General features: G+C 46.4%; 7 protein-coding genes and 3 non-coding genes across 26 annotated transcripts; 2 read left to right on the forward strand and 8 right to left on the reverse strand.

The window, feature by feature from the left end:
• The first annotated feature begins 8,019 nt into the window (after positions 1-8,019).
• CBL (Cbl proto-oncogene) lies at positions 8,020-107,689 on the forward strand. 2 transcript variants are annotated; one of them, XM_012470303.2, is made up of 16 exons: positions 8,020-8,220; positions 22,597-22,844; positions 71,214-71,360; positions 73,195-73,351; positions 74,770-74,891; positions 75,912-76,049; positions 78,111-78,198; positions 78,547-78,678; positions 78,887-79,090; positions 87,546-87,677; positions 87,766-88,143; positions 90,780-90,874; positions 96,594-96,710; positions 97,058-97,155; positions 98,119-98,301; positions 99,480-107,689. In XM_012470303.2, the coding sequence occupies exons 1-16, from the start codon at positions 8,020-8,022 to the stop codon at positions 99,764-99,766; spliced, it is 2,727 nt and encodes a 908-aa protein (XP_012325726.1). In that variant the 3' UTR covers positions 99,767-107,689. The 2 variants fall into 2 exon arrangements, with proteins under 2 accessions (XP_012325726.1, XP_012325727.1); XM_012470304.2 differs by lacking the exon at positions 8,020-8,220 and having other exon boundaries at positions 22,788-22,878.
• On the reverse strand, positions 56,584-56,690 carry LOC135274644 (U6 spliceosomal RNA). The gene has a single exon (XR_010342435.1). It is a non-coding gene; the product is annotated as a U6 spliceosomal RNA (small nuclear RNA).
• Positions 92,414-92,518, reverse strand: LOC135274658 (U6 spliceosomal RNA). The gene has a single exon (XR_010342447.1). It is a non-coding gene; the product is annotated as a U6 spliceosomal RNA (small nuclear RNA).
• Positions 107,690-108,058: 369 nt separating the features above from the next.
• Positions 108,059-116,140, reverse strand: MCAM (melanoma cell adhesion molecule). 6 transcript variants are annotated; one of them, XR_001110264.3, is made up of 16 exons: positions 114,181-115,551; positions 113,860-114,067; positions 113,706-113,776; positions 113,517-113,604; positions 111,994-112,173; positions 111,747-111,868; positions 111,486-111,648; positions 111,275-111,393; positions 111,032-111,173; positions 110,733-110,854; positions 110,488-110,629; positions 110,298-110,393; positions 109,962-110,109; positions 109,568-109,685; positions 108,836-109,131; positions 108,059-108,701 (listed from the first exon to the last, which is right to left on the reverse strand). XR_001110264.3 is itself a non-coding variant. In XM_012470307.2 (16 exons), exons 1-16 carry the CDS (start codon positions 116,105-116,107, stop codon positions 109,102-109,104), a joined length of 1,944 nt encoding a protein of 647 aa, XP_012325730.1. In that variant the 5' UTR covers positions 116,108-116,140; the 3' UTR covers positions 108,059-109,101. The 6 variants fall into 6 exon arrangements, 5 of the variants coding, with proteins under 5 accessions (XP_012325730.1, XP_012325731.1, XP_012325728.1 ...); XM_012470307.2 differs by adding an exon at positions 116,038-116,140 and having other exon boundaries at positions 108,059-109,131; positions 114,181-114,305; XM_012470308.2 differs by lacking the exon at positions 109,568-109,685 and adding an exon at positions 116,038-116,117 and having other exon boundaries at positions 108,059-109,131; positions 114,181-114,305.
• Positions 116,141-124,222: 8,082 nt separating this feature from the next.
• LOC135274703 (small nucleolar RNA ACA64) lies at positions 124,223-124,352 on the reverse strand. Its single transcript, XR_010342480.1, has one exon. It is a non-coding gene; the product is annotated as a small nucleolar RNA ACA64 (small nucleolar RNA).
• Positions 124,353-135,340: 10,988 nt separating this feature from the next.
• RNF26 (ring finger protein 26) lies at positions 135,341-138,126 on the forward strand. Its single transcript, XM_012470302.2, has one exon. The coding sequence runs from the start codon at positions 135,921-135,923 to the stop codon at positions 137,220-137,222; it is 1,302 nt and encodes a 433-aa protein (XP_012325725.2). The 5' UTR covers positions 135,341-135,920; the 3' UTR covers positions 137,223-138,126.
• A 1,657-nt stretch (positions 138,127-139,783) lies between these two features.
• C1QTNF5 (C1q and TNF related 5) lies at positions 139,784-141,715 on the reverse strand. Its single transcript, XM_021671200.2, has 3 exons — positions 141,654-141,715; positions 141,025-141,281; positions 139,784-140,685 (listed from the first exon to the last, which is right to left on the reverse strand). Exons 2-3 carry the CDS (start codon positions 141,236-141,238, stop codon positions 140,168-140,170), a joined length of 732 nt encoding a protein of 243 aa, XP_021526875.1. The 5' UTR covers positions 141,239-141,281; positions 141,654-141,715; the 3' UTR covers positions 139,784-140,167.
• A 680-nt stretch (positions 141,716-142,395) lies between these two features.
• On the reverse strand, positions 142,396-147,568 carry MFRP (membrane frizzled-related protein). Of its 3 annotated transcripts, none has more exons than XM_012470300.2 (13): positions 147,341-147,568; positions 147,153-147,255; positions 146,927-147,040; positions 146,660-146,809; positions 146,306-146,519; positions 145,760-145,890; positions 145,507-145,632; positions 145,191-145,267; positions 144,672-144,820; positions 143,719-143,849; positions 143,443-143,574; positions 142,707-142,834; positions 142,396-142,623 (listed from the first exon to the last, which is right to left on the reverse strand). In XM_012470300.2, exons 1-13 carry the CDS (start codon positions 147,392-147,394, stop codon positions 142,399-142,401), a joined length of 1,734 nt encoding a protein of 577 aa, XP_012325723.1. In that variant the 5' UTR covers positions 147,395-147,568; the 3' UTR covers positions 142,396-142,398. The 3 variants fall into 3 exon arrangements, with proteins under 3 accessions (XP_012325723.1, XP_021526873.1, XP_021526874.1); XM_021671198.2 differs by having other exon boundaries at positions 143,443-143,613; XM_021671199.2 differs by lacking the exon at positions 146,927-147,040 and having other exon boundaries at positions 143,443-143,613.
• A 6,055-nt stretch (positions 147,569-153,623) lies between these two features.
• On the reverse strand, positions 153,624-179,512 carry USP2 (ubiquitin specific peptidase 2). 6 transcript variants are annotated; one of them, XM_012470297.3, is made up of 13 exons: positions 179,058-179,512; positions 171,328-172,145; positions 158,549-158,599; positions 157,924-158,047; positions 157,622-157,733; positions 157,415-157,525; positions 157,168-157,232; positions 156,569-156,672; positions 156,399-156,479; positions 156,175-156,253; positions 155,899-156,006; positions 155,617-155,737; positions 153,624-155,400 (listed from the first exon to the last, which is right to left on the reverse strand). In XM_012470297.3, exons 2-13 carry the CDS (start codon positions 172,102-172,104, stop codon positions 155,313-155,315), a joined length of 1,821 nt encoding a protein of 606 aa, XP_012325720.2. In that variant the 5' UTR covers positions 172,105-172,145; positions 179,058-179,512; the 3' UTR covers positions 153,624-155,312. The 6 variants fall into 6 exon arrangements, with proteins under 6 accessions (XP_012325720.2, XP_012325718.2, XP_012325719.2 ...); XM_012470295.3 differs by lacking the exon at positions 179,058-179,512 and adding an exon at positions 177,940-178,067; XM_012470296.3 differs by lacking the exon at positions 179,058-179,512 and adding an exon at positions 175,166-177,908.
• A 28,727-nt stretch (positions 179,513-208,239) lies between these two features.
• On the reverse strand, positions 208,240-215,698 carry THY1 (Thy-1 cell surface antigen). Of its 4 annotated transcripts, none has more exons than XM_064375495.1 (4): positions 215,611-215,698; positions 210,950-211,010; positions 210,125-210,460; positions 208,240-209,586 (listed from the first exon to the last, which is right to left on the reverse strand). In XM_064375495.1, the coding sequence occupies exons 2-4, from the start codon at positions 210,984-210,986 to the stop codon at positions 209,474-209,476; spliced, it is 486 nt and encodes a 161-aa protein (XP_064231565.1). In that variant the 5' UTR covers positions 210,987-211,010; positions 215,611-215,698; the 3' UTR covers positions 208,240-209,473. The 4 variants fall into 4 exon arrangements, with proteins under 4 accessions (XP_064231565.1, XP_012325715.1, XP_064231564.1 ...); XM_012470292.2 differs by lacking the exon at positions 215,611-215,698 and adding an exon at positions 213,804-213,908; XM_064375494.1 differs by lacking the exon at positions 215,611-215,698 and adding an exon at positions 212,299-213,299.
• Positions 215,699-282,818: the final 67,120 nt, after the last annotated feature.

Here is a 282,818-nt window from a genome sequence, read left to right on the forward strand (position 1 = left end):
GTTGGGCATTGTGGTGGGCGCCTGTAATTCCAGCTACTTGGGAGGCTGAGGCAGGAGAATCGCTTGAACCTGGAAGGTGGAGGTTGCAGTGAGCCAAGATCATGCCACTGTACTCCATCCTGGGTGACAGAGTGAGACTCTGTCTCAAAAAAAAAAAAAATGCATAAAGCCAAATTGTAACCCATCCTCCTTGGACACTTGTTCTCAGGTTCTCCTGAGAGTTGTGTCACAGGCCATTGGTCACTCATATTTGGCTCAGAATAAATCTCTTCAAATATTTTACAGAATTTGACTATTTTCTTCGACATGACACTAATGTTAATAAGTTCTGATAGCTCACTACCATCAGACCAGCTTCTTTTAATCTTGAGCATGTTTTTCATTTATTCTCCCTCCACAACCTCCTGTATTGTAATGCACTGGGGGTTCCTGTCTCTGTCCTCCTCATTCTCCTCATCTAGAAGTCTGTTTGGGAGGTTTTTCTTTTTCTTTTTCCTTTTTTTTTTTTTTGAGACGGAGTTTCACTCTTGTTGCCCAGGCTGGAATGCAACGGCGTGATCTCAGCTCACCGCAACCTCTGCATCCAGGGTTTAAGAGATTCTCCTGCCTCAGCCTCCTCAGTAGTTGGGATTATAGGCATGTGCCACCATGCCCTGCTAATTTTGTATTTTTAGTAGAGATGGGATTTTTCCATGTTGGTCAGGCTGGTCTCAAATTTCTGACCTCAGATGATCCACCTGCCTCAGCCTCCCAAAGTGCTGGGATTACAGGTGTGAGCCACCGCACCAGCTTGTTTTTTTTTTTTTTGAGATGGAGTCTCTCTCTCTTGCTCAGGCTGGAGTGCAGTGGTGCCATCTTGGCTCACTGCAACCTCTGCCTCCTGGGTTCAAGGGATTCTCCTGCCTCAGCCTCCCCAAGTAGCTGGGACTACAGGTGTGCGCCACCGTGCCTGAGTAATTTTTGTATTTTTAGTAGAGACAGGGTTTGGCCATGTTGTCCAGGCTGGTCTTGGACTACTGACCTCAGGTGATCCGCCCGCCTTGCCCTCCCAAAGTGCCGGAACTACAGGTGTGAGCCACCACACCCAGCCTGTTTGTTTGTTTTTTTGAGATAGTCTCACTCTGGAGTGGAGTGGAGTGATCGCAGCTCACTGCAACCTCTGCCTCCCAGGTTCAAGGGATTCTTGTGCCTCAGCCTCCTGAGTAGCTGGGATTACAAGCATGCACCACCACACCCAGCTGATTTTTATATTTTTAGTAGAGATGGGGTTTCACCATGTTGGCCAGGCTGGTCTTGAACTCCTGATCTCAGGTAATCAGCCTGCTTTGGTCTCCCAAAGTGTCAGAGGCATGTGAAACAGAGCAACTCCACCTTGAAGAGGAGCTGGGTAAAATGAGGCTGAGAACTACTGGGGCTGCATTCCCAGAAGGTTAAGGCATTCTAAGTCACAGGATGAGGTAGGAGGTTGTCACAAGATACGGGTTATAAAGACCTTGCTGATAAAACAGGTTGCAGTAAAGGAGCTGGCCAAAACCCACCAAAACCAAGATGGCAACGAGAGTGACCTCTGGACATCCTCACTGCTACATTCCCACCAGCGCCATGACAGTTTCCAATGCCATGGCAATGTCAGGAAGGTACCCTACATGTCTAGAAAGGGGAGGCATAAATAATCCAACACTTGTTTAGCATATCATCAAGAAATAACCACCAGGTGGGTCACGCCTGTAATCCCAGCACTTTGGGAGGCGAGGCAGGTGGGTCACCTGAGGTCAGGAGTTTGAGACCAGCATGACCAATGTGGTGAAACCCTGTCTCTACTAAAAATACAAAAATTAGCCAGGTGTGGTGGCAGGTGACTGTAGTCCCAGCTACCTGGGAGGCTGAGACAGGAGAATTGCTTGAACCTGGGCGGAGGAGAGTGCAGTGAGCCGAGATCGTGCCACTGCACTCCAGTTTGGGTGACAGAGCGAGACTCTTGTCTCAAAAAAAAAATAAATAATTTCTAGGGGGAGGGAGAGGAAAAAAAATTTTTAAATTAAAGAGATAACCATAAAAATCGGCATCTAGCAGCACGAGGGGCTGCTCTGTCTATGGAGTCACCGTTCTTTTGTTTCATTACTTTCCTAATAAACTTGTTTCCACTTTACTCTATGGACTTGCCCTGAATTCTTTCTTGTGCGAAATCCAAGAACCCTCTCTTGGGGTCTGGATCGGGACCCCTTTCCTGTAACAAAAGTGCTGGGATTACAGGCATGAGCCATTGCGCCTGGCAAATTTTTGTATTTTTGTATTTTTTTTTTTTTTGAGACAAAGTCTTGTTCTGTTACCCAGGCTGGAGTGCAATGGCATGATCTCCGCTCACCACAACTTCTGCTTCCCGGGTTCAAGTGATTCTCCTGCCTCAGCCTCCAGAGCAGCTGGGATTACAGGCACTCACCACCACGCCCAGCTAATATTTTGTATTTTTAGTAGAGACGGGGTTTCACCATGTTGGCCAGGCTGTCGTCTTGAACTCCTGACCTTATGATCCATCTGCCTCAGCCTCCCAAAGTGCTGGGATTATAGGCGTGAGCCATCACGCCTGACCAAATTTTTGCATTTTTTATAGAGACAGGGTTTCTCCATGTTGTCCAGCCTGGTCTCAAATTCCTGGGCTCAAGCAATCCATCTTTCTCGGCCTCCCAAAGTGCTGGGACTACAGGCAGGAGCTACCTTGCTTGGTCTGGGAGCTTTTTTCCATGGAATAATTAGTGCCCCCATTATACTTGTTGACATAAAGGAAAAAAACTGGGACAAACTTAAGTAGGGAGTTTACTTGGGCCAAGTTTGAGGTCTGCAATCCAGGAGCATAGATTCAAGTTGCTCTGGACAATATGGTCAGATAAGTAGGAGTTACAAGCGTGTTTTTAAAGGGAAAAAAAGAGGCCAGGTGTGGCAGCTCATGCCTGTAATCTTAGCACTTTGGGAGGCCCAGGTGGGAGGATTGCTTGAGGCCCAGGAGTTCAAAACTAGCCTGGGCAGCCTGAGACCACGATCACCCCACCAAAAATAAATAAATAAATAAAGGAAAGGAAGAGTCGGTTCCTAAACTTTTTGCAAATAATTTACATTAACATAATGTAAAGGTATTTGATTGGCTGTACATTGTTCTTTGTGTCACAGATTCCAGAAACATGAAGATAATGGCTGAGGCAGCAAGTCAGGGACCAAATGCCTTTAAACCATTGCCCCCAGGCATGTGTCGGGAGATTGTGACTGAGTCCCATATTCTCATCTCTCTGGACCTGATAATTGCACATACCTCCCATAGTTCAGACGGCTTTGAGCTATTTTTCTTTTCTCATGGTGATGCATAGAATGACATTAGAATAAAGATTGCAGAATGCAAGCAACTATACCTCAGAAGAGAATGTACTTTACAAATACGTTCAGTCAATGGACTTACCGTTTTTTTTTTGAGACAGAGTCTTGCTCCATCACCAGGGGCCAGGCTGGAGTGCAGTGGTGCAATCTTGGCTCACTGCAACCTCCGCCTCCCAGGTTCAAGCCATTCTCCTGCCTCAGTCTCCCAAGTAGCTGGGACAACAGGTGCATGCCACCACGCCCAGCTAATTTTTTTGTATTTGTAGTGGAGATGGGGTTTCACCTTCTTGGCCAGGATGGTCTCGATCTCTTGACCTTGTGATCCGCCCGCCTCGGCCTCCCAAAGTGCTGGGATTACAGGCGTGAGCCACTATATCCGGCCACTTTTTTTTTTTTTTTTGAGACCAAGTCTTGCTCTGTTGCCCAGGCTAGAGTGCAGTACTGCCATCTCAGCTCACTGCAACCTTTGCCTCCTGGGTTCAGGACTTTCTCCTGTCTTAGCCTCCTGAGTAGCTGGGATTATAGGCGCCCACGACCAAACCCGGCTAATTTTTGTATTTTTAGTAGAGACGGGGTTTCACCATGTTGGCCAGGCTGGTCTCTAACTCCTGACCTCAGATGATCCGCTTGCCTAAGCCTCCCAGAGTGCTGGGATTACAGGTGACTCACCCTGCCCAGCCCAGTCAACGGACTTTCAGGTGCAGCATGAGGATGTGGTTTGGGGTGAAGGCAAAGTGGAATAAGAAAAAGGCAAGAACCAAAAATTGGCTTCCCTTGGGCAAAGAGGATCTAGGATCCCGTTGGTGCAGCTTATGGCTTCATGGCTTATCCCTATGTGTACAGTTCTCAAATTGTGATTTTTTTTAAAGTTACTATTATTATTTTTTATTTTGAGACGGAGTCTCACTCTATCATCTGGGCTGGAGTGCAATGGCACAATCTCAGCTCACTGCAACCTCTGCCTCCCAGGTTCAAGTGATTCTCCTGCCTCAGCCTCCCGAGTAGCTGGGATTACAGGAGTCTGCCACTATGCCCAGCTATTTTTTTATTTTTTATTTTTTACTTATTTTTTATTCACCTGAGTACAGGTGGGCTGAGGCCGAAAAAGGCGTTAGCCTATTTTTTTTTTTTTTCTTTAAAGATGGGGTTTCACCATGATGGCCAGGCTGGTCTTGAACTCCTGACCTCAGGTGATCCACCCACCTTGGCCTCCCAAAGTGCTAGGATTACAGGAGTGAGCCACCGTGCCCAGCCAGCCTATTTTTTATTTTTAGTAGAGACAGGGTTTCACGATGTTGGCCAGGCTGGTCTCGAACTCCTGACCTCGTGATTCACCCGCCTCTGCCTCCCAAAGTGTTGGGATTACAGGCATGAGCCATTGCGCCTGCCAAAAGTTATTCTTTAAATAGATAATATAGGCATGTGGCTTAAAATAAAACCTCAAAAGGCACAAAAAGATTTGTCTCATTTTAAATTAAAAAAATACTGTATCAGGCCGGGCGTGGTGGCTCACATCTGTAATCCAAGCACTTTGGAGGCCAAGGCAGGTGGATCACCTGAGGTCGGGAATTCAAGACCAGCCTGACCAACATGGTGAAACCTCGTCTTTAAAAAAAAAAAAAAAAATACTGTATCAGCATCAAATAATTAAACATTTTTTTGGTTTGAGTATAAAAAGAAAGAAAGAAAGAAAGAAAGAAAGAAAGAAAGAAAGAAAGAAAGAAAGAAAGAAAGAAAGAAAGAAAGAGACCACGACGTTACATGATGTGATGCAGGATGAACCAACTCTAGCATAACCCAGAATGGGAATGACAGTGTGATCAACAGTCCAATCCCCTCTCATGAACATTTTCTAAAACAAGCCAAAGAAAAATTTTGGCTGGGCATGCTGGCTCACGCATGTAATCCTAGCACTGTAATTGGAGGCCGAGGCAGGTGGATTGCCTGAACTCAGAATTTCGAGACTATCCTGGGATCAAGCGATTCTTCTGCCTCAGCCTCCTGAGTAGCTGAGATTATATACGCCTGCCACAACGGCCGGCTAATTTTTGTATTTTTAGTAGAGATAGGGTTTCGCCATGTTGGCCAGGCTGGTCTTGAGCTCCTGACCTCAGGTGATCCGCCTGCCTGGGTCTCCTAAAGTGCTGGGATTACAGGCATGAGCCACCGCTTCTGGCCGAATGGATTGGATTTTAAAGCACACGTCAGGCTGAGGGAATACTCTGAGTGATAGTGATGAAAAAAGAAAGAATTGGCTGGGTGTGGTGGCTCATGCCTGTGATCCCAACACTTTGGGAGGTGGAGGTGGGCGGATCACCTGAAGTCAGGAGTTCGAGACCAGCCTGGCCAACACGGTGAAATTTTGTTTTTATTAAAAATACAAAAATTAGCCAGGTGCGGTGGTGGGTGCCTGTAATCCCAGCCACTTGGGAGGCTGAGGCAGGAGAATCGCTTGAACCCTGGAGGCGGAGGTTGCAGTGAGCCAAGATCGCACCACTGCACTCTGGACTGGGCGACAGAGAGAGACTCTGTCTCAAAAAAAAAAAAAAAGAAAAGAAATAATTGTATTTGATGACTTGGTGAGACAGCTAGCATTGGACATGTGTATCAGGGAGTAGTATAAAACTACAACGTTGTTTAGTGTGGAGTCAGAGCAACTTGGTTGTCAATTTTATCCCAGAGGCAGTGGTAAGTATTTAAAGTTTTTTTGTGATGTGTCTTACTATACTTTAGGAAGCCTTATGGTGGCAGACTGAATTGAAGGCGGAGGAAAAGGTTTCAATAGTCCAGGCGAAAGAAAAGGAGGACCTGCAACTAGGGGTTGACATTAAGGATGGAGCTTTGCCTAGATTTTCTCTTCATAGATTCTTCTCTTTCTGGATGGAAACTGATAAAAGGAAATTCTTCTTATAGTAAATAATAATGTTGACTCCAAAATCAATCCTACGTAAAGGCGATTAAATGGCAACCCCAGGATGTCTGGCTGAATGGTCCCTGTGCTCAAAGATATTTTCCTCCGAGCCGGGCCCTGTGGCTCACGCCTATAATCCCAGCACTTTGGGAGGTCGAGGCGGGTGGATCACGAGGTCAAGAGATCGAGACCATCCTGGTCAACATGGTGAAACCCCGTTTCTACTAAAAATATAAAAATTAGCTGGGCATGGTGGCGCATGCCTGTAGTCTCAGCTACTCGGGAGGCTAAGGCAGGAGAATTGCTTGAACCCAGGAGGCGGAGGTTGCGGTGAGCCGAGATCGCGCCATTGCACTCCAGCCTGGGTAATAAGAGCAAAACTCTGTCTCAAAAAAAAAAGATATTTTCCCCTTTACAGGAGCACCTAATAAACTTAACTCCCTCATCCGTCAAGGGCTTTGTGGAACAGGCTGGAGGGGGATGGAAGGCGGAACTTATACTGATACACCTTGGTCTGCAAACTCCCAAAACCGAGGCTCAGAATTAGTAAATTAGGGCAGGGCACTTCCTTCTTTGGAAGGGAAGTTCCTATTTTCAAAGTTCTTCCAACGGAACTTTTACATTAGAGAAGCGTAATTGACCGAGAAGTGGAAGTGACCAGGAACAGCATTTCTGTTCCCTGGGCGTAGAGAGAACCCCCTCAGGCAGAGCCGGCAGCAGCTTTAGCTTCTGAGGGGGCCCTCATGCTGGCGGTGGTGAACTGTGATGCAATGCTCTGAGTAGGAAAATCTTAAGTACATATTTGAGAGTCAATTCCCAGAAACGTAACTAGTCTTCAAGAGCCAAAAAAAAGGGAAGTGCTTTGTTTTCAAGAGGTCAAAGGGCCTGGAACAAGAGCTCCTGGCTTGAGTGTCTCAAGCCTTTCTGGGGCCTAATGCGACTGGAACAGGCCGCAGCATTTATATTCTTGTCCTTGATTGTGTCTTAATAAAGAATTGAAAATAACAAGGGGTGGAGAAATAACTTTCCTTTTTCTCCCACCATCCTCCCACAGTGTAAATAAGCAAATAACTCTTAAGTTCGATTTCCTCATTTGTCAGGCGTGGGGAAACACTTGACATCAAGACTCCTTCCATGGCCACCTGTCTTAATTTAAAAATTCCCATGACCCACCCCAGGAGCGCCAACCTCCGGCTCACAAGGAGCATGGAAGTCTCGGCTTCTGGCTACTGCGCAGGCTCCACCTTGGACCTCCCCGCGCTTGTTTCCCGACTTCTCCAGCAGAGGGCGCAGACACGAAGGTTGCGCCGGCTCCGCCCCAGACTGGCCCCGCCCCGCCCCGCCGCGCCCCGCCCCCGGCGTAGGGGTAGCGGAGACCGGCGCGGAAACCTGGCCGCTGCTTTCCGGGAGCTGTGGGCACGCGGGCTGCTCGGAGCGGGTGGCCCGGGGGGCATCTCTGTCCAGTTTGGCCGGGGCCCGCCGCTTTCCCGAGCTCGCCAGTCAGCCAGTCCACCTCCGGCACGCGCCCCGCCCGTCCCGGGCTCGCGCGCTCTAAAGGGGCGCGCCCCGCGCTCACCCGGCACCGCCCACTCCCCTCCCTGCGGCTGCTCCTCCCTCCGCCCGGATAGCCGGCGGCGGCGGCGGAGGCCGGGAGAGGCTCCTCCTTCACTCCCTGCTTGTCTCCCTCGCTCGCAGTCGAGCCGAGCCGGCGCACCCGCCTGGGCTCCGAACCTGCCCGAGCCATGGCCGGCAACGTAAAGAAGAGCTCTGGGGCCGGGAGCGGCGGCGGCTCCGGGGGCTCGGGCTCGGGCGGCCTGATTGGGCTCATGAAGGACGCCTTCCAGCCGCACCACCACCACCACCACCACCACCACCTCAGCCCCCACCCGCCGGGGACCGTGGACAAGAAGATGGTGGAGAAGTGCTGGAAGCTCATGGACAAGGTGAAAGGCCTGCGGAGCGCCCGCGGGAGCTGGGTGGGCGTGGGCGGAGGGCCGCGGAGAGGAGAAGAAGCGGACAGAGGAAGCGGGGGAGGGGACGGGTCTGGTGCAGCCGGGGAGGCGCTGAGCCGGGGTGACCGGCCGGGGGCCTGGGGCCGGGGGGCGTGGGGGCGGGGACGAGGCCGGGAGGGTGGAGGGCGGCGCAAGGGAGGGGCTGCCGTTGGGAGTCGGGGGACGCTGGGATGTCGCGTTTGGGGTAGCCAGACAAAGCTAGGATGGGGGCTGGGGCGAAGGTTAACTGGGAAGCCACTGGGGCGGAAGTATAATGCGGGGTGCAGAGTTTGGGGCTCTGTGCAGGGTGTAGGGATGTAGGTCACGGAATTGGCCCGGGAGGTTAGGAGGGAGGGAGTGAGGAAGAGTTTGATTCACCGGCTGGGGCTCTTGGCTGGGTGAGATCTGACTAGGGAATTAGGTTCATGGGCTCTGATTGAGGAACCTGGGGTCAGGACAACTCCGCAGGGACACCTCACCAGAGCTGTTCTCTGGGTGAGCATATAGTTCTTTCTCATTGAGATATAACACGAAGATAAAAGACATAGAGATTTAAGTTGGGCAAGGAAAGAACTTTCCTCCCCATCTAGCGCTGGCTCAAGTTTCTTGTTACCCTCAGAAATACTGGGTGTGATCCCTTGCTGGTGCTGAGATATGCACTGATTAAACCACAATTCTGGTTAGAACTATTATCTTCCGAAAGATGGACTGGCAGAGCCTGTTAAGCAGCAGCACATTCTGACTTCTTAACTTCCTCCCTACTACACACACCGCTTGAGCTGGGTTCTTTTTTTCTGGTAACGGTCCTGATTCCGTGTTACAGGTTCTGACTAACTTGTTTGATGATCTTTGATTACTTTTTTTTTTTTTTTTTGCCAAGTGTGAACAAAAATAACTCCTTTAAATTTAGCCACTAAGTTTGTCATTTGGGAGAATTTTACTTCCTTATAGTTGTGTCTCTATAATGAAATGTAGTTAGTCCCAAGTACTTAAGTGTTTAAGCAGTCAGTCGCTTCGTTAGAGGGACTTCAGTACGTTTTCTTGGTATTTTTCATATTAATTAATTACTTTGGCAAGATTCATATTGCGTATGAAAAGTGATGAGAAGCATCTGGCACGTTATAACAGAATGGTGTTATTTCCTCCAGGGTAAAATTTGGTTTTCTTTGGTTCCTCTCTGGGCCTCGGTTCCTCTTCTGTAAAATTCTTCATGGGTTGTTTTGGACTAGAAACCGCTAATAAAATGATTATTAAGCACTTAGCCAATGTAATGTGCAATTTAAATGCTTAATAAGTCCTGTGTGTGAATTAAAACTCCTGTAGTGCATGCCAGTGATGTCAAAGCCACTTTTTTAGGGCTCGTTTTTCTCATGTTAAATAATTGGTATTGTAATTAATGACACAAGTATTTGTGCGTTGATTATATTAGTGGTGTAATTCTAATTTTATTATTAGAAATTGTAATAAAATCCTTACAGAAAGTTAGGTGTGTAAAGGAAACTTTAAATGTGTTGACTCCTTTAAAAAACACATCGAAGATATTCAAATTCTAAAGTTTGTTAGTTTGCATTTTAGGGATTTATCGTTAAGGTCTAAAAAGTTTCCTCTGGCATAGAAAAAAATACTTTTCTAATTAGTGCCTCATCAGACATGTGGGTGCAGTACAATTAAAACTGTATTGATTAGTGGCCTCTGCTTAAGAATAATCTCTTTATTAAAGAGTTTCCGTATTCTGTATTATTAAAGAATAAGAGTATTCTGTATTCTTTTTGCTTCTTTTTTTTTATTTACTATAGGAAATATAGCACCTGTGCAAAAGGAGTATTCTGTATTCTTAAAGTGTTTCTGTAAATGCAGAATAAGTTAGATAGTCCTATTTTACAAGGTAGCCCAAATAAAATCCTTTACGTCTTCATCTCCTTCATCTGTTTAAAGTGTGTATTGAATTTTGATTTATTCTGCAGAATGTTTAATTATTTGGGGAGAATAAAGAGGACTCGAAGTTTCAATTCAAATTGCTTTTCAGGTTTGATAGTTCAAGGAAAGCAGGCTTCTAGCTTTTCCGTTCCAGCATGGGGAGAGGGATGTTTTATTCTTGTATTACTCGCCTCGGAAGATGATTTTAGTACTGTCTCTTCCCCCATATCACATATTTCTAGTTGCTCTGAAAACTTACTACTTTCTGATGTGTTAGTCGGATAGATTTATACTGCTTTCCAGATTTTCTGAATACCTCTATGTTGTTACTAGGTTGCACCATCTCTTTTACCCTTGATGTTTTGAGCATAAGGTGTCTTCTTTTTTCACTTTATTTTTATTCTTGAAAGTCTTAAATGTGTCACCACACCTTGACTTCATATACAAGTGGTGAAGAACTAATTGCCAAATCCAGAGATGTCCCACACATTTAAAAACAAAATTTCTGGGCTGGGTGCCGTGGCTCAAGCCTGTAATCCCAGCACTTTGGGAGGCGGAGGTATGTGGATCATTTGAGGTTAGGCGCTCGAGACCAGCCTGGCCAACATGGTGAAACCCTGCTTCTACTAAAAAATACAAAAATTAGCCGTGTGTGGTGACAGACGCTTGTAATACCAGCTACTTGGGAGACTGAGGCAGGAGAATCAGTGACACCTGGGGAGGAGGTTGTAGTGAGCTGAGATCCTGGCACTGTACTCCAGCCTGGGTGACAGAGCGATACTCTGTCTCAAAAAAAAAAAAAATTAGAGGGTCTTACTCTGTTACCCAGGCTAGTCTCAAACTCCTGGGCTCAAGTAATCCTCCCACCTCAGCCTTCCAAAGTGTTGGGATTACAGATGTGAACCACTGTGCCCAACCAAAAAAGTATTTTTTTTTTCTTTTTTAAGACAGGGTTTCACCATGTTGGTCAGGCTGGTCTTGAACTCCCGACCTCAGGTGATCTGCCCGCCTTGGCCTCCAAAGTGCTTGGATTATAGGCGTGAGCCACTACACCCGGCCCAAAAAAGTATTTTTAATAGATGATTATTTCCTTCCTTCTAACTTTTCCTGCCTTACCCTATCCACCTTGCCTGCCCCAAGCTGCCTAAAAGCACCTTAATTAACTGCCTATATTTTGGAAGTGAGATGCACTTAGAATTTGCAAATTAGTATATAGCATTTAATTGGACTACAACTTCCCTTCCTTCTTGCCTTCCTGTGTTTGTAATACCCAAGCATAGTGGTAGGTATTAAGTCACTCCAGGAGATTACATTATAAATGATATATAAGTGATGTGACTAGGTGAAATATGTCCGAAGTATTGAGGATCTCTTAAGTTTAAACATTGTTCTTCTTTGTGTGAAATGTGTCAATATTTTTTCTGTGTGTATATTAACCTCTCAAGATTGTAAAGTCCTTCAGGGTAGCACCTGTAACCTGCTTATCTCCTGTTGTATCCAGTTATGGAGCTTTCCATAATAGTAGGTACTTTGTAAGATTTTGGGTTTTTATTTTTTAATGTATTTATTTTTAGTACACTTGGAAGAGGGCCAAGCAGGTGACTTGAGACCAAGTGCCTATTTTTATTTTTATTTATTTTTTACTTAAGAGACAGAGTCGTGCTCTGATGCCCAGGCTGAAGTGCAGTGTCATAGTCATAGCTCACTGCATCCTTAAGCTCTTGGGCTCAAGCCATCCTCTTGCCTTGGCCTTCCAAAGTGTGGGGATTATAGTCGTGAGCCACTGCACCCAGCTAGTATTTTAGTATTTGGCTTTGTGTGTCCCCCAGGAATAATTGCATGGAAAAGGTATAGAGGGGGGCATCTATCTTTTTTTTTTTTTTTTTGAGACAAGAGTCTTGCTCTGTAGCCCAGGCTGGAGTACAGTGGCATGCTGTTGGCTCAGTGCAACCACCACCTCCCAGGTTCAAGCAATTCTCTTGCCTCAGCCTCTCGAGTAGCTGGGACTACAGGCACATACCACAACACCCAGCTAATTTTTGTGTTTTTAGTAGAGATGGATTTTCATCATGTTGACCAGGCTGGTCTCAAACTCCTAACCTCGTGATCCCCCTGGCCTCGGCCTCCCAAAGTTCCGGGATTACAGGTGTGAGCCACTGCGCCCGGTCCATATTTTTGTTTTTTATGTGGATCTAGAACTGATGTTCAGACTGTGTCAAGTGATTTCTTATAAACCAGTACTTCTCAGATTTTATCATGAATTGAGATCATTTCAGGGGATCTTGTTAAAATATTGACTTTGAGTAGGTCTGGATTGGGGCATCAAAAATTTTGCATTTCTAACCAGCTCCCAGGAGATGTCATTCAGCAGGCCTAGGTATCAGACTTGATACACAAGGCAGTATGCCACAGTTGCTTTTATTTTGGATAAGCTTGGCGGATTTTTTTTTAAGAGAAATGGCAGTTGGGCATCTTATTTAAGATTTTAATTATGATCTTCAATTATGAAGGTAATACTTTATAAATTTTTGGCTGGATGTGGTGGCTCACACCTCATACTTTGAAAGGCCAAGGCAGGAAGATTGCTTGAAGTTAAGAGTTCAAGAGCAGCCTAGTCAATATAGTTAGAACCCCATCTCTACAAAAATAAAAAATAAATCAGTTGGGCGTGAGGGTGAGTTCCTTTAGTTCCAGTTACTCCGGAGGCTGAGGTGGGAGGATCACCCAGGAGTTTGAGGCTGCAGTGAGCTATGATCCTGCTACTGCCCATCAGCCTGGGCAACAGAGTGAGACTCTGTCTCTAAATAAAGGAAAGCATAAAGGAAAAGAAGCAGCTGATTCTTAGTTACCTCAAGTGAAAATTATGTTGACACCTTTCCACTGTCACAGTTAACATAAATGTAGTAGTTGCTGGGGAGTTAAAGATGACCTGGCACTCACACTTACAATTTGTGCAATACAACTGAAGGTATGTAGAGGGCTCTGGGAGCCCTCTATGCAGTAGAGCCTATGGAGCTCATGAGGCAAACCATTAATCTCTGAGGAGACAAAAAAATATGAATGGGGAGGAACTTTAGACCAATCAGGCTCTTCTGTAATATCCTCATCCACATTTGTGTCTTTTTTTTTTTTTTTTTGAGACAGAGTCTTGCTCTGTCTCCAGGCTGGTGTATAGTGGCTTGATCTTGGCTCGTTGCAACCTCCGCCTTCCTGGTTCAAGCCATTCTCCTGCCTCAGCCTCCTGAGTAGCTGAGACTATAGGCACATGCCACCACGCTCAGCTAATTTTTGTATTTTTAGTTTCACCATGTTGGCCAGGATGGTCTCGATTTCTTGACTCCGTGATCCACCCGCCTTGGCCTCCCAAAGTGCTGGGATTACAGGCGTGAGCCACCGTGCCTGATGTCTTAATTAGTGTATGGCATCTAAAAGTGACATTAAAACATTTACAGTAGTCCTTTCATTTTCTTTTTTTTTTTTTAAAGATGGGATTTCACCATGTTGGTCAGGCTGGTCGTGAACTCCCGACCTCAGGTGATCTGCCCGCCTTGGCCTCCAAAGTGCTTGGATTACAGGCGTGAGCCACTACGCCCGGCCTTACAGTAGTCCTTCCTATCCATAGTTTCGCTTTCTGCAGTTTCAGTTACCTGTGGTCTGACAATATTAAATGGAAAATTCCAGAAATAAATAATTCAGAAGTTTTAAATTATATGCTGTTCTGAGTAATGAGAGGAAATCTAGCAGTCTTGCCCTGTTCTTGTCCTGAGCACACACTTTGTGCAGCGTGGATACATACTGTGGATATGGTAGTGTATCCACACCGTCTACACTAACCACCAGTTAGTCACTTAGTAGCCATCTTGATTCTTAGATCAACTGTTGTGGTCTTGCAGTGCTTGTATTTGAGTCACCTTTATTTTACTTAATGACCCCCAAAGCATAAGAGTAATGATTTTGGCATTTTAGATATCCAAAGAAAAGCCAGAAAGTGCCTCATTTAAGTGAACAGGTGAAGGTTCTTAAGAAAAAATCATATGCTGAGGTTGCTAAAATGTACAGTAAGAATGAATCTTCTCATGAAGTTGTGAGGAAGAGGCCAGGCTCAGTGACTCATGCCTGTAATCCCAGCACTTTAGGAGGCCAAGGTGGGTGCATCACTTGTGTCCAGGAGTTTGAGACCAGCCTGGGCACATGTGAAACCCTGTCTCAATTAAAAAAAAAATTTTTTGAAAAAAAAAATCAAATCTTGAAGATATCAGTCAAAAAAAAATAATTTTGAAGAAGGAAAATGAAATCTATACTAGGCGTGAATGAAATCTAGTGAAATGAAATCTAGGACTAGGCGTGATGGCTCGCACCTGTAATCTCAGCACTTTGGGAGGCCTAGGCAGGTGGATCACTTGAGGTCAGGAGTTGGAGACCAACCTGGCCAACATGGTGAAACCTTGTTTCTACTAAAAACACAAAAATTAAATGGGTGTGGTGGTAGGCTCCTGTAATCTCATCTACTCGGGAGGCTAAGGCAGGAGAATTGCTTGAACCCAGGAGGCAGAGGTGGCAGTGAACTAAGATTGTGTCTCTGCACTCCAGCCTGGTCACAGAGTGAGACTCTGTCTCAAAAAAAAAAGCCTGGCACAGTAGCTAACACCTATAATTCCAGCACTTTGGGAGGCCGAGGAAGGCAGATCACAGGGTCAAGAGATCGAGACTACCCTGGCCAACATGGTGAAACCTTGTCTTTACTAAAAATGCAAAAATTAGCTGGGTGTGGTGGCACACACCTGTAGTCCCAGCTACTCAGGAGGCTGAGGCAGGAGAATTGCTTGAACCCGGGAGGCAGAGGTTGCAGTGAGCTGAGATCGTGCCACTGAACTCCAGCCTGGTGACAGGGTAAGACTCCGTCTCAAAAAAACAAATATAAATAAAAAAGAAATAAATTTATACTAGACTTGCTGTCGTACTTCATGGCCCTGGTATATGATAAATGCTTAGTTAAGATAGAAAAGATGTTAAGTTTGTGGATGGAAGACATGCATAGAAACATGCTCTGGTTGACACAATTGGGTTTGGTACTGTCCTCGGTTTGAGGCAACCACTGAGGGTCTTGGAATGCATCCCCCTAAGATAAAGGGGGACCGCTGTAATCTCTAGTCTGTGTTAAGTATTTGGTTTGAAGTCACGTCAATAACTCCGGATGAGGAACCATTTTTGCCTTTTAAAAGTAGAACTGGCTGGGTTCAGTGGTTCATGCCTATAATCCGAGCACTTTGAGAGGCCACGGTGGGAGGATCACTTGAGGCCAGGAGTTTAAGAGCAGCCTGGACAATATAGCAAGACCCTTTTTCTAAAAAAAATTAGCCAGGGGTGGCACCTACCTGTAGTCCCAGCCACTGGGGTGGCTGAGGGAGGAGCCAAGGAGATCGAGGCCGAAGTGATCTCTCATGGCGCTACTGCACTCCAGTGTGGGGGACAGAGTAAGACCCTATCTCAAAAAAATAAAAATAAAATCTATGTATAAAAACTGCATGGTTAAGCTGTCAGAACATGCATTGTATTGAATATATTTTTCTGCAATTGATGTGGTGAGAATAATGAGATTGGTAATGAATTATAAGTGGCATGGTGTTTTTAATAAATGCTGTTGGGTGGTATTTGAGAAATGTTATGTAGTCATTACAATTCAAGAGCCTGAATGGAGTTTTGAGAACTCAAAAATTGAGAATAGTAATTACAAGTAAAAGGCGGTTTTCAAATTGTTGTCTAGTGATAGGGCTATTATCTAGTGATGACACTTTTTTTTCCTATAGTCAGTTGACTTTATGTTTTTTATTTTATTTTATTTTAATTCTTTTTAGAGACAGGGTTTTCACCAGATTGGCCAGGCTGATCTCGAACTCCTGACCTTAGGTGATCCACCCACCTTGGCCTCCCAAAGTGCTGGGATTGCAGGCGTGAGCCACCGCGCTCAGCCAACTTTATGTTTTTTAAAAAAACTGCAGGTGGAGGCTGGGCGAAGTGGCTCACACCTGTAATCCCAGCACTTTGGGAGGCTGAGGTCGGTGGATCACCTGAGGTCAGGAGTTTGAGACCAGCCTGACCAACATAGAGGAACCCCGTCTCTACTAAAAATACAATATTAGCAAGATGTGGTGGTGCATGCCTGTAATCCCAGCTACTGGGGAGGCTGAGGCAGGAAAGTGGTTTGAACTTGGGAGGCGGAGGTTGCGGTGAGCCAAGATTGCGCCATTGCACTCCAGCCTTGGCAACAAGAGTGAAACTCTTTCCTCAAAAAAAAAAAAAGTACAAAAAAATATGTATATACGGGGTGGCCGGATGCGGTGGCTTAAGCCTGTAATCCCAGCACTTTGGGAGGCTGGGGTGGGAGGATCACTTGAGGCTGAGTTCGAGACAAGATTGGCCAACATGGCAAAACCCCGTTTCTACTAAAAATACAAAAATTAGCCAGGTGTGGTGTCGCGTACTGTAGTCTCAGCTACTGGAGAGACCGAGGCAGAGAATCGCTTGAACCTGGGAGGTGGAGGCTGCAGTGAACTGACGTCGCACCACTGTGAGCGAGACTCCATCTCAAAAAAAAAAAAAGTATAGGTTTCTGGCCAGGCGCAGTGGCACGTGCTGGTAATGTCAGCACTTTGCAAGGTTGAGGAGTGGGTGGATTGCTTGAGCTTAGGAGTTTAAGACCAGTCTAGACAACATAGTGAGACCCCACCTCTATTTTTATTTAAAAATTAAACAAAAACAAAAAAGGATTGTTTTCTGATTGTCTTTGAAAACCAGTCATAAGTTTTTGTTTAAAAAAGCTTCACTTCATGCCTGTAATCCCAGCACTTTGGGAGGCCGAGGCGGGTGGATCACCTGAGGTCGGGAGTTCGAGACAAGACTGACCAACATGGTGAAACCCTGCCTTTCAAAAAAAAAGTATTTATACCTGTTAAATCTCTTCGAGTTTCTGAGGTAGATTTTTTTAAAATTTGAAGCTTTAAGAGACTTTAGAAATAAATTGACCTAACTCTTTCATTTACAGAGACAGAAATTGAGACCCAGAGGGGCAAATAACTTGCTTGACATTGTATAGCCAGTTAATGTCAGTCACTAGACTAGATCCCAGGTCTTTGGACTTGTACACTGGTATTCTCCTCTCCTTTTGACAGGAGGTTAATATTCATCCTTTTAAATTGTAATGACATTTTACATGTATAGCTCCTCTTATTGAATACTTGTTTTTGTAGCATAAAACTATTCATTTTTCAACATGTGAAAACATTGAAATGAAAATAAAAAATGCTTCTATTAATAAGTTGGAGTCTTTAGAGTTAAAAAGTATTTAAGTTACTTTAGTCTTCTATGCTTATAAATTCCTTAGTGTTAGAAAAGATTCTGTATCCACAACAGTGTTAGGCTTAGGCATTGTTCTCTATAACTTTTTGCTTTTTAAAAGTTTAGCAATTTTCAAGCATAGTTTTACTTCTCTTTATTGTGATCATAACACTTCCCGAATTTTTTCTATTGACCATTGAGTCTTGGCAGAAGCAAAGGGAGGAGCTAGGCCAGTGAGAAAGCTATTATGAATGGAGTGCATGGCAGCTGTACAAGGATACTGTTGGTTTCCCAGAGCTAAGCACGTTTCTTTTTAACATTGTTCTGAGTGATGCTGTAAATGTACAGGCAGAAGTAAACAAAAGGGAGCCATTTTTGCTACTGCAGAATTTGGAATGCAAAATAAAGTTTGCCAAATGGAGAACAGACTAAGCAGGAAAATATTTTTATCTTTCAGAAATTTTTTGGTGAATTTTTTTTAAGCTTGGGGTTCACGTTTGTGCTTTGAAGGCTGTGACTGCCAATGTAAAATTCACTAAATAATATAGGCAGATTGTTTTCTTTTGATGTTCGTTAACTGTTGAATTAGTCTTGTAGGGCCTTTGGGGAACCTTTTTTTTTTAAGAGGTTATACATATTAAGGAATTTTTTTTTTCTCCAAAGGCTATTTCAAGAGCATGGGCCAGGCATGGTGGCTTTTGCCTATATATAATCCCAGCATTTTGGGAGGCCAGGAGGTAGGATCACTTGAGGCCAGGAATTCAAGACCAGCCTTGGTAACATAGTGAGGCCCTATCACTACAAAAAAATAGTTTAAAAAAATTGTCCAGGTGTAGTGGTGTGTACCTGTAGTCCCAGCTACTTGGGAGGCCTAGGTGGGAATGTCTCTTGAGTCCAGGAGTTCAAAGCTGCATTTGAGGTATGGTCATGCCGCTGTGCTCCAGCCTGAGTGACAGAGCAAACCAACCCATACCCCTGTGTGATCTCTGTGATGTGATCTCTGCTCACTGCAACCTCTGCCTCCTAGGTTCAAGCGATTCTCCTGCCTCAGCTTCCCGAGTAGCTGGGATTACAGGTGCCCATCACCATGCCCAGCTAATTTTTTTTTGTCTTTTTAGTAGAGATGGGGGTTTCACCATGTTGGCCAGGCTGGTCTCAAACTCCTGACCTATGATTTGCCCACCTTGGCCTCCCAAAGAGCTGGAATTACAGGCATGAGCCACCACTCCCGGCCTATGTTTTGTCTTGAGACAGGGTCTCATTCTGTTGTACGGGCTGGAGTGCAGTGATGCAATCTTGGTTCACTGCAGCCTCAACCTCCCAGGCTTAACTGATCTTCCTACCTCAGCATCCCAAGTAGTTGGGACTACAGGCATGTGCCATCATATCCAGCTAATTTTTGGTATTTTTTGTAGAGGCGGGGTTTCACCGTGTTGTCCCGGCTAGTCTTGAACTTCTGGGCTCAAGTGATCGGCCCACCTCAGCCTCAGCCTCCCATAGTTCTGAGATTACAGATGTAAGACACTGTATCTGGCCAGTATAAAATTTTTTTTTTTTTTTGAGACTGTCGCCCAGGCTGGAGTGCAGTGGCATGTCTCAGCTCACTGCAGCCTCCTCCTTCCAGGTTCAAGCGATTCTTCTGCCTCAGCCTCCCGAGCTGGGACTGCAGGTGTGTGCCACCATGCCCAGCTAATTTTTGCATTTTTAGTAGAGACGGGGTTTCAGCATGTTCACCAGGATGGTTTTGAACTGATCTCAAGTGATCTGCCCACCTTGGCCTCCCAAAGTGCTGGGATTACAGGCATGAGCCACCGTGCCTTGCCTGAAGCAAGACATTTTGATATGACTATTTTATTCAATCTGGTCAAAATACTAAAACATTATTTAGTTCTTTTAAAATTTGATTGAAAACTTAAAAACTTATAGTTTAGGCTTCAGCATAATGTCTCTTTGGTGACTTCTTTGCCTGTTCCATAAATCTTTTGTGAAAATATTCATGCATCAGATGTTTTTGTTGATTCAGCTTGTCTTTATTTGCTAGGCTTATATATGGGTCTATTAGCTGGATGTGGTGGCATGTGCTTATAATCCCAGCTATTCATTCCAGTGGCTGAAGTGGGAGGGTAGCTTGAATCCAGGAGTTCGAGGGTTGCGGTGAGCTATGATTGAGCCACTGTATTCCAGCCTGAGTGACAGAGCAAGATCATTTCTCAAAAAATAAAAAACAACAACAAAAAAATGAAAACTTAAGAAAACAAGAGTTCAAGCAATGGTGTATAGAGAGTAACGTAGGTAGTCTTATGATTTTCATATTATCTTATCATTTGAAGAGTTCTTTTTTTTTTTGAGTCAGAATTTTACTATTGCCCAGGCTGGAGTACAGTGGTACCATCTCAGCTCACTGCAACCTTCACCTCTGGGGTTCAGGTGATTCTCCTGCCTCAGCCTCCCAAGTAGCTAGGATTACAGGAGTGTGCCACCATGCCTGGCTAATTTTTGAAGAGTGCTTGATCATTACTCATTAAATGGGAATTTATCCTAGGGAAATAATCTGGTGTATAGAAGAATGAAATGCCCAAGCATATTCATCACTGTGATTTTGCAGCAGTAAAGACTTTAAAACAACATAAATGTTAAAACAAAGCTGGGGGTGGTGGGGAGATGGTTAAGATAGGTTACTGTCTATCCAGAGACTGGAATTATTTAAATATCTCAAAAAAGTTTATAATGAGCTTTTAGTGACACAAGAAAATAGGTATTTTAGTGAAATAAAGGTGAGAATGTCAGACTTATGCTTCTGTTAATGTTAGATTAAGTTGTTTTGAACCAGATACACTGCTAACAACTAGAAAAGCTAGAACACATCGAATTGTTACCAAGACACTGAGAAATTATGCCAAGTTTGGGAAGTTGAGAAGAGCTGTGAGAAATTTATTTTCATGTAATTTGTAAGGGATCTAGTTTTATTTTTTTCCATATGGATAACAACTTTTTCAATACTTTTGCTCTTGTGTTGTTGATTTGTAATGCCATCTCTGATACTGAATTTCCTTATGTGTATATGTGAGTCTGTTTCTGGACTTCTGTTCCACTAGTTTGTCTTTTCTGGACACAGACATGTAAATAGAAAGCACAAACAAGATGGAATAAATCCAAATTTATTTGTATGACAAACACAAAATGGACTGAACTTGCCAGTTAGAAAATGATTGTTACCTTGAATTTTTAAAATGTATCTATATGATCTTTAAAAGAAATACTTAAAACATAAGAACTCAGAAAAGTTGAAAGTAAAAGATGGGATAAAGAATTATCAGACAGTCTACCCGTCTGACAAAGGGCTGATATCCAGAATTTACAACGAGCTAAAACAGATTTACAAGGAAAAAAACAAGCCCATTCAAAAATGGGCGAAGGTTATGAACAGATACTTTACAAAAGAAGACATACATGAGGCCAAGAAGCATATGAAAAAATGCTCATCGTCAGTGGTCATTAGAGAAATGCATATCAAAACTACATTGAGATACCATCTCACGCCAGTTAGAATGGCGATCATTAAAAAATCTGGAGACAACAGATGCTGGAGAGGATGTGGAGAAATAGGAACACTTTTACACTGTTGGTGGGAGTGTAAATTAGTTCAACCATTGTGGAAGACAGTGTGGCGATTCCTCAAGGACCTAGAAATAGAAATTCCATTTGACCCAGCAATCCCATTACTGGGCATATATCCAAAGGATTATAAATCGTTCTACTATAAGGACACATGCACACGAATGTTCATTGCGGCACAGTTTACAATAGCAAAGAGCTGGAACCAACCCAAATGCCCATCGATGATAGACTGGACAGGAAAAATGTGGCACATATACACCATGGAATATTATGCAGCCATCAAAAACGATGAGTTTGCGTCCTTTGTAGGGACATGGATGAACCTGGAAACCATCATTCTCAGCAAACTGACACAAGAACACAAAATCAAACACCACATGTTCTCACTCATAGGCGGGTGTTGAACAATGAGAACACATGGACACAGGGAGGGGAGCACTATACACTGGGGTCTGTTGCGGGGGAGTGGGGGGGACAGCGGGGGGGGTGGGGAGTTGGGGAGGGATAGCATGGGGAGAAATGCCAGATATAGGTGAAGGGGAGGAAGGCAGCAAATCACACTGCCACGTATGCAGCTATGCAACAATCTTGCATGTTTTTCACATGTACCCCAAAACCTAAAATGCAATAAAAAAACAAAAATTATCAGGCAAATTCTGAGAGTCCAAATTCAGGACTCTCAGCTCCATGCTTTGCTGAGTCCAAGGCCTCTCTGTTCCTGTCCCTCAAGTGATTGTTAAAACCCAAGCCCCTAGATTGCAGAGATTTACCTCCCAGGGCAGTCATGTCCTTTATTTCTGCCCCTGGGAATTTTCTTTAGTCTATTATAGGGGTAAGGCTGCACAGTGGCTCATGTCTGTAATCCCCGTGTTTTGGGAGGCTGAGGCAAGCAGGTGGCTTGTTTGAGCTTGGGAGTTTGGGACTAGCCTGGGCAGAATGTCTCTACAGAAACACCAATTAGCTGGGTGTGGTGATGCAGAGGTGTAGTCCCAGCTACTCAGGAGGCTGAAGCTTTGGAAAGATCACCTGTGCTTGCCAGGTTGAGGCTGCACTGAGCCATGATTGCTCCACTGCACTCCAGCCTGGGCAACAGAGTGAGACCCTGTCTCAAAATAAAAATAAAAATAAAAATATTGTGGGGATTAGCAGTATATTTAAAAGTAATTGGCCATATTTCATCTAGCATGTTTTAGGCATTTATGTGGATGTTTTCCCCCAGTTGTGTGGTCTGTGTGTTATCTGCAATGTTAGTCTCTCAGAGGGTTTTGAAAACCTTTTCTTCTAGGGGTCCACTAAAAATTTTAAAATGATTGTGAGCAATGGGGTTATGGATCTATTTCTTATATTCTCGTGTATTTTTCATATTTTGCAAAAAGTCCATATTTTATAACTTTCTTAAAAAAGGGAGAGTCCTTAACATTCTCCCAAGTAATAGCCCTTCTTTTTCATTTGTTACAGGTGGTGCGGTTGTGTCAGAACCCAAAGCTGGCGCTAAAGAATAGCCCACCTTATATCTTAGACCTGCTACCAGATACCTACCAGCATCTCCGTACTATCTTGTCAAGATATGAGGGGAAGATGGAGACACTTGGAGAAAACGAGTATTTTAGGGTGTTCATGGAAAATTTGATGAAGAAAACTAAGCAAACCATAAGCCTCTTCAAGGAGGGAAAAGAAAGAATGTATGAGGAGAATTCTCAGCCTAGGTAATGGAGAAATACCACACAAATATTAATGCAGGTCTGTGACTGCCTGAATGGGTAACACATAGAAGTAGTTGAGTTGGTTTTAATTTTATATTAGTAGGAATGGAAAGTTGACATTTGATTTAAAGACGTAGTTTATATAAAAGGTTGCCATGGAGGATATTGTACCATCCCTAACTCTGATTGATTTGTTTACCTCTGAAAAATCTTTTACTGAGTGTAATGAAAATGAGTTGGAGGCAGTAGATCCTTTGGAGACCCTGAAGATCATGAAAGTTTGTGGGTAGGTGAGAGTTTGGAAGAAAGAAGGTTGGGGTTAAGTGGAGTTTGGGCGCAAACAAGCAGATCTTGCCGAAAGCTTTAATATATTAGGTAAATTTATGTGTGGGATAACAGGGAAAAAAGCTGCTAGTTTAACTTTTTAAAACATGAAGCAAAGTGAAACGACATTTCCTTTATAGGTAAAAGTAACTTTTAAAATAAAATAGGCAGAGGCGAATGCAGTTAAGTCAATAAATATTTGAAGGATCACTATGTATTTTTTTTTTTTTTTGAGACGGGACTCTTGCTCTGGCACCCAGGCTGGAGTGCGGTGGCATGATCTCGACTCACTGCAACCTCCGCCTTCTGGGTTCAAGTGATTCTCCTGTCTCAGCCTCCTGAGACATTTTATCCACATGATTTTCCATATTATCATTATTGCAACAAATTACTCAGGTGTAGTCTGAGTAATGGACTCAATGTCTGTCTTTTCTTTTTCTTTTTCTTTTTGAGATGGAGTTTTGCTCTTGTTGCCCAGGTTGGAGTGCAGTGGTACAATCTCGGCTCACCGTAATCTCGGCCTCTGAGGTTCAATCCATTCTCCTACCTCAGTCTCCTGAGTAGCTGGGCTTACAGGCATGCGCCACCATGCCCAGATAATTTTTGTATTTTTAGTAGAGATGGAGTTTGGCCATGTTGGCCAAGCTGGGCTCAAACTCCTGACCTCAGGTGAGCCGCCTGCCTCAGCGCTCCAAAGTGCTGGGATTACAAGCATGAACCACAGGCCACTGTGGTTGGCCTGTCTTTTCTTAAAAAGATTCTGTTGAGTGAATTCAATCCGTAGGAACCTTTGTAACTTCCAGTTTATCTGGAAGTGAGCTTTATTTCTTTTAAGTATTCAAAGTTCGTAACTTTTCTTAAAATCACGACTATATGGACCTTTTAGCTAGCCATTTTGTATTGCTGAGTTTCTAAAAAATAATTTTTTATTTTATTATTATTATTTTGAGACGGAGTCTCACTCTGGTACCCAGGATGGAGTACAGTGGCGTGATCTTGGCTCACTGCAACCTTCACCTCCAGGGTTCAAGTGATTCTCCTGCTTCAGCCTCCCAAGTAGCTGGGATTACAGGTGTCTCCCACCACACCTGGCTAATTTTTTTTTTTTTTGTATTTTTAGTAGAGACGGGGTTTCACCATGTTGGCCAGGCTGGTCTTGAACTCCTAACCTCAAGAGATCTGCCCACCTTGGCCTCCCAAAGTGCTAGGATTACAGGTGTGAGCCACTATGCCTGGCCTCTAAAAAATAATTTTAATTTATTAGGTGCCAAAACTTAAAAATTTTATCTACCATGTATTGTGAACTAGGTTCTGGTTGTAGGAGGTGAAGAGGAAATTTAAGCATTCAAATTTGATGTAATATGACAAATGCATTAATAGAGGTATGTACAAAATGCTATTGGGAGCCAGGCACAATGACATGCACCTGTAATTCTAGCTACTCAGAAGGCTGAGGTGGGAGGATCACTTCAGCATAGGAAATTGAGACCAGCCTGGGCAATACAGCGAGACTTCTTAAAAAAAAAAAAATAAAGAAACATTTTAAAAGTGCAGTATGAATATAGTTTTGCCTAGTGGCATAAGAGAAGGTGGCATAGAGGCATTGTAATTTGAACTTGAAGGATAAGTAGGAATTTTCTAGGCAGAGAAATCAAGAAAAGTCTTTTAACACAGTGGCATGAAAATGGAGGCCCTGGCATGTTTAAAATAAAGAGAAGTCTGGTTTGATTAGGGTTGTGGGAGATAGCTATGCTGGAAATGCAGGTTGAAGTCAGATTGTAGAGGGTTGTTTTCTAACCTCTAGGCTTTCTCCTATAAATGATAGGCTGTCATGAAACAGGTTTATTGTAAAGAGCATGTTTTTTTTTGAGACGGAGTCTCACTCTGTTGCCCAGGCTGAAGTTCACTGGCTCAATATTGGCTCACTGCAACCTCTGCCTCCTGCATTCAAACAATTCTCTTGCCTCAGCCTCCCGAGTAGCTGGGCTTATAGGTGTGCCTCTTGCTGGGCTAATTTTTTTGTATTTTTAGTAGTGACAGTGTTTCACTATGTTGGCTAGGCTGGTCTTGAACTCCTGGCCTCAAGTGATCCACCTACTTCAGCTTCTATTTTATATGTATTCTTGCAATAATGTGTGCTAGAGAAAAGAAAATGTTATTAAAACCATAAGATAAAAAGTATTTATTATTCAGTAAGTGGAAGTGGATCCTCATAAAGGCCTTCATTGTCTTCATGTTGAATAGGCTGAGGAGGAAGAGTAGGAAGAGGAGGGGTTGGCTGCTGTCTCAGTACTGAAAATTCCAGTACCCATATTTCTGTGGCAGGGGCAGAATAGGTGAAAAAGGTGGAAGGGGAGGCAGGAGAGGCAGGCACACTTGCTGTGACTTGTATTGAAAAAAATATCTGTGTATAAGTGGACTCACACAGTTAATCCCATGTTGTTAAGGCTCAACTGTATCTAATTTGCCCTTATCAAATGACTTCAGTATGTGTATACAAGTTCTTTTGCCTCTTCTTTATTTATTTATTTACTTTGAGATGAAGTCTTGCTCTGTCGCCCAGGCTTGAATGTAATGGCACGATCTTGGCTCACTGCAACCTCCACCTCCTGGGTTCAATCAAGTCTCCTGTCTCAGCCTCCCAAGTAGCTGGGATTACAGGTATGCTCTACCATGCCTGGCTAATTTTTTTGTGTTTTTGTAGAGACAGGGTTTCACCATGTTTGCTAGGCTGGTCTCGAACTCCTGACCTCAAGTGATCCACCTGCCTCGGCTTCCCAAAGTGTTGGGATTACAGGTTTGAGCCACTGCACCAGGCCTCTTTTGCCTCTTTTTAAATTTCACTGTCAGTGTGCCTGACGGTATTCAGTTTCCTACAGTGTAATATTTTATGGACTTTGAACCCAGATTTGTATAAATTATATGTAAAATGAGAGTAAACAGATTTCGGGTGAGAATCAGGTAATTAATTTTTTCAATCAGCTTTCTCAGGTTGAAAGCGTATCTTGTAGCTGGGCGCAGTGGCTCACGCCTGTAATCCTAGAACTTTGGGAGGCTGAGGTGGGTGGATCATCTGAAGTCAGGAGCTCAATACCACCCTAACCAACTTGGTGGAGCCCTGTCTTTAAAAAAAAAAAAAAGGAAAGCACTTTTGTAAGTAAGGAAAAATATATAGGCTTTTGCATACGATCTTTGTGGTCTTTTTGGTTGCTTAGAGGCTTTATTTTTTTTCTATTCAGTTTTTAAATTGAGATATAATTCATATACCATAAAGTTCACCGTTTTAAAGTGTACAGTTTAGTGGTTTTTAGTGTGTTCACAAAGTCAGGCAACCATCACCCCTATGTAATTGCAGAACATTTTCATTCCCCCACAGAAAACCCCATTCCCATTAGCAGTCACTCTTTATTCCCCTCTCTGGATCTCCCCGAGCCCTTGGTAGTCACTAATACCTGCTTTCTGTCTCTGTGGATTTACCTGCTCTGGATATTTCGTGTAAGTGGAATCATATAACAGGTGGTCTTTTGTAGTTTTTTTAGTGTCTTCTTTGACTTAGCATGTTTTTACAGTTCATGCTGTAGCATGTTATCAGTACTTCCTTCCTTTTTATGGCTAAATCATATTTCTATATATGGCCATATTTTGTTTATGATATTTGTATTGTTTCTACTTTTGGGCTATTACTGAATAATGCTGTTATGAATATTTATGTGCCAGTTTTTGTATGGCTATATGTTTTCACTTCTCTCGAGTATATATATACACACAGGAGTGGAATTGCTGAGTCATATGGTACTGTGTTCAACTTTTTGAGGAACCTCCAAATTGTTTCCACAGTAGCTGTACCATTTTTCACTCCCCCAGTGATGTATGTGGGTTCTGATTTCTTTTTTTTTTTTTTTTTTTTTTTTTTTTACAAGTCAAACAAAATCTCCTTTACATACCTTCAACCTCTGCTGCTGCTGCTCTAGTTCAGACTCATGTTTTCTTTTTATTTATTTATTTATTTATTTATTTAAAGAGAAAGAGAGAGAATAGGAAGGAGGAAAAAGGAAGAGAAAGAGAGAGAGAGAATGGGGAGGAGGGAGAAGGAAAAGAAAGAGGGAGAGAGAATGGGAGTATTGCTTTCTTGCCCAGGCTAGAATGCAATTTAGTAATGGGTATTGAAAACCTCTTTTATACTGATAATTATACTTAATGATGTAGTCAGGAAGGAATAAGGGAAGAAGATAACAAACAAACAACCAACCAATATTTAATTTAAACCTATGAAATGCTATGCGATTACTGAGGAGTGATTTACTTCCAATTATATAGTCACCTTTGGAATAGGTGTGAGGTGGTAATGTATGTTTTGTGTATTTGAAGTGGAGAGTTCTATAAATGTTTATTAAGTTAACTTGTTCCGGGTCTGAGTTCAAGTCCTGGATGTCCTTGTTAATTTTCTGTCTCATCGATCTAAAGAATCATTAGCTCTTCTTGTTGCATTGATCCTTCTGCCATTATGTAATGTCATTCCTCGCCTCTTTTGATCTTTGTTGCTTTAAAGTCTACTTTATCAGAAGCGAGAATTGCATCTCCTGCTTTTTGTTTATTAGTTTATTTTTACTCTCTGTTTGGTTGGTAAATCTTCCTCCTTCTCTCTGAGTCTTTGTGTATTGTTGCATGTAAGATGGGCCCGGATGCAGCATACCGATGGGTTTTGGCTTTTTATCCAATTAAAATATATATATGTTTAATACCGGCGTTTGATGCTAGCTGGCTATTTTGCCCATTAGTTGATGTAAATTTTTTATTGTGTTAAAGTTCTTTGCTTTTTGATATATTTTTGGAAAGGCTGATATTGGTTGTTCCTTTATATGTATAGTGCTTCTTTCAGAAGCTCTTGCAAAGCAGGCCTGGTGGTGGTGAACTCTCTAAGTACTTGTTTGTTCGCAAAAGATTTAATTTTTCCTTCGCTCATAAAGCTTAGTTTGGCTGGATAGGAAATTCTGGGTTGAAAGTTCTTTTCTTTAAGGATGTTAAATATTGGTCCCCACTCTTTTCTGGCTTGTAGGGTTTCTGCTGAGAGATCTGCTGTAAGTCTGATAGGTTTCCCTTTATGGGTAACCTGACCTTTCTCTCTGGCTGCCCTTAGTATTTTCTCCTTCATTTCAACCCTAATAAATCTGGCGATTATGTGCCTTGGGGTTGGTCTTCTTGAAGAATATCTTTGTGGTGTTCTCTGTATTACCTGGAGTTGAATATTACCCTGCCTTGCCAGGTTGGGAAAATTTTCCTGAATGATATCCTGAAGAGTATTTTCCAACTTGGATTCATTCTCTTCATCACATTCAGGTACACCTATCAAACGTAAATTAGGTCTTTTCACATAGTCCCATATTTCCTGGAGACTTTGCTCATTCCTTTTCATCCTTTTTTCTGCATTCTTGTCTTGTTTCATTTCACTGAGCTGGTCCTCGACTTCTGATATCCTTCCTTCTGCTTGATCAATTCGACTGTTTAAACTTGTGCATGCTTCGCGAAGTTCTCGTGTTGTGTTTTTTAGCTCCATCAATTCACTTATATTCTTCTCTAAATTGTCCATTCTCGTTAACATTTCGTCAAACCTTTTTTCAAGGTTCTTAGTTTCTTTGCATTGGGTTAGAACAAGTTCTTTTAATTCACAGAAGTTTCTTATCACCCACGTTTTGAAACCTGCTTCTGTTATTGGAACACACGTGTAATCTATTAAGCCTTGTTCCGTTACTGATGAGGAATTGCAATCCCCTGTAGAGGGAGAGGCATTCTGATTTTGAGTATTCTCTACCTTTTTACGCTGGTTTCTTCCCTTCATTATATATTTGTCCGTCTGTCGTCTTTATAATTACCAACTTTCTAACTGGGTCTCTGACGTCCAACTTGTTGATTCCCTGCGCCGAAATCTGAGCAATCCACTGAGCCGGCCAAAACAGCGGTGTTAAGATTGATGGTGCTTTTCTGCCCAGGAATTTCCGGACTCTGCACCAAGAACTGGTGTGCTAAGGCACCAGCAAAACCGCCACGCCGGCCACAAGAGTCACCCTGGCGACCCGTGGAGCTCCTCCACTGGGAATCTCGTGGTCCGTGAGCAACTAATATTCGTCTGAAAGTGTGGCGTCCTCTCGTTCTTTGCGCTTTCACTGGGAGGTACGTGCCCGAGCTGCTAATCATCAGCCATCTTGGATCTCTCTCTCGGGTTCTGATTTCTTGCTAACACTTGTTTTTAACTTTTTTTTTTTTTGAGGCAGAGTCACTCTGTCGCTCAGGCTGGAGCGCAGTGATGTGATTTCAGCTCACTGCATCCTCCGCCTCCTGGGTTCAAGTGATTCTCCTGCCTCAGCCTCCTGAGTAGCTGGGACTACAGGTGCCCACCACCACGTCTGGCTAATTTTTTTTTTTTTTGTAGGGATAGGGTTTTACCAGTTACTGACTTTTTAATTTTAGCCATCTACTAGAGGTGAAGTGGTGACTTGAGGTTTTCAGATGCATGTGAAAACTTTCTCATGTGCCTGTTGGAAGTTTGTATATAGTTGTCCTCCCTCATCCTCAGTTTTACCTTCCTTGAATTCCGTTACCTGCAGTCAACCATGGTCTGAAAATATTAAATGGAAAATTCCAGAAATAATTCATAAATTTTGAATTGCATACAGTTCTGAGTAGTGTGATGCAATCTCACAGCGTTCTACTTTGTCCCAGCCGGGATGCAAATTATCCATTTGTACAGCATCTCAACGCTGTATGCACTAGCATCTCTTAGTCACTTAGTAGCTGTCTTAGTTATCAGATTGAGAAAACAATATATATAAGGTTCAGTACTATCAGGCATCCACACATCTTGTATTGCAAAGGGGGACTATTGTATCTTCTTTGGAGAAACATCTATTCAAATCCTTTGCCCATTTTAAAGTTGCATTATTTATCTTTTCATTGTTGAGTTGTAAGATTTCTCTACATATTCTGGATACTAGACCAGATACATGATTTGCAAAACTTTACTCCCATTCTATTGGTTATCTTTTCACTTTCTTAATAGCATTCCTTGAAGCACAGACATTTTTATGGTGAAGACCAATATTTATTTGGTTTTTGTACTTTTAAGAAATCGTTGCCTAATTCAAGGTCATGAGGCCTGTTTTTTTCTAAGAGTTTTGTAGTTTTACCTCTTGTATTTTTGCCTTTGATCCATTTTTGCGTTAATTTTTGAATATGGTATGAGGTAGAGGTCCAACTTTATTCTCTTGCATGTGGATATTCCTTTGTCTCAGCACCATCTGTTGAAGACACTGTCCCTTTTCATTGAATGGACTTGTTGCCCTTGTAGGAAGGAAGTAAATTGACACTAAGTATAAGGGTTTATTTCTGGACTCTTAATTCCATTTCATTAATCTACGTATTTATCTTAATGCTAGTACCGCACCATCTTGATTACTGTAGCTTTGTACTAAAGCTTTGGAATCAGAAAGTGTGAGTTCCCTAGCTTTGTTTTTCAAGATTGAAAACAATCTTGAAATCTGCTATTCTGGGTCCCTTGTATTTCTTTTTTTTTTTTTTTTTTTTTTTGAGATGAAGTCTTACTCTGTCACCCAGGCTGGAGTGCAGTGGCACAATCTTGGCTCACTGCAGCCTCTGCTTCCTGGGTTCAAGCGAGTCTCCTGCCTCAGCCTCCCAAGTAGCTAGGATTACAGGTATGTACCAACAATCCCGGCTAATTTTTGCATTTTTACTAGATTTGCATTTTCACCCTATTGGCCAGGCTGGTCTTGAACTCCTGACTTCAAATTATTGCCACCACAGCCTCCCAAAATGCTGGCAGGTGTGAGCCACTGTGCCCAACCTCCCTTGAATTTCTGCATGAATTTAGAATCAGCTTGTCAATTTGATCCCAAATACAATTAAAAAAAAAAAGAGAGAGTCTTGCTCTTAACCCAGTTTGGAGTGTAGTGGCGTGACCTCAGCTGACTGCAGTTACCGCCTCCTGGGTTCAAGCGAGTCTCCTGCCTCAGCCTCCTGACTAGCTGGGATTATAGATGTGTAGTACAACCCCTGGCTAATTTTTGTATTTTTAATAGAGATGGGGTTTTACCTTGTTGGCCAGGCTAGTCTCGAACTCCCAGTCTCATGTGACTCGTCCGCCTTGGCCTCCCAAAGTGCTGGGATTACAGGCGTGAGCCACTGTGCCCAACCCCTAAATACAGTGTTTTCTTATCAAAAAGAGCAGCAGGGGCTGAGCATGATGGCTCATCCTGTAATGCCAGCACTTTGGGAGGCCGAGGTGGGCGGATCACCTAAGGTCAGGAGTTTGAGATGAGCCTGGCCAACATGGTAAAACCCCATCTCTACTAAAAATACAAAAATTAGCCAGGAGTTGTGGTACACATCTGTAATCCCAGCTACTCTGGAGGCTGAGGCAGGAGAATCTCTTGAACCCGGGAGGTGGAGGATGCAGTGAGCTGAGATCGAGCCACTGCACTCCAGGCTGGGCGACAGAGCAAGGCTTCATCTCAAATGAACCAACAAATAAGAGCAGCAGGAATTTTAATAGATATTGTATTGGATTTGTTGATCATTTTGGGGATTACTGCCATCTTAACAATACTGCTTTCCACTGCATGAATACTGAATATCTTTCCACTTACATTTTTATTCATTTTTATTGTTGTTTTAGACAGAGTCTTACTCTTGCCCAGGCTGGAGTACAGTGGTGCAATCTTGGCTCACTGCAACCTCTACTACCCAAGCTGTGATGATCCTCTCACCTCAGCCTCTCTAGTAGCTGGGCCCAGAGGTGTGCACAATCATGCCTGGCTAATTTTGTGTTTTTTTTGTAGAGAGGAGGTTTCATCATGTTGCCCATGCTTGTCTCAAACTCCTGGGCTCAAGCAATCTGCCTGTCTCTGCATCACAAAGTGCTGGCATTACAGGCATGAGCCACCTTGCCTGGCCTTACTTATATCTTCTTTAATTTATTTCAGTAATGTTTTGTAACTTTCACTGTTCAAGTCTTTTGCCTTCTTAGTTAAATTTATTCCTGTTTTGTTTGATGCTATTGTAAATTGAATTAATTATGTTAGGATTCGTATATAGAAATATAGTTGACTTCTGTGTATTGATCAGTACTGTGCAACTTTACAGAACTCATTTATTGGCTCTAGTCGTTTTTTAGTAGGTTCCTTAGGGTTTTCTAAATACCAAATCATGTCATGTGCAGTTAGAGGTAGTTTTACTTCTTCCTTTTCTTTCTGGATGCATTTATCTCTTTGTTGCCTAATTCGTCCTGGCTGTGTTGAATAGGAATATCAGGAGTGGCCGTCTTGAGGAGGAAAATGTTCACCTCATAACATACTCAACACCATTGAGTATGTTAGCTGTGAGATTTTTGTAAAGGCTTTCTATCAGGTTAAGGAAGTTTTCTTACATGTCTTGTTTTTCGGTTTCTTTGTTTTTTGTTTTATCATAAACAGGTGTTAGAGACCTTTATGTTTCATCTGTGGTTTTTATTTTTTTTAATAGATGAGGTTAGGGACAACTGAGTGCTAGTTAAATAGGGTACATAGAAAGAATCTTGAACAGAAAACTGGTTTGAATAGCTTAAGCCAAAGTAGATATTTGTTGACTCTTTAAATTCTAGGAAAAATGAGTATCTTAAATTACACTATTACAGGCATGGTGGCTTATGCCTGTAATGCCAACATTTTGGGAGGCCGAGGCAGGTGGATCACTTGAGGTCAGGAGTTGGAAACTAGCCGGGCCAACATAGTGAAACCCCATATATACTAAAAAATACAAAAAAAAATTAGCTGGACATGGTGGCACCTATCTGTAATCCCAGCTACTTGGGAGGCTTAGGCACAAAAATTGCTTGAACCCGGGAGGCAGAGGTTTGCAGTGAACTGAGATCACGACACTGCACTCCATCCTGGGTGACAGGGCAAGACTATTTTAAAAAAAAAGGGCTGGGCGCTCCCAGCACTTTGGGAGGCCGAGGCGGGTGGATCACGAGGTCAAGAGATCGAGACCATCCTGGTCAACATGGTGAAACCCCGTCTCTACTAAAAATACAAAAAATTAGCTGGGCATGGTGACGCGTGCCTGTAATCCCAGCTACTCAGGAGGCTGAGGCAGGAGAATTGCCTGAACCCAGGAGGCGGAGGTTGCGGTGAGCCGAGATTGTGCCGTTGCACTTCAGCCTGGGTAACAAGAGCGAAACTCTGTCTCAAAAAATAAAAAAAAAAAAAAAAAAAAATTGCACTAAAGGCAAGAATGCAAGTAAGCCTCACGAACAACTGAAACCAGGATTGAAATGTTGCTAGGACTCCGTCTGTTCTCTTTGATTCTTCTGGTGTTACTTCCATACTCAGTGCAGATTAATGTGTAAATTGCAGAAAAGTTTGGTCTCTGTAACACCCAAATTTTATAGCTTATTTTTGAGATGGAGTCTTGCTCTGTCGTCTAGGCCAGAGTGCAGTGGTATGATCTCAGCTCATTGCAACCTCTGCCTCCTGGGTTCAAGTGATTCTTTTGCCTCAGTCTCCCAAGTAGCTGGGATTATGCATCTGCCACCACACCTGGCTAATTTTTGTATTTTTAGTAGAGACGTCGTTTCACCATTTTGGCAAGGCTGGTCTCGAAATCCTGACCTCGTGATCAACCTGCCTCAGCCTCCCAAAGTGTTAGGGTTACAGGCGTGAGCCGCCATGCCTGGCCTGAGTTTCTGCTATAGCAGAAGATCTGACTCTTAGTTCCACTTATCACTTTGGCTTGGTATAGAGCATTTGATTGTCCCTGGACCAACCTCTGGAAGGAGAAGTTAAGTACTGGGATTAATACAGCACAGGCCAGGTGCAGACCTCTAGACTAATTGACTGTGGCTTGGGAGACAGAGGTGTTCCTTCAAAGCCATGTGCACAGGGGAGTTTGTTGCTAATTTTTCGGGTGTTGAGGAATCAATCTCTTAAATATTTCTTTTTCTTTCTTTCTTTTTTTTTTTTTATACCCGAAGAGTCATCTCATACAGGATTAAATAAATATCCTCTATAAGACTGTACCTAATTGGCCAGGCATGGTGGCTCAACGATGTAATCCCAGTACTTTGGAAGGCCGAGGTGGGTGGATCACCTGAGACCAGGAGTTCGAGACCAGCCTGGTCAACATGGTAAAACCCCGTCTCTTCTGAAAATACAAAAATTAGCTGGGTGTGGTGGTGGGTGCCTGTAATCCCAGCTACTTAAAAGGCTGAGGCAGGAGAATTTCTTGAACCCTGGAGGTGGAGGTTGCAGAGCCAAGATGGTGCCACCGCACTCCAGCCTGGGCAACAGAGTGAGACTCCATCTCAAAAAAAAAAAAAAAAAAAAGAGTGTACATAATTGTATCTATTATAGTTGCTTCATTATTTTATTTTAGAGTTATTAGGTGATTTAAGTTCTCCAAAGATAAATTTGCCCTCATTTTTCTTAGACCTTATAAAAAATGAATTAAGTGGCTGGGCGCGGTGGCTCACGCCTGTAATCCCAGCACTTTGGGAGGCCGAGGCGGGCGGATCATGAGGTCAAGAGATCGAGACCATCCTGGCCAACATGGTGAAACCCCGTCTCTACTAAACCATACAAAAATTAGCTGGGTGTGGTGTTGCATGCCTGTAGTTCCAGCTACTTGGGAGGCTGAGGCAGGAGTATTGCTTGAACCTGGGAGGCGGAGATTGCAGTGAGCCAAGCTCACGCCACTGCACTCCAGCCTGGCACCTGGCAACAGAACAAGACTCTGTGTCAAAAAAAAAAAAAAAAAAAGTAAAGCTATAAGCCTCTGTTTTGTCTTTGATCTTTCTGAGTTTTGCACCTGTTTTCATTTGTTTACAGGAAGTTACAGTAGAAGCTGAATGGGATTACAAAGTGCAGTTAATTTAAAAACTGGCTTGTATTCATTGTGCAAGTAGGATTAAGCTTTTCTAATATAATTCTCTCTTTTTAGAGGTAGAGAAAAGGAAATTATCCAGATTTGCTATCTTGATAATTTCAACTATTCAGTTTGGAATAATTCAGAAGTAACTAAAGGCACATGTGCTAACCATTAAATAAAAAAAAATTGTATTGAGCTTGGACGCGGTGGCTTATGCCTGTAATCCCGCACTTTGGGAGGCTGAGGCGGGTGGATCACCTGAGGTTGGGAGCTCAGGACCAGCCTGACCAACATGGAGAAACCCCATATCTACTAAAAATAAAAAAATAGCTGGGCATGGTGGCACATGCCTGTCATCCCAGCTACTTGGGAAGCTGAGACAGGAGAATCGCTTGAACCTGGGAGACAGAGGTTGTGGTGAGCTGAGATCACGCCATTGCACTCTAGCCTGGGCAACAAGAGTGAAACTCCCATCTTAAAAAAAAAAATTCGTATTGAGTATTTTGTCTCTTGTAAGCACTGCTTCTGAATAGTACATAGTCCCTTCTTTTCATGTATTCTCTCTTTTTACATTAGTTTCCAAAGCATAAACCTTATTCCAGTTTTCATATTATCATCCAGTGGAACAGTTGTATTTAACAAACTGGACAGAAGTATTAGTGCAGCTATAATCCTTTCCTAGCACCCTGAAAATAGGTTTCAATAAGTGTACCGAATCTTTGTGGTATGTAATGGCAGCTTAGATCTTCATGTTTAGGAGTTTGGGCTTGGTGGGAAAAGATTTTCACTTAGGTTAAATATGTCCTTGCATTTTAGAAAGGACAGCAACATGGGTCCTGGAAAAGATTTTCAGTCCAGGAGAGAGACAGTGATGGCTTGGACCAAGGTGGTGGGTATAGAGATGGAAAGAAGTGGGCAGAATTTGATGTATTTTAAAGCTAACATACCGGGACTTGCTAATGGATTGGATAGATTTCTAGTTTAAGCAACTGAATAGATGATACAATGGGAAGCCACTGTACCTTTTTTTTCTGGGGGGCGCCACTGAACTTTTAAACAGGTGGTTTGTGATCCACATACTTCAAGTGGTTGTATTTTACAGTGATAGTATTGGCTGCTGTCTGGAAAATAGGTAAGGTCTTGTGGCAGTGATGGAAATAGATGGGTAGGTTACTAGGTTATTACTCTGTAGGCCAGATTAGATTAATTAGACTAGGGAGGAGGAATTTAAAAGGAAGAGAAGTGGGCAAATAAGAAATAGATTGGGGCGGCCAGGCGCAGTGACTGACGCCTGTAATCCCAGCACTTTGGGAGGCCGAGGTGGGTGGAATACCTGAGGTCATGAGTTCGAGACCAATCTGACGAACATAGTGAAACCCCGTCTCAAAAAAAAAAAAAAGAAAGAAATAGATTGGGGCTAGGCATGTTGATTTATTCCTATAATCCCAGTGATTTATGAGGCTAAGACAGGAGGATCACTTGAGGCCAAGAGTTTAAGGCCAGCCTGAAGGCTGGGCGTGGTGGCTCACACCTGTAATCCCAGGATTTTGGGAGGCCAAGGCAGGTGAGTCACCTGAGGTCAGGAGTTCGAGACCTGCCTGGCCAAAATGGTGAAACCCCCTCTCTTATAAAAACACAAAATTAGCCGGGTGTGGTGGCTGGCACCTGTAATCCCAGCTACTCAGGAGACTGAGGCAGGAGAATCACTTGAACCTGGGAGGCAAAGGTTGCAGTGAGCCAAGAGTGCGCCACTGCACTCCAGCCTGGGCGACAAAGTGAGACCCGTTGCAAAAAAAAAAAAACCAACCTGGGCAACATAGACTCTGTCTCTACAAAAAATAATAATAATAATAATAATAATTAGCTGGGTGTGGTGGCACACATTCTTGAAATCCCACCTACTCTCAGGAGGAGGCTGAGATGGGGAGGATCACTTGAGCCACTGCCCTATAGCCTTGGTGACTGAGTGAGGCCCTCTTTTTTTTTGGGGTGGGGGGCCGGAGTCTCGCCCTGTTGCCAGGATGGAGTGCAGTGGCGTGATCTCGGCTCACTGCAATCTCCACCTCCCAGGTTCAAGCAATTCTCCTGCCTCAGCCTCCCAAGTAGCTGGGACTACAGGTGTACACTAGCACGCCCAGCTAATTTTTGTATTTTTTAGTAGAGATGGGGTTTCACTACATTGACCAGGATGGTCTCGATCTCTTGACCTTGTGATCCACCCACCTCTGCCTCTGCCCCTGATGCTTTTAAAAAAGAAAAGGGAGGAAAAAAAAACAGTTTACTAGGCATAAAATAATTTTTACTTTTGGCTTGCAAAAGTAGCAAAAATGACAAATCTGTTTTTTTACTTTATTTTTTAATTTTTCTGGCAAATCCGTTTATAATGAGTATTCCAAAAGAGAATGCAGGGACATGAGTTTTGCCATACCAGGTTGTGTTGGGGTGAGATTGGTTTAGCCTTTCTGGGGTGGTGGATATATCAAAAGATTTAGAATTTTCAGCCAGGCGCAGTGGCCCATCCCTGTAATCCTAGCACTTTGGGAGGCCGAAGTGGACAGATTACCTGAGGTCACGAGTTCGAGACCAGCCTGACCAACGTAGTGAAACCCCATCTCTACTAAAAATAAAAAAATTAGCCGTGCATGATGGTGCATGCCTGTAATCCCAGCTATTTGAGAAGCTGAGGCAGCAGAATTGCTAGAATCTGGGAGGTGGAAGTTATAGTGAGCTGAGATTGTGCCACTGCACTCCAGCCTGGACGACAGAGTGAGACTCCATCTCCAAAAAAAAAAAGGAGATTTAGAATTTTGCTTAATAAGTCCACTGGTAGGATATTTATTTATTTATTTATTTTAATTTAATTTTTTTTTTTTTTTTTCCCCAGAGAGATTGGGCTCACTATGTTTCCCAGGCTGGTCTCAAGTGGTCTGCCCACCCCAACCTCCCAAAGTACTGGGATTACAGGCTTGAGCCACTGCACCTGGCCTACTGTTAGGAATTTATCAAAAAGAATTGATCAGGGATGTGAGATCCCTTCTCAAAAAATTTCTTTATTTTTATTTTTTTCTGATGAATAATGATATGACACACTGTGTAGTAAAGTAATGGGCTATAGAATTGTATATTTAATAAAATCCCATTTTTGTAGAAAGTGTTTTAAAATATGAAAGCAACACTTAGAATGATACCAAAATACCAACAGTGGGTATTAGAATTAGAGGTGGTTTAAATTTTCTACAGTGAATATGCAGTTGATCCAAAAAAATTTTTTTTTGGAGGCAGGGTCTCCTGTCACCCAGACAGGAGTGCAGAGGTATGATCATAGCTCATTGCAGCCTCAGCCTTCCAGGTTAGAGCAATTTTCTTGTCTCAGCCTCCTGAGTAGCTGTGACTATGGGTATGTACCTCCATACTTGGCTTGTTTTTAAATGTTTTGTATAGATGGGATCTCACTGTGTTGTCCAGGCTGGTCTCAAACTCCTGTGCTCAAGTGATCCTGCAAGAAGAAAAAAATGTGATAATTTCTTAGGTAACATCATGGATTCACAAGGACAACCCTGAAAACTTTCCCTTTTGTTGTAGCAATATGATCATTACATTACAGTGAGCTCAGTGAACCTGGCTAGAGAGAGTACAAAATTTCTAGCTAGAAAGACTGGAAAACTGGGTTACAATGGACAAGGTGAAAAGTCACATTTAGTTCTCACATCATCCTGTACAAGAAAATAGTGCTGGCAGTAGGTCATAAATTACTATGGTTTGTTAAATCATGAAAACCCGATGATAACTGTTTTCTTAGAAATTCTAATGTAGGGGTAGGTTGTAAATTAAGGCTTCAAGTATGGTTTGTTTTTTATTTTCTTAAATTTTTTTATTTAAAAAAAATTTTATTATTATTTTTTTGACACAGAGTCTCGCTCTGTCACCCAGCCTGAAGTTCAGTGCCACGATCTCAGCTCACTGCAACCTCTGCCTCCTGGGTTCAAGCAATTCTCCTGCCTCAGCCTTCAGAGTAGCTCGGATTACAGGCACCTGTCACCACACCTGGCTAATTTTTGTATATTCAGTAGAGACAGGGTTTCACCGTATTGGCCAGGCTGTTCTAGAACTCTTGACCTTTTGATCTGCTTGCATCAGCCTTCGAGTGTGCTGGGATTACAGTTGTGAGCCACTGAGACTGGCTGTTTTTTGATTTTAATTAATTAATTTTTTTTTTGAGATAAGTAGTGCAATCTTAGCTCACTGCAGCCTCAATCTCCAGGGCTCAGGTGATTCTCCTACCTCAGCCTCCTGAGTAGCTGGAACAGGTGCATGCCACCACGCCTGGCTATTTTTGTATTTTTTTGTAGAGATGGGATTTGCCATATTGCCCAGTCTGGTTTTGGAATTCCTGAGTTCAAGCAATCTGTCCCACTTTAGCTTTCCATAGTGCTGGGATCATAGGTGAGAGCCAGCATGCCTGGCCTCCCTATCTGTCTGTCTGTCTATCTTGAGACGGAGTCTCACTCTGTTGCCAGGCAGGAGTGTGGTGGCGTGATCTCAGCTCACTGCAACCTCCACCTCCTGAGTTTGAGCAGTTCTCCTGCCTCAGTCTCCCCACCCAGCTAATTTTTGTACCTTTTAGTAGAGACGAGATTTCACTGTGTTGGCCAGGTTGTTCTTGATCTCCTGACCTTGTTGTGATCTGCCCTCTTCAGCCTCTCAAAGTGCTGGGATTACAGGCATGAGCCACTGCACCTGGCTTGGCCTGTTTATTGTTACGAGACAGGGTCTTGCTCTGTCGCAAAAGGCTGGAGTCCGGTGACACCATCAGAGCTTTCTTGCTGCAGCCTCTTCCAGGATCATCAGTCTACCCACCTCAGCCTCCCAAGTAGCTGGGATTACAGGCACACACCACCACACCTGGCTAGTTTTTTAATCTTTTGTAGAGATGGGGGTCTCACTTTGTTTCCCAGGCTGGTCTCGAATGCTTGGCCTCAAGTGATCCTCCCGCCTTGGCCTCCCAAAGAGCTGAGATTACAGGTATGAGCCACCTTGCCCAACCTGTTTTGTTTTTGTGTTTTTTTTTTTAAGCCAGATATCTACCTGCTTGTCTAGAGCTTTTTTTAAATTATTATTAATGCAATTTTTCTCTCAGCCTTTGGTTTGAGGACCCCTTTACATTCTAAAAATCTTTGAGGACCTCAAAGAGCTTTGGTACATATGGGTCATATCAATCAATATTTACCATATTTGATACTAAAACAGATTTTTAAAAATTTAGGTATTTAACATTCAAACACTTAAATAACAATAATAAGCCTATTACATGTTAACATAAAAAGTTTTTTTTTTTTTTTTGAGACAGTCTCTCACTCTGTTGCCCAGGCTGGAGTGCAGTGGCGCAGTCTTGGCTCACTACAGTCTCCACCTCCTAGGTTCAAGTGATTCTATTGCCTCAGCCTCCTGAGTAGCTGGGATTACAGGTGCATGCCACCACGCCAGCTAATTTTTGTATTTTTAGCAGGGACCCGGGTTTCACCATGTTGACCAGGCTGGTCTCGAAGTCCTGACCTGGTGATCTGCCCACCTTGGCCTCCCAAAGTGCTGGGATTACAGGCATGAGCCACCACACCTGGCCAACATAAAAAGTTTTAATGGGCCAGGTGCAGTGGCTCATGCCTGTAATCCCAGCACTTTGGGAGGCTGAGACGGTCTGATCACCTGAGGTCAGGAGTTCAAGACCAGCCTGACCAACATGGAGAAACCTCATCTCTACTAAAAATACAAAAATTAGCTGGGCGTGGTGTAGAGATGAGATCTCACTGGTTATAAATTAACCAGTCTGTGGTATTTTGTTAATAGCAGCCCAAACAAACTAAGACAGAAGCATTCTTTCACATTTTTTGCAAATCTCTTTAATACATAGTTTAAGAGAAATCAGTTGGAGTTTCGTATCTGCTGCATTCAATATGTTACAGTATGATATTTTGGTTGAAGTTTATGAAGAAAATTCAGCCACCCAGATACATAGTTGGCAAGGGGGAGGTGTATCCATACTTGACCAAAACTGAACAAGTGTTAGTTTCTTTTTTATTTTTATTTATTTATTTTTTGAAATGGAGTCTCACTCTATCACTCAGGCTGGAGTGTAGTGGCTCCATCTTGGCTGACTGCAACGTCCACCTCCTGGGTTCAAGCGATTCTCCTGAGTAGCTGGGACTATAGGCATGTGCCATCATGCCTGACTAACTTTTTGTATTTTTGGTAGAGACAGGGTTTCACCGTGTTAGCCAGGATGGTCTCGATCTCTTGACCTCATGATTTGTCCACCTTGGCCTCCCAAAGTGTTGAGATTACAGGCATGAGTGACCCCCCCCGGCCTTTTTTTTTTTTTTTTTTTTTTTTTGAGGCGGTGTCTCACTCTGTCACCCAGGCTGGAGTGCAGTAGTGCAATCTCAGCTCTCTGCAACCTCTGCCTCCTGGGTTCAAGCGATTCTCCTGCCTCAGCCTCCCGAGTAGCTGAGACTACAAAGCGTGTGCCACTATACCTGGCTAATGTTTGTGTTTTTAGTAGAGACGGGGTTTCACCATGTTGACGAGGCTGGTCTCCAACTTCTAACCTCAAGTGATCTGCCCACCCTAGCCTCCTAAAGTGTTGGGATTACAGAGGTGAGCCACTTCGCCCAGCTGAGTATTAGTTTCTTGAAAGGTTAGTTGCAGTGTGCAACTGCTTCAGTTAACATTTAGTACTTTAATATTCATGCTATCTTGTACTTGGAATGATTCTTTTACTCATGCATGATTTCGTAACATACATTGGTCACTTGGAAAATACTGATTCACTAGGTTATAGAGTTTTTTCCATATAGTGATACATCATTATAATGAAACATTAAATTTGCTAATTGAATCTCATTAGAAAAGTTTAGTATTGGGAAGGCTGTTGCTTATGGTTGTGGATAGAAGTTTGAAAAATGAAATTTTGCTTAAAAGCTTTAATTTCATTATTGACAATGAAAGCTGCCAGTTTATCATCAGGTGACAGGATGGTTCATTTTGAAGAAACACACTGACACTTGTGCACGTCTGAGTAGCCATAGTCTATTCGGCATTCTTTCAAGTAAAAATGGTATTTTATGCTGTACATGAAAACGCAGCTAATATTTGATGGTGAAAGACTGAAAGCTTTCCGTTTAAGATCACGAAGCAGACAAGGTAGCCTACTTTTGCCACATCTCATCAACATAGTAGTAGAAGTTCCAGCCAGAGCAATTAGGCAAGAAAAAGAAAAGAAGCCTAATTGATCTGGCTGGAACTTCTAGTACTATGTTGAAGAAAAGATAGGAAAAATAGCCTTTTCCATTTGCATGTGATATAATTCTGAATGTAGAAAATCCTAAGGAATCCACTGAGAAAACACTAAAGCCAATAAATGAGTTCTGCAAAGTTGCAGGACACAAGATTAATATACAGAAGTCAGTTGCTGGTCATGGTGGCTCACGCCTGTAATCCCAGCACTTTGGAAGTTGAGGCAGATGGATCACTTGAGGTCAGAAGTTCAAGACTAGCCTGGCTAACATGGAGAAACCCTGTCTCTCCTAAAAATACAAAAATTAGCTGGGTTTGGTGACGGGTGCCTGTAATCCCAGCTCTTCGTGAGGCCGAGGCAGGAGAATTGCTTGAAACCCAGCAGGTAGAGGTTGTAGTGTGTCGAGATCACACCACTGTACTTCATCTTGGACGACAGAACAAGAGTCCATCTCAAAAAACAAAAAAATTGTGGTTTTATGCATAAGGAATGAACAACCCAAAAATAAAATTAAGAATACAATTCCATTTTCAGTAGTATGAAAAATAATAAAATACTTAGGATAAAATTAAGGAGGCAAAAGACTTGTACACTGGAAACTGCAAAACGTTGCTGAAAGAAACTAGAGAAAACCCAAAGAAATGGAGAGACTTTCTGAGTTCATGGATTATAACTTAGAATTGTTAAGATTGCAGTACTCCCCAAATTGATATACAGTCATTGCAGTACCTATCAAAATTCCAGTAGCACTTTTTTCAGAAGTTGACAAGTGGATTCTAAAAGTCATAAAAAAATCTCAAGGGAACTCAGATAGCTAAAATAATCTTGAACAAGAATAAAGTTGGAAGACTCATACTTCTGATTTCAAAGCTTTACTGCAAAGCTACAATAATCAAAATAGTGTGGTACTGGTATAAGGGTAGACATACAGACCAGTAGAATAGAATTATGAGCCCAGAAATAAACCCTCATACATATAGTCAATTGATACTTTCTTTGACAAGGTTCTCAATGGAGAAAGGACAGTCTTTTCAACAAATGGTGCTGGGAAAACTAAATTACCTTATTCAAAAGAATGAAGTTGGACTCTTTCCTTATGCCACATATTAAAAATCCTGCAGAAGGATGAGCCCCCCAAAAAATAAACCCTCATAATATATCAAAGACCTAAATTTAAGAACTAAAATATAAAATTCTTAGAAGACACTGAAGTGAAAATTATCATGAAAATTGGATTAGGCAATGATTTCTTAAGTATGACACCAAAAGCATGAAGATAGATAAATTAGACTTCATGAAAATCAGTAACTTTGTTCATCAAAGGACATTAAGGGAGTGAAAAGACAATACATAGCATGGGTCAAAATATTTACAAATTACGTATTTTATAAGGGATTAACATCCAGAATATGTAAAGAACTACTGCAATACAACAACAAAACACAACAATTCAAAAATGGTCAAAAGTTTTGCATAGATTTTTTTTTTCTTCAGAGAAGAGATAACAGCTGGCCACTAAGCTCATGAAAGGATGCTCAACATCGTTAAATTATTAGGGAAATGCAAATGAAAACCACAATGACATATCACTTCACAGCTGTTAGGTGGATATTATTTTATTATTGATTGATTGATTGAGACAGAGTGCTGTGGTGCAATCTCGGCTCACCACAACCTCTGCCTCCCAGTTTCAAGTGATTCTCCTGCCTCAACCAGCCGAGTAGCTGGGAATATAGGCATGTGCTACCACGCCTGGCTGATTTTGTATTTTTAGTAGAGATAGAGTTTCTCCATGTTGGTCAGGCTGTTCTCAAACTCCTGGCCTCAGGTGATCCGCCTGCCTCGGCCTCCCAAAGTGCTGGGATTACAGTCGTGAGCCACCACACCCAGCCAAGATGGATATTATTTTAAAAATAAAACCCTCATGCATTGCTGATAGGAATGTAAGATGGTAGAGCCACTGTGGAAAACAGTTTGGCAGTTCTTTAAAAAGCTGAACATAGAATTACCATAGGATCCAGCAATTATTATACTAGGTACATGCCCCAAAGAATTGAAAGCAAGAACTTGAACAGATATTTGTACATCCATGTTCATTGCAGCAGTTTTCACAACAGCCAAAAAGTAGAAGCATCCCAAGTGTTCAGCAGTTGAATAGATGAACCAAATGTGTTATAGCTATACGGTGGAATATTACCTACCCATGAAAAACAAAATTCTTGGCCATGCGCAGTGGTTCATGCCAGTAATCCCAGCACTTTGGGAGGCCAAGGTGGGCAGATCAATTGAGGTCAGGAGTTTGAGAACAGCCTGGCCAACATGGTGAAACCCCATCTCTACTAAAATACAAAAATTAGCTGGGCATGGTGGTGCACACCTGTAATCCCAGCTACTCAGGAGGCTGAGGCAGGAGAATCACTTGAACCCAGAAAGTGGCAGTTTCAGTGAGCTGAGATTGTGCCACTGCACTCCAGCCCAGAGTGAGACTCGGTCTCAAAAAAAAAAAAAAAAAAATTGTTGTGGGCACATTATAGGAAAAGTGACTAATATTGCTGTTATTTTGGTACAGTTCCTTTTTTTTTTTTTTTTTTTTTTTTAAGTTGAGACAGGGTCTCCCTTTATTTCCCAGGCTTGAATGCAGTGGCGTGATCACGACTCATTGCAGTCTCTACCTCCTGGGCTCAAATATCGATCCTCCCACCTCAGCTTCCAAAGTATATGGGAATATAGGCATATACTATCATACAGGCTGACTTTTTATTTTTTTTGTACAGATAGAGCCTCATTATGTTGCCCAGGTTGGTCTTCAAACTCCTGGGCTCAAGCGATCCTCCTACCTCACTCAGCCCTCCCAAAGTGCTGGGATTTTAGATGTGAGCCACTGTGCTTGACTTTTGTCTGCTAATTCTGTCGTCTTTGTCACTCATAGATTTAATTCTATCGGTTTATTTTTAGCCTTAGTAAGAGTCATATTTTTCTGCTTCATCCCATGCTGGGCAATTTTTGAGTGGATGCCAGACATCATTAATTTTACCTTGTTCGATGCTGGATTCTTTTGTATTATAAATAGTCCTGAGCTGTGTCCTGGGACACAGCCGCGTTATATGGAATAGTTTGATACTTTTCATTCTTGTTAGGCAGGATCAGAGCATCCTTTAATCTAGGGTGAATTTTCCCTGATGCCCATTGAATTATGTGATTTTTTTCCTCTTCTGTCCTTGTGTGAGATCTAGGGATTATTCCCTCTACTACTTTCAGGTGATTCTTTCCCTAGCTTCAGCTATTTTCCTGTGTTGATCAGTGTTTAGCTGAAGACTTAGAAGGTCCCCTCTGTAGCTCTTCAAAGCTGGGCTTTCTCTATGCATCTCTCTCCTCTCTTGTATTCTGCACTGTGAACTCCAGGTGCCTTGGCTTCCCCAGGCCCAAAATTCTTCGGTGGAATTATGACAGACCCTATGGTCTCTCTCTTGAATTCCCTTTCTAGTGCTGAGACATGAGGAGTCTCCAGGCAATCATAGAGCTCACCTTATTTGTTTTCCTTTCCGGGGGGGCGGGGGGTGGTCCCTGTCCTCTGTTGCCTGGTGTTCAGTTTGTGAAAATTATTTCAGGCGTACCAGCTCATGCCTGTAATCTCAGCACTTTGGGAGGCTGGAGGTGGGTGGATCCGTTGAGGCCAGGAGTTTGAGACCAGCCTGGCCAACATGATAAAACCCCGTCTCTACTAAAAATACAAAAATTAGCTGGGCGTGGAGATGTGCGCCTGTAATCCCAGCTACTCAGGAGGCTAAGGCAGGAGAATCATTTGAACTTGGGAGGCAAAGGTTACAGCGAGCCAAGATCCTGCCACTGTCTCAAAAAATTATTTTAAATATTTTGTCTATTTTTTTTAGTTCTTTCAGGTGGAAGAGTAAATCTAGTGATGGCAATTCCATCTTGGATGAAAGAAGTTGTCCCAGTTTAAAATTTAATTTGGAGTGCTTCCAAATTCTGATGCAATTAATATTTATCCTGTGCTTGCTGTGTGCCTCATATGTTCAAAACTCAACCTATCCTTCTTCCCTCACTCCCTACCTCACTATATGCATTAGTTGAGTACTTTCTCTGTGTCAAGCATTGTGTATTCATTGAGGAGCTAAATAACCTGGCCTTTGCCTTTATGTAAGGACAGTATTTTTCTCTTCAGAGTTGTGGAAACCGAGGCTCAGAGAGTTAGAATAAGTTACCCAAGTCCATGTAACTATAATAGTACCAGAGACTAAAATTTTTGAAGAAACAATTTAAAATGTTTCATATTTGTTGAAAAACTGTACATTTTAGACCAAGAAAGTACAGATGCAAATTATGACTCCTCTCATCTCTTTCCCAAGTCCACAGAATTTCTTATCTACCCTGGAACCTGTTGCCACCAAACCCCTCAACACAGCAGTATGAGCAGCTACAACCTATCCATGGGACCTGGCAGGCTGATTAACATACGTTTACCAGCCTCTCGTCCTTTGAAACACACAATGGTTCAACCCAAAAAAGACGAGATAAGCCTGCCTTTACCCAAGGTTTCCAAAATGTTAATGAGCAGTTCTGTTTTGTTTGAATGTAAAGGAATGAATGGTGACTGTTTCATTGCATATTACAGAAGTGATTCTTCACAGGCCACAGAAGTGATTCTTTGGAGGCCACACTTCAAACATCATATAAAATAGTAAACTACAGTCCAGGCACGGTGGCTCACGCCTGTAATCCCAGCACTTTGGGAGGTCAAGGCGGGTGGATCACAAGGTCACGAGTTCAAGACCAGCCTGGCCAAGATGGTAAAATCCCGTCTCTACTAAAAACACAAAAATTGGCCAGGCGTGATGGCAGGCATCTTAAATCCCGGCTACTCGGGAGGTTGAGGCAGGAGAATTGCTTGAACCTGGGAGGCGGAGGTTGCAGTGGACCAAGATCATGCCATTGCACTCCAGCCTGGAGACAGCAAGACTTTGTCTCTCCAAAAAAAAAAGTAAACTACATAAACTTAAAGAAGTTAAAACATGTTTTAATAACCTAGTAACTATGGCTTTTGGACACAAAACTATTCAATAGTGTGATTTAGAGCAGGATTATATGCTCACATAAGAGAATTTCACTCCTAAAATTTCTGATGGAACATAGGCTAGATTATGCAATAGAGGAATTATAAAGAAACCCTCCTGCACCTACCCCTAAGGATTAGTAATAACTTGTAAAAGTAGGGTATTATAGAGAAGTAGGCTGTGAATGTCAAGTAGAAAGTGCAGAAGCTTTTTCCAATCGCTTTGCTCTAATATTGCCAACAAAGACTTGCGCTAAAACCATAATACTTGTGAAGTCTACAACTGCATTTAAATTAGGACATCTTAAAGAACAAGCCTCAAAAGTGGCTACAAGAACGTCTTTCCTGCCAGGCTTTAGTATACAAAACCAGCAAATGCCTGCTAGAGATACCTAGTAGTGTGAAAGTGTTAGCAGCATTGTGAACTTCAATCCTGGCAACTCATTTTTTTTAACTTTTATTTGTTGTGTATTGAACTTAATACAGTTTCTTCAGAAAGCTTAAATCCTGTGTTTTAAATTTGTTAAAGAAATGGGAAAAAAAAAACTTTTGTTAGCATTTTTCTTTTCTCTCTTTGTGTAAACCCTCCCCCTACTCCATTTGCATGCAGAGCACTCATCCAGCTTAGTGTCTAATATCTGTAGATGGTTGAAATCCAAGTTTAAGTATTTAGATTTAGTGTTTCTTAACTTGTTTCCATATATTTATGGTTTTTTATCAGGGTATTTACATTTAAAATAGTTGAATATTTTCTTTGTAAAGTTGAACCAGGTAATAGTGATTCCTTTCCTCCTATTCATTGAACATGATTAAAAAGCCACTTAGGAAAGAAACTCTACTATTGTGCTTTCTGTTAAATAGCAAACTAAGTGCTCTTGACATGAACCATTGTGCAGGCCTTCTTAGGCCTATATAGGACTGAATTTTAGATACTCTTAAAATTATTAGATTGAGGCTGGGTGCGGTGGCTCAGCCTGTAATCCCAGTACTTTGGGAGGCCAAGGTGGGTAGATCACCTGAGGTCAGGAGTTTAAGACCAGCCTGGCCAATACGGTGAAACCCCGTCTCTACGAGAAATACAAAATAGCTGGGTGTGGTGGTGCATGCCTGTAATCTCACCTACTAGGGAGGCTGAGGCAGGAGAATTGCTTGAAGCTGGGAGGTGGAGGTTGCAGTGAACCAAGATTGTACCATTGCACTCCAGCCTGGGCAGCAAGAGCAAAACTCCGTCTTAATAATAATAGTAATAATAAAATTATCTGGGTGTGGTGGTGCATACCTGTGGCCCAAGCTACTCTGGTGTCCGAGGCGGGAGGATTGCTTGAGTGTGGGAGGTTGAGGGTGCAGCGAGCTGTGATTGTGCCACTGAGGTCTAGCCTGGGCAACAGAGTGAGACCCTATCTAAAAAACAAAAACCCTCAGCCAATCTTGTTGCCTCATGTCTGTAAGTAAACCCAGCAGTTTTGGAGACTGAGGGGAGAAGATCACTTGAGACCAGGAGTTTGAGTCCAACCTAGTCAACAGAGGGAGATCTTGACTCCAAAAAAAAAAAAAAAAGACAGAGGTGGGGGGACATACACTGATTAATGAAAAATTATAGAAAGGAGAAAGTGTTAACAAAAGTCAGCTGGTCTTTGTGGCTCACACCTGTAATCCCAGCACTTTTGGAGATCGAGGCAAAAAGATCACTTGAGACCAGGAGTTTGAGACTAGCCTGTGCAACAGAGCAAGACCTCGTCTCTATAAAAAAGGAAAGTCGTGTTCACTGAATTATATACTTAAAAATGCTTAAAATTGTAAATTTCGTTAAGTATATTTCGCTGTTTCACTACAATATTTAAAAAAGAAATGCCGGCCGGGCGCGGTGGCTCAAGCCTGTAATCCCAGCACTTTGGGAGGCCGAGGCGGGTGGATCACGAGGTCAAGAGATCGAGACCATCCTGGTCAACATTGTGAAACCCCGTCTCTACTAATACAAAAAAATTAGCTGGACATGGTGGCGCGTGCCTGTAATCCCAGCTACTCAGGAAGCTGAGGCAGGAGAATTGCCTGAACCCAGGAGGCGGAGGTTGCGGTGAGCCGAGATCGCGCCATTGCACTCCAGCCTGGGTAACGAGAGCGAAACTCCGTCTCAAAAAAAAAAAAAAAAAAAAAAAAAAAGAAATGCCACAACTTAAAGCCATTTAAATTTCCTTTTATGTAAGTACGACCATGCATTGTTAACGACAGGATACATTCTGAGAAATGCATCACTGCCTGATTTAGTTGTGTGAACATCCTAGAATGTACTTACAGAAACCTAGATGATAGAGTCTCCCACACACCTAGGCTATATGGTAGAGCTTATTGCTGGTAGGCTACCAACCTGTACAGCATGTTACTGTACTGAGTATTCTAGACATTTGTAACATAATAGTAAGTATATATCTTAACATATGTGAACATAGAAAAGGTGCAGTAAAAATATGGTATAATCTTACAGGACCGCTGCTGTATATGTGGTTCATGTTGACCAAAACCTTGTAATATTGCCAGTATTTTTCTTTCTTTCTTTTTTTTTTTTTTGAGATGGAATCTTGCTCTGTTGCCCAGGCTGGAATGCAGTGGTGCGATCTTGGTTCACGGCAACCTCTGCCTCCCGGGTTCAAGTTATTCTTCCGCTGCAGCCTCCCGAGGAGCTGGGATTACAGGCATGCACCACCATGCCCAGCTAATTTTTGTATTTTTAGTAGAGATGGGGTTTTGCCATGTTGGCCAGGCTGGTCTCAAACTCCTGACCTCAGGTGATCCTCCTGCCTCAGACTCTCAAAGTGCTAGGATTACAGATATGAGCCACTGTGCCCAGATTTGAGTAGTTTTTAAGAACTTGTTCTCAGTAGACTCACGGTGAGCATCATTGACATCATTTAGATTGGAATTCATGGGCGAGAGGAGGAGCAGGTATATAGGTCTCCTATTCTCTTGGTGTTTTTTGGAGTGGCATGCTTGGATTGGGGCACAGGTGGATGTACCATTAAACTGGGCCCCAGGAAAGGATTCTGCCTGCCTTTCCCTAACCTTCTTTATGGGATTGAGTATGATAAGTGAGGTTAAAAGGTTAAAACTTTACAGGAGTTGCTGAGAGCTAGAGCCCTGGTACCTAGAGACTGTGTGGGGCTTCAGGAAGGTGCTTGGAGAAACTCCTCTGGCCAGAGGGAGGGAGGAGCCAGGAGACCCGGGTCCTAATGAGCTCTTTGCTAAGCAATCCAGAAAGAACCAAAAGATCAGTTAGCCAAATTTGGTAATCCAGGTGAGATCGTGGTGGCTTGAACTAAGGTACCACCTTGACTAAGATGGAAATAAGAAGCTGCTGGCACTATGAGATGATTATATTCTTTTTCCCTGTATTATGTTACTGCAGTGAATTGTTCATAAATTTGCAAAGTTAAACCATCCTTGGATAAATTCTAGTCTGTAATTATATCTTTATAATTATAATAAAAATATATATTTTATAATTTCACTGGATTCTAGTAATCATTTAGGACTTTTTCCATCTATATTGGTAAGTCAAGCTAGTACAGAGAAATTTTTTCATGGTCTTTGACTCATTATGGAAGTAATAAAAATGAGTTATTTCTCTTCCTGTATTTGTGAACAGTTTGTAGAAGATAAGAATTTGCTTTTACAGGGTACGTTTAGCAAAATTCTGTAATATAGTCATAGCTTAATGTTTACTTCAGCACACATGAATGTATGTCTATATGTGAGTGATGGAGAATGGATTTTGATACCTATTCTATTTAATGGTTATTGTTATATTCAGGGTTTAAAATAGTCCATTTCCCCTTAATTTACTTACAAAAAAAAAAAAAATGGAGACAGGGTCTTACTCTGTTGCCCAGGCTGGTCTTGAACTCCCGGGCTCAAGCAGTTCTCCTGCCTTGGCCTCCCAAAGTGTTGGGATTACAGGCATGAGCCACTACACCTGACTGATACATTTAAAAACAATGCCTGCCATCTAGTAGCCACTCAGTATTTATGGAGTGAATAAATTAATAAACGTTATTGAAATATTCATTGCATTTTGTTGTTTGTGCAGTATTGTCTATATTTTAAGCCTCTATTCTACTGGATACTATTTGTACATTCTTTTTTTTTTTTTCAAGGCAAAGTCTTGCTCTGTCGCCCAGGCTGGAGTGCAGTGGCACCATCTCGACTCACTGCAACCTCCACCTCCTAGGAGGCGATTCTCCTGCCTCAGCCTCCCAAGTAGCTGGGATTACAGGCACTTGCCACTATGTCCAGCTAATTTTTGTATTTTTGGTAGAGACAGGGTTTCATCACATTGGCCAGGCTGGTCTTGAACTCCTGACCTCAGGTGATCCACCTGCCTGGGCCTCCCAAAGTGCTGAGATTACAGGTGGGAGCCACTATGCCTAGCTGTATTTGTACATTCTGAAGATTTTTACTAATTTATCATGATTTAAGTTGATGTTCTTCTTTTTTAGATTTTTCTTTTTTTTCTTTTTTCTTTTTCTTTTTCTTTTTCTTTTTCTTTTTTTTTTTTTTTTTTTGAGACGGAGTTTCGCTCTCGTTACCCAGGCTGGAGTGCAATGACGCGATCTCGGCTCACCGCAACCTCCGCCTCCTGGGTTCAGGCAATTCTCCTGCCTCAGCTTCCTGAGTAGCTGGGATTACAGGCACGCGCCACCATGCCCAGCTAATTTTTTTGTATTAGTAGAGACGGGGTTTCACAATGTTGACCAGGATGGTCTCGATCTCTTGACCTCGTGAGCCACCCGCCTCGGCCTCCCAAAGTGCTGGGATTACAGGCTTGAGCCATCTTTTTCTTTTTTTTTAAAGAGACGAGGTTTCAACATGTTGGCCAGAGTGGTCTTGAAGTCCTGACCTCAGTTGATCCACCCGCCTTGTCCTCCCAAAATGCGAGATTATAGGCGTGAAGCCACCACACCTGGCCTAGATTTTCCTTTTTAAAAATTTCAGTAGCTTTAGGAGTACAAGCGGGTTTTGATTATATGGATGAATTGTATAGTGAAGTCTGAAATTTTGGTGCACCCATCACCTGAGTATTGTACATGGTACCCAGTATGTAGTTTTTTTAATCCCTCACTGCCTTCCCACCTCCCCCCTTCTGAGTCTCTCAAGTCCATTATACCAGTCTGTATGCCTTTATGTACCCATAGCTTAGCTCCCACTTCTAAGTGAGAACCTATGGTATTTGGTTTTCCATTCCTGAGTTACTTCACTTAGAATAATGGCCTCCAGTTCCATCCAAGTTGCTGCAGAAGACATTACTTCATTATTTTCTATGGCTCAATAGTATTCCATGGTGTATATATTAGTGTATCACATTTTCTTTATCCACTCATTGGTTGGCAGGCAGGTTGGTTCCCTATCTTGCAGTTGTGCATTGTGCTGCAATTAACATATAAGTACAGGTCTTTTTGATATAATGACTTCTTTTCCTTTGGGTAGATACCCAGTGGTGGGATTACTGGATTGAATTGGTAGATCTACATTTAGTTCTTTGAGAAATATCCATACTACTTTCCATAGAGGTTGTGCTAATTTTCTTCGCCGCCAGCAGTGTATAAGCATTCCCTTTTCAAATAAATAAATAAATGAAGCATTCCCTTTCACTGTGTACACATCAGCATCTGTTGTTTTTTTGATTTTTTAAATAATGGCCATTCTGGCTTGGGTAACTCATTATGATTTTAATTTGCATTTTCCTGATGATTGGTGATGTTGATCGTTTTTTCATATGTTTGTGGCCATTTGGATATCTTTAGAGAAATGTCTGTTCATGTTATTTGCCCACTTTTTGATGGGATGATTATTTTTATTTATTTTTTTCTTTGCTGGTTTGAGTTTCTTGTAGATTCTGGTATTAGTCCTTTGTTGGATGCATTGCTTGCACATATTTTCTTTCATTCTGTGGGTCCCATTTATTTATTTTTATGTTGCATTTGCTTTTGGGGTTTTAGTTATAAATGCTTTGCCTAGGTCAATGTCCAGAAGAGTTTTTCCTATGTTTTCTTCTGGAATTTTTGTGGTTTCAGGTCTTAGATTTAAGTCTTGAGTTGATTTTTCTATGCGGTAAAAGATAGGGATCTATTTTCATTCTTCTACTTGTGGCTATTCAGTTTTCCCAGCACCGTTTATTAAATAGAGTGTGTCCTTTCCTTCATGTTTTTGTATGCTTTGTCAGAGATCAGTTGGTTATCAATATTTGGCTTTATGCCGGGCGCGGTGTCTCACGCCTGTAATCCCAACACTTTGGGAGGCCGAGGCGGGTGGATCACGAGGTCAAGAGATCGAGACCATCCTGGTAAACATGGTGAAACCCCGTCTCTGTAAAATACAAAAATTAGCTGGGCATAGTGGCGCGTGCCTGTAATCCCAGCTAGTCAGGAGGCTGAGGCAGGAGAATTGCCTGAACCCAGGAGGCGGAGGTTGCGGTGAGCCGAGATCGCGCCATTGCACTCCAGCCTGGGTAACAAGAGTGAAACTCCGTCTCAAAAAAAAAAAAAAAAAAAAAAAAATTGGCTTTATTTCTGGGTTGTCTATTCTGTTCCATTGGTATGTTAGTCCATTCTTGAACTGCTATAAAGAAGTACTTGTGGCCCAGTGCAGTGGCTCACACTTGTAATCCTTCTTTTGAAGGCTGAGATGGGTGGATCATTTGAAATCAGAAGTTTGAGACCAGCCTGGCTAACATGGTGAAACCTAGTCTCTACCAAAAATACTAAAAACAGTTTCTGTAAAAAATTTGCTGAGTGTGGTGGTGTGCACTTGTAATCCCAGCTACTTGGGAGGCTGAGACAGGAGAACTGCTTGAACCTAAGAGGCAGAGGTTGCAGTGAGCCAAGATTTCACCACTGTACTCCAGCCTGGGGGACAGAGCAAGACTCTGTCTCAAAAAAGAAAGAAAGAAAGAAATACTTGAGACTATAATTTATAGAGAAAGAGGTTTAACGTGCTCATGGTTCTGCAGGCTGTACAGGAAGCATAGTGGCTTCTGCTTCTGGGGTGCCTCAGGAAACTGACAATCTTGGCGGAAGGTGAAGGAAGAGCAGGTACCTCATATGGCCTGAGCAGGAGGAAGAGTGAGGGAGGAGGTGCTACACGCTTTCAAAGGACCAGATCTCCTGAGAACTCTATCACTGTATATAGTACCAAGCGGGTATGTGCTAAACCATTCATGAGAATAATCCAGTCATCTCCCACCAGGGCCCATCTCCAGCATTGAGGATTACATTTCAACATGAGATTTAGGTGGGACAGATCCAAACCATTCAATTGTTCTATGTATCTTCTTTTATCCCTGTACCATACTGTTTTGATTACTATAGCCTTATAGTATAATTTGATGTTGGGTAATGTGATGCCTTTAGATTTGTTCTTTTTGTTTATGATTGCTTTGGCTTTTCAGGCTCTTTTTTGGTTACATATGAATTTTAGGATTGTTGCTTTTAATTCTGTGAAAACTGATGTGCGTGTTTTGTTAAGAATTGGATTGAATCTATAGATTGCTTTGGGCAGTATGGTCATTTTCACAATGTTGAGTCGTCCAATCCCTGAGCACAGGATGTGTTTCCACTTGTTTGTGTATTCTGTGATTTCTTTAAGCAGTGTTTCCTCCTTGGTTAAATATATCCCTAGGTTTTTTTGTGTTGTTTTCTTTCAGCTATTGTAAAAGGGATTGAGTTCTTGATTTGATTCTCAAGTTGCTCATTGTTGGTGTATAGCAGTGCTACTGACTTGTGGTATGTTGATTTCATAACCTGAGACTTAACAGAATTCACTTATTGTAGGTGTCTTTTGGAAGAGTCTTTAGTGTTTTTTGTTATTGTTGTTTTTTAGGTATATGATCATATTATTGGTAAAACAGAGATAGTTTGACTTCTTCTTCCAATTTGTATGCCTTTTCTTTCTCTTGCCCAATTGCTGTGCCTGGGTAAGCTGGTAGTTGTTGCCCAGGCTGGAGTGCAATGGCGTGATCTTGGCTCCCTGCAATGTCCGTCTCCCGGATTCAAGTGATTCTCCTGCCGCAGCCTCCTAAGTAGCTGGGATGACAAACATGTGCTACCATGCCCAGCTAATTTTGTGTTTTTAGTAGAGACGGGGTTTCTGCATGTTGGTCAGGCTGAATCACTTGAGGTCAGTACTGACCTCAGTTGATCCGCCCACCTCTGCCTCTGTGGCTTTTAAGTTTCTTATATTCTGCTTAATATACATTTGTGATTTTCTCCCATTTATTATTTATTCTTATGTTTTTCTTCATTTATTGAATATCTCTCTGCTCCTTTGACAATACTGAAATTTTGTGTATTTGCTTGTATATTAGAGCCACTATGCAAAAGTAAACAGTATTTACTAAATTTATGTGAATTTAGTGAACACAGTGAATACTATTTACTTTTGCATAGTGGTTCTAATATTCAATTTCCATATAAATATTTCTGGTGGGAGAATTATGATAGATACCACTGAATGGGTGTTAGAACTCCCCAAAATTGAGAATCTTTGAAGTGCTAAGATACCAAATGTGTCTTCATCAAGTCTTTATAGAAGATACTGAGAAACAGAGATTGGGTCTCAAAGAGATGGCATTAGTTTCTGCCTTAGGTGAGAACAACTAAAAAATTGGCATGATTTTCTTATAAATATTGCTTCTTTGGGACATTAATTGTATTTCCAAATACCTGTCACATGGATTTATTCTGCCTTTTATAGGAGAAACCTGTAATACTCTTCTTTTTTTTTTAAAAATATATATATATATATATATATATATATATATATATATATATATATATATATATATATTTTTTTTTTTTTTGAGATGGAGTCTTGCTCTGTCACCAGGCTGGAGTGCAGTGGCACAATCTTGGCTCACTGCAACCTCCACCTCCTGGGTTCAAGCGATTCTTCTGCCTCAGCCTCCCGAGTAGCTGGGATCACAGGCGTATGCCACCACGCCTGGCTAATTTTTGTATTTTTAGTAGAGACGGGGTTTCACCATGGCCAGGATGGTCTCGATCTCTTGACCTCGTGATCCGCCCGCCTCGGCCTCCCAAAGTGCTGGGATTACAGGTGTGAGCCACCGCGCCCGGCCAATATATTTTTTAAAAGAAAAAAATATGGAACGCGTCACAAATTTGCGTGTCATCCTTGGGCAAGGGCCATGCTAATCTTCTCTATATTGTTCCAATTTTAGTATATGTGCTGCCGAAGTGAGCACAATACTTTTCTTTTGTATCCTTCTGATTCTATCTCACTTACTTCCACGTTCTTCTCAAGTGGGAAACTCAATTTCAGCTTGATTATCTTGTACAAAGGAACTAGCAAATGGACCGTTCCATTCCCAGAGATTCCAACAGTCTCACACAAATTATTCACAAATCTGTTTTACCAAGCTACCTGCTAGTTTTCCCCATGTTGGTGTCTTTCCCACACTCAGCGTACCTGAACACAGAATGTATCCTCTTCATTAGCAAACCAGCTCTTTCATATCCCATTATTGAGTTATTAGTGTATAATGTAGCGAGTAGTGATGATGATGAGTAGTGATGATGAGCATGGATTGATTATTGGTTTAGCTTTTTTTTCCTTTTTCTTCTTTTTTTTTGAGACAGAGTGTCGCTCTGTTGTCCAGGCTGGATTGCAGTGGTGCAATTTCAGCTCACTGCAACCTCCACCTCCCAGGTTCAATTGATTTTCCTGCCTCAGCCTCCCAAGTAGCTGGGAATACAGGTGTGTGCCACCACGCCTGGCTAATTTTTATATTTTTATTAGAGACGGGGTTTCACCATGTTGGCCAAGCTGATCAGCTTAGCTTCTTTATGCCTAAATTTTCTCATCTTTAAAATGGGGATAATATTGGAATCTGATAGGATTGTAAATGAGAGTTAATTAAATAACAAAGTATGTAAAGTGCCTGGTACCTAGTAAGCCTTAAAAAACAAAAACTCATCTCTGCTAAAAATGCAGAAAATTAGCTGGGTGTTGTGGCATGTGCCTGTAATCCCAGCTACTTGGGTGGCTGAGGCAGGAGAATTGCTTGAACCTGGGAAGTGGAGGTTGCAGTGAGCTGAAATTGTGCCACTGCACTACAGCCTGGGCGACAGAGCAAGACTCCATCTAAAAAAAAAAATTAGATTTTACTAACGTATTATTGGTAATACCATAGGTTTATCTCCTCTCTTAGTCATACTTTTGATTTTACTGCTGCAGTCTCTCTCAAATCTGTCTTTGTTGCCCCTGTTAGTTTTCTAGCTCAGGTGCCCATTACTTTTCTACTACAATACTATGCTGATTGATCTCTCTGCTTTTGCCAGTTCCTCTCTAATTCACCTTGCACATTGCTGTTATTTTCAGTCTTAAAATGATCAGATATCACTCCCCAGTCCCAAATTCTTTTTTTTTCTTTTTTTTTTGTAATTTTTTTTATTGCATTTTAGGTTTTGGGGTACATGTGAAGGACATGCAAGATTGTTGCATAGGTACACATGTGGCAGTGTGATTTGCTGCCTTCCTCCCCTTTACCTATATCTGGCATTTCTCCCCATGCTATCTCTCCCCAACTCCCCACCCCCTGTTGTCCCTCCCCTCTTTCCCCCCAACAGACCCCAGTGTGTAGTGCTCCCCTCCCTGTGTCCATGTGTTCTCATTGTTCAGCACCTGCCTATGAGTGAGAACATGTGGTATTTGATTTTGTGTTCTTGTATCAGTTTGCTGAGAATGATGGTTTCTGCCCAGTCCCAAATTCTTAATGACTCCCCACCACATTTGTATTTTCTTTCACCTTGGTAGTTAAATCTCTACTTTTTTTTTTAATAGAGGCAAAGTCTCCAGACTGGACACTGCAACCTCTGCTTCCCAGGTTCAAGTGATTTTGATGCCTCAGCTACTCGAGTAGCTGGGATTACAGGCATGTACCAACCACCATGCCCAGCTAACTTTTTTGTATTTTTAGAAGTGGGATTTTGCCATGTTGGCCAGGCTGGTCTCAAACTCTTGATCTCAAGTAATCTGCCTGGCTCGGCCTCCCAAAGTGCTGGGATTACAGGTATGAGCCACTGCGCCTGGCCAAATCTCTGTATTTTGACATCTGCCTTTGCTTTCATTTTCATCATGTGCGACCATGATTTTGCATTCTAGCCATACCGTTTGCTGAACTCTTGTACTGAGCCCTTTGCTTTGGTCATTCCCTTAGTCTGAAATCCCTTTCCCTTCTGTATTGTCTATTGAAATCCTGTTCATTCTTTCAAGTCCAGGAAGCCTTCTAAATTATACTTTCTTTTTTTTTTTTTGAGACAGATTCTCTCTCTGTCGCCCACTTCAGAGTGTGGAGTACAGTGGTGTGGTCTCTGCTCACTGCAACCTCCGCCTCCTGGGTTCAAGCAATTCTCCTGCTTCAGCCTCCTGAGTAGCTGGGATTACAGGCATGTGCCACCACGCCTGGCTAATTTTTGTATTTTTAGTGGAGATGGGATTTCGCCATGTTGGCCAGGCTGGTCTCCAACTCCTGACCTCAGTGATCCGCCTGCCACGGCCTCCTAAAGTACTGGGATTACAGATGTGAGTCATTGCGCTTGGCTTTTTTTTTTTTTTTTTTTTTAAGCTAGATGAGGTCTTGCTCTGCCACCCAGGCTAGAGCACAGTGGCGCAGTTGTAGCTCACTGCGGCCTCAAACTCCTGTGCTCAAGAGATCCTCCACCTCAGCCTCCCAAGTAACTGGGACTGCAGGTGTATGCCACCACATCCAGCCAATTTTTAAATTTTTTGTAGTGACAGGGTCTTGCTCTGTTGCCCAGGCTGGTTTTGAATGCCTGGTCTCAAGTGATTCTCCTGCTTTGGTCTCCCAAACTTTTGGGACTACAGGCATGAGCTCCCGTGCCTAGCCTTAAATTATTCTAGTTTTACTTAGTGGTTCTCCCACCATACTCTTGTGGTACTTGATTTTTACTTTATTCTAACATTCACCAGTTTGCCTAAGTCAGGGGTCCCCAATGCCCAGGCCACAGGCCATAACTGGTTCATGGCCTGTTACGAACTGGGCCACACAGCAGTAAGCAGTAGGTGAATGAGTGAAGCTTCATCTGTATTTACAGCTGCTTCCCACCACTCGCATTACCACCTGAGCTCCACCTCCTGTCAGATCCGTGGTGGCATTAGATTGTGAACTGAACATGCCAGGGACCTAGGCTGCACGTTCCTGTGAGAATCTAATGCCTGATGATCTGTCACTGTCATCAGGCATTAGATTAGATCCCAGATGGGATCATTTAGTTGCAGGAAAATAAGCTCAGGACTCCCACTGATTCTACGTTATGGTGACTTATATAATTATTTTATTATATATTACAGCATAATAATAATAGAAATAAAGTAATGCACTTGAGTCATCCCAAAACCACCACCCGACCCCACCCCTACCCCCATCCGCGGAAAAATTGTATTCCACAAAACTGGTCCCTGTGCCAAAAAGGTTGGGGACTACTGGCCTATGTGATTGCATCTGCTTTGATAACTAGATGTGAGATCCAAGAAGACTGTTTCTTTCCTGTAATGTCTAGCATTGTCTTTGTTTATGGTTTCTTACTAAAAGTATGTTAAATCTGATAAATTACTATTTAATACTAATTAATAAAATATGACTAAAATACTTATAATACCAAAGTTGTACAGACACACAGAATCTAGAATGTGAGGAGTTCTAGATTCTTTTTCATGGAACATTTATTAAGGATTTCTCTAGTTTTTGTCCCTTTAAATAGTCTTCGATTCAACCAGAGACCATTCCGTGTTCTTTCTCAAGTTTTTGCAAAGCTTAGTATTAGCTACTCTGTTTATTTGTTCAGGGAAATCCTGTGCTTAAATGGAAACTGATGTCTAAGTTACAGACTCAGGAGTTAAATAATTAATGGCAACTAGATATAGACTTTTTGATTAGATTATATTAGTGCTGTCTCAGTATAATTTATATCTGTATGTTTTTTATTTTTTAAGTTCATTGCATCAGCCTCCTGAAAGGTGCTTCGTAGTGGTTGTCATTTGTTGAGGGGAAGGGTATGAGAAGTTTTGAAGATTTCAGCATTATCTTACTGATAAGTTTGTATCTGTCTTTAAGGAACTGGTGTAGAGAAGTAATAACCAGTACTGAGGGTTAATATGCTTTCAATTGTGGGCAAAAACTCCAATACACGTAATTCTGTTTATTAAAGTTGTCTTTCAGAGCTTGAGTTAAGTAAACTCAAAAGTTATTTTGGAATACAGAGAAATCTGATTATATTCTTTAACTCTTTAGGAAACAGTACTATGAAGTAATGTAGCTAGTGAACACTTGCTAAATGTTCACAATGATTGTTTTGAGCTACTTTTGTTTTTTCTAGCCACATTGAAAACTAAAGATACTAATATAAAATATTTGTGCTTTAATGAGAATGTATTACAGTCATTTAAAAATACTGACTTTTGGCCGGGCGCGGTGGCTCATGCCTGTAATCCCAGCACTTGGGGAGGCCAAGGTGGGTGGATTGCCTGAGCTCAGGAGTTCAAGACCAGCCTGGGCAACACAGTGAAACCCCGTCTCTACTAAAATACAAAAAATTAACCAGGCGTGGCGGCATGCGCCTGTAGTCCCAGCTATTCGGGAGGCTGAGGCAGGAGAATTGCAAGAACCTGAGAGGCGGAGGTTGCAGTGAGCAGAGATCGTGCCACTACACTCCAGTCTGGGCAACAGAGCGAGACTCCATCTCAAAAAAAAGAAAAATTGACTCTTGTATAAGTGATTTGTTTTAAATGAGCTAAGAAAGAAGGAATGTATCTGTCGAGAAGTAAACATTTTTCACTAATAGCTTCAGCTGCAGAATCATGGCATGCAAACACTAAGTGATGGAGTTGAACATTTTCAGTGGTGCCGTGTAGATATTATGATTTGATGTGCTCAGAAGCGCACTTCACCTCTGTGGTGTTTCTTTCCATAAACTCATAACTCCAGTCAAAATATCAGAAAAACAAACAGACACCCTGAGGAGGAACATCCTTTAAAATATTTGACCAGCGCTCAGAACTATTAATGTCGTGAAAAGCTAGGAAAGCCTAAGAAACCATCACAGATCAGAGGAGACTAAGGAGATAGGATGAGTAAATGTAAAGTGGTATCCTGGATTGGATCCTGGAATAGATAAAAACATAAGTGGGAAAAACTGGTGAAGCCTGGATAAAGTCTGGGGTTCAGTTAGTACTACCGTACTGATGTTGGTTTCTTAGTTTTGGAGAATGCCCCACAGTAATACAAGATGGCAACATTAGGGGAAACTGTAACTGGATTTGAGGTTTATGGGAACTCCCTGTGTAGTCTTTATAACTTTTCTGTAGATGTAGAATTATTCTAAAACAAAATTTGTCTTAAAAGTAGGTAATATTTTCCAGTTCAGTTCTACAAATATATTAAATGCCTTTTATGTGCCCAGTGTGACCAGGGTTGCAGGGGATAAAATGTGTCAGAGATACTTAACTTTCCCTGCCTCTGCCCTTAAGGAGTTGTATTCCAGATCCAGGAGTAAGACAAGCAGAACATGATGGAACCTGTGAAAAGTATGAGCAAGCTGCTGTGGGGGGTTTAGAAGCTGAGAGAGTAGACGTTAAATATAGACTGGAGAGTCCTCCCCAAGGAGGCAGCATTCGAGAGCTTTGAAGATGGGCAGGATTTAGTAACCACAGTCATCGGAAAGGAAATGTGTCATAACCAAAGAGCCCTGGCTCTTGAATTTTGTAGACCTTCGCTGCCACTTACTAGCTTTGTGACCTTGGGCAAATTATTTAATGTCACTAAGTCTTTGTTTCTCATTTTAGGGTTAGTAATTCCTATTTCAAAGCATTTTGAGAATTAAATACTATAACAAAACCACAGCTCATATGAAGAAAAAAAAGACGAAAAGAGAATTTAAATGTACTTTATTTGCTTAGTACAACATCTAATACATAGTGAGCTCTTAATGTTAACTGTTAGAGATGGTGAGAAGCATATATTGTTGCTGCAATACCATCACCACAGGCACAGAGCCTGGAAAATGTAGAATGTTTGGTGGAACATTGGTATTGTTCAGAAAGGTGAATTAGGGTTACATTGTGAGTGCTTTGATGTATCAGATCAGCAGTTTGAACTTTTTAAGTGGTAATTGGGAAGTCATTAAAGATTTCCATGTAGGGGGAGTAAGGAGATGGAATCTCTTTTAAGATTAACTTGATAGAAATATGAGGGGAATGTTGGAGTTTCTCATGTGAGTTGCTGCCCTCCCATTTACTTGTTGAGTTAGGTGTGTCCCCTTTAGCTTTAGAATTCAGTGAAACAGTTAGCTTGAAATGCTCTGGATGATTAGTAGTGATCTGTTACTGTGTAACTTGGGAATTTCAAAAGCAGGACCATGAGTATTGTAGTATCAAATACACTTAATATATGTTTAGTAAAAAGGGCCATTGATATTTTTAACTATATTGGCTGAGAACTCCTTTTGTAGATGATGGTTTTTGTTTTGCTTTTTTTTTTTTTAACAGCTTTAGTCTATTAGAGTTAAACAGTACTTCATTGACTTCCTGTGAAGCTTTGTTGAAAGCAGTTCCGTTGCATCTATTTTTAAAGCTGATTACTGTGAGCAGAGGATGCTGCTATTGAGTTATAAATGTCATCTCAGTATGTTCTCACTCAGCATTCTTTGGATGACACTAGTGTTTGTATATAAGGTTTCTGGAGTTTATCTGATAGGAAAAGCAGCAGTTATCACTGAAATAGTACCAGTAAATCAAGTACTTAAAAGCAGTGATCTTGTTACCCTTCAGCAGTATAATTGTCATCATCTATATGAGTTTTAAGCCTATTCCATCACTGAGTGGCAAACAATTGTAACCTTATTTTGGGAATATTTTGCAACTCTGTAATGGTATTCTATAATCTTTTGCAGCTTGTTAATCATTGTATTAAAAGTATTAAATCATCTTGGAATTTTCTCAGGAACAATAGGATCATTTGGTTTGCAGATAATGTTAAAATACACTTATGTCTGAATTATTGGGGGTTCTTCTTCAGTGAGATTTTGGTTTGTTTTTATGGAGACAGTCTTGCCATGTTGCCCAGGCTGGTACAAAACTCATGGCCTTGAGCCATCCTCCCATCTTGGCCTCCCAAAGAGCCGGGATGACAGGTATGAGTCACTACGCCTAACCTCCAGTCTTTTATTATGATTTTTCATTTTCTCTTCTTTCTTTCTCTTCTCTTCTCTTTTTTCTTTTCTTTTCTTTTCTTTCTCTTTCTCTTTCTTTTTTCTTTTTCTTTCTTCCTTCCTTCCTTTCTCTCTCTCTCTCTCTCTCTTTCTTTTTCTTTCTTCCTTTCTGCCTTTCTTTCCTCTCTTTCTTAGACAGAGCCTCTTCCTATTTGCCCAGGCTGGAATGTAGCGGCATGATCTTGGCTGGCTGCACCTCCACCTCCAGGCTCAAGCCATCCTCCCACCTCAGTATCCTGAGTAGCTGAGACTACAGGCCTATGCCACCATGCCCAGCTGATTTTTGTATTTTTTTGTAGAGACAGGGTTTCACCATATTGCCCAGGCTGGTCTCAAACTTGTGAGCTCAAGTGATCTGCTCACCTTGGCCTCCCAAAGTGCTGGGATTACAGATGTGAGCCACCACACCTAGCCTATTAGGAAATACTTCAGCCCTACAGAAGAGTTGAAAGAATTTTATACCACCATATACTAATCTACAATTGCTAAATTACTTTTTTTCATTATTTATTTATTTATTTTTGAGACAGTCTTGCTGTGTCACCCGGCCTGAAGTGCAGTGGTGTGATCTCTGCTCACTGCAACCTACACCTGCCAGGTTCAAGATATCATCCCACTTCAGCCACCCTAGTGGCTGGGACTACAGCAGTGTACTACCACACCTGGCTAGTTTTTGTATTTTTTGTATAGATGGAGGTCTCACTGTTGCCCAGGCTGGTCTCAAACTCCTGAGTTCAAGCAGTCTGCTGGCTTCAGCCTCTCAAAGTGCTAGGATTACAAGTATGAGCCATTGTGTCCAGCCTAAATTACTGTTTTTAAAAGGAAAGTTTTGTTTTTTCTCTTTTTAAGTATCAAATAAACTTTTTTGAGGCTTTAAACCATTTTTAAGAGACAATTTTGAAGTAGGTGAGATGATTTTTGATATTTCTGTGTTAATTCTTCAGAACAATAATATTGTTCAAGTAAAATAATTCAGATAGTCTGAGATTTGGCAAATCTCTGTTTTAGAATAGATAAATAATAGTTTAGCAGATTAAGTTAATTTTTCTGTCCCTGGATAGGGTTTATACAGTTAACCATTCATTTAAATTCTATAAAACATAAATTCATTTAAGTTACATGCAGACAGAAAGAAAATATACATTAAAAAAGTATTTCTGCAGCCGGGCGTGGTGGCTCATGCCTATAATCCCAGCACTTTGGGAGGCTGAGGTGGGTGGATCACCTGAGGTCAGGAGTTCAAGAGCAGCCTGACCAACATGGAGAAACCCCATCTCTACTAAAAATACAGAATTAGCCAGGAATGGTGGGTCATGCTTGTAATTCCAGCTACTCGGGAGGCTGAGGCAGGAGAATCGCTTGAACCCGGGAGGCAGGGGTTGCATTGAGCCGAGAGCACGCCGTTGCACTCCAGCCTGGGCAACAAGAGCGACTATCTCCAAAAAAACAAAAAAAAATTTCTGCTGAAGTGTGAGGATCACTTGACCCCAGGAGTTGGAGACCAATCTAGGCAATATAGTGAGACCCTCATCTCACAAAAAATAGAAAAATTGGCCCGGCTCAGTGGCTCCACGCCTGTAATCCCAGCACTTTGGGAGGCCAAGACAGGTGGATCACCTGAGGTGAGGAGTTTGAGACCAGCCTGACCAATACGGTGAAACCCCTTCTCTACTAAAAATACAGAAATCAGCCAGCCATGGTGGTCTGTGCCTGTAGTTCCAGCTACTCAGGAGGCTGAGACAGGAGAATTGCTTGAACCTGGGAGGCTGAAGTTGCAGTGAGCCAAGATCACAACACTGCACTCCGACCTGGGTGACAGATCGAGACTCCATCTCAACAAAACAAAAGAAAAGAAAAATTAGCCAGGCATAGTAGCCTGTAGATCCAGCTATTCAGGAGGCTGAAGTGAGAGGATCACTTGAGTCTGGGAGGTTGAGGCTGCAGTTTACTTGTCTTAAATGTTCATAATTTAAAGACAAACAAAAAAAAGCAAAAGAAAAGAAAATAAATGTTAATAATTTAATAGAAGGTGTTAATTTATTTCCTCATACTGTGTTTGTTTTCCTATTTCTTCTTTCTCTTCAAAGTATCGTATGACCAAGAGTTACAAGATAACTTTTTCAGTATTCTATATAGTAGTAATTGTACTGGTCAAAATAGTTTGTGAGATTTTTCTATTTACCTCATCATTCATATAAAGGCCACTTTTCAACTCCTGTCTTGCTTAAGGTGGTGATTGTGATTCCTATGAGGTTATATTTATATTTTTACTTTTGAAACTGAAACAATAGCTATAATTGCTCATTTGATTTTTAATATACTTGTGTATTGGTGATATCTTAGTTCTTTATTATGTGAAATTATACACAGGAAAATGCATAACATTACTTTGGACCTGAGGCACGAAGGTACATTGACTTTGAAGGTAGGCCCTGAGGTAGAGAGAAAAGAACTGACACCAATCTTGAATTTAAAAAAAAAAATGATGCTGCTTACAGAATCAGGTTTTGATTATGAGGAAGTTGTGAGAGCAAAAGAGAAGAGGAAGATGGAAGCTGTAGAGTAGAATTTGCAGTTACTTAGATGTAGATGGTTAGAGCTGAAAGCAGTAGAAGATGGATGACCTTCTTCCTCAATCACTGTGTTACTGTGTTAAAGAATAGCCTGTACTGCTTGCTGCTACTAGAACTGAAGAAAGAAAAGTTCTGTCTTCAGGGCATTTACAAAAAATTGAGCAGTTGTGTTCCTTTGTGGATCTTTGGAGAATTGTTAGAACACACTGTATAAATTGAAGTAACTACTGACAGAATTTTTGTAAGTATTGCTTACCATGTAAACTCAAATGTCTATAATGCCTCATTCTTTTTACATGTTAAGGCAGATTCTACCGATAGCCCCATATACTGTCGACACTGAACCATAAGCCTCAGGTCTTAAAATGTTGAACAGAATTGCAACTCAGATTGGTTACAAAATGCTCTGACCCATAGACTTTTGTAAATTCATTATTTCCTTTTAAGAAAGATGCTGCAGGCTGGGCGCAGTGGCTCATGCCTATAATCCCAGCACTTTGGGAGGCTGAGGCAGGTGGATCACTTGAGGTCAGGAGTTCAAGACCAACCTGGCCAACATGGTAAAACCTCGTCTTTTAAAAAAAAAAAAAAAGAAATATGATGCTTACGTGGACATCTCTGATGGTTTTAAGAAATGTAAGCAGGCTTTTTGGAGGGATGCATTCTTGAGTAGGAAAATGTCTTAAATTGATTTCCTGTAACTATTTCAGTCAGCACTTTGAACTACTCTTAGGTACCTGGTGCCGTTACATCTTTGTGGTCAATAATTTTTTTGTGTGTGTGACTTACTTCACAAAATAAAAATGCTTTCTATGTTTTGTTATTTTGGTATGCATATTTTATCTTTGATCCAACATAGTGCTAGATACCTGGTAGATTTTCAGTAGAAAATTATTTTGACAGCCAAAGATAACAACATGGTCCAGTTATTCCAAGACCCACTCCCTGTATTCACTTCAGATTCAGCTTAAAAAGTAACACTTGGAGAGGCCTCTAAGACAGCCTCCCTAAACAGCAACCCTGCATGGCTTCTCATACTCTGTGTTATTCTTCCTCACAGCACTTTTCTCCTACCATCTGATACATTCTTGTGGGAATGTACATGTCATAAAAGCAATAATTTTATTTTGTTCATTGTTGTATTCACCCTAAGCCTAGCACATAGTAGGCACTGAAATGTTTTCTGAAGGTATATCGATCATTATAAATTTCTGCCATTTGCCTGACCCCGAGGGTTATAAGAACACAAGTCAGAAATAGATTCAGCCATTGTGTGCACAAATAGCTATAGCGCAAAATGGGTTCAGATGATGTAAGAGAACTGCAGAGAAGATTCTGGGGTTTTTCAGCATTTTATTATGTCTAGCTGGCTCCTAAAGAAATGTCATTTAAGCTGGGTCCTATTTCAGACCAGAGAAACAGATAGGCAGAGACCAAGAAATGAAGAGTGACAGGTGCAAGAAAAGGTAAAGTACTTGGTTTGGCTAGAACATACTAGTGAAGAACTAAGAAGTTAGTTAGAAAGATAGGTTAGGGGCGGGCGTGGTGGCTCATCCCTATAATCCAAGCACTTTGGAGGCCAAGGTGGACGGATCACCTGAGGTCGGGAGTTCAAGATAGGTTAGATCCAGGTCAATGGAAAGCCTTACAATCCAAGCTGAGTTTGGATTTTATCCCATTGGCTGTGAAAATTGATTGTTTATTTGTTCCCTTCTTCAGAAGGCAGTTAAATGTCATAAGAATTGGACCTGTTTAAAAAGAGACACTGAAGACCAAGACTGGAATTTTAATTTTAATTATTACCAAGGAGTTTGCATTAGACCAAATACCACATAAATCGAAGGTAGGAATGACCACAGATTGGCAGCAAATTTGACAAATCAGATATGGAGAACAAGGGAAATAAAAGAAGCTAAGAAGATTCTTCAGGTTTTGAACTTGTGGGAAGTAAGATGGTGTTGTCATTAAATACAGAAATAAAGAACATGAAGAAAGAGCAGATTTAAGAAAGACTAGTTTCATTCTGAACATGTTGCTTTGAGGTGCTAGCATTTGAGTGGAGGAAATGTGGTAGATAGTTGGAAAAACTACCAAGGCCTAAGATTTGGGCATTGTTTGCTAAGGCTCAGGGTTTGAAGCCCTGAGATTGCAAAGGAAGAGAAGAGAATACGTGGAGAAAGAACTGAAAATAGCAGAGAGCAAATTCTTGGGAAATACTACTTAAGAGGATGGGGAGAAAAGCCAAGAAAGAACAAAAGGAAGTAGGAGAACCAAGAAAAGTCAACACTGCAGACAAAACCCAGGGTAAGATAGTGTTCAGGAAGAAGTAAAATTCAAACCTGTTTGCTTCAGAAAGAGCTCTGGTATAACCTCAGAAGTATGATATATATTCTTTCTGTCATCTCTTTCATTATCCTGCTATACTGTTTAGCGTAGTTCTTCACACACATAGGAGGTTCTCAATAATTTAGTTGAAAGATTACTACTTGATAGAATGTTATGTAGATGTCTGAGCATCAAGGTGCTGATTGTGCAGTCTAGGATCCTGCTGAACACTGGAAAGTAAATTCATTGGGATTAATTTGTGGGTTGCAGGGTTTCTTTCAAGTTACCTATTTCATATTTCATTTGTGATATATTCTTGATCTTGTCTATTTTCTCTTTGGTAAATGGTAGAAGTTCTGTTAAACAATAATCAAAGGATCTCATAGTGCTAGGAAAAAAACAGTTAATGGGCCTTAAGGATTGGATAAGTGCTTAAGATTGAGTCTCAGCCTGTTGCCCAGGCTGGAGTGCAATTGTGCGATCTCTGCTTAATGCAACCTCTCTCTCAGCCTCTTGAGTAGCTGGGATTACAGGCATGCACCACCATGCCCAGCTAATTTTTGTATTTTTAGTAGAGATGGGGTTTCACTATGTTGGCCAGGCTGGTCTCGAACTCCTGACCTCAGGTGATCCACCCACCTCAACTTCCCAAAGTGCTGGGATTACAGGCATGAATCACTGTGCCTGGCCAAAAAATGATTTCAATAGCATTTTTCTAACAAGTTAGGGATATAGAGACTTGGATAATTCGGTGCTGTATTTTATCCACAAAAGACAAAGATAGCATTGATAGTGACCTTCCAGTATAGCATTAAAAAGAAAACTCTATTCCTGATAGAGCATTTTTAGGCAATCAGTAATTGATCACAATTTGACTTGAAATTTTTTTTTTTGAGATGGAGTCTTGCTCTGTCACCCAGGCTGGAGTACAGTGGTGAGATCTCGGTTCACCACAACCTCTGCCTCCCAGGTTCAAGCTATATTCTTGCCTCAGCCTTCTGAGTAGCTAGGATTACAGGCACATGCCACCACATCCAGCTAATTTTGTATTTTTAGTAGAGACAGAGTTTCACTATGTTGGTCAGGCTGGTCTTGAACTCTTGACCTCGGAATCCGCCTGCCTCAGCCTCCCAAGGTGCTGGGATTAGAGGCATGAGTCACCACGCCCAGCCTTGACTTGAAATTTTATAGTCCATTGGTATGACAGGAATAGACTTTTGAATACATAAATTCAAATTATTGGGACAAGGGAAAATGGACGCATGTAATCAGTAGCTGGTTTAGTGTAATAGTATATGTATCATCTGTGTCCTGTTTCTGTGGCAATAACATTAAAGAGAACAAAGGTAATCTGATCAAAGTATACATGGAAAAAAAAAAAAACTACATCTGGTGTGTTAAATGTGACATCTTTTTTTTTTTTTTTTTTTTTTTTTGAGATGGAGTCTTGTTCTGTTGCCCAGGCTGGAGTGCAGTGGCACAATCTCAGCTCACTGCAACCTCTTCCTTCCAGGTTCAAGGGATTCTCCTACCTCAGCCCACCTGAGTAGCTGAGATTGCAGGTGCATACCACCATGCCCAGCTAATTTTTGTATTTTTTTAATAGAGACAGGGTTTCACCAGGTTGGCCAGGCTGGTTTTGAACTCCTGACCACAATTGATCCATTGGCCCCGGCCTCCCATAGTGCTGGGATTACAGGTGTGAGCCACCATGCCTGGCCTGTGTGACATCCTTATAATATAGTCATTAAACAGGTTGTGAGAACAAAGTTAACTAATTGTTAACAGTAGCATATGAAGTTATGTAGAAATTTTTGTGTGCTTTGGATGTTAGCATCTCAATTTTGGTAAAGGAAGAGGAGTACTCAGGTAAAATCTATCTCTTTAAGGTCTGGTTTAGTGAAAGAAAACATTGATTTGGTCTGGACACTTAAATAGTTCTTTTTATTAAGACTTTTTATCTTTAATTTAGATATGTTATATGATGATAAATATACTTGATAAATGCACCTGCAAAGCAGGAAATAATATATTGGTTTCCTAACTCTTTTTTTGTGTGTGTGTGATAGAGTGATTATAGCTGTGCACGAGTTCTTACACTTGTTTGTTGAATTCTGTTACCTGTCATCCTAAAAAAGTAAATTTGTCCATGTTCATTCTTGGAGTTATTAAGCTTTATTAATTCAAGATTAAAAACTTTATCTATGACTAATTTTCTTTCTGTTATTTACTACATAACATCTATTTGAATGGAGGAGATATGAGTGGAGGTAGAGAATGCAACAGTATTTCTTCCATTGTATTTGTATATTTCATATGATCTTAGAGCAAAAAGTTTCTAAAACACTTCTTTAAACAAAAATAATAACACAGAGTATGTAATATTATCAACAGCACATTACTTATCTTTTCTCTACTTTTGTATATCCTTGAATAATACTGCCCAGAAAGAATATTTGAAGAGGTTCTTTCTAAATGTATTTTAATATTAATGTTAACTATACATCTTGTATGGTGAATTTGGTGTATTTAAAATAAGAATAATTTTATGTGTTTAATTATCACATTTCTGATCATTCATAGGCGAAACTTAACCAAACTGTCCCTCATCTTCAGCCACATGCTGGCAGAACTAAAAGGAATCTTTCCAAGTGGACTCTTTCAAGGAGACACATTTCGGATTACTAAAGCAGATGCTGCGGAATTTTGGAGAAAAGCTTTTGGGGAAAAGTAAGTCTCAGAATAATGAATTTGAACTATGAAAAACTAAAGCTTATGAGTTTTTTCTTTACTTTTCTACTTATAAATATTTAAAATTTGGGAACACTCTGAGAAAAGTAATACATATGTACATATTTCCTAGCTTTGGTTAAATGTTAACAGTTTTTGCCCTGTTCATTTATTTTATTTTGTTAAGACGGAGTTTCACCATGTTGGTCAGGCTGGTCTTGAACTCCCAACCTCAGGTGATCCACCTGCCTTGGCCTCCAAAGTGCTTGGATTACAGGCGTGAGCCACTACGCCTGGCCTCATTTTTTTTTTTTTTAAGAAATAGCTTTGCAGATTAAGTTGAAACCCATGTTCTTTACTCTTCCATTTCTTTCCCCTTCCATTCTGCTTTTAATGGACATGTGCATTTCACATTATTTGCTATCAGCAGTGAACAATATCTAAGTTGTCTTCATATGCAAGAAATTGTCTTTAGTTACATACATAGGAGTGGAATTGCTAAGTCTTGGGATTTCACATTTTTTACTTTGGTAAGTATTGCCTAATTTCTTTCCAAAGTGGTGTACCAGTTTATTTTTTCAGTAGCCCCACAATTTGGCTAACACTGTTGATGTGAATTGGTATAGTATTTTGCTTTATATTCCCTGATGAGAAGGGAGATTGAGCTTCCTTTCACCTTTACGACCAGTCAAGATTCTTATTCTGACTTGCCTCTTCCAATTTCTGATTTACCCATTTTCTTATTGAGTGGTTTATCTTCCTCTTATTATAGGAGACTAGTTCTTTGTTAGTTACTTAAATTACAAATATCTTCTCCCAGGCTGCGGCTTATCTTTTCCATTTTGTCATATTGTCTATATATATTATATCGGTTGATTTATGAGTCAAGCTTATATTTTTAAGTATAAATATTCTGGGTTTTGTTCTGTGGTTTTTTGTTTGTTTTTTTGAGACGGTGTTGCTCTGTTGCCCAGTCTGGTGTGCAGTGGTACAATTAATCATCGCTCATTGCAACCTCGAACTCTTGGGCTTAAGCAGTTCTCCCAAATAGCTGGGACTACATGTCTGCACTGCCAGGCCCAGCTAATTTGCAGGGATAGGATTTTGCTGTGTTACCCAGGCTGGTCTCAAGCTCCTGGCCTCGAATAATTTTTCTCCCTGTTCTCTCAAAGTACTGAGATCACAAGCATAAGCCACTGCACTAGGCCCAAGTTTCTCTTTAAAGGCCTTTATTTTTGGACAGGCACAGTGACTCATTCTGTAGTCCCAGCACTTCAGGAGGCCAAGGCAGGAGGATTACTAAATCCTCCTGAGGCCAGGAGTTTGAGACTACTACCCTGGATGACATTATACCCAGTCATTATTTGTAAATTATTTATTCTTTTTCTTTCTTTTTTTGTGACAAGGTCTCACTCTGTTTCCCAGACTGGAATGCTATGGTGTGATCTTGCCTTACGGCAGCCTTCACCTCCAAAGTCCAAGCGATTCTCCCACCTCAGCCTCCAGAGTAACTGGAACTAATTAGTCTGGCTAATTTTTTTTTTTTTTAGTAGAAACAAGGTTTCACCCTATTGCCCAGGCTGGTCTCCAACTCCTGGGCTCAAGCAGTCTGCCTGCTTTGGCCTCCAAAAGTGCTAGGCCTCCCAAAGGCACGAGCCACAGCGCCTGACCTCCTTCTTTCTGTTCTTGAAGAAGCTGACCTATATTTTGAATTAAGAGAATTGATATTGGTATTGAGAGCTTAATGTGGCTCTCTTTCTTTCCCTTGATTATGGTGATGCCTGGAATTATCTCTGTTATTTCACTTTGTGCCTCCTCTCCACCCCCACCCCAGGACAATAGTCCCTTGGAAGAGTTTTCGACAGGCTCTACATGAAGTACATCCCATCAGTTCTGGGCTGGAAGCCATGGCTCTGAAATCCACTATTGATCTGACCTGTAACGATTATATTTCAGTTTTTGAATTTGACATCTTTACACGACTCTTTCAGGTAGGATACTTAAAAAATCGACTAACCTGGTTACTGCTACTTTTCTGAAGAGAAATCTTTTTAAATAAAAATAACATTTGGACTTTTCGTCTGTATGAAAATATTTTGATTCATTTTAGAAACTATGCCAAAAAAGATTAACTTGTATTAAAAATATATATATGTGTATATGTATATATAATGAAAATGACAGCTATACCACCTGCTTTCTTCTCCTCATATCTTTCCTTGTTATTGAATATTCTCTTGTATCATTTTAATGTTGTAGAATGGCCAGAATATGGATATGTTAGTTTTCTGATATTGGATATTTGTGTGTTTGCAACTTTTTCCTCCTGTTTTATGGAATTTTTTTTTTTTTTTTTTTTTTTTTTTTTGAGACAGAGTTTCACTTTGATAGCCCAGGCTGGAGTGCAATGATGCAATCTCAGCTCACTGCAACCTCCACCTCCCAGGTTCAAGTGATTCTCCTGCCTCAGCCTCCCAAATAGCTGGTACTACAGGCACATGCCACCACACCTGGCTAATGTTGTATTTTTAGTGGAGATGAGGTTTCACCATATTGCCCAGGCTGGTCTTGAAACCCTGACCTCGGGTGATCCATCCACCTCGGCCTTCCAAATTGCTGAGATTACAGGCGTGAGCCACCGCACCTGGCCTATTGAAATTCTTAACTGTTATTATTGAGATGTTTAGATGCTTCAAAAACAACTCCTTTCTTTCTCTAAAAATAATTCTTTCTCCAATGTGTCTGTGCCAATTTGCATACACATTTATTTGAAACTTAATATTTGCACATGTAGGCTCTATCCTGGTTTTCTGTTTGCTGTTCTGTTCAACCTCACTACTGTTAATTAGAGCTGCTTTACAAATTCTAGAGTTTTCATTTTGTATCGTTAAGTTTCTCCCTATAAGGATATATTCTTTTCTTCATAGCTTTTCAGAAGTTTTTTTTTTTTTTTTTTGAGATGGAGTCTTGCTCTGTCACCAGGCTGGAGTGCAGTGGCGCGATCTCAACTCACTGCAGCCTCCACCTCCCAGGTTTGAGCGATTCTCCTGCCTTAGTCTCCTGAATAGCTGGGACTACAGGCATATGCCACCACATCGAGCTAAGTTTTATATTTTTAGTAGAGACAGGTTTTACCATGTTGGTCAGGGTGGTCTTGATCTCTTGACCTCCTAATCTGCCCTCCTTGGCTCCCCAAAGTGCTGGGATTACAGGTGTGAGCCACTGTGCCCAGCTGCTTTTTAGAGTTTTTAATCTCCCAAAAATGTGTGTCTTTCCTCTGAGTGATGGTATAAGTAAAAATTTCTAACAATGAATTGAGAGTTAGCTTTTTGTTTCTTTGTTTCTCATTGCTCTCTGAGTTGGTTGTGTGTCTGACCTGAATAGTCTGTGATTGATCTCGTTTCTTTAGCCCTGGTCCTCTTTGCTCAGGAATTGGAACAGCCTTGCTGTAACTCATCCTGGTTACATGGCTTTTTTGACATATGACGAAGTGAAAGCTCGGCTCCAGAAATTCATACACAAACCTGGCAGGTCAGTGCAATGAAGCAAAGAGGTTTATTCTCCTGAATTTTGTTATCTTGAGACTTCTGTTAGAATAGAAGAAACATGGCCTTTATTAGTTTCCCAGTGGCCAAGATTCTGCAGTAGGATTGCTTTTTTATCAGAGGTATTGACTTAATTCAGAGCCTATGATTTGATAAATGTTTTCAGGCCACTTAAGAATTGAGTTTATGGCTGGGCATGGTGACTCACACCTGTACTCCAGCACTTTGGGAGGCCGAAAGTGGGCAGATCACAAGGTCAGGAGTTTGAGATCAGCCTGGCCAATGTGGTGAAACCCTGTCTCTACCAAAAATACAAAAATTAGCCAGGCATGGTGTTGGGCGCCTGTAATTCCAGCTACTTGGGAGGCTGAGGCAGGAGAATCGCTTGAACCCAGAAGGCGGAGGTTACAGTGAGCCAAGATTGCGCCAGTGCACTCCAGGCTGGGCAACAGAGCAAGACTCCGTCTTAAAAGCAACAGCAACAATAACAGAAAAGAATTGAGTTTATGTGTCCTTTGCGTCTGGAATGGACTCATGGAAGCAGTTACTCTCTTTTTTTAAATATATTCTTTCTTTTTACTTGTCACTGACTTAAAGCTCAGAAGTTATTATTGGCTGGGCGCTGTGGCTCATGCCTGTAATCCCAGCACTTTGGGAGGCCGAAGCAGGCAGATCACTTGAGATCAGGAGTTTGAGTCTAGTCTGGCCAACATGGCAAAACCCTGTCTCTACTAAAAATACAAAAATTATCCAGGCATGGTGGCGCATGTCTGTAGTCCCAGCTACTCAGGCGGCTGAGGCAGGAGAATCGCTTGAACCCAGGAGGCAGAGGTTGCAGTGAGCCAAGATTGTGCCACTGCATACCAGCTTGGCTGACAGAGCCAGACTCTGTCTCAAAAAAAAAGTTATTCTTGACGGTCCTTTTGATTTTTGTCTGTAATTTGTCCTGCCTTCCACCCTAATACCAGCATAATCTACTAAAGCTTCTGTTTATCTCTTTTCATAGTTACATCTTCCGGCTGAGCTGTACTCGTCTGGGTCAGTGGGCTATTGGGTATGTTACTGCTGATGGGAACATTCTTCAGACAATCCCTCACAATAAACCTCTCTTCCAAGCACTGATTGATGGCTTCAGGGAAGGCTTGTGAGTACCTACTGCTTACCATCTGTTGGAGTCTAGGAGCTTAGGGGCTGTAAAACCTCATCATTAATGACTTTATTTCAGGTTTATTCTACAGATTGATTCAGGAAACATACTAACAGATGATATCAATTTGACCTTCAAGTCCTGGAAGACTTTTGTTTTTCCATGAGTTAGGGATTCCATGAGTGAAATTATACTGCTTGAGTTGTCACTATAAGTAAACTTTATCTTTCTTTTTCCAAATGTTAACTTATTTTTAAGCCTATGTTAGGTTTTGAAATGTACAGATTAGCAGGATATTTGACTGATTATTTAACTAGCCGGCATTTAAGTGATTCAGGGTTCCTAATGGCTGAAGGCCTCAGTGGCCTTCATTTGCTTTCATCCTCACTTCATTTCTGTTCAGCAGCATTTCTTCAGGCCTTGGACTTCTGTAACCCATGCTGCTATTTATAACTAAGTCTTTATTTATTCCAGAATTGCTTTTCCTTCGAGAATTCAAATTGATTATCAGTTGGTGAACACTAAAAATACAGTTAACCAAGTGGCAGAAAACTAGCTTGTGTTTTAGAGTGGTTAGGAAAATATATTTTATATTATGCATTATCTTTTACTTAAGATAGCATTGGGTCTGAAATAAGTGCTGCCCCAAATGTCAGAACAGTTTGATGCTAGAAACCGTGGATCTCCCTGGTAGATGATCTCAGTGGCTTAATTTGCATCTTGTTACACTGCTTTTAAATTGGTGTCTCTCCTTTTCTTAAACCTGTAAATAAAGGTATTTAAAGTCTTTGATCAAACAGAAATGCAGTTTAAGAATTTAGGGCCAGGCGTGATGGCTCATGCCTATAATCCCAGCACTTTGAGAGACCAAGGCAAGTGGATCACCTAAGGTCAGTAGTTCAAGACCAGCCTGGCCAACATGGTGAAACCCCATCTCTACTAAAAATACAAAAATTAGCTGAGCGTGATGGCGGGTGCCTCTAATCCCAGCTACTTGAGAGGCTAAGACAGGAGAATCGCTTGAACCCAGGAGACGGTAGTTGCATTGAGCTGAGATTGTGCCACTGCACTCTAGCCTGGGCAGCTCAGCAAGACTTCATCTCAAAAAAAAAAAAAGAGAGAGAGAATTTAGTTCAGGCGCTGTGGCTTACGCCTGTGATCCCAGCACTTTGGGACGCCGAGACGGTTGGATTACCAGAGGTCAGGAGTTCAAAACTGACCGGGCGTGGTGGCTCACGCCTGTAATCCAAGCACTTTGGAGGCCAAGGTGGGCAGATCACCTGAGGTCGGGAGTTCAGGACCAGCCTGACCAACTTGGTGAAACCCCATCTTTAATAAAAAAATAAAAATTTTTTTTGATATATAAAAATTAAAAAAAAAAAAAAAGGAATTCAAAACCACCCTGACCAACATGGTGAAACCCTGTCTCTACTAAAAATACAAAACATTAGCCAGACGTGGTGGCTGGTGCCTCTAATCCTAGCTACTTAGGAGACTGAGGCAGGAGAATCATTTGAACCCGGGAGGCGAAGATTGCAGCGAGCCGAGATGGCTCACTGCAACTTCAAAAAATAAGAATGTGTCTTTAAAAAATAAAAAAGAATTTATATCTGGTGGCCATCCATTGATTAAAAATGGGTTGGTAAACTATGACCCGTGGGCGACCTGTTTGTTTTCCCTATAAGCCAAGATAATTTTTCCTAAGAGTCGTTTAAAAAAAAGCCAGTCAGAGAAGAATATTGACACAGACTAATGTGACCTACAAATTGTAAATGATTTTCTATCTGGCCCTACTCCAGCCTGGGTAACAAAAGCGAAACTCCATCTCAAAAAAAAAAAGAGCCTATGGCATTGTTACTTTGATAAGGAATAACAGTTTTGAACTGTTCTGTGTTATTTATTTTTTGGAAGTATTTATTTTTTTGAAGTAAGATTTATCTTTATACTTATACAAAGTTGCCCTTTTAGAATGGAGGAACTCCTAGATACCATCTGTCTGTGTTAGCAAGCACTAGTAAATTGGCTTCAATAAAACCCAAGATTGGTTACTCTTTACAGCTATTTGTTTCCTGATGGTCGAAATCAGAATCCTGATCTGACTGGCTTATGTGAACCAACTCCCCAAGATCATATCAAAGTGACCCAGGTGAGTTTTGTTTCACATTATAACCATATCACTGGAGATAAGCTTTTGTATATTCTGTATAGAACTGATAGCATAACTGAATTAAATGATTGGAACACTTTAATTTTAAACCATTGACTAGATTAATGTATTTGTATGTATGTGGTTTCATTTTATAGCGAGGAGCTTAAAATAGGACCCAGACTAGATGCTTTCTGGCTTAATAGGAGAAAATAAACCACTGTCATGACATTTTTATTTAAGCAAAATTTGTATAGGAAACAAGTCTTCACTTTTTCTGTTGTTAACATTTACAGTTGCAGTTATTCATGTATTCAATTAATAGTCTCTTAATTTTTTTAATCAAAGGAACAATATGAATTATACTGTGAGATGGGCTCCACATTCCAACTGTGTAAAATATGTGCTGAAAATGATAAGGATGTAAAGATTGAGCCCTGTGGACACCTGATGTGCACATCCTGTCTTACATCCTGGCAGGTATGGATCTAAGTGACTTTTTTCAGCTATGTAATCACCTTGGAGAATTGGGTATTATATCTCCTTTACCGATATAAGGGGTGGCCTGGCTTTTGGGGTTAGGTTTAATCTTTACTTTTTAAAAATGTCTAGGAAATGTATTTTCTAGTAGATTAATATTTTAAACATTTTCAGATGCATCTGTTACTATCTGTTTCTTCTTCTGCAGGAATCAGAAGGTCAGGGCTGTCCTTTCTGCCGATGTGAAATTAAAGGTACTGAACCCATCGTGGTAGATCCGTTTGATCCTAGAGGGAGTGGCAGCCTGTTGAGGCAAGGAGCAGAGGGAGCTCCCTCCCCAAATTATGATGATGATGACGATGAACGAGCTGATGATACTCTCTTCATGATGAAGGAATTGGCTGGTGCCAAGGTAAGATGGCAATTTAGGAGACTGGCAAAATCCATTATGAGTTGTACTCTAAAGCCGTAAAACACTTAATGATATCCAAACGGCAGTAATAGGTAGTATTAATAGCTGATCTTTACTGATCATTTACTATATGACAAATGTTGTGTTAAGCACTTTACTTTTTTTTTACTCATATAATCTTTACTACACCTCTATGAGTATGTACTACTATTATCCTCATTTAACAAATGAAGAAACCAAGGCACAAAGAGGTTAAGGAATTTACCGAAGATGACACAACTAGTAGGTTGAAGTATCTGTGAGCTGCATCTGTGATCAGGCATTTCAGCTTTAAGGCCCGTGTTCTTACTGTCTGTATCTTAGGATTAAGACTTTATTCATATCTCTTGGTGGAGAATATGAGGGAGGAATAAAAGGACTGGACCCTCTTTGGCTAATGCAACTAGAATAAGTTCTGTTCCTCCCCCTCTTTTTTTAATTTAATGGAGTCTTTTTTTTCTTTTTATGCTGATTCAGAGCATATTAATAGAGTCTTATCATTAGAAAGTTGGGGCCGGGCATGCCTATAACTCATGCCTATAATGCCAGTACTTTGGGAGACTGAGGCTGAAGTTGAGCCCAGGTTGAGACCAGTCTTCCCAATGTAGTGAGACCGTATCTCTACCCTCGCCCGACTCCCCCTCAAAAAAAGCTGAGTATGGTGTTGTACACCTGTAGTTCTAACTACTGGAGGTCAACGCTGGAGGATCAGTTGAGCCCAGAAGTTCAAAATAGCAAGACCCTATCTCTATCACCACTGCCCCCACGTCCCCTAAAAAAAAAAATAGCTGGGCATGGTGGTATACACCTGTAGTTCTAACTAGTCTAGAGACTGAGATGGGAGGATTGCTTGAGCCCAGAAATTCAAGGCTGCAGTGAGTTGTGATTGCACCACTGTACTCTAGACTGGTGACAGAGTGAGACCGTCTTATAAATAAATAGCAAGTATTGGACTGGCTCTATTAGAGGAAAAAAATAAAAATAAAATAAATAGCAATTGTATACTATGTGTAGTGTGACTATTCTGTAAAAAATTTTTTTAAACATATACATAGAAAAATTGGATGATCACACACCGAACTAATCACTGTTATTTCTGAGGATAGAAATTCAGAGCACTTTAATTCTGTGGAATATTTTAATTTTTTACAATTAATGAATGTTACTTCTGCAAAGTGTTTGTTGTGCTAGATGATTGAGTGCTGTATGGGATAAGAAGTCTAAGACAAGCTTTCAGGGAGCTAGTGGTTTTATTTAGGAAGAAGACAAGTGAAATGCTTCATCACAAGCCAGATAGTGAACATTGTTCTAAATTGTTAGGTACACTATAAGTCACATAGGAGTTTAGAGGAAAGAAGTAAAGGAACACTTTTTCTCTAGCTATGTAGATATTCAAAAAAAACCAACCAAACAAACAAAAAAAAACAGCCTCACGTATTTTATTGTCATTTGGCCATTCCGTAATTTATTTTGTCTTCCTTTTAATAGACATTCATATTGTTTGCAGGTTTACATGTATTGGCCTGCTTTTGCAAGTCTCTCTAGGCTAGCAGTGAGATTGCTGCATAAGTGAGTGTGTATTTCAACTGTGATAGAGGGGAGGGGCTCATGGAATTTCACAGTGACAATGGTATTTTGTTTTTTAGCCGGATGGTAAGTACATGGATGTTTTATTATTCCTTGTACTTTATAGTTCATTATATATTTTGTATGAACAAAATAATAAAAGTAAATTTTTTTGTTTTATTTTTTGAGACAGAGTCTCGCACCGTTGCCCGGACTAGAGTGCAGTGACGCAGTCTCGGCTCACTGCAACCTCCGCCTCCTGGGTTCAAGTGATTCTCCTGCCTCAGCCTCCCGAATAGCTGAGATTACAGGCATGCACCACCACTCCCAGCTAATTTTTTATATATTTAGTAGAGACGAGGTTTCACTATGTTGGCCAGGCTGGTCTCGAACTCCTGACCTCGTGGTCTACCTGCCTTGGCCTCCCAAAGTGCTGGGAGTACAGGCATGAGCTGCTGTGCCTGGCCAATTTGTTTTTAATGTAGTAAATCTACTTACAGTTGGTGAATGCGCATGGATTTTTTTTTACGGTTTAAAAGAATTGCTAAAAAACTTAACAAAAACATTGGTTCCCTGCCTCTGCTCCCTCCAGCACCTCTCTGTCCCCTCATTCGGATTTTTAATTCTTGAAACTGTTTACTACCATATGCTTATACTGCTTTTTCTGGATTCTTGATCTCTTCACCTCAGATATTGTGGGAAAGGGTTTAGGTCTCTTATCTCCCTCCTCCCTACTCCATGTCCTCCCACTACAATTATTTGAATTTGGTTTAGTATTCAGTGTTTACATGATTTCACTCCCTACTGTGCCAAGTAGCATACTATAGAGTAATTACTTTTGCTTTCTTTTTTTTTTTTTTTTGAGACAGAGTCTCGCTGTCACCAGGCTGGAGTGCAGTGACGTGATCTTGGCTTACTGCAACCTCTGCCTCCCAGGTTCAAGCGATTCTTTGGCCTCAGCCTCCCAAGTAGCAAGGACTACAGGCATGCACCACTACACCCAGCTAATTTTTGTATTTTTAGTAGAGACAAGGTTTCACCATGTTGGCCAGGATGGTCTTGATCTCTTGACCTTGTGATCTGCCCACCTTGGCCTCCCAAAGTGCTAGGATTACAGGTGCACCTGGCTTACTTTTGCTTTCTTATACAACTTTCTGCTTTCCTGGTATAATTATTTTTATTTTCTTAGTTTTTTTTTTTTCCTCAATTTTTTTTTAATTGCATTTTAGGTTTTAGGGTATATGTGAAGAACATGCAAGATTGTTGCATAGGTATACACATGGCAGTGTAATGTGCTGCTTTCCTCCCCATCACCTATATCTGGCATTTCTACCCATGCTATCTCTCCCCAACTCCCTACCCCCACCGCTGTTCCTTCCCTATTTCCCCCCTACAGACCCCAGTATGTGATGCTCCCCTCCCTGTGTCCATATGTTCTCATTGTTCAACACCCACCTATGAGTGAGAACATGCGGTGTTTGATTTTCTGTTCTTGTGTCAGTTTGCTGAGAATGATGGTTTCCAGGTTCATCCATGTCCCTACAAAGGACACGAACTCATCGTTTTTGATGGCTGCATAGTATATTTTCTTAGTTTTCAATTTGTACCTGTCACTACCAAATCATACCATACTCTCAGATACTCTCTCAATATAGTTTCCATGAAATAAAATCTGTTAGTATAGTAGTATGTGATACTGTGTACTGCTGTGTGGGAAATAGGAGTCATGTGTGTTCAGCTCCGGTCTGCACCAGTTATTCTCTGTGCCACACTCCCTGTCACCCTAAGGTGTCCCCTTGCCACCCTCATGGGACTTCACTGCCTCTTCTGTTGGAGTGCCTTAGTTCCTGTGTTTTCCTCTTTTTTGCTTTACTTCTTTATGTCCTTAAAACAGCTTTCTGTGAAAAGATGAGAGGTAAACTTCTTGAGATCCTTGGTATCTTAAAATGACTATGCAGCCCTCAAATGTGAATTGACTAGTTACAGAATTCTAGGTTGATAAATATTCTGCTCTAAATTGTTAAGGCTTCACTGACTTCTAGCTTCTAGTATATTTCTGCTCTTCAGTGCCTTTCCCTCTGTCACCAGAAGCTTTTAAGATATTTTCCTCATCTTTGATTTGATGAAAAAATGTAAGGGTATTTTTGGTTGGTTTGTTGTTGGGTTTCTTTTCCTTCATTGAGCTGGGTACATAATAAACCATTTCTATTTGGATATTTATGTCCTTTAGGTCTTGGAAATGTTCGCATATTATTTCTCTGATTATTTTCCATTTGTAAATTTTCCTCTTTTTCTAGAACCTTATATGCTGTGATAAAAGAATATTACAAGGATCAGTTATGATGTTGAGGCATGAATTGAAAAAATACTAGTTCAACCCTCTGTGCTTAAGGAATGAGAGAAAGATAGATGGTGGGCAGAGAGGGCTTTCCAGAATGGGGAAAAGACTTGAAGAATGATACGGAAGTCGAAGTAATCATAGCACATGCAGGAAACACTGAGGAGATGAGCCTGAATAGAGCAGCATTGATGCTTGTTAGGGAGTTGTGGGAAATACTGTTGGTTGCAGAGACCAGAGACCTGTGAAAGCCAGGCAGGAGGGTGAGATTTTGTAACAGGGCAAATTGGGAATTACTGGTGGTTTTTGAGTTGGTGAGTGTTTAAGAATGGCTAAGCCGATAGTGGTAGGCAGAAGGATGTGGTGAGATGAACTATAGGTTGGGAAGTTCACTAGGTTGTTTTTAATAAACCACTGCCAGGCATGGTGGCTTGCCCCTGTAATCCCAACACTTTGTGAGGCCAAGACAAGGAAGATCGCTTTCAGCCCAGAGGTTTGAGAACAGCCTGGGCAATATGACGAGACCCTGTCTATCCCTACCCACCACTGCCAAAAAAAAAAAAAAAAGGCCATTCGTGGTGGCAAACACGTTGTCCCAGTTACTTGGGAGGCTGAGGCAGGAGGATACCTTGAGCTCAGGAGGTCAAGGCTGCGGTGCACCATGTTTATGTCACTGCAGTCCAGCCTGGGCTACAGAGCAAGACCCTGTCTCCCATCAATAAGTAAGGTCTGAGGTTGGTAAGTAGAATGAAATGAAAGATACAGATATGAGAATCTTTTAGGGAAAAATCAGCAGGATTGGCTACTGACTAAATAATTACGATGAAGTGAGAGTAGGGTTGACTAGTAATTTTGACTTTTGTCATTGAGGTGTTGAGCTCCTCATGCTACATTGTCAGCTAATTGGGAGCCCATTATCTTAAACATGTGGATAAAGTAAATAGCTAAAGATAAGAGCTTTATTTTCTCTCATCCACCACCCAGCACTAGTAACAGGACTAAGTATGGGGATGGCTGTTTCTCTGTCATCTTGTACAAATGCTTATAATATGTATTTTATATATTTGCCTTTATTTCATCAGTGTTGCTTTCCTATTGGGGAATTAAAATGCAGAGTAGCATTTCTTTTTTTGTTTTTTTTTAATGAATTACTGTATATCTCTTGACAGCTTACTTTGACAAGCTTATCAGCTATCCTAACCCTGCTATATGCAGGGAAATGGAAAAGTTACATATGTGTTCTTTCCTCTAATTTGGTACTTCATTTTTTTGGAACTCAAATTGGCAGAAAACGTTAATTCCTTTTAATTCTTGAATTCGAATAATTTATTTCTTTGGAAGGACTCAAGATGCTTTTTAGTGATATACTTGATCATTTCTCTTTTATAAATTTCATCTTTAAAAAAATTTAATTAAAAAGCATATTTTTAGAGGGATCTCACTATATTGATCAGGCTGGTCTTGCACTCCTGGCCTCAAGCAATCCTCTTGCCCCCCAAAATGCTAGGATTATAGGTGTGAGCCGCTGTACCTGTCATCTTCTTTCTTATCTTAATAACCCACAGAGAATTTACCATCATTGATCTCTTTCTTTATTATGCCTCTCAAACAGTTTTCCCAGGTACTTTGTTGAGATTAATATATGCCCCCCCTACTTTTTTTTTTCTTTTTTTAGAGACAGGCTCTTGCTCTGTTGCCCAGGCTGGAGTACAGTGGTGTGATTATTGTTCACTGCAGTCTCAAACTCCTGGGTTCAAGCAATCCTCCTACTTTTGCCTCCTGAATAGCTGTGTGCCGCCACAGCCCAGCTAATTTTTAATTTAATTTTTTGTAGAGATGGGGTCTTACTATGCCCATACTTAGGTCTCAAACTCCTGCCTCCCAAAATGTTAGTATTGAAGATGGCTGATCACTAGCAGCTCGGGCACTTAGCTCCCAGTGAAAGCGCAGAGAACAAGAGGACGCCACACTTTCAGACGAATATTTGTTGCTCACGGACCAAGAGATTCCCCGTGGAGGAGCCCCACGGGTTGCCAGGGCGACACTTGTGGCCGGTGCGGCGGTTTAGCTGGCGCCTTAGAGCGGCAGTTCTTGGTGCAGAGTCCGGAGATTCCCGGGCAGAAAAGCACCATCAATCTTAACACCGCTGTTTTGGCCGGTGCAGTGGATTGCTCAGATTTCGGCGCTGGGAATCAAAAAGTTGGACGTCCGCTCAGAGACCTAGTTACAAAGTCGGTAATTACAAAGACGACAGAGGGATAAATATATAATGAAGGGAAGAAAGCAGCGTAAAAAGGCAGAGAATACTCAAAATCAGAATGCCTCTCCCTCTACAGGGGATCGCAATTCCTCATCAGTAACGGAACAAGGCTTAATAGATTACGAGTGTGTTCCAATAACAGAAGCAGGCTTCAAAACGTGGGTGATAAGAAACTTCTGTGAATTAAAAGAACTTGTTCTAATCCAATGCAAAGAAACTAAGAACCTTGAAAAAAGGTTTGATGAAATGCTAATGAGAATGGACAATTTAGGGAGGAATATAAGTGAATTGATGGAGCTGAAAAACACAACACGAGAACTTCGCGAAGTATGCACAAGTTTAAACAGTCGAATTGATCAAGCAGAAGAAAGGATATCAGAAGTCGAGGACCAGCTCAGTGAAATGAAACGAGAAGACAAGATTGGAGAAAAAAGGATGAAAAGGAATGAGCAAAGCCTCCAGGAAATATGGGACTATGTGAAAAGACCTAATTTACGTTTGATAGGTGTACCTGAATGTAATGAAGAGAATGAATCCAAGTTGGAAAATATTCTTCAAGATATCATTCAGGAAAACTTTCCCAACCTAGCAAGGCAGGGTAATATTCAACTCCAGGTAATACAGAGAACACCACAAAGATATTCTTCAAGAAGACCAACCCCAAGGCACATAATCGCCAGATTTATTAGGGTTGAAATGAAGGAGAAAATACTAAGAGCAGCCAGAGAGAAAGGTCAGGTTACCCATAAAGGGAAACCTATCAGACTTACAGCAGATCTCTCAGCAGAAACCCTACAAGCTAGAAAAGAGTGGGGACCAATATTTAACATCCTTAAAGAAAAGAACTTCCAACCCAGAATTTCCTATCCAGCCAAACTAAGCTTTATGAGCGAAGGAAAAATTAAATCTTTTGCGAACAAACAAGTACTTAGAGACTTCACCACCACCAGGCCTGCTTTACAAGAGCTTCTGAAAGAAGCACTATACATATAAAGGAACAACCAATATCAGCCTTTCCAAAAATATATCAAAAAGCAAGAACATTAACACAATGAAAAATTTACATCAACTAATGGGCAAAACAGCCAGCTAGCATCAAATACCAGTATTAAACTTATATATATTCTAATTGGATAAAAAGCCAAAACCCATCTGTATGCTGCATCCAGACTCATTTTACATGCGACAATACACAAAGACTCAAAACAAAGAGAAGGAGGAAGATTTACAACCAGAGAGTAAAAATAAACAAATAAACAAAAAGCAGGAGAAGCAATTCTCGCCTCTGATAAAGTAGACTTTAAAGCAACAAAGATCAAAAGAGGCAAAGAAGGACATTACATAATGGTAAAAGGATTAATGTAACAAGAAGAGCTAACGATTCTATAGATCAACGAGACAGAAAATTAACAAGGACATTCAGGACTTGAACTCAGACCTGGAACAAGTAAACTTAATAAACATTTATAGAACTCTCCACTTCAAATACACAAAACATGCATTACCACCTCACACCTATTCCAAAAGTGACTACATAATTGGAAGTAAATCACTCCTCAGTAATCGCATAGCATTTCATAGGTTTAAATGAAATATTGGTTGGCTGTCTGTTTGTTATTTTCTTCCCTTATTTCTTCCTGACTACATCATTAAGTATAATTATCGGTGTAAAAGAGGTTTTCAAAACTCATTACTAAATTGCATTCTAGCCTGGGCAAGAAAGCAATACTCCCATTCTCTCTCTCTCTCTTTCTCTTCCTTTTTCCTCCTCTTCTTCATTCTTTTACTTTCTTTCAAAAAAAAAAAAAGAAAAAAAAAATGTTAGTATTACAGGCCTGGGCCACCATGTCTGACCTGTCCCCTTGGTTTTATAGGGATTCCTATTTTTAATGTTGAAAAGATTTTTTTCTTTCTCCAAAGATGAGAGGGTAGAAAACTGTAGTAATTTTTAAAATTGTAAGCTAGGAAACATTTTGTAGCCCTGTCATTTCTAGATAGATTACCTGTAGCTTGCCATGGGTATGGTATTTCTGTGATTGAGAGTGCCCTCTTACGGTGACACAAAAGTAATTCAGGAAGTGCTAGAATCTCTGGAAGTTTTTTTAAGAGGGTGTGTTCAACCTCAAACCTAAGTCTGGCCCATTTGTAGTTATAAATGTTCCCATGGTATTTGCCATCTACAGCTTTAGGAGAGTTGAAAGATGCCATTTCCCCAAATGAGAGTAACCTGTTAAATTTTTAATGTGCCCTAGGTGGAACGGCCTCCTTCTCCATTCTCCATGGCTCCACAAGCTTCCCTTCCTCCGGTGCCACCACGGCTTGACCTTCTGCCGCAGCGAGTGTGTGTTCCCTCAAGTGCTTCTGCTCTTGGAACTGCTTCTAAGGTAAAGCATTTTCCATTACTGCAGTTTTCAGATTCTTTGCTGTGTACTAGTGGATTTTGATTGATTTGCTTTCATTGTGCTTCCACAGGCTGCTTCTGGCTCCCTTCATAAAGACAAACCATTGCCAGTACCTCCCACACTTCGAGATCTTCCACCACCACCACCTCCAGACCGGCCATATTCTGTTGGAGCAGAATCCCGGCCTCAGAGACGCCCCCTGCCTTGTACACCAGGCGATTGTCCATCCAGAGACAAACTGCCCCCTGTCCCCTCTAGCCGCCTTGGAGACTCATGGCTGCCCCGGCCAATCCCCAAAGTACCTGTGTCTGCCCCAAGTTCCAGTGATCCCTGGACAGGAAGAGAATTAACCAACCGGCACTCACTTCCATTTTCATTGCCTTCACAAATGGAGCCCAGACCAGATGTGCCTAGACTCGGAAGCACGTTCAGTCTGGATACCTCCATGGTGAGTCTTAATTTCGAAACTATCTAGTCTGTTAAGAAATATGTCTGGGCCAGGCACAGTGGCTCATGTCTGTAATCCCAGCACTTTGGGAGTCTGAGGTGGGTGGATCGGTTGATCCAGGAGTTCGAGACCAGGTGGGCAGACCAATTGATCCCAGGAGTTCGAGACCAGCCTGGGCAACATGGTGAAACTCTGTCTCTATAAAAAATACAAAAATTAGCTGGGTGTGGTATCACATGCCTGTAATTCTAGTTACTCAGGAGGCTGAGGTGGGAGTATTGCTTGAGCCCAGGAGGCCAAGCTTTCAGTGAGCCATGATGGCACCACTGCACTCCAGCCTAGACAATAGAGTGAGACCCTGTCTTGAAAAACAAGAAGAAAAATATGTGTGGATAGATGTTTATGGGTTGAAATTTTGTGATAGATTTTATATGGAATTCAGAGATACTGTAACATAATTCCTGCCCTCAAAAAGAGTGGCTAGGCGTGGTGACTCATGCCTATAATCACAGCACTTTGGGAGGCCAAGATGAGTAGATCACCTGAGGTCAGGAGTTTGAGACTAGCCTGGCTAACATGATGAAACCTCATCTCTACAAAAAATTAGCTGGGCCTGGTGGCGGGCGTCCGTAATTCCATCTACTCAGGAGACTGAGGCAGGAGAATTGCTTGGTTCTGCGAGGCAGAGGTTGCAGTTAGCCAAGATTGTCCCACTGCACTCCTGCCTGGGCAACAAGAGTGAAACTCTGTCTCCACAAAAAAAAAAGAAAAAGAAGTGTGTATGTTCATAGACCAGATGAGGCAGTTTGTAAATATTGCAGTAAATGTCGTTTTATAAATGCCATTTGTAATGTAACTAGAAAATACTTAAGTTTTAGAGAAATAAGAGGATATTCCCAGATAGGGCAATCATGAGGACTTTATAGAAAGAGTGGCATCTGAATAGGACATATTTCTTTGGAAAGTGGATATGGTTTTCAGATTGATAACAGCCACAATGACAGAAATGCTTAAGGTGTATTGTGGAATGGTGATTAGGTTATTTTGAGTAGAGCAGAAATTTTGTCAGGAGAAAGAGCTGGAAAGGAACTCACACTAGATTAGAGAGACTTGAGAACCCTCTCCCAAAAGAATTTTCATTTGTGCCAGGCGCGGTGTCTCACGCCTGTAATCCCAGCACTTTGGGAGGCCAAGGTGGGTGGATCACGAGGTCAAGAGATCGAGACCATCCTGGTCAACATGGTGAAACCGCATCTCTAAAGATACAAAAAATTAGCTGGGCATGGTGGCGCGTGCCTGTAATCCCAGCTACTCGGGAGGCTGAGGCAGGAGAATTGCCTGAACTCAGGAGGCGGGAGTTGCGGTGAGCCGAGATCGCACCATTGCACTGCAGCCTGGGTAACAAGAGCGAAACTCTGTCTCAAAAAAAAAAAAAAAAAAAAAAAAGAATTTTCATTTGTATGGTAGGAAATGAAGAACATTTGAAGGAGATAGATAGGTTACTGGTCCGTTGTCTAAATATGCAATAAGGGGTCCAGAACTGGGAGGTGGGAGAGGAATATTTGATGTTTTATTCATTTATGCACTCAACAAAAAGTCTTGCCCTCAGAAAGTTTATATTCTAGTGGGAGGAAGATGGAATATAAATGTGTTAATTGAATAACAGTATATTCACAGTCACAAGTGGTGTGGAGAAAAGTAGCCCAAAGAAGTGTATAGAGAAAGCTGGCACAGGAGTGGGAGGTTCATGAAGTTATGGAGTACAATTCTGAGCAGAAACCTGTAGCAGTAGGGAGGATGTGCCATACTGATATCAGGGGAGATTATTCCAGGATGAAGGGAAAAGCAAATGAATTTGGGAGAGACTGTTTGAAGAATAACAAAGGGGTTTAATGTAGCCAGTGCTAAATGAGCAAAAGAGACAATCATTGTTTATGAGCAGAGTGGGCAGCCATATTAGGTCGAAGCCTTGAGAGCATGAAATAAAGACCCGTTAAGGCTTGAAAAGCAGTTAGTGGGTAGAAAAAAAATGAGGTACCACACACATGCACCACATGTACATAAAAACAAAGCTTTTACCTGGCTGACTGTTGAATTTCAAATGAGCAGCTGATGGAAGCATCGCAAGTAGGTAGAAATCTAAGGAGGTGGAATGGGAAGAATGAAGTTGAGAAATGTTGTGGCACTAAGTGAATGGCATATTCATTGGTTGCAGAGAAGGGGTAACAATCAAGTGGCGTCTATGTGGTGGACAACCTAATTAGTGAGTGTGGATTAGGTTTGACTTTCTGGCAGTGTCAGTATAGAATGACCATTTCGAGTTTAGATATAGATTATTTAAGATACTAATGATATTTGTGTAGATAGCCAATTTACTCAAATCTTTTTAGAATTAAACCAAAAAGCTCATTTCCCTGACTCTTTCTAGATCTCCATCTCCCTAACCCTTACATTTGAAGGTTCTTCAGAGCCCTAAAACCTCTAAGCCTCTAAGTGTTTGTCAGATGGGATAACCCCAGGTATGGCATTGAGAGTTAGGTCTGTATCTGTTATTGTTATTTTGAAAAGGTTCCATAAGAGGAGGTGCTCAGCTGTGGTAAGGAAGTTCTTTTTCAACACTTTTCTTTACTTTCCAGAGTATGAATAGCAGCCCATTAGTAGGTCCAGAGTGCGACCACCCCAAAATCAAACCTTCCTCATCTGCCAATGCCATTTATTCTCTGGCTGCCAGGTAAGTCTGCTAAAGCTATATTGCATACAGTGGAGTTGGTACTTATAAACAGCTTATTTGCAGAAAATTTTGAAAACCAAGAGAAGTGTAAAAAATAAAAATCTGTTTACACCACGTAGAAATGATTATATTTTATGTTTTAGAGTATTTCCTTCTTTTCCTTTTTCTGCTTACACGTACCTAGATCTGTGTTGCTAGGGCCTGTCAATTTTACTATTTTCAAGGAAGTAATTTTGGATATCTGCTTTCTGTTTCATTGCTCTGTGTTCTTTATTCTTCTAGTTTTCTTTAGGTTTAATTTGCAGTTTTTCTAGCTTCATGAAATGGATGCTGTGTTGGTCAGCTTAGGCTGCCATGACAAAATACCACATATTGGGTGGTTTAAATAGTGGAAATTTATTGTCTCTCAGTTCTGGAGTCTGAAAGTCTGAGCTCAGGGTGCCTGCATGGTGGCTTTCCCGTGAGGGCTCTCTTTCTGCATCTCACTATGTCCTTACATGGCCATCCTCAGTGTTTGCGCAGAGAGAGAAAGAGAGACAGAGAGAGAGAGAGACAGAGTGCGTGCCTGCGCGCACAGGCTCTCTGGGGTCTCTTTCCTATAAGGACACCAATCCTACTGGATGTGGTCCTATCCTTATGACTTCATCCAACCTTAATTACATCCTTAGAGGCCCCATCTTCAAATACAGCCACACCTCAGTATATATGCATGCAGGGCATTAGTTCTAAGACCCCAGCATATACCAGAATGCACGTGGTCAGGTCCCACATTTGGCCCTGTGGAACCACATATATGAAAAGTTGACCCTCCCTATATGTGGGTTCTAATGAATACTGTATTTTTGAGCCAAACTTGGTCATAATTACAGAACCCAAGGATACAGAAGACTGTGTTTAGTGATAAAAATCTATGCATACACTGAGAGTAAGGGCTTCAACATAGGATTTTAGGGAGTACACAAACAGATGTTTTGCTGTATTCCACACAGTTTGGAGTACAGTTTGATATGTCATATTTTCATTGTCATTAAGTTCAAAACATACTTTTTCTATTTCTAATTCCTTCTTTAATTCATGAGTTGTTTATATGTTGCCTGATTTTCATACATTTGAAAATTTTCTAGTTATCCTTCTGCTACTGCTGGCTTCATTCCAGTGTGGTCAGAAACCATATTGTCAACTAGTTTATGGCAAATTGTGGTAATTTATACCACCCTTAGTTCCTAAGAAAGTGTATTTTGCATTTGTTGGGTTGAAGCATTCTATATAAGTTAATGAGGTCAAGTTTGTTAGTTGTGTTAAATCTTATATCTCCCTAGAATCTTTTTTAAAATCTGCTATCTGATAACTGAGAAAAGTATATTAAATTCTCCACCTATGACTGTGGTTTTTTTCTTTTCCTTTTAGTTATGCGTATTTGTGTTACCTGTATATTTAGCCTATGTAATTAGGGTACATAGAAATTTAGAATTTTTGGCCGGGCGTGGTGGCTCATGCCTGTAATCCCAGCACTTTGGGAGGCAGAGTCGGGAACGCTTCATAAATTCGTGTGTCATCCTTGTGCAGAGTCATCCTTGTGCAGAGGCCATGCTAATCATCTCTGTATCCTTCCACTTTTAGTGTTTGTCCTGCTGAAGTGAGCACAACTCCTTCTATTCTTTAATAGTTACTGAGAGATTCCATCATGCACTCTTGACTTGTTAAGAGTTTCATTTATTGGCCAGGCGCGGTGGCTCACGCCTGTAATCCCAGCACTTCGGGAGGCCGAGACGGTCTGATCACCTGAGGTCAGGAGTTCAAGACCAGCCTGACCAACATGAAGAAACCCCATCTCTACTAAAAATACAAAATTAGCCGGGTGTGGTGCCGCATGCCTGTAATCCCCGCTACTCAGGAGGCTGAGGCAGGAGAATCACTTGAACCTGCGGGGTGGAGGTTGTGGTGAGCTGAGATCGCGCCATTGCACTCCAGCCTGAGCAACAGGAGTGAAACTCTGTCTCAAAAAAAAAAGAAGTTTTATTTATTTATTTAGAGATAGAGTCTTGATCTGTTGCCCAGGTTGCAGTGCAAAGACACAATCATATCTCGTTACAGCCTCAACGTACTGGGCTCAAGAGATCCTCCCACCTCAGTCTCCTGAGTAACTGAGACTCCAGGCATTTGCCACCATGCCTGGCTAAGTTTTTAATTTTTTATTTTTAGTAGAGACAAGGTCTAGCTATGTTGCCCAGGCTAGTCTTGAACCCTGGTGTCAAGAGATCCTCCTGTCTCAGCTTCCTGAGTTGCTGGGAAATACAGATATGAGCCATCACACTTAGCCTAGAGTGTATTTTAAATCAGTGGCTCTGTTTTTTGCCTAGGCTGGAGTACAGTGGTACAGTCTCAGCTCACTGCAGCTTAAATCTCTCAGGCTCAAGTGATCCTTCTGCTTCAGCCTCCCAAGTAGCTGGGACCACAGATGCATGGTACCATGGTCAGCTAATATTTGCATTTTTTGTAGAGATGGGGTTTTGCCATGTTGCCCAGACTGGATTATAGGCGTAGGCCACCATGCCCAGCCCACTTCTAATTTTTTAAAAAGATACTTTCACTGAGTACAGCATCTGTTTTTGTTTTTGAGATGGAGTCTCGCTCTGTCATCCAGGCTGGAGTGCAGTGGCATGATCTCGGGTCACTGCAACCTATGCCTCCCAGGTTCAAGCAAGTCTCCTGCCTCAGCCTCCCAAGTATCTGGGTTTACAGGCTCATGCCACCATGCCCAGCTAATTTTTTTTTTGTATTTTTTAGTAGAGGTGGGGTTTCACCAAGTTGGCCAGGCTGGTCTTGAACTCCTGACCTCAAGTGATCTGCCTGCCTCAGCCTCCCAAAGTGCTGGGATTTACAAATGTGAGCCACTGTGCTCAGCCAAATATAGCATCTGAACTGAAGTTGTTTTCTTTCAGCAGTTTAAAAAATATTATTCCACTCTCTTTTGGCTTCCATTGTTTCTGTTTAGAAATTAGCTCTCAGCCTTAATGTTACTCCTTTAAAGGTAATGTTTCTTGGCTGTAAGTGGTGGCTCATGCCTGTAATCGAAGCACTTTGAGAGGCCAAGGCAGGAGGATCGCTTGAGCCCAGGAGTTTGAGACCAGTCTGGGCAACATAGTAAGACTCCCATCTCTACAAAAAGTAAAAAATCAGCCGGACATGATGGCACACGCCTGCAGTCCCAGCTACTTGAGAGGCTAAGGTGAGAGTCCAGCATTATAAATAATGCTACAATGAATGTTCGTGATGGTTTCCTTAGGGAAAATTCTTAGAAATGGAATTTTTGAGACCAAAAGTATGCATGTTTGATAAATACTTATGTTGAATTACATAACAGAACTATGTTAATTCCTTATTTCTACAGCTGTGTAACGAAGTTCCCATTCATTTCCCTACACCTTCACTGACACAATATGGCCAAATACCACATTAAGAACAAACTAGGGCTGAGTGGGGTGGCTCAGGCCTATAATCTCAACATTCAGGCCTGTAATCCCAACATTTTGGGAGGCCAGGGCAGGAGGATCACTTGAGCCCAGTTTAAGACCAGCCTGGGCAACATAGTGAAACTCCATCTCTATTTTAAAAAATTGTTTTTAAAAATTAGTCTGGTATCATGGCACATGCCTGTAGTCCCACCTACTGAGGAGGCTGAGGTGGGAGGATCACTTGAACCTGGGAGGTCGAGGCTGCAGTGAGCTGTCATCATGCCACTGTGGTCCAGCGAAAAATCTAGGTGTTTCTGTTTTGTTTTGTTTTTTTTTTTTTGAGAGAGAGAGTTTTGCTCTTGTTGCCCCAGCTGGAGTGCAGTGGTGGGATCTCAGCTCATCACAACCTCCACCTCCCAGGTTCAAGCAATTCTCTTGCCTCAGTCTCCCAAGTAGCTAGAATTACAGGCATGTGCCACCACACCCAGCTAATTTTGTATTTTTAGTAGAGACTGGGTTTCTCCATGTTGGCCAGGCTGATCTCAAACTCCTGACCTCAGGTGATCTGCCTTCCTTGGCCTCCCAAAGTGCTAGGATTACAGGCATGAGCCATGCACCCAGCCTAGGCATTTCTTTCTTAACGTGGATTGTCCTCCCACCACCTCATTTGATTGTGAAAAATTACCAAGATAGTAAAGGTGAAAGAATTTTAGAATGAACACCCATATACTGATCACCTGGATTCTACTTTTAGCATTTTATTATACTTGTTTTATCACACTATAATCTGTCTTTTGATGTTTTCAGAGTAAATTTTAGATACCAATACACTTCTGCCTCAGAACTTCAGCATGTGTTGCACAAATCTTGAGTGGATATTTGCTGAGTTTTAAAGGCTAATTTTTCCATATTTAGGTTGGTGTTGAAACAATTGCGATTTTTGCCATTAACAGTAAAAAAAATGCAATTACTTTTGCACCAAGCTAATAAAAGTAATAGGTATACATAAGAAAAAAAACTCAAATGAAGGCTGGGTGGTGGCTCATGCCTTAATCCCAGCACTTTGGGAGGCCGAGGCAGGCAGATCCACGCAGTCAAGTGATCAAGACCGTCCTGGCCAACATGGTGAAACCACGTCTCTACTAAAAGTAGAAAAATTACTTTCACGTGGTGGTGCGTGCCTGTTCCAGCTACTCAGGAGGCTGAGGCAGGAGAATCCCTTGAACCCAGGAGGTAGAGGTTGCAGTGAGACATGCGAGTGCACTCCACCCTGGCAACACAGAGAGACTCCGTCTCAAAAAAACAAAAAAAAAAACCTCGTATGAGATTAAAGGGGACTTTTATGATATGTGTTAGGTTTCTATAGCACTTACAGGTGTATTATAAACGTGTTGCTTTTATAATTAGGAAAATCTAAACATTAAGCAGACAAATACATGCAAGAGGTACGCCTTGTAGTATCTTTAGGATATGCAAAAATAATATAAAGAGGAAAGGAGGAGAAACAAATTCACACTCCAAGAAGCAGGTTTTCATGTGTCTTTTTTTTCCCCCTATAATTTGGTGGGGTATTTTTGTTTTTGTTGGGGGTTTTTTTGGTTTCATTTCATGGGGTGGTGGAAGTCTTGTTTCCAAAGTTTCTGGGTGAAAGTTACATGTGGGTATAACAGCAGGATCCTTGATGTGGGAGTCAGTAGATCTGGGTTCTCGCCTCAGAATTTATGCTAATTGCCAGGTCACTTTATCTCTCTCTTAAATTTTTCTTGTATAAAGCAAGGAGTTTTTGTAAACAAAGTTCCTGGGAAGTTTACACACACACACACACACACACACACAAACAAGGAGTTTGAGGAAGCTTTTGACAAGCTTTGTAGTCCTTGAAATCATAGGTAGAGTTTAGAATTGGAATTTAGTATACAATTCTAACATACTGTTGAAAAATTATTGCTGTTTCTCTAACTCTAGGCCTGGGGCTCTGTAATGAAACTTCTGTGGGGATTAGAACTAAACAGTGTCAGGTGATTAGCCCAGTATATCACCTCTGAAGCATAAAAGCTGCACCTTTGGTCAGTTGAAAGTGACATTTTTAGTTAGTGTGCTTTTGCTAATTACCTATTTTGGTCAGTAGAAATAATAGTTCCCTAGGTGGCATGTATTTTGCTCTCTCTAGTTTGAGTTGTTTCTGTTTTTAAGCCACTTATTTTATACTTCAAAGTTTACCAGCTTGTTACTTCTTTTTCTGTTTTTTATTCTTCATCTTCCAGACCTCTTCCTGTGCCAAAACTGCCACCTGGGGAACCGTGTGAGGATGAAGAGGACACAGAGTACATGACTCCCTCTTCCAGGCCTCTACGGCCTTTGGATACATCCCAGAGTTCACGGTAGGTTCACAACAACCCTATTTTGGGCCATATACCTTTATGTGGGTAATTGACACCCTTCACCTGCCTGGCTTGCTATCTGCACATAGTGTTATCCACCCGGATTAAAGCAGAAAGATAAATCTAGTCCTTAATGGTTTAAGCCTTTTGTAGCTGTAGGTAATTGCACTTACTTTTTCTCAGCAACATGATAACCTCAAAAACACACACATCTATCACTTGTCACAAGAGTCAACCTTACCAACATTTATTAGTGATACTGGCGAAAGGAGAAGATGAGTCTTCATAAGTTTACAGATAACAGTTCTGTTTCCAAAGATCATTGTTGCATTTTCCTTCTGGTTCAGAGCGTGTGATTGCGACCAGCAGATTGATAGCTGTACATATGAAGCAATGTATAATATTCAGTCTCAGGCGCCATCTGTCACTGAGAGCAGCACCTTTGGTAAGTAGCCATTCTGCTACTTTAAAAATCATTGATATGCCATAGGAATTAACCTGTAATGTTTGGCAATTGAGATAGCTTGATCTAAGCTGAAAATTCTTCTGTAGCTGGGACTACAGGCATGCTTGACCACACCCGGGTAATTTTTGTATTTTTAGTAGAGATGGGGTTTCACTATGTTGGCAAGGCAGGTCTCAAACTCCTGACCTCAGGTGATCCACCCACCTTGGCCTCCCAAAGTGCTGGGAATACATGCGTGAGCCACCATGCCCAGCCAAAGCTGAAAATTCTTTTCAGTAATCTTTGGCAAAATATCTTTGATCCATGATATGTGGGGTAAGGTACCCCACATATGTGGCAGTAAGGTACCCCCACTCTTTTATATCCTATTCACACTGCTGGTTCTTTTTGTGCTTTTTTTGGTCCTTCTAGGTCCCGGAGACATTTATGTTATATACTCTGTACCTGTAAGCTTCTTTTTATTCTCATTGCATTGATGAAATTCTTTTATGTGGGGTTGGTGAATGCTTAGTTCCCATGTTAACTAGCCTACCAGACTGAAAGTTCAAGAAGTTGTCAACTGATCATGGGTGGGGGGACGGGGGAGAAAGTTCAAGAAGCCTGCTCTCATAGGACCCTTTGCTGATCTTCCAAGGTGGAATATGGATAAAAATGTTTATTGAATGCTCTGAGATGACATTCAAGTCATTGGCATCAGTGGCTATTAACCTTGTCAAGAGTAACCTTTGGCATGTTCAAAAAAGAAAACTGCAGTATTGGTATAGATTTTATTTTCTATTTTTATCTCTGTTTACACGGTATTTGGCCCACAGTAGACAATCGGTAACTGTTGAACTAGATAAATGATTGCATACATGCAAAAATGAGTGGATGTTCCTATATTGAAATGTATTAGAAGATGAAGTGTGTCAGAAGAAGATAACATCACAAACTTTTCTCCAGGTGAAGGGAATTTGGCTGCAGCCCATGCCAACACTGGTCCTGAGGAATCAGAAAATGAGGATGATGGGTATGATGTCCCAAAGCCACCTGTGCCAGCAGTGCTGGCCCGCCGAACTCTCTCAGATATCTCTAATGCCAGCTCCTCCTTTGGCTGGTTGTCTCTGGATGGTGATCCCACAACAAGTGAGTCTCCAGGCTATGTTGGGTTTGTCCTGAATGGCAGCATGGCCTGGATGTTTATATTGAAAGGGAGATGACCTTCTCTGGTGACAGTAAGTCAGTATGTGGAAGTAGTAGGTGAAACATTATGTCTGAAAGGGAGGGAAGTCCCAAGTTAGGAAGTTAGACTGTAGTCAGACTCTTTTAGGATGTTGCAGACTTAGAAAAGAGGTTGTTCCTTAAACTGTGGCTCTTTTTTTTTTTCCATCGCCTTTCCTACAAAATTTTTTTTTTCATCGCCAACTGTGGCTCTTCTTATGTTAGGAGTAGGTAGGATTTAGTTTTTCTGAGTATGCCTTATGACGCTGGTAATTAGGCTTGATGGTTCAGATCACACAGTGCTTTTTTTTTTTCTTGAGATGGAGTTTCACTCTGTTGCCCAGACTGGAGTGCAGTGGCACGATCTCAGCTCACTGCAACCTCCACCTCCCAGGTTCAAGCTATTTTCCTGCCTTAGCCTGGGATTACAGGTGCCTGCCACCACACCCGGCTCATCACACATTCCTTTTTCCTGTGCTCTGTTCCATTGGAAAGGAGGCATGCTGGCTCTGGAACACACACAGAATGGGCCTAGAGGCAGCTCATGTTGGGCCTTAACTATTGGATGCTGCCCTTCTTGCACCTGTGGCTGGCCTGGTAGGGCAGCAGCCAGAGTTGCTGTCACAGCCTTCAAAACAGACAGCTGGTGAAAAAGATATACAGCCTTCACTTGCCCAGACGAGGAGTGATACCCACTCAGCCTTGGCTAATGCTTCTTTATTGCAACTTATTTCCGTCTTTTTCCTTATTCGTAGAAGGATAAGTTTAGTATCTTCTCTGGTCCCCTCAGAATTAAAACAGACAATTACATGTGCACAAACATGTTGCTTAGTGTAAAGCATAATGCAGATGTTATGATTGCAGTGATTGTTGTTCATAGAACAGGTGGATGGTATATGTAGAGGTTGTTTTTATTGTGATAAGGAGGAGGCTATACCTTAAAACCCTTGAACCTATAAAACCCAGTCTTGTGACTGAAGAGCACATGTACCTAATTTACAGGAAGTCAATACTATCTTGATATTAGCACATTTTTTACTATTGCTGTCGTTAAATGAGGATTTCCCCAGATTTGCAAATATTTTCTTTACTGTTTCTTCTAGATGTCACCGAAGGTTCCCAAGTTCCCGAGAGGCCTCCTAAACCATTCCCTCGGAGAATCAACTCTGAACGGAAAGCTGTCAACTGTCAGCAAGGTAGCAGTGCTGCCTCTTCTGCTGCCACCGCCTCACCTCAGCTCTCCAGTGAGATCGAGAACCTCCTGAGTCAGGGATACTCCTACCAGGACATCCAGAAAGCTTTGGTCATTGCCCAAAACAACATTGAGATGGCCAAAAACATCCTCCGGGAATTTGTTTCAATTTCTTCTCCTGCCCACGTAGCTACCTAGCACACCACCTCCTTGCTGCAGGTTTAGAGGACCAGTGAGTTGGGAGTTATTACTCAAGTAGCACCTAAAAGGGCAGGAGCTCCTTTGGAGACTTCACAGTGAAGTCTTGCCCTCTCTGTGGGATATCACATCAGTGGTTCCAAGATTTCAAAGCAGTGAAATGCAAATGGAGCAGCTAGTGTGTTTTATTATTTTTTGGGTCTTGAGAGTGCATTTGAGGGTGTCCTTCAGTTTCCACATAGAGAGCGTGTAGATTTTATTACATGGTAACCTACCTAGGGAACAGTCCAGAAAGCCGTAGAACAAGTATTGTGCTGGAAATCCTAATTGAGGACTTAAGACTTCCTGGGTTAAGGATGTGGCCGTGTGTGTGTCTGTCTGCCTGTGGTTGTGTGTGTCCTCGTGATTATAAGATTAACCTGCTGTGTGTGTTAATTCCAGGCAAGGAATTATCACAAAAGGTTTAGGAAGGAATCTTTTAAAGACTTCCATCTACTGTGGTATTAAACCCAAGCCTAGTGTGTATTACAGCTTCAACACTCCCCTTTGGCTTATATTGTCATGTGCATAGCTAAAGTCTTAAATTTTTAGAACACCCTCCCTCTGTCCTTTCCCCATCAGATCCTTCCTCATCCTTCTTGGTATTCTGTCATTGGCAGTGGGCTTGCTATGACCAGCCTACTGAGGCTAAGCAGCTTATGGGATGTTCTTGATTTTGTGTGATGATATTGCTTTGTTTGGTAGATAGGTGGGAGGAAGAGTACTGTAGCTACACTATTATAGTCATGTTTGATAATAGCAGCTAACACTGGGCACTCCAAAACACTGTTTCTATAGGAACATTGAATTTATTAAGATGTTTTGATTATCCTAATTACATAATGACTTATTTGAGATAGAGGCCTTCAAATACATTCCATGCCCTCCCCAGAAAAGAGTCTGTGGGAGTCAGTTGCCTTGGTGCCAGGTATATGTTCTGATGTAGGTTATGAGTCTTTTTACTTAATGAAGAAGGGAAAAACATGTATTTCCAGGATGACTTTCTGGCCAGAATACCAGAAAGCTTTTAGGAAGCTTCGTTCACATGCTATTTAAATGCACAAAATAGAGAGTAAGGATTTATCCGTTCAGTTTTTTCTTCCCAGTGAACTAATTTCGGTGTGGGTGTCTTCATTTGAACATGAGGAATACTAGTTAGATTTTCAGCAATGGTTTTCCTTTTCCCTTTAAGGAGTGGGCATAATACCCATGGTGGCACAGCCTCTTGCTGATAGCACCTTCCCTGCCTTGCTGCCTCCTGATGATGTGGTTTTTTCTTGTGCCTGTGGTTTTGGGAATGTAACATCTCTTTCCTTCTTTCCTTCCTTTTTCCCCTTCACCTGAGGTCCTAAATACTCTCTGTAATTACTGTGTTATTCACAGTATTATACATCATTCGGTGAATAAATTACTGTAGTCAAAGACAATGTGTGCTGGCAGTTTGTGTAATTGCAAGTTCATAAAGAAGATTAAGGGTCCAGTTTGGAGAACCATTAGTCAGTTCCTTTATATTGCTGGTAAATGATCCCTCGAGTTCAGTTAGTATACTGTCCAGAGTGTTTTGCTGACTTCCTTGAGCAGCGTATAACCTTTCTCCACGTCAGAAGCAAGCCTGCTCTTTAATAAATCTGTCTTCCTGAAAATCTAAATCATGCTTTTGTCTTTAGATCTAGACAGAAATTACCCTCCTTGGATCAGTTTTCTTTTCAGTCTTATCGTCTTTGGAACTAAAACTTGTTCTAACTTGTCTCTTGGCATTCAGCTACTTCTAGATCTTTTGGTTTTATCCTCTGGCCTCAGAGCCATTTATGTTCTCAGAGTAGGCAGTACAGGACCTCGTGTTGATTTGCTGTGTTTACCCAGTGTCTTCTCTACATGGCATAAAGCGGCATAGCCCACCATTAGGTGAGGTGGTCCCGAATTGGGGTGGAGTGGGGCAGAGGAAAATGGCAGCGAATAGCAAACAGTAGACCACCGGCAGCTTCTAAACGCCAGTACGCATACTGTTTCATTTGAGGTAACGTTCAATTTTGCATTTTAAATATTGAAGGCTTAGATAAAGAACTAGAAAAAATGGCAGCAGTTTCCAGGCCTATCCATATTGTAACTTTTTTATCTGCAGATAATGCCTGTAGTCTACAGATCTGTTCAGAAGACAAAGCACTGGCTATGTATCTTTTGCCTTTTCCGTGCATCTAAATCTACTCTGGAAATTATTGTCCCTACTGCATAAGCTAAGGGCAGTCTAGACTTTTCCTTTTTTGAGTCCTGTGTGGCTCTGAATCAGCCTGGAACTGAGGCTCCAGCTCCCTGTGTTGTGCATGTGCCCCATGGATGGGCTTGGGTGTTAGTTTGTCACAGTTGTCTGCCAGCATTCAAGGTTTTGGATCATTCCATGAGGATTTTTCCTTTGACTGGGTGCTCTGAGGACATACCTGGGTCTGTGTCTGAGATTTCCAGGCAAGACTAAGGAAGGTTTTCATGTGGCTTTTGTTTTGAGGTTATTCTCAAAAGCTTAATTGTTTATATTTTCTGTTAACTTAGGCACCAGTAACCCATTCTTCATCCTCCATTTGTATGGCAATTTAAAATTCTTTGGCTCTGCTCTGAATTTAACTGAAACTGCCATTGATGAACAGACTTCAGGTTTTGCCACTTTTGGCAAGCCCATCCCCTTGTCCCTTCACTTTGTTCTCCTTTTTCTTATATTCATTGGGCTGTCGTATTTAGCCCAGCTTCGTGCTTTCCCTGTGTCTTCGCGGGTTGCTTTCCGAGCTGCCTTGTTGCTGCGTCGCTGCTCTGCAGCAACCACAACTGGACCTTTCCAGCTGCCCATGTTCCTTCCACTAAAGTAGAGGGTTCCTAACTGTGGGCTCTTAATATACCTCCCTTTAATTAAGTAATAGACCAGGCAGCTTCTCATCTCAGCATGTGTCTGTAACACTTTTGTGAATAGTACTCTTTGCCACTTGCTCGTCTCTCCCCAGCCCCATGCTACATAATCTGCCATTCTTCTGGCCCCTTTCTCTCCTTACACAGACCCTCATCACCGGGGCCCACGATGTGGGATAGTACTATTAGTATTATTTAGCTATTTTGTGGATTTAAAAGATTTTTTTTCTGGTTAAGGGAGGTGGGAGTCACTGTTGATCACTCTTAAAATATATGTTTTCTCTATAGAAAAGTAAAATGTGTTTATGGTCCAAACAGTCAACTTACAAATTTTTATAACAAAACTTGCTTGTAAAAACGAGGGACCACCTGTATGTTCCCTTTAAGATCTAGTTCTTTTTGTAGGTGTTCAACAATGGTGATAAAGCAGAATATTCTCCTACCTCACATCATGAAAGTTAGAAGATTAGATCTTCTCAAACTATAAGCCCCCCTTCTTGCTGTTGGCCTTTCTGACTTTGGAATGACCACTGTTCATTGAATAATAGTTTTCTGACTATTGACCTGGCTGTAACAGTTCGTTTGTTCATCCAGCAAATGTTTATGTGTGATGACCATGTGCCAGAACTGTCAGGTATGTGTCCTTCCCTTGCCCCACTGCATGATAAGTTTACTGATGTTTAGGGGATTGTACTTGGTCTCTCTTAGCCTCTGCATTTGACCTTAATATAGCTCTTCCCAATAAGATTGTGCAGTTTTTATTCACAGCTCTTTCACATAGACTGACCTTTCCTTGTAGAGCTGTCCTGGTTAATAGCAGGCCAAGATTTTTCCATTATCCCCTGTTGTCTCCTATAGCTTTGATAATGCCTGGGAGATTCCTTGATGTAAGTCTCATGGATACCTACTGTTTTTATGTATTTCATTGGAATCTGTTTGGTGAGTTGAAGGGCAAGTTGGCTCAGAGTTGCACAGTAAGGCATTAAATGTTTAAACAAAGCATCTGCCCACATGCCCCTTTCCAATCTAGTGCCTTCCTTGAACTTTTTCCTGAGCTGCTGTGTCCCTAATCCCCTTTGTTGGGAGGATTTTCATATCACCCCTCTGCAACCTGTCACCATGTCCTGTACTATTTGGAATTGGTTTTCCAGTCTTTCAACAACCTTTGCAGCTAACTCTGTGTTTTAGAAGGGCTGGAGGTATGGGTCCTATCTTTGGGTCCTGATCTTCAGTCAGTTGTTTGGTCTTTCAAGAGCCAGACATTAGTACAGACTGAACTCCATCAGTCCTCTAATTGTCAGCGTTTACCTCCCCGCAAAGAGCAAGGAGTTTAGGGACCCTGAAGCTTAGTGTCCACACATTATTCTCCCAGACCTTAGGGCTTTAGAAGTTCAATCCAAAGTACTCTATCTCAGCTTAGCTATCACTGTCACTCCTTTGAACTCAGTCTCCATGAGTGGTCTTTTGTTAGGAGTACATAGAACTGCTTAATGCCTAGAGGGTGGTAGATAGTGGAAGATAGTTGAGGTTGTATTTTTGACTGTTCTGCTTAGGGATCCTTTGGATACAAGAAACAGATGTTCAAGTGTAAGAAAGGAGGGGGTCATTATAAGGATGCAGGGTGTTTCATAGGACCCAGGATGGGAAGTGCTGTTGTTTCTCTGGAGCTGAACTGCAGAGCTTTGCACCTGTTTCTTCCTCCCACTTCACAGTCTGCTTATGGGATGTGTGGCCCCCAAATAGGCACTCCAGTCCTCAAATCCACACCACCTTCCAACTATGGGGATCACCGTGAACAAATTCTCAATTTCCTGTACTTCATATTCTTAAGAAAAACTACATTCAGCCCAGCACATTGATCAAGTATCTATCCCTGAGCAGTTGGCCTTGCCAGGGAGAGCAGAGATGTGGCAGACTCCTTCAGCTGGAGACGGGGAGTGTCTCAGAGAAGGGGGCAGAGACTCCACAGACATCCTAAAAAGGCTTCTACTCGGGGAGTGAAGCTGCTACTCCTGCCTTTTTGCTAGTGGAAAGGAAGGCACCGGCATTTGTCCAGGACGTCACAGAAATTCTTAAGTTTAACTTAATTCTGGTCATTGTCTATTTCCTGTTTTTCTTCCCTTTGGCAGTCTTGGCATCCAGGATTTCTTACCTCCCTCTTGTGGGCCAGCCTGTCCTGTTCCAGAGCTAGCCTGTTCCTGGGTGGCCTTCCTTAGCCTCCCTTCAGCCTCAGGTCTTTTGCCTTCTGAATCCATGTTATTTAGAGAGCAGAATCTCATGACGGGTTCCACTGTAGCCCCTACCCATGGACTTCTGTTCAGGTTTGAGTGATTGAAAATATGTTCATTCTCTGGACTTGTGGCCTGTCTTCTCCACTCTCCTCCTTACTGTCTCATTCCCTCCTGTGTGAGGGCTGCTCTGCGGTAGTATTCTCAGGCAAGCCTTCCTAGGCACCTCAGAAACTACTTTGCCGGAGCCAGTTAAGAATATATAATATTCGAGCAGTTGCCAGGATAGAAATCAAATACAGATTCCAGTTTAGGATAGAGTTTTTACCGAGAGCTCGCTAGACAGTATACCTGTGTCTTCTGGCAATTGCTTTCTTTTTAGTCCTGTATAAAAGCTTTCCTTTTCTGTTTTTTGAAAGCCGTACTTTTGCTTGCCTGAATCTTTTGATCTTATATTTATCTCATCTTAGACATTGTAAGGCATTTCATACTGCCTTACTTTAAAAGTTTTTTAAACTGTGAGAGTCATTTGATACACACAGATGTCACCTAATAATCCAAAGATGTCCATCAAGGGAGGAAGGGCGGGTCGTCAGACTTCACCTTTGATGTTGTAGTCTAGGCTCCTGAGTTAAGCAGCAGAGTGACAGCAGTGCCATGTGCCTTCACCGTGTTACAGGAAGTCTGGGTTGGTTTCATTGGGAAATGCCAGTGTTTCTTGGTTCTGGAAAGTAGTAAAGAGTGAGAGATGGAAAAACAGGGATGAGGAGAGCAAGCTCCGAGTGGCCATGGTGAGTCAAGTGGGAAGCGCAGGTGGAAGGGCCAGCTGTTGACGGAGAGACTAAGCTGGGTGGCTCTCTTGCCACCCCTTCCTGGGTACAGAGCTTGAGAAAAATGCAGCCGACCAGTCTCTATGTTTGTACGGGGCAAAGCCCAAAAGCCAGCCTCAAATCTCCTGATTTGGTAGCTGAAGAAAGCAGCAGAGTCCTGATTGCCTGATTCAGTCCCAAAAAGGAATGTCAGCCCCGCCGCCCCGCCGGCCTCGTTGCCTCTCCTGCATTCTCCTTCTACCCCTAAATCAGACGGGAGGCCAGAGAGAAGTATTGCTCAATACATGCTGTGTGCAACTCCTCAGGCCTTGCGCCACCTCCATGCTGAGCCCTGAAGCGGGGTGTCCTGGGTGCCTGGGTATCAGCTCCCTCCTCCCTACCTACCTCTGACCTTGTTGTGGGTGAGGGTAGCCATGCTTATGACTGTCTTTAAAACTGGAGAGACAGAGAACCACTTAGGAGTCTGTAGACCACGTGTTGTCTTCCATGGCCTCTTTCTCCTGCTGTCTGGGTGAGTGAGTGTGCAATGCAATGCCCATGAGAGTAAATGCCTCCTGACCTACCCTGCTCAGCACTGTTCTGGTGTCTTGGCCTTGAAATAAAAGCCTGACTTCCTGCTGAAACGTGGTAGGGGCATGGCAGCTATGAGGTACCTCCTACATCTGCTTTCTGGCTGTGGTGACTTGGGATTTTTAACCTTATATATCTTTTTCCTTTATTCAAAACAAAACAATTTTTAGCACACTGAAAAAAAAAAAAGCCAAATGTTTTGTGCCTTTCTAAGGCAGCACTGTATCCCAGGCTGCATTTTAGGACTTAATATGGAAATACCAGAGTCGGAGCTCCTCTACCTTGTGTATCATTAGTCCCTAGTGTCTAGAGGACAGGAAAGAATGCTCTCTGTGACTAAAGAGGTGACATGCAGGTGCATTGTGTCCAGAGTCCCTTTCCCCTGCCATGAGGCTTCAGTGGAGGAGAGAAGCGTTGTACCCTGGGATCATTCGATTGGTTCCAATCACAAGCTTAGTTATTAGGTTGAATGCCTTGTCTCCTGCAAGAGACAGAATGTTCCACAATTTCCAGGTGAACTCTGGACCATTTTAAGTGTCCTAGCCTCCTGATGACATTAATTACCCAACTGCGTGGAGGAGTGTAGGATGGACTCTCCTGAGAAGGGGAGGTTGGTGGTTTTGTCTTTTCTTTTTGCTGGATCCTGAACTGGTCTAAACCTCCCGCCCCCACCCCCAGCCCCCATCAGATGTGGCAGGCCTTTCATTTGAAGACCTCAGACTTAAAGCATTAAGCAGCTAGTGCCCTCTGCAGGGTCTGGTTTCCCCAGGGAAGGGCAGCAAGGAACACGGACCAGAAGCCTGTCCTCAGTAATGTGACCATAGTGAGCTTTAGCAAAAGTTTTTCTATATAACATTTTACTTATCTCTTAACCTTTCCTCAGTTTTCCCCTGCCTTTAATAAAGAATTGGAAGATAGGAATTTTAAAGTCCTCCTTATTCAAGATTTTGAAATTCTTAGCCTGGCAGTGCTGGAGATAACTTGATGCTTTCTCCCGAATGTAGAGTCCCAATTTGTATATCAGTGTTAAGAAAACAAACACATAGATGAGATTTTCGTGGACTATTTTAAAAATGTGTCATTAATATAAAAAAATTTATATTAGCAGTATTTAATCATTCTCACCTGTAAAGAATAAAACAGAAGGTAAATATTCTTACAGAGAATAATAGCAGAGCTTTAAGATTCATTTTCATTTTAAGTCCATTTTATTTTGCCAATGTATTAATGTTTAGAGGTCTGTTATACTAATGTTATTTATTAATTTTTTTCATTTCCATACACAGTTAACTAAAGAGCTTTTTCAAGCACCCATGTCTGTAAAAAAAAATATTTTTAAATAAAGTTTCTTTTGTTGTAGCTGACTTGAGTTCTTGCTCATTCAGGGGGTTGGGAGGCAATACACAAGTTCCCGTAGGACCAAATGCCAAGGCCACTTTCTCATGGTGTGACCTGAACTGCTGTCTCAAGGGCAATTCTAAGTGGCAGGAAAGCACAGGAAGGGGCCACAGCTCCTGCCAGGCCCTGTGTGCTGCCTCCATCAGGGCAGTTTGGCTGCTGAAAAGTAGGGGGACTGTCCGCTCTGTGGTAGAATTTGAGCCATTTGCTCAGAAGCAGAAGTAACCCCTGATCTCTGCTGCCAACTGGAAACAGTTTTGTGTGCCTTTGATTGTAGTTTCAGAGGCCCCCAGGTTCCTGTGGTACCCATGATGAATAAAAAGCAATGTAAGGTGTCTGGGACAATTAAGCTTTATTTTTCATATATATATATATATAATATATATATACACATATATAAAGGAAACAATTTGCAAATTTACACACAACCTGACAAAACCATATATACACACATACGTGTGCACACACACACACGCACACCCCAAAGCTCTAGCCAGGCCCGTTTTTCATCCCTAAGTACCATTCTCTCATTTGGGCCCATCTCCTAGGGTCGGGGCCCATGAGCTTGGTTTGTAGAAATTTGGTGCTAATATAACCATAGCTTTAATCCCCATAAAGGACAGCGTAGACCTCATCTTTGTCCACTCCCCGCTGCCTTTCAGTCTTGCATGATTCATCAAGAGGGCCATGGGAGCCAAGTGAACACGAGGGGTTGAGGCTAATTCACCTGAACTCAAAAACAATGCCCAGCTTCCTCACTGCAGGCACATTATTTTTTAAGGAATGATACCAGTTCCTAGCTTCTGCCCAAAGAAAAAATGTCATAGGAGACTTTGAAGAGGCAGACAGGAGGGTGGCAGCAGTAACACTGCAGCTGCTTCTGGATGCTGCTGGGGTGCTCTCTGAAGCCGGTGTTAACGGCGCACTTCAACGTGAGCAGGCGCCTGGCTCCGGTGCATCCTCACTTCAATGGCGCACCTGGATGACGGAAGCCAGCCTTTGGGGCAGGAAACCAGCTCAGAGGCTACCCAGCTCAGCTGCTGGCAGGAGCCAGGTATTTACGCCCATAATATGTGTAAAGAGAAAACACGTTCTGCAAGAAACTCTCCTACCCACTCGGGAGACAGGCCCCTCGCTTGGGATGAGCTTCACTCAACGTGGAGATGGTGGTGGACTGGTCCCTGAAAAGCAGGACTTCCAGGGGCAGGTGAGGTCCTCAGGTCAGCTCTGGTCCTAACCCAGTGGCCCTCTGAAAGGGGGTGTGCTGGCGAGGGGAGCAGGAGGTTTCCGTCTAGTCCCTTTGAAGGCTTTGACTGCAAGGAGCAAGCAGGGAGCCGAGAACGTTCCAGGCAGGGAAGGGAGCTGAAGTGATTCCAGGCTAATGCCTCAGATCGATGTATTTCTCTCCCTAAAAGTGGGTAGAGGAGAAGAGGGGAACACGGAGATGGTGCTCAGAGTTGAAGGTGTGAGCACTGAGGAAGGAGAGATGGAAGCAGAAGCTGATGAACTCGGTGCAGCAGCCTTGGGGAGGAAGCAAGGATGGGCATGGCAGGCCAGCGAAGGAGGGTGGCCCCGTCTGACTGCACTGGTGAAATGGCCACACAGAGCCATGGGCATTGGTCAGGAAAAGGTGATGGTGATGGGACAGGTCTTTCTCAGTCTTTCTCCAGCTCCCTCAGCCACCTGCCTGGCCCTGCCATCTGTGAGTAGTGTTAAGAAGGCAAGAGGGGGCCTGCTCCCTATCTCCAACAAAGAGGGATGAAGGATAGAGTTAGAACTGTTAGCCCTGCTGCCCCCGGTCCCTGAGGATGTGGCAGGCTCTGGCCACAGGAACCGCCTCCTACCTGGTCTCCCGGAGCCCTCTTGTCACCGCTGCTGCCCTGCAGGAGGCCCATCTCTTCTGGGAGCTTATCTGACTTAACTTCAACTACAAATTCACTCTTACGAGACGGGGGCAGCGTGCTGGGAGGAGGGAGGGAAGCGAGAGGTTGGCACCTCGGGGCCACAGGAAGGGAAGGGCCCGCTGTGAAGGATGTGGGATGGATGAGGGCTCCTTGCTCCAGGGCAGGGAAGCAGGTCATGAGACCGTGTGGCTGATGGAAGCTGGGCAGTAGGCAGTGGAGTGGGGACACCCTGGCCCAGGGCCCCACTCCTGCTCTCAAGGGGCAGGCGGGTGCTGGGCAGGCAGCAGGCTGGGTGGCAGGACAGGCGGGGGCGGAGGGCCGGTGCTGGGCTTACATCTCCTGCTTGCCTGAGCGCCCACACGGCAGCTTGCCCTTCTTGTAGAGGAAATAGAGGACAGCACCCAGCACCGCCAGGACCAGGATGCACACAATCACAGCCACGATGACCACGCCCTGGCTCTCCGGTTCTGGCAGCTTTCTCTCTGTGCCACAAAGACACTCCTTGTCACTGCCTGCTTGAGGCCACCCTGTCACCATCGCTGCCCCAGCCAGTCCAGAGCCGACAGAAGATGGGGCTGCTACACACCTTTCTGGACAGTGTTCTCTGAGGAGGGACAGGGCAAGAATGTTGCCCTGGCACGGCCCTGTTCTCTTGCCAGGCCTGGCTTACCTGTGGAGGTGCCGTTGGCTCTGGTATGAGGACTGGCAGTGGAAGTGCTGAGGCCAGTGGTTGTGTTGGAGTCTGGTGTGAGGGTGGTTAAATTGACTAGGAGGCAGAGGGAGGGGGGTTAGGAGAAGCGCAAGTTACTGCCCGTGCCTGGGCCTGCCCCTGCCATCCCCTGCAGGGATGTGGGCCTCACCCAGCTCCAGGAAGAGGACACTGGTGTTTTTGCCCAGGTCGTTGGAGGCCGTGCATTCAACACCTGTCTTCAACAGCTCTGGGGTCACGAGGACATTCAGGGTGCTGAGGACTCGCTGTGGATCTTTTTCTTGTTCACTTGCCTGCAAGGAAAGGAAGGGAGCAGCTCAGGAAATGGGGAGGATCTCTGGTCCTGGCTGCAAAGTCCAGGCAGGGAAGAGAAGAGCACGGCAGACACCTGCTCACCGTGCCGTTGACGTTCCAGGAGATAGTGGGCCGGGGGTGCCCTGACGCTTCACAAGACAGGTTCAACACTGTGTTCTCTTTCACCCACAACTTCCTCTCCTTGAATGCCATCCAAGGGGGGCCTTGGGGAGGTAGGGAGGGGTGAGGCGGCAAGCCCGGCTGGCCTGCCTCCCTTTCCCCGCCAGAGTGCCCCCCCTTCCCCGCCAGAGTGCCCCAGGGCAGCAGGTGGCTTTTTGTCAAAGAGCTTAAAATAACCCCACTTGGAGTGACCTGGTCTCTGCCCAGAGGGAGGGTCTTACCAAAAATGGCCACGTTGACCAGCTGTGTGCGGTTGAGGCCGGGTATGCTGGGCACAGATGCCATGCAGCGGTAGCCACCCCCTGCTTCCCGTTTCAGGTTGTGCAACTGGAGCACAGACCCCCTTTCCAGCACCTGGCCTGTCTGGGGTGAGAGATGGGTCAGAGGATCTGGGAAAGAGCAAACCCTTGTCACCCCTGGCCCCACCCACCCATCAGCCCCTTGCCCAAGCCCCGCCTGGGTACCTCTTCTCTCAGCCACTGGAACTCGAGGGCCTGGCTACTCTCTGCCTCACAGGTCAGGGTAAGGCTGCTGCCTTCCTGTCTCTCGGGGTCTGCGGGACTCACCTGGACGTCAGACACATCTGGGGGTACAGCAATCATGTCACCCAGGAGGGCAGGGCCAGCTCCCTATGGCCCCAGCCTGGTCCCCCATCCTGGGTCCCCAGCCCCTCACAGTTCACCAGCAGTTCCTGTGTTTCACTCGGCAGCGATATCATGGTGTCCAAGTCCAGGCCCTGACATTCATAGAGCCCACTGTGTTCCTTCCGGGCCGGCTCCAGCACCAGGACCCCGTTGTCGACGGTTGTCTCTTCCTCTGCCTCCCTGGTGCGGGGGTTCTGGGGGAGGATTGGGGAGGTGAGCAGAGTGCACCTCCTGCTACTCCACCTGGGTCTCTGCTTGCACCCCCATCTGCACCCAGCACAAATCCCCACACCTGCTTGCTGATGCTGAAGTGGGGTGGAGGGTTGCCATCAGCCAAACACCTGATTTCCACACGGTCCCCCTCCTTCAGCATTCCCACGGGCTCCACTTCCAGCCACACTTTTTCTGTCGGGTCTGCAGAGGCAAAGCGGGTAAGTAGCTCTTGGCCCATGAGTCAACCCTGGACTGGCTAGGGAGGGGCCGGCGGGACCTGCCAGCAGCCCCAGCCCCGGGGAGCAGAGAGTCGGGTCAGTACTCACAGAAAACAGGGACGGTGACTTCCCTGGACTCCTTCATGTGGTTCCCACTGGGCAGCCGGTAGTTGAGCTCACAGTAAAACTGGGCATCTTTGTCCTCCTTAACCAGCTGTGCCTTCAGAATACTCTGCAAGGTGTACAAACCACTCGACTCCACTGTCTGGGAGGACTGAATGTGGACTCCTGGGCAGGGAGGAAGAGGAGGAAGACAGCCTCAGCCCCACGTCCCACCTCACCCTGGGGCTGTCTACCAGGGTTGGCAGGGACCATCTAAAGAGTCCCCTGTCCCCTGTAGAGGACCACGTACAAATGCAGGCTGGAAACCCTTCAACCCAGCACCTTCACTGCTCTGGGTCAACCCTAGAAAAACACTTACATGTCAGCACATATCCAAGGAAGTGTGCAAAGAATGCTGCAATGATAAAAATGTGCAGCCGTCTAGAGGTCCCCTAACTGGGGAATGGTGAACTCGACTCATGCTACACATAGCATGGAAACCTCAACAGGAGCCAAAGCAATCAGTTGATCTAAATAGACAAACCCAGAAAGATCGCACAAAAGACACGGTCTAACAATGTATACCGTACAGCACCACTTAGTCAGGGGTTCTCCGCACTACCGATGTCTCAGGCCACACTGACTCTTCACTGCGGGGGCTGTCCTGTGAGCTACAGGATGGAAGCAGCATCCTTGGCCTCTCCACTCACTAGATGCCAGTAGCACCCCCTCTATGTGTGACAACCAAAACTAGCTCCAGACACTGCCAAATTCTCCGAGGAGCAGGGGGTACAAAATCACCCCTGGTTAAGAACAATTGATTTAGAAAATAAAAGACAAAAGCCTATATCGTTCCAGAGTTGTTTTATTTTAAGATGGAGTCTCACTCTGTTGCCCAGGCTGGAGTGCAGTGGTGCGATCTTGGCTCACTGCAACCTCTGCCTCCTGGGTTCAAGCAATTCTCTGCCTCAGCCTCCTGAGTAGCTGGGATTACAGGAGCCCACCACCACACCGGGCTAATTTTTGTATTTTTAGTAAAGATGAGGTTTCACCATCTTGGCCAGGCTGATCTTAAACTCCACCTGCCTCAGCCTCCCCAAAGTGTTGGGATTACAGGCATGAGTGCCTGGCCTAGAAATATTTATATGTATGAGCAAATATATAGAAATAGGGTTGAAAGGGCCGGATGCCTTTTATTTTTATTTTTTTTAAGAGATGGGGTCTCACTCTGTCACCCAGGCTGGAGTGCAGTAGCATAATCCTACTCACTGCAGCCTCCATTTCCTGGGCTCATATGATCCTCCTGCCTCAGCTTCCCAAGTAGCTGGGACCACAGGCACATACCACCACACCTAGCTAATGTTTTTATTTTCTCTAGAGACAGAGTCTCTCTATGTTGTCCAAGCTGGTCTCAAACTCCTGGCCTCAAGAGATCCCCCTGCCTTGGCTTCCCAAAGTGCTGAGATTACAGGTGTGAGCCATGACACCAGGCCCAAGTGTGGTTTTTGGGAGCAGAAAGGGATACTCACGGTTTTTCTCCTCCTTCAGAGGCCGACCATTCTTGTACCAAATGACTTGAGGAATGGGGTACCCATTCCTCCCCACACAGGTAGCGACCTAAGGAGGACAGGGTGTGAGTCTCCCTGCTTCCAAGACCCTGCCAGCCCCACCTGAGCTCCTGCACACCAGCTGCCCATCCCACCCGCCGCACATCTCACCTCCGCAGGCTCCTTACTGTTCACAGGGATGCCCAGGGCATTGGCCTGGATATTTGGCTCCTCTGGAGCTTCTACAAGAAAAGAGAAATGAGGGGGACATGGGACCGTGTCCCACAACCCTCACTGCCCAGCAGGCAGACCAGGGGGCACGCACTGTAGACGCGGAGCTGGATGCGGTGCTCCTGGGACCGAGGGCGCTTGCCCTGGCACAGGAAGATGCGCTCGTCATGGGGGGTGACTTGAGTCAGGGCCAGAGTAGCCCCTCTGTCCTGGAGGCTGAGCCGGTGCTGGTACTCCCCAGGTTCGCTCTGGCCCTGGCCCTGGCGCACGCGGAAGATGAGTACCCGCTTCTCCTTGTGGACCTACGGGGAAGGGATACAGAGGAGGAGAGGGTCCTGGGCTACAGGAGGGGCAGAGCCTCCCCCCCGCACCCCCCACACCTGCCGGGCTGCTCTCACGGGAGCCCAGCACTCACAGAAAACCAGTCGACATGGCTGAGGTTGCCTTGGGACTGGAAGAGGCTGCACTTCAGAAGGGCCGTGCTGCCCACTTCCACCTCCACTAGCTCCGGTGCAGGCTGCTCAGCCTCTCCGGGCACACCTGGGGAAGGGAGGCGGGGCCCCACAGCTGTGTCAGCTCTGGCTGCTGTCCATCCTTCTCTCCAGCGCTGCTGCAGCTGTTCTTCCTGCCACTCAGAGGGTCTGCAGAGGGCCCTGTCCTCTGAACGCTTGACTCCCCCACCCGCACCCCACCCAGGCCAGCCTCTCCCCATCCAGGAGACCTCAGGTCCTTGAAGCCCAGCAGAGACTGAGCACCGAGCAGTTCCAGCTGAGGCTGGTAGAGGGGCAGAGAGGGGCGACCTAGGCTCTGGGCCAAGAGGAAGGCCCCTTTCCTTCCAGGCCCCCTCCTCTCCGGGTGAGCTCAGAGTGTGGGAATGCAAGGCGTGTGCCAGGCTGGGGCACACAAGCCCCTTTGTGTCACCACCCCCAGGGAAAGACACCACTACTCTACCCTCTGCCCTCCAAAATCTCTGCCCTACCCCACAGGACCCAGGGGGCCAACTCTGGCGGAAGTTCCCGTTCATGCTTCCTCAGCAGCACCTCCATAAACACTCCACACACACCTGGGGACCACACCCAGGGAAGCTGGTAAGGATGGAGAGGTCAGAGTCTCCCCCAGGGGTCAGGGCAAGGGCCAGGCAGTGGGCAGGAGTGACGTCAGTGGTGCCAGCGTGCTGCCAGCCCTGTGAGGAGGTGATGTCACTCGACACCATCTGCCTGGGCTCTGGGATGCCTGGGATTTTGCTCTGGCTCCCGGACAAGGAGGGTAGGTAGGAGGGGTCTCCAACCCCGAGCCTCAGACCCCTGACTCCTTCTCCCAGAGCTAGAAGAGCAGGGCAGGGTGGGGCAGGACCAGCTGCAACTATGGAGCCCGATTTAGCCCTTTCCCCAGAAATAAAGTCAGCCAGGGAGGCAGTAGCCTGGAATACCCTAGGGACGTGGTTGGCACTGGGCACGAGGCCAACGAGCTGGGTATTGCCTAGCCCTCCCTTTCCCTAGCCGGACAGCGGCTGGGACGGAGGAATGGGAGCCAAAAAAAAAAAACACGCGACACCGCTGCGGGCCATACAAGGGCAGCGTGGACCCGAGTGCGCCCAGCTACCAGGCGTATCCAGAGAAACGCTCCGAGGTGCCCGGGTGCTCTTCCCACCTGAATGTAGTCCCTAAAATAGGCCAGCGGGCGCTTTGAGTCTGGGAATCCTCCATCCCTCATCTCTATCCCCTATGATCCCGTCACTCGGGGAGGCGCGAGGCAACCCACACCGCCCCCCAACCCTTGCCAACGCCCAGCTCCGGCGGGAGCCGCCGAACCTCCCATCTCGCTCACCTCCAGCCTGGCGTGATGCCCAGGCGGGAGGGGGAAGGGGTGGGACGGCGCACCCCCTCCAGCGAAGGAAACTGCCTTTTCCAGCAACAGGCGAGCGCGGAATTCAGGCTTTGGTGATGCGCCCCAGCTGCGCCTCCTGCCCCGCTCCAATTCCGGGACCCCAGAGTAAGCACCTGAGGGACGACTCCCCCCAGCGCCCTGAGAGGCTGGACTCCACCCCTTCCCGCTCCCAGCTGCAGCCTCCTCCCCGCCTTCCCAGTGCTGCTCCCGGGATACTCTAGGATCGAGGCTGCAAACTGGCTGCAAAGAGTTGCATGCGCAAAAGGCGCCGGGGGCTCGGGGACCCGGGAAGGAGGCGAATCCTCCCGGGCGCAATGCCCCGACCTCTCCGCGCCGCTGGCTCTGCTCCCTGGCACGTTCCTGGCCCCCCTGCAAACTCACTCACCCGCGGCGCGGCGGCAGCAGCAGCAGCAGGCGTAGAGCAAGAAGGCGCAGATCAGCCTGGGCAGGCCCATGCTTTCCGGCCGGAGGGCGAGAGCCAAGTGAGCAGCTCGCGGCTGCCGGGGGCTGACGTCAGGGGGGCGGGGGAGGGGGCCCGGAGCGTCCGGGCCGCCCCGCCCCGCGCAGCCCCCCGCCCCCGCCCCGCGCGCCGCAGCCCTAGGGGGCGGGCCCCGGCGCCGCCAGCCTGGGAGCTGCGGCCAGGAGCGCTGCCGGAGGTAGGCCAGAGACGGACTCCCAGGCCCCCGCCTTGGGAAAGCTGAGGGGGCAGTGACAGGTGTCTCGGGGTCTGACTGGCGGAGGTGGCGGCGGGGAGAAACTGGCCCGGAAGCCTGGAGTCGCCCCGGGTCGAAACCAGCCAGGCTTATCCCTCCTCAGCCCCTGCCAATCAATGTAGCGCCTGGGGGACCTCCTGGGGGAGGAGCAGGAGCGGACCTGGTCCTCAGTGTCCCCAAGGGGCCTCTCACTCGGGCTCCCCTCCCCTGCCACAGAGAATTCGGGCCGGCCTCGATCGCTTCCCAGAATGATTGCACCACTGCTGCTGCCACCGGCTTGGCACTCACTGCCCCTGAGGCTCACAGTACTGGCAGCTTTGGGGGAAGAACGCTGCGCCGGTCCCACAGACCCAGAGGTACCTGTATGGGGAGTGGAGATTGTGCCTTCTGGGCAGTCCCTTCACACCCAAGCTCCTGCAAGTCCAGCTTTTGACCAGAGAAAGGAAGGAGGGGGCTGAATTCACAGGCCCAGGGTGTTCACACTTGTCCTGGCCTGGGCCTTGAGAATCATGTTTCTTCCCTCTTCACTCTGGAACCTACCCTGGGACTCAGTTTCCCTTCACCTACCAGAAAGAAACAGGGAGAAGAAAGGGCTCATGGGTGAGGGTCCCCAGCCTGACCCTGCAAACCTGATGCTGCTCCTGATGATTGAAAGGGTCCTGGCAGCACTGATTTCCCCCCACCCCAAGTCTTCCACAGCCCTTTTGACTGTGAGTCCATAGCTGGGGGAGGAATCAAATCAGCTCTGCTTGGGTGGGCAGCCCTACCCTTCTCCCCAAACTCCGACTTCTCCCTGGGTCTTCTGACCTCTGCTCTGGGGGGAAGGGACTCTTGCCTCACAGAGACCCCAGCAGCTTGGCCTCAGAAAAGGGGTCCACATCTGCTGGGGTGCCTTCAACAGGGACTGCCAAATAGGGGCCTAGATTTGGGTGGAGGTCTGTTGCCCAGGGCCACCCCTTTGCTGGCTGGGGGATGTGGAGGGTGAGGCAGCAAACCCTGGAGATGGCCAGATGACTTGAGAGCATGCTCCAGGGTGGCGTTTTGATGACGCAGAGATGACTGGCAAACCACATCAGCTTTGTCTTTCAGAGCTTTGCCGACCCCTCCTCCATGGCCATTGGTCTTCAGCCAGAGGCCATGCAAAGCCCAGGCCCACCAGGCCAGGGTCCTGGAGCCTGCAGCCTGGAGCCTTCAGGGAAAACAAGGGGAGGACCCTGGCTCCCCCTCTAGAGTGAATGTATGGACTGGCCGTGGGCCCAGAGCTGAATGGATGAGAATGTTTTGTCTGCTGGGCTGGAGTGGGAATGGCTGAAGGATGCTGTGTGCCCTGGCAGGCCAGGGCTGGGCATGGAGCTGGCTTCCCTGCCCAACCCCCTTCCTTCACTTAACACCATTAACTAATCATTCGCCTCTCTGGCCTGAAAAGAAAGCCAGCTAACCACCAAGGACAGTCAGTTCTGAATTCTTCTTCCGCTGGAGACTGAAGCCAGGTGGGGGTGGAGGATTTGTCTCTGCAGTGAAAGGGAAATGAGGTTAGAACCCAGGCTGACATCCCCTCCCCTGCATGGCCCCACCAAACAAGCACAGAAGACTGTCCTTTAAGGAAGCCAGTAGTCTGGAGCTGTCTAGGCTGCTCGGGAGGGGGTTGTAGCCTTAGGGGACAGATAGCTTTGGGATGGTGTCTTGAGAGGAGCACTTTGGGATTCCCTGACCTCCGAGGTCAGGACCTGGGAGAGGACCAGGAGTGGAGGCAGGGAGCAGGGTGGAGGGAGTGGAAGGTGAAGGGGATCAGCCCTCAGCTCCTCTTAGAGGCGGGAGCTAGCACTCCAGCAGCAGCAGGAGAGAAAAGGGGCTGACGCCCAGCAGGACAGGACTGACGCCCAGCAGAAGGGAGCTGGAGGAGGTGGCCATGCCTTCCGCCCAGCAGAGACCCAGCACTGCAACTGGGTTGGAAGAGCCTGGCTCAGATGTAGGCCAGAGCTAGAAGAGGCCCTGGGGGGCGAGTTCTTAATTCTTCTTTTTTCCCTCTGTGGGGAGCGGGCAAAAAGGCTGCTTTCCTCCAGCCCCATGGTAGACCCAGGCCCCTCAGACGTGAGGCGACCCCCCTGCGAGTAATGGCCTCTGCATGTTTCTGGTATAGGTCTGACCACGGTGGAGAAACTGAGGCCAGGTGGAGTGGAGTCCTAGTTGGGCTGCTCAGCCATAGTCTTCTGGGTGGGTGGAGCTTTTCAGCTCACAGTAAGGAGAAGTGGCACCCTGGGGAGTTGGAGGCAAAAAGACAAGGATGGACCTGTTCCCAGAAGTCACAAAGAGGGAAGACTGGAGTCCTCTCTCGGCTCCTGCATGGGGAACTTAGTGACTTCCGACCCACCCTTCTGAATCCAGGGGCCTTGACCAGAAGGATATGAGAAAGGTGGGCTGGGTCGAGGAAGGAAGCTGATAAAGAGGTGTTTGCAGCTGCATTGAGGACATGGGGGTGGGGGCGTCCCAACAGTCTTGGCAGTTGTCAAGGCTGGGGAACCCCCTGGCCAGGCCAGAGAATAGGATCTGGCCTGGGTCTTCCGGGGGGAAGTTGGAGAATTTTTCCAGAATGGGGGTGTGAGTAGAAGATTGTACTGAAGGAGTAAAAACAGGGTGGAGGAGGGTAGGGGGCAGGAAACCGGATACTGTACTGGGGGGTGGGTGGAAGATAAGGGGGGAAGCAGCCCCACTCCCGCCGGACGCTGTCTCACCCATGTCCTTCGCACCTGACCCAGGGCACAGCCGGGATGGAGGTGCACCCACAACACCATGGGAGAGAGGGAGGGTGTCCTTCTGGGGGATGGGGGGGCTATTTTTAAACTTGGAAAAACCGTGAGTTCATCTCCATTCTAGAGGCTGCAAAGGCCCCATTGTACAGGGGTCTAGAGACGGGGAGCAGGGGGAGGGGGCAACGGGCACAATGGCGTGGATTATGTTGGAACGAGCAGGGGGTGGAGGGCGGAGAGCGGGGGAGGGCTGACTTCGTCACAGCTGGCCTACTGAACTCTGGGGTCGAGCCGGCTGGGGCTTGGACTGGGGGGCGGGGCCTACCCTCACAAAGCCCCCTGTTGGGGAACTGGGGTCTCTGACATCCGGTGGCCCATCCTGGGGAGGGGGCAGACGGTGGGATTCCCACAGCCTGTCTTTCCCAGGGACCGCAGGGTCTGTTCCCAGGCTCCCAGCATTCCGACGACTCCCCTGGGAGCTGCTGGCCTCTTCCCTCGGCCCCTTCCCTGCCAGGGAGTTGGGGGAGAGCAGGAGAAAGAGGATGTGGAGGCATTGGGACTCTTCCTGGGAATGATGGACTCTTAAGCCAGAGGCGGAGGTTGGGTGGGCAGCAGTGGGTGGGTGGGGTTGGTTGAGGGGCATCATAGCCCTCCCATCGGAGCCCTCAACCCCGCAGACCTCTCCTCCGACCGACTGGAGACTGTCCCTCTGGTACCCTCCGGCCCTAGGAGCCTCCGCACGGGGCCAGCCCACCTGCCGGCCCTCAGCCCTCCGGCACCCAGGGCCTCCGCCCGGGGGACCTGGCCGCGGCGGGAAGGCGCCGGCGCTAAGCTCCCCAGGAGCCGGCTCCGAGGTCCCGCCCGGCGGAGGCAGGGGGCGGGGATCCGGCCGCTCGCTCCAACCCAAACATTACCATAAATGCTCAAGCGGCCGCGGGCCGGTGGGTGCGCGGGGACCCTGGGGCTTTCCGGAAGCCCCGGATCCGGTCTCCAGGCCGGACCCAGCGCAGGCCCGCGCAGTGCTTCCGTCGGCCCAGCCGTCCTTTGTACAAAGCGGTGCAGCCGCTGGGGTGGGCGCGGGGTGGGCGCGGGGACAGGGTGGAGAAAACCCAGGCCGCAGGGGGCGTCTCGGGGCTGCCTTCTGGGTGGGCAGTGAGGCCGTGACCTCTGGTCAAGGAAAGCGTGGGGCCCTTCAGCCAGATGGCAGCGTCGGCGCCGCGGGGGCGCAGCTCGGTCTCCCTCGAGCGATGCGGGCCCCGCTGCTGTCAGCTGCGACACCCTGGGTCTCGCTTCCCCGGTCCTAGCACCTAATCCCCTTCCCACTCCTCTGCCCCCAGCCTGCACTTGGGGAATGAAGGGTGATTGGGGGCTGGGGGTGGTAGCAGGATGCTGGGAGTTTACACCTCTCCCCTTCAGGAAAATTCACATCCGCTCCCCAGAATACCACCACCCGGGGAGAGGAATGTCCCCAGAGAGCTCTTCAAATTGGACTTTGAGTCGTCCCTGAGGAAAGGCCAGCTGGTCTACAGGAGGGGGCCTGTGGGAAACCTGGGGGCGCCATGTTGCGGTCTCCTGGCCCCTCTTCTCCCAGGAGGACGGTCCTGCAGTTCCTCTTCCCTGCCACTCGGCGCTGCGAGCAACCCTGGGGGAACCCGGGAGAAGGAGAGCCTTGTTCCATCCCACCCAGGCGAGGCCTGGGACCCTTACTGCTGCTGCCAGGGCTGATCTTGGAGCTCGGAGTAGAGAAGGGAGGAAAGAGGCCCGGCGCGGTGGCTCACGCCTGTAATCCCAGCACTTCGGGAGGCGGGCGGATCACGAGGTCAAGAGATTGGGACCATCCTGGCCAACATAGTGAAATCCCGTCTCTACTAAAAATACGAAAATTAGCCGGGCGTGGTGGGGCGCCTCTGTAATCTCAGCTACTCGGGAGGCTGAGGCAGGAGAATTACTTGAACCCAGGAGGCGGAGGTTGCCGTGAGCAAGACGGCACCATTGCACTCGGTCTCAATAAAAAAAAAAAAAGGAAGAAAGAAGAGGAAAGGCAAGAAGCCTGGGCGCGGTGGCTCATGCCTGTAATCCCAGCAGTTTGGAAGGCCAAGGCACGTGGATCACTTGAGGTCAGGAGTTCAAGACCAGCCTTATCAACATGGTGAAACCCCATCTCTACTAAAACTACAAAAATTAGCCGGGCATGGTGGCACATGCCTGTAACACCAGCTACTCAGGAGGCTGAGGCAAGAGAATGGTTTGAACCCAGGAGTCAGGAGTCAGAGGTTGCAGTGAGCCAAGATTGTGCCACCGCACTCCAGCCTGGGCAACAGAGCAAGACTCTGAGAAAAAAAAAAAAAAGGCAAGATGAGGGACCCACCTGCTGCCGTCTCCCCACATCTCAGCAGCAGGGCTTCAAGGTGAGGAAAGAGACCCTTAATCACCCGTAAGCATATAAGACCACCTCCCCCTTGACTTTCATATTGCATTTTAATAAGAGAAGTAAAGGCTGGTAGACCAGGCGCCACCTTTAATCGCCCTCCTGTAGATCGCAGGCATGGTATGGAGGAATCTTTCCGGAAGTCTGTTTTCACTTAAACAGGATCAACCCCCTACCTTAAGCCAGATACCCCACGCCTACTCCATGGACCAAGACCCTTTCACATGTACTTTCTACAGTTGTAAGCCTTTATTATTTTTATTTATTTATTTTTATTTTTGAGATGGTGTCTCGCTCCGACACCAGGGCGCAGTGGCGCCATCTCGGCTCACTGCAACCTCCGCCTCCCGGTTCAAATGATTCTTCCGCCTCAGCCTCCCGAGTAGCTGTGACTACAAGCATGCGCCACCACGCCCGGCTAATGTTTGTATTTTTTAGTAGAGACGGGGTTTCACCATGTTGATCAGGATGGTCTCGAACTCCTGACCTCGTGATCCCCTCGCCTCGGCCTCCCAAAGTGCTGGGATTACAGGCGTGAGCCACCGCGCCCGGCCGAGTTGTAAGCCTTTATAAGGGCAGGGATTTTCTTTGTTCGGGACTCAGCTATTTGGGGTGTTCAGACCTGCCCAGCTCCCGGCTGAATAAATCACCACTTCCTTCCCAGTTCGGTGTTCGAGAGGTTTGTGGCTGTTCCTGCTTTAAAGGGAATTTGAAAAGCAGAAAGGAAACAACCAGGTTTTGGCGCCACAGAAAAGCCCCACAGTAGTTCAGTCAGATGGTAGATGCACCCTCCCATGGCATCTTCCCTTCCCTGTCCTGCTGGAAGCTACTCCTTTGGCTTTGGTCTCTGGCACTTGTAAGCTTCATGAAGGCATTGGTTTCTGCGACAGTCCTGCTACTTAGCTGCTCTTGGACAAGTGCCCTGGCCAGCGACTGTTGCGGAGGCTGCAGTGATCTGATGAGGGAAGAAGCTACTCATACTCAACATGTATACAGTGCTCTGCAATTTAGACCTTTCGCTTAAGGGTCATTTTCATGACCAATGTTTATCTCGATTTTTACAGCAACAAAAAGAGGAAACCGAAGCACAAACAGTTGCATGACCTAAAGTGACATAGCCTCTGAATAACGGAACAACATTTTTAAAAACTGTGATAACAGGTTGGGCATGGTGGCTCACCCCTGTAATCCCAGCTCTTTGGGAAGCTGGGCTGGCGGATCACGAAGTCAGGAGACCAGCTTAGCCAGCATAGTGAAACCCCGTCTACTAAAAATACAACAATTAGCCGAGCTTGGTGGCTTGGGCCTGTAGTCCCAGCTACTTGGGAAGCTGAGGCCGAAAAATTGCTTGAACCTGGGAGGCGGAGGTTGCAGTGAGCCGAGATTGTGCCTCTGCACTCCAGCCTGGGCAACAGAGTGAGACTGCCGTCTTTAAAAAAAAAAAAAGTATATAGTAACAGCTGGCATAGTGGTGTGTACCTGTGGTCCCAGAACTCGGGAGGCTGAGGTAGGAGGATTGTTTGAACCCAGTAGTTCAAGGCCAGCCTGTGCAACATATGGAGACCTTCATCTCCAAAAATAAACAAATAAATAATTGTGGTAAAATGCACATAACAGGCCAGGCGCGGTGGGTCATGCCTGTAATCCCAGCACTTTAGGAGGCCGAGGTAGGTAGATTACAAGGTGAGGAGATCAAAACCATCCTGGCCAATGTGGTGAAACCCAGTCTCTATTTTATTTAAAAAAAAATTTTTTTTAAATGCACATAACAGAATTTTAACCAATTTAAATGTCAGAGTTCTGTGGTATTAAGCACATTCACAGTGTTGTGCAATTATCACCATTATGGAGTTCCAGAATTTTGTCATCACTCCAAGGAACTAAGATTTGAACCAAGTTTTATCTAATGAACTCCAAAACCTGTATAGTCTATGTGTAATAATTACAGCCAGATTAAGAGCTCAGTTGTGTGGTAGAGACAGGAAGTGTGACTGGGATTCAGAAAAGGGAGTGTCAGTGTGGACTGTGCTGGCTGGGAAAGTCTTTCCGGAAATGCGAAGACTTCAATGAAAGGTCAGGTTTAGATAGGGAGGAGTGAGAAATGATCTTTTGAGACAGGGGAAATGACACAAGCAAAAAGAGAGTGATGGGACACATATATGGACGAAAGGGGCACATATATGAACAACTACAGAATTTCCCTATCAGAGAGTGTCAGAGCAGTCATCGGCTAGAAGATGGAGTTGGTGGGGAGGCTAGGTGACTTGTCTTGAGATTATATTGCCATAGCAAGCCCACTTCTTTCTTTTTCTTTCTTTCTTTCTTTTTTTTTTTTTAAGACAGGGTCTCAGTCACCAGGCTTGAGTGCAGTGGTTCGATCTCGGCTCACTGTAACCTCTGCCTCCCGGGTTCAAGCGATTCTTCTGCCTCAGCCTCTGAGTGCTGGAATTACAGGCTCACCACCACACTCAGTTAATTTTTGTATTTTTAGTAGAGACAGGATTTCACCATGTTGGCCAGGCTGGTCTCAAACTCCTGGCCTCAAGTGATTGGCCCTCCTCAGCCTCCCAAAGTGCTGGGATTACAGGTGTGGGCCACCCTGCCGGGCCTAGTCCACTACTTTCATTTCCAGTATCCATTTACTTGGAGTGCATTGAGGATAGCTTTATTTATGTATTTATTTTTACACAGCGCCTGTCAGGTTTCACTGCTGCACACGGGGCAGTGCATGGTGAGCTGAGGCCCCTGGAAGCTCTGGGCACTGAATCTCATCCGTGGCCACCGGCAAAGCCAGGGGTGTTTTTCATCCGACGCCGGGCTCCCAATCACCAGAAGAATGCGGGCGGCCAACGCAGCCAGACCTACCTCAGTGGAGAGGAGGCTAGGTTTAGCTATACCACCACCCCTTGGCACCATTCTTGTGAGTTGCTAAGTAGAGATTCGGCATGGTAGAGAGTGCATGCACGTGGGAGCTTGGGCAGATTAGATGGGCTTAGGTTATAGGGAAACAGCTTAAGATAGAATGGGCAATGGGGAGCCACTGCAGGTTCTTGAGCAATGGAAAAACGATGTGACATTGGAATTTAGGTTTACTATGGTTTCTTGAATTCTTCTTGGCCTGAGAGCGCCCCCTGGTGCCGCTAGTTTGAATTGTTTTCTCATCTTACAGAGCAGGTGGGAGGATGGGAGACTGAAAAGCAGAAGCCTGACTCTTGGGTCCTATTTCACTTTATCCTGGGTAATGACAGACTTGCAACACAACTAGGGATAATAGGCGGGCAGAGAGGGTTTGAGGTCAAGAGAAAAGGGGCATCGTAGTTCCCTTCTCTGTCTCATAACTCTGTGCATATGTGTATTGTGATTTGGGATACAGCACACTGGTCAGGAACTAAGCCGGCGGATGGGGCTGGAGACAGGAAGATGACTAAAACATTTCTCACATGCTTGAGAAATATACAGTCTCCTCGTGAGGTTGACAGACAAATAAATAATTATAACATGGGGCTGGGAGTTGTGGCTCATGACTGTAATCCCAGCACTTTGGGAGGCTGAGGCAGGTGGATCACCTGAGGTCAGGAGTTAGAGACCAGCCTGGACAACATGGTGAAACTCGGTCTCTACTAAAAATACAAAAATTAGCTGGGCGTGGTGGCACATGCCTGTAATCCCAGCTACTTGGAAGGCTGAGGCAGGAGAATTGCTTGAAACCAGGAGATGGAGGTTGCAGTGAGCCCAGATCGTGCCATTGCACTCCAGTCTGGGTGACAGAGCAAGACTCTGTCTAAAAAATTAAATGTGTATATATATATATAACACTAAGAGCTGCATACCAGGGTGCAAATATGCATATAAAACAGTTACTTAACCCAGCCTGAGGTGATGAAAGGTTTCTTGGAAGAGTTGATGCCTAGCTGCATTTTAAGCAATGAATAGGAAGTAACCAGGTAAATGAGGGTGGGCTGTGCTGTCTGAAGTGTGATGGAGCTTGTTATGTGCAGGGGGCTGCTAGTAGTTGGTAAATATTCTTCAAGGGAAGGCTGAGGTTAGTGAAGGATGAGGCCAGATTACAAAGGATTTGTAAGCCACGGTCAATTATTCAGAGCAACAGGCTGTGTATAAATGGTGTTAAGCAGGGGAGCAACCACAAGTGACTTTAAATCCATTAGAGCTCATGCCCCAGAGGGACAGAACAAAAGGCCCCTCTTACTAAAGTTCCATTTCCCTTCCCAGATCCCTTCTCTCCCTTGGGTGATGAGGTTGAAAACAGCCAATCCCTTCTGGCGAGCCTGCCTCCCGCACCGAGAGTGTGGCCTTATTTTACCTCCAACAAACCAGTTCATTTCATCATAATAGTCCCACAGCAGAATGAGAGAGAAGCGTGGGGAGAGGGGCTCTTCTCTTTTTTTCTTTTCTTTTCTTTTTTTATTTACACACCTGACAGCAATAATTTAAGTGAGAGGGCTCTTCTCTCATGTCATCCACATGTGACTGAGATCCCTTGGCAGCCCCTTGGAGGTGGGATACAGCACTTCACTGAATCCACTAAAAACAATCCTTGAACCAAATCCACGCAGTGGAGTACTATGCAGCTGTTAAAAGAATGAGGACAGGCCGGGTGTGGTGGCTCACGCCTGTAATCCCAACACTTTGGGAGGCTGAGGGGGATGGATCACTTGCAGTCAGGAGTTCGAGACTAGCCTGGTCAACATGATGAAAGCCTCTCTTTACTAAAAATACATTAATTAGCTGGGCATAGTGGTGTGTGTCTGTGGTCCCAGCTACTTGGGAGGTTGAGCCATGAGAATCAGCTGAACCTGGCAGGCGGAGGTTCCAGTGAGCTGACATCAAGCCACTGCACTCCAGCCTGGGCAACAGAATCAACAGAGTGAGACTCTGTCTCAAAAAAAAAAGAATAAGGACAATCTCTATCCACTAATATGGACTATAATGAAATAAAACCCATTGAATAAAATAGGAATCCATGACTCCAAACTGATAATAAAAAGATATCCATAAACAAATAAATGAGAAGGGAAGGCTATTCTTTACCGTGTTTACGGAACATGATTTTAAATTAAAAAGATAGGTATGGCTGGGTGCAGTGGCTCATGACTGTAATCCCAGCACTTTGGGATTACACAAGGCAGGTGAATCACCTGAGGTCAAGAGTTCCAGATCAGCCTGACCAACATGAAGAAACCCCATCTTGACTAAAAATACAAAATAAGCCAGATGTGGTGGCACAAGCCCGTAATCTCAGCTACTTGGAAGGCTGAGGCAGGAGAATCGCTTGAACCCAGGAGGCAGAGGTTACGGTGAGCTGAGATTGCGCCACTGCACTCCAGCCTAGGCTACAACAGCAAAACTCTGTCTAAAAAAAAAAAAAAAAAGAGAGAGAGATAGGTATATGGCCAGGCAAGATGACTCACACCTGTAATCTCAGCACTGTGGACCGCCAAGGCGCGTGCTTGGCTTGACCCCAGGAGTTTGAGACTAGCCTGGATAACATGACGAAAGCCCATTTCTGCCAAAAACAGAACAAAAAAAATCCCAAAAATTAGCTGGGTGTGGGGGTGCATTCCTGTAATCCCAGCTACTCAGGAGGCTGAGGTGGGAGGATCCCTGGAGCCTGGGAAGTCAAGGCTGCAGTGAGACAAGATCATGTCACTGTACTCTAGCCTGGATGACAGAGCAAGACCTATCTCAAAAAACAAAAACAAAACCAAAAAAAGAACCAAATTAAAATAGCTACCTAAAGAGGGATAAAATGAGCAGCCTCCAACCCTCATGGTATTTGTGGAGCTATGGCAGGGTATAAATGAAGGCTCACATATCATACGTCTAAATATCTGAAATATTTGAAAGCTAACTAGCTGTTTGGTATGCTCTATCCTCCTACCTTGACAAATATACCTTCCAATGACAAAACTTAAAAATATGTAAAGCTGGCTGGGCTTTGTGGCTGATGCCTATAATCCCAGCACTTTGGGAGGCTGAAGTGGGTAGATCACTTGAAGTCAGGGGTTCAAGACCAGCCTGACCAACATGGTGAAATCCCATCTCTACTGAAAATACAAAAATTAGCTGGGTGTGCTGGTTCCTGCCTGTAATCCCAGCTACTCAGGGGGCTGAGGCAGGAGAATCACTTGAATCCAGGAGGCAGGGGTTGCAGTGAGCTGAGAGCCTGCCATTGCACTCCAGCCTGGGCGACAGACTCTGTCTCAAAAAGAAAAAAAAAAAGCAAGGCTATGGTTTTTTTATGATCCAAAGTCAACAAAACATCCAAATTATTGCATATATTATTGTCTGGGTGTGCTTATGATGAACTAGCAATATTTAGATGAGTAATAAAGTAACAATTCATATAAATTATTATATACTTATTCCATAAATTTTACTTGCCTTCACTTCAGCAAATTCCTTAATCATGTTGTTATAATAAAATATTTCTCATAATTCATGTTGTATTGCCAGTAATGCCAAATTAATTGGTCTTTCTTTTTTCTTTTTTTGAGACAGAGTCTCACTTTGTCGCCAGGTGCCAGGCTGGAGTGCAGTGGCACAATCTCGGCTCACTGCAACCTCCGCCTCCCGGGTTCAAGCAATTCTCCTGCCTCAGCCTCCCGAGTGGCTGGGACTACAGGTGCATGCCACCACACCCAGCTAATTTTTGTATTTTTAGTAGAGACGGGGTTTCACCATGTTGGCCAGGATGGTCTCAATCTCTTGACCTCGTGATCTGCCCGCCTTGGCCTCCCAAAGTGCTGGGATTACAGGCTTGAGCCACTGTGCCCAGCCAGTTAATTGGTCTTTCTTGAGACAATAGTTGTTCTGAGGTCTTTATTTTATTTATTTATTTTTATTTTTATTTTTCTTAGACACAGGATTTCACCATATTGGCCAGGCTGGTCTCAAACTCGTGACCTTGTGATCCACCCACCTCAGCCTCCCAAAGTGCTGGGATTACAGGTGTAAGCCACCGCGCCTGGACTTATTTCATTTTATTTTTGAGATGGAGTCTTGCTCTGTCACCCGGGCTGAAGTGCAGTGGCATGATCTCGGCTCACTGCAACCTCCACCTTCTGGGTTCAAGTGATTCTTCTACCTTAGCCTCCCAAGTAGCTGGAACTTATGTCCACATGAATACACATGAATGTTTATAGCAGACCTTATTCATAATTCCCAAACCTGAAAGCAACCAAGATGCCATTCAGTTGATGAGTGGATAAATTAGCTAGTACATCCAAACAATGGAATATTGTTTAGTGCTAAAAAGAAACGGGCTATCAAACCATGTAAAGGCATGGAGGAAACTTAAATCCATATTGCTAAGAGAAAGAAGTCAATCTGCTGGGCGCGGTGGCTCATGCCTATAATCCCAGCACTTTGGGAGGCCGAGGCGGGTGGATCACGAGGTCAAGATATGAGACCATCCTGGTCAACATGGTGAAACCCCGTCTCTACTAAAAATAGAAAAATTAGCTGGGCGTGGTGGCGCGCGCCTGTAGTCCCAGCTACTCGGGAGGCTGAGGCAGGAGAATTGCTTGAACCCAGGAGGCGGAGGTTGCGGTGAGCCGAGATCACACCATTGCACTCCAGCCTGGGTAACAAGAGCAAAACTCCGTCTCAAAAAAAAAAAAGTCAATCTGAAAAGGCTACATACTGCACGATTCCAACTATATGACTTTCTAGCACAGGTAAAATTGTGGAAACAGTAAAAAGATCAGTGGTTGCCAGGAGTCTGGGGGGAAGGAGGGATGAATAGGCATGGCACAGAGGATTTTTAGGGCAATGAAACTATTCTCTATAACACTGTGTGATGGATACGTCATTAAACATTTGTCAGAACCCATAGAATGTACACCACCAATAGTGAATCCCAATGAAAACTACGGACTTCAATTCATAATAATGTATCAATGTTGACTCATCATTTGTTTTTTTAAAAAACAACCAGTTTTTTGTTTACATTTTTACCAGTATTACTCATACCAAGTGACCATCACAAATACCCGTGGGTAGTGCACATGCAAGGGTAATTTGATTTTCCACTTGAGACCATAATTTACTCTTTGTGATTTCTTCTTTTTGAGACAGAGTCTCACTCTTGTTGTCCAGGCTGTAGTGCAATGACGCGATCTTGACTCACTGCAACCTCTGCCTCCTGGGTTCAAGCAATTCTCCTGCCTCAGCCTCCTGAGTAGCTGGGATTACAGGCGCTCGCCACCACGCCTGGCTAATTGTGAATCTTCTTAACTCTACTCATACTTCTAGTTTCTCCCTCACTCCCTTCTTTCCCTCCCCCTCTCTCCCTTCCCCACTTTCTCTCTCTCTCTTTTATCTCTTTCTCTCTCTCTCTTTTTCTTTCTTTCTTGACAGGGGCTCAACCCTGTTGCCCAGGCTGGAGTAAAGTGGTGCAAACACAGCTCACTGCAGCCTTGACTTCCCAGGCTCAGGTGATTCCCCCACCTCAGCCTCCCAAGTAGCTGGGACTACAGGCACATGCCACCACGCCTGGCTAATATTTTGTATTTTTAGTAGAGATGGGGTTTTGCCATGTTTCCCAGGTTGGTCTTGCACTCCTGGGCTCAAGCCATCTGCCCGCCTTGGCCTCCCAAAGTGATAGAATTCCAGGTGTGAGCCATAGTGCCCAGTCCTTCTAGTTTCTTGTCTAAATTAAATCAACTTGGTTTTTTGTCTTTGTTTTTGTTTTTTTGAGACAGAGTCTTGCTCTGTCACCAGGCTGGAGTGCAGTGGTTCGATCTCAGCTCATCACAACATTTGCCTCCCGGGTTCAGGCGATTCTCCTGCCTCAGCCTCCTGAATAGCTGGGATTACAGGTACACACCACCACGCCCAGCTAATTTTTGTATTTTTAGTAGAGATGGGGTTTCACCATGTTGGTCAGGCTGGTCTCAAACTCCTGACCTTATGATCCACCCACCTCAGCCTCCCAAAGTGCTGGGATTACAGGTATGAGCCACTGCGCCCAGCAAATCGACTTGTTTTAATAGCATTTAGTCAACATTCCCACCATGTATCCAAGAGTAGTTGTAAGGTCAAATGTGGTATGTTTCTTTCCAAGATGTTTCATCTTTGGGCACATTCAGAATATGGTATAGGATCTTTTAATTTTTCCAAAAAATGCCATTATCATCAGCACAATTAGGCTGCATCTTCTTTTTTTTTTTTTTTGAGATGGAGTTTTGTACTGGTTGGGCAGTGGCGTGATCTTGGCTCACTACAACCTCTGTCTCCCGGGTTCAAATGATTCTCCTGCCTTAGCCTCCCAAGTAGCTGGGATTACAGGCATGTGCTACCACACCCAGCTAATTTCGTATTTTTAGTAGAGATGGAGTTTCTCCATGTTGGTCTGGCGGGTCTTGAACACTCGACCTCAGGTGATGTGCTTGCCTCAGCTTCCCAAAGTGCTAGGATTACAGGCGTGAGCCACCTTGCCCGGCCTAGGCTGCATCTTCCAATAACAAGTTCAGCTATGTGTCATACAGGGGACATGTCACCAAAAAAATGCTTCTTGCGTTTTGGCCAAAATTCTGGCTTGTTCATCCGTATTATCTTTACTAAGCATGTCATTGCTGTTATCATAGACTTGTCCTTGACAATCCTTTAAATCAGTGATTCAAATTGTAAGTAGGTTTTTCCCTTAGTGCAAAACTAGGGAAAACTAGTTTTTCCTTAAGTCAAAACTAGAATAAAGCTAGTTAAATACACATGCTTGTTTTTTCTAGATTTACATATGCAAATTTAAAGAGAAATAGGAATTAATATTCAAAAATGTTCCTCAGCCACATTGCACATACTGCATTAATTTCTTTTTCTTTCTCTCTTCATTCTCTCTCTCTTTCTTTTTTTTTTTCAGGCTCTCACTCTGTTGCCCAGGCTGGAGTGCAGTGGCACAATCAGCTCATTGTAACCTCAAACTGTGTTCAAGTAATTCTCTCACCTCAGCCTCCCAAGTAGCTGGGACTACAGGCGCAGGTCATAACGCCAATACCCGGCTATTTTTTTGATTGTGGAGATGAGGTCTTGTTATGTTGCCTAGGCTGGTCTTGAACTCCTGGGCTCAAGCAATCCTCTCATCTAGGCCTAAAGTGTTGGGATTATAGGCGTAAGCCACCGTATCCAGCCCCCGCATTAATTTCTAAGTACTTCTGGAATCACAAGTTGGAACAGAAAGAAAAGCAAGAAGAATTTCACCAGTTAATTTATCCCTTTTCTTACATAAGTGCTTCGACTGCTCATATCCTCCCTGAACGACCCACAGATCTTCATGGCCTTTTGATACCATGTTTCCAGGATGTGGGTTATAAGACGTGCAGAACAGATCCAGCGTGGTGGCTCAGGTCTATAGTCCCAGCGCTTTGGGAGGCTGAGGTGGGCAGATCACTTGAGGCCAACATGGCAAAGCCCTGTTTCTACTAAAAATACAAAAGTTAGTGGGGTGTGGTGGTGCATGCCTGTAATCCCAGCTACTGGGGAGGCTGAGGCACAAGAAGCACTTGAACCTGGGACGTGAAGGTTGCAGTAAGCTGAGATTGCACCACTGCATTCCAGTCTGGCTGATGGAGTGAGACTCTATCTCAAAAAAAAAAAAAATGCAGAAGAGCTGAAGTGCTTCTTTGGGTTCAGAACCATGTTGTTTGCAGAGCTGATGTTTGGGGCTATAGGCTTTTCCGTACCGGTAATGAGCACTGGATCCGGACTGATAGAGGACCCCAGGTGTTCCTTTATGGAGACATTTTTTGGCTGTGTTTGTGATGCGTGGGGTCCTCTGAAGCTTGGGGTGGCACTGGCAGGGAACAGGGTGGAGGGTTCAAGGATGAAAGCAAACCTTCTGTGACTGTACCTTTTTATAAAGTTTTGACTTTGGGAAGCTGTAAATGATTTGCATAATTAAAAAACAAAATAAAAAACAGCAACAATAACCTAAAACCATGGCAATAATATAGATTTTACTGAATGTTTGATGAGGAGATGATGGGGAGGGCCATAATACACACAAAGCACAAAACAAAACCCCTGAATTAGACATTCTTTTCTGTTTTTTTCCAATCTCTTAATCCTCAACCCTTCATAGCCTCTAAAAATCCCTTCTATTGTCCCAGCTGGAATCTTTCGCTGAGCAAAACAAAAACCCTGAGGTTAGCACAACAGCAGTTGGTTACTGCCGCCAGAGGCTTTACACTACATCTTCCATTAGAAAATACTGCAAAGATAGGGCTTCTAGGTGTTCAGCTCTCTCAATATCTGGCTTATTTTCTTCTCAATTCCTGGGACTAACATTGTTAAACAATTCAAACTTCCTCCCCAAAGCCAGTTGGAGTCTTTGTCACTGCCCAAAGCAGGATTACCAGCTGGGTTTCCTGGGAGTCAAGGCTTGTGGCTCATTAAAGATGGCTTTGGATTAGTGAGTCTCAGATCACTCAAAGGGGAGGTCTTGGTCTTAAACGAATGGAAATACTCTCTTAGAGGAGCCTGCCAACTCTGAGAAGGCCTTTATATGCTTCTTGGTGTGAAAAACTGGCCAGTTAATGGCACACAGTGCAGGCACAGCACGTTTGTCAAGTTTTGATTTTGGACACATTGAGTAGGAAGCACCAGTGGGATATCCAGGAACTGTCAGGCCCAGGAAGCAGTTGAAGGCTGAACTTTGCAGGAGAGGTTCAGGCTGAAAACACAAATTTAGAAATCATTGTGTATACAGGAGAGGAGGCTATGATGGAAACAGAAAGAATATAGGAAAGAGTAATGCCTCTGAGGCCCAGCGAGGAGGAAGTGGCCAGTGGCGTCAAGTGCTGCAGGAAGATTGATTAATAGCAACCTAGTGTTCACTGGACAGGTAGGATCCCTGAAGAGGAGATGGTACAGGTGATGGGATCAAGTATCTTGAAAGGGAGGTGGGCACATTCTCCAAGATTTGACATTGCTGGGAGGATGCAGGTGGGGAAATAAAAACATCAGCAACACATCACAACACAGCAAACCATAACCTGGGCAGGGCCTGAGAGCAGCCAGGGAGAAAGCACAGGAAGAAGCCAGAGGAGTTTTAGCTTCTGCACTCCTTCCTCTGCACTATAGTGTAGCTCCTACTGCTACCCCAAGGCCTCAGCAAAGGTTTGCTGCACACTGCAGCTTCTTAACAGTGATGCTTTGGGAAATGAAGGACTCCGAGGTGGTGTTCAGAGCAGGGTGAAGGGGGATGAACACTTTCAGGAGCCCAGAGTAGAGATGGAGAATTCAACCCAAGTAGGAAATTCAGCAAAGGTGACCAGTGGAAAGATAAGTCTGCTAAGGAGTCTGCTAAGTATCCTTGGAGTTAGCAGACAACATCAGAATTCCCAATATATTTGAGATGGGGTGTGTGTGTGTATGTAGTGTGCACACATACACACTCCACACACACACTCACATACACACATATGTATATATTTTTTTCTTTTTTCTTTTTTTTTTGAGACGAAGTTTCGCTTTTGTTGCCCAGGCTGGAGTGCAATGGTGTGATCTCCGCCCGCCACAGCCTCTGCCTCCTGGGTTCAAGCGATTCTCCTGCCTCAGTCTCCTGAGTAGCTGGGATTACAGGCACACACCATCATGCCCGGCTAATTTTTGTATTTTTAGTAGAGACGGGGTTTCTCCATATTGGTCAGGCTGGTCTCGAACTCCTGACTTCAGGTTATCTCCCGACCTCACGTGATCCACCCGCCTAGGCCTCCCAAAGTGCTGGGCTCAAATATATTTTGACTATTGTTTGAGTATTAAAGGACGGCCTTCTGAGGACCCTGGAGCTGCCCAGGCGTACACATCGAACTAGATTGTTCAATTAAATAATAAGGCCCAGGATAGGAAGCTGAGCTGTTCCTAAATCTGTAGTCTCCTTTTCTCAATGACAATGGAGTAATCATCTGAGATGTTGAAAAACTTGGTGAGGAAAGTTTAGAGTAGCAGTTTGGAATCCCCTGTAGTAATCTGCTTTCCCTTGTGAACCGCAGGCACTGCCTTTTTTTTTTTTTTTTTTTTGAGATGGAGTTTCGCTCTTGTTACCCAGGCTGGAGTGCAGTGGCGCAATCTCGGCTCACCGCAACCTCCGCCTCCTGGGTTCAGGCAATTCTCCTGCCTCAGCCTCCTGAGTAGTTGGGATTACAGGCACGAGCCACCGTGCCCAGCTAATTTTTTGTATTTTTAGTAGAGACGGGGTTTCACCGTGTTGACCAGGATGGTCTCTATCTCTTGACCTCGTGATCCACCCGCCTCGGCCTCCCAAAGTGCTAGGATTACAGGCGTGAGCCACCGCGCCCGGCCTAGCAGGCACTGTCTTAAACTTATTTTTTGTATCCTCAATGCACTGTAGGAGCTTAATAAATGATATAATAGATTAATAAATAGATGAGGACGAGGAGAAGTATCTGAGCAGGCTGCGAAGGGGGTGCTAATCCAAAGACCAGCCCAGAAGCAGTGACCTCTGGCCCAAGTCTCTCAAAAAAGCTCGCGTTCAGACGCCAGGAGAAAGAACAGTTCCTAAACTGAGAGTCCAAGGCGCTACTCTTTTAGAGGGCGGGGCTAGGAGGGCGTATTCCGACGCTACCCGTCAACAAACCAATCCCCGCCTCAAGGGGGAGGGGATTTAATCTGTCGCCTCTCCTTTCCTTTGGGAAGTAAATATGTTCGGGCGCTATTCAAACGGACCAATGAGTGCTCGACGTTGTTGCGGTTGGCCCTCACCGATTGGCTGGAGTTTGTCGTTCCTCCCTTCTCGTCACGCCTCTGGCTCCACCCCCTTGCACACAAGATGGCGGCGCCCAGCGGAGTAGAGGCCGCGCTTGGGGTTTGCTGAAGCTGGCTGTCTCTCCCACTCCCCTTTTGGGTGCAAAGCGCCGCTAGCGGGAGGACGGGGGCCGGGGGGGACAGGGGCACCTGCGTAGCTGGACCGCGAGCCTGCGCCCAGCCAGCGTCGACCCCACCCGGCCCCGGCCCGACCCGAACCGATCTTATTCCATCCGTTCCCGGTCTCCTCCCGGTCTGACCCATTGCCCGGCGGTGGTTCGCCACACCAAGCATCCAGAGCTGAGGTCGCTCCTACAGCCTGGGCTCGCCTTCGCTTTAGAGATGTTTGGCCTTTTCCCTCCCAAACAGCTCGTCTTCAAAACCTGGACTCTTGGACTGGCGCCTGGCCGCCTTGCCCTCTACCAAGACTCCACTTCCCTCTTACTCACTTCTTCCTCGGATTCTTGGTACCCCCTGGGTCGGAGACTGCTAATTTTCCTTCCAAACTAATTCCAGACCTCCTAAAATATTCACAACCTTGACAGCCCCCCAACCGAGAAGCCAGACTTTCTTTTGGACTAACCTCCATAGCCCTATCATGGAGGCAGTGTACCTGGTAGTGAATGGGGTGGGCCTGGTGCTGGACGTGCTGACCTTGGTGTTGGACCTCAACTTCCTGCTGGTGTCCTCCCTCCTGGCTTCCCTGGCCTGGCTCCTCGCCTTCATCTACAACCTGCCGCACACGGTACTGACGAGTCTTCTGCACTTGGGCCGCGGAGTCCTGCTTTCATTGCTGGCCTTGATTGAAGCCTTGGTCCGGTTCACATGTGGGGGCTTGCAGGCCTTGTGTACCCTGCTCTATAGCTGCTGCTCTGGCCTGGAGAGCCTAAAGCTCCTTGGGCACCTGGCCTCTCACGGAGCACTGCGGAGCCGGGAGATACTGCACCGGGGCGTCCTCAATGTGGTCTCCAGTGGCCATGCTTTGCTGCGCCAGGCCTGTGACATCTGTGCCATTGCAATGAGCCTGGTGGCTTATGTGATCAACAGCCTGGTCAACATCTGCCTCATCGGCACTCAGAACCTCTTTTCCCTGGTGCTGGCCCTGTGGGATGCAGTAACAGGGCCTCTGTGGAGGATGACAGATGTAGTGGCTGCCTTCCTAGCCCACATTTCCAGCAGTGCTGTGGCCATGGCCATCCTCCTTTGGACCCCCTGCCAGCTAGCCCTGGAGCTTCTGGCCTCAGCTGCCCGCCTCCTGGCCAGCTTCGTGCTTGTCAACCTCACTGGCCTGGTGTTGCTAGCTTGTGTGTTGGCAGTGACAGTGACTGTGTTGCACCCGGACTTCACCCTGAGGCTGGCTACCCAGGCACTCGGCCAGCTCCATGCCCGGCCATCCTACCACCGTCTTCGAGAGGATGTCATGCGGCTCTCTCGCCTAGCACTGGGCTCGGAGGCCTGGCGCCGAGTTTGGAGCCGCAGCCTTCAGCTGGCGAGCTGGCCAAACCGGGGAGGGGCACCTGGAGCTCCCCAGGGTGACCCTATGAGGGTGTTGTCAGTTAGGACCCGGAGACAGGATGCTATTCCTGAAGCGGGGCGCAGATCAGAGGCAGAAGAGGAGGAGGTCAGGACCATCAGAATGACACCTGCCAGGGGCCGAGAGAGGCTCAACGAGAAGGAGCCTCCAGGTGGGCAAGACCCATGGAAATTGCTGAAGGAGCAAGAGGAGCGGAAGAAGTGTGTCATCTGCCAGGACCAGAGCAAGACGGTGTTGCTCCTGCCCTGCCGGCATCTGTGCCTGTGCCAGGCCTGCACTGAAATCCTGATGCGCCACCCCGTCTACCACCGCAACTGCCCGCTCTGCCGCCGTGGAATCCTGCAGACCCTCAATGTCTACCTCTGAAGACTCCTTCCCTGCCTGCCCATTCCTCCACGCTCCACGCTCCACGCAGGCACTCACGCTAGGACAGCATTAACACCTCATCTCCGGGTCCTGGTCTGAATCTCCTCCTACCCCTGTGGCTGTCCTGCCAAGCCTCCAAGCCATATATCCAGGACATCGAGATGGAAGACTATGATCTGGGTGGGGGCAGGGTAGCATAGCTTCTCTTTACCCAGTGGGTCCCTTCGATGCTGAGGGTGGTGAGTATGTCACTATGCAAGGGCCCTGAGACTGTTTGCTGTGGGCTTCTCCAGCCTGCCCTGGGCCCACCCAGATGCCTCTGGGGTTAACCCTGTCTGCTTCTGTTTTTTCTGTTGGGGATTTGTAGGTCCTTTTCCTGCCTCCTTCACACGTCCTCTCCAGCTTTTGCAGCCACAATACATCAGTGTCATTTGGGTGTTTTAACAACTCAGGGGCCTTGGGATGATCTTGAACCTTTGTGTTCAGCCAGAGCCCCTGTGCCCTGATAGGCTTTGAGCATAGTATCTCTCAGGTGCCCTCAGAGCCACCTCTGGCTGTCATCATCTGATGAGGCTCCCTCCCAACCTGATCCAAAAGCTGGACTCAGGAGTTTACCCCTGGGGTTGGGGGGTGCATCTGCACTTGGCTTTGGGGCCACGTGCCCTCCGGCACCCCAGCTCACTGGGAGTCTCAAGAGGGATAACCAGATTTCTCATTCCCTTTCACTCCCACGTTACACAGAAAAATGGCATTCCTCTCTGTCTCTCCCTGGCCTTGGAGAGGGCAGACTGTGCACATTTCACTAGGGTCCAAACACAGAAGGGACCAGGGCCCAGGGACTTGCAGCTTCCTGAGGGGTCTCTGGCCCAGTTTCCAATGAATAAAGTTCTCTTGACAGCTCTGATAGTCTCTGTGCATCCCTGCAAAGGAGCAGTTGGTCAAGGCAACAGACTCTTCATCAGGGTCCTTCTGGCCTGCCAGTCAGAAGTGTGGTCTGTGGGGGTGCCTGGGCTTTAGAGGGGGTACAGGCCGTGAGCTAAGGTAGTATGGGAAGACTGTGTCATAGGGAGAGTGCGTGCCAGGCTTGGCTCTGTGAGCTCTCATCCCTTCTGATTTGTCCCGTGCACACGTGGCTTTCGAAAAGCCTTCTGTGTTTTTTCCATTTTTGCCAAATTAAACCCTTGTAGAGAAGAATGTGAACTATCTCAACCCTTGAGTCAACCTTACCAGCTTTTCCTCTGGGCCAGTCTTCCTGGGAGGGAGCATGGGGTTCCTGCTGCCTGGAGTCCAGGCTATCCTCGGATCTCAGGAGGAGCTGGTGCTTGTCTCTGTGTGTCTTGGCATGGGGTCTGGTGCAGGACTGGGCTGGTGTGTGGCTGCGGTACCTCCTGGTGGAGGCTGCCTGAGGCCTGTCTCTAGCTCACATTTGGGGCTCAGCCCCCATTGGCCTTGTCTGCCCTCACATGATCAGGGGAAGAGTAGGGGCATTCCCCATAATTGTTTGTTCCATCTGGGAGCACAGTGCCTGGGACTGCCTTCAGGAAGGGGATGCTGGTAGCTCATGAAGAAACTCTGAGGATTGCTTATAGCCAAAAGAAGCGGGAAAAAGAAAAAAAAAGAAAGAAAGAAACTCTGAGGAGAGGCCCCCCTCTTTGGTTTGAGGCTGTGCAGATGGGGCTGGCCAGTCCTGGTTTGTTAGTCATTGGGTTGGAGGTGGGCCCTGGGCGGGGAGCCTTGAGGGGCTTTGTGGCTAGCCTCAGACACAGTGGCTCGGCCCACCCAGGCTATGCCCAGTGCAGTCGGGAGGGCTCCTCATCTCCCCCTCAGAACTTGGAGGCCCGGGGAGGGCTTGGCACTTGCTCTTTCCTTCCCTCAATCTGGGACAGGGAGCTGAGCAAGGGGAGGCCCGGCTCCTTCCAGTCTCTGTTTAATGTGGGGATAAACATTTTATGATACAAGATAAACTTCCTGAGTTGGGAGTAAAGGACCCCCCTTTTCCTCCACCCGCATCTGGAATTCCTTTGGCCGACCTCAATACCCCTCTTCCCCCTCACCACCCATAGTCAGGAGCCCAAGCTACCCAGGGTCCCTGTGGCATTCTGGGGTCAGGGCACCCCCTTGTGGTCATCTCAGAAACTACTTATCTCTAGATGCCAGGGGCGCCACTCTGTTTACAAAGCGGTAGCTTTCCAGTCATCTGGGGACCAGGCAAGCAGCCAGAGCAGCCATGGATGAAAGGTCCTCAGCTCTTTTTTGTTGGATCAGGGCAGGGGTATGTGTGGTGCAGGCAATCCTTACGTGGTTCGCTTGGCATCTTTGAATTAGAAAAAGGTGCCCCTTTTTCAGGGTGGCTGGAGTCCCACCCCAGGAAGGCATCTCGCTGTTAGACATTCCTGTTCATAGCCCAGGTGGCGGTTCTGTGGAGCAGCCTCTCATTCCCCTGGGCCGGCTTCCTGTATATCTGCCCTGTAGAATCCTCCCTTCTGCCTGAGCACCCCCTCCACCCATGATCCCGGAAACAGGGAACCCCCACCACTAAAGAAGAAAGGCTGGAGCTGGTAGGAGGTTCTTAGATTTATTGAGTGATCTTCGAGAAAAGGGCCGGCCCCAGGAGCAGGAGGGATGGGGAGGATCCAGAGAAGCAGAGGACCAGGAAGAAAACATCCCAGCGTGGGCTCCTGGACCGGAGCAACTGGGGGACCCACACTTGCCAGCACAGCACACTCCTCTGGTCTTGGACAGAAATCCAGCCACTGCCCCATGCTGCCAGACCTCATCTCAGCCACTGTCCCTGTTCCTTGCCAGCAGCAGGACGGAGAGGTCCCTACCCCACCTCCCTAGTCATTCACAATATTCCAGGGGGGCCAGCCCTCCTGGATGACCTGGTTGTCAGCGTCACGCCCTCCTCCTAAGAGTGAGACCGTCAGCTTACTTTGCAGTGGGCACTAAGCGAAGACCGGGGAGTTGTGCCAGTCAGAGTACACCAGAAATCCGGAGAAGGTGCTATCTGTCTTGATGCTGGCATAGATGCCAATGTAGTCACCCACGCCCACCTGCACCCACACTTGGTCCTCGGGCTCCAGCCTCACCATGGCGCCCCCTGAGAGCGAGGCTGGCTTGGGCCATCCCCCAAAAAACTGGAAGAAAGAGGCGATAGATTCGCCATTCTTCATCAGGTCAAACTGCAGGCTGGCCCGGTAGACGGTGGCATGGACGGCGAAGTAGTAGACCCCAGGCACCTGGCAGGTGAACTTGCCGGTGACGGCGTCGTAATGTCCCTGCTCGTTCACCAGCACACGGTCGAAGGGCAGGGGCGCGTCAGACGGCGGAGGCACCCGGCTCTCCGAGCGCTTGGCGCTGAAGGCGGAGCGCGGAGGCACCGAGCACTCCCCGGCAGGCCCGGTGGGCCCCGCGGGTCCCGCCTCTCCTCGTGGCCCGGGCTCCCCTCGCGGCCCCGGCAGTCCTACAGGGTAAGAGGGGCGTCAGGGTAAGCGCAGAGGCCAGGTCAGCCCGCAGCGGGGCGCCGACTCTTAAGGTCACCGTCCCCCTCCCCGCCCCGGCCTGACCTTCACCCAGCGCCTCCTCCCGCACAGGTTCCTTTCCCACCCCTTCCTGCAGGTGGAGGGCAGAACTGGGGGGCTGGCCAAGGGGGCCCCCGCAGCCTGGGCCTCCCCTCCCCCGCGCAGGGCTGCAAAGCGCAGAGAGTGGCGCCCCCTGGCGGGAGCCCCAGACACCGGGAGCGGGAGTCGCAGCCGCGCCTGCTCGGACGTCGCCACCAAGAGTCGCGGCGGTGCCTTCTTACCCGGCCTCCCGCCCTCGCCTTTCTCGCCCGGAGCCCCGGGTGCGCCGTCGCGGCCGTCGCGGCCATCGCGGCCAGGCAAGCCCTGGCTGCCATGGTGGCCCGGCGTGCCTGGAAGGCCGGGGTGCCCCGGGCACAGGCTGGGGATCTTGTTGTCGTCCAGCGGGGGCGAGCCGGCCGCCAGGCCCAGGAGCAGCAGGACGAGGAGCGGCCTCATGGCGCTGGCACCGGGAGCCCGGACGCCGGGGTCCTCTGGCAGTCTGTGGGCCAGGCAGGACTGGAGTCGGGACCCAGAATCCTGGGACCTGCCTCGCTCCCCACCCCGGCGCGGCCCAGTTGGTCCCCACCCCACTGCCGTGCCCCTGAGGCTGAGTGCCCGCGGGCCCGAGCACCCGGTGAGCCAGGCAGGCGAGAGCGGGTAGGAGCGGCCAGCTTTCCCTCCCACCGCCGGCCCGCGCCAGCCTTTCCCACTGTCTCCTCCCCAGCCCCTTTCCCCTCCTCCGCCAGACTCACCCCCCTCCTGGCTCCCCAATGGCCTCCTTCGGGGGCGCTACCTACTCCGGACCCTCCAGTTGGCAGTGCCCCTGCCCCCGCGCTTCTCCCCTGCCAGGCGCCCCCTTCCCCGAGGTCACCCCTGTCCTGGTTCTCTTCCTGCCGGCTCTGCTCTCCTCCTCCCAGACTCCAAGAGGAAACCAGTTGTTCAGGGGCCAGTAGCTCCCGGACCGGGAAATAGCTGGGAAATAACTCGTGGTGTCGCCCGGCGGCCGGCCAAAGTTTGGGGGGAGAAAGGAGGGGGAGAGAGACTTGAGTCGGGCACAGAGAGGCAGAACCTCTAGAGACAGACACATAGGGCACCTCTGGTTCCCAGGGGCCAGAAGAGAGGCTGGACAGTGATAGAGACCAAAGATCAGACCCCATTCCAGAGAGAAATAAGCAGAGATGAGGGTGGAGAGTTCTAGAGGCAAACGTCCAGGTGGATTCCCAGGGCCTAGGACAGGGCCTGCCACATGAGTAGATGCTTGGTACATTTTTATTGGTCAGAAGGCAGGCAACAGAGACGCTGAAAAAGCAGATGGAAAGGGGGAGAGGCAGAGATGGGAAGTCAGGGTCAGAGGCCTGGATAGGAAGCAGTCTCGACTGTCCGGTGGCACAGTGTGGGGCCAGTCAGCAGCCTGGGTACAGGAAGGGGACAGGAAGGAGCAGGGAAGGTGGGAGAGTCCCACGACCCCCAGCCGAGGGACTCCTCCGCCCCCTCCCTGGGAGCCCCAGAGAAGATGGGTAGAGACCCTGCTGGTGCCCCTTCCTTTGTTCCCCTGCCTGCCAACCCTGACTGGCAAAGGAGGATGGGCAGTAAGAGGGCAGGGGCCAGCTTCAGGGTCATGGCTGGGCACAAGCTTCCAGGCCAGCTGCCTCTGGCAGCCTGTTGCAGTTGAAGGGCCAGGGGGTGCCCAGTAGTGCTAGGCCAGACTGGCACTGGTGCTCTGCTTCCTGGCAGACAGAGCGGCAAGGGGGCAGAACACTGCCTAGTGGGGTGCAGCGGGGCACAAGCAGCCCACACAGGAGCCTCCGGAAATTCTGGTAGCAGGGCAGGCTTGTCAGGCTCTGTGGAGGGAGGGTAGCCTTCAGGCACCTGCTCCCAGGTTCTGTCCCCTCCTGGCCCACCCTCTTTCCCTCTGCCCAGAGACCTTGTAACCGCTGAGGACCTCTACCACCTCCTCCTGGGTGGCCATGCCCACCCAGATGTTAGGGAAGGCCGTGGTGTTGTAGCTCAGACCGAGGCACATCTCCACCTGGACAGGCTCACAGGCCAGCTCTGTAGGGGTGGAGGAGGGCCACTGTGGGAACTGCTCACTGGCTGTGTGGCCTGCGGCAAGTCACCGAATCACTTGGTCCTGTGTGTATGTGGCTCCGATGGAGGATAACAAGGAGAGAGGGTGTACACACTGAGGATCCCTGCCATCCCTGAGATCCTGCTCCAGCGTCACTCTCCAGCCCAGGGCATCACACAGGGACCTCTTTGATCTCAGGGAACATGGGGCACCCGCATTTACAGGGACCACTTGGGCATTGGAAAGAAAGTCCCCTGCTCTGTGTAAGAGCATACCTTCATCTTTAGGGTGGGCTGTGGAAAGGGGCTCTGGGTGACAGAAGGGACTGGTTCTTGAAGCCCCAACCACTGATTCCCAGATTCCCATTTCCCTTGGGGTGACACTCAGGGCCGTTGCCACCACCAGCCACCAGTGGCTTCCAGGACTCTGAGAAGTGGCCCCAGAGTCAGGATGGTGAGGCCAGCTGGCCCTGCCCCCTCAGGGAGGATGGGATGGGACGCCACACAGTACGCAGCAGGGTTCTGTGAGGTGGACACCCAGCCTGCTCACCCCTGCAGGCCCTGCTCGGGGTCCCCAGGGGCAGGTTTCTTACCTGGGGGTGGGAACAAAGGGCTGCTGCAGTTGTCATCGCTGCCATCGGCGCAGTCTCTCCACATGTCACACATCCACTGCACACCCTTACACCCTCCAGCCTGGCAGGAGAGCTCACTGGGTCCACAGCGGTCTGCAGGCACAAGGGGCATGGCAGTGCCCGGGGACACACCTATTCCCCAGTATCCACAGAGTGTCCTGATCAGGGTCCAGAGCCTTTCTCTGTCCCCCTGGAGGTGCCTCTACTGCCCACACCCACTTGCCCAGGGGCACCTACTCTCTGTGGTATTGAAGGCCAGGTAGGTGGCTGAGAAGCCTCCACTGCTGATGCCATGATCTGTCCTAAAGAGCACAGCCAGCTCATGGTGCGAAGACACGAGGAGGGGGGGTGGCTCTGCTCCACAGAACCTGCCCAAAGCAGATAGCAGTTCTGGGCACCAGCCCTGGCTAACTGAGGGGCATTGCAGCCTCCCACAGGTCTGGCTCTGAGCTGGGAGGTCTGGATGGTACCAAAGGTAACAAGAGACACTGGGTTAGGGTCTGGTGAGGAAGACACATATTCAGCAGGCAAAGCATGAAACAAACTGCTTGAACTTGAGCCACTTCAAGATGGAGAAAAAAATGAGTGAAGTGGCCTGGCATTGTGGCTCAAGCCTGTAATCCCAGCATTTTGGGAGGCCAAGGCGGGAGGATCACTTGAGCCCAGGAGTTCAAAACCAGCCTGGGTGATATAGTGAGACCCAGTATTTTTTTTTTTTTTTGAGACCCTATCTTTACAAAAAAAGTTTACAAATAAATTATCTGAGCATAGTGGCATGTGCCTGTGGTCCCAGCTACTTAGGAGGCCGAGGTGGAAGGCGCACTTGAACCTGGGAGTCGAGGCTGCAGTGAGCCATGGTGGCGCTACACTGCAATCCCGCCTGGGTGACAGAGCGAGACCCTGCCTCAAAAAAAGAATCAACGAGGGTTTGTAGGGGAGGTGGAAGTGGCCCCTTCTGGTGGGGAGGAACTGGGGAAGGGAGGTTTGGGGAAGGACCTCCTGGGGACAGGGAGAGTGTGGGGTGAAGGTTTTGAGGTGAGAGCTGTTTTTAGAGTGATGGTGAAGAGACCCCCGGCCTGGAGTAGCAGAAGAAAATGCAGCTGGGGAATGTGCTGGGCCGACGTGGAGGGAGCTGGGGGTGGCAGACAGTGAGGATGGAGTTATCTGTGGCTCTTCCCCGGCTCCCCTACCTGCCGAGGAGGCCGAAGGCCCCTGAGCTGCTGGTCTCATACACCTCCACGTAGTCAAACTTGCACTCGTCCTGGGCCTCCAGGCTGAAGTTGTGGAACTGTAGTTCTATGCCGTGTCCGGCAGGCACCGAGATATGCCAGGTGCAGAGCTGGGGGAGGGCACAGGTGGAGTGATTCACGGCCCCTTCTCCTGTCTCATCCTGGGCACCTAGGCTGAACTCCAGAAGGGGCTTCTTCCCCTACTGCAGGCTGGGGGGTGTGGTGGCGCTTTCATCATTGGTGGCTCTTAATGGAGGAAGGGCCTTTAACTTACCTGGTTTCAGAGATGAGTCAACCCAGCATGGGAACATCTGGGTACACAGCAGGCACTGAATAATATTCCCCTATCCCCTGTCTGCTTGATCTCTGACCTTCCCAACTACAAGATAGTGTCTACCACGCTGTTTCCATCACAGTAACTCAGGCGCTTAGGTGTGTTAGTGTGTGCCCCTCCCTCTCTGCGTGGAGCACTGTGCTTACCTGCTGGTGAGGGTACTGCTGTAGGTAGCTGGGAGTGGAGAAAGTGCCCTGGAGCCCAGTCAGATTCCCCCCACACCCTGTAGAGAGGCGGAAGGGCTCATGAGTTTGCTAGATCTGTGCCTCCATCCAGTAGCGCTGGCAGTGATCACAGAGCCAGTTTTGGCCAAGCCCTTGGGAAACAAGTTCTGGGCCAAAGAATGACCAAGCAGGAAATGCTGGCGGAGGCCCTGGTTTGAGGCTGGCCCAGAGCTGGGGGCCCCAGCTTGAACCCAGATCAGATCCCTAAAGAGAGGACCCCACCATGCCTGCCCCGTACCCGAGAACTTGGCACTGCAATTGGTTTCATCACTGCCGTCGGCGCAATTGGCAAAACCATCACACACTGAGTCAGGCAGCAGGCAGATGAGCTGGTCACAGTGGAACTCATCATGGGCACAGCTCCCTGGGTGTGGGCATCAGGAGTCAGGGATGCCCAGAGTCTCCACCCCTTTGACAGGGCTGGGAGTGGGTGGAGGGGAAGAAAGTGGACACTCAACAGGCAGCTGGGGCCATGGTGGGAACACACTCACCATGCCCTGGGGCCACAGCCTGGTACCAGGCATGGAAACCAAATCCTTCCACACTGCTGTCAGAGACGAAGGCCACCAGGAGGTGGCTGGCATTGGTGTTGAGCGTGGGGGGAGGCACCCTCCCACAAACCCTGCAAGAAGCCAGGTTGGGTGTGATGGGGGCTCTGAGAGCAGGGCCAGCCAGAGAGGAGCTCATCTGAGCCTTGCCGCCCTATTTTCTCAACCCCCAAACTGGTGACCATGCAGTCAAAAAGGCTCCTCTGATGTCCCAGGGAGCTCTGACCTTCCTGGCACCTGCACATTTATTCTTGTAGCATTTACTCATGGGAAGATAGGCAGGAGCTCCATGTTACAGACTAGGAAACAGATCAGAGAGAGGAAGTGATCTTCCTCATGGCAAACAGCAAGGTAGTGGCAGAGCTGGGCCCAGAGGTCTAGTCTGTCAGTTTCTTCCTGGGTCAGCCCTTCCCGCTGTCACTCCCCAATTCGGCCCTTTAGATAGTGGTTCAGGACAGGGTGGGAGGTCCCGGGGACAAAGGGACATACCTGAGGAGGGGGCCTTCAGGCTCAGGGGAGATTTCCAAGCGATCAAAAAGGCAAGAGGCCACACTTTCTATGCTGAGGGCTTCGATCTTAAGCTGGATTGCATGATCTGTGGCCACCTGGATATGCCACACGCAGTGGGCGTTGGGGGGGTAAGGGTCTGGGTAGTTAGGGCTGCTGAAGAAGCCCCTTGGGCCAGAGAGGAGGCCTCCACAGGCTGCAAAGATGGAGGTTAGAGTTCAGAGGTGGAAAGGAGAGAGGTCCTTTTCTCTCCAAGGTGCCTCTTCCTCACCCTCCCCTCGCCCCCACTCCATCGTCTTGGGCCCTTCTCCCAGCAGATCTGCCCTGAGTACTCACTGGACTGTGAGGAGGGGCTCACGCCTGCCTCCTGCTGCCCCTTAGGGGTCCCAGCTGCCTGGGAGTTGGTGATGGTGGGGATGGTGGTGGTAAGGCCTCTGGCAGGCAGTGGGCTATGGGAGGTCCCGGATGGGGGTGCAGCCTGAAGCTCTAAAGGTGGGAAGATGTAGGGCGGTGTTCAGAGGAGCTGGATCCCAGGAGGTTGGGAGAGCAGCTCATGGGGTTGTATTCGAAAGCGCTCCTTTCAAGCAGACGCTGGGTACTTACGGGCCAGGATGATGGCCACCAGCAGCCCCAATAGCAGGAGCAGCAGGCTAGCGAGCAGGAGCACGCAGAGCCAGGAGAAGCGGCAATCTGGCTGCAGCCCTCGAGGGCGCCGACCTGCGGGCCGGCAGGTGGGATTTTGAGGGCCCCTTCTGTTAGGCATTCCTCATGCTGTCCTTGGCTCCTGGGCCTCTCTGTCCTCCCCCAGATCACCCCCTGGGATGGTTACCGTGCCAGGGAGCTGGGACGCTGTAGCTGGCATCCTCTGGGAAGGCTGGGGGAGGGCAGGGTGGCCCAGACTCAGGCTCGAAGGCAGGATTGCAGAACTCGGTCTGGAAGGGAGAGACTTGAGGGCTGAGGGCAGCGGTGAGCACTGGGGTGCTGGGTCTTGGGAGCGCGATTCTATGTGGCCCTTACCTTGCTCGACTCTGTTGCTTCCACGCAGAGGATGACATCTGAGTAGTCCTTCATGGCCCGAGGCTCTGCATGGCTTTCTAGAGTTCCTGTGATAGCCCAAGACCCCCAAGGGCCCACTCTCTGACCACAAACCCCCAATCAAAGGGGCAGCTTCTACTACCAGAGGGAAAAGGCTGCCAAGCTAGACCAGCTCTTGGGCTGTCCTTGGTAGAGTGGTTCGGCCTACGGGCTACTCTGTCTCTGTGTAGGGGAAGGGACGGCAGCCAGAAGAAATTCACAAAGGCATGAAATGGTCCCTTAATCCAACTCAGCTGAGGGTGCTGAGGTCAAGTCCCTGGCACAGGGTGGCAGCTCTTAAAGGCACAGGCAATGGCTGAGAACACCCAGTAGAGGAAACTAGGTGCCCTGTGCGGGGATGTGATGAGGGGAGCTCTCCATCCCCATCACCCAAGACACTGAGTGAGCACGTTGTGTGTGGGGGTGCTGGGAGGGGAGAGAAGTGGCAGGCAGAGGGAGCCTTGAGTGGTTTGAGAAAGAAAGAAGCAGGGTGGAGGGGGTGGACAAACCAGCTGCCCACCTTTCCTCCCCACCAGGGTGACAGGGCATTGGCCAGGCTGGGTCTTTGGAAGCCCTGGTAGATCACTGGTGTGATCAGGACAAGGAGAGGACACGGTGTGAGCCAGGGGAGTGGCAGCTCATTCCTGCGACCCCTAAGCCCACAGCTGGGGAATGTGCTGGGCCGATGTGGAGGGAGCTGGGGGTGGCAGACAGTGAGGATGGAGTTATCTGTTGCTCTTCCCCGGCTCCCCTACCTGCCGAGGAGGCTGAAGGCCCCTGAGCTGCTGGTCTCATACACCTCCACGTAGTCAAACTTGCACTCATCCTGGGCCTCCAGGCTGAAGTTGTGGAACTGTAGTTCTATGCCGTGTCCGGCAGGCACCAAGATATGCCAGGTGCAGAGCTGGGGGAGGGCACAGGTGGAGCGATTCACGGCCCCTTCTCCTGTCTCATCCTGGGCACCTAGGCTGAGCTCCAGAAGGGGCTTCTTCCCCTACTGCAGGCTGGGGGGTGTGGTGGCGCTTTCATCATTGGTGGCTCTTAATGGAGGAAGGGCCTTTAACCTACCTGGTTTCAGAGATGAGTCGACCCAGCATGGGAACATCTGGGTACACAGCAGGCACTGAATAATATTCCCTTATTCCCTGTCTGCTTGATCTCTGACCTTCCCAACTACAAGATAGTGTCTACCACGCTGTTTCCATCACAGTAACTCAGGCGCTTAGGTGTGTTAGTGTGTGCCCCTCCCCCTCTGCGTGGAGCACTGTGCTTGCCTGCTGGTGAGGGCACTGCTCACAGGAGAAAGGACAGGAAAGGGAGAGAAGGTGTCTAGGTCTTGGGGAGGGTTGAGGTGTGGAGTCTAGCTGTCGGTGCTGTCACTGTCACACGGTAGGAAACCTACACCCTGAAAGCAAGATTACTTCACGCCTCTTTCTCCATGGGCTAAGCCCTCTTGGAAAATCCCAGCCTAGACTTGCTGTCCTCAGGGAGAAGGGAAAGGGATTGGTAATCTGTTTTGTGTTAGCCATACTTAGGCTGAGGGTTTGGTGGGGAGGGAGGTGGGGAGATAGCCTCATATTTCTGGCTACTATTTGTAGAATGTCTGGGCAAGAGGTCTACATGCAGTTTCTTTTCTTTCATAACTATGAGGTAGCGTCACCAGTTTACAAATGCTGGTGCTGGGCTCTGAGAGGTTACGTCACTTTCCCAAGGTCACACAGCTGGTAAGATGCAGAGATGAGAGTTGAGCCTAGGACTGGATAGATCTGAGCTCACGTTTTTTAATGATGTTCTCCTTTCCCCCACACTGGGGCTGAGGCATGCTGGGGAAGCAGAGGGATGGGAGTGACATGGGGGCAGAGTGACGAACCCCCTGGGGACGGAAGCAAAGGGGACAGATTCTGTGATCCCAAGGCTGCTTTTCTTGCAGTCAGGAAAGCAGCGGCCTCCACCCACAAGTTCTTCTCCATTCGTCCCTGGACGGCCTTGGACTGCCTTTATCTAGGGGGTCAAGCTGTTTCCTGGACCCTTGGAAGTCTATGGGTACTTGGTCTTTAGGGAAGAGACTTTCTGGGAGTTGTAGGGATGAGTGTTCTTGAAAAGGACCAGACAGTCCCAGACCACAAAGTACTTCTCATTCTGGTTGGATCAAGACAGAGAAGGACCCCCTGCCACAGTGTTAAGAGCCTTGCTATGGGGGCAGCTTCATGGACAGAGTGGCCCTGTGCTGAGCTCTGAGGAGGATGAGCTGGGAGAGCCACGCCTTGGGGGAAGCCGTCCGTTTGCTGTGATCATTGAGAGAGAGGCTGCTGTGCCAGGGTCTGGCCAGGCACTGGGCTGATGGAGCCAACTGGGACAAGATGCCCTTGTCTCAAGGAGCCCCTAGTCTATTGTGACAGTTCTCAAAGTGGGGCCCAAGGCTTCTTTTAGAGTGACTGAGAGCTTAGAACTAGGCTCATAATAACCCTAAGACATGATGTGCCTTTTTCATACTCATTCATGTTTTCCAGATGCTCCGTGACATGTGATATGACATCGGGTTGAATGCCGAAGGAGACGCGAGTCCAGCTGCCTTCTATTAAGCCACATGCTAAAGAGATTTGCTCAAATGTAAAACCACGCTGCCCTTCTTACTCATTTTTTTTTCAGAAAATATAGGTTTTTTTTTTTAACTTATAGTTTTAGTAGAGATGGGGGTCTCACTATGTTGCCCAAGCTAGTCTCAAACTCCTGGACTCAAGTGACCCTCCTACCTCAACCACCCAAAGTGCTGGGATTATGTGGTTTTTAAAAAATTATGTTAGCATGTAAAGGGTTTATCATATTAAAATTTATTATTTAAAAATTAGTAAGAAAATACTTAAATTTCTCTCAGCTTTAATATTAATTTGTTAAGTATGAATAGATAGAACCCACACAAACCAAAGTTCTTTGGGGTTCTCCATAATTTTTAAGAATGTAAGTGGGTGGCCAGGCACAGTGGCTCATCCCTGTAATCCCAGCACTTCGGGAGCCAAGGTGGGTGGATCACCTGAGGTCAGGAGTTCGAGACCAGCCTGGCCAATATGGTGAAATCCCATCTCTACTAAAAATACAAAAATTAGTTGGGCATGGTGGTGGGTGCCTGTAATCCCAGCTACTAGGGAGGCTAAGGCAGGAGAATCGCTTGAACTGGGGAGGTGGAAGTTGCAGTGAGCTGAGATCAAGTCACTGTTACTCCTAGCCTGGGCGACAGAGTGAGACTCTGTCTAAAAAAAAAAAAAAAAAAAAAATATATATATATATATATATATATATATATACATACATATACATATAAAGCTTTATAGAGAGAAATAAGCATTTTCTGAGCATTGGTAACTTAAAAACATTAATTCTATAAACAGGGAACCAGAGCTAAGTTTCCTATCTTGGGACTTGAGCATGTATTTAGAGGAAAAGTGACTTAGAAAGATTAGTACCACTGGAGTGGAGACCTTCAAGATCCTCAAGTCCAATCTCAGTAATTTGCAGATGAGGCACGGAGGCCCAGAAAGAGGGAGGTTCTTGTTCAAGGTCACACAAGGGCAGTTGCAGGGGAAGCCCCTCCCCTAGGGAGAGGCCTGCTGGATCCAGAGCAAACAATGCGGGAAGAAAGCCAAGTTGCTAGGAGGCAAAGCTTGATGGACAAAAAAGTGGGGACAGACCTGCATGTGTTTGTGGTCTGTGTAACACTAGGACCTGTTGCCATGGGGATGAGAAAGCACCACAGATTAATTACTGAAGAGCTGGGAGCAAGGTGGCGGGCCTGAGAGGAGCCCCTGCCCTCCATGTCACCTAGAGTCCATCTGTTCCCCAGTGGAAGACAACAAAAATTACAGAGCTGCTTCTACCCCCAGCGAAGAACTAGTCAGAGTGCAGCCATTCACTTTACTACAAGCCTCACGTTTTTATTCTGGGGGGATCCTGTTTGCCTGTGGCTTGGGGGCAATCATCAGGGTAAGATTTCCAATGACACCCTGGGTCAGGCCACCCCCAGGGCAGGCCAGGGAAGTTTGAGCCCTTCAGGGAGAAATTCCAGGTTTTGAGTCACTGTTATTTTCAATTCCTCTTCTGCACTCTTGAAAAATGCTCAGAAAAATGCCCCCACAACTGTCCTCCTCCATGAGGTAGGTCTGACAGCAGCACACAGGCCTTAAGTGACAGCAGGTGCTTCTGTCTCTGGAAGGATGGAAGAGTCAGGCTTTTATTCTTCAGTGTCTGGAGCAGTGAAGGCAGTGAGGAAGAATCCTGATGAAATACTCCAGGCTCACCTGGTGGAGACTTCAGCTTTTCTAGTTCTAAGAGCAGAGGCAGAAATGGAAAAGCTGAACAGTGCTGATGAAGAGGTGAGACCAAAGGAGACACGGGTCCTGAGTGCACCAAAGAAGGTAGTTTTTTTTTGTTTTTTTTTTTTTCGAGATGAAGTCTTGCTCTGTTGCTCATGCTGGAGTGCAATGGTGCGATCTTAGCTCATTGCAACCTCTGCCTCCTGGGTTCAAGCGATTTTCCTGCCTCAGCCTCCTGAGTAGCTGGGATTACAGACTCCCGCCACCACACCAGGCTACTTTATGTATTTTTAGTAGAGACAGCGTTTCACCGTGTTGGTCCGGCTGGTCTCGAACTCCTGACCTTGTGATCCACCCACCTTGGCCTCCCAAAGTGCTGGTATTACAGGTGTGAGCTACAACGCCTGGCTGACGTCACCTCTTTAAGCGGTTAATCTGAAGTCTTGAGAAAAAGCACTTTAGGAAACAAAGCCTGTAACATAAAGGGAACTGTTTTAAGTATTAGGGGGAAAAGTTGAGATCTTTGATTTATCAAAGACTAAGCCCTGGTCACTCCATATCCAGCTAATGACACTCTGCTCTAAGAGCAAGTTTTACTGTATTCAGCATCTGCTGGAGAGATGTATTTTAGCTCATCATAGGTCTGTAAAGACACCCAAGTGTTTTTTTTTTTTTTTTTTTTTTGAGATGGAGTCTTGCTCTGTTGCCCAGGCTGCAGTGCAATGGCACAATCTCAGTTCCCTGCAACTTCCACCTCCCGGGATCAAGCAATTCTCTGCCTCAGCCTCCTGAGTAGCTGGGATTATAGGTGCCCGCCACAACGCCAGGTTGTTTGTATTTTTAGTAGAGACAGGCTTTCACCATCTTGGCCAGGCTGGTCTTGAACTCCTGACCTCGTGATCCACCCACCTTGGCCTTCCAAAGTGCTGGGATTACAGGTGTGAGTCACTGTGCCCAGCCTTGTGTGTGTGTGTGTGTGTGTGTGTGTGTGTGTGTGTGTGTTTTAATAGAGACAAGTTCTCACTATGTCACCCAGGTTGGTCTCAAAGTCCTGGCCTTAAGCTATCCTCTCACCTCAACCTCTTGAATTACTGGTAGAGCCACCATGCCTGGCCCCAAGAGTTTCAACCAAGAATCAAGAGAGTATCACGTACCAGCAGTTAAAAAGCAGATAGTTCATTAAAAAATGTGTATTTATTAGGGCCGGGCGCGGTGGCTCACGCCTGTAATCCCAGCACTTTGGGAGGCCGAGGCGGGTGGATCATGAGGTCAAATGATCGAGACCATCCTGGCCAACATGGTGAAACCCATCTCTATTAAAAAAAAAAAATGTGTATTAGGTATGTGAAAACCATATCACATAGGAGAATGTCCCGATTCTTAGGAGATGTATGCTCAAGTATTTACAAGTGGCAATATAACACCTGACCTGTAAATGCTTCGGCAGAGAGAATACAGTTGACCTTTGAACAATGCGGGCTTGAACTGTGTGGGTCCACTTTCACATGGATGTTTTTCAACCAAACAAGGATAGAAAATACTGCATTTGTGAGATGCAAAACCCACGTACATAGAAGGTTGATTTCAATATATGCAGGTTCTGCAGGGCTGACCTTGGGACTTGAGTATTTGGTATGCATGTATCTTGGAACCAATTTCCCTGTGTATACTGGGGGATGGTTGTATATTTAAACGTGTATGTAGAGTCAACAATTGGTGAATCCAGATGAAGAATATAGTGTCCAAAATGTGTATTGTTTAAACAAAAATAGAATTGAAATGTTTAAAAAGTGGGTAATTTTTTCCAGAAACTTGGAATTTACAAACTGGTTGAAGCATTGAAATAGATGGCCCCTAATATACTAGGAGCCCTTCCTAGGTTCAAACACTCCCAAATCAAGATCCCAACATCTGCTGAGTGATTTCTCAAAGCTATTATTTATTCTGTACAAGGTTCCACTGTACATTAGACATTCTTCTACTCTTGCTTACACAGTAAACAAGTGTACACTTGCCCTTGGGCTCAGGTTCACAGGTCTTCCCTGTAGAAGGGTGTCAGGCCAGTAAAACTCAGGGTATCTTTCTCCAATGCCTCCTCCTGGAAGCCTGGAATGTGCCAGGCTCTGTGGGGCACAAGCTGGGCCCAGCTGTGTGGGTGTGCACAGGTGCACAGTGCTTCAGTCCTTGGCGCTGAACAGCTTTACTCTCTAGGACAGCACAGAGTTTTGTCCAACTATGTAGGGCAAAATTGAGCCCACGGGAAGGAACCATACCACTGAGGCAAGATGTCCCCAAATACCCAGGCTCCAGCTCCCACTGCAGGACTGAAGACCAACGCCAAGAGGAGCTGAGGGGCGGCCTGGGCATCCCTGAGAAACTCGGTCCAAAGGGGCTATGTCTAGGAGGCTCTGAGAAGGGGGTGGGGGCAGGAAGGCCAGGGGGAAAGGGATGTTAAGAGAATAAATAAAAGGAGAGAGAAGCTCTAGGGATGAGGGGCTTGTGCTATCCTTCAAACAGCTGGGGAGCAGACCAGGGGCGGGTTAGAGGACGTGGGCGGGAAGAACTTGATGCACTGTGGGAAGGAATTTCCTTCTACCTGCTTTCCTCTTCGAGTCAGTGCAATGCACAACCAGCCAGGGCTAAGGGCAGGACCCCTCCCCAGGCGGGTATGAACACAGCACTGGGGAAAAGGGAAGAGGCTGAGGGATATTTCAGGGAAGGGCAGTTACCCCCTGGTCCCCAAATGCTATAAGGCACAATTCTTGGAGGCAACTAGATTCCATTCAAAACATTAAAAAAAAAAACAAAACAAAACCCCCAAACACCCAAACCAGAAACTTGTTTTAGATCCCAGGTCTACGGTGGTTGTGCTTGGGGCCTGGCCAACGCCCACTTAGCACCATGGGGGGTTAGATTAAAAAAGTAGTACTTGGAAAAACAAAACAAAAAAAGACCAATGCAATGTCCCAGCTGTGAAGAGGCCTGAAGGAGAGCATTCCAGTCTAAACACTCTAGTTACGGAAATAAAAAAAAAAAAGTTGGGCTTTTTAAAAACCAAAACCAGCGTTTTCCAAAGATGTCCCTTCGTCTGTCCCCTGGAGTTAGCAGCGTGAAGAGGGCTCTTGGCTCATGGGTGTTTTTCGGCTCTGGACGGGCAAGCGGTGCGGGTGATGGGTGCCGGCCCCTCCGCAGCGCGGGCGTCCCAGGCAGCGATGCTCCCAGTGGGCTCCAGAGGGCGCTGTCCCCCCGGAGGCGTGGGCGCTGCGGCGGGCAGCGGGGCAGCAAGGGTCTTCACCCCACAGACACGGTTGTTTCTGACACACAGGAAGACCACAGGCTTACAAATGCAAACGGAGACGCCGAGGGCACGGGGCGACGCTGGCTCCATATCCAGGCGATCTTCCCTGCCGGGCCACGGCTCAGGAGCACCCGGCTCCTTGCTCCAGACCCTGACCAGGCTGCATGCACTCCTGCTCGGCAGCTTCAGGTTTGTTTTCCTCTTGTCAGACTTGTGTTTTCTTTTGTTTGTTTGTTTTGCTTTTGTCTTTTTAAAAAACTCAGGGAGCGGGGCCACCACGGGGAAGGGAGAAGGGACGTGGCTCCTGGCGCTACATTCGGGAGGGCGGGCTGGCCAGTTCGTAGAAGAGCAGGTAGGCGTCGCTGGTGCGCACTTGGCTGGAGGACATGGGAGTGACGCTGCGGAGAGAACAGGGAGTCAGCCCGGAGAGGGGGCAGGACCCGGAGACCCCGCGCTGGCCTCTTCAGCCGTGCCCCCGAAGCCGGCCTTGCTTTCAGGGAGCCTCCCCACGGGCAGCGGCTTCGTGGCCCTGAACTTCTCCGCCCATTCTAGTGGAAGCCGTGCGGCGGGGCGGGTGGCTACAGTCAGGGGCCCCGGCCCAGCCTGGCTCTCACCTGGAGTCGTTGAAAGTGTGCCATTCGCCTGTCCCTGGACTGCGACAGTAGGCTGTATAGTGGCCGCCCATGGTGGTTCCGGAGTGATTGGACACAGCGTACAGGTTGTAAACAGCATGGTCTGAGGAAGAGGCAGTCGTCAAGCCCCTGAGGCCCTCCTGCACCCACTCCCTCCCTCCAGCCTCTCCTTCCTGGTCTGGCAGCAGCTCTCTGGCCGCTCCCCTCCCTCCGGCCTTGCACACCTGCGTCTTCATTCTGCCCTGCCTACTCAAAGCTACTCACTGGTGTTTTCTGAGGCAAATTCTCTTAAGTCCAGGTCTCTAAGGGGGAAGTTCACAAATGTTGTGAGCTTGCTGGTTCGGATCCTGGATTCTGAGAACCGCTTCAGATCTGGCATTGGCTTGAGTCAAGGACAGTCAAACCGACACAGAAGAGCAGACAGCAAAAGGAAAGCCTACATGGTCCATTTCCTATGGCTCTGTTCCCCTCACCTATTGGCCCCTTGACATCAGTCACCCTTGAAAGTCATGTCCCAGCCCTGATGGATCTTAAGGATACGGAGCACCAAGATCTTTGGGAACCTCTGGATGGAGAACTTCTTTATACATCGTTTTCTGGCTCGGCAGCGACAGCATGTCTGAGATAAGACAAACAGAAAGAACTTGTGGGGGGAAGTCAGTGGGCCCCAATCCAATTACTCCTCAGCTGGATCTGCTGGTATCAGCATCTTCCCAGTAGGTCCCATGGCAATGTGTTCTTGCTATTACCGAAGGGTGACTTACTGGCTTTTCATCTCCATCAAGCACATCCTCTTTGGTGAAGAGCCTCATGCAGTCTATTAATGTTACCTCAGGATAACCTCGCTGGGACGGGAAAAAAAGCAAAGGTCAGAGGTCATCACATGAAAGGATGGGAGAGGGAGTTCAAAGAGGGGGACAACTGGGGTGCCTACCTTAGCAATGGGCAGTGAGAGGTCCCAGAAGGGGTCAAAGACTGTAGAACAGTAACCACAATCCGTACATGTCAGGGAGCTCTTTAGCTGCCCAACAAAGAGATCTGTGGAAGAAAAGGCCATGAGATGCTGAAATATAGGAAGTAGAGCATGGTCTTCTGCACAGCATCTTTTATTTTTTTTTGAGACAGAGTCTCACTCTGTGGCTCAGGCTGGAGTGCAGTGGCACAATCTATGCTCACAGAAACCTCGGCCTCAGGTGATTCTTCTGCTTCAGCCTCCCGAGTAGCTGGAATTGCAGGTGCCCACCACCACGCCCGGCTAATTTTTGTATTTTTAGTAGAGATGGGGTTTTGCCATATTGGCCAGGCTGGTCTCAGGTGATCCGCCCACCTCAGCCTCCCAGAGTGTTGGGATTACGGGCGTGAGCCATGTGGCCAGCCTGCACAGCATCTTCTTTCTTGCTGCTCCTGCTTTGGTTTGTTGGGCACGGGACAGAAACAGGCTTCCCCGGGAGAGTGATTCGTAGGCTTTTCATTCTCCCCTCAGGCAACAGCAGGTAACAGTGAAAATAGGCATCTTCCCTTCCATGCGCTTACCCCCGATCCGACTGTCTTCCCGTTCTTGATATTTTCTCCACATCTGTCGGCCTTTCTCATCATCACTGGCAATGAGAGAGAGAAGACAATTGGGTCAGAGCTTAAAACTTAAGTTTAAGGGTCTGTCAATCTAGATCCTTAATCTTCAAAAGTAAATCAGATGCTCCTCAAATCATTAACCCTAAAGTGGTAGGTAAAAATCTCAGCTTCACACAAGTTTTGCTTCCCCACAGCATTCTCCTCTTACGGAAGATGATCGAGGTTCTCAGGGTTGGACTTAGGCCTCAGTGTCACTCGGTTCACCTCATTATGGAGCCCATCCAGAAGAAAGCGAAGGAACTCCTGAGCGTCCTGCTGACTGAACCCAAAGGAAGGAGGGTGAGCAACATCTCTTGTCCTAAGAACCTGCTCCTGCTGCCACCCACTAAGGAGGATGTGTCTGCAAGGCCCTTACTTATAGCCAACGAAGCGTGGGGCGTATCTCTGGATCTGGGTCTTGAACTCAGATGGGCTCACCACATCATTGGGGGATGAAGTCCATATGGTTTGAATTAGTTTTGCAAACTCTATTGGAAGGAGAGGGTGTGCAGGACAGCTGAGATATTTTCTGTAAGAAACTCTGAAACTAGAATCCCAATAAAAAGCAAGCAGAGAAAGAACGACAGGACAGGAGTGTCTCAGACACAACTCCTAGAACAGCCCCAGTGAAGTGGAGAGCATCAGGAGGGGAGGCAGGCGCACATGGAGGCCCCTTACCTTCCATGAGGGCTGTGTGTGCATTGCTGCCATGGTGCAGGTCCCGCACGTAGAGCCTCTGGAGGCAGTAATCTCTCAACTCCCGGGTGTTGCTCAGGCACTGCAGAATTGAGTTCATAAAGCACTGCAAGAGATGACCAGGCAATCAGAAGGGAGACGAGAGTCCTGCCTGCACTTCTGCTACTTACTACCAACTTCATCTTCCTAGAAATGAATCCTCTCACAGCCTCAAGTTCTTCTTTTCATAGGTGAAAGGGGTGAAATGAGACAAATCCCCACTCCAGGCATAGGTGACATCATTGGTTATTTACTATAGAGGTGTGCAAAAGGGCGTGGACATGACGGACAGAAGTGTGTGGGAAGTGATGAGCGTCCCTGAGGGGAGAGATCCAGGAGAGGAGCAAACTGACAGGTAAAAGGGCAACTCCCTTTTAGCATTGCTTCCTGCTGGGGATGGGTAAAGCACAGCCCAGCAATTCTGTGAAACACCAGCCAGGAGGGGCAGGTGCCAACTGGCTGAGTGGGTACGGAGTCATACACAGCCAGGAGGGGACTCTGGTTATATGGCTCCAGTCAGGATAGTAGTGGGTAGGCCTGGGGCAGAAGCGGGCCAGGAAGAACTCACTGTGTTCCCAAGGTTTCGAAGACCAGCCAGACCCTGGGCACTCTTAGAATTCTGTAAACAAAGAACACATGGTGATCAGGTGGAAGCAAAGATGCTAGGCCTGTGCTGGGCTCTTGTGCAATTTACTGGAGCCACAGGCAGCAGGCCACACATAATATTCTTTCTTCAACTTTACCCATCTATGTACCTTGTAGGAAAGAGGATTGAGGAATGCCTGTTATTTTCGACATCCAACAAAAATATTCTTCAGGGCTTTGCTTTTGTTGATTATGTATCGGAGTATGTATCTCCTTGCCCCCCATTTTATGTTATTCTCCATTCTCTGCTACAGTGGAGACTAGGAATTCATATATTTGGTACATATTGACTCCTTGCTGTAACAAATTTCAGGTCCCAAATCCAGGTGCTATCTCAAATGACCTATATTTGTACTCCTAGAAATCCAATATATAAAGTAGCTCTCATAATGGACACTTTGAGGAGGTTTTGAAAAGCTAAGCCACAAAACACCTTGAGTTTCGATCTTCATTGGGAAAAACTCCAGTAAGCCTGCCATTCTGAATTGCCAGAGACAGGTGGAATTCCTTCCAGCTGAGCTCAGCTCCTAAGGGCTGATTAAAGGCTGGGAGAATCCTCCCTGCCTGGCTCAGGTTTCAACATCTTGACTGGCCACGGCCATCCTTGTGATGGCAGATTGGGCCTGCAGAGGCTAGGGCCTGGCTGAAAGTGCCACTCTTGCTGCTGGCCTTATAGCGGAGGTGGGTGAGGGGGTTGGAAAGAGAACAGGTGCAGGATCGAGGACTCTGAGCTTATTTGTCAAGGTCTCTTGGCTAATCCTGGGCATATCTCCAAGGAGTCAGAAAACCTTCAGGCTCAAAGGGTTAAAGAAACAGTTTGTAGATGAGTCTGCCACCCCCTCTCCCAGGGAGAGGACTGGGAGCAGGCAACTCTGGAGCAACACTGGGGCATGCGTGGGGCCAGCTCAGCTCTGATCAGAACAGGAGCCTGAAATAACTCAGCTAAAATTACTCATGCCGTGTGCTGACAGCCTATGAGGCTGTCAGCAGCTCAAAGCCCATGAGGTTGTCAGCTCGCGGGGAGGGGGTGGGGGAAGGAGCAGGCTGAAGGAGGGCTTTTCTCAAGAACCGCGTTATGGATCCCACAAGTAAGAGAATCCCTTCCTGGCCAGTTGTCAGGGCTAGCACTAACAGGTAGAGAAGAAAAATACACCCAGAAAAGAGACCCAGTTTAAACCTGCAGCTAGAGAGAAAAGCCAATTGGCAGCAGGTGGGATAAGCATCCTTGGAGAACTTGGGTAGGGTTGGCAGTATACGGCCCCAAACAACATCTGAATCTGACTTACTGACAGCAAGAGGGCCGAAACAGATAATTCCCTGGGACAAAGACCTTCTTAGCATTTTCCAAAATTGGTGAAATGCTGCAAAAGTCTCCATGCTGCCCACTCGGAACTCAATGTTAAAGCTTGCCCACAACAGAATACCCACTCTTACGTCTATTTTTGACAGTGCTTTATTAGTTCTTAGCCCCCATGCCTCAGATGACATCTCTCTAAACAGGCTGTAGGGCTTCTACCACTGGTGACCATGTCACAATGTTCACCAAAGCAGGCTCTCAGCTGAGACAGCAGTCACTCAGTGCTAGTGGGGGTGGGGAAATGGGAAAACAGAGTCATCTGTCCACAGAGGCACTCCTGTGGTGTTTTAAGATGTGGACACTTAATTTTGACCCAGCAGTGAGGGGTAAGAAGAACACTTCGTCACCCATGATTACTATTCTTGAGGATCTAACCCCTCTACTGGCCTGGGGGGTGGGGAGATGGGAGAAGCTCCTTTAAGGCATCCTTAGGACCCTTGGTTGCTATGTTGTGGGGGTTGTTATGTTATAGGGGTTGATGCCTTTGTCTAAAATTTCTTGAGCTCAAAACCACATGCCAATTTCTAGGTGCTCTGTGTAGAAGGCAGGTGGATAACAGGAGTGGGGGGCAACAGAGGAGGCGGGGAGCGGGGCTGCTCTGTGCCCAGCCAGATATTCTTCTGCCAAGAATAGGAAATCAGGAGCTCCAGGGAAAGTCAGCACTTTCCATTTGAGAGGGGAACAAAATGTCCCCAGAGTGACCTTTCTTACAGGGCAAACAATCCTACCTCAGGGCCGACAGAGAGAAAGGGGTTAGACGTGCAGAAGGTGGGAGACCCCAGACAGCCGCCCTCTTACTGTGAAAGCCAGAGAAGGAAATGACCCTAGCTGTTAGGCTGGGACACATGTGCAAAGAGTTGACAAAGTTTGGACCCAGGCTTCCTTCCACTTAGCCATCAGCAAACCTAGTTTTGACTCAGTAGCAAGCACTGTTGCAGAGAGCAGATGGCACCTCCACCATCAGCAAATAGACAGTATGCACCTTCCAGTGGAGAAGCGGGGGCTCAGGAGAGCCCTGCCTGGGTTAAGGCGGAGGTAGCATCTGGGCACCCTACCGTAGGAGAGGCTGATTGAGGTTTGTGTCTTCACACTTGAGACCCCAGTCAAAGGCTTTCCCCCCTACTTCAACCTGTGTGGTAAGGGTCGGCCCTGAGTCCTGGCTGCAGCTGGGAAGACTGGTGTGGCCCTGGCACGGGGCAAGGCACGCACTGCCAGCATGGGAGCTGGTGCCTGTTACATAAGACCTGTCAAGCCCGGGCCCCTTCTCCTTTCCCCAGGCGGGCAGCGCCCAGCCTCGGCCCTGGCATTCCCCTGGGAGCTGCTTCCACGGAGGGACCCGCTGACCACTGCAGAAATGGAGAGGGCGGAAAGAAAGGGAAGTTGCCTTCTGTCACCTGTCTGCACCTCCTCTGCCCTTCACAGGTTCAAAGGACTTCCGTCACCAACCCTTGGGAAAGAGCCCTTGGTGGACAGTGAGGGGGAGGCGGCCCCTTTGTGCCCAGCTTTCCTGGCTCGGGTTTCGCCTGGGAGGAGTACCCCCGTAGGGTCCAGCGTGCTGCCCTCGCACACCGACCAAGACCCAGTCAAGGTTACGCTTTCCTGCACCTGTCCAGATAGGTGCCAGCAATTGAGAGGCCAACAGTCACCAACTGGTGCCGGGGTCACTGATAGGGAGGGGACAAGGGGGCCTCCTAGGACCTCCACCAGGGGAGGGGACGGCGAGTAAGAGTGAGATCACCTGGGGAGGGGGCATTCCTTGCCGGGAGACCCTGGGAAAGGAGGGGGCTGGAAAGAATCCGTCCCCTTCCCGAGGGGCGCGTGGCGGGCGGGGTCCAGAGAGAAAACGGGACCCCAGGCCCTCGGCGCGGGGGTCCCGGAAAAGGGCCCGCGTACCTTGGCTTTGTTGAGCAGGAGCCCCACGAAGGTGGAGATCAGCAGGGACGGGGAGAGAGGGGAGCGCGGCCGCAGCTCCTTGGCGAGGGTGGGAAAAGGGGCGGCGGGGGGCTCCTCGGGCAGGGTCACGGTGTACGAGGTGCGCATGCTGGGGGGCGGGCGGCGGGCTCTGGCCCTCGCCTAACGTTGGCAACGGGGGCGCGGGGGAAGTCCCCGCGCGGTGCCACAGTCCGAACGCCGAGGCCGACGACACCGCCACAGGACACCGTCCGCGGCGCCTGGAGGTAACGGTTACCGCGGGGCCCAACGCGCGCTCCTCCGCCTCAACCTCCCCGGCGTGCGCAGCCAACCGCCCGGGTCCCGGCTCTCGCGCTCCGGCCGACTGGCGGCCCCGCCGGCGCCTCGGGCCCCGCGACGTCAGCGCTGGGGCGGGGCCAGGCCCTCAGCTCCGCCCCTCCTGGCCCCGCCCCCCCGCCCCCCGCCTCTCCCCGCTTCCGCCCCGCCCCCGGCGCCGGCACGCGGACCCGAGCGAGGCGGCAAGGTCGGTCCTACCCCGCCGGGCCTCCTCCGCGCGCCCCCGGGCCCCCAGCCGGCTGACCCCCGGCCAGGCAGGCCCGCGGGGTAGGCAGGACCGGAGCCCGGAGGCCCTGGCCGGCCTCGGGGTTGAGGCTTAGCTCAGGATAAGTGATCTTTGGGACCCGCAGAGGACGTCTCACCAAGACCCAGTGTCAACCGGCTGAGCTTCCCCCAGGGCAGCATACACTTCCTAACTCTTTGGGGCAGGGGAGCTGCAAACCATTTTGAGAACGTGATGAAAGCTCTACTCTCTTCAGGGCGAAATATGCATATGCAGAAACTTTAACCTTGGTGGGGGGGACTCAGGCCCCCCGTGAAGCCCAAAATTCATGCAGTCTGTGGAGGTCAGTGGACCCAGGTTAAGAAGATAGACCTTCACGGCCTAGAGACTGAGCTGCCCTCCTCACAACAGTCCTGTTTGGCCCCTTATCAAGAGAGGCAGTGCTCATATTTTATAAGGTCCAATAGGTTACCTTCTCATTTTGCTCCTGAAAAGAACCTTTTCTGGTCCCTTCTAACCAATTACCCAGCTCCAGCTCTCCCACTCTCAAGTTTGACTTGTGTTGGGGAGGCGGGGAGAAAGTAACACAATCTTGGGGAAACAGGCACTCAACTGGCATGGGGGCAGGGGTTCCACTCTGACATAGCCATGCTTGAAGATCAGGGGTCTTTGGGTTTTGTTTCTGATGCTCCACCCCTCCACCTAACAGGGAAGCTCACGAATCTGCCTAGAGAAAGTATCTTGTTTGGAGCTTGCTATTTTTAGCCAGTATTTTTAGCACTTAAAAATACTCGGAGAGGCAGCAGTGAATGCTGTTACTCATCTGTGGGCTCCCTCTGTTCCTTCTGGTGCGCTCATCCCCACATGTACACGCACACATGACCACAGCTACATGGGGACTGTGTCCAGGACACACGTATGGCTGTACCCTAGGCCACCCATAAAGCAGCAATTTTGTGCCAATTGCCAATGAGAGAGGGGTGGGGATGGTTGCCCCCTCCCCTGTGTGCCAGCAGTGTGGTGGGAGGAGGGGGCAGGGGACAGGAGCCATAGGCAGTCTGCTCGTGATCAGTGAGAGTGGGCATATGAGGAGGGGCGATCTCTGCAGTCACTGTCCTCACCCAGACTCTGACAGAACCTGGACCCTCTACAAACCGCAGCAGCCTTTCTCCAAGCTTCCTTTCCAGCCAAGCCCTTTCAAGCCAACCGTACACCATCTGAAGCAATGTTTGCATCTGATCACATCACTCTTCTGCCCTGAAACAGCTAGAGCACCTCCCCTTGCATCCAGCCCCAAAGCCCCAGGTAGCCTTTCTTTAGGGCTGTCTGTCCACAGGCCCGCCACCCTCAGTCTTCTGTGACCACTTCTGTCAACCAGCCTGCGCTTATCCTCTACTGAGAAACCAAAAACCAAAACTGCCACTCATTAAGTACTTATTAGATGCCAGGCACTGGGCTAAAGGTTTTACATATATATTATCACCGTTAATTTCTACAATAACATCATGCTGTAATAACTATTACCCCTAATTTTAGTTTTGTTTTTATTTATTTATTTTTGAGACAGAGTCTTGCCCTGTCGCCAAGGCCGGAGGGCAGTGGCGCAATCTCAGCTCACTGCAACCTCCTGGGTTTCAGTGATTCTCCTGCCTCAGCCTCTCGAGTAGCTAGGATTACAGGCACATGCCACCATGCCCAGCTAATTTTTGTATTTTTAGTAGAGACAGGGTTTCACCATGTTGGCCAGGCTGGTTATGAACTTGTGACCTCAAGTGATCTGCCAGCCTTAGCCTCCCAAAGTGCTGGGATTACTGGCATGAACCACCGCACCTGGTTTATTACATCTATTTTATAGGTGAAGGACCTTAAGCCTAGAGTGGTCAAATGACTTGCCAGGACCACGAAGTTAATAAATGACAATGTGGGGCTTTGTCCTATTAAAAACCCACGCTTTTAACAGGAAATTCTGGGATGCACTTCCTGCTCTCTGCCAATTACCTACTTGTAAATTCTGCTTAAAACTTGCTCTTCCAAAAGCATCTTCCTAATTAACTCTGCCCGGCTCTAAACACTCCATTACTGTATATGCTCAGTCTATGAGCATTCAGTTTGCACAGTCATTTATCTTAATAAGTTTATCTTTGTTTTCTAAGTGTTTCTAAGAGTCCTGTAAATGATCTTAGATTGTGTGTGGTTTGTCATGGTTGTACCAGCACACCGAAACCTCCTCAAGGGCAGGGTTGTGGGTTCTCTTAGTGGGTTCTTAATGAATGGTGTTGATCGTCGTCTCTAAAGAGGGCCAGACCAGGCTCTGCGGGGAATCCTGGAAGTCCCACTGAGCCTCAGAGGGTGGGGCGTGAGTCTGGTTTTGCATGTTGAACCATGTGCTGCTGGGCCAAGAGGTCCTGCACCAAGAGGTGCTCACCCACTATAGCATTTGGCATGTCTCCCGTGACTTACACACAGCGATGTGAGCACTCCTACCCAGGACATCTTGGTGTTCTGCCAGCTTGTTCTCCCTCTTCCTTGGGATTTAGGAGGTTAGAGGGGTTGCTAGGAGCAGGGAGGGCCAGCTGGGGAGAGCTTTAGCATGGGAGCACTTTGAGAAGTCTGGGGTAGGGGGAAAGAATTCACACAGGGTCCAGTCTAGTCAAGCAGGTCTGACTGCTGCAGGACACTGCCACAAAGGACCTTGGCTTATCTGTCAGCCAGCCGGGTCTCTGTGAGACCCTTTCTCTTCACTGCCACTCTTGGAGTGGGATGGATACAATGGATAGAGGCTTCTGGCATCGGAATCTGGCTGTGGCTCAGTGACTCTCTGTGCTTCAAATACACTGAGCTAATCTGAGCTGGGCTCATTCCTGCATCCTGACTGCTGTTCCTCAGAACCTGGGCTTGGCCTGCTTCCCCTGTAGTATAAGTCATTTTCTTCACCTTAAATCCTTCCTGGCATGATGGAGTGATATAAATGAAAGTCAGGGCTAGCTCTACGAGGGCAGAGACTGAGAGTATCCTGCTTCTCCCAGATCTGTGTGGGCAGCTTGGGCCAGGGTTTGGTGACACTGCTGAGGCTCAGGCAGTCTGGCTCCCAGCAGGTGCCTGCGATTACAACTGCAAATGGACAGACCAGTGGCCTGATTGATGGATGAATGGTAGGGGCTCTGAGTCATTATTAGGGGTTGGGCTTTTGCCCCACAGTGCATCTTGGGGAGAGAGGTTCAGCCCGTCCTCCCCACTCTGTAGGAAGGTCTGCTTCCCTGCATGACATGGACCCCAGGAGGCCAAAAGCTCTGTACTCCTTTGAGCCCAGGCAGTCTGGCCTGAACCAGCTGGATTCCAGAGGCCCACACACTTCCTTCTTTTGCATATGTCTCTATCTGGGGTGCTAGCTTTATGTATGTATTGAGGTGAGAGGGTACAAGGGGCCACGTGTGCAGCTTTGGGCTCTGAACATGATGTTCATTTCTGCAGCCGGTGGTCAGTGGAGCGGCTCCCCCAGGGGCAAGGAACATTTTGCCAGGCTTGGATTAACTTCTGCATTGCTGAGCCCCACCCCAGCACCACATTAACTCATGAAGACATCCTGGAGCGGGGGTGGAGGAGGAGGCAGGAGGATGGTGCTGGGCACCGATTGAGAAATTGAGCCTGGATAAGGCAGCACCAAGGCTACCAGCCAGGATACAGCCCACAACCAGTCTGCAAGGGATGGAGACACCAGTGCCTTGCTGATTCTAGTCACAAACCACAAACCCACTGCCCTTTCCTTCTCAGCAGCTCGTACAGCTCCTGGCCAAAGGGTCCCTCTGGCTTAAGGTCTTTTACTGACCTTCTCAGGCTGCCAACACAGATGCGTGACCTCGGGAAGTTCAACCTCCTCCCAACACAGACGCATGACCTCAGGAAGTTCAACCTCCTCAGCGTGGCTGAGTGAGCCTGGGGTGGGAGTAGGTGAGGACAGACCCCAGGATCTCAGGCTGCCAAGCTGGATAAACAAGGCAGCAGGGATGCAGGCCAGCATAGCTGTGTGAACGGAGCGAGAAGGCGAGGGACGAGAGGCGAGCCGTACTTCTCACCGAGGAGCTCCCCGACAGCCCCTGCTATCCACAACTTGTTCTCTTTGGAGTAACCTCCGCTTACTGCAGGGCAGCATTAAAGTCCAAAGTCCCACCCGAGGGAAAAATCACATGACCTCAGTTTATATAATCACCCTGTCACTGAACAGCTGGAACCCAAGGCTTCAGAAGATGAGTCAGCAGCCCCAGTGGCAAACAGGACCCAGGTACTCAGTTTCCCAGATCTTTTGCTCCTAGAAACAGGTCCTGGAGCAGAGGGAAAGGGTGTGGGAGAGACTGGGTGGGTGAGAATAGGCTGGGCCAGACTCTGAGCCTTGGCCCTGGCTCTGCGTCCGAGTTGCAGGTGCCCAGCTTTCTGACTGTGCTCAGGAGGGCCCTGGGCCAACCCCTGGCTCTTCTTGGGGAGAGGAGAGGATGGCCTGGGCAGGGCAGGGCAAGGGCTGGGCAGAGGCCAGCAGGCAGAATGCCAGGGCTAGGGAGGAGCAGCTGGAGGGGTGGAGCAGAGGAGGATTAGGAAGGATTGTAGGGGTTAAAGCGCAACCCTGGCAGGGCTGAGTGGGAACAGCTTGTCCTTCCATAGGCCCCGGGAAGAGGAGAGGTGGGGCGGAGGGGGAGATGACAGGGTTGGGATTGGGGTTCCTGGCTTTCTGCAGGGCTGAGCCACCTGGGCTGGCTTGGAGTCCCCACTGGGGGTAGTGAACGCTTTTTTTCCACCATCACTGTTCCTCCTCCCTGCCTGCATTTTAAGCAGAAGGTGGAGTCTCAGGGCAGGCCCTCGTGATACAAGTGCTGAGCTGTGCCCCCCTGGCCTGGCATTTTGTTGGTGCTTACACAAGCATGGGGAGGGGATAATTCCAAATTTATGTGGTGCCCTGCCAGTTCTATACTCATGCTTAGCTGAGTCGGTGATATTCAAAGCTCATGCCGCCCGTTACTGTTAATGAGGGAAGCAAGTCTGGCTAGAACTGTTCTCCCTGGTCACAGCCTGCTGTTGACCTCTCTTAATGAATGCCAGCTGTAGCTCCGGTCAGCTACCCTGAGAACCCCCTGGGACACGGGATGTACTTTTTTACCTGTTTCTCCCACAGGGTTGGGGGCACCCTTCCTACTCTAGTCAGCTGCCAAATGCCCCCTTTCTTTTTTCTTTCTTTTTTTGAGATGAAGTTTTACTCGTTTCCCAGGCTGGAGTGCAATGGCATGATCTCAGATCACTGCAACCTTTGCCTCCTGGGTTCAAGCAATTCTCCTGCCTCAGCCTCCCGAGTAGCTGGGATTATAGGTGTGTACCACCACGCCCAGATAATTTTTGTATTTTTAGTAGAGGCAGAGTTTCACCATGTTGACCAGGCTGGTCTTGAACTCCTGACATCAGGTGATCTGCCAGTCTTGGCTCCCAAAGTGCTGGGATTACAGGTGTGAGCCCCCGCGCCCAGCCTAAATGCCCCCTTTCTATGATCTCTTTTTTCCCCTTAAGTTTAAATGACTTCTTCTGCAGCATTTTACTGATTTCAGATTCCTCCACCTTCATTATTTGCTTTGAGCCTCATGGCATGCTTATGAGGTAGGCAGGGCAGGCGTGATCATTCCCTTATATGCATAAGGAAATACAGCCCAGCTGATAGGTGTCCAAAGTTAGAGAGGCCAACTGTTCCTTCTACTGGTCACGAGCAGCCTGTCCCAGCCTCAGATGACCTCTCCCTTTCCCTCCACCTCTGACACTCAGGAACACCCAGGGCTCCCTCCTGGTTGCACCTGTTTAAGAACTTATTTCCTGGCCATGCATGGTGGCTCATGCCTGTAATCCCAGCACTTTGGGAGGCCACGGCAAGCGGATCACCTAAGGTCAGGAGTTTGAGACCAGCCTGGCCAACATAGTGAAACCCTGTCTCTACTAAAAATACAAAATTAGCCTGGTGTGGTGGTGCATGCCTGTAGTCCTAGCTACTTGGGAGGCTGAGACAGGAGAATCACTTGAACCCGGGAGGCCGAGGTTGCAGTGAGCCAAGATCACACCACTGCACTCCAGCCTGAGTGAGACAGAGCAAGACTCCATCTCCAACAAAACAAAACAAAACAAACTTATTTCCCTAAGTGAATTGTGAAGGCACTGAGGGCAAGGACTGTTGCTTGCACACATCTCTTGCCTTCTAAAGCACTGGCAGGGTACGAGGAGGACTAACGTTTACTAAGCAACGTGCCAGGCGCTTTCACATACATTATCTTTCCATTCCTCAAGTAATTTATGAAGTGGGAACGATGCTCACTCATTTTACAGAGGAGGACACAGGTTCAGAAACTAAGGAAGGCCTATCTGAGGTCACGTTGCTGGTAAGCTGAGCGCCACAAATGAGTGCCTCAAAAGGCAAGATCCTCAGATGGAGATCTAGAAAGAAACTGCACCCAGTTATGGAAAGAAGTGGTCCAGCTTCACAAGCAGGGTTGTTCTCACCTCAGCAAGATGCACTGTGCTCCAGGAAGTGAGGATAAGAGGGGTGGAGAGAGAGGGGTGAGGTTAAATAAAGGTCTTGCACCATTGACCCCGAGAGGCCTCTGCTGGTTGGCAGTGTCTTCTGGGGCATGAGCTCAGAATGAAACACTAGCTCAACTGCAGGGCATTCTGGGCTAAAGTGCCTTATGAGTTGCTTCTGGATGAGGGTGGCTGAGTTTGCCCCAGGGCCATCTGCCACTTCTGTGAGGTCCTCTCTCAAAATTCCCTTCACCTTGGCCCTGGAGCTGGGGGTGGAGCCGGGGTTGTCCCTTTTGGAGGGGTGGAGGGGAGGCAGACTCCAAGGAGGGTTGGGCCATGCCTGTGTGGGGAGGAGGTAAATTCCCAGTGGAAGCTGACCCCCAGTAAAGGGGGATATGGCTCTCATGATCGAGGCTGAGGGTGGGTCTGTAGCTTAGTCTGTTGCAAGGTGGTTTTCCACCTCAGCATGACTAGAGATCACCCAAAGAGCTTGTGAAAAGAGCAGCTTCCCAGGCTCCATCCTGAGAGAGTTTGCTTCAGTGGGTTTGGGTGAATCATTAAGCCCTGCTTAAGTGAGCCCTCATATGAGCAAAGGGAGGGAGCCCCACAGAGGACCTGGGCCCCTTCGAGGAGAGCCATTTTCTTTTTCTTATTTTTTTTTTTTGAGACGGAGTCTGGCTCTGTCACCCAGGCTGGAGTGCAGTGGCACAAGCTCGGCTCACTGCAACCTCTGCCTCCCGGGTTCAAGCGATTCTCCTGCCTTAGCCTTCCGAGTAGCTGGGATTATAGGCACATGCCACCACATCCAGCTAATTTTTGTTATTTTAGTAGAAACGGGGTTTCACCATGTTTTGACCAGGCTAGTCTCGAACTCCTGACCTCATGTGGTCTGCCCACCTCGGAGGAGAGCCATTTTCTAAATGCCCCGGGGATGAACAGCACCAGCTGTGTCCAAGCGAATCCTGTTCCACCCCAAACCCAGCACGTGGCCCCGAGAGCAGGTACTTTCCTTCCAGGCCAGCTCTGTCATGACACATGTCTCGTCTGTACTCCTTTCTACACTAGCTCTCCAGTGGAGCCAGCCCTGCCTTGTCAGGGTCTGAATGTTCTGGGAGATACCAGCATTTCTATCTCCGTGCCACTTCACAGATGGCACAGCAAAGCCAAGACTCCCTAAGTAATATCCAGGTTGCCCTCTCAAGACCTTTAGTTATGACAAGCTTCAAAGTCCTTCCCCTAGTCCTGAACCCCTGCTCCATTTATCTGGATCAGCCCTCCAAGCAGCATTTCTTGCTGTGGCACAGCTGTTGTTTCCAAAATGTACTTGTCCTAGGAGTAGGGAGGGGTAGGTAAAGTAATGGAGGAGACACACACCCAGCCCTCCTGCCCATATGCTTGCCTGTCTGTCTGTCTACCTGAAACCTACACATGTATCCACCCACCTACCTATCCACCAACCCATCCATCCACCCACCCACCCATCCATCCGTCAATCGGCAGGGCAGCTCCCACTGTGGGAAGCACATGGCAGAGGATTTAGAGATGGGATTTCTTTTTCATCCTCTGAGAGCTTGCCACCTAATGGGCACACTAGTAACTACAGAAAAAGGCAAATGTCGTCAGTGCCCCAAGAGAGGCGTGTTCAGGGATTCACTGTGAGCCAGGCCATGCCAGCCCTTGGTCAGTCTCCAGCAGAGCCTCTTCCCTCATTCCAGCTGAGGCAAGGCTGGAATACAGAGGCATTGCATTGTCTCAAGCCCTAGACAAAAATTTCTCTACTATTTTCTCCAAAGCCACATGATAAGCATTGCTGTCCATAACCTGGACCTGAGCATGCCAGTGTCACTCAGAGGAGAGTCCCTCTTTTCCTGATGTCTTATGTCCAAATGTAAAGCCAGGCCTCAGGGTTAGGGAATAAAGCTTGCATAGGAGGGGAGATGCAACCACAGCAAGGAGGCCCTCCTGCCACAGGGTACACGGGTGGTCTGGGGCCCCTGCATCCAGCCCAGTTCAGGGCAGGGCCTGCAGGAGACACTGGCATGTCAGATGGAAAAGGAGAAGGTGAGAAGAGTGGTGCATTGAGGGCAGCAGAGCATTCCTGAGAGCATTACTTGACTGTCTTCGAGTGCACAGGCCCTAAGGGGGCTTTCTAGGCAGAGTGGGAAAGCCCTTCCTCTTGGCACGGAGCCCCGGGGGCACCAGACGTGCTGGGATGACTTCTCTTGTTTCCGCTGCTGTCAATCATCAGTCAGGTTGGGAGTCGTGCCCTCAACCTGGCTGTTCTCCGTCAGTAGCTGCCTCCCCAGCCCATCCCCATTCCCAAGGGTAAACTCACCATGCTGTCTCTCCCTGGGGAGCTGGAGCGGCTTGGCCCAGAAGCCTGACCCTTTCCCTTCTCCCACAGCATGTATCGGCCAGTGGGTCGGTAGGTGGGGCTGAGGACTTCAGGGATTCGTGAGGGAGGGGCCTGGGAGGGCACCTGAGAGGCACTGCCCTTGCGACCATAGTTCTCCAGGTAGTCGACCAGGTACTCAGGGCGGCTGGCTGCCTGGTAGAGCCCCTGCAGGGTGCAGAGCTCCTTGGGTGTCCGGGCCAGCATGGGGCTGCGGCCCAGTTTCCCCAGGTCTATCCGGTAGCTATCTGAGGTCCTGAGGTTGGAGAAATCCCGGGCCAGGTCTGATTGGCTGTCCGACTTCTTCTGGGTCAGGGTTACCCCCTGGTCACGGGCATTCATGGGCAGGTAGCTGAGGCAGTTGCTGGTCACTCCATAAGGGAATCCACTCCCCCCACTGAGGCCACTGCCTGAAGGCCGCTCAGTGCCCCAGGTCTGGCTCTCTGCTCGCTTACCACCCCCAGTGAGGTCAGGTCTCAGCAGGGGGCGGCCCCGGTCATAGTCCAGGATGGAGGAGGGGCCATAGGTATGGGGACGGTTGAGGAAGCTGCTGGGGGGGACCAGCCTGAAACCAAGTTTCTCCTTCTCCAGTAAGGAGGCAGCCAGGTTGGCCCCATAGGAGGAAGGGGTATAGGTGCCATAGCCCGACTTGGCATAGTGGGCATCTGTGTAGTGGGCTGATTCTGTGTAGCGCTTCAGGGTGGAGGAGAGCTGGGACATCCTTCAGGGCGGCACTCAGTGGGGACTGGGAGCCTCATGGGCTGAAAGACAAGGAGAGCAGTTGTCAAAGGGCCCTGCCAGGTGTCAGGCTCCCACACACCCACTCCCCATCCCCAGTTGGGCCAGAACCTCAGAGCTCCCTGTCTATTTCCATGAGAGGCAGGCTGGCTGCTGAGAAACACATGCATGCAGGTGTGCATGTGGGCTTGCTTGCACCTGTGTGCTTACACCCCAGTGAGAGTGCAGGGGACAAGGTGGCTTTTATATGCCACACAGGGAGTCAGTGCATCCTGGCCATTCAAAGACTCAAACACGCAAGCAGGGACTACCTGACCTCCACAGCCCACCAAGCCATGCACACTTTTCCAGCCCAAATCCCATTGCCTCAGGATCTGCAGAGACTCTTGAGCTGGGGAGATGCCACTGACCCCTGGGTTGAGAATGCTTGATATTTCAGGAGTTAAGATCACTTCTGGCTGGGCGAAGTGGCTCATGCCTGTAATCCCAGCACTTTGGGAGGCTAAGGCAGGCAGATCACGATGTCAGGAGTTCAAGACTAGCCTGGTCGACATGGTGAAACCTCGTCTCTACTAAAAATACAAAAATTAGCCGGGTGTAGTGGCACGCTCTATAATCCCAGCTACTCGGAGGCTGAGGCAGGAGAATCGCTTGAACCCAGGAGGCGGAGGTTGCAGTGAGCCAAGATTGTGCCACTGCACTCCAGACTGGGTGACAGAGTGAGACTTCATTAAAAAACAGAAAACAAAAAACAAACACTTCTGTTCCTTCGGACTTATGTGATGAGCAGGTGTCTTTTTGGAATCCCAGACTGTCTGCGCTGGAATGACCTGAAGATCATTTGGTCAGATCCCTTGTGAGGTCAAGTAGGCTCAGGAGAGGAAGTAATGGGGTGTGGGTGGGCAGGGGAGGTGGTGAGCATGCAGCAGCGAGGGGCCAGAACATGGTCTCCAGACTCCATCCCAGGGCTTTTCCCAGACACCAGCACCTGCTGTTTGGTCTCACCGTGAGGGGCACTCGTGAAGTAGAACTCACTCACTTCACTGAGCTAAGCTTCTGTTCTAAGTGGAGTTAGGGCCCTGTGGCCTCCCAAGAGTTCCTCTACCAACACAGGGTTCCTTTACCAGTATGGATCCCAAATTGCTCCTGGCGATGCTTGTGCAAAGGGGGCCCCCTACAGTCCCAAGTCTTGCACTGCAGGTGGCATTCCCAGTCCTTCCCTGCTCCAGCCCTGCAGCAGGGGAGGATCTAGTGAAGGAACACAGAAACTGCTGAATGTGGAGCTTTGAGAGCCCCAGAGGATCATGCATTTTAACCTATCTGTTGTACAGATTGGAAAAGCGGTGCTTATTTGCCCATGGCCACACACCAGCAGAGCCAGGACTGGAATCCAGGTCTTTAAAATCCTGCTCAGTGTTCTTTCCACTTAATGTTGAGTTACCACCCCCGAGTCAGATTTAGGCTCAGTTGGGGACCTTCAGAGGCCCTCCATTGCCGTAAACGTGCAGGCTTTATCCAGTGGAGCTGGAGTGGCAGAGGAGCAAGTAGGTCAGATGCCTTTCCTCGAGGGCATCAGGGGCTCTTGGGGGGCTCTCAAGGGGGACGGAAGCAGAGCCATCCAGGACTCTCAGAGTCATGTGACCTGCCCTGTGATGGACTAGCTGGGCAATTTTGTAACCTTTCTGAGCCCAACCTCCTCATCTGTAAATCAGTAAAACCATCATCCTCGTAATTCCTACTTCACAGGGATGCTGTGAGGAATAAATGAGATAACAACACGTGAAGGGCTGCACAAGGACAGTGGTTACCATCTCCTCCCCCAGCTACTTTGATTCAGCATGGCTCTGCCCTCTGTAGGTCTGTGATAATATCAGGGCTGGCCATCTCCCAGCCTGGCTAGCCTCTGGCCTCAGCTTGGGATGCCAGGCCTTACCCTGCAGCCCCCAGTGAGAGAAGCAGGCAGTGGGCAGACATCTGGTCACTCAGCAGACACTAGCTTGGCTACCCAGCCTATTAGGGCAGAGAGGAGCTGGTGCCAAACCCCAAATGCAAGGGCTTGGCAGAAAGCTCTAGAATACCAGTTCACACAAGGCTTTGGGGTAGGTACAGGGGTGGGAGATGAGCAGGCGGGTCCCACCCAGAACAGCATTCCTTGACCCTGCCTGAGAACTCCAGCAATTTTCAGTCCAGGCTGATAGAAAGGCCTGGTCCATCTTACTGTCTTACCCTTTTGCCACCTGGCCCAGGGGACCCCTGGCCCTTCATGTATACTCCTTTGCCCAGTGGGTCCAGCAGAACTTTCACCCTTTTCTAGGAAAAGGTAACTGGGGGATGACTTCACACAGTGTTAGAGGGAAACCATAGCAGGAGAGACAGACAGACACAGGGCTGGGGTGGGGGGCCCAGTCCTGCTGTATTGCGCTTTGGAAAACTCCATCAATAATGTAAAGTCAAAGAGACTCCAGGTCTCAGGAGCTGGGCTCTGGGACACCAGGCAGCCAATCACATACAACCCCCGTCCCCTGCAACAAGGGTATGAGGTCATGGCTCCTCCCCACAGCTCTCCCTCCCCCTCCCCCACACTAAAGCTCCCAGGGAATTGGTATTCTGCGGGCAGCGCCCCAAGCCCGTGACATCCCCTGGCCCTGCAGATGACGCAGAAGTGCTGGGGCCAAACAAGGTACAGAGGACAGGGGCAGACAGCTCTAAAAGGCTTTGGAGCTGGAGGCAGGGCCACATCTCTGGCCCACAGAATCCCAGGAGGGCTCCCAAATGCCTACTCTCCCTCCCATCTGGCAGGTGATTGCCAGACCCCTCCCCCTCCTCCCAGCAGCCCTGGGAGTCATGCCATCACTAACACCCCATGGAAGCTGCCTCTCGGCTCTGACATCTAGCTACAGTTCCCACGTCTGGGGAGAGGGTCCTTATTGGGGCCGGGGCCTTGCACATGTCTCTCCCCTCTTGCAACCCCCAGTTTCACTCTCAGAAGTCCTAGCACCTTCCAGGTGAAAGCACAGCCTTGGTTGGTGCCCCTTGGCATTACCTGCACAGCTGTCCTTGGAGGCTGCAGAATGCACCATGGGCAGGAGAGCGGCCTGGGGCCCTGGCTGGAGCCTCGCTGCGCAAGACAGGGACAGGACGGGCACTCACATGGCTGCGAGTCTCCCTGTTGCCACAGGAACAGCCTGAACTGAATGGCCCTTTCATGGGGCAGTGGGAGGCGAGCCGATTGGCTGGGATCCCCCATACCCCTCCTTGCCCAGTGCGGGGCCCCTGCTGCCCAGCTCCTTTCACTGTTTACCCAGAGCTGGCAAGTACAGGCACGCAGCTCCAGGCAGCACCTCCCCAGGTGTCCATTGCCTTGGACAACGGGGGCAGTCCCCCGCCCAGCTCCTCTTCCAGGGCATCTTCACTGAGGTGTCCTGACTCTTCCTTCTCTGTCAGAGATTCCTGTTGCTTTGCTCAGTTTCCCTCTCCTGGGAGGTGTAGCAGCGTTCCTCTGCATAAAGGCACTCGGCTTCCTGTTGGGACATCTGAGCCAAGCAGCTGTCACCCTGGGCCGGCTGGTGCTGACACCTCTGAACCAGGCCCCAGGCATGCTGAGTACTTCACATGCAGTTTCTGAGTCCATCTTCTCCACAGCCTCACACTAACTCTCATCGGCCCTTGCCATGTGACCCATTCTTTTAGGCGTGCTTCATACACAGAGCACCCCAAAAAGCCTTAGTGCAGGTTTAAGCTTGAATCCTTACAGACATAAATGTCTCCAACTTAAAAACATCTTTGGACAGATTAAATTATTTAAATTAAATTAAAATTCAAAAAGATTCACAATTCAAAAAATAAATATACAAGAAATTTAAATATGGAAACTTTCAAATGTTTTTAGCATTTGTATTTCTGAAGTTATTAAAGCTTATAACTGCTCTAAGGCTTGGGACACAGTGTATTAGTTAACTGAATCCTCCTGACTCCTTTAGGCGGTAGGTGCTGTGATAATGCCCATTTGCAGATAAGGAAATTGACGATGCTGGCAGTGATGTGGATTTCCCAAAGTCACACTGGGAGCAGTGGCAGAGCTGGGCTGGACCCGTGCTCTGTCTGCTACAGCTGGCTTGAAGCCCAGACCCAAGACCCCTGCTTCACTCTTCCCTGACTCTCCATGGGATGGGTCAGGACTGGTACCCATGGATAGGGGTTTGAGGGAATGACTGCCACAGGATCCAGGCATCCGCCGTCCAGCAACAGCATGGGGTGTACAGACTCCGGCAGGAGCAGTCCTCTGGATTTTCCACTGCAGGCGAATGAAAGCGAAGCCAGGTGCAACTCGAGCCCCAGAACAATACTGATCGGCTGAGAGATGGTCCAGGAAGCCTCCATTTCACCCACTGTGCCAAGCCCCTGCATGTCCCCTGGTACCAGCGTCTAACCCCGCTCAGGGCCTTGGGTTCTTGGCCTGGTTATGAGCAAAGCCCCCAGCCTACCACCCTGGCTGCAGCTTGGCCCACTCCTCAAGGTACCCATGCTGGGTGAGTCAGGGGTTGAAATGAACCCATCCCCCTGGGGCGGCCAGCCCCTTTGCTTCAGCCACGGTCAGTCATTTCCTGTTGCTCACGTGAAGGGCTCCCTAACCTGCCTAGCCAGGGGAGGGACTTGCTCCCCAGGAATCCCAGGCACTCTGGCCCCGGGGGCAGGGGATGGGTGATGCCCCACATCCCAGTAACCTTCATGGCCTCTCTCTCTGCCCAGATCTGCTTGGCTTTCTGGGGTGAAAGCCTGCTTTGCTACTGCTTGGATAGAGAGCCTCTATCTGAGTTTCTGAAGCACACCTAAACAAGGTTAAATCTCTTCCCTCCTGCTCAGGCACCCAGAACAGGTGAGTGGGGAGTCCCAGCTAGTCCCACCAGGTGGTTGGGAGCCTCCTCAGTGGTGACCTCAGAGCTTCCTAAAGCCACTTGCTAACAGCATCAGAATGTGCTGACCTTGAAGGACAAAGCCTGTGAGAGGAGCCTGTTTCCTTCCATCTGCATTCTGACCCTCCCTCCCAGCTGCTCGGGTTACCTGCTGCACTCTCGGGGCACAAGTGTCAGGTCCTGGAGGATGGGATGAGGGAATCCTGGCAGGTGTAGAGGGCGTGGGTGGAGTAGGGGATTGGGGCGGGGCATATTTATGCTCAAACAGTCCTTGAACTCTGCCTACTCCTCTCAGGCCCCAGGGCCTGGGCCCCCTCCCCTCCAGCCTGTCACTAGCCGCTCTATCAGGGGCTAGTGGATCCACCAGCCTAATCCTCTTGCCTGCCCTGGCAGGGGGTCATCCAAGGGAATTTGGGTCCATTTCTCTTTCTCCTGCTCCCAGTAGTTACCCAAGAGCTGGGGGAGGGAAGGAGATAAGATAAAGAGATTAGAGATTAAGGCAAGAATCCTGACTGGGGGAGAAGAAGTGGGTGGGCCCAGGGCAGTCTCCATAGGGTGCACCTTGATTTGGGTTTGTGAGTGGGTGGGCATCTCTACACTTCCAAGACAAGGTAAAGAAATGGGCCTCCAGGAAGTATTGGGATCCTTAAATTCTCTTTTCCAACCACCTCTGCCCAGGTACTCTTCTGGTGTTCCCTCCTGAGGGGAGAGCCCCAGTCTCCTTCCCTCTCCTCTAGGGCTTCGTCTTTCCTCTGTTCTCAGCCTCTGGGGGGGCCTTTGGTCTTGCCCCTGATACCCACCAGGCCCAGTGGGGTGGCCTTCACATGCTCTCCCAGATTCACTGATGTCTTTCCTCTTGATAGACTCCCAGAGAAGCTCAGATACCAAAGAGACAGCTACTGACCTGTGTCCAGGGGCACTGGATGGGACTTGGGGGCTTCTTCTTCCCCAGCAGGGCAGGGAATGCAGTGGAAAGCCCAGAAGCTGGAGCCTGACTCCAGGCTGGGTAATCCGGAGCTCAGGTTACTGACTCCGATATATATAGTATCTTATCTGACCTCGCAGACTCGCAGAGATGGCGAGTGCAACTCACTTACATTCCAAGCCTGGGAAAATTAAAGGGGCAGTGGCATGCCCACCCTTGAGGGGCTGCCCTTTCGGGCCAGTGCCAGCCAAGGAGGTCTGTGAGGAGTCTTGCAAGGGGGGCATTTTGAAGGGGAACAATTGGGAGATTCAAGAGGAGACAGAGGACTGAGAAGATCGTGGAGGGGTGGGGGAGGAACTTGAGGCAAAAATACAGAGAAAGTGGATTTTCTGGAGCAGTCAGTCACAGAATTAGAGACAGGAAGAAGCCATACCGCTAATCCCACTCTAATTTTCAAACAGAGTAGACCTAGAGAAAGCAAGCAGCTTGCTCAAGGGCATATACAGATAGTGAGAAGCAGAAAGGGGACTGTACTCAGGTTTCAGTCCAATATTCTTTTCTGATGGACTTCTAGGCCTGGGCTTGGATGCTAGGTCTTTCCCTTATTGGCTCTGAAATAGTGGGTAAGTCACTTACGTTCTCTAAACCTTAGCTATTTAATCTGCAAAACAGGAATTTAATAATGGTGTATATTGTGAGGATTAAATAAAATAATATTTGTAAATTTTCTGGCATATAATAAGAGTTCAATAAACGATGATGATTATATTGAATACTTCCACTTATAATAATGGTATTATTAGTAAAAGCACCTTACCAGGTGAACCTTCCTAGGGAGAAAAGGAAGGTTACTTTTGGGGAAGTGTTCCTTTCTAATGCCAGAGAACAGTCCCATGGTTTTCTGCACTGACCATGTCCCATAACTGGGAAGGACAAACAAGGCTTGCCATCTTCCTAGATGTCCAGTCCACCAAGCAGAGAAAGGCCAAGCCCATTTGGGCTCCTTCCGAACCCTTTGCCTAGAAAAATACAGCAAGCGCAGCTTCCCCCAGGCCACCAGGAGAATGCCTGGCCCCTCTGGGGTGGTTCCACTCTACCTGTGTGAGGGCTCAGGATTCCAGGGTCACAGAGCCGGGCTGGGTGGGGTCACAAGAGGAAGGAACAGCGTTCTTAGCCTCTCTGGCCTTGGTGCACTTGTCTGCTCTCAGGACGTTTCTCGATGGCTCTCCCTGAGGACTGGGAGTACCCAGGCTGGTGCCTCCACCCTGTCTTAGCACAGGCTACTGACTCAGCCCAGGTCCTGATGATGCACTTCAGAGGACGCCCTCATTCCAGTCTTCATTCTGACTTCAGTCTGACGTGCATCTGCAGCATCAAAGGACAGGGGCCTGCCTCGACCTTAGACCAATCAGTTCTTTCCTCCGCTTTACGGGGGTCCATCTGGGGGATGTTCTCATGTCCGTTCCAGGGGAGGTGAGCAGCACTACTTCCAGCTCAGTCCCATTCTAAAAGCAGCCCGGTCAGGAGGATGTTCACTCTTCAGGGAAGGGCTAGAATGAGTTGGCTAGGGCTTCCCTTGACTGTTAAGAAGTTGCTCTCTTCGGAGCACCGCGTGCCTGCTTCTGGTTTGGGATTGGTGAGAATTTCAAAGCTGCCTCTTTCTGGTTTGGGATTGGTGGAAAATCTTCCCTTCCCCTTAATTGTTGCCCCCCACCCGCCCCCAACCCCCTTTAGCGATCTGACCAGCTACAGCCCCGGGAGCTTTAAGAGCCGCGAGTGAGCTGCAAGCACACGTGGGGAGGGGGTTTGTCGGGGTCACTCTCGGGCCACAGACCACCGATATACACAGGGCACAGCGAGGGACCCGCCGAGGCAGCATTTCCTTAGAATACACTGATCAGCACACAGATGGCTCTTCCTGGCACCCTGGGCTTCAGCAGGCAGCCCCCACACAATTGGCAGCCACAGCTGGAGTGCCCCTGCACAGCCGGCTCTAGCCCTATATTTCTAGTGCCCATTCTGCCCAGGCTGTCATGGACACCTTACTTTCTGAGCCCCAAACCGGCACTGATCCCCGAATCCCCCCTCCCGGATCCCCGACAGGTGGCACTTACCTGCCTCTTCTTGGAGGATGGACGAGTCGAACCGGGCACAAGCATGGAGCTGCGGGTGAGACCCGGCTGGCTCTGGCACGGCGCAGTGAGCAGCAGCTGACGCAGAGGGCTCCCCGGCCTCGGCTCCTGCCTACCTCTCCCCAACCTAGCCGAGGGCCCAGAAGGGATCTCCCCGGGAAATCGGCGCCACCCAGCGGGCAGCCGCCTCATCGTGCCTGCAGAGCCACACCCCGCGTCTCGCGTCACTGAGACGCGTCACGGGTATTGGCTTGTTCCTATTATGGCGTCATTACAGCCCGGCCCGGCTGGGGTCTCCCAGGCAACCGATATACACAGAGAACCACGTGGAGGAAAAGCACGCGAGTTTGGAGGGGGTGGGGCAGGAACAGAGGTGGACTGGAATGTCACACGACCGGGCAGCTGGAAGCTGTTGGGAAAGGAGAGGGGTCGTGGGAGAAGGCTCTGAACTTGAGCCCGGGGCGTATCAACTTACAGTTTTTAGGGAAGGCTAAACGTCTCCTACCCCCCTTCTCACCGGGCTGGGGGAGGTCCCGTTCCTCAGCCTCTGTTTTTTTTTTCTCTACTCTCAAAGATACTCTCCGCTCATTTTACTTCCGCGGGACCAGTGATTAGTGATGAGTGCCTGAATGGGTAAACGAAGGCACTGAGTCGATGGAAGGAATTCTCTTCGGTCTTTGAAGAAAAAGCCGAGACAAAACTTGAATTTTTGCCGCTCCCATTCATTTTATGTAATTTTCTCTCCACTCCCCCGATGTTGATGAGGAAAACCGCCCCACCAGGTAGATGGGTACAAAGGCAAATCCAGGTTTTCAACTTCAGCTGTTCCATCAATCCTTGCGGGTGCCCTTAACTCCTTCCATCTTCACAATAGATCTCTTCTCTCTCCTTCGCTACTCTCCTCAAGTCCTTCCTTCTCTTCTATTTCCTGGAGAAATCAGACGCAATCAGGAGGGGAACACTTAAATTTCTACCTACGAACATGTCTGACTCCATTCTTACCAGGAGCAGTGAAAGAGGCACTTCTGTTATTATCCAAGACCATCATTCCCTTCTCGATTTCGACCTTTTTTTTTTTTTTTTTTTTTTGAGACAGATTGTCATTCTTGTTGCCTAGGATCCAGGCTGGAGTGCCATGGCACGATCTTGGCTTACTGCAACCTCCAGGTTTAAGTGATTCTCCTGCCTCAGCCTCCGAAGTAGCTGGGATTACAGGCCCTCACCACCACACCTGGCTAATTTTTGTAATTTTAGTAGAGACGGGTTTTCACCATGTTGGTCAGGCTGATCTTGAACTCCTGACCTCAGGTGATCCACCTGCCTTGGCAACCCCAAAGTGCTGGGATTACGGGCGTGAGCCACCGTGCCCAGCCCCAGCTAATTTTTTTGTATTTAGTAGAGACGGAGTTTCACCATGTTATATTTCCTTAGGGCCCTCATTCCATCATTTCATTTTACAGATGGATATTGGACATGCCAGTCACTCTTCTAGAAAGTGGGGATATAGCAGGGAACAAAACAGGAACAATCCCTGCCCTCAGGGAGCTTACATTCTAGTAGAAGCAGGACAATAAATAAGTAGAGTATGTAATACGTTAGATGGTGCTAAGAGCTGTGGGGGCACCTCAAGCAAGGAGGAGGTGTGTTCAGAGAAGGTAACATTCAAGTGACCTGAGGGAAGCTAGGCGTGAACCACACATAAATGTGGAGAAAGAAGTTCTAGGCAGAGGGAAGAGTAAAAACAAAGGTCCTAAGGTGGGAGCAACCTGCCACTTTCAAGGAAGAACAAGGTCAACGTGGCTGGAGTGAAGAGAAAGAAAGATAGGGAAAGAGTGGGAGATTCGATCAGAGAGGTAAGGGAAGGACCTAGCTTGTAGGGCTCCAAGGCCATTCTGAGGACTTTGGCTTTTGTAGGGTCCAGCCCTACAGGGTTCTGTGAGCCCCTCCCGTCTGGTGCGGAGATGAGAAATTGTAGAAATAAAAGACACAAGACACAGAGATAGAGAAAAGAGAGTTTGGGCCCAGGGGTCCACTGCTACCCAAATCGTGGAGCAGTGGCCCCGAATGCCAGGACAGGTTGCTGTCACTTTTACTGAGTTGCAAATCTGGGGGCAGGGTAGATAGGGCTTGGCAGTGATAGGGTCAAGTACATCACGTGTCATTCAGGTAGGGGCTCAGGAATTTCTGGCACCCAAAGTGAGGTAAGGAGCATAATGCATCAGCACCTTTTCCATACTTATCAAGAAAGAACTAAAACATTAAGATTATGTTACTATTACTGATTATCTTTTCTAAGAAAAAAGGAAGCAGGTGCAGAAGCAGAACATGAGAGTAGACATGGAACGTGACCGCTGAAGCACAGCATCACATAGAGACAGTTAAGCCCCTGGATGTCTGTGGGTTTATCTGACAGCTGTCAGGCCTTACCACAAGAGCTTGGAGAAGCGGAGTTTTTTCCTAACTTCCCCAGGAAGGAGATGTCTCGGCCATTTTGGACGTCTCCTTCCCTAGCTGGCTAAACAACGGGCACTTTCCCAGCGCTGGCGCTGCCGCACAGCCGAGGCGCCCTCCAGCAGCCCTTATGCGGGCGTGACAGAGGGCTTAGAGCATCTCGCCTTAGTGTCATTCATTTCACAATGTCACCCCTGGTTCACACTTCCAACCTGAGAGGCATTAGTAAAAGAATTAAGATCACCTATGAATAACTAAGATCAAATATGAATAACTAATAACTACTATAGTTATATTTCTAGTTACTTTCTTCTTCATTATTTATATGGAAATAGGCTGAGGCCTTTTGCTCCAGCCTCGGTGCTTATGGGATCTCCCCGCTACAGGCTTTTATGAAGCTACTGGAAGATTTTGAAACAGGGGTGTCCAATCTTTTGGCTTCTCTGGGTCATGGTGGAAGAAGAATTATTGTCTTGGGCCACACACAAAATACACTAACACTAAAGATAGCTGATGAGCTTTAAAATCACAAGAAAACCTCATAATGTTTTAAGAAAGTTTACAAATTTGTGTTGGGCCACATTCAAAGCTGTCCTGGGCCACATATTGCCCTCAGACTTTGGGTTGGGTAAGCTTGTTTTGAGCAGAGGAGGGACACAGATCTGATTTTTGTTTTAACAAAATGCCTTTCTCTACTGTATAGAGAACAGATCTGAAGAGAGCAGAAGCGGGAGACCATTTAGGTCATTGCATGTGTTTGGTTAGCATGGCAGTAGGAGAGGTAGTGCAAAGTGGTGGATTTTGGAACTATTTTGAATGTGGACTAACAGGATTTTCTGATGGATATGGCAGTGTGGGGAGGAGGGAGGAATTTTTCACTGGAACTTTAACTGAGAAGGGGAAGAGTATCACTTGAACCCGGGAGGTGGAGGTTGCAGTGAGCAGAGATGGTGCCTCTGTACTCTAGCCTGGGCGACAGAGGGAGACACCATCTTAAAAAAAAGAAAATCACATGTCTATTAGGCATCCAAATGGAGATGTCAAGAAAGCAGCTGGATGTGCAAGTTTGTGGTCTGGGCTGATGATAAAAGATTGAGAGTCATCAGCTTATGGAAGTTATTTATTTATTTATTTTTTGAGGTGAAGTCTCGCTCTCTCGCCAGGCTAGAGTACAGTGGCACAATCTCAGCTCACTGCAACCTCTGTGTCCCTGGTTCAAGCAATTCTCCTGCCTTAGCCTCCCCAGTAGCTGGTATTACAGGCACACGCCACCATACCTAATTTTTGTATTTTTAGTAGAGATGGGGTTTCACCATGTTGGCCAGGATGGTCTTGATCTCCTGACCTGGTGATCCACCCACTCTGGCCTCCCAAAGTGCTGAGATTACCGGTGTGTGCCACCGTGCCCAGCCCATATAGAAGTTATTTAAAGCCATGAGATTAGAATAATTACCAAGGGAATATGTGTAGATAGAAAAGAAGTTCAAAGACTGAATCCTGGAACTTTCCAATATGAGTTTGAGATCAGTTGGAACCATCAGCGAGACAGAGGCATAGGGCCAGTGCAGTGAGGAAAACCCCCCAGGAGATGGTGGTATGCTAAAGGCCAAGAGAAGTAAACTTACCAAGGAGGAGGAAAGGTCAATTGCGTCAAATGTGGCCCATAAATTAAGATCAGTTTGAGAACTGACCGATGGATTTTTGTGTTTTTGTTTTATGCTTTGTCCATCCGTTGCCCCCACACTGGAAGGTATATAGAGCAAAGAGAATTGATTGAAAGTCATTGGTGACCTTGACAAAAATGGTTTTGGTGGAGTGTCGGGGGTAAAAGTCGGATTGCGGATGAGTTTAAGAAAGAATGGCCGGGTGCGGTGGCTCAAGCCTGTAATCCCAGCACTTTGGGAGGCCGAGGTGGGTGGATCACGAGGTCAAGAGATCGAGACCTTCCTGGTCAACATGGTGAAACCCCATCTCTACTAAAAATACAAAAAAATTAGCTGGGCATGGTGGCTTGTGCCTGTAATCCCAGCTACTCAGGAGGCTGAGGCAGGAGAATTGCCTGAACCCAGGAGGCGGAGGTTGCAGTGAGCCGAGATCGCGCCATTGCACTCCAGACTGGGTAACAAGAGCAAAACTCCGTTTCAAAACAAACAAAAAAAAAAAAAAAAAAAAAAAAAGAAAGAAAGAATGGGAGGAGAGGGATGGAAAGAGTATAGGCAACTCTTTGGAGGAGTTTTGTTGTAAAGGAAGGAGAGAGATTGGGTCAGAGCTAAAAGGGGCAGTGAACTCAAGAAAACTTTTTTTTTTTGATACGGAGTTTTGCTCTTGTTGCCCAGGCTGGAGTGTAATGGCGCGATCTTGGCTCACCGCAACTTCCGCTTCCTGGGTTCAAGCAATTATCCTGCCTCAGTCTCCTGAGTAGCTGGGATTACAGGCATGTGCCACCATGCCTGGCTAATTTTTGTATTTTTAGTAGAGATGAGGTTTCACCATGTTGGTCAGGCTGGTCTCAAACTTTGACCTTGTGATCTGCTTGCCTTGGCTTCCCAAAGTGATGGGATTATAGGTGTGAGCCACCATGCCCGGCCTCAGTAAAACTTTTTAAGTGGGAAAAAATAGTTATATGCTGATGGGAAAGAGCCAGTAGAGAGTTAAAATTGATGATGCAGTGGGGAGTGAGGAGAATGTCTGGAGAAAAGTCCTAGATGAAGGGAGCAGGGATGGGACAGAGTCCAGAAGCGGAGGGGCTGGCTTTGGTTAGAGGACTGATGGATCATGTAAAGTAAAGAGAGAGAAGGCATGATATTTGGGCATAGATGTGGGAAGGTGGATTGATGTGGGGGAAGCTGGCAGATATTGTCTCTTCATGGCCTTGTTTTAGCGAATTAGGAAGCAGGGTCAGCTGACTCTGAGGATGAAGGGGAAAGGCTTGGAAGTTTGAACCTAGAGGAGGAGTTCTAAAAAAGTCACTGACAGCAGTGATTCTCAAACTTGAGTGTGTTTCAAAACCACCTAGAGAGTCTATTAAAGCCCTCTCACAGCCTGGACAACATAGAGAGACCCACTCTATACAAAAAATAAAAAAAATTAGCCTGGTGTCGTGGTGTGCACCTGTGGTCCAGCTACTCAGGAGGCTGAGGTGGGAGGATTGCTTGAGGCTGGGAGGTCAAGGCTGCAGTGAGCTGTGATCATGCCGCTTCAGTGAGCTGTGACCATGCCACTGCACTCCAGCCTGAGCTACAGAGTGAGATCCTGTCTCAAACAAACAAAAAAAACCCCTCCTGTCCCCTAGACATTCTGATTCAGTAGGTCTAGGATGGGCCTGGAAATCTGCATTTCTAGTAAGTTCCAGGTGATGCTGCAGTCGCCTTCATGGGGATGAACCTTTGGGAACTACTGTGTTCCAGAGTTGGGGAGTGACTGGAGTGTGGGAATGCAGTGTGGCTGTCAGGCAGCATCAGGGCCCCAGTTGAGGTTACAAATCATGACTTGAAAGTGTCTCCAGTCACATCCCACTCACAATCACTTGCACATGTTTGGAATCCTATCTCTTTAAAACTTCCATTTTCTACTGACTCTTCCTTTGACATATAAAAGGCTCCACACCCTTCCTCTTTAAAAAATGAAAATCTTTACTTTAGGTTCGAGCTCTCCCCTCTTCACATTCTCTTGGGAGAATGTTGGATTTCCCCACCTCCCAGTCTATGCAGCATCCACAGCACGTGTGCTCTCCCTCCAACCTCAGGACACTTCTAGTAGGCATCATTGCTGATCTAGACGCTACATCCAGTGGTCACTTTTTAGCTGTAGTCAGTCACTTGGCCACCTACAAATCTGATACCTCCAGCCATTTCCTCTTTGAGCTGTCTCTTCCTTTAGGTTTTGTGGACACACTGCTTTTCTGGTTTTCCTCCTGACAGCTGTCACCTCCCCATTCTCCTTTTCCCCTGATGTTCCTTCATCCTCCTTTCAGGGAAGCTTATAGCACAGTGATTGTTATATGTGAGGTTGTAGATTTACTGGGATAACTTCTGATTTCTCTGGTTCCTAGCTGTGAGACGTGAAACAGTTATATCCATTTCTTCACATATTTACAAAAGTGAGGCTGGGCGTGGTAGCATGTGCCTGTAGTCCCAGCTGCCCAGGAGGCTGAGGTGGGAGGATGGCTTGAGCTGAGTAGTTCAAGTCCAGCTTGGGCAACATAGGGAGACATCACCACTTAAAAAAAAAAAAAGACAGTAGTAGTACCTGCTTTACAGGGTTCTCATTTGAGGATCCAGTGAGTCAGTATGCATAAAAGGCTTACAACAATGCCTGACACATAGTGAATATATAAGGTCATCACTCCAATCCACTACTCATCTGTCAGCTGCTATTTGTATAGGCTGATGATGCCAAAAATCTGTATTTTTCAGGTTAGGCCTCATTCCTGAGCAGCAGTCATAATTATCCACCTGCCTCCTGACATCTCTAGATGTCTCATCAGCATCTCAGCCTTGACAAGTCCAAACCTTCAACTCAGCATTTTTCACTCAGTTTGCCCCCTTCCTTTATTCTCCATATCCACGAATGGCACCACCATCTGTCCAGTTCCCTGGCCGGAAATTTGGTAGTTTCTAGCTTCTCTCAGTCCCTTAATTCTATTTTTTTTCTTTTTCTTGAGATAGAGTCTTGCTCTGTTGCCCAGGCGGGAGTGCAGTGGCATGATCTCAGCTCACTGCAACCTCACCTTCTGGGCTCAAGCAATTCTCCTGCCTCAGCCTCCTGAGTAACTGGGATTACAGGCATCTGTCACCATGCCTGGCTAATTTTTATATTTTTTGTAGAGATAGGGTTTCGCCATGTTGGCCAGTCTGGTCTCGAACTCCTGACCTTAGGTGATCCACCTGCCTTGGCCTCCCAAAGTGCTGGGATTACAGGTGTGAGCCATTGCGCCTGGCCACAGTCCCTTGATTTTATAGTGGTATTATCTTATTCTATAGACTCAGATATGTGGGAGCATACATAAAACATTATTTTCTGTAATATAACTACATTTATAATTTTTTTACACATTTTTTATTTTTCTGAGACTAGGTCTCGCTATGTTGTGCAGGCTAGTCTTGAACTCCAGGGCTTAAGCGATCCTCTGGCCTCAGCATCCCAAGTAGCTGGGATTACAGGTGTATGTCACAGTGCCTGGCTCTTATGTTTCTATTCTGAGCCAGCTCCTATTTACTGGAGTGTTGGATACTTAATTTTAATCCATTGGTGGAATCTCCCCTCCTCTCTCCAGGGATTGCCTGAATTCTGGGAGGGTGTCTCTTACGTATATTGCCAAAGCACTGGCGGAAGTGGCTTCTGTTATTAAGTGGCCACCAAGTGTCCTCTGAGATATCCCCTGCTGGCTACTGCTTGTGTGGCCTCTTTAGGTCTGGAGTCTCTCTGCTACCTCTCAGTTGCTTTTGGACACAGGGGCCATTCTACTTTTCCCATTTCCTGGAGTAGCATGAGAAAGTGTGGTGCTGTCCATGGTTCAAGCTGCCTCCATGATAGGCTACACTCTACAGCTGTCTCTTCTTTTGGGGGTCTTGTCTCCTTCCTAAGGCTCTACCTAGGATATAGGCCTGGGGCTCCACTGACATTGGATCTCGAAAACCTACTTGGGGGTTTTGCTCTCTGCACTCAGATGCCTGAGGACAGAACCACACAGGCTGTCATTGCCTGTGTGTTCCCACTGGCTCTTGCCTGTGAGTGGTGCTGGTGCCATGGAACTGGGGTGAAGGCCTTGCTTTACCCAGAATATTTCCTGCACATCTTCTATCCAGACTGGGAGTCCTTCCTGTTTTCCTAAGGGCCTGTCTAGGCCGTCGAAATTCAAAAGCCAGAAGTGTTTTTGTTGTTCCATCTTTTCACTGAGGCATCAGCACAAAAGCTGGGCTGCTCAAAGTGAGGCTATAGGGGAGAAGGGGAAGAAACCACAAATAATATTGTAAAATGTTATCGTATCATATCCCCTATATCCAGTGGGGGCCATGGATTCTGCCTCTTTAGCTCCCCTAAAATTTTCCCCTTTTCACCCATGTTGCTTCTGTCATAGTTTGGGGGTTTTAATGTTATGTTTCTTCTGGTTTGACAGTATTGCCTTCCTAATCTTAATGGGGTTCGGTTGCTGAAACAGTGGGAAGTTTTGCAGATGAAGATCCTTGGTAATAGATAAGATTCAGAAAACTAAATGACCTATGAAATGCCTGATAAATATGGTATCTTCACTAAAATCAAAACTATAATTTAGCACACTAAATAAATATCAACAACAGATATTAAATTAGCAGTAGTGTGTATTATGTAATTTCCACGTATCCCTGGGTGATTTAATGCTTTTAGGATTTCTCTGCAGTTCCAACAAGAAAGTGGTAAATCCAGTTTGTTTTGATGCAGATGATGTATAGTTAGATGTTCTCTTTGGGTCAAGCTGTTAATCCAGACATCCAATACCTTCTGATTTGAGGATTTCCTGTTATCGCCCTCACTGGCCCCAACGTGGTCTTCAGACCAGCTTTGGGGGACGTGGCTTGAGATTAGATCCCATGGTTTTTGAAACCTTGGTAAGGGGAAGCAGGAAAAACTATTATTTAAAAGGTGCAGCCAGGTGTGGTGACTCACGCCTATGATCCCAGCACTTTGGGAGGCCGAGGTGGGTGAATTGCTTGAGCCCAGTAGTTTGAGGCTAACCTGGGCAATGTGGAGAAATCCTGTCTTTACAAAAAATTAGCCAGGAGTAGTGGCACGGGCCTGTAGTCTCAGCTACTCGGGAGGCTGAGGTGGGAGGATCCCTTGAGCCCAGGAGAAAGAGGTTGCAGTGAGCTGTGGTCGTGCCACTGCACTCCAGCCTGGATGACAGAGCAAAGCCCTGTCTCAAAAAAAAAAAAAATTTTCCAGCACTTTTCAGTTTCTAGAGAAGGAGACTTCAGTTTTTCAGTTCTTCTTGGGGCTGTTTTTTGCTTTGGGAAAATCACTATAAACGGCTTTATTTCCTAAGTACAAAGCCGTATCCACCAATGACCTGAGTGAAATGTGAAATGCGTGTGAGTGGGAATTGTGTTTTTACGGCTTCTTGCTTTTTAGAGGCGATGGGGGAGAGAGGCGTTTCTTCTCCCCGAGTGTCCAGTGGGCTCTGTGGAACACTGTTGCCGGGGCTTGGCTCAGCAGGTGTTCGCAGGAGCTGAGGAGCAAGACTGAGAGCACTAGGGAGGGCTTTGCCTTGTCAGAGGGCCAGAGGTGCGAAGGAACTGGGTGGGCTCTAGACATAGGGGCCAGATAAACATTTCTGGATGTTCTGACTTGACGTGTGTTGTGAGCACATGAGTGGTTTGCTGGAGCTGGAGGCTCTGTGGGTGTGCAATGTCTGTGTTCCTCTGGAGGAAGTGGACTTCCACTGTCCGTTGTGCTGAGGCAGGAAATAAGGAGTGGGGGAGTGGTGGGCCTTGGACTAGTGTAAAGAGAACCGCCCCCCGCCCTGCTCTTTGGGCCTCATGGTGCTATATCCTGGACTCTGAGTTGGGGGTGTGCTCAGAGCATTCCTGGGCTGAAGGTCAGCTGACCTTTGCCTCAGGGAGCCAGGCTGAGAGGTTCCTAAAAGGGCCCTTCCTCTTGTTCCACCTCCCCCACATGAGTGCAGCAACTACCAAGCAACTCTGCCTTAAGAGGGCAGTGGTTCAGATGCCCCATATGCACGGTCTAGCCCAGCGCTGTCCAGTAGAACTTTCTGTGATGATGGAAGATGATTTCTCCTCTATCCAGTACGTCAGCTACTAGTCTCATGTGGCTACTGAGCACTTGAAATGTGGCTGGTGTGACTGATAAACTGAAATTTTAATTTATGTGAATTTAGTTGGTTTAAGTTTCATCTCACGTGGCTAGTGGCTACCATATTACACAGCAATACGGATGGCAGGAAACGATAAAGCTATAAAGTTCCAACATCCGAGCCCAGAGCAGTGACAAGGGCTGTCATCATCAGAGATCACAGAGGATCAGAGAAGCTGAATCCCAGCTGGGTAAGCAGTGAAGCTGCCCCAGAAGGCCCTGCAGCAGGCGGGCGCAGTCTCCTGACCATGCCAGGGCCCCTCTCTGCAGGTGACCACACTACAGAAGGTGCGGCGGTCCCCACATGGTGAACATGTATCAGGCCTATACTGGAAACGGATTACCTGTCTTCTCAGTGACTGTCTGACTTGACTCTGTCATGCCGGTCCTCCCTGTCCATCTTGGTCACTATGAGAGCCCAGGTAATCCATAATCACCCCTGATCACGTCTCTCCTGTTGTATCTGCTTATTTGAGACAACGCCTCACCCTTCCCTCTCCTCTCGCACCCTCTTGTGGCCCTGGCACTGCTCTGGGCTGAGCCAGACCCACTTTGTCCTCTAGCCCTCCCCCAAAGCTTCTCTTGATTTTCTTGGCCTAAGGGAAACTCGCTTTCCCCTAAGGACATTATTTCCTGGGAAGTCCTCTGAAACAGCCTGCTTTTCTCTTACCCTTGCATGCTGCAGTCAGGAGGTGGGATGTTCGTTTGCATGGGTTGCCACACAAATGACCACTACCAGGTGGTTTAAAATAACAACTTCATTCTCTCCTAGTTCTGAAGGCTGGAAGTCTGTAATCAAGGTGTCAGAAGAGCTACGCTCCCTCTGAAGCCTCTAGGGGAGATCTGTCCTTGCCTCTTCCAGCTTCTGGAGCTCCAGGTGTGTTGACTTGTGACTGCTTCACTCCAGTCTCTGCCTCTGTCTTCACATGGCCTCCTTCTCTCTGTCTCCTGTTTCCCTGTGTCCAACTTTCCCTTGTTTTATAAGGTCACTAGTCATTAGATTAGGGACCACCTCATCTTAACTTGATTATACCTGCAGATCCTGTTTCCAGGTGAGGTCACATTGACAGATGGTGGGGACAAGTGTCTTGCTTACCTCTAAGTGTCCTGCTTACCTCTCTTCCTGTAAGCAGCCCTGCTCTCTGGAGCTCCTGGTGTCTGGTTTTACTATTGTCACCCTTTGTTGCTGGCAGTTGCTGGCTTCAGGGGACTTCATCTCCTTTACAACTGGCTCCTGGTCCGTTGTCCTCCTCTTTGCCCTTCTCCTTCATCATCTCAGGATGTCAGCAGCCATGTGGACGATCCTTCCACCTCTCTGGCCTTTTACTTTGGACCTCTTGAGTCCCTTTCTCATTGTGGATCATCTGCCCACCCACCAGCATCTTCACATCCTTACACAGTAGACTCTACAATGCCTCATTAGACTCTCTCCTTTGCCAACGTCCTTCATTCCTTTGCCCCTCCTTCTTTCTGCTGCTCTTGCCTGGAAACACTTAGACCCTTGCTGACTTGACTCTGCCATGCTGGTCCTCCCTGTCCATCTCAGAGCCGTCTTCTCTGCCTCCCTGTGCCTGCACCCACACTGTTGAAGATACGGATCACCTGATTAGGTCCACTTTATGTTCAGGACCACAGACCTCAGATGGACATACTCAGCACTGCCCAGCATTGCTATTATGTTTCCCTGGGGTGTTTATTTTCCCACTGTATTTTCTATTGCTATATAACACATGCCCCAAAATCCAGTGGCTAGAAACAATATCCATTAATTTTATTATTATAATTTTTTAAAATGATAGAGATGAGGTCTCAATATGTTTCCCAGTCTGCTTTCAAACTCCTGAGTTCAAGCGATCCTCCTGCCTCAGCCTCCCAAAGTGCTAGGATTACAGGCATGAGCCACTTCATCTGGATAAAATCCATTTCTTGTCTCGCTGGCTATAGGCCAGAAGTCCTGATGGGCTCAGCTGGTTCTCTGGTCAGGGTCCCACAAGACCAAAATCAAGGTGTCAGCTTGACTGGACTCATGTCTGGAGGCCTGGGGCAAGGATCCACTTCCAGATTCATTCAGGTTGTTGATGGACTCCAATTCCTCATGGCTGCAGCTGTGTGGTCCCTGTTTCCTTGTGTTAAAGGAAAATCTGAGGCACAATAACATTTTAGAGTTTATTTGAGTAAGAAGCAATTGATGAATTGGGAAACACCATACTAAAGAGGTCTGTTCTGGCAACAAACCATTGGGGCAAGTATTTATGGGGTAAATGCAGAAGCAAAATAAATTGATTGGTTGCAATTATACAGTTGCCTTATTTGGCCTATCCTGTTGGAGAGTCCTTAGTTACGTAGTGTAAGTGTGTTGACTATTTCTGACTGGTTGAGCTTATGTTCTGTTTTTCCTTAATATAGGCATTTATAAGAAAAAGTCAAGTTTCACTTATGCTTGCAAATCAAGCAAGATTTAGGTCTCGTATGAAGCCTAACTGGTTTTGTCTGCTCAGGGATTCTTCAGGCCTGGTCTCCTTTTTAATTTACTTCAACAACTCCCCACTTTTGGTCATTTTCCCAGGAAGATGAGAGTGTGACCAAACAGTATAGCATTACTCTTGGTCACCAGGTTACCATTATTGACTAGTTACTGGAACAAAGGATCATGTAGATGTTGTCATTCTCAACAGCTTGGAATCTAAGGTCAGGTAGTCATCATTATCTGTAATTGCAGAGTCATCACAGGTTTGAGTGGTGGGGTTGCTGAGTTCTTGTAGTTGTCTAATCCTGATGGCAGTCATCTGATATGTGAGTGGTTAGGGTCTCACGCCTGAATGCTGCTGGAAAGCATTCAAACCCCTTGAGAGGATACAGTGCACTACAGAGATGAAAACAATGATTGTAATGAGAATAATAGGCAGGAATTGAAAAATTCTCCGAAGCAGACATTGAGCTCAGGAGTTTGAGACCAGCCTGGCCAGCATGGTGAAATGCTGTCTCTACTAAAAATGCAAAAAGCCAAGAATTAACCAATTAAATAAATCAGTAGATCAGATAGACAGCAATTATCTGATGAGAAACTTACATTTGTTTAAGATCCTTTAAATTGGGGGCAATAATATCTTTTTTTTTTAAAAAAATTATTTCCGTAGGTTTTTGGGGGAACAGGTGGTATTTGGTTACATGTGTAAGGTCTTTAGTGGTGATTTTTGAGATTTTGCTGCATCTACCACCTGAGCAGTGTACACTGAACCCAGTTTTTTTTTTTTTTTTTTTTTTTTCGAGACGGAGTCTCGCTTTGTCACCTAGGCTGGAGTGCGGTGGCATGATCTCAACTCACTGCAACCTCCACTTCCCTGATTCAAGCCATTCTCCTGTCTCAGCCTCCTGAGTAGCTGGGATTACAGGTGCACGCCTCCATGCCTGGCTAATTTTTGTATTTTTTAAATAGAGATGGGGTTTCACCATGTTGTTCAGGCTGGTCTTGCACTCCTGACCACGTGATCTGCCTGCCTCGGCCTCCCAAATTGCTGGGATTGGATGTGAGCCACTGCATCTGGCCCCAGTTTGTGGTCTTTTATCCCTCACCTTCCTCCTACCTTTTCCCTCAAGTCCCCAAAGTCTATTGTATCATTCTTATGCTTTTGCATCCTCATAGCTTAGCTCCCACTTATGAGTGAGAACATACAATGTTTGGTTTTCCATTCCTCAGTTACTTCACTTAGAATAATACTCTCTAGTTCCATCTAGGTTGCCATAAATCCATTAACTCTTTTTTATGACTGAGTAGTATTCCATCATATATACACCACAGTTTCTTTATCCATTTGTTGATTGATGGGCATTTGGGTTGGTTCCATATTTCTACAATTGTGAATTGTGCTGCTATTAACATGCGTGTGCAAGTATCTTTTTCGTATGACTTATTATCTGCGTACTCAGTAGTGGGATTGCTGGATCAAATGGTAGTTCTACTTTTAGCTTTTTAAGGAATTTCCAGTCTGTTTTTCATAGTGGTTGTACTAGTTTACATTCCCACCAGCAGTGTAGAAGTGTTCCCTTTTCACTGCATTAATGCCAACATCTATTATTTTTTGATTTTTTGATTATGGCCATTTTAAGAATGAGGTGGTATCATACTGTGGTTTTGATTTGCATTTCCCTGATCATTAGTGATGTCGAGCAGTTTTAAATATGTTTGTTGGCCAAATTCTTCTTTTGAGAATTTTCTATTCATGTCCTTAGCCCACTTTTTGATGAGATTCTTTGTTTTTTCTTGCTAATTAGTTTGCAGATTCTGGATATTAGTCCTTTGTTGGATGTATAGATTGTGAAGATTTTCTCCCACTCTGTAGGTTGTCTGTTTACTCTGCTGACTGTTCCTTTTGTGGTGCAAAAGCTCTTTAGTTTAATTAAGTCTCACCTATTTATCTTTGTTTTTATTTCATTTGCTTTGGGATTCTTGGTAATGAAGTCTTTGCCTAAACCAATGTCTAGAAGGGTTTTTTCCAATGCTCTCTTCTAGAATTTTTATAGTTTTAGGTCTTAGATTTAAGTCCTTGATCCATCTTGAGTTGATTTTTGCGTAAGATGAGAGATGAGGATCCAGTTTCATTCTCCTACATGTGGCTTGCCAATTATCTTCTGGGGCAATAATTTCTAATTTATTGATACAGAAACAACTTTTTTTTTTTTTTTGAGACAGGGTCTCACTCTGTCACCCAGGCTAGAGTGCAGTGGTGCAATCAAGGCTCACTGCAGCCTTGACCTCCTAGGCACAAGGGATCCTCCCACCTCAGCCTCCCAAGTAGCTAGGACTACAGGCATGTGCCACCACACCTGGCTAATTTTTGTATTTTTTGTGGAGACAGGGTTTCACCACAGTGCCTAGGCTGGTCTCAAAACCCTAGGCTCAAGTAATCTGCCTGCCTTGGCCTCCCAAAGTGCTAGGATTATAAGTGCAATTCACCATGCCTGGTAAAACATTTTTTTAAATCAATAAAAGCACAAGCTCTTCCTTGTTAAACTGTAAGGTATCAAGCACTTATGCTTTGGAGTACTTTTGAGGCTAAATTGTTCATTTCAGATTATATTGCTTAAAGAGAAGTCAAGGTATTCTATGAAAACAAAAGAAAAACAAAGATTAATATTTGGAGCAAATTATTATTCTAGTCTTTGTGTCTGGAGGGGCCAGATTTGTAGATTTGAGTTTGAAGTATCTTTAGATGGTGGAATGAAGATGGCATTTGAGAGCCTGTGGTTGTATCATGTGGTGTTCTGGTGGACTCATATAGCAGCAGGCATAAAGGTTGTCTATACATGGTCTGTTGCAGTGATTTTTCTGAAATTTGAAGTCATTCAGGTTCAGCTTTCAGGACTTGAGAAAAGGGCATTTTTAGTTTTTAGTGAAACCAGAAAACTTCAGGATTCAATCCAGTTTATAGATGGATGCCAAATCTCAAGGAAAATAAACAGGGCTAGAATTTGGTAATTGGTACTTTACAGTATTCTATCAAAATGTAATCATCTTTTTAAATTTTGTCTTGCTGTGTCACCCAGGCTAGAGTGCAGTGGTGCACTCTTGGTTCACTGCAACCTCCATCTCCTGGGTTCAAGTAATTCTGCCTCAGCCTCCTGATTTAGCTGGGATTACAGGTGCTCACCACCGAGACCGGCTAATTTTTTTTTGTATTTTTAGTAGGGATGGGGTTTCACCATCTTGGCCAGTCTGGTCTCGAACTCCTGACCTTGTGTGATCCACCTGCCTTGGGCTTCCAAAGTGCTAGGATTACAGGCGTGAGCCACTGCACCCAGTCAAAAGGTAATCTTTTTTATAGTCACTCTCATTTTTATAAAAAATAATCAGTTAAGTTTTTGAAAAAGTAGGTTTAGTTTCATTAAGCTAGATTTGATTATATAAATGCAACAAAGATATTAACTCAATGTATGTTTTAAAACATGATAATTTAGTCAGAGCTTTGGTAATTTCTAAGGGGCTTCCTTGACTTTATATCAGTCAACTTTCATTTTTTAAAACTATCTGGTAATGAGGAATCTCAGATTTGACCTTAAAAAAACCTCTCTAGGCTAAGAAGCCAATGTAAGGTTTGTTCTTGCCGAGTTTAAAAGGAAGAAACTGAGGCCAACACAAGAAGATCCAATATGAAGGGTTTATTCAGGCTCCCAGGCGAGGTTCTGCGGTCCGACGGGGGGGGCCGGAGAAGTCTCCTGGACTCCTCTCAGACGTGGGGTTTTATAGGGAGTGAAGGAGCTCGATTGGTTGTGGGAGAGCAGGACTACTATTGGGTAAGGTTACAAGCCTTTGTTTGCATACAGGACTTGGCTGCTATTGGTTAGAAGTACAAGACCCCACTTGCATACTGGGTTCTTTAAGGGAAAGCCAGGCTGTGCAAGAAAGGGAGAAGGGAATATGCCCGAGCATGTCCGAGCTTTTGGACAAAAGCGGGGCGGCGGCAGGTAGGGGCGGGGTGTGAGTGTGTGTCTGAGCTCCTGGCGAGGCAACCGGCCTTACATTCCGACCTTTTGATGATAGAGGGCACCGCTCTTTCTGACTACTTCCTGCTGAATAGGGGTGAAGTAAGGGGGACAGGTCAGTCAGCCGGTGCCTCGACCGTGAATCGGATGAAGGGATGAAGCAGCATTTGATTGACAGCCACTCATCCAATTTCTCGCATACGAGCTTGTAGGAACCTCCTTTTTCCACCGTTAATAGGTCAAGGGCCCATCGGTTTTGGAGAATTACTTGGGCTAGTAACGTGATTTGTCGCTGGAGGGAGGCCAGAGAGGCAGCTGACGCTTCAATGGCCACACAGAGCTTATCTTCCAGTTGGGCAGCTGAAGTGACACTGTACCCTAGGGCACCGCTCCCGAGTCTGGCTGCTGCTAGAGGATGCTAGAGAGACTGACAACTATTGGGAGAAAGACAGACTGCTCGTTTGTTTCGGGGAGCAGAGGGAAGCGTAAGGAGATAGGAGCTCAGCTTGCCCGTATACCTCCAACTGCGAAACTAGAGTAATGGGTGCACAGGAGAAGGGGAGAGAGGCACTTATAACCTTGGTTAGGGTCCCATTACACCAAAAGTATCCTCTTGGAGGTGAAAAGGTAAGGTCTGGGTTAGAGAGAGGAAGGTTAGACAGGCCATCCCGAGGTGTAACAAATGTATCCATTAGTTTGGGACAGGAATGGGCTGGGGAGGGGGAATGGGATGGAAGAGGAAAGAAAGTAGCCGAGTTGAGTAGAGAAGTGGGATGAAGGCTGACTAAAGGATTTTCAAAGAGAAAGTAAGACTCAAAGTGTAGAGGAATAGTAAAGAAGGACTGAGACCTGGGAAGGTATGCTAGGCCCTGAGTAGGAAAGAATAGTTAGCTACCATATCCACTAAGAAGGGAATGGACTTACCTGCTACCTGCAGCTTTACCCTGGGCTTGGCAAGGGTGATGGGAGTCCTCAAGTCTGGGTTGCATCGGTCGTCCAGAAGGCTGAGAAATTCAGGCAAAGGGATTGCTTCCTGTGGACCAGCCTGCTCCTCACATAGAGGTGTGGGGAGTGGGCGTGTGGTCCGGGACGGGCAATCAACCTTCCAGTATCCAGTCCATTTGCAGTTTGGGCAGGGTCCGGGAGGTGGACGTGGACGGGGGCACTGCCAGGCCCAATGTCCCTCTTGACCACATCTGAAACTGGGCCTGGGCCAGGCCCTTGGAGCCTTTTGGAAGAGTTTCGATGGACCTCCCCCACTGGATGTTCGGGGGGCTGCCGGCCTCAGGGCTGCTACAAGAGCTCAGGTTTGGAGGCCTACCTTCTGCCGTAAGTAGGCCTGTAGGGTGGCCTCAGCCTTATCCTCTCGGCTGTTAAGAACTTTAAATGCTATGTTTACCAGGTCCCGTATGGGAGTTTGGGGGCCCTCCTCAGCTTTTTTAAGTTTCCTCCTTATATCAGCCGCCCACTGGGAGATGAAGTGGGTGGCTAGAACTGTAGCCCCCGCTAAAGAGGCTGGATCCAGCCGGGTATGGAGGATCATAGCATTAGTTAGTAGGTCGAGAAAGGCGGCGGGGTTTTCAGTAGGGCCCCGAGTCATTTCCCTCAGCTTATCATAATTAACTACCTTCTGGGCTGCACTTTGCATGCCTGCTAGGAGGCGTCATTAGGAGCGCAGCACGAGCAGGTGTGAGCACTAACAGGCGAGGCCAGGTTGTAATTAGGAGGTGGAGGAGCTGAGAGGGGTTAAGGTCTGTCATAGGGCAGAGGATTATTGGGTTGGGCCAGCAGAAAGGAGAGTTCCTCAGATGAGGAGCACCTGGGCAGTGGTGCAAGAGGAACAGAGGGTGGGGAGGGAATGAAAATACCAGAAAGCCTGCACGTTTACAACGATTATAATCAGGAAGAAAAAAAAAAAGACAGGGCTAGGGCTATCTGCCACATGGCAAAATTAGAGAACCACATATAAGAGAGGGAGAGAGAGAGAAAGGAGAAAAAAAAAAGAAACAGAAAAAGAAAGAAACCAAAAGTACAGTTTCTTACTTAACGGAGCCTTTTATGCCAATGGGCTAGTTCAAAATAAAGATTTTGGTATATGCCGGGGGGGTGTGGCTCTGCTGTAAGGCAGGCCTGCTTGAACGGGGCTTCTGAGTACCCACACCTCAGTCGCTGGTGAGGGTTCAGGAAAATGGGGACATCTCCCTCAAATTCCCGACCCTAAAAAACCCCTCACGGGGAGAGGACAAGAGTGTAGGGATGTCTCCTCTTACACTCAGGTCCTAAGCTGGAGTCCCAGACTCAATGGCAGGAAGCCGGAGTCCCAGACCCATGGCCGGGTCCCAGACTCGAGTCCTGGACCCCCAACAGGAATCCCTGATGCTGCAGCGGTTTCGGACAGGGACTCCCCGGGAACAGCAGGTAGGGTGGTGGGCAACAGAAGTCTTACCTTGTGGTGAAACGGCAGCTCCCCAGTCCGGTTTTGTGTGGAGGAGTCAGTTTCCGCCAGGAGGGGTCTTACAACTCCTTCTGGGTTTCCGGCATCATTTGTAAGGTTTGTTCTTGGGTTCTTGCTGAATTTAAAAGGAAGAAACTGGGGCCAACACAAGAAGATCCAATATGAAGGAATTTATTCAGGCTCCTGGGCGAGGTTCTGCAGTCCAACAGGATGGGCCGGAGAAGTCTCCCGGACTCCTCTCAGACGTGGGGTTTTATAGGGAGTGAATGAGTTCCATTGGTTGTGGGAGAGCAGGACTACTATTGGGTAAGGTTACAAGTCTTTGTTTGCATACAGGACTTGGCTGCTATTGGTTAGAATTACAAGACCCTGCTTGCATACTGGGTTCTTTAAGGGAAAGCCAGGCTGTGCGAGAAAGGGAGAAGGGAACATGCCCGAGCATGTCCGAGCTTTCGGACAAAAGTGGGGCTGGGGGTGAGGGGGTGGGGGAGGGGTGTGCATCCGAGCTCCTGGCGAGGCAACAGGCCTTACAGCCAAGCCAAGGCCTTGCCCAATTGTGTTCTAAGGAGAATAGATTCTTATTGAGTCTATGCAAATACCCATATTGACATGAAAATAAGAATATTTAATAAGAGTTTCAAAATTCTGGACTGATTTGGTGGGGAGAAAAAGATATAAATATTCCATTTTTGCATATACAAGTTTATTTTATCAAATATAGGTTATAGATAGCTTAAGAGAAAAAAGAGAAAGAGTTCCTTAAATCTGAAAAATAAGACATTAAAGAACCAGCAACATTTCAAAGAAAAAGTCAAAAAAATTATAATTATCCTCATCTGTTAATTCAGTCCCACATAACTAATTGCTGTTTTACTTGATATTGGGTAGCAGTTTTTTTTTTTAAAGACAGGGTTTCACCATGTTGGCCAGGATGGTCTCAATCTTCTAACCTCATGATCCGCCTGCCTTGGCCTCCCAAAGTTCTGGGATTATAGGCGTGAGCCACCGCGTCTGGCTTTTTTTTTTGGGTAGTAGTTTTTTGAGTCCATCAATTTTCCATTAGAGTTTTGGAAATTCTTACCCAGTCCAATAGTATGATCTTAAAATTATCAGCAAGCTGTACTTGTCAGAGTCCTTTTCATGAATCTCTTATGATAATATCATGCAACTGGGCCAGGTGTGGTGGCTCATGCCTGCAATCCTAGCACTTTGGGGGGCCAAGCCAGGTGGATCGCTTGAGCTCAGGGGTTCGAGACCAGCCTGGCCAACATGGTGAAACCCTGTCTCTACCAAAAATACAAAAATTGGCTAGGTGTGATTGTGCATGCATTTAGTCCAAGCTACTTGGGAGGCTGAGGCACAAGAATTGCTTGAACCTGGGAGGCAGAGGTTGCACTGAGCCGAGATTGCACCACTGCACTGTAGCGTGGGCAACAGAGCAAGACTCTGTCTCAAGAAAAAAAAAAAATTATGCAATTCACAAAGAAATGTGGTTGTTTTGGTGCACATACAACATTTTAAGATAATGATTAGAATGATAACTGATAACATTATAATTAAGACATCAGAGTTTTAGGAATTTCATATAAATTTGAAACATTTATAATACATAATTATATAATTTGGAACATTCATACACCTAAATGTAATTTAAGAAGGGTAAATGCCACCTATATTTGGCAATGCTTCTCAGACAATTTAACATATCAAATAAGCCTAATTAGTTTAACATCTCCCTAGGAAAATAAAATTTTAGAACTGTTGGAACTCCCAAAATACTGAAAGTCTTTATAGAGATATGACCATGATCTGAATCACGTAACATGTAGTTATAATCTGTTTCTTAGATTACAGATTAACTCTTTTTCATTGTTCTTATTCTGTATATGACTAGGAGAGACTAGAGACGAGGCCTCTTCCTATTAGAATCACTGATTTTTGTTACGTATAGGTAAATTGCCTGCTTTATTCTTTTGTACTTAACTCAGACCAGATGGTACAACAGACCCTATGACTGTTACATTTTGAGTGTGGAATGTTAAATATACATTAAAAAAAGACCATCTTGTTTAATCAGATTGTTATAAGTATGCATTAAGCCGCATATAAAAAGATATTAAAATTTCATTATGCTTCCCTAAACTTTGTCTATATAAATGATCCCAACATCTACACTTAAAAACACTGACTTCCATTATTTGAAATTTGTGTTTCCTAGGTGGCTGTTCTCAAACTTTATGCTTAAATAAACTATCTTTAAACTAAATTTTAACTCTTTTGATTATTTTAGGTTGACATCTCTTTTTATAAGAAGAGAAAATAACAGCACTTTGGGAGGCCGAGGCGGGTGGATCACGAGGTCAAGAGATCGAGACCATCCTGGTCAACATGGTGAAACCCCGTCTCTACCAAAATACAAAAAATTAGCTGGGCATGGTGATGCGTGCCTGTAATCCCAGCTACTCAGGAGGCTGAGGCAGGAGAATTGCCTGAACCCAGGAGGCGGAGGTTGTGGTGAGCCGAGATCGCGCCATTGCACTCCAGCCTGGGTAACAAGAGCGAAACTTCGTCTCAAAAAAAAAAAAAAAAAAAAAAAAGAAGAGAAAATAAATTCATTTGAGATTTTCTAGGAACCTAGACATTCCCAATGTTAATTTGGGGTTAAAAAGATTTAATTTAGAATTTGATTCTGGGAAGCCATCAAAACTGTCAAAGCTTTAAAAGACTGAATTAAATAGGATTACAGGTCACTGTAAAACAATAGTGCAGAAGATTGTAAAGGCAAGCAGAGAAATTAACATAGTTGTAGAAAACCCTCAGCTTGTTTAATATTGAAAAGACTCACTTTAAAAAATAATCAGACAATAAAAAACAGCATGAAGCATAAGAAATTATATTGAAAAACCACAAAATGTTTGTTTACTCAGCTAATTTCTTAAAATTAAAGGTAAGGAAAAAATTTTGATGACCAATAGTAGACCAATACTCCTAGAAAACTTTGTCCTTTTAACAGAGAGAAAACCAAATTCTAACTTTACATCAGTAGATTACTGAGTGTGTTATTATTTTTTAAAAAACCCTTATAGATAAAATCTACGTTATCTTAATAGTTTGACCATGATAAAGCGACTTTCTTATTCTTTTTCTTTTGTCTCCTCTGACTGTGTATTTTCAAATAGCCTGTCTTCAAGCTCACTACTTCTGCTTGATTAATTCTTCTATTAAAGACTTTGATGCAGTCTTCAGTATGCCAGTTGTTCCACGGTTCTTTCTAAATATTTCAATGTCTTTGTTAAATTTGTCTGATGGAATTCTGAATTCATTCTCTGTGTCATCTTGTACTTTTTTGTTTCCTTAAACAGCCATCTTGAATTCTCTGTCTGAAAGGGCACATATCTGTGTTTCTCCAGGACTGGTCCCTGGTACCTTATTTAGTTGATTTAGTGAGATCATGTTTTCCGGGATGGCCTTGATACTAGCAGATGTTTGTCAGTGTCTGGGCATTGAAGAGTTAGGTATTTATTGTAGCCTTCACAGTCTGGGCTTGTTTGTACCCACCCCTCTTGGGAAGGCTTTCCAGATATTTGAAAGGACTTGGGTGTTGTGATCTAAGCTGTGCCTGCTTTAGGGAGTACTCCAAGCCCAGTAACACTGTGGTTTCTGCCTACTTGTAGAGGTACCACTTTGATGGTCTTGGACAAGATCTGGAAGAATTCTCTGGATTACCAGGCAGAGACTCTTGTTCTCTTCCCTTTCTTTCTCCCAAACAAATGAAGTCTCTCTCTGTTCAGAACCACGTGGAGCTTGAGGTGGAGTGACACTACCACCCTGTGTCCACCACCAGTGGGACTGCTCTGGGTCAGACCTGAAGCTGCACAGAACTGGGTCTCACCCAAGGCCTGCTGTAAGCATTCCCTGGTTGCCATCTATGTTCACCCAAAGCTCTGGGGCTCTACAATCAGCAGGGGGCAAAGCCAGCTAGGCCTGTGTCCTTCCCTTCAGGGCAGCAAGTTCCTCCAAGGGCCCACAGGGGTCCAGAGGTGCCATCCTGGAGCCAAGAACTAGAGTCAAAAACCTTAGAAGTTTACCTGGTGTTCTGTTGTACTGTGGCTGAGCTGGCACTCAAACCACAAGACGCAGTCCTTCCCACTTTTCCTTCCCCTTTCCAAAAGCAGAGGAGCCTCACCCCATGGCCACCACCACCACAGTACCAAGATTCCCTTAAGGCCCAGGGTCTCTTCAGTTAGCTTGTGGTGATTGCTGCCTGGCCTAGGGCTCACCCTTCAGGTCAGTGGGCTCCTTTCTGGCCCAGGAGAAGTCTAGAAATGCTGTCCAAGAGTCAAGTCCTAGAATCAGGGACCCCAAGAGCCTGCTTGGTGCTCTACCCGCGGGGCTGAGCTGGTACCTAAAGTGCAAGACAAAGTTCCCTTTACTTTTCCCTCCACTTTTCTCAAACGTAAGGAGTCTTACACCCATAGCTGGTATAGCTGGTAATGTGCTGAGTCTCATCTGAGGCCAGCAAGTCTCAGAGTTTTACCCAAGGCCCTCGGCATAGTACCTGGGTATTGATGCTGGTTATTCAGGGCCCAGAGACTCTTCAGTTAGCAGTGATGAATCCTGCTGGGGCTGGGTTGCTCCCTTCAAAGCAGCAGGTTGTCTTCTGGCTAGGGTAGGTCTAGGAATGTTGTCTGTGAGGTAGGGTCTAGAAAAGGGCCCAATTAACTCTGACCAGTGCCCTGTTCTGCTGTGGCTGAGTTGGTATCCAAGATGCGAGACAAGGTCCTTGCCATTCTTCCCTCTCCTCTCCTCACACAGAGAGAAAGGGTTTCTTTTGGAGCTGTGAGCCTTGCAGCCTGAGGTGAGGGGAGGAGTGATGCCAGCACTCCCTTAGCCACCCCGGCTGATGTCTCAGAAAGTTGTGTGCCTCCGTGGTCCACTGGCTTTGGGCTCAGTTCAGCACTAGGACTCGCCTAGGAGTTGCAGTGCTTGTGGCCTAGACTGCCTTTCAAGTTTCTTTTTTATTTATTTATTTATTTTTATTTTTTTATTTAAGACACCACTGAGTTCAGTATTTCACAGCGTCTGTGCTCTCCCTCTCCCCGGTGCACAGAAACGCTCTCCACACCATGCTGCTGCTGCTGCTGCTGCGGGATGCAGGGATGGCGTCAGCAATTCAAGACTGTTTTTCCTGCCTCCTCAGCAGTTCCTTCAGCTATATGAAGTTAAAACCAGGGACTATGAGTGCTCACCTGATTTTTGGTTCTTATGAAGGTACTTTTTTTGTGTGTAGATAGTTGTTAAATTGGTGTCCTTGTGGGGGGGTGGGAGGGGACAATTAGTAGAGTCTTCTATTCTGCCATCTTCCTCTTCCTCAATATGCCCTTTCCTTCCTTCCTTCCTTCCTGCCTCCTTCCTTCCTCTTTCTCTTTCTTTCTTTCTTTCTTTTTCTTTTGAGACAGAGTCTTGCTTTGTCACCTAAACTGGAATGCAGTGGTTCCATCTCAGCAGCTCATGGCAGCCTCTGCCTTCCAGGTTCAAATGATTCTTGTGCCTCCTGGCTTCAAGTGATTTGTCTGCCTTGGCCTCCCAAAGTACTAGAATTACAGGCTTGAGCTATTGTACCCGGCTGTCTTATTTTCTTTCATCTTTATTGCTTTTAGTAGTCCTTATTACATATATTAATTAGAATTCTCTTTTATTTTTATTTTTTTCAGATGAGGTCTCTGTCACCCAGGCTGGGAGTGCAGTGGTGTGATCTTGGCTCACTGCAACCTCTGCCTTCTGGGCTCAAGTAATCCTCCTACTTCAGCCTCCTGAGTAGCTGGGACCATAGACATATGCCACCATGCTGGGCTAATTTTTTTTTTTTTTTTTTGGAGACGGAGTGTTGCTGTGTTGCCCAGGCTGGAGTTCAGTGGTGCGGTCTTGGCTCACTGTAGCCTCTGTCTCCTAGGTTCAAGCGATTCTCCTGTCTCAGCCTCCTGAGTAGCTGGTATTACAGGTGTGTGCCACCACACCCGGCTAATATTTGTATTTTTAGTAGAGACAGAGTTTCACCATGTTGGCCAGTCTGGTTTTGAACTCCTGGCCTCAAGTGATCCACCCGCCTCAGCCTCTGAAAGTGCTGGGATTATAGGCATGAACCACCACACCTGGCCTAATTTTAAGATTTACTGAAGTGAAGCCCTAAAGGGGAAAGAGACTAGAGTCCTTTAGTCCATGTTCTCACCAAATTCAGGAACCTGCTTTACTGCAAACTTGGCAGGTGGCCTCCACCTGGCCATGCCCACTGCCAGGCACTCCCCAGCACTGCTGGACAGCTCCAGCCATCACAGCACCTTCCTGGCGCAGAGTCTCACTTGGCCTCCACGGAGCTCTTGCACTGGTCCTGCACCACCCTCCATATGATATGTCCACATCCACAGGTCCCTCTGACCCAAGTTCTTCCCTGTGCCGGGCAAAGATGCCTCCTATAGGTCTGCGCAGGACATGTTTCTCCTTGAGTGTGTTGGGGACATTCCAGGCCCACGAGTGTCCTGAGGCTGAGAGTCCCTGTTGAGCAGAAGAGAGCTGATGGCCCTCCTGTCTGGCCAGGACTCTCTGAACAACTCTAGCTCCAGCATTTTCTCACCAGTGACTGTGATGATTTACTTTTGACTTGGGATTTGTTTCTTTCACATGTAAAGACAGACATGTCCTTCACAGCATGAAAGCTGCAGATTCAGAGAGGGACATCAGGTGAGGAGGTGGGACGGATGCATACCACAGGTCCCTGGACACTGTGTAAATTTCTTGGTTGGCCAGTGAAAGTCCCCACATCTCATGGAGATCCCCATGCCCTTCCCGAGGAAGCCTCTGGTGTCAGAGATGCAGATGTTGTGTGTCTCAGTGGACAATCCAATCCAGAAATGGGGGTGCGGAGAGGAGTGTCTGTTGCACTTGAGCAGGAATTCCATGGCCCCAGGTATGGACTTAGGTGCTGAAGGGGGACCCAGGAGAGAGGTGAGGACTGGCGAGGGGATGGATGGGGAGGGATCTGGGGCATGTGTACTGGAACCAGGGCTGGCCCAGCTCTCTATAATTACCTGAGTCACCACAGACATCTCACAACCTCCACAAGGCCTGCTGACTTGACCAGAGAGGGACACATGGCTGTCTCGGCCTGTGGCTGAAAGTCTGCAGGCCCCCAGCCCTCAGCAAGGTCATTCTGGATAGGTTTATTTTATTTTTTATTTTTTTGAGACAGAGTTTCCATCCTGTTGCCCAGGTTGGAGTGCAGTGGTGTGATCTCGACTCACTGCAACCTCTGCCTCCTGGGTTCAAGTGAGTCTCCCGCCTCAGCCTGCTGAGTAGCTGGGATTACAGGCATGTACCACCATCCCCAGCTAATTTTTGTATTTTCAGTAGAGATGGGGTTTCGAGACTAGTCTCGAACTCCTGACCTCAAGTGATCCACGTCCTCCCAGAGTGCTGGGATTATAGGCATGAGCCACCACACCCAGCTCTGGGTAGGTTTGTGTTGTGAGGCCCGATGCCCTGTTCTTCTCTTCTCCTTTCCTGAAGCCTGTGGCCCTCTGGTGGCCTCTGTGGCTTCTTGAGCTAACCTTACCCACTCTGGGCCTCAGGTTCTGCTCCCCTAAACATGGCTGCAGAGGGTGACACATCTCCCAGCTAAGAGTGTGTCTGCTCAGCTCTTCAGGGACCCTGTATTAGAGTGTGACAAAAACCCTATAGGAGGTGTCATACAGATGCGAGGCTTCACAGAGTGCCGCTCATTCCCTTCCAGAAAGACCTCCATACTCTAACTCTTACTCCCTGAGGATGGGGCTCCCCACATTTCTCTAGCATTTGATCTCCTTTCCCCCACAGCGACTCTCCTCACCAAGAAGTCTTTCCTTGGCACGGTGCTTGCAGCCCAAGCAGGGATGACGGACAGGGGCCTGTCTCAGGGCTGTTCCTCTCTTCGGAGAGCTGTGGGCTGGAAGTATGTTGCTAAATGGTCGTCAGCCTCCCAGCCCGGGGCATCGACAGCTCCTCCTCCTCTCTTTGCGCATGGTAACTACAGGGGTGGCAGGCAAGGCAGAGAGGTTGATGGGGGATAGCAGGAGTGGGAGCCGGTGGCATAATTTAGATCTGGGGCCTTTAAGAAAAATGCTCAGAGCAATCATCCCACCCAGTGCTAAATATCAGATGAGTCAGCCTCTGGGCAGCTGTCACCTTCCTCCCCCAAATCCCTGGCAAAGCAGGGAGGCTGGCTTGGGGCTGCCTCTCTAACTCTGACAGCAATTGGAACCCACAGCTACGCTGCGGTCCCCCTCTGGCCCCCAGTCCCAGGATGCTCGCTCCCATTTTACTCTTCACTTTTAGGGGAGGAGCCAGGGTAGGGTTCAGTGTTCCCTCCCTACTCCCAAAGCACAGTATTTGTCCCCAGTCCTTTCTCCTGCCAAGGCTTCTGGATTTCGGAAGTGATGCCTCGAGGACACGGGTGTCTCCCGTGGAACCTCCTCCTGTGCTCACCCTGGCAATACTGGATGTGCCTGGAGGGGACATTTCTGAAGAACTACCAGAACTGAGAAGAAAAAGCAGACTGCACAGCTCAGCGCAGGTTCACGCAAAGCCACCTGTGTATTCCAGGGCCAGGGCCACGTGGCTCAGCCCATGTGTTGGCAGGTGAGCGCGCTGTTCCAGCCAGGCGAGTCAGCACACGTGGGATGTTCGCTTATTTGGGCAAATATGTCTCCTAGGGTCATTCTGGAAAGAAGCCCAGCATCTAGTCATTAGCTCCTGGGGGAAGGTTGGGGAGAAGTCAGGGAAGAGGAAGAGGTGGCATCCCCTAGCCTCACCCGTGGAGACCCCAGTGAAGTGGGGCAGGCAGGCACTGCTGGAAGAGCGAAGGCCAGGTGGACACAAGAACAGATTCCAGAGGCTTGGTTTTATTGTGCAGTTTTCTTTTTCCTCAATGAGATGCCGTAAGCTGTGGTGGCACTATACACAGTCACAGAACTGGAAGAACCGCCGGGTGGGGGCTGGGGATTGGGAAAAGCCATTTCCCGAGAAGTGTCCGGCTCCTGGGTCTTACTCCATGGCCTGCCTCGTGCCCCACAGAGGTCCCTGAGAAGGCAGGCCTGCGGGGCAGGGGGCTGTCTGAAGGGCTCGGGCACCAGCCAGCAGGGACTGGCACTGATAGGCGAGGGGAGGAAGTGCCTCCCTTAGAAACTTGGGCCAAACTCTGTGCAGCTCCGGGACTCCATCCCATCTGACTTGGAGGCTGTGGGTCAGAGCTCTGGAAGCCCTTGGGAGCTTGGGACAGCCTGAGAGGGTCTTGCCCTCCTCTGCAGCCCTCTCCACTGCGGGTGGAGGCGGGTGGGGGGAGCAGCAGGCCCACACTTTTAGCTTCCGTAGGCAGGGAGGGATGAAGAACTCTCATCCTTTACCTCCTCCAACCCTCCACTAGCATTGCTCTCCTGGCCAAATGTGCGTCTTTACTGGGACATGCCCCAAGGCCTCTGGGGGACTTCCACAGTGGTAAGGAGGGCTGTCTTTTTTTTTTTTGGTTGTGGCTGAGAATGCTGGAGATGCTCAGTTCTCGTCCTCACAAGGTGGGCGACAAATTCTTGGTGGTGCCCTCACATCTGGGGTCTTTAGGCACCAGCCATGCCTGCCAAGGAGTGCTCTCCGCACAGACTATGTCTGTTCTAGGCCCAGACACAGCCTACCCACTCCTCATTCAAGTCTCTCCCAGGTCTCTGGGTATCTGGTCCCGACTGGCAAGGATGACTTCGCCAGTGGCTGGTACCCCTCCATCCCACTATACCTCACATGCTCTCACTCTCCATCAGGTCCCCAATCCTGGCTTCCCTTTTCACGAACTCTCAAAGGAAAGGAAGGATAAACCCTAAATAAACCAGACAGAAGCAGCTCTGGAACAAAGAGTACAAAAAGACAGCCAGAGGTGTGCGGCGAGGGTGAGGTGCCGTGGGGGAGTGGGTGGATAATCGCATGCAGCACTGGGACTCCTGATGAGGGGTGGGGTCCCCACTTCTCCTCGAGGTGTGAGGGATTTGGGGGAGGGGGTCAGCCGACTCAGAGAAGTAGGATCTCTGCACTGGAACTTGAGGCCTCCTGTCTCCTCCATGGGCCCCACCAGTCACAGGGACATGAAATCCGTGGCCTGGAGGAGGGAGAGCGAGAGCAGGAGCAGCAGCAGCCATGAGGTGTTCTGAGCCAGCAGGCTGATGCCCTCACACTTGACCAGTTTGTCTGTGGAAAGAGAAGGGGGTTGGGGGTAGGGCAGGAAGGAAGAGGGATCAGGACTCAGGCAGGCACAGGCCCAAAGCAAGGGTGTAGTGCCCCAAGGGAGGTGGGCACTGTGATGTTTTAGCTGGGACCAGGAGCAGCCTGTTCTCACAGAACTAGCCATCTTTCCCATCTGCAGATTACTGACCTCTTGCACACATATCATCTTAAGAAAACCTTACTAAACATCATCACAAGAAAACTGGCTGAGGGAGGTGGTGTCGGCCCTGTTTCCAGCTGGGGAGAAGGAAGATTGGGGAGGCCAAGGGCCTTGGCCGCAGTTCTGGTGGAAGAATCTACCACACTACTCTGCCTGTCTGGCCCTGAGCTCTTCAACCCATTCACACTGAAGGCAATGGTTCCCCAGTTGACCAGGTAGCAGTTGGGAGCGGGTGAGAGAGTTATGCAGCTATTCTCCTCTCCAGCCCAGCCAAGGGAACTGCCTGCTGTCCCCGAGTCTGGCTCTCCCAGCTCACTTGGTCTTGTTAGGGGCTTGTCTCACCTCTGAGCACAGTGACGTTCTGGGAGGAGATGGGTGGGGAATGGCCGGAGTGGTGGAGTGCGCACGTGTAGGTCCCCTCATCCTTGCTGGTGAAGGCAGATAAGTAGAGGACCTTCATGTTGTATTTGCTGGTGAAGTTGGTTCGGGAGCGGTATGTGTGCTCAGGCACCCCCACGGTGCCAAAGAGCACGTGCTTCTTTGTCTCACGGGTCAGGCTGAACTCGTACTGGATGGGTGAGGTGGTGGTATTCTCATGGCGGCAGTCCAGACGAAGGCTCTGGTCCACCAGGCAAGCTGTTAGGCTGGTCACCTTCTGTCCTCGGGAGACCTGCAAGACTGGCACCAGCAGTGCCTCCTTCAAATTGGAGGAGCCTACGGTGCAGGGGCCTCCCACCCACCTAGTGGAGAGATGGGCCTGGCTAGGAAGGGGACCAGGGTCTGCTCTCTGAGTGCCTTTCCCCACCCCAGGGGTCCCAGAGGGCCAGTTTAACTTCTCTGCAGACCCCAGCCTCCCTCCCCAGTCTGCTGGAGCCTTGGATTTTATCAACGTATTTCAAGGACAGGAGATCTTGGGGAGTTGATGCAGGTTCCAGGTTCCCATTTGGGGACTCTAGTTCAATAGTGTGAGGCAGGGCTCAGCAAATGGTTTCCAAAAGCCACCTCAGGCCATCAGAATATCAGGGAGGTGGGTTGGCTGACTTTGGAATGAAGAAGAGCCCTCTCTTCGTCATCTGCACTTTTCTGAGGCTGTGAGGGAGAAGCTGCTTCTCTGGAGGGAAGGAAGCCAGGGTGCCTGGAGCCCCAGCCCTGCCCAGTGCCGGGTACCTGTTAGCAGGAGAGCGATGCTAATGGCGGGGTTCATGGTTCTGGAAGCTCAGTCCAGGATCTGGGGTGGGAACAGGATGTGAGTCAGCCAAGGTGTGCCACACTTACCGCCAGGGCTGGGGACCCCTGGGAACATGACATAATGGCTATGGTAGGCATCTAAGTCCCTCTCTCCATCCCCCCTCTCCTCCCTACTTCTCACTGAACCTGATACTGCCACTGGCTCTTTCCTGCTCAGGGAAAGCAAGGGAGGAGGGAGAACAAGCCCTGTCATAGTGTGTGTCTGTGCTTGGCCATGGAGCACTTACTAGCTAGGTGACTTTAAGTGACTTTACCACTCTTTCTCCTCTTTTTTTTGAGACAAAGTTTCGCTCTTGTTGCCCAGGCTATAGTGCAATGGTGCGATCTTGGCTCACTGCAACCTCCACCTCCCAGGTTCAAGCAATTCTCCTGCCTCAGCCTTCTGAATAGTTGGGACTACAGGCATGAGCTGCCATGCCTGGTTAATTTTTTGTATTTTTAGTAGAGATGGGGTTTCACCATGTTAGCCAGGATGGTCTCGATCTCCTGACCTTGTGATCATCCACCCACCTCGGCCTCCCAAAGTGCTGAGATTGCAGGCGTGAGCCCCGTGCACAGCTTCTCCTCCTCTTAAATTAACATAGTGTATGGTAATGTAAGACCTATGAAGCCTGGGGTTTCCTATTTTTTTTTTTTTTTTGAGACAGTCTCGCTCTGTCGCCAGGTGCCAGGCTGGAGTGCAGTGGTGCAATCTTGGCTCACTGCAATCTCTGCCTCCTGGGTTCAAGAATTCTCCTGCCTCAGCCTCCTGGGTAGCTGGGACTACAGGTGCGCACCACCACGCCCAGCTAAGTTTTTAAAAAAGTTTTTTTTAGTAGAGACCGGGTTTCACCATGTTGGCTAGGATGGTCTCGATCTCTTGACCTCATGATCTGCCCGCCTCGGCCTCCCAAAGTGCTGGGATTACAGGCGTAAGCCACCACGCCCGGCCTCCTATGTTTTTTTAAATTAATGGAGGTAAAATACAAAAAGCAACAATTACGATTTTAACCATTTAAATTCAGTACTTAAACTCGGTATACGTAGCAGTGCAGAATACATTCACATTGCTGTGCAGCCCATCTCCGGAACTCTTTTTGTCTTTCAAAGGAAAACACTGTATCTGTTAAACAAAGACTCCCCATTTAGGGACTTCCCATTTCCTGTTCAGAAGAAAATTCCTAATGCTCAGAACCGTTTGCATTTGGAGATTACTGGCATATAGCATACACTCCAAAGTTATTTATTGTGAATGAATGAATGGATCTCTCTGAATCTTACGTACTCACCAGGTTATGATGGGGGTTAAGGAAAACAACCAACATCTGGCGATGACTGCTTCATATAAGTGAGCCACAAATCCCTAAGTCATTCTCCATCCCCAGTGAATGGCTAGAGACCATCCACCGTGGCTAAGGATGCTCCCAGACAGGGAGCATCTATTCCTATCTGGAGAGGGCACAAGCTAAGCGTGTTCCCGGAGGAGGGAAAGCCACAGTGATCTCTAAGTGTATGTGAGCCAAGGATGCCTCCCAATTTCCAGCTCTTTGGAGTTCTGGCACTGCAGTTTTCCAGCCCAGTTTCAATAGCCTCCCTGACTAGGCTGTGTGCCTGGTCTTTTTTTTTTTTTCTTTTACTTTTTGGCAGCCTTGTTTGAACCAACTCTTGGCGGGGCGTTACGGAGCAGGTAGCCTAGCCTGTTCGCAGAGCAGTGCTCGCCCAGGAGAGGCCACAGAAGGGGCGTGCGCCCGCGAGCGCGCGCAGGGCATTGCCTCGGTTGTGTGCTCCCGGGTGCGCAGGGCGCGCCACTCGCCAAGTTCAGGGTCCCTGGCGCTCAGCCTCTTGACGGATGCGGCTGGGATCCCGCAGCAGCTGCAGCTACAATCAATTCTCTCTCTGTCCCGGGGTGGAGCTGCTGCCCCGGGCCAGATCCAGGAGGAAAGGGGGTCGGCATCTGGTTTTTGATTCAAGTACTCTGGCTTGAGATGATGTGCAGGCTTGGGATCGGAGGGGAAGGGGGAGCAGTGGCCAGGGCAAGAGAGGGAAGAAATGGATCTGAGGCTGGAGAGGATAGAGGAGCCAGGAGATGGGTAGAGAGCGGCTGGGGAGGTGCAGTCTGTATTCATTTCCTCTGCTCTGTGTCCTCAGGGTCCAGACCCAGAAAAGGTCTGCTCTTCTTCCCTCTCCAGCCCTCGGTGGGCCTCACTCTTACTCCATTTTCGGATTCCAATCCTCTCCTTTTCCAATTGAGTCCCCCTTCCCCCTCTCTCATCCTCTTCCAGTTTTCCCCTCCCCCATCCGCCCGCCTTCCACCCAGTCCCCGCCTGCGGCACTGCGGTTTCCTTCTCCGGTGCCCCGCACCCAGCCCGCCGCGAGGTCACCGGGCAGAGATTCCCTCTAGCTCGCCATCCTCGGTCCTCTCCCCGCAGTTTAATCCGTCCTCCTCCCCACCTATGCGAGCTGGGTTTGGGGAGTCTGGGTGGAGCACAGAACCACAGGCTGTCCTTGGTGTCCTTCCTCCCTGTTCTCCAGCGCCCCAGCCCCAGACACCCGTCCTCCAGTGGGTAAAAGCCCCGGAGCGCCTTCTCCGAAAGGCGTCGGGGTGCGGCGCGGCCCCTGCCAAGTAGTAGCATCCCACTCCCGCCCCTGCCTGGAAAGCAGGCCCCTCCCTAAGCTCTGCGCCCTCCTTCCCTGGGCGCCCTCCGACCGTGGCCCGAAGTCTAGTGTTGGGACGGCTTGCCTGGGCGTCTGACAGCTGTCCCGAGCCCCAGGTCCTGCCGGCTCCAGTTCCCACCTGGACTGGGGTCTTCCGCTGCTGCAGCCTCCTCTGAACGCGCCGCCGCCGCCAGTTGCTGCACCCAGCTCGGAGCCCGCAGTTTTCACCAGAGATGGAGGAGAGGGGGAGTGTAGAGCCGGGGGCTCAGCCAATCAGAGGCGGAGATGGGGAAAGGAAGGATGGCAAGGTGGAGTGGGGGGTGGGGAAGGAAGAGAAGGCGGTCCCTTATTGGTGTGAGAGTGGCAGGTGGTGGCAGACCCTCACCCTGTGCTGGCAGGCCTGGCCAGGGACAGGAGATTTCGGGATCTCAGGATTCAGGCTGGGGCAGCCCAAAGAATAGTAGCCTCCTCCCCGAGCCCCGCAATGTTTGTTCCCCTTTTAAGGCTTTAACCCTTTCTTCAGACCTATTCTTCAGAAGTCTGTGGGAAAACCAGAGTGTAAGCGGTGCAGGATGCAGGCCGGGAGCGCCCACGCCTCCGCATTTCCTTTTCAGCTGGAGCCCACCTCCTCCGGAGCTTTCAGTGAGAGGTTCTGGAATATTCCAGTCTTTCTGAAAGGAAGCTGGCTGGGTGTTTCTCAGTGTCGGAGCAGCCCTTCGCAAGCAAGGCAGGCCCTGCATCCACCCTATCCGTCCCTAGTCCCCAGCCCCATTTCGCCCCCTCATCTATTCCGGAGCACCTGGCTCCTCAGCGGGCCTGCAGGCGCTTTCTGCTCTGGGCATCACGTCTTCTTCATCTCCTGGGCTGGCACCTTCTGGCCCAGACGGCTGGAAGGGTTCTTCTGGCTTTCCTGAGTACAGTCTGCTTGTTTGGTCTTCAGACCAGGGAAGGAGTGTTGCCTTTTAGCAGGCACTGTGCTGGGCACATTATATTCACGGCCACCGTTACCCCATGGCCGCCTGCTGGGTTTATCCTATCTCAATCCTCATCCCCTGCCTTGGCTGGTAAGTGGGAGAGCTGGTGAATTGACCTGGGCTGTGGAACCCCAGCTCTCAAGGGTGAGCCATTCCTCTCCCTCATCCCGGCCCAGTGGGAGAGGAGAGAGAGGAACTCAGGGAAAGAGGAGGAGACAGTCCCACAGAAAGGATTAGATCGAGGCCAGCTCCTGATCACCTGGGACACTCCTGATAACCCACCAATTGGATGTCACCAGAAGCCCGAGGCTCATTTTTGTAGACAGTGCTGATGACTTATCTCCCGCTCACAGGTGTGGTGAATTTTTTAGAACTAATGTTTGATTGATTTGTATCCTTCCCACCTCTTTATGAATTCTGGTTCGACATTCTGTGGGCTGGCCCTGCCTCCCCACTGTGGGCCGGCCCTGCCTCCCCACTGTGGGCCTGCCTGTTCTGTTTTTTCATGGAAACCAGCTCTGGCACCTTCCCTGCAGTATCAGAAACTGCAGTGGCACTGTTGGAAGCCACTGTTGGAAGCTTGCAAATGGGAGATTCGCTTGGTTTCCCAGCATTTAGAGTGATGGAGCATGCTTATTGGAATGAGCCTTGCAGATGGTTACGTCCAAAGGGGCTATTCACTTTGGCAAACCACAGAGGCTTCTAGGGCATTTTATGGAAAATGCAGCGGGCCTTGCTCATCTAGGACCTCCTTAATCTAGTACTAGAGCCAGCTGAGTCTGCACTTTTCTCACACTCCCCAGGATCTGGGGACTCTAACACATGATCTGGTAAGACTGTCCCTCTTTATAGGTGAGCTGACCTGGCTTCTTGTTCATAGGGTACTTTTAAACGCCATGGATGTCCTGGCCCCTGGCTGCTGACCTCCCTCCTACCCTCAAATCCATCCCAGCCGTCTTCCCATTCATCTACCTGCTGCATTCCAGACATGCTGGCTCTGGCTTCTCTCTGTCACTTCATGGCAGCGTGCTCCTTCCTGCTTAACAGCTTTCTGATTCTGAGTCCAGGGCTCTTAACTGCGGAAGGCATCTGGGCTATGCTGGCTGAGACCCTGGATGCTCCGTTTCCCACTCTTTGACCCTGTCTTTGAGTGTTGCTGGCTGGAAGGCCTGGCAGTGCTATTTTGATAAGGTTATGAGGACCTGGCCTAATTTCTGGGTCCCCAAGCACCTTGTTTTTAGGAAGGGGAAGGGAGTATAGACTGTAGAAGGTGTGGCAATTCTGTGTCTGCTAAAGCAAGATCTCTGATTGGATGGAATTAATGGCTCAGATAAGACATCTGAGGTCAGGGGCGAGGGCACAAGGTGGTGGAGGGAGGAGATTTAAAAACTCCATTTACTGTGGACAGGATTGAAGTGGTCAAAGCAGCAAGGCTTTAGAGGAATCCGGCTAAGGCAAGACTTGCTGCCAGAAGGCTGTGGCTGCCTTGTTGGTCTCTTAGACCTCTCTTCTCCCACCGTCTCCTGTTGTCCCACTCAGAGACACATGGGGATAAAAACTCTTCTAAAAACACACAGTCCTTTAGGGTGATCTAGCGACTGCCAGCTCTTCACTTGTTTCATCAGATTGTCTTTGTAGAATTACAGAGGTGGCTAAAGCTGCCTCATCTTTTAAATTATATTTTATTTTTGAGACAGGGTCTCACTTTCTTGCCCAGGCTAGAGTTCAGTGGTGCAATCACCGCTCACTGAACCCTTGACCTCCTGGGTTGAAGCAATCCTTCCGCCTCAGCCTCCTGAGTAGCTGGGAACATAGGCACTTGCCACTCTGCCTAGCTAATTAAACTTTTTTTTTTTTTTGTAAAGATGGGATCTCACCATGTTGCCCAGACTGATGTTGAACTCCTGGGCTCAAGCTGTCCTCCTGCCTGTCCTCTCAAAATGTTGGGATTACAGACACGAGCCTTTGCACCTGGCTTGCCCCACCATTTTATAGCTGGGACCCGAGGCCCAAGAAAGGTAATGGTTTGTCAAGGTCAGACAAATATTTCGAAGCATGGTCTGGACTATTAGATCTTAGGTCTCCTGACTCCGTGTATACTGCTCTCTAGTGCTCCCAGGGTGGGCCCTCAGATCTCTGCTAGACTCATTTTTCTGGTTCATGGTAAAATGAGTTAAACAAGGACAGTGCAGTTTACATCGAGGTGATAGCTGTCAGGTTATCACCTTGTTTCGTTTTTTTTATTCTTCACCCTATTGATGAGGGAGAGATTCCCACCCCCTAAAGTTATGAGGTTCACGACATGACCTCAACACTGGACGAATGAGATCAGTAGCAGTTTATTAGTAATATATGGTCATACCTGGGAGGGTAACACTGCTTGCAATGAATTGCTACATGGGAGTTGCACTAAGAAACAGAGTGGGGATTACCAGGAACCATGAGAGGCAGGCTTTGTAATGTCAAAACGGTGGAATGCCCCCTGTTTTCTATAAGAGGATGTGATTGGCTGTTTGAGTAATTCTGTGGGCTGACAGGGTGCTGAATCCCACTACTCAGGGATAAGCAGAAATTGTGCCTGGCCCCCACAATGAGAGATGTTTGGCTGGGGGACCGCATCCGCAAAGTAGAGAGGGGGTCTGGTAATTAGGCCATTTGAGGTCTCCCTGCTATCAAGGCAGCCATAATATGGAGCTCTAATCTTTGACTAATTGAGACTATACACTTGCCTTTCCTATACTTTCATTCTAAGGTTGTACCTCTCCACTTTTCTGAAGAGGTGGTAGTAGATGTGTGTGTGTGTGTGTGTGTGTGTGTGTGTGTGTGTGTGTGTGTGTGTGTTTTTAATGTCCTTCATAAAAAAATATTGGTCACTTTCTGTTAATCTTCAAACTTCTTTGGAAATGTGATTAAGTCCATGAAATTAAAAAATCATGAAATCACTGCTCTACACTCTGCTACCTCTCCTAACCTCTAGTTGAAGTCAACTCCCTGAGTGAGGTCAGCTCCCTGAGGAGCTGCATGTTTGGTTGGAGAATGTGACAAATAAAAACTAAACATTACCTGTTGGAATGCAGGGCAGAAGTTGAGAGAAAGTACCAATAGAGATATAATTTAATCTTTGATAGTTATTTATTTAAAAAAGTTTATTCACAGATGTTTTAATTGATCAAATAATTAAGACATTATTGGTACCAATAATGTTCCAGGCACAGGGCTAGACTCTAGGTATACAAAGATCAATAGAACACAACCTGAAAGGCTTGTTCCAATGGCAGAAACAGAAACGATACATGGACGTTTAGAAAAAAATAGGGTAGATACAGAGGTAGAGATGTGTAAAGGGTACTGTGGGAGTCCAGAGGAGGGATAGATGATGACCCAATCTGTCAGAGAGGGTTCTTGGAGGCCAGGCATAAAAGGAGCTTTTAAAGATGAATTTGAGTTGCCCAGGTATGGTAGACTGTTACATCAATGGCCTCCAGTGAGTCATGCCCCCCGGTGTCCGTGCTTTTGTGCGATCCCCTTCTGCACTGATTCTGGGCTTGGCCATGTGCCTTGCTTTGGCCAATGGGCCATCAGCAAATGTGATGAAAGCGGAAGCTTGTGAAATGTTTGTATGTGGGGACTTGCTTTTTTGGAGTTCAATTGCCACTTGAGGAAGTCTGAACTCTCTCAGTTTACATCAATCACCATTTGGGATCTGTCAGTCCCCAGTTGATCTGCCATGGGACCACACAGGCATGTGACCTGCCATAAGACCACAAAGGCATGCATAATTTCAAGTGATGCCATACAGAAGAGAAATGAGCCACCTAGATAAGGCTACTGTGGCAATTCTAAAACATGGACACAAATTCTTTGACATTCCTTCATCAAGAGGTGACATCTATGTCCCCTTGTCTTAAATCTCAACGGGCTTGTGACTGCTTCAGCCAATAGAGTAGGACAGATGTGATGCTAGGAGACTTCTGCACTGAGACCTTACAAGGCCACATAGCTTCTATTCTTTTTGCCAGAACAATCACTCTTGGAGCCAACATGGAAGACATCTGGCTATCCACCCTGCAGCCACCATGCCTGGCTCCAGGCAATTTCAAGTAAGGAGGGACTCTTTGGTGGCTGGAACAAGGATGACTTGTGTTAGGGAGTGGTGGAACAGCTGGCAAAAACAAAGTTGTTCTTGGTAACTCTGACAACAGAAGATGTGCCTAATGAATTTGTAGATTTGGCTAAAGGGACCTGGAAACAGAATGCTCAAAGTGTCATTTGAGTGTTCCTAGTTGGCATGATAAAGTATTACAAGAGAGCTGAGCTACAAAAGGACCTGCTCAGTTTTTTAGGTGGAAAGAAAACCGGTTTTCATTGCCATTCTATCAGGCAATGGGCTCTTAAAATTAAAACTGGCCTAAAGGTAAAGATTAAATCAAGGGTATGATTTTACAACCTCTGTTAAGACCCCAGGAGACTTAAATGGTGTTCAGTAGACCTTCTTGACAAAACAGTAGGGTTTCTAAGAATGCTAAGGACGTTGTCCTTGCCAGACACAGTGGCTCATGCCTGTAATCTCAGCACTTTGGGAGGTTGAGGCAGGAGGATTGCTTGAACCCAGGAGTTTGAGATCATCCTGGGCACCATAATGAGACCTCATCTCTTCAAAAAATAAAAAACTAGCTGGGCGTGCTGTCACGTGTCTGTGATCCCAGATTACTTGGGAAGCTAAGGTGGGAAGATCTCTTGAGCCTGAGAGGTTGAGGCTTCAGTGAGGCACTCCAGCCTGGGCAGCAGAACAATTCCCTGTCTTAAAAAAAAAAAGGCATTGTCCTATTGTCCTATAGCTGAAGTGGAGTCTTTTTGAAATTAATTATGTATGTGGTTTTTGGTGCATGAAGTGGACCCCAATAATATTCACAGAAAACCCATAAAGTTTTAAGGAGTATTGCATTGGCAAAAGCTCCACCAGTTTGGAGTAAAAGGAACTGAAACAGTTCAAAATGAAAAGAAGCCTCTGGGCCTCCAACTTTCTATAGGCAGGGAGCTGGCCCCTATACACAGGTCCTTCTCTTAGGGAAAAGAAGGATCTCTTGGAAGACAGAACCAACAGCCCAGAGAGTGTAACTAAGAGCCAGGGAGAACTGGTTCCTGTTCAAGTAACATTCCCTGCCTCTAGCACAGGGGTCCCGATGACATGTACCTGCCTGGATTTCAGAATTGCTTTGAATTGGTGATTGCTATGTGTCTCTCATTTCTCCCCTTTTAATGGGAGTATCTATTGAGCTTATCCTGTCCCTGTGTCACCATTGTACATTGGGCTTGTGGTCTTTTTAGTTCACAGGTCCCTGAGTGAAGAGGAGCCACCCCTGAGGAATTATATATACCCAAGGAGACTCAGCCTTGGCCAGACATGCTGCAGATTTTGAGATCATGACCTTGGAGCCTACTGTCATGATTGGATGCTTTGGGAAGGGTGGGTGTATTTCACAAGTGGAAGGACAGCACATCTTTAGGAGTAGAGGGCAGACTATGGAAGAGTGCCACATTAACGCCTTCAGCCAGTCATGTCTCTTTCACACTGACTCTGGGCTTGATTTGGTCAATAGGACTTCAGCAAACGTGGTGCAAGCAATTTCCTAAGTGCTTGCCCTTCTTAGGCAAGGACCCCGGGGCCCTGTGAGGAAGCTGGAGCTGGCCACAATGGAGAGACCTGAATGGAAGTGCTGTGGCTGCCATCCCCCACACCCACCTGCGAGTTGCCCATCACTAAGTAAAGCCCTTCCAGGATCACCCAGTGTCCAGCCCACCTGTCAACTGGCCACACATGCAGGAGTGAGCCCAGCAAACTCCGTATGGAACTGATCCCTGACCAAACTGCTTGCCCACAGAATAGCTGAGTTTGGTTACTAGTTGGGGTGGTTTGTTACAGAGTAATAGCTAACAAAGAAACCAGGTGAGGAGAGGGAAGAGGATTTAAGACAGAGGAGGCAGAAATACAGCAAAGCAAAGCAGAGGCCGGAAAATACAGGCTGTTTGGTTGCTCATGGCAGTGAAGGCTGAGAGAGGATGATGGAGAGATGGGGAAGGGGCAGTCAAGGAAGTCCTCATCTCTCTGGACTTGGGTATGAGGTGTCATGACAGGTTTATAGGAAGGGTGTGGTGTGGCTGGGTAGGTGTATTCTTTAGAAAGATTACTCTGGGAGATCAGGCGCAGTGGCTCACGCCTGTTATCCCAGCACTTTGGGAGGCTGAGGTGAGCTCAGGAGTTCGAAACCACCCTGGCCAATGTGGCAAAACCCTGTCTCTCCTAAAATCACAAAAATTAGCTGGATGAGATGGCAGGTGCCTGTAGTCCCAACTACTCTGGAGGCTGAGACACAAGAATCACTTGAACCCAGGAGGCGGAGATCGCACCATTGCACTCCAGCCTGGGTGACAGAGTGAGACTGTCTCAAAAAAAAAAAAAAAAAAAAAGCAAGAAAGATTACTCTGGGGGCTGTGTGCCGAGTGACTGGAGGGCCCCAGGGACCCTCTCCGGCCCATAGTTCTTTGCCCTTGCAATGCACTCAACACAGAGGTAGGGAGGCAGAAGGTGGCTTCTGGGGAGGAGGGTGGTGTGATGCACACTTCTTTGGGATCGAGACCCATATTTGTCTTGTTTACTGCTGGCGCGCTGAAGCTTCCAGGTCCTGGCACAAAGTAGAGTCACAAAATAAAACATTTTTGGATGAACCTAAGACGTAGGAGCATTCAAGTATCATAGGTGCTGCCCATGAGGCAAGGAGAGAATTCAAAGGAGGGTCTGGGAGGAAGCAGTGGTTGTTTTCTGGAAAGAGGAAGAAGCATTCCCGACAGAGGGAACCCCAGAAGCAAGGGTGAGTTGTGAAGTGTGCCTGGGAGCTGCATCAGTGGAGAGGATGAGGGTCTGAGATGGGACATTAGCAGTGGAGGTGGAGAAGGTGGGCAGATGGGAGAGACCCAAGTCAGAGGATGTTCAGTGCCTTCCTGGATGTGTTTGGGAGGCATCACAAGGACTCCCAGATTTCGGGGGTGTCTGCTCTGAAGGATGAGAGAGAGGAAGCAGCTTTGGTGCAAAAGATCATGTATTCAGTGCTGGCCATGTTGAGCTTGAGAGCCTATGGGATGTGTACATGGAGAGGTTCAGGTGGGAGCTGAAGAGGGAGGTGGGGCAGAGGAGAGGTAACTGCTGGTTGGCAAGTAGGTGATAATGAGCACCCCAGGAGCATGTGTAGACCTAGAAGAAAATAGGACCCTGTTTTAGGACCTAGTTAATATAAACTCAGGACAGGACCTGGAAGAGCACTGACACGTAAGGGATCGGTTGCAGCCGAGGAGTCTAAGGAGGTGGCCAGGAGGATGGAGAATGAGGAGAGGGTGAAGCCAAAGGAACAGGCGAGCTCAGTGAGGGCGTGGTCAGGAGTGTGAAGTATGGAGGAAAGTGTATCCTAACCTTTAGATTTGGCAACAGGAAGTCACTTGGTGAGGACAGTTTCAGAAGCGTGTGGGAACTGAGGTCTGAAGTCATTGTTTCAAAATATAGGTTTTACTTAGGTACAGCAAGGGCCGCAGGGTAGGAGACGGCCTCCACTGAAAAGATAATTTGTTATTTGTTAAACTCACAGATCGCCAGTAGGGGGCCACTGGGAAGCACTGGATTGGTCAGGAGGCACAGGGGGAGGGGCAGTTGTGGGCGGGAGCCTTTATTGTTGTTTTCAAGGGAATGAATGGACAAGCAAGGGTGAGCAGGCTCAGGATTGGCTATGTTGAATAATTTCAGTGGGCGCTGGGTTTAGGGGCTGTCCTAGTTGTACGGAACCTGGTCTTGGGCGATCAGGGAGGTGGCTGGTGGCCCTTAGTGTGAGAGCCCATAAAGGAGGCGTTTGGAGCGTGCACTCTGGACTGGTTGGGTGGGAGGGTTTATCTCCGATCTCTGTGAATTGGCTAACTTTGGGAGGGACAGTCACCTCAGATGTTAAAACATCATAATACAGAAAATAAAAGACATGGTTAATACAGTCATGGGTTGAGGAGTGAGTGGGGAGACAAGATGGTGGCTGCAAAGCAAAGAGGAGCTTTGTAAATGAGCAGAGGCTGGTCGAGGCCTGCAGGGTCCCTTCTTCTCCCCAGGGGCTGGGCTGGCACGTGGGTTGAAGGATGGCTGAGAGAGGGCCAGCATCTTCTGTGGAGGCCAGGACTTGCCTCCTGGTGAGATCCTCCTTCTGCCTGGTGGCCAGGCAGCAGCATCTGGCATGGACACTCCAGGCATGATCTGTGGGGCTACCCGGACTGTCAGCTTCAACCTCGTGGTTTCAGCTTGGCTGAGCTCAGCTGTTCTCAGAGTGCACCAAGCCAAAGGAGAGCCAGACAGGGCTGTTTGAGAGGTGGGGATAGCCCTCCGAGACTGATTCAGTCTCTCCAGCAAAGAGAAAATGAATTAGTATTTTTTTTTTTTTTGGCAGGGACAGCTGTCTAGGGAATAAACAAGACTCATCCTTGTGGAATGTGAGCAGTTAGCTTTTTTTTTTTTTTTTTTTTTTTTTTTAATGTCTTTTGGGGAAAAATATACAAGCAGAGATCCCACAATTATCCGAGGCCACTTCCACCTCCACCGTCCACAGCCAGGACCATCACCAGCAAAAGTGTTTTGTAAGCAAGCTGCTGCTCCCTGATACACAAGCTGTAGCATCCCCACAGTCTTCCAGAGAGGCCGACAATTCCCCAACGCCCCTTGCCGGCTGACTTCAGTTAGTAGTTGCAGAATGCAAATGAAGCATGCTGCAGCTACTCTGGGTCCGGCTGTTCCAAAGTGAGGGGAAATTCAACTCCTAGATGGGGAAGAGGAAGAAAGTCAGAAATACTTTTTTTATGTTAGAGGCATTTCTGCTGCTCCTTGGCAGGAAGGAAAGGAGGAGAATGTCGTGGGTGTCCATTTTTTCAAAGTGCACTGTGTAGGAAAGCATGTGAGTTTCAGCTTCTCTGGGTGAGAGCATGGGGAGCAGCCTGAGAGTCCATGTGATGGTGTGCGTGTGGGTGTGCGTGCGTTTGTATGTGTGTGTGCGCACCCACGCGTGTGTGCACATGCATGGGAGTGGGCAGCAGCTGGAGCTCTCTGCTATCTCTGTCCTTTGAGCTCCCAGAGGAGGAAGGGGCAGACCTGAGGCAAGTGACTTCAAGCATGAAATTTTTCTCAGCCAAATCCTGTGAGTCATCTTTTCTCATCTTCACCCCCTATATCCAGTCATTCATCCAAGTTTGTATTCTAGCTGCAGAATGTTCCTGAGTCAGGTCTTTCTCTCCATCCTCACTGACACAGCCCCAGCCCTAGCAGTCTCTATCTCCCTTACTTAGACCATTGCAGTAGCCTGCTAGCTGGTATCCTGTCTCCAGTCTCTTCCTCCATGCTGCTACTAGAGTGATTCACCGCCCCCCTCAACTGTGTTTGTTTTTTTAACAATCGTATACTTCGTATACTTTAAAAATTCTAATACATATGTGTGGTTCCAAATACAATGGAAGAAGGAACATAGAGTAAAAAGTAAACCTTTCCTGTCCTCTAGCTATTGCTTCAGTGATTAGCAATTGTGTAACTTCCAGAAATATTCCATGCATGTAACAATATTAGCAAATCTGGTTTTTTTTTTTTTTTTTTGTGGGTGTGGGGAGCACACAAGTGTAATCTATTATATACTTTATTTTGCCTCTTGCTTTTTTTCACTGAACGATATCTCTTGGGGGTCATTCCGTATGAGGACATATGAAGTTGACTTATTTTTATCAGTTGTATAATATTTCATTTTATGGACATATTACTATATATTTGATCAGTCCTGTATCAATGGCTATTTAGGTGATTTACAAACTATACTATTACAAACAATGCTCAAATGAATGATTTATACAAATATAATTTTATATATTTGATCTGTCTGTAGGATAGATTCTTCAGAATTTGAGTGCCATTATTATTATTATTATTATTATAGGGTCTTGCTCTGTCACCCACACTTGTGTGCCATGGCACAATCATAGCTCACTGCAGCCTTGAACTCCTGGGCTCAAGTGATCCTCTACCTCAGCCTCCCAAGTAGCTGGGACTACAGGACTACAAGTGTGTGCCATGACACCCAATACTTTTTCTTTTTTGTAGAGATGGGATCTCACAGTATTTCCCAGGCTGGTTTCAAACTCCTGGCCTCAAACTATCTTCCAGCCTCAGCCTCCCAAAGTGATGGGAATATAAGTGTGAGCCACCATGCCCTGCTCCTTTGACTATTACTAAATCTTTAATTCAAATTAAATTATTTAAATGTTTTCTTTGCAAAAGATGAAGAGCAGACCTCTATCTTCAGTCCAGGACTCTTCCCTGAGCTCTGACCCATCCATTAGCCATGTCTTAATATATCCATATGGGTATATCAAATCATTTACTGTGTCCTAGATTGACCATCACATAAATGTGTATATATACACACACATATACATACACACACGTACATATCACAGATATGTTCACATAGATGTATCCTTTTTATAGTTTAAAAAAATCTGTTATAATATGAATTTTTAAAAGTTTATTTTTTTCTTTATAGAATATACCTCTATTCATTGGATAGGAAATGTTAAATGATTAAATATTTAAAATGACCACATTCTTTGGAGATATCCCTACATTACCTCATTAAAAAATACACTGCTTCATTAAATATAGTCATGCAACTGGATAACAATGCTTTGGTCAAAGGTGGACCGCATATACAATGATGGTCCTATAAGATGATGATAGCATATTTTTACTGTACCTTTTCTATGTTTAGATGCACACATACTTACTATCGTGTTACAGTTGCCTGCAGTGTTCAGTACAGTCACAGCCTGTACAGATTTGTAGACTAGGAATAAAAGACTCCACCATACAGCCCAGGTGTGTAGCAGGAGGTACCATCTAGGTTTGTATGAGTATACTCTATGATGTTCCCACAATGATGAAATTGCCTAATGATGCATTTCTCAGAATGTATCCCCGTCATTAAGTGATGCATGACTATATACTTACTTAAACAGTTTATAGCCAGGCGCCGTGGCTCATGCCTGTAATCCTAGCACTTTGGGAGGCCGAGGTGGGTTGATCACCTGAGGTCAGGAGTTCAAGACCAGCCTGGCCATCATGGTGAAACCCCATCTTGTTTTTTTTTAAAAAGAAAAAACAGTTTATATTTCATTCAAGGGAAAGTGACACAGTGTTAACACTTCCCTTCATAATGAGAGGATCTAATTTCATAAATGAATCCCTCCAGGAGTACAAGAAAGAGAGCGGGTGTTGAAGAAGCAGTGCTATATCCTCCATTTCACCTTCTTCTGAAATGCACACTCAGGATGGCTGCCCTTACCTTTGCCCACTCAGAAAACAAAAGGCCCTTGTAGAAATGAATGCTGCTAAGAATTATGGAAATGGGATGTACCCATCTATTTGGGCCCTCCCTAGAACCCCCATTCCAAGCTCTGGCTACTATTTTTAATCCAGCTCCTTTGCAGGTAATGTGGGGCCCTGAGCCCCTGCTACTGAGTGATACAGCCTCACTCAGGGGGCCAGGAGGCTGCCGGGTTTTGTAGACTGAGTGGAGTATCAGGGAGAAGGGCTAGGCCTGGTTTGTGCTGCCTAAGGCCGAGGTTGGCACTTCAGGAAGCCTCTTACTCTGCAGGAAGCACCCCTACATGTTTGTGTTTTTCAGTCTGCCCTGGAGTTGGAGACAATGAGAGGAAGATGAGGGCTGGCTCCCCCTTGATGGCTAATTAGACCGCATTTGTGCTGGTTTCCCAATGTTGCTGTGTTGAAATTTAGAGCCAGGACCAGGGGAAGGTGAGTGAGGCAGTTGCCTATGGTGCGAAATTGAAGGGTGTCTTAGTTTGGGCTGCTATAACAAAATACCTTGGACTGGGTAATTGATAAATAACAGAAAGTTATTGCTCACAGGTCTGGAGGCTAGAAAGTCCAAGATCAAGTCATCAGCAGATTCAGTGCCTAGTGAGGGTCCGTTCTTCATTGATGGTGTCTTCTTGCTGTGTCTTCATATGATGGAAGAAGCAAACAAACTTCCCGAAGCCTCTTTTATTTTTCTATTTTATTTATTTTTATTTTTAATTTTTAAAATTTTACTTTAAGTTCTGGGATACTGTAAGGCCAGTTGCCTCGTTGGGAGCTCGGACGCACACCGCGCCCCTTCTTTTTCAAAAGCTCGGACAAGCCCGGACGAGCTCAGGCAAGCTCAGACATACTCAGGCTTGTTTCCTTCTCCCATGCTCGCACAGCCTGACCTTCCCTTAAAAGAGCCCAGTATGCAAACAAGGTGCTGTAACCCTAGCCTCTTGCTAACCAATAGCAGCCGAATCTTAACAACCAATAGCAGCTGAGTCTTAACAACCAATAGCAGCCGAGTCTTAACAACCAATAGCAGCTGAATCTTAACAACCAATAGCAGCCGAGTCTTAACAACCAATAGCAGCTGAGTCTTAACAACCAATAGCAGCCGAGTAATTCCAACCAACAACAAGCCAAGTCCTAGGTAAAGGCTTGTAACTTACCCAATAGCAGTCCTGCTCTCCCACAACCAATCGAGCTGTTTCACTCCCTATAAAAACCCATGTCAAAGAGGAGTCTGTGCGACTTCTCCGGCCCCTTCTGTTGGGCTGCAGAACCTCACTCGGGAACCTAAGTAAATTCCTTTGCATTGGAGCTTCCTGTGCTGGCCTCAGTTTTTTCGCTTTAAACTCGGTGAGAACAAACCTTACAGATACATGTACAGAACTTGCAGGTTTGGTACATAGGTATACATGTGCCATGGTGGTTTGCTGCATGTATCAACCCTTCATCTAGGTTTTAAGCCCCATAGGCATTAGGTATTTGTCCTAATGCTCTCCGTCCCCTTGCTCCCCAACCCCCAACAGGCCCCAGTGTGTGATGTTCCCCTCCCTGTGTCCATGTGTTCTCATTGTTCAGCTCCCACTTATGAGTGAGAACATGTGGTATTTGGTTTTCTGTTCCTGTGTTAGGTTATTGAGAATGATGGCTTCCAACTTCATCCATGTCCTGCAAAGGACATGAATGCATTCTTTTTTATGGCTGTACAGTATTCCACGGTGTATATATACAACATTTTCTTTATCCAGTCTGTCATTGATGAACATTTGCATTGGTTCCAAGTCTTTGCTGTTGTAAATAGTGCTTCAATACACATACATGTACATGTGTCTTTATAGTAGAATGATCTCTCTCTCTATATATATCCTTTGGGAATATACTCAGTAATGGGATTGCTGGGTAAAATGGTATTTCTAGATCCTTGAGGAATCACCACACTGTCTTCCACAATGTTTGAACTAATTTACACTTCCACCAACAGTGTAAAAGCATTCCTATTTCTTCACAACCCAGGCCTCTTTTATAAGGGCACTAATCCCATTCACAAGAGCAGAGCCCTTAGGACCTAATCGCCTCTCAAAAGCCCTGCCTCTTAATGCTATCACCTTGAGAGTTGTTTCAACATGAATTTTGGGGTGACACAAACATTCAGACTATAGATAGGAAAGGGGATGCCAAAAGCCTCAATAACCAAGATAAATAATATTTTTGAAAGCCTGGTGAATAAAATGTAATATTCTTTCTTTTTTTTTTTTTTTTTTTCAAGACAGAGTCTCACTCTGTTGCCCAGGCAGGAGTGCGGTGGTGCCATCTCAGCTCACTGCAACCCTGCCTCCCAGGTTCAAGCGATTCTCATGCCTCAGCCTTCTGAGCAGCTGGGACTACAGGCACACTCCACCATACCCAGCTAATTTGTGTGTGTGTGTGTTTTAGTAGAGATGGGGTTTCACTATGTTACCCAGGTTGGTCTTGAATTACTGAGCTTAGGCAATCTGCCTGCATCAGCCTCCTGGACTGCTAGGATTATAAGCGTGAGCCACTGCACCTGGCCTAAATAACAAGATTCTAAACAAAGACAGGATCTGACCCTGTACTTGCATGATTATTTCATGTTACCCTCACCCTGGCCCTGTCACTGGATAAAAGCTACTGTTACCATCGTAAATGCAGCAGGAAGAACTTCCTTTTTATAAAAAGACGAAACAAAATTTCCTTTTGTTAGAGTTTAAAACACATAGACAGCATGTGCACATCACTGGTATATATAGCTTGATGACATTCGCAAATTCACACACAAGTGCAATCAGAACCCAGCCCAAGAACCTGAGTTGACCAGCACCACTCCCCTGCCCCTGGAGCTACCCTCATGTCCCTTCCAGGCACAAACCCCACTGCAAGGTGAGCTAACCCCTAACCTGGCTTTTTTGTCTTCATTTTTTTCACTGAAGTGAAATTCACATAACATAAAATTAACCTATTTAAAGCATACAATTCAGTGATATTTCATATATTCACAATGTTGTGCAACCACCACCTCTGTCATGTTCCAAAACATTTTTTTTTGAGACAGTCTCGCTCTGTCGCCTAGGCTGGAGAGCAGTGTCGTGATCTCAGCTCACTGCTACCTCCCCCTCCCGGGTTCAAGCGATTCTCCTGCCTCAGCCTCCTGAGTAGCTGGGATTACAGGTGTGTGCCATCATGCCCAGGTAAGTTTTGTATTTTTAGTAAAGACAGGGTTTCACCACGTTGGCCAGGCTGGTCTTGAACTCCTGACCTTGTGATCCATCCTCCTCGGCCTCCCAAAGTGCTGGGATTACCGGCGTGAGCCACCATGCCTGGCCTCCAAAACATTTTTATCTCAAAGAAAACTTAAAAAAAATTATTTTTTATTATTGCTTGGGAATGACTCTCACAAAAAGAAAACTTTTATCACAATTTAATTTTTTTTTTTGGAGACAGAGTCTCCCTCTGTTGCCCAGGCTGGAGTGCAATGGCACGATCTTGGCTCACTACAACCTCTGCCTCCCAGGTTCAAGAGATTCTCCTACCTCAGCCTCCCAGGTAGCTGGGATTACAGGTGCCCCCACCACACCTGGCTAATTTATGTATTATTAGTAGATACAGGATTTTGCCATGTTGGCCAGGCTGGTCTTGAACTCCTGACCTCGTGTTCTGCACGCTTCGGCCTCCCAAAGTGTTGGGATTACATGCAAGAGCCACTGTGCCAGCCTTATCACAAAGAAAATTTTGTGTCCATTAAGCAGTTATTGTTTATTTTCCCTACTCCCAGCCCCTGATAATCACCAGTCTGCTTTCTATCTGTAGGAATTTATCTATTTTGGATGTTTCTTTTAGGTGAAATTACAATATGTAAACTTTTATGTCTAATTATTTTACTTAGCATATGTTTTCAAGGTTTTCCCAGTTTATCTGTGTTGTAGCAGGTATCCGCCCCCTATTCCTTTTTATTGCTGAATTATAGTTCACTGTACGTCTACATGACATTTTGATTTATCCATTCATCTGTTGATAGACATTTGAGATGTTTCCACTTTTTGACTATTGTGAATAGTGCTACTAAGAGCATTCGTGTACAAATGTTTGTTTAAATAGCTGTTTTTGGCCAGGCATGGTGGCTCATGCCTGTAATCCCAGCCCTTTGGGAGGCTGAGGCAGATGGATCACTTGAGGTCAGGAGTTTGAGACCAGCCTGGCCAACATGGTGAAACCCATCTCTACTAAAAATACAAAAATTAGCCTGGTGTGGTGGTATCCACCTGTAGTCCCAGCTACTTGAGAGGCTGAGGCAGGAGAAGCTCTTGAACCCAGGAGGTGGAGGTTGCAGTGAGCTGAGATTGCACCACTGCACTCCAGCCTGGGCAATAGAGTGAGACTCTGTCTCGAAAAACAAATTAAATTAATAAAAAGTAAATAAATAAATAGCTGTTTTAAATTATTGTGGGCATATACCTAGAAGTGGAATTGCTGGGCCATATGAAGATCTGGTGTTTAATTTTTTGAGGAAATACCAAATTACTTTGCACAGAGGTGGCACTATTTCACATTCTACCTCAATGCACAAAGCTTCCAGTGTCTCCATATTTTCACCAACAGTTATCAACAGTTATTTCTTCTTCTTTTCTTCTTTTTTCAAAATTACAGTCATCCTAGTGGTTGTGGTTTCTTTCCTTCTTTTTTTTTTTTGAGACGGAGTCTTGCTCTGTTGCCCAGGCTGGAGTGCAGTGTTGTGATCTTGGCTCACTGCAACCTCTGCCTCCTGGGTTCAAGCGATTCTCCTGCCTCAGCCTCCTGAGTAGCTGTGATTACGGGTGACCGCCACCATGCCCAGCTAATTTATGTATTATTAGTAGATACAAGGTTTTACCATGTTGGCCAGGCTGGTCTTGAACTCCCGACCTCGTGATCTGCATGCCTCGGCCTCCCAAAGTGTTGGGATTACAGGTGTGAGCCACTACACCCGGATGTGAAGTGGTTTCTCACTGTGGTTTTGATTTGCGTTTTCCTAATGACTAATGATGTTGAGCATCTTTTCATGTGTATATTGGCCATTTGTGTATCTTTGGAGAAATGCCTATTCAAGATTTTGCCCTTTTTTTCTTTTTTCACCTCCATCCTCTCAGAATGTGAACCCCTTTCCCTTTTTGTTGGGTTGATAGTCTTTTTGTTGCTGAGTCGTAAGAATGCTTTATGTATTCTGAATACTAGACACTTAAAATACAGGATTTACAAATATTTTCTCAAATACTGTAAGTTGCTGTCTCAGTCTGTTCAGGCTGCCATAATGAAATGCCATAGGCTGAGTGGTCTAAACATCAGAAATTTATTTTTTCACAGGTCTGGAAGCCATAAGTCCACGATCAAGGTTTCTGACGGTCTGGTTTCTGGAGAGGGCTTACTTCCTGGCTTGCAGACTCTTATCTTCTTCCTGTGTCCTCATGCAGCCTGTCCTTGCTGCGGGTGGGGTAGGGAGCAAGAGAGCTCTCAGTGTCTCATGTCTCTTTGTGTTAATGTTTTATGTTGCTGTAAAGGAATACCTGAGGCTGGGTAATTTATAAAGAAAAGAGGGCCAGGTGCAGTGTCTCACGCCTGTAATCCAGCACTTTGGGAGGCCGAGGTGGGTGGATCCTCTGAGGTCAGGAGTTCGGGACAAGCTTGGCCAACGTGGTAAAACCCCATCTCTACTTAAAATACAAAATTAGCCAGGTGTGGTGGTGAGTGCCTGTAATCTCAGCTACTTGGGAGGCTGAGACAAGAGGATTGCTTGAACCTGGGAGGCAGAGGTTGCAGTGAGCTGAGATCGTGCCACCACACTCCAGCCTGGGCGTCTCAAAAAAATAAATAATAAATAAGTAAAAAATAAAGAAAAGGGGCTGACAGTTCTGCAGGCTGTACAAGCATGGCATCAGCTTCTGCTCAGCTTCTAGGGAGTCCTCGGGAAGTTTTTACTCTTGGCAGAAGGTGAAGGGGAGGAGGAGCAAGAAGGGATGGGGAAACCGGGAGCAAGGGAGACAGGGAGGAGGTGCCAGGCTCTTTTAAACAACCAGCTCTCGCATCAACTAATAAAGCAAGAACTTACCCATTACTACGGAGGAGGGCACCAAGCCATTTGTGAGGGATCCACCCCCATGACCCGAACACCACCCACCAGGCCCCACCTCCCACATTGGGGATCACATTTCAACATAAGATTTGGAGGGGACAAACATCCAAACTGTATCACTCCATAAGGACACTAATCCTATCAGATTAGGACCCTACCCTTGTGCCCTCATCCAGCCTCTGTTACTTCCTTAGAGGCCCCATCTCCGATACAGCTGTACTGGGGGTTAGGACTTCAACAGATGAATTTGGGGGACACAAACATTCAGTCCATAACAATTGTCTTTCACTTAAAATGTTTCTCTTTTAATATTTTTTAATTTTAAATTTTTGTGGCTACATAGTAGGTGTGGGGTATATGGGATATTTTGATAAAGGCACACAATGTATAATAATTTCATTGGGGCAAATGAGATACCTGTACCTCAAGCATCTATCCTTTGTGTTACAAACAATCCAGTTATACCCTTTTGATTATTTAAACATGTACAATTAATTTACTATTGAATAATAATCTGTTTGCTATTTTTTTTGTTACTATTGACCATCCACCCTTCTTCCTCACCCCCGCACTACCCTTCCCAGCCTCTGGTAACCATCCTTCTACTCTCTATCTCTGTGAGTTCAATTGTTTGAATTTTTAGCTCCCACGAATAAATGAGAACATGTGAAGTTTGTATTTCCATGCCTGGCTTATTTCACTTAACGTAATGGCCTCCAGTTCCATCCACGTTGTTGCAGATGACGGGCTCTTGTTCCTCTTATGGCTGAACAGTACTCCATCGTGCACATATACTACATTTTCCTTATCAATTTGTCTCTAGACAGACACTTGGGTTGTTTCCAAATTTTGTCTATTGTGAACAGTGCTGCAATAAACATGGGAGTACAGATATCTCTTTAATATATTGATTTCTTTCCTTTTGGATGTCTACCCAGTAGTGGGATTGCTGGATCATATGTTAGCTCTATTTTTAGTTTTTTGAGGAACCTCCAAACTGATCTTTGTAGTGATTGTACTAATTTACATTCCCACCAGTAGTGTATGAGGCTTCCCTTTTCTCCACATCCTCACCAGCATTTGTTATTGCCTGTCTTTTGAATAAAAGCCATTTTAACTGGGGCGAGATAATATCTCATGGTAGTTTTGATTTGCATTTTTCTGGCGATCAATGTTGAGCACCTTTTCATATACCTGTTTGCTAGGTATATGAAAAATAACAGAAAATAAAAATAGATATTTCTATTTTTTTTAAAACATGATATCCTTTGACGGACGGAAGTTTTTAACTTTGGTAAAGTCCAACTTACCTGTTTTTTCTTTGGTTGCTTATGCTTTTGGTACCATATTTATGAATCCATTGCCAAATCCAAGGTCATGAAGATTTACCCTTATGTTTTCTTCTAAAAGTTTTATAGTTTTAGCCCTTACACAGGTTGTTGATTCATTTTGAGTTAATATCTGTGTGTGCTCTGACAAAGCTTCATTCTTTTGCACATGGTTTTCCAGTTTTCCCACCACTGTTTGTTGATGATTATTTTTCCTCACTGAATAGTCTTGGCACATTGTTGAAAAATTAATTGGGTGTAGGTGTATGGGTTTATTTCGGCATCTCTGTTCTGTCCCATTGGCCTATGTATCTCCGTGTCTATCCTTATGGCAGTACTTCACTGTTTTGATTACTGTAGCTTTGAATTAAGTTTTGAAATTGAGATGTGTGAGTCTCGTACACTGCTTGGCCTTTATTACCAGGAATTAATTTTGCCTAGTTTAGCAATTTATAGAAATGGAATCTTATAACGTGTACTCTTTGTGTCTGTCTTCTTGCATTTAATATTATGTTTGAGAACTACTTTTTCAAGTTAAGTAAAAAAAAAAATCACTTTGATTAACACATTTAAATTATTTAAAAAATTCAAATAGGATGAAAAGATTAAAGTGAAAGGCAATGCTGAGTACCCAGTGTGAGCAGTTTCTTGAGCATTTCTGGAGAGAAATCATAGGCATGAACTGACCTCTGACTGTGTACCTCCCCCCAACAAAGAGACGGTAGCACATGGTATACTAGGAAGAGAGCGCTTTGTTAGACTTGCTTTCTAACTCTTTCTTCTGTTAGCTTACTTTCTCTCCATTCCTATTGCTGTTTTCAATCCGTTTTTCAAAGAGTGCATGGCTGTTACTTTGTAGAGTGTCAGTCAGTTTGGAGTGTCTGGCATGTCCTCATAATTATATTCAGTTTATGCATTTGGGCAGTGCAGACTACAGAAGTGATTGTGTTCTTCTCAGTCTGCCATATCACAGGTACCTCATGTCAGTCGCTACTATTACAGGTGAAATGAATTTTAATCACTTGGTTAAGGGGACGTCTACCAGGTTTCTCCACTGCAAAATCATCAGTTTTTCTTTTGCAACTAAGTAAACTGTGGGAAGATTTTTTGAGGTAATGTATTTCTTGTTCCTCATCAAACATTTACTTAAAGGTTTTAACCTCCACTGATGATTTTTGCCTGAATCAGTGATTACTCTGATGATGGCAAAACAGTTTGTGTTAATTATATTCGCATGGTCTTTGAGTTCTCCTGAACTCTACAGCCAGACAGGGTCAGTAGCTCTGTGAGGTGCCTCTTGCAATGCTTCTACTCTGGTTCCTGACACCTGACCTAACCATCTCCAGATGGCTCAGCTTCTAGGCCCGGGGGGAACAGAAGACCCAGGAAGAGTGAAAGAGAGATATGGAGCCCAGGGCGACACTGTCAGATACACTGAACTTGCCTCTCTGCTCCCACTCCTCGCTCCACAGATATCTGATGGCCAAGGGACAGAAGCTACATGAAATGGTGTCGCTTGAACCGTCTCATCTCAGAGGTCCTGTCTCTGGTCTTATTTTTGTTCTAAGGCCTCACCGGGATATCTTTTTCTCTGCTCCAGGAATCTAGATCTTCAATTTTGAAACCAAATTTGGACTCTTGGCTGTAGAACCCCAATTTTCAGAGCAAGTTGTCCTCTGGAATCAATCCTAGAGTAAGGGTTGTTCTTATGCACCTTGATTAGGGTGCGTAATTGCAGAAGGTGTGGCTGGAACAACACCATCTGGCTTCTCTACCTTGAATCCTCTCTTCCGTCCTGTCCATGGCCTTGGCTTGGTTCTAAGGCCTCTGTAGGCTCTGGCCTTTTCTGGAGTCGGTACCCATACCTTCAATTCTGAAACCAGATTTGGGTTCTGGACTCTTCTGTGTTGCTTTCTAAAGTGAGTTTTTGTTTGGAAGCATAACCTGGGCAAGGTTTTTGGTTGAATATGTCGACGTGGATATTCAGTGGCTCCTCCATGACTTTGGCGCGACTGTGCCTACCACGTGTAGCTGCATTCTTGTTTGCAGAGTTGTCCTGGGGTATGTGGGAAGAGCGTCCTGCATCCATCCTAGGAGGCAATTAGCCGGAGAGATCTTTTAAAAATGAAAATCTGACCAGTCCTGTGCGTGACTGAAGATCCTTAGCTGCATCCCTAACTTTAGGCCACCAGATTTGTGAATCCATGTGCGGCACCAAGCACTGTCATGTTGGCCTTTATTTGGCCCCAGAGATACGGGATGTGAATTTAAAGGTGACTATAGTTACTCCACACACAGCATGGCAGGGTTCATTGTAGTTTTTGTTGTTACGCATTTCAATCTGTAGATTCCAAAAATGTGATTGTTATATTAGGGGGATACCCAAATTATTTCAATGTTAAAAAGGGGATTCTTATTCAGACAATGGAATGTTACTCAGAGTAGAAAGAAATGAGCTCTCAAACCATGAAAAGACATGGAGGAATTTTAAATGCACATTGTTTAGTGAAAGAAGCCAATCTGAAAAGGCTAAACTGTGAAGACAGTAAGAGATCAGTGGTTGCCAGGAGCTGGTGGGAGGGAGGAATGAAGAGACGGTGCACAGAGGATTTTTATAGCAGTGAGGCGACTCTGTCTGATGCTGTCATGGTGGATGCATATCAGTACACATTTTTTTAAACCCATAAAATGTACACACCAAGAGTGAACCCCAATGTAAACTATGGACTTTGGGTGATAATGATGTGTCAGTGTAGGTTCATCAGCTGCCATAAACGAACCCCTCTGTGGGGGATGTTGATGGTGTGGGAGGCTGTGTGTGTGGGTGAGGAGGGGAGTGTGTGGGTGAGGAGGGGGAGTGTGTGGGTGAGGAGGGGAGTGTGTGGGTGAGGAGGGGGAGTGTGTGGGTGAGGAGGGGAGTGTGTGGGTGAGGAGGGGAGTACGTGGGAACTGTCTGTACTTCCTGCTCAGTTTTGCTGAGAACCTAAAACTGCTATACAAAATAAATTTATTAATTATTATTTTTTGAGACAGAGTCTCACTCTGTTGCCAGGTTGGAGTGCAGTGGTGCAATCTTGGCTCACTGCAACCTCCCCCTCCCAGGTTCAAGCGATTCTCCAGCCTCAGCCTCCTGAGTAGCTGGGACTACAGGCACATGCCACCATGCCCGGCTAATTTTCGTAATTTTAGTAGAGACAGGGTTTCACCACGTTGGCCAGGATGGTCTCCATCTCTTGACCTCGTGATCTGCCAGCCTCAGCCACCCAAAGTGCTTAAAAAAAGATTCTCATGATCAAAACAGGTTGAGAAGCCCCAGCATTCTGGGTCAAGTCCAGATTCCTCTGTGTGTATGGCCATGGCGATTAGGCTCCGTACTCACCCTACCCACACCCAGTGGGACGTGCTGTGCCCCGGCCACACTGGTTGCCTTGTTGTCGCATTCTTCCTTGCATTGTGCCTCCGTGGCTCCCTCTCCAGCAGGGGTCTGCCCGGTGGAATCCGCATGTTCTTAGGCTCAGCTCACATGCCTGGTCCACTGTGCATCCTGTTCTGGGCACTGCTTTGCCCCAAAAGCCCTTTCATCAGCGTGCTTTAGAGCAGCATCTTTTGGCAGATACAACCGGGCTTAGGATTCCATTTTTGTTCTCTATCTATGATTTATGTTTCTTTCTCCCTAGCTAGATTGTCTATTTATTTATTTATTATTATTATTTTTGAGACGGAGTCTTGCTTTGACATCCAGGCTGGAGTGCAGTGGTATGATCTCAGCTCACTGCAACCTCTGCCTCCTGGGTTCAAGCAATTCTCCTGCCTCACCCTCCTGAGTAGCTGGGACTACAGGCATGTGCCACCATGCCAGGCTAATTTTTGTATTTTTGGTAGAGATGGCTATTTACTTTTTGCCATGTTGGCCAGGCTGGTCTCGAACTCATGACCTCAGGGTATTCATCTGGCTTGGCCTCCCAAAGTGCTGGGATTACAGGCATAAGTCACTGAGCCCGGCCAACTGTCCCTTTATTTAAAAGGTGAGGGCCTGGAATGGGGTCCATGGATGAGAAGGTCTGTGTGACATGGGGCCAGGCAAGAATGAAATTCCCCAAATTTCAAAGCCCAGGCCGCTCATGTCTCTGTCTCCGTTTCATACATGACTTCTCATCTGATCCTTTCAGCAGCTCTTCAAGTGGGTTATAGTAGTCCCATTTTGCAGATGAGGAAACTGAGCCTCAGAGAGTTCAAGGGGCTTGCTCAGGTCACATAGAGGTGAGGCAGGGATATGAACCTGTGTCCTCTGACTGTTTCAGAGGACCAGACTTAGGACCAGAGCACTGTGTTGACTTTGTGTAGCAGAAACACAGCTGAGATCTTCCCTGCTTTGAGAGCTGGGGCCACAGTGGCACAGATGGTTGAGGCTTGCTTGCTGGCCCCTGGGAAGGCCCGAGTTGAAGAGGGAACTCCAGAAAATCAGCTCTTGCCTGATTTTCCTTCATTTTACCCAGTGGGCACTGCTTCCTTCTAGCTTGGGCCTAGATTTCCTTTCTCTGCACCTGGCAACCCCTCAGAGAGCTGGGTCAGAGGGTGGAGCTGGGGGTTCTTGAGGCTTAGGCCACTACCACGTTTATGTGCCCCCAGACCAGAGGACAAATGCTTTCTTCCCCCTAGGAAGGTTCTGTTCCCCTCTTTTCTCCTCCAGCAACTCTTAGCCTGTGTGAGCCTGGGTGAGGTCTGTTATCCCTCTGGCCTTGGTGTCATCCTCTGAATTGGGTTGATGTCTGCTCTGTCTGTATCGCAGGCCTGGGGTGAGTCTCCAGCATTGCTCTGGAGCTGCATCTGGAGGCTGTGCTCTGGGTCCTCCCACATGCTGGGTCCTCAGAGACTCAACCTCCTGCCTAGGATATTTTCAGACACAGCTTAGTTGAATAAATCATGACCAGGAAGAGAAGGCACCGTGATGGGCTCCTCCGAAGGCCCGGAGCTGGTTCCTGAGAGGGCTAGGGGTGTTGCCCAGCTCCTTCCCCGCCCACCTTGCTCTGCTCCTCTGCTCCAAACCACATCTTTCTCCTTTCCCAGAGCCAGCCCCAGCTCCTTTAAAAGATTTCCCCACCTGTCTCCACCAGCCTCCACCTCTGAGCAGCTCCAGCTCCATGTTTCTTCTTGTTTTTATGTCTTGACCCAGGGCTCATTTCATTCAATTTTTAAAAAACACCTATTGAGTTCCTGCCTGGGATGAAGATGGGTTGGAGGCAGTGGGGTGAATAAAGTGTAGTGTTTCACCTGGAGTTGCTCATCCTCTGTGGGGATTTCGAGGCAAGAACACACATGCAAGGAAAGTCACACACGTGTGGTCCAATCAATGCCAGATGCAGCTCAGAAGAGGGGAACGTGGCACTGGTGGGGAAGGTGGTGAGAGGCTCAAGGAGGTGCTGGCCCAGGCTTTTCCATGTCTGTCTTCTTTTGTTCCCATTTCCCTTTCCTGCATTTGTCTTTTTCAAACATGCTGTTCTGTATTAGAGTCTGTTAGGCATTGGGAACCCAAATGCACTGATTTTAGTTAATTAGTTCAGCTAAGCAAGAAATAATGCATTTCTTTATTCTCTTTAAGGCAACTTAGTTTAGACTCCTAGACACCTTTCTGCTGGGCTGTGGAAAATGCATCTTTGTCTTCTTGGAGCCTCCCAGCCCCAGGTAGTGCAAAGGTCCTAGGTCACAGTAGAGCCAAGGCCTGTGTTGCAGCCACCAGTTTGCTTTCTGTGCTGCTGAGGCTCCCTCGGGTCTGCTCTGCTGGGCTCTTCAGGTCTCGGGCTCAGGACATGGTAATCACAGGCTAGGCTGGGAAAGATGCAGCCATATCTCTGTGGAACTGGTCATCCACTGGGGAACTACTGGGGAGCAGGCTGTGGTTCCCGCTGCTGGGTGTGGTGGCCCATGCCTGTAATCCCAGCACTTTGGGAGGGCAAGGCAGGAGGAACACTTGAGCCCAGAAATTTGAAACCAGCCTAGGTAACATAGTGAGACCCTGTCTCTACAAAAAAGTAGAAAAATTAGCCAGGCCTGTAGTGTCTACCAAAAAAAAAAAAAAAGAAAAAGAAAAAGAAAAAGAAATTAGCCAGGTGTGGTGGTGCATGCCTGTAGTCCCAGCTACCTGGGAGGCTGAGATGGGAGGATCGTTTGAGCCCAGGAGACTGAGGCTGCAGTAAGCTGTGATCACACCACTGTATTCCCCTCTGAGCAACACAGCAAGATCCTGTCTCAAATAAAAACAAAACTTCCTTCTTGTCTCTCTGGCTCAGGAGAATCTTTAAATTTTTTTTAAATTAATTAATCAATTAATTATTATTATTATTAATTTTTGAGACAGAGTCTCATTCTATCGCCTCACTGCAACTCAGCTCACTGCAACCTCTGCCGCCAGGTTCAAGCAATTCTCCTGCCTCAGCCTCCCAAGTAGCTGGGATTACAGGCACCTGCCACTGTGCCTGGCTATTTTTTATATTTTTAGTAGAGACAGGGTTTCACTATCTTGGCCAGGCTGGTCTTGAACTTCTGACCTCGTGATCCACCCGCCTCGGCCTCCCAAAGTGCTGGGATTTCAGGCGTGAGCCACCGCGCCCGGCCTATTATTATTTTTTAGAGATAGGTCTGTTGGCCAGGCCAGAGTCCAGTGGTGTGCTCCTAGCTAACTGCAATCTCGAACTTTTAGGCTCGAGTGAGCCTCCTCCCTCAGCCTCCAGCATAGCTGGGGCTACAGGTGTGCGCTACCATGCTCAGCTAATTTTAAAATTTTTTGTAGAGATGGGATCTTGCCAGTTGCCCAGGTTGGTCTTAAACTCCTGGCTTCAAGCAGTTTTCCCACTTCAGCCTCCTAAAATGCTGGGATTACAGGGGTGAATCACCATGCCCAGTAGGAGAATCTCTTTTTAGTTCAGAAGAATCTCTCTCTTCCCATGTTTCTAAGCAAGTTTCCTCTCTGTCAAGAACATCTAGTGGGTTCACTCAGGGGAAAACAGAAGCCTGGAAGAAAAGTATATTAGTTGGTGTTATGGCCTGGATTGTGTACCTCCCCATAATTCATATGGTGAAGTTCTACATCCCAGTATCTCAGAATGTAACATATTTAGAGATAAGGGCTTTAAACAGGTAATTAAGTTAAAACGAGGTCTTTAGTGGGCCTTAATCCAGTATAACTGGGTCTTTATAAGAAGAGGAGATGTGGACACAGATGTGTGTGTGCACAGAGAGAGGACCATGTGAAGACAGCAGAAGATGCTTTAGAAGAAATCAATGCTGCTGATGTCTTGAGCTCAGACTTTCTGTCTCCAGAACTGTGAGAAAATGAATGCTGTAGAAGCCATCCAGCGTGTGGCACTTTGTTATGGCAGCCCTGGTCAACTAAAACAGCTAGGATTTGTGTTTGACTGCTGCAGCAAAATAATCCAAAACACAGTGGCTTAAACCAAATAGAGGTTAATTTTTTTCTCATGAAACAGTCTGAACATGGGCATCAGGTCGACGTGGGGCTGGGGCTGGGGCTGGGCCTTCACACTTCTGATGTGCTACTGTGCCATCCCCTGGGGCAATGTTTTTATCTTCCTGTTCCCACAGAGCTCCCCATCATGTTTCTGGGTCCACATCTGACCAGCAGGAGGTGGAAGAAGGAGAAGGAAAGGGAGTGACCCTTCTTTTAAGAGCAAGAACTGAAATGTACTCATGTCACTCTACTCAGATATGAATGGACTGAATTTAGTCCCATAACCACATCTAACAACAAGGGAGGTTGGGAAATGGAGTCTTTGTTCTGGATGTCCATGTGCCCAGCTAAAATGTGGGGGTTCAAACACTAAAACAACAAGAAGATAGTAACTACTGGGTGACAGCCAGCAGTCCCTGCCCTCAAAGAGGCAAGGAAGAACAGGAATGGTCAATTCTCTTGAATAAAGGAAAGGGAAAAGGGAAGGTGGTAAGGAGAAATCAATATGTCAAAAAATTCTGCCTGAAGCTGAGGAACAATAAGGCCTGTGCTGACCCCACTCTCAAGTTGTTGCCAAATTCTCCCCATTTCTAAGGAGCACCACTTAAAAACAAGCAATTATAACACAATATGACAATACACGATGGAGTGAAAACTCTTAGGTTTACAACTTTCACTGGAATTGCTCTTAGGAAGAAACCATGTCTGTTTGGAAAAATTTCTTGCTGAGTCACGTGGTGATGGGTAGTAAGGGCTTGGAAGCATGGATTAGCAAGATTCCGAGAAAGGAGAGGAATAGTCCAATAGACTCTGTGAAAGAACCATACAGAAATTGGACATGATGGAAGGCAAAAGGCAAGACCAAGTCATAGGTGGGAAGGCAGAAAGAGAACTGATGGAACTATTAGGACAGGATGCTTAAGTTATTTGGGTTCTGTAGTGTAACTCTCCCCTACAAAACTTCAGTCAAATCTACTAAGCATGTAAAGACCTTTGTGTGGTGTGAATTTCACATCTGGGTCATTTCAGGGCAGAATGGGGCAGCATTATGAGATAATGATGTACATGTTTATTGAATAAATTAGGCAAAGGCAGGACTGAAGTAGAGGTAACTGGAGAAACCATGAGTTGGTATTCCCCTTTAGAACTCCACAGAGACTGGGGCAGAGGTGGGAATGGGATTTTAGTCAATTTCTTCCCCCCCACCCCCCGCCCTTTTTTTCTTTTTTGAGACAGAGTTTCACTCTGTTGCCCAGGCTGGAGTGCAGTGGTGTGATGTTGGCTCACTGCAACCTCCGCTTTCCAAGTTCAAGTGATTCTCATGCCTGAGCCCCCAAGTAGATGGGACTACAAGCGTCGTCCACCATGCCCAGCTAATTATTGTATTTTTAGTAGAGACGGGACTTCACCATGTTGACCAGACTGGTCTCGAACTCCTGACCTTGAGTGATCCGCCTGCCTCAGCCTCCCAAAGTGATTACAGGCAATGCCTCGCCCAGCCTAGTCAATTTCACTGAGTCTCAAAGAGTGAAGTACTTCCGCCAATACTTGGATTACAACTATTGTGGTAGAAACCAGTGTCTGAGCAGACTTCCCTCTGCCCAGGGGAGTCCCAGGAGGTGTTATAGAGGAAGTGACACTTAGGGCTACCTTGAAGAAGGAGTATGTTAGCCAGTAGAAGAGAGGATCTCTTAGCAAAGGGAGGAGGTTTTGCTACAAGGCGTTAGAAGGTTTTAAACAGCAGCAACATGATTGCATCTGGGCTTTAAGAATGTGTTGAAGATTAAAAGTTTTTCCCATGAATGTGAGTGTCCACATCTTCTCTTCTCATCTGCTTCTCACATCTTCTCTCCTCCTCTGCTCACTAAGGACAACGCTTTTTCTGAAGATCTTCTCCCCTATCATGCCCTCTGGGTGATGGTTGTTTTCACCAGTTTGGCTCCTGGGTTTTTGTGAAGCAAAAATCTGTTGAGAGTGGTAGAAAGAGATGGAGAGAAGCCAGGATGGGGACAGGCATTGGGAAAGGCTGAGATCCACCATGGGAGATGTTGGGGTGTACAAGGTGACTCTCTAAGTTGCGCCCTTTTTCCTTGCCTAAATCCTGGAACAATTGAAAATTAAGACCAAAAGCTGGGTGTGGTGGCTCATGCCTGTAGTCTCAGCACTTTGGGAGGCTGAGGCTGATGGACTGCTTGAGTCCAGGAGTTCGAGACCAGCCTGGGCAACATGGCAAAACCCATCTCAAAAAAAAAAAAAAAAAAAAAAGACAAGGTGTCAGGCTAGATAAAGATGAACTATTATGTTATGAAGGAGTCATTGTTGGAGATTGTGACTTTTTATGTTTTCTGTTTTTTTAATTAAAAAGCAAAATAATCAAAAAGAAAAACACAAGTCTAAAGCTAAAATAGCAATAGGTCAAATTGCTGCTGCAGTCCACGGATGTACCTGGCGGATATGCTCCCTCACTGTGAGGCAGGATGTAGTTTCTTTTATTAACCCTTGGGGCTTAGCCATTAAGTCTTTGAGGAGGTGGCTGTCCCCTCCCTGAGGAGTTGTTCTACAGTCTCATTTATCTTTGCATTCTCAGCACCTAGCACAGTGCCTGGCAGAATGGCAGGTGCTCAGTACAAACTTATTTTGAAGGAAAGAAGAGATGAAGGAAGGCAGGCATTGCCTAAGAGAAGAAAAGAGATTAAGAGACAGCATCCTGTCATCCCTTGGCTCTGGGTTAAACTGTACTTTATTTTTTATGTTTTTTTAAAAAAGGAAGAAAGAAAGAGAGAAAGAAAAAAATGAAGAAGAGGAAGAAAAAGGAAGAGAAAGAGGGAGAGAGAACGGGAGTATTGCTTTATTGCTCAGGCTGGAATGCAGTCTAAAAATGGGAATTGAAAACCTCTTTTATGCCAATAATTGTGCTTAACAATGGAGACAGGAAGAATAAGGAAGAAAATAACAAACAAGCAGCCAACCAATATTTCATTTAAACCTATGAAATGCTATGCAATTATTGAGGAGTGATTTACTTACAATTATGTAGTCACTTTTGGAATAGGTGTGATATGGTACTGATAAGAATGTGTGTTTTGTGTATTTGAAGTGGAGAGTTCTATAAATGTTTATTAAGTTTACTTGTTCCGGGTCTGAGTTCAAGTCCTGGATGTCCTTGTTAATTTTCTATCTCGTTGATCAGTCTAATATTGACAATATGATGTTACAGTCTCCCACTATTATTGTGTGGGAGTCTAAGTCTCTTTATAAGTCATTAAGAACTTGTCTTTTGTATCTGGGTGCTCCTGTATTCGGTGCCTGTATATTTAGGATTGTTAGCTCGATCTTTGTTGCTTTAAAGTCTATTTTATCAGAGGTGAGAATCGCAACTCCTGCTTTTTATTTATTTATTTATTTTTGCTCTCCGTTTGGTTGGTAAATCTTCCTCTGTCCCTTTGTTTTGAATCTTTGTGTATCGTTGCATGTGAGATGGGTCTGGATACAGCATACCGATGGGTTTTGGCTTTTTATCCAGTTAATAATATATATGAGTTTAATACTGCCATTTGATGCTGGCTGGCTGTTTTGCCCATTAGTTGATGTAAGTTCTTCATTATGTTAATGCTGTTTACTTTTTGATATCTTTTGGAAAGGCTGATACTGGTTGTTCCTTTATATGTGTAGTGCTTCTTTCAGAAGCTCTTGTAAAGCAGGCCTGGTGATGGTGAAATCTCTAAGTACTTGCTTGTTCGCAAAAGATTTTATTTTTCCTTCGCTTGTGAAGCTTAGTTTGGCTGGATATGAAATTCTGGGTTGAAAGTTCTTTTCTTTAAGGATGTTGAATATTGGCCCCCACTCTTTTCTGGCCTGTAGGGTTTCTGCTGAGAGATCTGCTGTAAGTCTGATAGGCTTCCCTTTGTGGGTAACCCGACCTTTCTCTCTGGCTGCTCTTAGTATTTTCTCCTTCATTTCAATCCTAATGAATCTGATGATTATGTGCCTTGGGGTTGGTCTTCTTGAGGAATATCTTTGTGGTGTTCTCTGTATTACCTGGAGTTGAATATTGTCCTGCCTTACTAGGTTGGGAAAGTTTTCCTGAATAATATCCTGAAGAGTATTTTCCAACTTGGATTCATTCTCTTCATCACATTCAGGTACACCTATCAAATTTAGATTAGGTCTTTTCACATAGTCCCATAATTCTTGGAGACTTTGCTCATTCCTTTTTATCCTTTTTTCTCTATTCTTGACTTCTCATTTTATTTCATTAAGTTGGTCTTCAGCCTCTGATATTCTTTCTTCTGCTTGATTGATTCGACTGTTAAAACTTGTGCATACTTCGCAAAGTTCTCGTGTTGTGTTTTTCAGCTCCATTAAGTCACTTATATTCCTCTCTAAATTGTCTATTCTCATTAGGATTTCGTCAAACCTTTTTTCAAAGTTCTTAGTTTCTTTGCATTGGGTTAGAACAAGTTCTTTTAATTGACAGAAGTTTCTTATCATCCACCTTCTGAAGCCTACTTCTGTTAATAGAACGCACTTGTTTTCCATCAGGCCTTGTTCCGTTGCTGATGAGGAACTGTGATCCCCTGTAGAGGGAGAGGCATTCTGATTTTGGGTATTCTCAGCCTTTTTATGCTGGTTTCTTCCCTTCATTGTAAATTTATCCACCTGTCATCTTTGTGATTACCAACTTCCAAATTAGGTCTCTGAGTGGATGTCCAACTTGTTGATTCCCAGCGCCAAAATCTGAGCAATCCACTGCGCTGGCCAAAACAGCGGTGTTAAGACTGATGGTGCTTTTCTGCCCGGGAATCTCTGGTCTAGCTCCCTTCTTGAGTCCATCCTTCAATCAGCTGAATAGGCGACTCTGTCTTCCCCAAGCTCCAAACAACATCGGCCAAAAGGGGACCCAGTCCCACTCACTCTGCACCAAGAACTGCCGTGCCGAGGCTCCGGCAAAACCGCCGCGCCGGCCACAAGAGTCATGCTGGCAACCCGTGGGGCTCCTCCGCTGGGAATCTCCTGATCCGTGAGCAACAAAAATTCGTCTGAAAGTGTGGCGTCCTCTCGTTCTCTGCACTTTCACTGAGAGCTACAATCCCGAGCTGCTAGTGATCAGCCATCTTGGATCGGCACAACGTAAACTGTACTTTAACTCATATAGAGAGATGTGGGAAAAAGCCCATGTCTCTCTGGGATCTTGAGGAAGGCAGACATTTCCCTCCCTTTGTTACTTCCCATGTTTTTCAAGGTGCTGATCAATTTAGTAGGTTATCGCCGTAATTTAAAATGGAATTGAAAATATGAAAGTGCATTATATGTAGCGAGGTAGGCATTGTTTTGTGAAAATTGCTTCGTGTGTGTTTGTGTGTGTGTGTATGTGTGTGTATTTGTACTGGGTTGCTGTATAAATTGTATATTTTACTATGAGTTGCAATTAAAAATGTCAAAACAATTGACTTCTCCCATTCAGCTGGACTAAATGGCAACTTCTATCTCTTCTCCTGTAAGGGAGTGAATTCTAAATAATGGGGCACCAGTAATCAAGGAAGGAGGAAAGAAGAGGGCCCTTTAAGCTGAAAATAACAACCCCATTAGTCAACCCTTTGGGGATTTTGGCAAAGGACTTTGTCTTTGGTGTGTGTGGTGTTTCGTAGCAGTGCTTGTCCAAGGCTAGGAAAATTGCCCTTGAGCAACTGGCTGCCATGATGTCTCCACACCATTGCTAAAGCAGGAAACACAGGAGTTGTGCAGAGTTCGATTTTTCATTTTTCCTGTGTCTGTGGAGCTGGTTCATGTAACCGTGGTGCTGGTGATTGTGGCTAATTTTAGTACTGACATTCTTGTAAATTTGAGTTCTTTCCAGTTTTAGTAGGTCTTTCACATCTGTCTTCTCATTTAATTCTACAACAACCCTGGGCATAGTCAGCCAGAGCAGGATTGCTTTGGAGGAAACAGGCTCAGAGAGGGTGGTCTATGCTTCTGCAGCCACCTGCTGTGTTTCCCAGTCTCAGCTGGGTGCTTCTGGGATTTGAGGGGGCCCGGTGAATAATAATATCTCTTTCCATGCTGTTGAATGGAAACAGGAACTTTGAATTCCAATAGGAATTCAAAACCTGTTGAAAGACAGAAACACCAGTGAAGATAAAACTATCAGCTTAATTATGGACAAATGCTGAAATGGAGCAGGATTATGACTACCAAGGGCTCTGACAGACTCCACCACAACTCAGTCCCAGGTAGGACCCAATCTTTGAGGAATCACTGGTCTCATAAAAATAAAGATCTTTAGGGATCCACCCTCTAAAACCAAACCAACCAACCAACAAATGTGAGCTGGTCCTAGAGTGGCTGGGGCGCCATTTGTGGCAGCTGGGAACTGAGATTTGATGGCTAAGAGTTGTGGAAGGAGGTCTCTTACTTCCCTCAGGGAGGCTGGGTGGGGCAGAGAGAAGCCAGACTGGTGGGAGCTAGCCCAGATCAGCATTCATGGGGAAAAAGAACCTGAGCCTGGGTCCTACAGCTGCACTGTTATGTGTTTATGGACATGTGGAAAAGCTCTGAGGTGGATATACTGAGCCTGGATCCACTTTATGAGCCAAACTCTCAATGGGGGGTGAGGTGGTCTTCATCAGAGATGCCTTTAGGAAACTCTCTCTGGAAGAAGGCATTCTGAAGTCAAAGGACCCTCACAGGTTAAGATCAAACAATTACCTCATGAATAAGGGTGACTAAACCCATAAGGAGCCACATTGCTGTGCCCAAGAGTCGGCAGAAACAGTGGACAACAGTGAATGCAGATTCAAGGACAGCAGATGGTATTAAATATAGAATAGTTGCATGAAAAATGCTTAAAGAGATTAAAATACCAGTTTTTACTGTACCTTTTCTACATTTAGGTATGTTTAGATGCATGAATACTTACCACAGTGTTACAGTTGGCTACAGTATTCAGTACAGGAACATGCAGTACAGGTCTGTAGCCTAGGAGCAATAGTTTATACTATACAGCCTAGGTTTGTAGAAGGCTGTACTTCCTGGGTCTAGGTGGTCACACAAGGTCAAAATTCCCTAACAAAGCATGATGCATTTGGAAAAAAAGAAAACACTTCTAAATGTCTCATGCATCAAGAAGAAACCTTATCATAAGCTTAAAAGTACTTAAAACGGAACAATAATGGAAATATATAAATATAAAAACTTGTTGAATGCAGCAAAAAAAATGTTTCAAGGGAAATTTATAGTCTTAAATTTTTGTATTAGAAAAGATGAACATTAGTATTGTGTGTCCAATGTGAGTGGTTGGGAAAAGAACAACAGAATAGGCCCAAAGAAAGCAGAAGGAGAGACACAGTAAAAATATAAGGAGTAGAGGGAGGTGGGTAGAAAAGAATATATATATATAAAAGCAGTAATCACACAATAGAAAACATCGATACTGTAGAAAGACTCCAGAAAGCCAAAAGTTGGCTTTTTAAAAAGAGTAATAAATAGACAAACAGCCCAGGCACGGTGGCTCACGCCTGTAATCCCAGCACTTTGGGAGGCCACTGTGGGTGGATCACAAGGTCAGGAGTTTGAGACCAGCCTGGGCAACATGGTGAAACCCCATCTCTACTAAAAATACAAAAATTAGCTGGGCTTGGTGGCATGCGCCTGTAATCCCAGTTACTCAAGAGGCTGAGGAAGGAGAATCGCTTGAACCCAGGAGGCTGAGGCAGGAGAATTGCTTGAACCCAGGAGGTGAAGGTTGCAGTGAGCCAAAATCGCACCACTGCACTCCAGCCTGGGTGGCACAGAAAGACTCTGTCTTGGAAACAAGAAAAAAGACAAACATCTGGTACAACTAGGAGGGAGAGAGGGAGGAAGAAAGAGAGAAAACGAGAGAGAGAGAACATTAACAATATGAGTAAAACGGATGTGACTACAGATGTAACAATGTTTAAAAAGATAATATACTGTCAACAAATAATACCATCGATAAATGTGATATTGGGAAAAATGAAAAAATTCCTAGAAAAAGTGTAATTTACTAAAACTGTGTCAAAATAAAATAAAAAATTGGAATATCCCTATAACATTAAAACATCAGTTCCATATGTTTTTAAAAGAGAATTCTACCACACTTAAACCAAAAAAATTTAATTGTATTTTATTTTAAATTCTGGGATACATGAGCAGGATGTGCAGGTTTGTTACATAGGTAAACATGTGCCATGGTGGTTTGCTGCACCTATCAACCCATCACCTAGGTATTAACCCCACCATGCATTAGCTATTTATCCTGATGCTCTCCCTCCCCCCGCACCCCTGACAGGCCTTAGTGTATGTTGCCCTCTCTGTGTCCATGTGTTCTCATTGCTCAGCTCCCACTTATAAGTGAGAACATACAATGTTTGGTTCTCTGTTTCTGTGTTAGTTTGCTGAGGATAAGAGTTTCCAGTTCCATCTCATCCAATTATATCATGAGACATGATCTCATTCCTTTTGATGGCTGCATAGTATTCCATGGTATATATGTACCACATTTTCTTTGTCCAGTCTATCACTGATGGGCATTTGGGTCGATTCCATGTCTTTGCTTGTGACTAGTGCTGCAATGAACATACGTGTGCATGTATCTTTATAACAGAATGATTTATATTCCTTTGGGCATATACCTAGTAATTGGATTGCTGGGTCAAATGGTATTTCTGTTTCTGGTTTTTGAGGAATTGCCACATTGTCTCCCACGACAGTTCCCATCAACATCTCCCACACCATTCCCACCAACAGTGTAAAAGCGTTTCTATTTCTCCACACCCTCGCTAGCACCTGTTGTTTCTTGACCTTTTAATAATTGCCATTCTGACTGGCATATCACACTTTCAAGGAACAGGTTATAACTGCAATTTTATGCAACTCATCCAGATAGTAGAAAAAGAGGGCACGTTCCCCACTTCATTCTATGAAGCTAGTATAACATGACACAAAAACCAGATAAGGACAGATGGTGTGAAAATTATACACCCATCTAAATAATAAATATACTTGCAAAATTCTAAACCAAATGTTAGCAAATTGAGTAAAATAATGATAAAAAGATAAACTTTTACAACCAAGATGTTATTTAAACAAAGGAGAAAAATGTTATGATCTTCTATACAGAAAAAAGCATTTCATAAAATTAAACACCTATTGATAAAAACTCAGTAAATAGAAATAGACTAGAATTTCTAAACCTGAAAAGAAAAATTGAGAAAAACCCTACTGAGCTTTATTCCAAGTGGGAAAATGTGAGAAGCATTCCCTATAAGATTGTAAAGAAGACAAGGTTACCTACTATTACACGCCTTCCCTACATGTTATTAGACAGTCTTTCTAGCACATTATGCAGACACACACACACACGCACACACACACACACACAAGATCAGAAAGGAGGAAACAAAACTGTTGTTACTTACAAATGACATAGTTTCTATACAGGAAATGTAAAAGAATATACATGATCAATTACTTGAAATAACAGAAAATTTGGCAAGAATTTGAGATATAAGATTAATAATATACAGAAGTCAACTGTAGGTCTAGATCTTGGCAGCAAACAGGAAAGTTAATCAATGAAAAAAGTATATTAACAACAACAAAAATCTTAAACTACGTAAGGCTAGATCGCATGAAAGTTGCGTAAGATCTGTAAGTAGATTTGGTGATGGATTCTTAGATACGATGCCAAAAGCACAAGCAGTGGGAAGAACAAATGAATACAATGAACTTCATCAAAAGCTAAGACTTTGGTGCATCAAGTGATATTATCAAGAACGTAAAAAGATAACCTGCAGAATGGCAGAAAAATATTTTCAAATCATATCTCTGATAAGGGCTTAGTATCCAAAGTATATAAAGAACTCCTGAAACTCAACAACTAAAAGATAATCAAATTGAAAAATGAACAGGGGCCGGGTGCAGTGGCTCACCCCTGTAATCTCAGCACTATGGGAGGCCACGGCAGGCAGATCACGAGGTCAAGAGATTGAGACCATCCTGACCAACATGGTGAAACCCTGTCTCTACTAAAAACACAAAAATTAACTGGGCATGGTGGTGCACACCTGTAGTCCCAGCTACTCGGGAGGCTGAGGCAGGAGAATCACTTGAACTCAGGAGGTGGAGGTTGCAGTGAGCGGAGATCCTGCCACTGTGCTCCAGACTGCGACAGAGTGAGACTCCGTCTCATAAAAGAAAGAAAAGAAAAGAAAGGAAAAATGAACAGGATAGATGTAGTGGCTCATGCCTGTAATCCCAGCACTTTGAGAGGCCGAGGCAGGAGGATCACTTGGGTCTAGGAGTTTGAGGCCAGTCTGGGCAACATAGCGAGACCTTGTCTCTGTATTAAAAAAAAAAAAAGAAAAGAAAAATGAGCAAAATACCTGAATGGATATTTATTTCTCCAAAGAAGGCATACAAATGGCCAATAAGCACATGAAACATGGTCAACATCATTGGCCACTAGCAAAATGTGAACCAAAACCACAATGAGACACCATTTCATACATGCTAGAACGGTTATAACTTTAAAAATGGTAAATAAGTGTTGGCAAGGATGTGGAGTAATTGGGACCCTTGTATGTTGTCAGTGAGAATGGAAAATGGTACAGCTGCTATGGAAAACAGTTCAGTTGTGTTTCAAAAGGTTAAACGTGGAATTACCATATGACTGGCAATTCCATTCCTGGGTATATATCAATTTGGTTGTTTGTCTTTTAGTTGTTGAGTTGTAGGAGTTCATTATATACTCTGGATACTAAAAATGGTATCCAGAAAATGACACAGTTGACAGAATATCAAAAGAATGAAAACCAAGAACTCAAACAAATAGATGCACACCAGTGTTCACTGCCGCATTATTGATGATCGGCAGAATGTGGAAGCAACTCAAATGTCCAACGACAGGTAAATGAAATGTAGTATATACATGCAATGAAATATTATTCAGCCATGAAAAGGAGTTTTGATACATGCTACAGCATGGCTAAATCTTGAAAACATGCTAAGTGAAATACAGGCATAAAAGGACAAACAGTGTATGATTCCACTTACATGGAAACCGAGAGCAGGAAAATGCATAAAGACAGAAATTAGATTATCAGGGATTGCAGGAAGGGGAAATAGGAAGCTATTGTTTAATAGGCATAGAGTTTCTATTTGGGGTTATAAAAAATTTTGGAAATGGTGATAGGTGTTGTCACACTGTGAATGTAATTGATACCCATGGATAGTACTCTTAGAAATGGTTAAAATGGCAAATTTTACGTTATACATATTTTACCACATGAAAATTTTACCATATTTTACCATATTTAAAAAAATGGATCACAGACATAAATGTAAGGCAAAATCTGTCAGACTCTAAGAATAAAACTAAGGAAATCTTTGTGATCTTGGGTCAGGCAAAGATTTCTTAGATATGACACCAAAAGTACAATCCATAAAAGAAAATACTGATAAATTGGAATTCATCAAAATTAAAAACTTCTCTTCAAAAGAGAATGCTTTTCTAGGCCAGGCACAGAGGCTCATGCCTGTAATTCCAGCATTTTGGGAGGCTGAGGCGGGAGGATCACTTCAGCCCAGGAGTTTGAGACCAGCCTGGGCAGCATGGTGAAACTCCCTCTCTACTTAAAAATACAAAAATTAACTGGGCATGGTGGCACATACTTGTAATCCCAGCTGCTCAGGAGGCCGAGGCATGAGAATCACTTGAACCCGGGAGTCGGAGGTTGCAGTGAGCAAAGATTGCGCCACTGCGTTCCAGCCTGGGCGACAGAGTGAGACTGTCTCAAACAACAACAACAAGAAGAAAGAATGCTTTTCAAAAGAACTACAAGTAGATCATTTGATCCAGTAATCCCACCACTGGGTATCCACCCAAAGGAAAGGAAGTCATTAAGTAAAAAAAAAAAAAACACCTGCACACATATGTTTATTGCAGCACAATTCACAATTCCAAAGATATTGAACCAATCTAAGTATCCATTGACCAATTAGTGGATAAGAAAATGTGGTATATATACAACACAGAATACCACTGAGTCATAAAAAAGAATGTAATAATACCTTTTGCAGCAACTTGGATGGAGCTGGAGGCCATTTATTTTAGTGAAGTAACTCAGGAATGGAAAACCAAGTACCTGTAAGTGGGAACTAAGCTCTGGGTACACAGAGGCATATGGAGTGGCATAATTGACTTTGGAGACTTAGAAGGGGGAGGGTAGAAGAGGGGTGAGGGATAAAAAGCTACATATTGGGGACAATGCACACCACTAAGGTGATGAGTGTACTAAAATCTCAAAGTTCACCGCTATGCAATTCATCCATGTAACCAAAACCCACCTGTACCCTAGAAGCTATTGAAATATAAAAAATATTTTAAAAATGAGCATGCTAATATCCATCAACTGATGAAGCAATGCTCTAGCCATACTGTGTTACTCAGAGTTCCACAGAGAAACAGAATTAATAGAATACATATGTAAATACATATTTTACTATAGTTATATATCATATATGCATAAATATATCTTATATACATAAATGTATCTTTATATACATAAATATGTATTAAAAGATATGTACCATGAATCTTATGTAATTATGGAGGTTGAGAAGTCCATGATCTGCCATCTGCAAGCTGGAGGCTCAGGAAAGCCAGTGGTGTGGTCCAAGCCCAAGGTCTGAGAATCGAGGGAGCCAATAGTGTAAGTCTCAGTCTTAGTCCAAAGGCCTGAGAACTGGGAGCACTGATGTCTGAGATGGGAAGAAATGGCTGTCCCAGCTCAAGAAGAGAGAGCAAATTTGCTCTTCTGCTGCCTTTTGGTTCTATTTGGACCCGCAGCAGATTGGACAGTGGCTGGCCACATTGGTGAGGGTGACTTTCTTTACTCAGTCTGTGGATTTAAATGCTAAATCTCTTCTGGAAACACTCTCATAGACACACCCAGAAATAATGTTTTACCAGCAAGCTAGGCATCTCCTAACCCACTCAAGTTGACACATAAAATTAACCATCACACATACAATGGAATACTATTTGGTAATAAAAAGGAATGCAGTACCGATGCCTGTTACAACATGGAGAACCTTTGAAAACATTATGCTAAATGAAAAAAGCCAGTCACAGAAGACCACCTATTACATAATTCCACTTAGATGAAATGTCAGAGTAGGCAAATTTATAGACAGAGAGTAGATGAGTGGTTGCTTAGGGTTGGGAAGGTGGGAAAGAATGGGGATTGACTGCTTGTGAGTATGGGGTTTCTTTTGTGAGGACAAAGTGCTTTAAAATTAGATTGTGGTGATGGGTGCACAACCCTGGGAATATACTAAAAAACACTGAATTGTAGATATTAAATGAGTGAATTTTATTATGTGTGATTACACTCAATAAAGTTGTTTAAAAAAGAATGCTAAGAGAATGAAAAGACAAGTCACAGACTTAGAGACAATATTTGCAAATCACAAATATGATAAAGTACTTGTATCTAGTAACTCTTTTTTTTTTTTTTTTGAGATGGAGTCTTGCTCTGTCACCAGGTTGGATAGAGTGCAGTGGCATGATCTCAGCTCACTGCAACCTCCCTGTCCTGGGTTCAAGTGATTCTCATGCCTCAGCCTCCTGAGTAGTAGGGATTATAGGTGCCCGCCACCATGCCCAGCTAATTTTTGTATTTTTAGTAGAGATGGGGTTTTACCATCTTGGCCAGGATGGTCTTGATCTTTTGACCTCATGATCTGCCCGTCTCGGCCTCCCAAAGTGCTGGGATTACAGGGATGAGCTACTGTGGCCGGCCTTTATTTTTACTTTTTAGAGATGAGGTCTTGCTATGTTGCCCAAGCTGGTCTTGAACACCTGACCTCAAGTGATTCTCCTGCCTCCCAAAGTACTGAATTATAGGTGTGAGCCACCACATCCACCCTATTGTAGGTGATTTTTAACATTTATAAATTTCAGTGTTTTCTAGTTTATAAAAATGAGTATTATATTTATATTGGAAAAACATTTTTAAAATTCCTCCCCTGGTTACCCTTTAACTACAATAAGCTCATTTAAATGGCTTACAGAGAATGTCATTACCAGCTGAATCTTACCCACTTTTTCTGGAAGGAGATTCATGCCTGTTACTGTTACTCCCCGGGATTGCTGTATGTCCTGGTCATACATCACTTTCAACCCAGAACCCAGACTAGTACACTTGCCATTCTGAAGGAGACTATTTGTCTGTAAAGGAGACTGTTTGGGGATGTGCCTAGTCTCCAGAAGCTTTTTCTGTTGCAAATGACAGAAAACCTGTTTTAACTTGGTTTTGGCAAAAAAGAGAATTTCTTGGTCTAGGGATTATGTCAGTTTCAGGCTACAGCCAGGGCTCTAATGATTTAATAGGAACCCAGTTTCTCTTCCTCACACTTGGCTCCTCTTTATCGGTCGGCTCCATCCTTAAACCAGCATTCTCATCATGGCACCAATATGGCTGCTAGCTGCTTCCAGGGAGTCCCTTTCCTGGAGGATCAAGTGACTTCTGTTTCAACAACTTGTATGGATGAGGTGCCAGCACTGGTCAGGAGGAAAGGGTTTTCTCGGGTTTTTAGTGCTTGGCTTAAGCCCTCATGCCTCTCTGCTCACCCTTTATTTCTGGAAGCAGAGAATGAGCATTCATTCTCCAGGAAAGCCCATATGAGGATGGGGGAGGAGAAAATTGAGCAACAATGATCAAAGCAGGGGAGAAAGGGGCTGGGCAACAAAAAATGAGAAAAACCCTCATACTTGGACATGACAGTAGATAATAGGAGTACTGGGGCTGCAAGCTCAGCCATCATGTCTCAACAAGGCCCAAGGCACAGAGACAGGCAAGCGAGTACTGGTCCATGGAGGACAAGCCCAGGACTGGGCTGCTGGGGTGGGTGCTTTGAGTTGGTATGGAGGGTAGAGCTGAGACAGCATAGCTGGGGCAAACATCAAGGTTAGTTGGAAAAAAATGAACTTTTAATGAATGAATTCACATATGCATTCATTTATTCAATAGTATTTGAAAGGCCCACCCTATACCACACACTCTGTTAGTGGAGGATTGGATTTGTGCAAAGGGCTCATATGTGTTGAGAACCAAACAGAAACTCTCAAATGAGTGAAGCAGCAGGGTGCTACAGCAGGGCAAGGCGGGATTGTGGAAAACTGGTGACTGAACACCCTGCCTGACCGACCAGTCTATTTCCAGTACTAGTTAATTGTTATAAAGAGAAAGTGCCAGGGAAATATTGACACTTCTTCCCCGTAAACTCCCCCAAATCTATATTTTTATATGAGACCAATTTTTACATGTTAACATGTAATGCAAAGTTTTAAATGGCTATAAAGGCCAAACAAAACATATCTAAGGGCCAGATTGCTTCCTCCGGCCAGGCTAGATGATCTATAAGGTCCTTCTGGCTTAATTAGTCCTTGAGGCCCTAGCAGAGGGAGGTAGATGGCAAGGAGAGGATGGTGGCATTTCCACTGGAAGCTGAACAAACAAACAAACAGAAAACAAAACCCCCAAATGCAAGAAGATAGATGCATGCAGAGCTGGGGTAGTCTGGCAACAGGCTCCTGCTTTCTGTGTTTTCTGGAGGCTGCCTGTGTCCACCTCTTCCCTTCATATCCCCTGACATTGCCTGGTCTCCATTCAACTGAAACAGTCTTCGTCTATGTCAAAATGGTGGGGAGGTGTATCCAGAAGAGCGTATACTGTTGAGTAGAAAAAACAAGTGGCTCTCCCTCAGCTCATACAACACGATGACCAACCAGATGTCTGTGACCAAATGTGTGGAGTTTCCTCCCCACAGCAAGCAAGCAAGCAATGAATTCTGCAGTGGACACCAGTTGGGTGTCCTCCAATTCAATTCTGACCCTACCTGCCAGGAGACAGTGTAAGATCCCACAGGTTGAGGGTTCTATCCCGTAAGACTGCTTCTGCTTCAGCATTGATTGCAATTCTGGGCCTCTAGAACTTCTGACCTACCTATTTCAAGCTGGGGCTCTCACAATCCCCTCTTTGGGTTCAATTAGTTTGCTACAGCAGCTTACAGAGCCTAGGGAAATTTACTTACATTTACTGGTTTATTACAAAGGCTAGTTTAAAGGATGCAAATAAACACCCAGATTAAGGTAAGGTCTAGGGAGGGCCTTGGAGGGTCCTGAGTGCAGAAGCTTCTATCCCTGTGGAGTTGGGGTGTGTCACCCTCCTGGAAAGTGGATAAGGTCTTGTTCACCTTACTGTAAGCCTCTATGTGTTCAGCTATCCAGAAACTTCCCTGACCCTGTCCTCTTGGGCCTTTTGTGGATAGATTTCATTGGATAGGCATGATTGACAACTGTGCAGAAATGTGACTGGGCAAAGGGTATGATCTACTACTAATAGGCTGAGTTGGTAAACCCAGCAAGGCCTACCTGTTCAGTTTCTTCTTGGCCTCTCTGTATAGCTCCTTCCTCCAGGATATGGGGCAAGACCCCTCCTGAAATGGGAGTCTTATGACCTACAATCAATAAGGTAGATCAGAGAATTTCTTTATGGCCAGCTCCTTGATGGAAAGGTGGGATGGAGGGTGGGGCCTACCTTGGGGAGAACTAGGAGCAGGTCAAAGGAGGGCAGGAAAAGCTCAGAAAGATTGACTCTGTTTTCTGAGGCCTGCTTCTGAGGTCTAAAGTGCCCCAACATTATAACAAGGGCAATAGGAACTATGAGCCAGGAATTACAGAGAAAAACGAAGCCCTTCTAGGGATGGTGCAGAAGGAAGGAACTCCCCAAAAAGGAAGCTACTTCATTTTCATGCATCCATCCATCCATGAATCTATCCATGCATCCATGTATTCATCCATCCATCCATCCTCCATCTATGCATGCATGCATTCATGCATCCATCCATCCATCCATCCATGCATCCATATATCCATGCATCCATGCATCCATGTATCCATATATCATCCATCCATCATCCATGCATGCATGCATGCATCCATCCATCCATCCATGCATCCATGCATCCATATATCCATCCATCCATTCATTCATCCATCCGGCATCGATGTGTCCATCCACCATCCATGCATGCATCCATCCATTCATCCATGTATCCATATAGCTATCCATCCATCCATCCATGCATCCATATATCCATCCATCCACCATCCATCCATCCATCCATCCATCATCCATGCATCGATGCATCCATCCATCCACCATGCATCCATCTGTGCATGAATGTACCCACGCATCCATCCATCATCCATACACCCATGCATCCATCCATCCATGCATCCAGCCATCCCTTCATTCAGCCATCCATTCATCCATCCATGCATGCATCCATCCAGCCAGCCAGCCAGCCACTGGTTTATAAACTGTTGAATGCCAATTTATGTTTTATACTACTAGGCACCAGGGACCCTACCAGCAATGGCCTTTTATTCAGAGCCCCCAGGCGCTTCATAGAATACAAATTCTTCTGCTAACTGGTTAAATCCTGATGATAAAGACATTTTTGCAACTTGGTACATCATCATAATTGTTTTATTACTGGCCAGGATGCATCTGTCTCAAGCAGGAGCTGCAACTCTCAGGAGCATTCAGAGCACCAGCTTATCCAAACATTCAGTGACTTAGGGACCCTTCCAGCTTGCAATTCTTCCTTAATGTTTTGTGAAGGCAAATTTTACACATTTTCAGGCCTTCCAGAAAGGTCAGCAGATGGGTGTGGGGCCCATAGAGAATTTACACTACCTGGCAAATAGCAGTTCTTTGGAGGGCGATTTTAGAGGTCATAGCAGATGCAAGAACCTAGTAGACTTATAACCCCTGTCTCCATTCATTCCATCAAGGAGGTCACTGAATAAGGTTTTGTCATGTCACTAAAAACAGCCTTCCTTGGGCAGGGAAAAATTCACCATCCTGCTCACAGATCACCTCTGGCTACCTGTCTCGCTTCCAGGGAGGGAGTGCAGGGTGAGGTTTGAGGGATGGACCCTAGGGGTTGTCTTGGATATGACAGTCTCAAGTCTGGCAAGTGGTACTCAGAGCTTCCACATTTTCTTTCCTTTATGTGTGGTTCCCAGGGCCAGGAGACCCTAAGCTCGTGTCCTGTTGTGGGAATGGTGTCAAACTATGGAGGGCCACATTCCTGTTTCAGTCCGGGCTGACCATGAGGCCTCACCGGGGCTCCATCTAAGCTCATTAGCACCAGCACCCATGTGAGTGCCAGGCAGCTGTGTCTGGCTTCTAGTGCTTCCTGGTAGCTCTTAGTAATAAGAGCTTCCCAAGTGGGGTGTTAGGAATGGTTTCCAGGTATGCAGAGGTATTGACTGATCTTGGTGGAGCCCGGGGTGTATGAGTTCCCAAGCCTTTCACCTATAGTTCTGACCAGCTTTGTCTGTTTACCCCAGAGTGCCCTCAAAAGTGTTGTTTTCTATGCATGTTAATATAGAAAAGTTTGGAGGATACTGTCCTCACTGTCTCTAATCAGATAGCAGCTGAGTATTCCATCCTGTGTGGCTGGCCTAGTAAGGACCAGGCTGAGCACCAGTCTAGAACAGAGATGCTGAAGTTTCACTGTGTATGAGAATCTCTTGGGGAGCTTATTTAAAATGCAAATCCTCAGCCCCCAGCCCCAGAGGGTCTGATTCTCAGAGTTGGAGGTGGGGTCGAGGTATCTTCTGCCACCACTGGCTTGGGGACCCCACTTAGAGACGATCTGGCTGAGGTGCTTGTCCTCTCTTTCATCCTCTCTTTCAGCTTTTACTGAGGCTTTTCTTGATGCACAGGGACCTGTGTTGGGCCTTGGAGCTGCAAAGCTAAAATGACACTTGAAAGACTGAACAAGTGGTTACAAGGCAGGGTGGTGAGTGCCAGAGCATTCTGAGAACTCCAAAGAGACTGTGAGGCCTCCCAGGGAGGAAGGCACCTATGGGCTGGTCTGAGGGAACAGAGAGGAGAGAAGGTTCTTCAAGGAGAGGAGGCTGCAGGGGCAGGAGAGACCTCAGTGGGTGGAGGCAAGCACTGCTGTTCTTTCTGAGCGGGGTAGTGGGTGGGTTGGGACAGCCTGGGGAGAACCTTGCACACAAGCCTGAGGAGTTCGCATTTTGCTTGGAGAGTGATGAGGAGGTAATGGACTGGCATGACCAAGCTTAAGCAGGGAATGAATGGGATTGAGGCATGGGACTCAGGCTGACCCAGCCTCCAAGTGCACTAGACTCTGACCCTGGTGGCTCTAAGACTTGGGAAGGTTGCTTATGCTTTTTGAGCCTCTGTTGCCTCATAAGTAGAAGTGAGTGTGTTATAGAACTCAACTAGGTCTAGTTGCCTGGTATAATAAGACTAGACATCCACGCTGAGGGTTTGCAGTGGGAGAAAAGAAGGTGTTTATTTTCAGGGCACCCAGAAAGGAAATGCTTATGCTGAAGTCCTGGTCTCCCAGATGGCTGGCAGGTAAGGGTTTTTAAAGGCAGGGGTAAATTTCAGGAAAGCAGAAGTTACAGCTGAAATCGTAAGTGAATACACGGAGGTTTGGTTTTGGTCTAAAAGGGTGGGATATCGTGAGGCAAGGCTTATAGGTCATAGATAGATTCAAAGTTTTCTGATTTGCAATTGGTTAAGGAAGAGAAGTTTTAGTTAAAAATTTGGGACCAGGGGCCAGAAAAGAATGTTAGCTCTGGCTCGTGGGTGTGAATCCCTTCAGGCCACTCAGGAAGAAATCTAGAACTAAGAACAGTAGTCAGTTTGGTCCCCGCTTCCCCCTTGTCTGAGGTCTGTGTGCTGTTGGATCTGTTTGGTGGGGTCCAGATGTTTGAAAAACAACTCAGGGACATATGTTAAGATGGTATATCTTTAGTTTCTATAGGGAACCAAACATCGGACCCTAACTTTCTGGGCTGTTGTTTTTAGTTACTATTACCTTCTTGCTTATCAAGTTGTTTGTTTACATCTCAGGACTAGCTAGGTACCTAAAGTTTCTCTTGAAGGAATTCAAGATTTGCCTTTATTTCCATGCTTGGGGAGCCTGCAGGTCCCTAAAAATGGGGTCCCTGCTCTGTCTCAAGGGTAATAATATCTAATGTACAGGGTCACTGGAAGATTAAATGGCATGGCATATAAGAAAGCTTTTGGCACAGTGCCTGGCATCTAGTGACCATCAACAAAATAATGTCCCTTGCATTCCCTAGCCATATGACTGGCAGCCAGTAGGCAGGGGAATGGGCTGAGTGAGGATCTCTGGGCAAGAGCTGGTAGAAGGCTGTCTCTCTAGGCCTGGACAAAGGGAATGTGGGTGGACGGAGGGCTGGAGGCTCTGTGGGGAGGGTCACTGGCACAGCAGATAAATAAATGGATGTGGAGGCCTGGGGCACCCTCTGTATCTGGAAGGAGATGGGGGCAAGGGGTGGATTTGAGGTCACCCTGGGAGGGGATGGCATGAGAAGTGGGTCTAGGACAAAATTCTGGAGAACAACGTATTTGAGGAGCTAGCTGAAGAGAAGTCAGAAAAGGAATATAGGGAGAAGCAGGAGGGGCCACATCATGCAAGCTGAGGGCATGGCCGTGGCTGGTAGCGGGCACTGTGGAGCAGTCGGCAGGAGGCTTGCACAACTGGACCAGGCTCCAAAGGTCATGGCGGTCTTTGTGGTCCGGCTGGAAAAGCAAGGGCCCCGAGGGCACTGGGCAGACTGTTGAGAAGATTCATGGTCATGGGAGGAGGGCTTTAAAAAATGAAGTGCTGTGCGCAGGTTCTATGGCATAGGGAAGGGGCCATCGGCCTGAGGGTGGCTTTGAAGTGGGGAGGGGGAGAGGAGGGGGGCAAGAGGCAAAGGCTGAAGGTTTCATGGGTGGGTCAGGCAGGGAGTTAGTGGGGGCTGCCTGGGAGGTCCCAGTTGTCTCTGAAGGAGGAAAGACTTGAGCTGGAGCTTGGCAGAGGGAAAGCATCAAATAGACAGGCCAAAGGACATTCTGGATTAGGATGAAGAGGAAGAGGAGGGATGAGGCGTGGAGGTGGAAAATTGGCTAGAAAGGGAGGGGCTGAATTGCACAGAGATGGCCTGACAGCACAGGACACGCACAGCAGCGAGTGACAGCGTGTCGCTGGCCAGGTCTTATCACTCCTGAAGGGCCGGGGCCCTGTAGGCCAAGAGGTGGCACGGGGGCTGGAGAGCCCTCCCAGCGCACTCAGGTGGCGTGGCTGCCATGGGAGCAGGACGGAGCCCCTCCTTGCAGAGAGGAGGCAGGGGCTGAGTCGTTCAAACCTTAAAATACTGTTCAAGGTTCAGGAATGAATGAAGTTTGCTTTTCTCCTTCTCTCTACTCCCGGACTTGTTGTTTATTTGTTGTGGATCCTCCTCCCCGCCGCCACTCCTCCCCACAACCCACAGTCTCTGGAGACTGAGCCAGGGTCTCCATGTTGCAGTTACATCTTGCCGATTTAATTTGGCCCCCTTAACAAACAGAGGGTGGGGCAGAGGTTGCGAGGGAAGGATGGAATTAAAACCACATCCTGGAGTAATGAGATCTCCGTTTGGCCTCCTTCCCTTCTTTTCCCACTCCCAGGCTCTGCTCCTCTACCCTCCTTTCTTGGAGAGAAGCGCAGCTCTGCTTGCCTAATGGAAGTCAGTGGGAAAATTCTGTTCACATTCCATATATAGTCACCACTCAGTATGTGGGGGGATTGGCTCCAGTACCCCTCGCAGATATCAAAATCCACAGATGTTCAAGTTCCTGATATAAAACGGTGTCGTGTTTGCACGCAGCCTCCTGTGTACCTTAAATCACACATCCTCTGTGTACTTTAAATCATCTCTAGATTACTTAGAATACCTAACACAATGTGAATGCTGTGCAAATAATTGTTATACTGTATTGTTTACAGAATAATGACAAGGAAAAAAGTCTGTACATGTTCAGTACAGATGCATTTTTTTCCCAAATATTTTCAATCCTTTGTTGAATCTATGGACACAGAATCCATGCATATGGGGGCTGACTGTATAACCTTGTTGGCATAAACCAGTTTCACAGTGAGAGAGCTTTGAGGAGAAGAATCTGTTTATGAAAGTATTTATAATTGTGTTTGGATGACTGCAGGCTTGCTCTTGGGCAGAGCAGAGCTGGGCTATAAAACAGGGTGGGAAGATTTTCCCATTAATGGAAAACTCCCTGTTTGCCCTGACCCTTGGAGAAGGGAATGGAAGAAAGTTCTGAGTGACGTGGCCTTTGGGAGACTTCATGATAAGGAAAAGCCAGGGAGCAGATCTGAGCTGCTGAGAGATGATCTGTACAGGAACTGACTCGTAATAAAATCAAATCTCAATTCTCCAGGGTTGGCATTTACGACTCAAGATTGGATTCTGAAGTCTTATTTGTCTTCCGGGATTCTGCTTCCCTTGGCTCTCTCAAGCCTGCAGGGCTCTATGGCCACTCCCTGCTGGCTTTAGGTGGCTGACCCAGCCCAGGTTTGAGCTGGGATCATTGCCTCAATTTCCCTAAATACCACTGAGTCAAGATTAGGGTACTTAAAATATTGTTCAAGGTTTAGGAATGACAAAGGAGAAATAAACACAGAAAATAGCATGAAACCAGCTCAGGTGCCAGGGACAAGGATGGCTGCTTCTTCACTGGGGAGTCCCCCTCCTGCCTGGGGCTCTCTCCCTGGCTCTGGCCCTCCACAGAGGCTACCTTTTCCCACCTCTCCTGTCCCTGGGACATAGCTTTGCCTTGGGGGGCCCCAAAGAACAACTTCCTCAGACAACATCAAATAAGCCCATAGAAGGGAGAAACAGTGACACAAGCTTGGTTGGCCACTGTAAGCCTTCTTTAGCCATTTTCCTGGACTTTGGGGAGTTCTCACTCCTTGGCTTCAGTGGCAGCAGAAGGTCATGAGGCCATTTGTTAGGACAAGGTCTCCATTGTTGCATCTTGTTTTTTTTTTTTTGAGACAGGGTCTCACTCTGTCACCCAGGCTGGAGTACAGTGGCACAATTTCAGTTCACTGCAAACTCAGCCTCCTGGGTTCAAGCGACTCTCCTGTTTCAGCTGCCTGAGTTGTTGCAAATGACAGGATCTCGTTCTTGCTTATGGCTGAAGAGTACTCCATTGTGCATATGCATCACATTTTCTTTATCCTTTCACCTATTGATAGATGCTGATATGGTTTGGCTGATATGATTCAGTTTGGGAATAACTGAATCATCCTTCAGTTATTCCCTACCACAAGAACAGTATGCGGGGAAATTCCCCCCATACTGTTCTTGTGGTAGGGAATAAGTCTCATGAGATCTGATGGTTTTATAAGAGGAAATGTCTGAAATGTCTGTTCAGATCTTTTGCCCATGAGATCTGATGGTTTTATAAGAGGAAACCCTTTTGCTTGGTTCTATCATTCTCTTTTGTCTGCTGCCGTGTAAGACATGACATTTGCCTTCTGCCATGATTGTGAGGCCTCCCCAGCCACGTGGAACTGTGAGTCTATTAAACCTCTTTTTCTTTATAAATTACCCAGTCTCAGGTATGTCTTTATCAGCAGCATGAAAACAGACTAATACAGACACTTAGGTGCTTCCAAATCTTGGCTATCAAGAATAATGCTGCAGTAAACATGGGAGTGCAGGTATCTCTTCAATACACTGATTTCTTTTCTTTTGGGCATATACCAGCAATGGGATTGCTGGATTCATATGGTAGCTCTATTTTTAGTTTTTTGAGGAACCTCCAAACTGTTCCCCATATTGGTTATACTAATTTACATTCCTACCAGCAGTGTACAAGGGTTCCCTTTTCTCCACAGCCTCACCAGTCATTTGTTATTGCTTGTCTTTTGGATAAAAGCCATTTTAACATGGGTGAGATGCCATCTCATTGTAGTTTTGATTTGCATTTCTCTGATGATCAGTGATGTTGAGCACCTTTTCATATATGCCTGTCTGCCATTTGCATGTCTTCTTTTGTGAAATGTCTGTTCAGATCTTTTGCCCATTTAAAAACAGGATTATTAATTTTTTTCTATTGAATTGTTTGAGCTCTTTATATATTCTGGTTATTGATCCCTTGTCAGATGGGTAGTTAGCATATGTTGTCCCCCATTCTGTGGGTTGTTGCTTCACTTATTGATTGCTTCCTTTGTTGCACAGAGCTTTTTAACTTGATGTGATTTCAGTTGTCCATTTTTGCCTTGGTTGTCTGTCTGTGCTTGTGGGGTATTACTTAAGAAATCTTTGCCCAGTCTAATATCCTAGAGAGTTTCCCCAGTGTTTTCTTATAGTGGTTTCATAGTTTGAGGTCTTAGATTTAAGTCTTTAATTTATTCTGATTTAATTTTTGTACATGGTGAGAGATAGCGGTCTAGTTTCATTCTTCTGCATGTGAATATGCAGCTTTCCCCACACCATTTATTGAAGAGACTCTTCTTTCCCCAGTGTATGTTCTTGGTACCTTTGTCAGAAATGAGTTCTCTGTAGGTATATGGATTTGCGTCTGTGTTCTCTATTCTGTTCCATTAGTCTGTGTGTCTCTTTTTATGCTAGTACTATGCTTTTTTGGTTACTATAGCTCTGTAGTATAATTTGAAGTCAGATAATGTGATTCCTCCAGTTGTGTTCTTTTTGCTCAGGATGGCTTTGGCTATTCTGGGTCTTTTGTGGTTCCATATAAATTTTAGGATTTTTTTTTTCTATTTCTGTGAAGAATGTTATTGGTATTTTGATAGGGATTGCATTGAATCTGTAGATTGCCTTGGCTAGTGTGGACATTTAAAAAATCTTGACTCTTCCAACTCATGAACATAGAACATCTTTATTTTTTTTTTTGGTCCTCTTCAGTTTCTTACATCAGTGTTTTATAGTTTTCATTGTAGAGATCTTTAACTTCTTCGACTATGTTTATTTTTAGGTATTTTATTTTATTTGTAGCTGTTGTAAATGGTATTACATTCTTGATTTCTTTTTCGGATTATTCACTGTTGCCATATAGAAATTCTACTGCTTTTTGTATCTTGATTTTGTGTCCTGCAACTTTACTGAGTTTGTCAGTTCTAATAGTTTTTTTCATGGAGTCTTTAGGTTTTTCCAAATATAAGATCATATAATTTGCAAACAAGATAATTTGACTTCTTCCTTTCCAATTTGGATGTTCTTTATTTCTTTCTCTTGTCTGATTGCTCTAGCTAGGACTTCCAGCACTATGTTGAATAATAGTGATGACAGTGGGCATTCTTGTCTTGTTCCAGACCTTAGAGGAAAGGCTTTCAGTTCTCCCTCATTCAGAATGATACTGGCTGTGGGTGTGTCATATATAGCTTTCATTGTGTTGAGGTATGTTCCTTCTATACCTGATTTTTTGAGAGTTTTTACCATAAAGGTTGTTGAATTTTATCAAATGCTTTTTCACCATCAATTGAACTGATCAAGTGGTTTTTGTCCTCTATTCTATTGAAATGATGTATCCCATTGATTGATTTATGTGTGTTGAATCATCCTTCCATGTCTGGGATAAATCCCACTCAGTCGTGATGAATGATTTTTTAAAAATATGTTGTTGAATTTGGTTTGCTAGTATTTTGTTGGGGATTTATTGCATCAATGTTTATCAGGGATATTGGCCTGTAGTTTTCTTTTTTTGATGTGTCTTTGTCTGGTTTTGGTATCAGGATAATACCAGCCTTGTAGAATAAGTTGGAAGTATTCCCTCCCCCTCTATTTTTTGGAATAATTTGAGCAGTATTGTTAATAGTTCTTTAGTTCTTTAAATGTTTGGTAAAATTCAGCATTGAAGCCATTGGGTCCTGGGCTTTTATTTGATGGGAAACTATTTATTATGGCTTTGATCTTATTACTTGTTATTGGTCTGTTCAAGTTTTGGATTTCTTCTTGGCTCAGTCTTGGTAGGTTGTATGTGTCTAGGAATTTATCCATTTATTCTAGATTTTCCAATTTATTGGCAGGATTTCCTATTTATTAGTAGCCTCTAATTTAAATCCTTGGCATTTCTGTGGTATGAGTTGTAATGTCTCCTTTTTCAGCTCTGATTTTAGTTATTTGAATCTTCTCTCTTTTTTTCTTAAGCTGAAGATTTGTCACTTTTTTATTGTTTCAAAAACCAACTTCCATTTGTTTCATCTTTTGTATTGTTTTTTCATTTCAATTTCCTTTATTTCTGCTCTGATCTTTATTACTTCTTTCCTTCTACTAATTTTGGGTTTGGTTTACTCTTGCTTTTCTTAAGATGCATTGTTAGGTTGTTTATTTGAAATCTTTCTGCTTTTTTGATGTAGGTGATTATTGCTATGAACTTTCTTCTTAGTACTGCTTTTGCTGTATCCCATAAGTTTTGGTATGCTGTGTTTCCATTTCCATTTGTTTCAAGAAATTTTTAAATTTTCTTCTTAATTTCTTCATTAACCCACTGGTCATTCAGGAACTTACTATTTAATTTCCATGCATTGCTATAGTTTTCTAAATTTCTCTTTTTTGGCTTCTAGTTTTATTTCTTCATGGTCAGAGAAGACACTTGATTTTTTTTTTTGAATTTTTAAGACTTATTTTGTGGCCTAACATATGGTATATCCTTGAGAATGATCCAGGTGCTGAAGAGAAGAATGTGTTTTCTGTAGCCATTGAATGAAATGTTCTATAAATATCTATTGGGTCCATTTAGTCTATAGTGCAGATTAAACCTGATGCTTCTTTGTTGATTTGCTGTCTAGCTGATCTGTTCAATGTTGAAAGTGGGGTGCTGAAGCCTATTATTGTGTTGAAGTCTATCTCTCTTTAGCTCTAATGCATTATATATCTGGGTGCTCCAATGTTGGGTGCATATATGTTTATAGTTGTTATATTCTTTTGCTGAATTGGCCTCTTTATCATTATATAATTACTTTCTTTATTTCTTTTTAGAGCTTTTGTCTTGGAATCTATTTTGTCTGATAAATGTATAACTAATCCTGCTCTTTTTTCAGTTTCCATTTGCATGGAATATTTTTTTCCTTTCATCTTTTTATTTTCAGTCTATATGTCTATCAGTGAAGCATGTTTCTTGTAGGCAACAGATCATTGGGTAAAAGTTTTTTCCTTCAGCACTTTAAATATTTCATGCCACTCTCTCCTGGCCTGTAAGGTTTCCATTGAAAACTCCGCTGCCAGGTGTATTGGAGCTCAATTGTATGTTATTTGTTTCTTTTTTCTTGCTACTTTAGTTAGGATTCTTTCTTTATCCTTGACCTTTGGGAATTTTATTATTAAATGCCTTGAGATAGTCTTATTTGAATTAAATCTGCTTAGTGTTTTATAACCTTCTTGTACTTAAATATATATATTTTTCTCTAGATTTGGAAAGTTCTCTGTTATTATCCTTTTGAATAAACTTTCTGCCCCAGTCTCTCTCTCTACCTCCTCTTTGAGGCCAATAACTCTTAGATTTGCCCTTTTGAGGCTATTTTCTAGATCTTTTGTGTTTGCTTCATTCTTTTTTCTTTTGTTTCCAATGTCTGTTTTCAAATATACTGTCTTCAAGCTCACTAATTATTTCTTCTGCTTGATCAATTCTACTGTTAAGAGACTCTGATGGTTTCTTTAGTATGTCAATTGCATCTTTCAGCTCCAAAGTTTCTGCTTGATTCTTTTATGTTATTTCAATTTCTTTGTTAAATTTATCTGATAGTACTCTGAATTCCTTCTCTGTGTTATCTTGGATTTTATTGAGTTTCCTTGAAACAGCAATTTTTTTTTTTTTGAGATGGAGTCTCACTCTGTCACCCAGACTGGAGTACAGTGGTGCGATCTTGGCTCACTGCAACCTCCACTTCCCTGGTTCAAGGGTTCAAGCAATTCCCCTGCCTCAGCCTCCTGAGTAGCTGGGACTATAGGTAGAGACAAGGTTTTAGTAGAGACAAGGTTTCACTGTTTTGCCCAGGCTGGTCGTGAACTCCTGAACTTAGGCAATCTGCCTGCCCAGAGTGCTGGGATTACAGGCATGAGCCACTGTGCCCGGCCAGCAATTTTGAATTCTCTGTCTGAAAGATCACATATCTCTATTTCTCCAGGATTGGTTCCTGGTGCCTTATTCAGTTCATTTGGTGAGGTCATGCTTTCCTGGAAAATGTTGATACTTGTGGAGGTTTGTCAGTGTCTGGGCATTAAAGAGTTAAGGATTTATTGTGGTCTTCACAGTCTGGGCTTGTTTGTACCCATCCTTCTTGGACAGGCTTTCCAAGTATTCAAAGGGATTGGATATTGTGATCTAAGTCTTTGGTCACTTCTGCCATATCTGCTTTAAAGGGCACCCCAAGCCCAATAATGCCATGGCTCTTACACTAGTAGAAGTATTGCCTTAGTGGTCTTGGGTAAGATCCAGAAGAATTCCCTGGATTACCAGGCAGAGACTCTCGTTCTCTTCCCTTACTTTTCCCCAAACAGAGTCTCTATTTCTGCGCTGAGCTCTCTGGAGCTTGGAGAGGGGTGACACAAGTACCCCTTTGGCCACCACCACTGGGACTGCACTGGGTCAGACCCAAAGCCAGCACAGCAACCGGGCCTCACCCAAGGCATGCAGTGACCCTTGCTTGGCTACCACCTGTGTTCACTCAAGGTCCAAGAGCACCTACAATCAGCAGGTGGCAAATCGAGCCAGGCTCATGTCCTTTCCTTCAGTTCCCCCTGGCCCCTGGTGGGTTCAGAGATACCATCCAAGAGTCAGGGCTAGAGTCAGGAACCTTAGGAATCTACATGGTGCTCTGTTCAACTGCTGCTAAGCTGGCACCCAAACCACAAGACAGAGTCCTTCTCACTCTTGCCTCCCATTTCCTCAAGTACAGGGTTCTCTCCCAGGGACCACCACCACTCCAGGCCTGTTGTAAATACTGCCTGGCTATGTTCAGCTGAGGCCCAGGCTTCTTCAGTCAGCTTGTGGTGAATGCTGCCTGTACCTCCTCTGTCCCTTCCAGGCAGTGGGCTCCTCTCTGGCCCAGAGCAGGTCCAGAAATGCCATTGATGAGCCAAGGTCTAGAACTGGAGACCCCAGGGGGAATGAATGCTGGAGGCTTCTATTCAGCCATCTTGCTCTGCCTCCCCCTCATTGTCTTTTCTTGTCTTTTTTTTTTTTTTTTTTTTTTCCTGAGATGGGATCTTGCACTGTCACTCAGGCAAGAGTGTAGTGGTGTGATCACAGCTCACTGCAGCCTCCACCTCCTGGGCTCAAATGATCCTCCCACCTCAGCCCCTCAAGCAGCTGGGATCACAGGTGCATGCCATCATGCCTAATTTTTTTTTTTGAGGCTCGGTCTTGCTATGTTGCCTATGCTGGTCTCATACTTCTGGTCTCATACTCCCACCTTGGCCTCCCAAAGTGTTGGGATTATAGGTGTGAGCCATTGTACCTGGCTCCATTGTGTCTTTCAATGACACACTTTAAAAAAAGTTTCCTGGCAGGTCCTCAATTAAGGCTTCCTTCCAGGAGTTGCTCTTTCCATAAATCACGGTAAGGAGCAACCCACCCTGGCCCTCCTGGTCATGCAGAGAGCAAAGCCTTCTCCTCTGAGGAGTGAGACCAGCTCCCCCAGGGCTGAGGGAGGTCTGAAGAGATGCATATTCTAGAACAAGGGCGCGGTCTGTCCCTTTGGGCTTCTCAGAAGGCCATGATCACAGTGGCTGTTTTCTGGCCTCTGGGTCTCCCCTTGAACTGAGGAGGAGGAGGTTAGGCTTGGAGATTCATGGCTTTGTCCCTGGATTTTTGAGGGTTTTATTTATTTTCTCAGGCTAAGCTCCCATCTGGTGGGAAGCACTGTGCAGGTTCCAGGGATATTGTGCTGCACAGCCCAGAGGCAGGGAGATCCAAGCGCACAGAAAAACACATGAAGATTCAGCCCCGTCATCTTGTGCTAAGTAGGTTCCACATAATTCAATTATAAAACGAGAGATTGTGTTTCTGTGAGCTTAATAAAAAATGAATTATTTCTCTGTTGCAAAAAGTAAAGATAGTGCAAATGACACCATGTATGACCGTCTTTACACTCAATTGAGAACATCTCAAATGGCCCTGAGGTCACCCCTTTCCAGACACTGCACCTCCCCTCCCAAGATATGAGCTAGGGCTTTGCCTCATCTAGACCAGGCCTGGGTGCTGGCTGTGTGCAAAGGCATGGAGCCCCAGCTGTGTCTCGTCTGGTGGGTGCCAGGTGAGGATGCCAGGACCACGAGCATCTCCTGGGCAAGGCTGCTCTTCTCGGTTAGCACCAGCATCCAGCCTGGTGTCAGCACATAGTAGGGCTCACAGGTATTTCCAGACTGAGGGGAGCTCTAAGGGGAGGTGCTCAGGGCCCCGGAGGCAGGGCTGGCCTGGGAAACATCGCAGCACTCCTTTCTGGCAGCATCTTCCCTCATGCCTTGGCAGATGTTCCAGGAAAGCGGGCCCACACCCTTCCCGCAAGCCTGAAGATGGCTGCCTTCCGTCTGCATTTAAACGCAGCATATCAAATGTCAGTTGGCCACTGACTCATAACCTTTCTGAGGCCACACATGCCATTGAAATGCTTGGGAGAGTACTTATAGAAAATCCATATACTGCACCCACCCAATTAGATATGGAGTGTTCTGGGGTCCTCTCCACTGGCCTGCCTGGGAGGTGGCCCAGCTGTAGAGCTCAGAGATCCCGGCTCCCACCAGCCTGGCCCCTCTCCCTCCAGACTCTCTGATGCCTGCTATGTCAGGCGACCCAGCCTCCCTTGGGAGATCTCCCAACTAGACTCTGCCTCTCTCCTGTGCCCACAGCTAGCCTGGGGGCAGCCTGTTCCCAGCAGTCAGACCAGCCCCACCTGGTAACTCAGGCTCCTAGACCCCGAACCTGAGGGGCTGCTGCGATAGCACCCCATTAGTTGTCCCTCCCCTTCCCTGGCTCTTCCTCCTCTGAGAGGCCTGGGAAGGTTCAGAGGCTCCAGGTGCTGGAACACCCGCCTCCCTGCAGAGGCTCAGCTAGCCCCACTCTCCCCGCCTCTGTGATCCCTGTGGTCCCACTCAGCTTGCTGGCTTCTAGTGTCATGAATGCCTCTGGTTTCACCTCCTTCTCCGTCTTTGCTTTCTAGTCTGCATTGATCGTGACATTTCCACCACTCTCTGGCTAGAACCCTGGACCCCCTTACCCCTCTGCCTTTGCTGCTCCTGCCAGGCAAACCCTTAACCCTAGATGGCCCCATGAGGGTGTCCTCTCCAGCAACCAGTCTGGCTATTCTCCCTGCGCTTCCCTCCCCTTCCCCTGTGCTCTCACATCTCCTTTCCGCCCTCACTCCCAGGCTGTCTTCCATTTCACAGGGACTAAGGGAGGTGAGAGGGATGGTGGCACTCTGAAAAATGACCAGAGGCAGGAGGGGGTCGGGGGAGGGGGGAAGAGACTCTGAAAGTGAACAGTACTCAGCTGTACCCAACAGGACTCGGTACTCAGTTATACTCAGCAAGACTCAGGGTGCCCAGCTGTACCCGGCAGGACTCAGGGTGCCCAGCTGTACCCGGCAGATCTCAGGGAGCCCAGCTGTACCCGGCAGGTCTCAGGGTGCCCAGCTGTGCCCGGCAGGTCTCAGGGTGCCCAGCTGTGCCCGGCAGGACTCAGGGAGCCCAGCTGTACCCGGCAGGACTCAGGGAGCCCAGCTGTGCCCGGGAGGTCTCAGGGTGCCCAGCTGTGCCCGGCAGGTCTCAGGGTGCCCAGCTGTGCCCGGCAGGACTCAGGGAGCCCAGCTGTACCCGGCAGGACTCAGGGAGCCCAGCTGTGCCCGGCAGGTCTCAGGGTGCCCAGCCGTACCTGGCAGTACTTTAGAAATACTCAGCAGTATTCAGCATGCTCTTGTGTGGACTTTGTCCCCCCAGTGCCTTGGGCTGAATTGTGTCCTCACAAAATTCACATATTGAAGTCCCAACCCCCACCCAGGACATCAGAATGTGATTGTGCAGTTAACCCTTGAACAACAAGGGGCCAGGGGCACCGACCCCCTCATAGTCAAGAATCACATATGACTTTTGACTCCCTCCAAACTTAACTACTCATAGCCTACTGTTGCCTGCTTGCCAATTGCATAAACAGTTAATTAACACATGTTATATGTGCTATACGTATTATTGTACTGTATTCTACAGCACAGTAAGCGAAATAAAATATTAAGAGAAACATAAGGAAGAGAAAATCTATGTGTTAGTCATTAAGTCGAGGTAGACCCTCATAAAGGTCTCCATCCTCCCTGTCTTCACGCTGAGTAGGCTGTGGAGGAGGGGTGGGCCTTGCTGTCTCAGGGGCAGAAGGAAATCTGCATGAAGTGGACTCATGAAGTTCAAAAACATGTTGTGCCAGAATCGCCTGTATTTGCAGACAGGGCCTTTCCCCAGGTAATTAGGTTACCATGAGGCCATGTGGGTGGGTCCTAATCCAATCTGACCAGTGTTCCTTGCAGAAGAGGAAATGAGGGTGTAGATTTGCTCAGGGGAAAGCCTGAGTGAAGGTGCCGGGGAAGGTGCTGTCTGCAAGGTGAAGAGCAAGGCCTCAGAAGAAGCCAGCCACGTGGACACCGTGACGTCGGATTTACTTCCAGCCTCCGGAACTGTGAGGAAATTTTTGCTGAGGCCTCCCAGTCAGTGGTGCTGTGAACTGGAAGAAACTTCGGAGGTCATCTCATGATCCACCCACTTCTGTTTACCGATGGGGAGACGAGGCCAACGGCGGGAGTGCAGGGCCACAGACGGGTCAAAGACAGTGCTCCCACACCAAGGTTGGCTCCGCAGCCTGGGGGATGGCAGGACGGATGTTGGAAACGGATGCTTGGTGCCGCAAAGAAAAATTAGCCCTGAGACAAAAGGTCTTTCAGCAATGCAATTTTTACTTCCTGCACTGCAGGAAGGGTACCCTCACTAGCCACCTTGCTATGAGAGTACAACGAATAAAGGAAAAACAGACATATTTATCCCTTATGCATTTGGGGTTGTCCTTACCGCTGTGTTTGATCTCTGTTGGCTGGAGCCGGATCTCACAATCTAAACTAAAACCCGATTGGCTAACAACTTAAAACTTTTCTAAACAGGTAAAAGCAATGGAGAGCTGGGACATGCCTGTGAGCACATCCAGCACAGAAATTTTGGTTAAAGTACAAGGACACATAATATACTATGTGCCTGTAAGCATGGCGTGTCTAACAGCTACATAGGATAAGGCTTAACAAAGTTTTTGGCACACTTATTCTTTAACAAGAATGGAAACTTTAAAAAGGAACTTTTCTACTTCCCACAGTGGAGGTGCTGGAACTAGAGAAGCTGGGGGAGAAACGGAGGGCTGCAGGTGGGAGGAGGGGGGACCCTCTCCTGGAGCAGGGTGGGCAGTGTGTTCAGGGGAGGAGGAACCTGAGAGAGTGTAGTCCAAGCTGCCCGCATGTGTGCATGTGCGTGTATGCGTGTATGCATGTGTGTGCAAGTGCATGTATGTGTATGCACGTATGCGAGTGCATGTGCATTTGTGCGTGTGTGAGTGCATGTATGCGTATGCATTTGTGCAAGTGCATGTATGCGAGTGCAAGTGCATGTGCGCATGTGCATTTGTGCGAGTGCGTGATGGTGGTGTCCAGAGGGAAGGCAGGGAACAAGCGTTTTCTCTGCCTCCAGGAAGACGTGGTTGGCGGGGATGGAAAGTGGCCTTTGGAGGTTTGACCAAGTTGCCTCTGGTGGCTTATGTCTGTAATCCCAGCACTTTGGGAGGTTGAGGAGGGAGGATGGCTTGAGCACAGGAGTTCAAGACCAGCCTGAGCAATATAATGAGACCCTGTCTCTATAAAAGATTTAAAAATTAGCCAAGTGTTGTGGCACATGCTTGTGGTCCCAGCTACTCAGGAGGCTGAGGTGGGAGGATTTCTTGAACTTTGGAAGTGGAGGGAGGTTGCAGTGAGCTGAGATTGTGCCACTGCGTTCCAGCCTGGATGACAACCCTGCACTTCAGTGTGTACTCCAGCCAAGGGAAGACCCCATTAAAAAAAAAAAAAGACTATTCTGGCTGCAGTGTGGAGGGCACCAGTGGGAACAGAGAGTAGCAGCATCCCCCAGCCTCGTCTCTCCTCCCTCAGCCATGCTTCATGTGGAGGTGAAGGATGATGGCAGCATGGCTCAGGGAGGTGAGATGAGGCTGGGAGTGGTACTAGGATCTGAGATCCGGGGTGACGGCAGAGTGAGCAGGAGGGGGAGTTGATTGAAGTGGGTGCAGTGGAGGCTGGGTGAGGGCCACTGAGGGCCACTGACAGCAGGCAGATGGACTGGTTTGGGATCCAGAAGAAAGATCTGGGCAAGAGACTTGTTTTGGAATTAAGCCTAGGTTGTGGGAGCAGATATGGCTCAGGGAATATATACAGAGGAAAAAGAGAACAGGGCTGAAATGGAACCCTAGAAACACTTATATTTATAGGATAGCCTTTAGAGAAGGAGCCTCTCTGAGTTTCCTCATCTGTAAAGTGGGTATAACTATGAAGGATTAGAGAAGCTGATATATATAGTGTTGGTGAGACACACTCTGAGAAATGCGTTATAAGACAATTTCATCATTGTGGGAAGATCATAGTATACTCACACAAGCCTGGATGGTGCAGCCTGCTTAGCACCTAAGCCACAGCACACCGTCTATTGTTTCTAGGACACAAACCTGTACAGCATGTGTCTGTACTGAGCAGGGTAGGTGACTGCCACACAATGGCAAATATTTGGACATCTAAACACTAAAAGGTACAGCAAAAATACGGTGTTATAATCTTATGGGACCACCACCCTATTATGTGCGTGATGGCATTTGTACCCTATGACATGGTCCATGCCGCTCTTCCTCCTGTGTTACATTTGTTTTTTAACAGCTGCTCCAGAACTGTGACCTGAGAACTGGGCTTCATTGCTGAATGCAGTCCTGCATCCAGACATTTGGTTCTGTTCATGCAACCCAAAGCTGCTCTTGGCTGCTGCTGAGCATGGGGTCAGCCAAGATCCCTAGAGCTATGTGAAGCGTGCCTTGCACCCAAGAGCCCACGAGGCCCTCCTCATGGACCAGGCCCCGTGACAGGAGCTGAGGGCGATTCCCAGAGCTAGAATCTGCACTTGTCCTTTTCAGGCAAAGACAGGGAATTGACGGACATCCTCAGGCTCTGTCCTTCAGTGCTCTGAGAGCACAGGCAGCTATCAGGAAAGGGACAAGGCCAGGGATGGGGAATGTGGAGGAAAGGGGCAGGTTTGAGATCCTGGGTGATGAGAGGGGGACTCTCTAGGCTAGGGAATAGATGCTCTGGGTCCCCCTATCCCAGCCTCTTACACCTCTCAGTGAAGCCATGTCCGCTGCCCATGACAGGGAATCTGCCTGTTACCGTATTTTGGAAGCTGGACTCCTGGCTTGTGGCAGTGGCTGGAGCAATGCTACTCCCTAGTGGCCTGATATGCAAGTGCAGTCAATGGATGTGCCAGAGCTCTGAGAGCTGCCCTCTGGGACCCCCACCCCACTTCTCCAGGGGTCACAGACTGCCTTTTGGTCAGCCTGTCTTAGTCCTGTCTTTAGCCACCTTTCTTTAGCCTCCAGCTGTGTGTACCTCGGCGTGTCCCTTCTGGCTCATGTTAGCCATTGTTCTGTGGTGTACCTCTCTTACTCTGTCTGCCCTGCTGGCTTGGGCTGTTTGTTCCTCTGCGTCTCATTCCATCAGTACCCTCTGCTGGGCACTGGCTCTCTGTTCTGCTTCTCATCTCTTTTTGACTTGCTCCCTGCCCCCCATACCCTCCCCTGTGTCCCCGAGCTGGGGTCATGCCTGGGGTCATGTCTGCCCTCTTCATATTGAAGCTCGTTCTTGAGAAATAGAGGCTTTTCTGCTTTTTTCAGGATGAGTCAGGAACTTCTGGAGAGAGAAAGGCTCAGGCCTCACCCAGCAGTGGCCTCAGAGAGGGTGTGCAAGTTCAGAGGAGCCTCTAGCTGAGCTCAGCGCTGTGACAAGAGACTTTCCAAAATATGCTTACTGGAGTAGCTGGGGCTGGGCATGCTTCAGCAGGTGTCAGGGAAGAAGAATGAGTGAGTTGGCTGAGTCCCCTGGCCCCACCTAATGTTGCTCCTCCCTGAAGCCACCCCTTCTCTTCTGTGCTACTGCAGTTCTTAGGACTGTAGCGTCCCATCCTGAAGCCACTGATGCCATGTGATGGTTTGCACTTAAATTAATTAGGATTAAATAAAATATGTGACTCAGTTCCTCAGCCACAGTAGCCACATTTCAGATGCTGAATGTCCACACATGGCTAGTGGTTATTGACCATATTGAGTAGTACAGAAAACATTAGCAGCATCATGGAAAGTTCCATTAGTCAGCACTGTCTTAGAATAATCTTTGGAAAGCATCCCTTTCCTCTGATACTTTCCTACTCTCAGAGGGAGGATAGGACCATGATGTGTCCATCTCAGGATCCTTAGGGTCCAGCATGTCAGGTAATATACATTCGTTGGCTGGCTGGATAGATGGATATATAGATGGATGGATGGGTGGGTAGATGGATGGATGGGTGGGTAGATGGATGGATGAATGGATGGATAAATGAATGGATATATGAATGAATGGGTGGAATGATGGATGGGTGGGTGGCTGGACATGTGGGTGAGTAGATGAATGGATGGATGCATATATAGATGGATGGATGGATGGATATAAAGATGGACGAATGGGTGGGTGAATATATGTATGAATGGATGGATGAATGGGTGGGTGGGTGGATAGATGGATGGATGGATAAATGAATGGATATATGAATGAATGGGTGGATAGATGGATGGGTGGGTGGCTGGACATGTGGCTGAGTAGATGAATGGATGGATGGATAGATGGATGGGTGGATATAAAGATGGATGAATGGGTGGGTGGGTGGATAGATGGATGGTTGGATAAATGAATGGAATATGGATGAATGGGTGGATGGATGGATGGGTGGGTGACTGGACATGTAGGTGAGTAGATGAATGGATGGATGGATATATAGATGGATGAATGGGTGGGTGGATATATGGATGAATGGATGGATGGATGGATGGAAGCTTGAATTCTCAAACTTCTATGCCATGGAAGTCTCATGGGGACCCAGGAAGGGGGCAGAGTTGCCTCTGAACTGGCCAGGTGAGCTGGTCTGTGGAGATGTTGCTTGTTCCAGGCTCTGTAAATGAACAGAGGGCCTTTGATGACCCTCAGCCTGAAAACTTGAACTTGTGAGTGGCTCTCAGGTGACTTAGAGCTACAAGAGCTCAGGGGTTCCTGCAGGTAACGTGAGAGACTGAAGGGCCAGCTGTGGAGACTTCATGTTTCAGGGTGAGCACCTAGCTGTGTCTAGGGTGGAAGTAGCCAAGGTGGCTGGGAGTGGATGAGCTGGAGGAGGGGTAGCAGATCCAGGCCTCAGGGATGGGCTGTCTCGGCTCATCCTTCTGCAGCTTGAACCCCAAAGATGGGGGCCAGGGTATTGGGAGAGGGATGGGGCAGCTGGGAGGCTTGAGTCCAGCTCAGTCCAGGGCAGACAGGAGTTGAGGCAGACCTGGGAGGAATCCTTCCCAAAACAAACTTACCAGCAGCTGGACCTGGACAGTCAGGACGGTAGGGGTCAGAGCAGGAGTCTGATCCATCAGGAGCTCAGTGGCGGCCTGTGTTCTATCCCCATGGGCTGCTCTCCACTCAGTACCCTGGAAGGATCCTGAGCAACCTTGCTGCCTAGTTCAGACTGCTCTGAAGGGAAAAGGATCTGCTCATCCCAGGCAGAGAGAGGATGGTGAAGGCCACAGTTAATTCAACAGACACATGCTGAGCACTCCCTGGCTGCCTGGTGTGTGTCAGGGCTGGGGGGTCTGTGTTGAGGATGCCACAGTCTTGCCCTTGAGTGCACCTGACCCTAGCAGACATCACGTAGCCCAGAGCCACAGAAGAGCAGAGGAAGGAATAAAGAGGGAGGGACTGTGGCTTCACAGGGGCATGGCTTGCAGAGGCCCGCATGCCGATTCTGCCACCTCACTGTGCAGGTTCCACTTACAGAGATGGTAGCACCATGGCCAAATTCCTTGGCCTTTTGTGCCTCCTGCTTGTTTGTTTGTATTTGTAAAATCTACAATGCAGGATAGTAACAGTGTGGAACCCACAGAGCTGTTGTGAGTTCATTCATGAGAAGTGTTCAGAATGGTGCCTGGTATACAGTAAGCATTATATAAATGCACGCTATTAGCATTATGGAGTTACCTCCCTCACTTTTGGTTCTACTGGATTGATCAGACACCTTCTTCCCCAGGGAGGTAGCTGGAGAGGAGGAAAAGTGGAGGTTTGGGGGCTGTGAGTCTTCCTGCATTTCTGAACCTCATCCTTTGTCTGGGAGTGGAGAGAGGTGGGCAAAGGGAAAGCCCAGGTGTCAGGACCTGCCATGATCTCCAGGGACTGATGTGCAGCATTGCCTGGGCTAGGGAGGATGCTGGCCTTCCAGGGTCACCTAGTCCACAGAGGGAATGAAGGCCAAGAGGGCACAATGATTCTTTTGTTTTTATTTATTTTTTTGAGGCAGAGTCTCCTTCTGTTGCCCAGGCTGGAGTGCAGTGGTGTGATCACAGCTCACAGCAGCCTCAAATTCTTGGGTTCAAGTGATCCTCTTGCCTCAGCCTCCCAAAGTGCTGGGATTACAGGCACGAACCACTGAGCCTGGACTTCTTTCCTTTTTAATTTTCCAGAGCATATATGCTCCGTGTTGCATGTTTAAAACACATAGTTCAAAAAACATAAAAAGCACAAAATGAAAGCCTCTCTCTGAAATCCCTTCTGCCTCATCAATCCCCCTCAACCCTTCCTGCAAAACCTAGTTCTTGAGATTAAACACAATTAATAATTTAGAGTGTATCATTTCCAGGCCTTATGTATATTTTAATAATCTAAACACACACGTGCATACATACCACTTTGTATTAAAAGAAATGAAAGAAAATAATGTAATATTACACATTGTTCTGCAATCTGATTTTCTACCCATGATATGTCATGGAAATCCTTTCATGTTAGTATAGATGGACGACTTCGTTGTTTTTACTGCTTCAGAGTATTCTATCGTGTGAATGTATTATAATTTTTAAAAACCACCTGCCCAGGAATGGACATTGAGGTGCTTTCCCATCTTTTGCTATTGCTAACAATTCTGCCTTGAGCATCCCTGCATCTGCAGCTTGTGTCTGCAGGCACGTGTTTCTGAGACTGAATTCCACAGAGGAATTGCAGAGTGACAGGGAATGTGCATTGTAAAAGGTGATGGGTAACAGGTAGTCATATTTTTAGAGTTTGTATCCAACTCCAATGGGAGCCCCCCTATGTCCAGGGAGTAGGTGAGCCATATTACAGGGGGAGCACAGTGCTGGTGACCCGGGTCTCCACACTCTCAGGTTGCTGGGCCCACTCAACACGGTACCACCACCCCCCGTCCCCCAGCACATATTTATTGCACCTTTGCTTCCTTCTCGTGGGCCTGATGCAGCCTGGCAATCCTCCTGAACCTCCCTAGCCCATTCATTTCCTTTCTCGGCGCCATACCCGTTCGTGTGCTGTTCCCTGGAGCTTCCATCTCTACTCTCAGCTGATGATGTCACTTGCAGTCTTACTGAGAAACTAGAAGCCACCAGGAGAGAATGTCCATGGTCCCCACCCCCACACCACCCACCCACCTGCATCGGTGCCTGGGTCTTCTGCCTCCTTCCTGGGCCAAGGTAACTCCTCCACTCTGTAGGACCAGATCTTTAAAAGAAATGATTCTGTAATGTCAGCACTTTAGGAGGCCAAGATGGGAGGATCACAGGGTCTGGCCAACATAATGAAACCCCATCTCTATTAAAAAGACAAGAAATTAGCCGAGTTTGGTGGTGTGCACCTGTAATCCCAGCTACTCAGGAGGCTGAGGCAGGAGAAGCACGTGAACCCAGGAGGCAGAGGCAGGAGAATCACGTGAACCCAGGAGGCAGAGGTTTCAGTGAGCCGAGATCGCGCCATTGCACTCCAGCCTGGGCAACAGTATGAGACTTTGTCTCAAAAAAATGTATATATTACTGAGATATAACTCATGCTCCATAAAATGCACCTCTTTAAAGTGTAAAATTCAGTGCTTTTTAGCATATTCACAGAGTTGTGTGACCTTCACTGCTACCTAATTCCAGAACATTTTCATCCCCAGAGGAAACCCCATACCCATTAGCAGTCAGTCCCCATGCTCCCTCCCCGGTTCCTGGAAAGCACCAATCAACTTTCTCTCTAAAGAAATCTAGTCTCTCCAGACTCGCCTGTTCTGCACATTTCATATAAATGCAGTCACACACCATGTGGTCTTTTGCGACTGGCTTCTTTCATTTGGCGTGTTGTACTCACGGCTCATCCATGTTGTAGCCTGTATCCTAACTTCCTTCTTTTTTATGGCTGAATAATATTCCACTGATGGATAAACTGTATTTTATTTATCCATGCATGCATTGGTTGATAGACATTGCTGTGGTTTCTCCCTTTTGGCTTGTATAAACCGTGCTGTTACGAATACTTGCATGCAAGTTTTTGTGTGGCTGTATGTTTCTATTTCTCTCCGGCACATACTTAGGAGTGGAACTGCTGGGTCATAGGGTAACCGCAGGTTTAACTTTTTGAAGAACTGCCAAACTATTATCCAAAGTGACTGTGCCATTTCATTCCACCAGCAGGGCATGGGGGTTCCACTTTCTCCACGTTCTTGTGATTGCCCGGCTTTCCATTCTAGCCCTCCTGGTGGGTGCGAAGAGCATCTCCTCTGGAAGCAGGGTCAGATCTTCTCACCTGCTTGAGGACAGCACTCTTATGTTTCTCCCCACCTCTCCTTCAGCACGTTTTTCCCCTTGCACCCCAATCACCTGTCTGCATGGAGGCAAGCTCTTATTTTTTCCCACCTTAAAAACAAAACTCTCTTAAGCGACTGCCCCTCCAACTAGCTCCCCATCTCTCTTGTCTCTTTTACAGCAAAACCCCACAAAAGAATTGTCTCAACTTGTCTCTGATTTCTCTCTTTTCATTTGCCTTTGACCATACTCTCATCAGACTTTTGTCCCCACTCTGACCGCAATCACGGTCACCAGTGACCTCTACATTGCTAAGCTCCGGGGATCTTTCTCAGCCCTGACTTAAGGATCAGTGGCTTTTTACGTGGTTGGTCGACTCCTCCTCTTTTCTGACTTGGGTTCCTGGGAAACTCCCTTCCTGGTCTCCTCTCCTTCGCTGGCTCCTCTTTCTCCTCAATTCCTCAACATCTTCCTGATCTGGAAATGTCAGAGGGCCCTGGGGCTCAGTCCTTGGTGCCTCCGCTTGGCTTTCAGAGTGTCTGAGATCTTGTCCAGTCTCACTCTGAATGTCACCTAAGTGCTGACGACTTGCAGATTATAGCTCCAGACAGGGCCTCTCCTCTGAGCTTTACACTCATTTATCCACAGCTCCCATGACATTTCCCCTGGCAACTCTGACCGTCAGTTCCCAAACAGAACTCCTGGCTTCTCCCATTGAGCCTGCCAATCCCACAACTCAGCAAAAGACAGTACCAAGACAGCTTCTTTCTGTACCTAAGTCCAAAGCCTTGGAGCTGTCCTTGACTCCTCTCTCTCTTACACCTGGGGAAATCCTGCCATTTTTCACCCCCCCCCAGTCTCTGCTACCCCAGGGCCAAGTTGCTTGGAGGTCACCGTGAATTCCTAACCGATGTCTGTTTCCACCCTTGACCCCACAGCCTGTTCTCAACACAGTTCCCAGAGAGATCCTCTTAAAACACAAGCT

Source organism: Aotus nancymaae, unplaced genomic scaffold, assembly GCF_030222135.1.
Source record: "Aotus nancymaae isolate 86718 unplaced genomic scaffold, 86718_ANA_hifiasm-v0.15.2.pri h1tg000012l, whole genome shotgun sequence".
NCBI classification, from domain to species: Eukaryota; Metazoa; Chordata; class Mammalia; order Primates; family Aotidae; genus Aotus; species Aotus nancymaae.

What these genes read in the sequence shown, in the direction of transcription:
- CBL (XM_012470303.2), top strand. Translation starts at nt 8,020, where the DNA reads ATGGCCGGCAACGTAAAGAAGAGCTCTGGGGCCGGGAGCGGCGGCGGC. An exon ending in ATCATATCAAAGTGACCCAG is followed by an intron (nt 78,199 to 78,546) that starts GTGAGTTTTGTT and finishes TTTTAATCAAAG; the next exon opens with GAACAATATGAATTATACTG. An exon ending in AGGAATTGGCTGGTGCCAAG is followed by an intron (nt 79,091 to 87,545) that starts GTAAGATGGCAA and finishes AATGTGCCCTAG; the next exon opens with GTGGAACGGCCTCCTTCTCC.
- MCAM (XM_012470305.3), bottom strand. Translation starts at nt 114,789, where the DNA reads ATGAACGGGAACTTCCGCCAGAGTTGGCCCCCTGGGTCCTGTGGGGTA. An exon ending in GCCATGTCGACTGGTTTTCT is followed by an intron (nt 114,068 to 114,180) that starts GTGAGTGCTGGG and finishes CCTTCCCCGTAG; the next exon opens with GTCCACAAGGAGAAGCGGGT. An exon ending in GGTCAACGTGGCCATTTTTG is followed by an intron (nt 110,855 to 111,031) that starts GTAAGACCCTCC and finishes TACCTCCCCAAG; the next exon opens with GCCCCCCTTGGATGGCATTC.
- RNF26 (XM_012470302.2), top strand. Translation starts at nt 135,921, where the DNA reads ATGGAGGCAGTGTACCTGGTAGTGAATGGGGTGGGCCTGGTGCTGGAC.
- C1QTNF5 (XM_021671200.2), bottom strand. Translation starts at nt 141,238, where the DNA reads ATGAGGCCGCTCCTCGTCCTGCTGCTCCTGGGCCTGGCGGCCGGCTCG. An exon ending in AGGCGAGGGCGGGAGGCCGG is followed by an intron (nt 140,686 to 141,024) that starts GTAAGAAGGCAC and finishes CTTACCCTGTAG; the next exon opens with GACTGCCGGGGCCGCGAGGG.
- MFRP (XM_021671198.2), bottom strand. Translation starts at nt 147,394, where the DNA reads ATGAAGGACTACTCAGATGTCATCCTCTGCGTGGAAGCAACAGAGTCG. An exon ending in GGCCTTCAATACCACAGAGA is followed by an intron (nt 143,614 to 143,718) that starts GTAGGTGCCCCT and finishes ACTGGGGAATAG; the next exon opens with GTGTGTCCCCGGGCACTGCC. An exon ending in CCCTTTGTTCCCACCCCCAG is followed by an intron (nt 142,835 to 143,442) that starts GTAAGAAACCTG and finishes CCACCCCTACAG; the next exon opens with AGCTGGCCTGTGAGCCTGTC.
- USP2 (XM_012470297.3), bottom strand. Translation starts at nt 172,104, where the DNA reads ATGTCCCAGCTCTCCTCCACCCTGAAGCGCTACACAGAATCAGCCCAC. An exon ending in TTCGAAACCTTGGGAACACA is followed by an intron (nt 158,048 to 158,548) that starts GTGAGTTCTTCC and finishes CATCTCTTGCAG; the next exon opens with TGCTTTATGAACTCAATTCT. An exon ending in ATTTGCCTCAGAAAACACCA is followed by an intron (nt 155,738 to 155,898) that starts GTGAGTAGCTTT and finishes CCTCTTCCTCAG; the next exon opens with ACCATGCTGTTTACAACCTG.
- THY1 (XM_064375495.1), bottom strand. Translation starts at nt 210,986, where the DNA reads ATGAACCCCGCCATTAGCATCGCTCTCCTGCTAACAG. An exon ending in CATCGCTCTCCTGCTAACAG is followed by an intron (nt 210,461 to 210,949) that starts GTACCCGGCACT and finishes TGCTGGTGCCAG; the next exon opens with TCTTGCAGGTCTCCCGAGGA. An exon ending in GAACGTCACTGTGCTCAGAG is followed by an intron (nt 209,587 to 210,124) that starts GTGAGACAAGCC and finishes CTCTTTCCACAG; the next exon opens with ACAAACTGGTCAAGTGTGAG.